This window comes from Myodes glareolus, chromosome 10 (genome assembly GCF_982192425.1).
Source record: "Myodes glareolus chromosome 10, mMyoGla1.1, whole genome shotgun sequence".
NCBI classification, from domain to species: Eukaryota; Metazoa; Chordata; class Mammalia; order Rodentia; family Cricetidae; genus Myodes; species Myodes glareolus.
This window is the reverse complement of record NC_142035.1, coordinates 87839056-88122618: the sequence shown is the minus strand read 5'-3', so window position 1 is coordinate 88122618 and position 283563 is coordinate 87839056. Positions and strand designations below refer to the sequence as shown.

At 44.7% G+C, this 283563-nt stretch overlaps 12 protein-coding genes, 2 long non-coding RNA genes and 1 pseudogene across 45 annotated transcripts in view; 8 read left to right on the top strand and 7 right to left on the bottom strand.

Moving 5' to 3' along the window:
* The window catches only part of LOC125396484 (uncharacterized), a 43416-nt gene extending 39304 nt beyond the window's left edge, over positions 1 to 4112 (bottom strand). For all 3 annotated transcript variants that reach the window (XM_085696525.1, XM_085696527.2, XM_085696526.2), the window contains exon 1: positions 4014 to 4112. In XM_085696525.1, coding sequence (XP_085552651.1) covers positions 4014 to 4083 — 70 coding nt within the window. In that variant the 5' untranslated portion in view covers positions 4084 to 4112. The remainder of the gene's footprint in view (positions 1 to 4013) is intronic.
* Positions 4113 to 4305: 193 nt separating this feature from the next.
* On the top strand, positions 4306 to 24425 carry Mtch2 (mitochondrial carrier 2). Of its 4 annotated transcripts, none has more exons than XM_048428453.3 (14): positions 4306 to 4484; positions 6760 to 6844; positions 6970 to 7076; positions 10029 to 10055; positions 10235 to 10297; positions 11344 to 11401; positions 12029 to 12080; positions 13060 to 13119; positions 16034 to 16127; positions 17209 to 17256; positions 18327 to 18394; positions 21877 to 21952; positions 22605 to 22688; positions 24117 to 24425. In XM_048428453.3, the coding sequence occupies exons 1-14, from the start codon at positions 4398 to 4400 to the stop codon at positions 24201 to 24203; spliced, it is 996 nt and encodes a 331-aa protein (XP_048284410.1). In that variant the 5' UTR covers positions 4306 to 4397; the 3' UTR covers positions 24204 to 24425. The 4 variants fall into 4 exon arrangements, 3 of the variants coding, with proteins under 3 accessions (XP_048284410.1, XP_048284412.1, XP_048284411.1); XR_007230819.3 differs by having other exon boundaries at positions 4308 to 4484; positions 22598 to 22688; XM_048428454.3 differs by lacking the exon at positions 22605 to 22688 and having other exon boundaries at positions 4310 to 4484.
* A 6864-nt stretch (positions 24426 to 31289) lies between these two features.
* LOC148120720 (uncharacterized) lies at positions 31290 to 36866 on the top strand. Of its 2 annotated transcripts, none has more exons than XR_015739131.1 (2): positions 31290 to 31719; positions 34158 to 36866. It is a non-coding gene; the product is annotated as an uncharacterized LOC148120720 (long non-coding RNA). The 2 variants fall into 2 exon arrangements; XR_015739130.1 differs by having other exon boundaries at positions 33932 to 36866.
* Positions 36867 to 41267: 4401 nt separating this feature from the next.
* LOC125396486 (U3 small nucleolar RNA-associated protein NOL7 pseudogene) lies at positions 41268 to 41811 on the bottom strand (annotated as a pseudogene).
* A 32825-nt stretch (positions 41812 to 74636) lies between these two features.
* On the top strand, positions 74637 to 78626 carry C1qtnf4 (C1q and TNF related 4). The gene is made up of 3 exons (XM_085696548.2): positions 74637 to 74674; positions 76826 to 76926; positions 77487 to 78626. Exon 3 carries the CDS (start codon positions 77492 to 77494, stop codon positions 78470 to 78472), a length of 981 nt encoding a protein of 326 aa, XP_085552674.1. The 5' UTR covers positions 74637 to 74674; positions 76826 to 76926; positions 77487 to 77491; the 3' UTR covers positions 78473 to 78626.
* A 570-nt stretch (positions 78627 to 79196) lies between these two features.
* Positions 79197 to 83328, bottom strand: Fam180b (family with sequence similarity 180 member B). The gene is given in 3 exon segments (XM_087910889.1): positions 79197 to 79897; positions 79899 to 79950; positions 80373 to 83328. Coding segments are annotated over 3 exon segments (588 nt in total). The 5' UTR covers positions 80824 to 83328; the 3' UTR covers positions 79197 to 79812.
* Positions 83329 to 83464: 136 nt separating this feature from the next.
* Ndufs3 (NADH:ubiquinone oxidoreductase core subunit S3) lies at positions 83465 to 90815 on the bottom strand. Its single transcript, XM_048428425.2, has 7 exons — positions 90681 to 90815; positions 90515 to 90580; positions 88990 to 89087; positions 88387 to 88536; positions 86665 to 86790; positions 86449 to 86568; positions 83465 to 83704 (listed from the first exon to the last, which is right to left on the bottom strand). The coding sequence occupies exons 1-7, from the start codon at positions 90742 to 90744 to the stop codon at positions 83537 to 83539; spliced, it is 792 nt and encodes a 263-aa protein (XP_048284382.1). The 5' UTR covers positions 90745 to 90815; the 3' UTR covers positions 83465 to 83536.
* On the top strand, positions 90772 to 97809 carry Kbtbd4 (kelch repeat and BTB domain containing 4). Of its 5 annotated transcripts, none has more exons than XM_048428422.3 (4): positions 90772 to 90907; positions 91804 to 92405; positions 94902 to 95008; positions 96239 to 97809. In XM_048428422.3, the coding sequence occupies exons 2-4, from the start codon at positions 91817 to 91819 to the stop codon at positions 97097 to 97099; spliced, it is 1557 nt and encodes a 518-aa protein (XP_048284379.1). In that variant the 5' UTR covers positions 90772 to 90907; positions 91804 to 91816; the 3' UTR covers positions 97100 to 97809. The 5 variants fall into 5 exon arrangements, with proteins under 5 accessions (XP_048284379.1, XP_048284380.1, XP_048284378.1 ...); XM_048428423.3 differs by having other exon boundaries at positions 90866 to 91004; XM_048428421.3 differs by having other exon boundaries at positions 90867 to 91015.
* A 213-nt stretch (positions 97810 to 98022) lies between these two features.
* Ptpmt1 (protein tyrosine phosphatase mitochondrial 1) lies at positions 98023 to 105019 on the bottom strand. Its single transcript, XM_085696547.2, has 4 exons — positions 104649 to 105019; positions 104476 to 104556; positions 101297 to 101488; positions 98023 to 98513 (listed from the first exon to the last, which is right to left on the bottom strand). The coding sequence occupies exons 1-4, from the start codon at positions 104820 to 104822 to the stop codon at positions 98376 to 98378; spliced, it is 585 nt and encodes a 194-aa protein (XP_085552673.1). The 5' UTR covers positions 104823 to 105019; the 3' UTR covers positions 98023 to 98375.
* A 13861-nt stretch (positions 105020 to 118880) lies between these two features.
* On the top strand, positions 118881 to 186616 carry Celf1 (CUGBP Elav-like family member 1). Of its 14 annotated transcripts, XM_085696529.2 has the most exons (17): positions 118881 to 119017; positions 138401 to 138507; positions 154790 to 154941; positions 160234 to 160368; positions 165201 to 165388; positions 166523 to 166605; positions 166967 to 167015; positions 168983 to 169117; positions 169770 to 169849; positions 170904 to 171065; positions 173185 to 173260; positions 174706 to 174834; positions 175715 to 175828; positions 177672 to 177857; positions 179964 to 180107; positions 180367 to 180533; positions 183702 to 186616. In XM_085696529.2, the coding sequence occupies exons 3-16, from the start codon at positions 154871 to 154873 to the stop codon at positions 180492 to 180494; spliced, it is 1680 nt and encodes a 559-aa protein (XP_085552655.1). In that variant the 5' UTR covers positions 118881 to 119017; positions 138401 to 138507; positions 154790 to 154870; the 3' UTR covers positions 180495 to 180533; positions 183702 to 186616. The 14 variants fall into 14 exon arrangements, with proteins under 14 accessions (XP_085552655.1, XP_085552666.1, XP_085552667.1 ...); XM_085696533.2 differs by lacking the exon at positions 138401 to 138507 and having other exon boundaries at positions 118892 to 119017; positions 173197 to 173260; positions 175718 to 175828; XM_085696532.2 differs by lacking the exon at positions 138401 to 138507 and having other exon boundaries at positions 118892 to 119017; positions 173197 to 173260.
* Positions 186617 to 194758: 8142 nt separating this feature from the next.
* On the top strand, positions 194759 to 216168 carry Rapsn (receptor associated protein of the synapse). The gene is made up of 8 exons (XM_048428420.3): positions 194759 to 195591; positions 196109 to 196447; positions 211997 to 212155; positions 213308 to 213406; positions 213481 to 213603; positions 213972 to 214025; positions 215292 to 215491; positions 215885 to 216168. The coding sequence occupies exons 1-8, from the start codon at positions 195400 to 195402 to the stop codon at positions 215955 to 215957; spliced, it is 1239 nt and encodes a 412-aa protein (XP_048284377.1). The 5' UTR covers positions 194759 to 195399; the 3' UTR covers positions 215958 to 216168.
* Positions 216169 to 236462: 20294 nt separating this feature from the next.
* Psmc3 (proteasome 26S subunit, ATPase 3) lies at positions 236463 to 242344 on the top strand. Its single transcript, XM_048428403.2, has 12 exons — positions 236463 to 236758; positions 237006 to 237089; positions 237661 to 237786; positions 238305 to 238409; positions 238504 to 238566; positions 238767 to 238904; positions 239547 to 239690; positions 239808 to 239956; positions 240656 to 240752; positions 240901 to 241046; positions 241951 to 242032; positions 242163 to 242344. The coding sequence occupies exons 1-12, from the start codon at positions 236675 to 236677 to the stop codon at positions 242271 to 242273; spliced, it is 1329 nt and encodes a 442-aa protein (XP_048284360.1). The 5' UTR covers positions 236463 to 236674; the 3' UTR covers positions 242274 to 242344.
* A 2557-nt stretch (positions 242345 to 244901) lies between these two features.
* Positions 244902 to 252555, bottom strand: Slc39a13 (solute carrier family 39 member 13). Of its 7 annotated transcripts, none has more exons than XM_085696550.2 (10): positions 252407 to 252555; positions 250811 to 251119; positions 248876 to 248989; positions 248455 to 248618; positions 247969 to 248070; positions 247778 to 247867; positions 246784 to 246834; positions 246450 to 246582; positions 246206 to 246361; positions 244902 to 245973 (listed from the first exon to the last, which is right to left on the bottom strand). In XM_085696550.2, exons 2-9 carry the CDS (start codon positions 251109 to 251111, stop codon positions 246222 to 246224), a joined length of 1095 nt encoding a protein of 364 aa, XP_085552676.1. In that variant the 5' UTR covers positions 251112 to 251119; positions 252407 to 252555; the 3' UTR covers positions 244902 to 245973; positions 246206 to 246221. The 7 variants fall into 7 exon arrangements, with proteins under 7 accessions (XP_085552676.1, XP_085552683.1, XP_085552679.1 ...); XM_085696557.2 differs by having other exon boundaries at positions 246206 to 246305; positions 252407 to 252554; XM_085696553.2 differs by having other exon boundaries at positions 246206 to 246305; positions 246454 to 246582; positions 252407 to 252554.
* An 11930-nt stretch (positions 252556 to 264485) lies between these two features.
* LOC146892622 (uncharacterized) lies at positions 264486 to 267462 on the bottom strand. The gene is made up of 2 exons (XR_015004116.2): positions 267256 to 267462; positions 264486 to 266450 (listed from the first exon to the last, which is right to left on the bottom strand). It is a non-coding gene; the product is annotated as an uncharacterized LOC146892622 (long non-coding RNA).
* A 5-nt stretch (positions 267463 to 267467) lies between these two features.
* Positions 267468 to 283563, top strand: part of Spi1 (Spi-1 proto-oncogene) — a 31762-nt gene continuing 15666 nt past the window's right edge. Inside the window, exon 1 of one of the 3 annotated variants that reach the window (XM_048428412.3) lies at positions 267468 to 267583. Coding sequence is in view for 2 of the 3 variants with exons in the window: in XM_048428410.3 (XP_048284367.1) it covers positions 281517 to 281561 (45 nt within the window). In the remaining variant the exon portion in view is untranslated. Of the gene's footprint in view, positions 267584 to 281304; positions 281562 to 283563 lie in introns of those variants that run through there. The other 2 variants (XM_048428410.3, XM_048428411.3) reach the window with 2 other exon arrangements.

Here is a 283563-nt window from a genome sequence, read left to right as displayed (position 1 = left end):
GCCATAGCAGGAAAAAAGCTGCGCTGTTTTAAAATGCTGGCTTTCTGGGCTGTCTGGCCAGGGAAAACGCTGACTCTTTCAAGCAGGCAATCCAGACTATGGAAACACTGTTGCAGCTTGCTTCCTGGCAAGGACCTTGAAACGCCTTAAGAGCTTTTGAGTGTTTATTCCTTAGCAAATGAAAGACCCATGTGGTCAGAAAGAGAGAGGTATACAGTAAAGAGAGATTAAAAAAAAAAAAAAACCTCTAAATGGTTTAAAGTCCTTAGAAATAAAAAAAGAAAGAAAGAGAGTAGTTGGGTGTGGTGGTACACACCTTTAATCCCAGTATGGGGAGGCAGAGACAGACGGATCTCTGGGAGTTCAAGGATAGCCTGGTCTACAGAGAGTGTTCCAGGACAAAGATATGCAGAGAACCTGTCTCAAAAAGCCAAAAGTTAAAAGTAAAAATAAAAGAAATAGAGGTTAAAATAAAGCCACATAAAGATGGAAAATATACAGAGAATCTTGATACTGTATGCTATTATCCTCTCTTTGAATTGTTTGAATGCTGAGGAAGGAGCAACAGTTGCTAAAAGATATTTGTTTATAAATGCTGCAGAATCAATCCAAGATAGGTATTTTGAAAATACCTTGGCTTCAAAATTGAAGTCAAAAGATATATTACTTTGGAGAAGAGATTTTGCTTTTGTTTTCACAGAAAATGAGAGGCTGTGGATTTATTCAGAGTTAAGAAAAATCATCTTTGACCAAGGGAGGCCACCTGAAAAATCTCCGACAGGAATAGATGGCCCAGATGTCTGAGTTCTTCATCTAGAACAGGTTCAAGACTGCTGCCTGAGATGATCAAGACTCATAGGATACTTCAGTCAGGACTTGATCATAACTCTAAATTTTTCTTTAGGTCCCCATAAGATTATCAGTGCCCCCAACCAGCTGGAAGTAGCCTGGAATACTATGCCCACATTCCCCAAAAATGGACTATGGATATTTTCCTTTGTTTTTTTTTTTTTGTTTTTGTTTTTGTTTTTTTTTTAGAAGGGGAAGTGGTGTGGGAGAATTGTCTGTATTCTGTCAATCATGTTTTAAATAAACGCTGATTGGCCAGGCAGGAGGTGTAGGCGGGAAAACCAGACAGGAAATGGAAATGATGCAAGGAGAGCAGGAGAATTCTGGGGAGGAGGAAGTTGATTCCGTCCACTCCTGCCCAGACCACCGAAGCAGCAGCATGTGATCTGCCCCACTGAAAAAGGTACAGAGCCACAGGGCTAACATAGATCAGAAAAAGGGGTAATCAAGATGTGAGAGTTAGCTAATAAGTAGCCAGACCTAATGGGCCAATCAGCTTTATAACTTAAAGAGATCCGTGTGTGATTTTTCTCTGGGACTAAACAGCTGAGGGGCAGGGCAGGAAAGAAACCCCCAAACAAGCAGGCTCCCCTCATGTTACATTCTGTTTGTTTAACATACCCCTTATAGTCCTATTTGATCTTTCTATAAGTGCCTGACCTGTAGGATTGTTTTGTATACCTGTAATATGCTTTATATTATAAGAAGCAAAAAAACTGTTTCATTTTCTTAGACACATATGCTGAACCATTGTTTGTCTTTATTTGTGCAGGTAGACCCATGATGGCCATAACTTCTAATAAATGTGTGATTACTTGAGTTCAAGGCAGTTTCCCACTAGAAAACCTGAGTAAGTGCCAATGGTGAGGTGTACATATTTTAATTTTCCAAAATCTACCAGATTTCATTCCTTTGAGTACCCTTTGGGTTACTCCCTGCAAGTAGCTTTGGTTCTGCACATTGATGCCTGATTAAATACTGACAAATATGCTTTACTTGACAAATTAAGAGCAATTAAATCAATTCTGTACATGGAGCAAGGAGTCCAGAGCTCGTGACCAGGTAACACAAACTGGAAGCTGCTTAAATCGCCACATGCACCGTAGCTCCACTGTGGCAGGGTTTTGGCAAAAAAAAAAAGAAAAAAAAAAGAAAGAAAGAGAAAAAAGAAAGAAAAAAAGAAAAAAAAAACTGCTTAATAGGTGAAATCAAGCCAGGCAGGCAGCAGTGGGAGATCTTCTGGGCTGTGGACCTTTTGGGCCTTTTAGGCTGGTCCACCAGGTAGGTATGGAGTTGGGATTCACGTGGGCACCAGATGAACGCTAAAGTGTAATCCCACACTAGCTCAGAATTGAGTATAATAAAGGGTTATTTATTTAGGGTTAGACTCACAGATCACAGTCCTCTGCACAAATGGGGAGCAGGAATGGAATCCAGCGGCTGTGGTGCATTTGTATTACAAGAGATCACCCCCACGTGGGCTGGTATCTTAAGGACTGAGGAGTTCCCACAGCAGTGGAGGGGTACAAAAAGGTTGAATGACCTAAGCCAGGCCACCTAGAAAGTGGTAAAGTCAGAACTGAAAGGAAAACTTTGATGTCTCCCAGGTTAGACCTCTCCCAGCCAGGAAGTGTTTTATCTGGTAAATCCCTCCCATTTCCTAGACTCAATACTTAGCCTCTGGAGAGTTTAACATCACTTTTTATACCCTCTTTTCGCAAATGTTGCCTTGCCGCCTGTGCCATGGTGCTGTTCAGGTTCTCTCTCCCTTTCTATCACCTTCTGACTCTTCTCACAGCTTGACTATAAGTTATTAAGTAACTCATCTTAGGGTCACCATACCCAACTCTTATCAGGGATTACTGTCCAACCATTCAGCCTCTCTGAGCCTCTCATGCCTCACACGCAAACAGGACAGAAATACTGGATTTTCATTTTGTACCACCAAGGCACAAATCCCCTTACTAGATGACTTCTCTGCTTCTAACATTGAGAAATATCTGTGTTTAGTTTAAAAACAACTTGTAAGTTTCTTATAATTCTAAAAGCTACTATTTTACTATTACATTTTGATGTGTGTGCCAGGCTAGGTTGACATTACTTTATTCATTCCTTTAGATAATGTTAGCAAGTGGATTATTATTATACTCATTTGCCTAAAAGTCTTAAAGAAGTGATATGACCTGTGTTAGGTCACAGTTACACACTGGCAGAGGTAGACTGTGAACCAGGCCCATCGAACTTCAAAACCCATGTGTCTGACCTACAAACTGCCTTCTAATATCAGCTGGTTTTGTGGTGAATAGAGAGCTGTACTAACTTCAACCAAGTTTTAAAGAAACTCCACAGACACAGTTTCACTTTATGTTCATAAGTCTGAGAAGGTAAATTAGTTGTGTTGTTCATAGATTTAGATACAAAGAAAGATAAATAACACATATGTAAAGAAAAGTCAGATTCCACATGTAGTTTTCTTGGTTTCTCATTCTCTGCATTACACACGGCCTGTACTAGGTGTTGTCCAACACAGGGCAAAGGTGCAGGGAGAAGCAACACCTTTTCCCCATTTTACATCTAATAGCTTGGGCACTGAAACATTTGTTTATCTGGTAATAAATACTGAGTACCATAAATACTGGTAGGTGCCAGTCACTGGAAATAAAATTCTGAACAAAGGCCATCTGGGTTCTTGAATCAGAGTTCGACACTGTCAACAGGCAAAGACAATTCCCCAGTGACAAGTGCCATAAGGCAACAGGTAGGAAATGCGGGTAAAGTGAATTTAGAGTAGTCAGAGAAGACATAAAAAAAACTTGACATTGTCTCACCATGTCACCCCCGCTTACCCGGAATTCACTCTGTAGACTGGGTTAGCCTTGAACGCACACACGTCCATCTGCCTCTGCCTTCCAAATCGTGAATTAAGGGCCTGTGACACCACATCTGACCCTTAGGGAGAACATTTTGTTGCTGTTGCTTTGTTTTTCCAGTATTGAGGATTGAACCTAGGGACTCTGTGAAATGCTGGGAAGGGCTCTACTACAGAGTTAGTAATATATGCAAAAACATGAATCCGCAGAATTCACTGTTGTGCCAGATAGGGATAGTATCTGTTGGTCATTAAAACGGGACAACTCTAACGGAAAACACCCACTGAACTTTACCTCGGACTAGGTGTAACCGCTTTCTCCCAGTTGTTTTCCTCATGACCTTGCCTTGGCCGCCAAGGGTCATCACCTCCTCCCCACACACCACCACCACCACCACCACCCCCTCGATCCTTCTGAACACTTCCGGTCTGCGCAAGCGCATAAGAAATAGCCTTTACTAGTGGCGCGCGGAGCCCACGCCAGCACGCATGCGCGCCCCGCCCCGTGCGCCCCACTCGCGAGCGCCTGCCGTTTCTTTGGGCGGGATAGTGGGCGGGGCCTGAGCAGGCGGCGCGCCGCGGACGGGCCAGTGAAGCCGGCGCCTCCGACACGTGATCTGGAACCGGCTGTGCCGCTTGGTGACTCGGTCTGTCGGTCCGTCCGTCCTCGGGTGCCACGATGGCGGACGTGGCCAGTCAGGTATTCCTGGGCTCCGGTCTCACCATCCTGTCCCAGCCGCTCATGTACGTGAAAGTGCTCATGCAGGTATGAGTCGTCTCCCTGCCCTTCCCGGTCAGCGTCCTGTTGGGTTGCCACCGCCCTCAGCGTCCCAGGCCTTCCCCCTCCGGCGATGCTGCCCTTTCCAACCGTCAGGGACAACTTCCACGGCCTCGCGGCCGCTCTCGGAAACATCCCGAGGCTCGCTCCGGGCGGGCCAGCTCCCTCTCCGCAGCCAACTGCCACCCTGCCCTTCCTAGCCGTGGCTCTTCTCAACTTTGTTTTCCTTCTCTAAGGTTGATCCTGGTCGATCGCCACCGAGGGCTCCCCAAGCCTTTCCCTGTCGTCCCTCTGAAACTGACAGTCACCTCACCTCTTCCATTCCTCCTCAAACTAGAGATGTGAGATACTCATCTCGGGACAAATGTGAAATTCTAGGAAAGCCAACATCGTATTGTTTTTATTCGCTTTTTCTTTCTGTTTTGCTGTTTCTACTTCTGTTCCGTTCAGAGATTTTAACACCAGATACCCGGATATACACAAGGATCTCATTGAGAAGTAATAATGAAGTCAGATTTTCTAAGGATCCATTGAGCGCTTTCACAGCCGCCCGTGTGGTTCATGACAATGAAAATCACGTTGGTCAGAGCTGAAAATCAGTTCTGTTTAGTGAGTTTAAACGTAATATCAAACTCCCGGATGTCTCTTTTGCTTCCCTTTAGCTTACTTTCTGATCTGCTAGTTATTACGTGATATTTTATATTCATGGGTAAAGAAACCTACTTTTAGCTGGTGATCATATTTTCAGTTGCTATTCTAACTTTCCCGTGGTGAGCAGGCCGTTTTATAAGCATTTATTGAGAGTTAACATACTCACCCCATGCCTTGTGTTACCGAAGGAAGCAGGCCTCAGAATCTCTGCCCTCACTATTTACCATTCTGAAAAAACATGCAGGACTCTGAATGGACCTCATTTTTTCAGTTGTTACTCATAGAAATTATTGCCAAGTTGACCGATCGATGTTCAGATCTTAGTGTAGAAGTTGAACCCTCTTTGTCTAAAGCGGAGGCACATTTGGGTTACATTGCAGTACGAACTCCTCAGTAGTTCTCAAAAGGGCAGTGTTTCTAGTGACATTCAGTGCTCTTACCTCAACAATTTGCTGTATTAAAGTCTGATTTCACAATATATGTGTGTGTTGCCAAGTATCTCAGGGGGTTAGTGAAATTCCCAAGTACTGTTTTAAAATTCACAGGGTACCCTTTCAGTGAGCTCAGAGGGGGAGTATTAGCAACAGATGAAGGAACTGCAACAATAGAGTCCAAACTCTCCTACTGTATTTTTTTCTCAACTATCCGTTTGGCACTACAAGTCCAGAATTTATTGTGTAAATAAAATGACAATCATTAATTTTTATGACTTTCTGTATATTGCTAATGAGACTGTACATTTAACATGGACCTAGCATGCAATTATTTTCGTAAGTGAATTACTTAACTATGCATTTGCCTTTGTTGTCTAGTTAACCATAGAGGCAGGCAGTTGATGCTGGCTCAGTGAATATTTTCTTATTTTATTCAGATATAAAAAAATGTAAAGCTGGGTGGTGGTGGCACACTCCTTTAATCCCAGCACTTGGGAGACAGAGACAGGTGGATCTTTAAGTTCAAGGCCATTCTGATCTTCAGAGCTAGTTCCAGGACAGCCAGGGCTACGTGGAGAAACTGTCTCCAAAAATCAAAAAGGAAGAAAAAAAAATGTAAAAAAGTATTTGTTAGCCTTATTGATAAACTAGGCTTTCCTGACACAATGGTTTCCTTGTTTGATAATCTATCTTAGTTTCATGGTTTACTCTGTAGATTTCAACTCAAAGGGCAACTTGGAGTTTATTGAACCCAGTCCTAATCTATACAATAGGACAAAAGAGTAATAAAATCTTTTTATTTGAAGTAAACAGTACTTCATCAAAGCCTTGAGAAATATAAACTGCATTTTTTTATTTTAAAAAACTATGGAATTCGAGGCCAGCCTGGTCTACAAGAGCTAGTTCAAGGACAGGCACCAAAAAAAAAAACAAAAAAAAAAACAAAAACAAAAAAAAAAAAACTACGGAGAAACCCTGTCTCGAAAAATAAAAATAAAAAAACCTGTGGAGCTAAAGTAGTTTGCTGACAGAGACATGGAGCACAAGGATGGACATGGGGCTCACTTTCGGGACCAAACACAAAAGAGTTTGAGCCTGATTTTCTTTGTTTAAGACCTTGCAGCCAAAGTGTTCCTGGGGAATTTGCTTAGTGTTGATGCATTCCTTTGTTTTTAAAGGTGGGGTATGAGCCTCTTCCCCCAACAACAGGACGAAATATCTTTGGGCGACAAGTGTGTCAGCTTCCTGGTCTCTTCTGCTATGGTAGGTGCCTTTGGTTTATTTGGGCTGGAGTGACTGACGGAAACTACGTAGAAGGGCTGCTGCCTTGAGATTTCTTGTAGCTGTGTTTTTGGACTAGAACCTAAAGCTCTGACTTTTGTTCTTAGCTCAGTACATTGCAAGCATCGATGGGAGGCGTGGGTTGTTCACAGGCTTAATGCCAAGACTGTGTTCAGGAGTCCTTGGAACTGTGGTCCATGGTAAAGTCTTACAGGTAAGAGGAAGTCAATGTTTTCATACCTTTTAGTTGCCTTTTGTGCACAATTTATTCCACTGATTTCAAAGATAAACTAATAACCTGACATTTTTTTCTCTTAATTAATTAATTGGTTAACTGATTGATAGAAGACAGGATTTCTCTTTGAAGCGTAGACTGGCCTCAGAACTTGCTTAGTAGTCTAGGCTGGCCTTGAATTTGATTCTGCCTTCTGAGTGGTTGCCCACATGCCTATTTTGAAAACATGTTCTTGAAATGCCCACTCTTCTTCCCCTTGAAACAAAAGAAATTTGTGCAATTAAAGTCATTGACTTTATATGTGACCTTCTTCCTTTAAAACAGGTTCTGAATAGAAAGTACTTCTGTTCACCTATACAGTTTGACTTTTTATTATTATTCCTTACTTAGTTAGTGTAAGGGAAGAAATCTGAGTAAAAAACGCTTTTTTTTCCTGCAGTTACTTTTTACATTGCTAGTATTATCTCAGTGACACGTTTCCTATTCAGAATATTGAAAAGAAGCAAAAGCTGCTGCTAGACATAGTGGATTGTGCTTGTAACCCTAGCATTTAGGAGGTGGGGGAGAAGAATCAGGAGTTCAAAACCAGCCTCAGTTACATCCTGAGTTATAGGCCAGCCTGGGTTGCATAAGACATTGTCTCAAAAAGAAAAGAAAAGCACAATTGAGGTGACTCAGCAGTTGAAGATGTCTCATGATGACTTGAATCTGATTCCCAAAGATCACATGATAGAAGGCAAGAACTGACTTCAGCAAGTTTTCTTCCGATTTTTTGTATGTTTGTGTGGTAGCCAAACACAGATAATAAAAAACAAGTTTAAAAAAGAAAGAAAAATGAACGTAACAGCTGAGATGCGACTTGGTGGTGGGTGCTGACATAGCCCATAATCTCCATCACCTGGAAAAGGGGAACTTAACCAGAAAAAGAATCTACACACAAGGTCAGGGATGGTGGCAGTTCTCCACAGTGTGGGTCATGGCTGTATGAATGCTTTCCTCACTAGTTGTATATTTCTGCTTTTGTTCGCTCTTCTGTGTATTTCAGTTTGTGTTGTTGGGTTTAGTTTTGTCTATGTGTGATGTGTATGCATGTTTCTCTGTGTGTGGGCACATATTTGAGCAAATGAGTCGCTGTACACATGCAAAGGTCAAAGAACACCCTCTAGTGTAGGTCTTTACTTTCCATCTTATTTGAAACAGGGTCTCTTTGTTCACTATTTTGTGCACACCAGGCTAGCTTGCCCATAGGGTCTTGGGGTTCTATTTCGGCCTCCCACCTTTTTGTAGGAACACAAAGATTACGGATGAATGGAATGTTGTTATCCTAACTTTACATGGGTTCTTGGGAGTCTAACTCAGGTTCTCATGTTTATGCAGCAAAGATTTTACCTACCAAGATGTCTCCCTAACCTTGTATATGTGTTACATTACATATTAAAAAAAATTTTCTTCATTGTATGAATTTTTTATTTACTTTGAGACGGGGTTTTGCTATGTAAACCAGGCTGACCTTGAATTCCCAGAGATCCCTCTGTCTTTGCCTCCTTAGTGCTGGGATTAAAGGTGTGTGCCACCATGCCTAGCTTCATTGGGTTTTTTGATTTTTTTTTTATTTTGGGTTTTCTTTATTTTGCTTTGTTTTGTTTTTGAGGCAGGGTTTCTCTATAATAGCCCTGATTGTCCTGGAACTCCCTTTGTAGACTCAAAGAGATCCATCTGCCTCTGTTTCTGCCTCCCTAGTGCTGGGATTAAAAGTGTGTGCCACCACACCTGGCCTCATTTGCTTGCATTTTTAAAAGTTGCAAACAAACAAAAACCCAGTCCATGCATGTAGTAAATGTTTTTGGAAGCATCTGTCCCATGGCCCTATACTTCAATGGAGTGGGGTCTAAGCCCATACATCTCAAGATTCCTCTCATCGCACGTGGCCATGCCATGTGCTGAGTCTCTGAGGGTCCTGGTGCCAGCTGGTTTAGATGGAGGGTGGCCATGGCAAAGAAAGTGGTCTCAAACATGCTGTGAGACTGGTCAGGGTCTCCTGTAGCTTCTGCCAGGTTCTGGTCCCATTTGATTCAGGGTTGGTTACTTCCAAGCAATCAAAATGGTGAAATGCTATAGCAGCTGGGTAGCTTGGCCTATGTGTAGTGTGCACATCTGCCCACAGGCAGTGGTTTGTAAGAGGGTGTTGGGCACCTCCTAGAGCACCTGAGGCTGAAGGGGCTATAGAGGCTGTTACTGTCAGCATTGTGAAAGGTACTCTTAGGGTTAGGGATGTTTCCAGACATTTTATAAACTTGAATGATGCAGCCAAAGTGAGCGATCCTTGAGTTCTATGTTTGACCACTGCTAATTTTTACCAGACTTCCAGCATGCTGTAGGCCTTCCTGGATAGGCTTTACCAGGACCACAGTTAGCATTTTACCCCTTTGTGCCCTGCAGCACTCGGGAGGCAGAGGCAGGCAGATCTCTGTGAGTCCAAGGCCAGCCTGGTTCTACAGGAACTAGTTTCAGGACAGGCTCTAAAGCTACAGAGAAACCCTGTCTCGAAAAACCAAAAAAAAAAAGGAAAAACAAGAAAAAGAAAAAAAGTCAAAACTATCCTGTATTACATGAAGCCCTATCTCAAAAAAAAAAAAAAAAAAAGAAAAGAAAAAAGAAAGAAAGAAAGAAAGAAGAGAAGAAAACAACATTTTCAAACCAGGCATATGATAGGCGCTGGCCTATAATGCCAAGGGGAAAAAAAAGTTTTTAGGAGCGTTTGCTTCAGATGTTTGATATATTAAACCTTAGAGATAGTTATTTCCAGTCGATTAATGTGAGGTAGAAATTGGGAAGATTGCAGAAGAAAATCAGTGCTTTCATTTTGTTATTGCCTTCTAACAGGACATATTAATAACTCTAATTATTATTTGTTTCTATTTTTTTCTATAGCATTACCAGGAGTGCGTGAAACCTGAGGTACTTTGGTGCTGCTGTCTATGTGAGCCCGTCTCCGGCACATTCCTGCTGTCTGATCCTTTATAGGAGAAAAACCAGGACTTTTCCTTTCATCTCAGTGGCTGGTGGCTTATGGGGTAGCCATGGGTTTGAAGATTTCTATTTAAAATCATCAAGATTTCTGTCTTTTTTATTTCCAGGAATTAGTATCTGGAAATGTACAAAAGGAAGGCTCATCCTCCTTTGATCGAGTTATCAAAGAGGTAAGAAATAAATTTACCCGTTGTTGTTGAACCAGGATCATGAGTTCTGCATTTCCAGGCCTTTTCCCAGTTTAAATTGAGCTTTCCTGTCTAATAACCCAAAAGAAGAACATGGCCTGCTGTTGGGAACAGGTGTAGCTTCCTCTGTTGTTAAAACTGAGGCAGTTTTTACATTTGTTCTTTTATTGGGGGAGGGGTATTTTGCTTGCTTGTATGCATGCCTGGTACCTGCAGAGGCCAATGGGGTAGTTTTTGGAACTGGTGTTGCAGAAGGTTGGCAGCTGCCATGTGGGTGCTGGGAGCCAAATCTGAAACAACAACCATTATTCTTTACCACTGAGCTGTCTCTCCAGCCCCAAATTTTATTCTTTTTTGTTATTTATTTTGAAAATCAATTTTCTAGCCCAGGGTGACCTTAAACTCACAATCCTTCTGCCTCAGCTTCTCCCCCATATGGGATTGAAGGAATACACCACCATGCCTGGCTTTGAAAGCCAGACCTGATGGCTCAGGCCTGTAGTCCCAGTGTTTTGGGAGGTTGAAGCAGGAGGAGCAAAACTCTAAGGCCTGCTTGGTCTACAGAGTAAAATCAAGGCCAGCCCAAACAACTTAGTGAGACAGATATTGTATGAAAAAAGTATTAAGAGGGCCAGGGATATAGCTTGTTGGTAGAGCACTTACTTACTTACTTAGTGTGTGTGAGGCCCTGGGTTTAATTCCCACTACTGCCAGATGAGTGAATGAATCCAACTCTGGTAGTTTATTCTAACAGGTAACCCTCTCTCTTCTCTATGGGATTCGGGAAAATAAGTCTCTTTTTCAGGAAGATTTCAGAAAGTTACTACAACAGAAAGTTGAAATCCATGAAAGGTATAACGAAATGATAAAATAGTAGGTTAATCCCATTGGAGCTTGCTTCCTGACTCCAAAACAGGAAAGCTTTGGTACCTAGTCCTTTGCCCTATACTGAGTGTCCACCTACATTCCTTACAGGAATATGAATATCATTTATTTAGATTTCAGAAGTGTGTTTTGATTGTTCCTAGACAACTCGAGAGATGATTGCTCGTTCTGCTGCTACCCTCATTACACATCCCTTCCACGGTATGTTTGCAGTTGATAGCATAAAATAATCTCATTATTCTACATATTTCTTTATCTTGGTGTGGGCATTGACTGCAAGGCTCTGCCTTCATATTTTTGTTCACCTGCTTTGCTGTCTTCTTCCAGATAGTGACGTGTCTTCCAGATAGATGAAAAAAACTTTTAGGGTTATCAAAATAATTTCAACATAGTTGGTGGGTTTTGCTTTAATTAAAGAATTTGTTTTGCCTTTATTTTGGCAGAGGAGGGGCAGGCGTTCTACAGCATTTATGTGGAGGTCAGAGGACAATTGGGAATCCGTTTTCTCCTTCTACAACTTGATTTCTGAGGATCAAACTCGGGTTGAGGGGCTTGTCAGCAACTGTCTTTACCGGCTAAGCAGCCTCCCTGACTCTCAACACAGTTCTTAAAACAGTCTTATGGGGCTGGAGAGATGGCTCAGTGGTTAAGAGCATTGCCTGCTCTTCCAAAGGTCCTGAGTTCAATTCCCGGCAACCACATGGTGGCTCACAACCATCTGTAATGAGGTCTGGTGCCCTCTTCTGGTCTGCAGACATACACACAGACAGAATATTGTATACATAATAAATAAATAAAAGTTAAAACAGTCTTATTTCTATTCTACAGTGATCACTCTGAGATCTATGGTACAGTTCGTTGGCAGAGAGTCCAAGTACTGGTAAGTGTTTGGAGTTTGTTTTTCTTCTTCTTTTTATATGTGTGTGTGTGTGTGTGTTTGTCTGCTTGTTTGTATGTGTATCACGTGCAGTCAGTTCAGTGTCTGTTACGACCAGAAGTGTCGGGTCTTCTGGAACTGGAGTTAGAGATAGTTTTGAGCCCCCGTTTCAGGCGCTGGAACCTGAACATGGGTCCTGCAAGAGCAGCAAGTGCTCTTTTAAGCCCTGAGCATCATTCCAGCCAAATGTATTCTAAACTGCATACACTACATCTTTCACAGTCTTTTTGGTTTGCTTAGGTTTTTTAAAACAGGGTTTTTCTCTGTAGCATTCTGTCCTGGAACTCGCTCTGTAGACCAGGCTGGCCTCAGACTCACAGAGATCCACCTGCCTCTGCCTCCAAAGTGCTGAGATTAAAGGCGTGTGCCACCATCATCCAGCTATCCCATCCTTCATAGTTAATTACTTCACTTTTTTTGTTAAATGTGTTTTGCCTTCTTGTAAGTCTTTGCACCGCATTCATGTCTGGTGCCCACAGAGGCCAGAAGAGAACACCAGATCCTCTGAGACTTGAGTTAGACAGAAGGTTGTGAGCTACCATATGGATGCTGGGAATTGAGCCAGGTCCCCTGGAAGAGCGCCCGGTGCTCTTAACAACTGAGTCATCTCTCCAGCCCTAGTAGTAGCTTTATTTTCTAATGGAATTTAACTACTTTATAAGAGTGAACCAGTGCTAGAAATTTTTGATGAAAGGGAGTTACGAAATTGACTTTGTCAAAAGTAATTATTAGCCAGGTGTTATGGGGTATGCCTGTGATCTCAGGCCACTTTGGAAAGTGCAGGTAGGAGTTCAGGGTCAGCCTCAGCATAATAAATTTAGGCTGCCTTGGGCTTGATGAAACCCTGTTGGGGGTGGAGGATGAAATTCCCTTCTCAAAACTCAAATGATCTCTGTGTCCTTTACCTTTTATCGTTTCCTAGCGGGCTGTATGACTCCATATTCACCATCTACCGGGAAGAAGGCATCGTAGGATTTTTTGCGTGAGTAAATGTTGTATTTTCCTGTTAATCATTTTTGTGTTGGTAGAAAAGCTTTCTTGAAAATAAGGGCAATGAGTCTTTAATTTTGAGGAAAAAAATTGTTCTCTTGGAGTTTATGTTAAGCTCTTTACAGACCTCTACTGACTTAAATTTTATATGCTTGAGATAAGGATTTTTTTTTTAAACAAGGTCTCTTAATAGCCCAGTCTGACCTCAGACTGAGTGAGGATGACTTTGAACTCCTGACCCTCCTATACCTCTACCTGTAGGTACATGTGAGGAAGTCAGAGGACAACTTGAGAGAATCAGTTTTATCTTTTAATGCCTGGGTTTCAGGAATTAAGCTTGGGCTGTTGCCGTGGTGACAAGAGTACCTGCACCAGGCCTTGCTCTTTTGTTTTGTTTTTGAGCTAGTGCCTCAGGCTCACAGAGATCTACCTGCCTCTGCCTCCCAAGTGCTAACTTTAAAGGTTTTCAGCACAATGTCTAATTTGTTTGCTTTTATGATAAGTTCCTTTATAATACAGTTATTAAAATGAGAATACTAATTTTTGAAAGATGCAAAAGTCATAACATGTATTTTTATTACTCTAGAATAGCATTCTCATGGCTTGACTTTGGAAAGTTTAAACTACTGCGCTTGACTAACAAAAAACTCACTGTGGCCAGTGAAATGGTCCTTGTATGTTTTCAGCATCTTTGTAATTAGTTGATGCTAAAAATCAAATACGGGTCTTTTGTACATGCTCTACCACTAAGCTGAGACCCAGATTTCATTTTCTTTTCTTTTGTTTGTTATTTTATATGTATAGATGTTTTGTTTACATGTATATACAGAGGCCACCATGTGAGGAAGCCAGAATATGGTGTCAGAGCCTCTAGAACTGGAATCGTACATGGTTGTAAGCCTTCATGGAGCTGCTAGGAATCAAACCTGGGGTCCTCTGGGTGAGACAACTCACCAGACCCTAAATTTATTTAATTTTTTTTGAGTATTTTTTTTTAATTTTTGAGTATTCTGACAAATAGAAAGAACAGCTTATCATTAGTCTCATTTTAAAACGTTATTTGTATGTGTGAGTATACACACAAGCACAAGTAGGTATGTGTCAGAAGAGAAAATCAGATAGATCCTTTGGAACTGGCGGTGGAGGCCATTGTAAGCCACCATGTAGGTGTTGTGAACTACACCAGGGTCTTTGGCGAGTGTGGGCGGACTTTTCTTTCCAATTTATCAGTTCCCAAATAACCAACAGGGACACTTGATTATAAATGCTCAGCTTATTACTAACTTATTACTAACTCAGGCTTATTACTAACTCTTATAACTTAAATGAACCCATTTCTATTAATTACATTCTGCCACATGATGTTACCTCTCTTTCATCTTGTACCTCCTGCTTCCCTGTGTCTCTCTGGTGACTCCTGACTCCGCCCTTCTTCCCAGCATTCTCTCTGCCCCTAAAATCCTGCCTAGCTATTGGCCAATCAATTTTTTATTAACAATGAGAGCAGCACATTTTCACAGTGTACAGAAGGATTATTACACAGCAGACAAGAGCACTAAGTGCTCTGAACCACTGAGCCATCTCTCCAGCACCAGTTTCATTTTAAAAGCGTTGATGAGCCTGCAGTGTACCTAAGTTTGTAGTGTACTTGCCTAGCATATGAAAAGCTTTAGGTTCAGTCTCTAACACATATAAAACTGGGCATACTGGACTATACATGCCTATAATACTGGCGTTCAAGAGGAAGGGATCAGACGTTCAAGAGGTTATCCTTGTATACATAGCAAGTTTGAGGCCAGCCTACATGAAAAACTTGTGTTTCCTGGGTTTGATTGACCTAGTTTGAGTGACACTGGGAATATTACCTTGCAGATGGAAGAGCTGGGTTTGAATGCCAGTTCTATCACTTAAAAACACTGCCATGAAGCAAATAAATGAATGCCTTAAATTCTTGAACTTTTTTTTTTTTTTTTAAAGACATAGTCAAAAAACAAACAAGCGTGGCTGGAGAGATGACTCAGCGGTTAAGAGCATTACCTGCTCTTCCAGAGGTCCTGAGTTCAATTCCCAGCAACCATATGGTGGCTCACAACCATCTGTAATGAGGTCTGGTGCCCTCTTCTGGCCTTCAGGCATACACAAAGAAAGAATATTGTATACATAATAAATAAAATAAATGAACAAATATAAACTTACAGGAATTGGCACAGGAATTCTTGTTTTTTGTTGTTGTTTTTTTTTGGTTTTTTTTTTTTAAGACATAGTTTCATGTACTCCAGCTTGGCCTAAAACTTTATGTAAAGGAAAGGATTACCTTGAACTTCTGCTCCTCCTGCCTCTTTCTACTGAGTGCTGGAGTTACATGCATGGGCTATTACCCCGTTTGTATAGTACTGGGAAATCAAACTTAGGGTCTCGTGCTTCAAACTCTCTTATCAACTGAGCAATATTCCTAGCCTCTGGAAACATGCTTTTGATATTTCTCTCTGTTTGGATCATTCTCACTGTTGGTTGGTTGGTTTTTGTTGTTGTTTTTTTCCCCTTCATCTTTTGACCTGCCAAATTTGAGTATCAAATAGTTTAGTAAAACAATGTTATAAATCTCCTCTGCAAAGCACCTTGCAAATCTTTGGCCCTTCCTGTTATGGTTACTAATAGTAAAGCGTGCTGTTGGCTGTAATTCATAAAGGGTTATAGCTGACCTGTATTCTAAAAGTGGGAACAGGTCAGCATTAGTACAGCTGTTAACCAGACTGAACTTGGAATGAGGGCTACGTTGTGGGGTTTGATGCTGTTCAGTCCCCTAGAATGTTTTTAAATGTCTTAGCTTTCAAGATGTGTTTATACTAAGTAGATACCTGTTTTACTGATCATAGTTTTTTGCTGCTTACTATGTCTTCATGTAGGGGTCTAATTCCTCGCCTCCTAGGTGACATCATTTCCTTGTGGCTCTGTAACTCACTGGCTTATCTCATTATTACCTATGCACTGGACAGTGAGGTAGGTTATAATCTTGGTAAGATGCTGGTGAGGGCTTTCTTTGTATTCACCTGGCAGTCATTGTAGCTGTAAGTAAGATGACAGTTTGGGATGTGCCAGACAGAACATTACATAGTAAAAAAGACCATTTGAGTTTATAAAGACTGCCATGCTATTTCTCCATAGAGGGTACCCGTGGATCTAGCCCTGATATTGTTACGACTTTGAGACTTTTTTTGTTTTTTCAATACCTAATTTTAGAGCATACAATATAAGGAGAATAGCTGTTTGTTGTGTTTGGGGGTTTACCACATCTCCTGGGGTATTGAAGGGGTTCCTAGAAATCTCCGTCTCAGAGGTTTTGAGGGTTTGAATTATCTTCCAAATATTGAGGCTGGTACATTTCTTCCTACATCATCCTAATGTGATAGGAATTTGCCAGTAGTTATTGATGAGAATGATCAAGTTGGAAAAAAAAATTTCCAAAACAGGATTTTTCTGGCTGTCCTGGAACTCACTCTGTAGAACAGGCTGGCCTTGAACTCACAGAGATCTACCTGTTTCTGCCTCCCAAGTACTGGGACTAAAGGCCTGTGCCACTACTGCCTGACTGTTTGTTTGTTTTTCGTTTTTTAAGATTTATTTATTTTAGCTGGGCATTGGTGCACACCTTTAATTCCAGCAGGCAGATCTCCATGAGCTCAAGGCCAGCCTGGTCTACAAGAGCTAGTTCCAGGACAGCTAGGACTGTTAGACAGAGAATTCTCATCTTAAAAAACAAAAACAACAAAAAAAGTTATTATATGCAGTGTTGTGCCTGCGTGTATTCCTACAGGCCAGAAGAAGGCACCAGTTCTCATTATGAATGGTTGCAAACCACCATGTGGTTGCTGAGAACTGAACTCAGAACATCTAAAAGAGCAGTCAGTGCCCTTAATTGCTGAGCCATCTCTCCAGCCCCTGACTGCCACTTTTTTATATTCATCATGGATATTTTGTTTTCATTAAACTTCATTTTCACACTGTCATACTCTTACGAGTTTTAACTTCCTATCAGCTTTGTGTATGAGTCATTCTAATAGAAGCTCTTTTCCTGTTTTAGGTCTCTACCAAGAATGAATTGAAAAGTTATTCCCAAGCTGTCACAGGAGTGAGTTTCTTCATCCTCTGAATTTTCCAGGAATAGTTGGTTGTTTGGTGTTGATGGTTGTTTAAGTCCGGCCTGTATGAGCACTGTTTTAAAGCTGCCAGCCGCCTCCCTGGAAATCTCCGTCACATCGTTCCTCTGTGTCAGAGGGGACAGAGACTACAGTTGCCCTCTCACGGCAGCATTTACTTGCCCCGTGTGCTTTTTGTATTGCTTAGCTTTCATGGGGGAGTGGGGCAGCTGCACATGTGCCCTTCACATCTCACTTAGAGAACTGAACCCTTTGTGCTTTGCATTGATTTGAGGATGTGGGAACTGCACATGTGCCAAAGCATGCGTGTGGAGGGAGGAAAGAGGACTTGTGGGTGTCGGTTCTGAGGACTTAGCTCAGGTCCATCCGTGTTGGCAGCTTTGACTGTGACTGAGCCATCTCATCTCACCTGCTTCCGCCTCCCACGTAGTTAGGTAACTAGTACTCATCACACAGCTGAAAATGGACTTCTGGAGTCGTTCCCATTGTCTTTGAGAGGGTGCTCATCTTCTTTTCAGGGGTACTTTGAAATACTTTATTTGTATTAGTTTAAAACTTTTTCTCTGCCTGGTGGTGGTGGCCCGTGCCTTTTATCCCAGCACTTGGGAGGCAGAGGCAGGCAGATCTCTGTGAGCTCAAGGCCAGCCTGGTCTACAAGAGCTAGTTCCAGGACAGCTAGGACTGTTACACAGAGAAATCTTTCTCAGAAAACCAAAAAAAAAAAAAACAAAAAAACGAAAAAAGACACTTCTCCTAAGTAAGCAGTTTACTTTCATTTGAATGATTTGAATGAGACCTCAATCATAGAATAAGAAGATTATCTTGGCCTTTTGATAAATTTTGGATATATGAGTATATTGTGGCAAAAAAAAAAAAAGGTGCCTCTGGGCTCAAAACTATGTAAAAGCATTCCAGGGCCCGCGAACTCGGGGCTGCTGTTGGGATGTTTGAGCAGTACTAGCACTAGGCCTTCGAGGAGAGAGGAGAGTAATGAAGATTGAGAATGGTTTGGTAACACAGCTGTTTTCTTGCTGTCTTACAGTTCTTTGCCAGTATGTTGACCTACCCCTTTGTGCTTGTATCTAATCTTATGGCTGTCAACAATTGTGGGTAAGTGCTTTTTGGGTTTTAGCTGGTGCATGTGGAAGCCAGAATTTGATGTGTTTGGTGTTTTCCATGATGACGTTCCGTTCTATTTACAAAGTTGGGTGTCTCACTGAACCCAGAGCTCAATTGAGCTGGTCTAGTTAGACTACCTGCCATGGGGATCATCTGCCTCTGCCTACTAAGTGCAGATTATAGGATGTACACTATACAATCTTAACTGTTGAGTGGGTGTGGCATATCCAAACCTAATTCTAGTACTTGCACAACCAGTGTTTTACCCACTGAGCCTTCTCCTCAGCCTTGATTTTGTCTTTATTTTTGCAGTCATGGAGGACGGAAACCAAGGCCTCACATATGCTAGGCATATATACTCCACCAGTTAGTTGCAACCACAGTCCCCTACTTTGCATTTCTTAGTTTGGTAATTTGCCCCCCCGACCCCATATGACTGGCATTACAGATGGTTGTAAGCCACCATATGGGTGCTGGGAATTGAAGCTGCGCCCTCTGCAAGAGCAGCAAATGCTCTTAACTGATGAGCCATCTCTCCACCCCCTAAGATTTTATTCCTAATTATGTGTATGTGTGCCTGTCTATGTAGGAGTTTGTAAATGAGTGCAAGTGCCCAAGGAAGCCAGGAGCAAGTGTGTCAGATCCCCCAGGGTTGAAGTTACAGGTGATTATGAGCAATTTGAAATGGGTGCTGGGAGGGGCTGGAGAGATGGCTCAGAGGTTAAGAGCACTGCCTGCTCTTCCAGAGGACATGGGTTCAATTCCCAGAGACCACATGGTGGCTCACAACCACCTGTAATGAGATCTGGTGCCCTCTTCTGGCATACATGGAGGCTGAACACTGTGTACTTAATAAATAAATAAATCTTTAAAAAAAAAAGAAAGAAAGAAAGAAAAGAAATGGGTGATGGGAACTGAACTCAGGTCCTCTGGAAGAGCAGTATGCACTCTGTAACCAGTCACCACTGACCTATCTCTCCAGCTATCAGCTTCTATTTTAAACAACTACCACATACCTTTTGGGGGTATATAAACTATACCTAAAATTTCTAAAGTATGACCGGGTGGTGGTAGTGCACGCCTTTAAGCCCAGCACTCAGGAGGCAGAGGCAGACAGATCTCTGTGAGTTCGAGGCCAGCCTGGTCTACAAGAACTAGTTCCAGGATAGGCTCCAAAGCTACAGAGAAACCCTGTTTCAAAACACAAACAAAAAAATTCTGAAGTGTTTATGTGCGTGTACACATGATATACATTGATTACATTATGTGTGTTTGTTGTGTAGGGTACATGTGTGTACTTGTGGAGTTCAGAGATTAACCTCAAATGTCATTCTGCAGGTGCCATCTACCTTGTTTTTTAGATAGGTTCTCTCATTGGTTGGCTTAGAACTCTCAGAATCGGGCTGGAGAGATGGCTCAGAGGTTAAGAGCACTGACTGCTCTTCCAGAGGTCCTGAGTTCAATTCCCAGCAACCACATGGTGGCTCACAACCACCTGTAATGAGATCTGGTGCCCTCTTCTGGCATACATGGAGGCTGAACACTGTGTACATAATAAATAAATAAATGTTTAAAAAAATAAAAGAACTCTCAGAATCATCTAGATTGGCTGGCCAGTAAGCCCCAGGGAGTTGCTTGTCTCCACAAGTCTAGCACTGGAATATGTTAGAGAACACCATTGATTTCCAGTTCCAGATGTCAAGTGACTGCAACTATTTTGCTTCTAAAATTAACTCAAAACTCTGTTCTATAGCTATGGTAGCATGTGCCATAATCCTAGTACTTGGGAGGTGAAGGCAAGATCAGGTATTCAAAGCTAAGCTTAGATGCATAGCAAGTTTAAGGCCAAGGGGGACTACATGAGATCCTGTGTCAGAAAAACAAAACAGGCTAGGGAGATGGCTCAGCAGTTAAGAGCACATACTGCTCTTCCAGAGGACCAGAGTTCAGTTCTCAGCACCCACATCTGGTGACTCACCTTTTCCTAGAACTCAAGCTTCAGGGAATCTGATGTCCTGTCCTCATCTCTGTGGGCACCCATACACAAATGAGCACAAACATGCTCACCTATACATAAGTAAAATCTTAGGAAAGGAAACCTAGGGCTGGAGAGATGGCTCAGTGGTTAAGAGCATTGCCTGCTCTTCCAAAGGTCCTGAGTTCAATTCCCAGCAACCACATGGTGGCTCACAACCATCTGTAATGAGGTCTGGTGCCCTCTTCTGGCCTGCAGACATACACACAGACAGAATATTGTATACATAATAAATAAATAAATATTTTTAAAAAAAGGAAACCTAAAACTGTTCTGATATAATATCTGACTTAATGTGTCATTTAGACATGTTATTGTTTTCAAACAAAAATTAAAATAGCTCCATGGAATTTTTAGTCAAATTTGACTATCGTATTTGTTTTCCGATTTTTTAGAGCAATCTCCATGTTTTAGCTTAGCACATACTTTAAAATGAGTTAAATAGCTGGTGCTGGCAGTGAGCATTTTTAATCCTAACATTCAGGAGGCAGAGTAAGTAGATCTGTAAGTTTGAGGCCATTATCAGTCAAGCCCTCCAGATCCATGGGTTCTGGGATCCTCTTCTGGCCTCAGACACCACACAAACACATGCTGCAAAGACATGTAGGCAAAACAACATAGACATAATTTTCCTTTTTTTTTTTTTTAATTCAGATAGGAGCGTGTAGTCAGCAGTTCATAGCTCAATTCTTTATGAACAAAGCTCATTTAAAAATCCATTTTCGGGCTGGAGAGATGGCTCAGAGGTTAAGAGCATTGCCTGCTCTTCCAAACGTCCTGAGTTCAATTCCCAGCAACCACATGGTGGATCACAACCATCTGTAATGAGGTCTGGTGCCCTCTTCTGGCCTGCAGGCTTACATGCAGACAGAATGTTGTATACATAATTAATAAATAAAATATTTTTTAAAAAAATTAAAAAAAATAAAAATCCATTTTCCCTGATGATCAGTCATATGGTTGTTCATTTATCCGCTCATGGAAAATCTAAATGTATCACAAAATAAAACCAAGTCATGATTCTGGGAAAGAGTTCAGTAGGGATGAGGGGGTATTGAAAGAGATGGAAGGGAAATGAGAGGAGTGAGAGAGCTAAGTGGTGGTGCACGCCTTCAAGCCTAGCACTTGGGAGGCAAAGGCAGGCAGATCTCTGAGTTCAAGACCAGTCTGGCCTACACAGTGAGTTCCAGAACAGCTAGGGCAACACGGAAACTCTGACTCAGAAGGAAAAAGAAGTAATAATAGTATACAGGAATATATACTATAAATGTATAGTATATACAAGTTTCTGTTTGTTGACTTGAAACCTGCTTTACGATAGTCTTTCCTCTGGTGTAATTTCTCTTATTAAAACTATCTCAGGGAGCCTATGATGGAAATTTTTTGCCAAAAAGTCCCTTGAAAAATGTTTGTAAGTAACTAGTCTTTTCAATTTTAGGCTTGCTGGTGGATCTCCTCCTTACTCCCCAATATATACTTCTTGGATAGATTGCTGGTGCATGCTACGAAAAGCGGTATTTTTATCTCTCATTTTGTTTTTGGTCTCTTAAATGATGTGTCTTGAATTCTGATATTAACTCATTCTGCTAATCAGTAACTTCACAGTGCTGTGTCTGTCCCTCAAGCGTAAGTGTGCTACCTAGAGACTACGGCTGTGGTACAGAAGTACAGACTCCATGTTGGCACTCCATGCCCACCACAAGCCATTTGAGCGATTGAATGAAAGTCACAAATAGGGTCCAGAGAGATAATTCTCCTAGTTATTTAAGCAATAGCCTGATTTCAAACTTACCTTTATTTTGGAACTGAGAATTGAACCCAGGACCTTACACAGACTAAACAGAAGCCCAGCAAACTTGCCTTTCTGTAACTCCTCAGAACATCTTATATACTTCTTTCCCCACATTTAGATATGAAGACTAAAAATAAGACATTACTTAGTAATTTATTAGAAAAAATTTTGTCAAAGTGATACTGAACAGAAGTAGTTGCTTGCTTCCTGTTTTGTTAGTAGATGAGGTTGTCAAAGCTATAGTTTGTAGTTATTGGTGAGGGTTATATCATTGGCCAAACATTCTTGATACCTCTAGACATAGTTGTATGAGGAACTAAGATAATGGATGGGCTTTAGCATGGGAATCACTTAAAAAGGCCATCAGTTTACAGATGGTTCTGCGTGACCTGCACTTTTTCGAGGATTGCAGAGAAGAGTATGAAGAAGCTCTTTGCTGCACTACTTCAGAACCCAGGGTATGGATGAGAATGGCTCTGTTCACAGAACTTGGGCTCCCCCAGACTGGACTCTGAATGAAAAGGTCCAATTGTTGCTATGGTTACTTTTGCTCACTGTTCATGCCAACTGAATCCAAGCTAGAATCTTTAAATGGTTTCAGTATAAACTTACATAAAAGTTGTGGTTTTCTTCTAAGTTTTTTCCTTTCTTGTTTTCATTCGTTTATCTTTATTATTTTCTTGTTTTTGCTTTCTGGTGTGCTGAGGATCAAACCCAGAGCCTTCCCAATAATAGACAAGAAGAGCTCTGCCACTATACTACATTCTCATAACTGTTTTTCATTTTCTTTTCGTGGTGTTGGTTATTGAATCCAGAGTCTTAAACGTGTGGGAAACACCACTGAGCTACACCCCCAGCTCTTCTCCAGACCAGATCCTACTGGGGTCTTTGGGGTTTTGTTTGTTTGTTTGTTGTTTTAATTTGCTTTTTTGAGATAGGGTTTTTCTGTGTAACAATGCTAGCTGTCCTGAAACTGTTTTGTAGACCAGACTGGCTTCAGACTCACTGAGATCTGCCTGCCTCCGTCTCCCGAGTATTGGGATTAAAGGCATGTCCCACTACCGCCCAGCAAGATCTTACTGTTTTGTTTTTTTTTTAATATTTATTTATTTATTATGTATACAATATTCTGTCTGTGTGTATGCCTGCAGGCCAGAAGAGGGCACCAGACCTCATTACAGATGGTTGTGAGCCACCATGTGGTTGCTGGGAATTGAACTCAGGACCTTTGGAAGAGCAGGCAATGCTCTTAACCTCTGAGCCATCTCTCCAGCCCCGATCTTACTGTTTTTATAGGACAGTCTTCTAGTGCAGTCCCATTTCTAACTAATGCCCTTTTGTAGGAGGAAAGAACATAGAAAATGGATTGCCAGAAGTTGCCAAACAAACCTTATCTGGGAAACCATTAAACTTGTATGTGCTTAGGAAAACAAAACTGTTTTAGTCATCTACAATGTATCAGATAGCATACCAAGCATTTCCCATAACATTCTCAAACTAGCCCTGTGAAGGAAGATTGGCGCTGTTCTCTACGCTGCTGTTTCACATATGAAAAAGTTGGTGCTAAGAGGAACTTAATATTCTGGGCAGTGGTGGTACATACCTTTAATCCCAGTATTTGGGAGGCGGCGGATCTCTGAGTTCAAGGCCACCCTGGTTTATGTAGTGAGTTCTAAGACAACCAGAGCTACATGGTAAAACCCTGTCTCAAAAAAAACAACAACAAAAAAAAGGAGTTTATTGAAAGTTCTGTAATAACAGTCACTTGGCCATATTGATGGGTCCAGGTTCTGTCCTAACCATCTCAGTCACATCTAGACATGTGTCCCAGTTTGAGTGCTTTCATCTTCATGCTAGACTTTATTTCTGTTTCTTTTCTTTTCCAGGGAAATATGAGCCGAGGAAACAGTTTGTTTTTCCGGAAGGTCCCCTTTGGGAAGACTTACTGTTCTGACCTAAGGATGTTAATTTGAATTATGGGAGAGAATTTTTATTTCTATACAATGTGGCATGCTTTTTTAATAATCATTTAATCTTGGGAAAATGGAGGTGATTGGTGTCTGCCTTTTTTGTTCTTTTTCCTAGCACAGCATCATTTACCACTGGTGTTCCCCATTAGTTATTTGAAATGGGACTTTTTTTTCTCCAAATTTGTGTTTTAAACATAAAATAAAAGTATATTCCTAAAGGAACAAGCAGGTTTTCCTGTGGCTTTGAGTCTCAGGTAGGGTTTGTCAAATGAAGAATAGAATTCCAGTAAGAAAGAAATGATTCTATAAAAGTTGAGAAAATTAAGAAGTCACACATACCATGTGGGAGTTTGAGTTCCCCTGAGTAGATAGATGCTAGAAAGTCAGCAGCAGTCCACCTCCCACCCTGCTTCTGGGCAGTTGACCTATCTAATCTAGTGTTGCTGAGTTACTGTAGCAGGTTGCTGCAGAAGTCTTCATACTTTCACTCTAGAAGAGAAAGTCGTCACCACCAACAAAGAAAAGGGCAGTTAAACAGGTTTGAGCAAGCTTTGGGAAGGACATGGGATGGCCTTTCACTCTACAGAAGCTCTTGACTTCCTATAACACAAAAAGCAAATACTGCAACACTATAGCTCCCAAATGCTCAGAACCCACCAACCCCTAAGGTCCTAAAGTTTGTCTTCACTACAGTCCCTTCTGCTCCTAATGTGACTAGTGTGGTTTTCATTTCTGATGACTCCCTTGAAAAGTGCATTTGTAACTCTTACCTGGTGATCTGGACCACATGGTTCCTAGGCTGTTGTCCAGCTCACATGTCATACCCTCAGCTGGGCATGTTAAAAACACTTTGCTGCAGGAAAATCACTTTTGAAGGAAGATTTTCAACTCAAGCATAAAGCTACTATTTACTCAGGCCTTTTAACAGCAGGTTAAATGCTCCTAAGAAGAGAAAGCCTAAACTGTCACTTGTTAATTAATTCACTGATACTTTGCCAAATGAATAAGCACTGAATTTGCTGCTTTTAGACTTCTATCAATGTGGCCAAGGCCATGATGTTAGGTAGCATGAGCATGCAGGGTCTTCTCCCACTCAGGGTTTAGTGATACTCCTGAAACTCATGAGTAGCTTAGCTTGAACTGTCTTTGTCAAAAGTACTTTGTCTCAAAAGTAATGTAAATTTTATATTCTATTCAATATTATATGCATCTGTTCTAATATGAGAAGTGTTTTGCATTACCTACTCTTTTCTCCCAAAAAAAACGTCAAGTAAAGATGTTGTAGGAAAATGCACCATGTTTATCCTGTGGCTTCTGTGCCCATACCCTGTGTTCTGAGAACCTGTCTGACTGTTGAAGGTCAGTCCACCACCAGGGGGCAGCAGGACTTTGGTCTTACCTGTGCATTTTGACCTGAATTCAACATGGTCTAAGATTGCACAGCAAAAATGAGTCTTCTATATAGGCTCTATAGGTTGAGGAGTAACTTTGTGGTGAGCAATTATCTGACAGGAACAAGTGCCTGGTTTCTGTCTGTATGATCATAAAAATAGGGGCAGCGATACAAACCTGTAGCCTGAACATCTGGGGAGTACAGGCAGGAAGAGGTTCAGGAGTTCACAAATCACCCTCCATTACATAGCAAATGTGGGACTAAAGCAAACTACATCAGAATACTAACTCAAAAAACAAACACTAGTGGGCATGGTGGCACACGCTTTTAGCCCAAGCACTTGGAAAGCAGAGGCAGGCAGATCTACATAAGTGAGCTGAAAGACAACCAAGGTTCCATAGTAAGACCATGTCAAAAAACAAATAGTTTGGTCATCTCAATCCTGCTTAATTCATCTGTGGGTTCTGCTAGGGAATAATCCCTTTGGTCTGTCATAAAATCTATTAAAACTTTGACATAAAATTCTGAAATTTAGCAGTGCATGGTTACTTGCACCTATAATTCTGATAATTTGGAACATTGAAGCAGAGCACACCATGAACTTGAGGGTGGCCTGGTTTACGTAGACCCTGCCTAAAATAAAACAGTAGTGATGCCTTGTGCCTGAAATGCCAATACTCAAAAGACTAAGGCAGAATAGTGTTCCTGGATTCTAACACCATCTCTGAAAACAAAGCAGCCTGGAAGGACTGTTTCAGAGGCCTGAAGTGCTCTGTTCTAAGACAAGCTCTGTAGCTCCTTAGGTTGTTTTTAATCTTTCCATCTCAGTCCCCCAGGTCTGGAATCACAGGCAGGGGCCACAGCTGGCTCAAAAATGTTCTAGTTTAGCTGAGACATTCTTGCTATGTAGTCTGTCCTTAGTTGCCCATTTGCTGGGATTTCAAGTATGAAACACTGCTCACAGTTCATCAGGCTTTCTAGAAAAATGAGCTGTAGTAGACTGGAGAGACCTCACCAGTTAAGACTCACTATTGCAGGGGACCTGAGTTCACTTTGCAGCACTCAAACCTATCTGTAGCTCCAGTTTCAGAGGGCCCAGCACTTTTTTCTGCTCTCTGTGAACACCTGCACTCACGTACACATACACATAATTTAAAATACATCATTAGCCTGGCGGTGGTGGCACACAGCTTTAATCCCAGCACTCGGGAGGCAGAGACAGGTGGATCTCTGTGAGTTCGAGGCCAGCCTGGTCTCCAAGAGCTAGTTCCAGGACAGGCTTGAAAGCTACAGAGAAACCCTGTCTCAAAAAAATAAAAATAAAATACATCATTAAAAAAGAAATGGGCCAGATGTGGTACACGCCTTTAATCCCAGCGTTTTGGAAGTAGAGTCAAGTGGATCTCTTGGTTTGAGGCCTGCCTGGTTTACATAGTTCAATATGTAGGCTACATAATGCTACCCTATCCCCAAAACAAAAAATAATGGAGCGGGGTGCTTACATTTGTCAACAAGCCTGCCCAGCTGAGTTTGATCCTGGAGACTAACGTGACGGGAGAAACAGAACTGCAAACTGTCTTCTGTCCTCCACACATCAGGGCATCCACATGGTGTGGGACCCCTCTGTATGCTGTGTATACCAGTAATAAACTGTCATGGGCCTGTGCAGAAGGTAGAGTTAGGTAGGAAAAACTAAACAATGCTGGGAGAAAGGAGGAGTTAGGGAGAAGCCATGTAGCCCCACCAGAGACAGACTCTGGGAACTTTAGCCAGTAAGGCACAGCCACATGGCAATACACAGATTAATAGAAATAGGTTAAATTAATATGTAAGAGTTAGCCAATAAGAGGCTAGAGCTAATCGGCCAAGCAGTTATTTAATACAGTTTCTGTGTGATTATTTTGAGGCTAAGTGGCCAGGAACTAACTAGCGGCCTCTTCCAACATCCACATGGACATACACAAAAATAATCCATTAGAAAACAGCTGGCTGACAGTACTCAACTTCATTTGGAAAAGCAAAAAACCCAGGATAACCAAAACAATCCTCTACAATAAAAGAACTTCTGGAGGCATCACAATCCCTGACTTCAAACTCTATTACAAAGCCACAATACTGAAAACAGACTGGTATTGATTGGCATAAGAACAGACAGGAGGACCAATGGAATTGAAGAGAAGACCCGGATATCAATCCACACATCTTCGAACACCTGATCTTTGATAAAGAAGCAAAAAATATCAAATGGAGAAAGAAAGCATATTTTTTTTTGTAATTTTATTAAATTATAAAAAGTTTCCATTTACGCCCCTCCTCCCAACGTCCTCCCACGCCCCCCCTCCCTCTCCTCCTCCCTCTTTGTCCCCTAGGGAAGTCAGGGTCTCCTGCCCTGTGGAAAGCATATTTTAAAAGTGGTTCTGGCATAACTGGATATCAACATGTAGAAAAATGAAAATAGATCCATATCTATCACCATGCACAAAACTCAAATCCAAATGAATCAAAGACCTCAACATAAAGCCAGCCACACTGAACCTCATAGAAGAGAAAATGGGAAGTACACTTGAACACATTGGCACAGGGAATCACTTCCTAAATATAACCCCAGCAGCACAGACATTGAGAGAAATAATAAATGGGACCTCCTGAAACTGAAAAGCTTCTATAAAGCAAAGGACACAGTCAACAAGACAAAACGGCAGCCTACAGAATGGGAAAAGATCTTTGCTAACCCCACATCAGACAGTTCTGATCTCCAAAATATACAAAGAACTCAAGAAACTGGACACCAAAAGATCACATAATCCAATAAAAAAAAAATGGAGTACAGACCTAAACAGAGAACTCTCAACAGAGGAATCTAAAATGGCTGAAATATACTTAAGGAAATGTTCAACATCCTTAGTTATCAGAGAAATGCAAATCAAACTCTTGAGATTACATCTTACCCCTGTAAGAATGGCCAAGATCAAAAACACTGATGAGGGCTGGAGAGATGGCTCAGTGGTTAAGAGTACTGACTGCACTTCTAGAGGTCCTGAGTTCCCAGCAACCAGATGGTGGCTCACAGCCATCTGGCATGCGGGCACACATGGAAGGAATGCTGTACAAATAAATAAATAAATAAACAAACAAATCTTAAAAGAAAACAAAAACACTAATGACAACTTATGCTGGAGAGGTTGTGGGGGAAAGGGAACACTTCTGCATTGCTGGTGGGGATGCAAACTGATACAACCTCTTTGGATGTCAGTGTGGCGACCCAGTAATACTACTTTTGGGTATATATCCAAAGGTTGCTCTGTTGTGATCTAGCTGCCCTCACTCCCCCGACCAACAAGGGAACTTCCTTGTGGTCTGTAGTTGACAAGGATGTAAGTGTTCTTTCTGGCCGGTGGTTTTCCACAGAAGCAGTAGAGTTATAAAAGGTTGCTGGGCAAAATAAAGGTTGCTGTTCTTCAACCTGCAAAGAAGCCTCCGTGTGTCTCAATCCTGGCACTCCTGCCAGTCTCGGCAAGTCCAGGCCGCGTCAGGAGCATGGCATGCTCAATCGTGCCACAAGGACATGTGCTCAACTATGTTCATAGCAGCTTTGTCATAGCCAGAACCTGGAAACAACCTAAATGCTCCTGGACCAAGAATGGATAGGAAAAAAAATGTGGTATATTTACACAATGGAGTACTACACAGAAGGAAAAAATAAAGACAGCATGAATTTTTCAGGAAAATGGATGGAACTAGAAAACATTACTTTGAGTGAGGTAACCAAGACACAGAAAGACAATTATCACATGTTCTCACTCATAGGTGGTTTTTAAACATAAAGCAAAGAAAACCAGCCTACAAACCGCAATCCCAAAGAACTTAGACAACAATGCAACAACAACTAGGAGAGATTTACATAGATCTAATCTACATGAGAAGTAGAAAAAGACACGATCTCCTGAGTAAATTGGGATAATGGGACCTTGGGGAAGGGTTGAAGTGGGAGGGGAAAGGCAGGGAGGGGAGCCGAGAAGAATGTAGAGCTCAATAAATATAAATTTAAAAAAAATGAAAACAGCTGGCTGAGCAGCTGTAAATGATGATGTAAGGTAGTAGCAGGTGACTGGGCAGGAGAAGGGAACCAGCACTGAGAAGTAACAGCAGCCAGACTTGCTCTGTCAGCACTTGGATTTACACAGCAGGAGGTTCGGAGCTGGACTCACACGTCCTCAGCCTCCTAGGCATTTTACATTGTCTTGATTATGACGTGCTGAGAAGAAAAAAAAAGACAAAAACAAAACAGCCTGTAAACCAAATATGGTGTGATCCAACCCTCTGAGGCAAATACCTGCATTTGCAGCCTGTGAGCCAGAGGTAGCCTCTCAGCAGAGTGGGAGCATCTTAGAGGCAATGAGTGAAGTCACCGACAGTAGGCATGGTCAGTGTTGTAGATTATCACAGTGGCGTGGAAACAACTACCACTCAGCAGTTAGTGGCACCCACATACCTAATATGTTTACACGATAGCTTTTAAATTTTTCTTCCGATTTATTTGAGACAAGGTCCTACCATGTACCTTTGCTACCCTGGAACTCGCTGCATAGATGAAATCGAATCTGCAGAGATCTGCCCGCCTATACTTCCTGATTTACTATGATTAAATGCGTGCAGCACTGTACCTGGCTTTTTAAACAAACTTTAGTTTGGAGCTGGGTGGATGACTGAGTCAGTAAGAGCACTTCCTACACTTGTACGGGTTCTATTCTGTCGCGAGTCTTATTCCTGAGCGGGCATTCTGCCCTTACTTAGAGGTCTGCAAGTAAATACTCAGGATGACCATAGTGTTTGTTCTAGGAACAAGTTTATTATGCCAATAGTCAAAGCTCCAATTGTTAGCAGGTATGGGCAAACATCAAAACTATAACAATCATTTAAATCCCTAATTATTCTTATGGCAGATATAGGTAAACATCAAACCTATAACAATCCTAGTCAATCAATCACATCACACCTTCAATCACATCACACATTCAGCAAGGGTTCCTATGTCTTAGGCTGAAGGACCCCAACTCATTTTAGTCACAGTTATGTCATTTTGCAAAGAAGCTCAGTTCAGAGAAGGGCCCCCGAATGCTGAGCAAAGCAGGATACCTGAGGTCAGAACGAGGACAGCCTTATTAGGCTGCAGTACAGAGGATTTATGGTCAGACATCTGGTGAGATACCCAGGACAGCCTTATCAGGCTGCAGGACAGGGAATTTATGGTCAAGACATCTGGCCTAGGGGCAAACAAAGACTTCAAAGGACTGACCATATATGCTTGAGATAGGGACAGGTCAGTTATCTGGTTTCTTTAATCCTGGCCAAGGACCACGAGGCCTGCCCTCAAATTCACCCCTCGCCTCATTCAAACTGACCAATGGGACTCCTGTAACCGCGCTTTTGCTTCTGTAACATTGCTTCTGCCTATATAAAGATACCCCAAGACGTAGCTCGGGGTGCTCAGTTCTCCATGTGACTGCAGCACCCACAGGCCTGTGAACATTAAAGTTTGCCTCTTGTTCTTGCATCCAGTGGCTCTCGGACCTGGTTCTTGGGCACGGGTCTCCACGCATGTGAGACACCCTCCGGGTGCTCTTTCATTTGGTGTCAGAAGTGGGATTGTGGAAGATCTCTGCCCAACCCATCCGACAACCCACTGGGAGGTAAGCTGGCTAGCCACTATTTGTCCTTGTCTGTTTGCTGTCTTGATGTATTAATTTGATGTAATGCGCAAGCGTCTGTATTCCGTAGACCTGGATCCATGGTCATCTGTATTCTGGGCGGCTTTGAGGAGGAGCTGACGGGCTCTGAACTTCTCACCCGCTACCCTGGGGGACGCCCCAGGGATCTGGAGAGCCCGAGGGGCTCAGCACGAATCCTAGAAATTCGTGCGTCTGTAGGGTGAAGTTTTCACTTCCCCATCTGAATTTGTACTTTCGGTTTGCTGCAGCCATCTGAATTTGTACTTTCGGTTTGTCACCGAAGTTGCGCTTTGCGTCGCCGGCTGTCTGTTCTGTCTTTGTCATGTCTTTGTTTTTGTATTTTGTTTCGTTTCTGTTTGTACTCGAGTCTAAACCTGGTACCATGGGACAGTAAACAGTAAGTATCCACCGCTGACCTTTGCTCTAACTTTAGAGAGAAGTTGCAGACCAAGCCGTGGAAATCCGAGAGACGGCAAGCAGTCTGCTTCCTGGAATGGCCACCAGGAGAGTTTATCCAGGGAACTCCCCTACTCTGGGTAAAACCATTTTTATTACAGAGCATGGTGCAGATGATAGCGGCAGTCTGCCCCTCCCCTGTCTCTTTTCCCATGCAGGAGCGGGGAAAACAAAACAAAACAAAACAAAACAGAAAACTCTGCCTTCCTGATACCCAGCCCGACCTCCCGCTTGCTGTTGTTGCTGTTGCGATTGCCAAGCCCTACCCCGAATGTGCGCTGCGCTGCGCTTGGCTAGTTCTGGTTCTCGGTGGCGAAGGGCACCGCGCTGATGAGAGCAATGGCTGGACTTGCCAACTGGCACCTTGGGGGCGGCCGCCGCTGGTGGGCCGCAGATGAGGAAGAGCGCAGGCAGCCACGGGACCCTGCCAGATGGGCCAGGGCCGTGACAGACAGGCCAAGGAGGGGAGAAAAACAGCAGTGCGGCCAGAACACATAGGCCCGGATACAAGCTCGTCGGGGAGCTGTGGGCCGTGCTGCCCAGACGTGGGGAGGGAGCAGCGTCGGCTCCTGCCGGAAACACAGGGGGCGGGGCCGCGTGTGTGCTGGCTCCCAAGTCCTACGGAGCGGAGGCGGAGGCGGCTGCGAGCAGCGGTCCGCAGGGACTGCCTGCGCTCGCCGATAGGATTTGCTAAAGGATACAAAAGAGCCATAGAGAGAGAGAGAGAGTTACAAACGGGACCAGGCGAATTGCCAGGTGGCACCAAAAGGAACGCTAGCTAGGTGTGCGCCCCGAAAGGAGGGCGGAGGGCGGAGAGACGTGGGCGCGCAGCCCACAAGGAGCCTATGTCCCGCCCGCAGCTTAAAGTTAGGGACTATAATAGATTCAAAGGTTCCTACAGACCCAATAGAGACATAACTAAGTCTTGGGATGATTTGTTGACTAGTTTTCTGAGATTTCAATATATTAGGATCCAAAATGGCTGTGCCAGTTTACATTTCCACCAATGGTAAAGGAGTTTCTCTTTTACATAGGTTATGAGCAGTATTTGATCTTGATCATGTTATAGGAATAAGATGGAGTCTCAAGAGTTATTTTGATTCACATTTCTCCAATGATTAAAGATGTTATATTTGAGAATCTTTTAAATATCTTTCAGTCATTTTAAGTCCATCTGTTGAGAGTTTACAGTTTAGGTCTGTAACATAATTTTTTGGATTATTTGTTCTTATGAGGACTAAGTTCCTAATTTTCTTATAAAAATATCTTCCCATTCTACAGGCTGATGTTATGTTCTGTTGATTATATCCTTTGCTATACAGAAAGCTTCTCAGTTCTGGAGATCTCATTTATTGATTGATTGTTTCTCTCAATGTCTATGCCACTGAGGCTATGTTTAAAAATGTATTTAAAACCCTTTTTCTTCTATGCGGTTCAATATTGTTGGTTTTATGTTAAGCTCTTTGATTTGTTTGGATTTTAGTTTTGTGCATAGAGAAATATGGATCCACTTTCATTCTTTTACATGATGGTGTCCAATTAATTCTTAAAGGGAAAAACTGACAGTCAAAATGCTGGGCTCATGGCAATTCTCAGGGGGGCTACAAGGCACCCCACTAATTCGGCCAAGGAAAGAGAGGTTCTCCAGGGGCCAGTTAGAATCTATGTTCCTTAAATGTTTAATGAAGATTTACAGGCATCTTACCCAACCTCTAAAGTCAACAGGCAGCGATAGTCATGGCTTTCATAGGGCAGTCAACATCAGATATAAGGAAGAAGTTACAGCAGATAGACAGGTTGCAAGACTATACCTTGCAGAATTTGGGGAGACAGAGAAAATGTTAAACGAGAGACAGAAAAAATGAAGCAAAAGAGAGAAAAGAGAAAACCGGAGGGATCATAGACAGGAAATTTGGACTCAGACAGATAGGGAGCCTGGGCAATAGAAGAGGACCAAAGACAAATAAAGATAAACAGAGGCACCCCTTGGACAAAGGCTATTGTGCTTATTGCAAGAAAAAGGACATTAGATACCTCTATAGATTTTTTTAAGGACACATAAATGACTCATCCCTCCCTGGTCATCCCTGAATGTATGACCAAAGACTTTTGCTGACCAAACGAGGGACTTTTACTTTTCCTGCTGTTTTCAGTTCTGCAGAAGATGCAGGCTGCTTGCCTGCCTCTGCCTTCACCACACCTTCCTCACCAGGATGACCACCGCCCCATGCCATCACCACCGGAGAAATCCTTGCCTCCTAGCAACTGTCCTGGTGCCACACTTGTCTTAAAACCTGCAGGAGCCCTGGCTGCTCACCCTGCAGTCTGCTCCCCTCCCTCGTGTCAGACTGCAATAGAGCACTCACAATGCTACCACAGGTGCCCTCCTGCACCAGGCTGCTGCTCCTGTGCCCTGCTCACGTCGATGGACTATGGATCATACCAGCATCTGCAGAAAGGACAGGCGGCTGGCAGAATGGCAGGCTGAGCAGCGCCAGGCAGAGCCGGAAATAATGGCGAAGCTTGCCTGGGGCACAAGGCTGGGAGTCGGAGCCAAGCAGGTATACAGGACTGAAGGTAAGCGAAAGGTGGGGGCAGGAATGATGAACAGGAAGCGAATGATTTGGATAAATAGCTTCCCTTCAGGGATATTGGCCCACCCAGAAGGCTGAACTTGTGACATTGACACAAATTCTATGGATGGCAGAGGAAACATCTACACTGACAACAGGTATGCTTTTGCCACCACCCATATACACGGAGCAATATACAGACAAAGAGGACTGCTGACACTTGCGGAAATCTTGAGCCTCCTCACGGCCACACGTTTGCCAAAGAAGATCATAAAAAAATCTTCCCGAGGTTTGGGATGCCCAAGGTAATCATGTCCGATAATAGACCTGCCTTTGTTGCCCAGGTAAGTTAGGGCATGACCAAAGACACTGGGGATCAATTATGCTTACCAACCCCAAAGCTCAGGTCAGATAGATAGGATATAAACTGACAAAATTGGCCCTAGAGACCAGCAAAATGACTGGACAGACCTCCCTCTGTCCTGTTCTGGGTTTAAAACACTACAGCAATCGCTGCCACTAGTTCTGTTACCTGGCTAGTTAGCTGCTACTCATGCATCTGCTGACTAAGGCTGACCCTGGTGATGGATATCCTGAGCTCAGGGCCTGCACAGGACAGGCACATCTGCTGTAAGATGGGTTTACATCGCCTTTAAGGCTCTTCTTTTCTGAAGTCAGAAGCCCACAGGGCTCTGCTCATTTTTTTAAGAGTTAATGTCTTTTAAACACGGTAACAGATAACAGAAGCGAAGAGTAATTCTGTTCTGTTCCTCCCCTATGTGTCTGGGACCTATTGACAGAAATTATTTTATACGGTCTGAGATTTTTCCAGATTAGACCATATTGGCAGAGAAAAGCAAGCACACCTGAATCTTTCTCACCTCTTGACTGGTTTTGCTTTTCTACAGGAAAATTTTACTTTAGATTATGAAATGGCCTAATTTTCAAAAGATAAACAAATATGGTTTTATTTACGATCACCATTCCAGTCCCTCTGAGTACAGAGGCTGGAGAACCACTGTCTGGGGTCTCAAGATGCTGCTGATCCTTTTCTTCTATTTCTGTTTTAGTTCTGAACATAAATCCTAATATACCATCTCCCTTTTACACCCCCATTGATTTTATCTCTGAATGTTGTCCCTAGGTCCAAGCTGGCCTAATGTTTTTACGACATGTTGAGCTTTTAGGACTTACTGGGTTAATTATATCTATTTTTCTGTACCTCTTACGAACTAAACCTAATTCTTGATTTCTGCTTCCACATTGACTGTCCTCGGGCTTTGGGGCTCATTGTTTTGTTTTAAACATTTGTCATTCTGTATTGCATTTTCTTTCATTGCTTGTTGAAGTTCTCACAATAGGCACAACCCTTGTACATTTGGATGAAGATGAAGCTGATGCTATAGAACATAATGGAAGCCGGTGAATGTCATATGGTGCCAGCTGGGCTGAAGCTAACCTCTCAGGCGCATTCTCTGGAATTGAGGATCAACACTCCCAGTGTCTACAGCAAAGGAGATTTGTCTTCATAATACTGAACTTGCCTTTTAAGGGAAACATTGTTTTATAATGATAAGGCATCCATATGTTTCTTAGGACTGAGATAGTCAATAGACTATTGCCACAATGATGGGTGCCAATCCCAGGTCTGCAATGGTTCACAATGTCTACCATGTAGTTACTTTCAAGCTTCATTCATCAGATAATTTTGCTAAGAGCTATTCTGAAGTAATGCTAGTTTTCATATGGTTATTGTCTGAGCAAGTCTTTTGATTTTGTTTTCAATATATATAGCTGGGCCCCTACTTATTTTGCTTCTTATCATTACAGTCGGCCCCTGCATTTTAAATCACCTGGTACAACCTATGAAAGACAGGCTTTTAGTTATCCAGACTCTGGTCCTGACCCACCAATATCAGCAACTGAGACAATAGGAGACAGAAATATCATGATCAGTTTGAGTTAAAGAATTAACTCAAGTTATAAGAGAAAAATGGGGGAATGAAGGACCCCAACTCATTTTAGTCACAGTTATGTCATTTTGCAAAGAAGCTCAGTTCAGAGAAGGGCCCCCGAATGCTGAGCAAAGCAGGATACCTGAGGTCAGAACGAGGACAGCCTTATTAGGCTGCAGTACAGAGGATTTATGGTCAGACATCTGGTGAGATACCCAGGACAGCCTTATCAGGCTGCAGGACAGGGAATTTATGGTCAAGACATCTGGCCTAGGGGCAAACAAAGACTTCAAAGGACTGACCATATATGCTTGAGATAGGGACAGGTCAGTTATCTGGTTTCTTTAATCCTGGCCAAGGACCACGAGGCCTGCCCTCAAATTCACCCCTCGCCTCATTCAAACTGACCAATGGGACTCCTGTAACCGCGCTTTTGCTTCTGTAACATTGCTTCTGCCTATATAAAGATACCCCAAGACGTAGCTCGGGGTGCTCAGTTCTCCATGTGACTGCAGCACCCACAGGCCTGTGAACATTAAAGTTTGCCTCTTGTTCTTGCATCCAGTGGCTCTCGGACCTGGTTCTTGGGCACGGGTCTCCACGCATGTGAGACACCCTCCGGGTGCTCTTTCAAGGCAAGGTCTTCAATCCTATATTACTGAGGCATTGGTGTATACAACCTGATAATGGTCCGTGGCTCTCGACTTAGACCTCTGGATCAGCAAGTCTTGATCCGCAGGCAAGGGCTAGTTCTCTGGCTCTTGGACGGTCTCAGCTGTGAAGTTGCTGGTTCGTTGGATTCTCTATGACCGCTCTGACAGCATGTCTAGCAAGTCATTTTGAGAATGTCTTCTTGTCGTGAGCCTCAAGTTTTTATACTGTCTGTGGCTACATTACTTTTTTTATTTCTAGATTAGCACACATGTCTGCTTATCATATAGTTACGTCACACTTGTTCACCAGCTCAAACTCTTATCACCACTGCACACATTGATTGCTTCATACTTTTTAGTTTCATTTTGCGTGTCACTTAATATTGTATCCTAACAAACAAGGACTTGTTTGTCTTTGCAAACTCATAACATTTCACTTAATATTGTCTCTTAAAACTCCTGGACTTGTTTGTCCTTACAGACTCATAACATATTCCCGGCACCCCACACAGGGTCTGTAACTGTAACTCTAGTTCCAGGGAACCTGACACCCTTTTGTGACCTCTAGCACCAGGCACACATGCTATTACATGTGTCAGAACACACACATTTAAAAAAAAAAAAAGGAAGGTGGAGCATTGGCTCAGAGGATAAAAGTAATGGATCCAGCACCTACATGACAGTGGACATCCATAACTCTAGACCCATGGAAACCAATGCCCTTTTCTGGCTTTTTTTTTTTTGTAGTTTTTGAGACAGGGTTTCTCTGAGTATCTCTGACTGTCCTGGAACTCACTCTGTAGACCAGGCTAGCCTTGAACTCACAGAGATCCACGTGCCTCTGCCTGGGATTAAAGGCATGCGCCAACAGCACCCTACTCTTTTCTGACTTTTTGAGGGTTCTGCATTCACATGGTGTACATACATACATGCAAACAAAACACCCATATGCACAAAATTTTTAAATAAAAAATAATAGTTTGAGATGGAGTTTTGTAGTCTTCCCTGGCCTTGAACTCCACATAACAGAGAATGACCTTGAACTGTGACCCTGGTCCTCCTACCTCTACCTCCCAGTTTCTAGGATTATAGCTATTTGACTATACCTGTCTGGACAGTAGAATTTCTTTATGATTGTTATTGTTATTGGCTTTTGTGTTTTTTTTTTATTGGATTGGTTTGGTTTAGTTTTTTGAGATAGGATTTCTCTGTGTAGCTTTGGAACCTGTCTTGGGACACGCTCAAACTGGCCTTGAACTCACAGAGATCCTCCCGCCTCTGCCTCCCTAGTGCTGGGATTAAAGGGCTGCGCCACCACCTCCCAGCTCTGTTTGTTATTAAAATCTGTATCTCTGTCTCTGTGTCTCTCTGTGTGCTCACAAGCTCACGCCAGTGCATGTGGATGGAGGTCTTAGAACAACCTGCAGGAGTCAGTTCTCTCCACCACGTAGGCCCCACAAACAAAATTCAGGTCATCTGTGTAATGACTGTTCTGTCTCTTTAAGAGACAAGCTACACCCACTCCCCCACCCAGGCAGACTGATCTGCTTTCAGCCTGAGTTCTCACTCTTTTCCTACTCCCTCTTGGAGAGGCAATTTCCATCTGTCCCTTCTCTCCTCTAACTCCCCCCCCCCCCGCTCTTCTCTCCTTCTCCCTGCCCAGGACCTTCTCCCAGTTGTGCCCACATATCAGTTCTCCTCATGCACTTGTTGGCAGGAGTGAAAGAAATCTCAGAAGCTAGTGGTGTGTGTTGAGTCTTCACACACCAATCTAGACTGCCATTGTCTCACAGTTATGTCTCTTAAGTGTTGAGGCCCAAAATCACTTGTCCACAAAAAAATTAAATACATTTTTTTTTCTTAAAACATCTGTTCTAGAACCAACTTGTCACAATCCTGAAGTGCATCTTCAAATAGATTCTGATAGTTACCTCAAAATAGTGGTAGCAAGACACAAAGAGCAGAGTAGTTGTGTGTGAGCAGGGTTCTGAGGATGCAAACTGTGACACTAAGTTTCTCCAAGTTTCTGAGCTGACCAAGCACTAAAACTACGGCATCACCCTCTGTCTCAGAAAGACAATCAAGAGAATGGAGTGCTCCCTAGAAATGCCACTTTTCCGTGAACAGTACTGCATCTGTTTCCAAAGCATCTGGAAGAGGACAAGACCCAGAATAGTGTATTCTCTCTATCCATTCCAGGGCTCTTCCCTCCTGGTGGCAGAAGGACTGGCAAGGAGGTCTTTTGGCTGAAAACAAAGGAGAGGGGTGAGAATGGAAACTATAGGACCCAGCCATGAAAACTCAATAGAGGCCGGAATCTCAGTAGTTTACCCTAAGGCAATACCTGGTTCGGATAAGGACCACAAACTGAGACCACCCAGGCACCACCCAGGAACAGACCATCCAAAGAAAATTCCTAATGTTCCAACCATTGTAGATAGGATTGCCTGCTAGCACATACTCATTGCTTTTCACCAGGACACCCCTTGACAAAAGTCAGCAAATCTGGAGTCCCAAACCTTAGAAACCCCTCACCTCCACATTTGCTACCATAAAAACCCAACTCTAACTGAGCTTGGAGCTCTCTGATCTCTCCAGTACATTGGACACACAGAGAGTCAGAGTTTGAAATAACTTGTGATGTTCTTGTTGCAATATTCTTGTGTAAGAATAAAGGCTCTTTGCTTTCACATACAGGACTTGGTCTCCTGGTTTATTTTGGGGGGACTCGGTGATCTGGGCATAATAGAAACAACCATATCTTGTTCCAGCCTCCTCACTTCCTCCTGGAATTCAGTATCATCACCCTACCCTCCCCACAAACACTTCAAGTTTAGAAGTGCACCTGCTCCCTTGTCACTGAATAGTTAGGCGAGTTCAGGGCTTGGAGTAGCAGCGGACATGAGGCCTGTGATAAATATTCTTGTCTTCCATGGCATTTGTTGTTCACTGAGAAAGATACAAAATGATAAGATCATAGAATTCGCCAGGTGGTGGTGGTGCACACCTTTAAGCCCAGCACTTGGAAGGCAGAGGCGGGTGAATCTCTGTGAGTTCAAGACTAGCCTGGTCTACAAGAGCTAGTTCCAGGACAGGCTCCAAAGCTACAGAGAAACCCTAGATAGATAGATAGATAGATAGATAGATAGATAGATAGATAGATCATAGAAATCTAGTAGGGAACATTGAGATGGCACATCACATAAAGACATTGACTGCTGAACATAAGTAGCAGCCTGAGTTCAATACCCAGAACCATATGTGTGGTATGGCATGTGTGTTGTAGGAGAGGCTTGTTGGTTCCCAGCTGCTCAGTCCTGAAATAACCACACAAAAACTATATTAATTAAATCACTGTGTGGCCCACTAGCTCTAGCTTCTTATTTGCTGACTCTTACATCTTAATTTAACCCATTTCTATTAATCTGTGTATCGCCACGATATTGTGGCCTACCAGCAAAGTATCAGTGTGTCCGTCTCTGGTGGCAGCTCCATGGCTTCTCTCCTGACTCCACCTTCCTTTTCCCAGCCTTCAGTTTAGTTTTGCCCACCTAGATCTGTTCTACCCTATCAGGCCAAGCAAGATTTTTTTTATATTTATTTATTTATTATGTATATAATATTCTGTCTGTGTGTCTGCCTGCAGGCCAGAAGAGGGCACCAGATCTCATTACAGATGGCTGTGAGCCACCATGTGGTTGCTGGGAATTGAACTCAGGACCTCCAGAAGAGCAGCAGTCAGTACTCTTAACCTCTGAGCCATCTCTCCAGCCCGCAAGATTTTTTTTTATTAAGCAATGGTATTCATAGCATAGAGAGGGGAATCCCACATCAGCTCACCTTTTCTGTTTAAATAAAAAAGGAAGGTTTTAACTTTAACATAGTAAAATTACATATAACAAAACAGTTATAAGCAAGAATTATAGTTACAATATTTATATCTATTTTATCTTTTATCATAACTAAGGAAAACTTTATCTTTTCTTCAACTCCATCAAAGACTCCAGAAGGATATATTACCTAAGTAAACAGGAAGTGCATAGTAAACAACTTCCAAAACTCTAGAATTGACAGAGACATCTCATTGCCTGTACAGTCACCCAAAGTTCTTCTGTATCATTGGGGCATCCATCTTCAGCCTACAGGCTCATAGTATCCAGCAGACTTTTCCATGAAGCAGGAAATTTCAAAGACAGTCCCACCTATATTGGCTGTCTGTCAGACTCTTTCATGATGTAGGAACCCCAAAGGATTGTTTCACCTTTAGGCAAGTTCAGCAGTCATTTCTTTTTTTTCTATACATATAAATCATCGTCATTTAGCTTTACTTCATTTCACTTATAACTTTTCTTTTTCATCTTTTTGGTCATCCAGCATCTTTTAAACCTCTTGGCATTTTGTTGTTTCTTAGCACCCCATGTGGTATTGAGAAACTGGGCTGCAGCTCTTTTCACTGGGAACCTCTTGCTCTGGGACAGGAACTTGTTCACAGTAGTCCTCTGGGATTCTGAACCATGTAAACAATTGTGGATAAAGTGTTTGGCTGCTTCTTGCCTCGAATCTCTCAGATCTTTTAGTCTTACAGCCAAGTAGCCTTTAGTCTGTTGGACTGTACTTTTTGTATTTTAACTTTCTTGGAGTTTCTTCCTTTTGCAGTATGTTCGCCTCTCTTTTTCGAATTAACTTTTACATTTCCTGGTGATTTCTTTAGGTCAGCCTCTGGAGCTATAGTTAGTTGCTGTAAAATAGCATCTGGAAGCAGCTTTCTTTTCTTCTGTTCGATGAACAGCTCCTCGCGATGCTTCCTCTTCTCCTTCAGCAGCGTTTTATCCCTGGAAGAAAAGGGAACAGGTCATTCAGACCGGATGAGCCTAGGAAGTCGCCGGGTGCCCCGTTTCCCGCCGCGGGCCCAGCAGTCATTTCTTGATGTTCAGTTCATCAAGCAGTCCAGGCAAGAGCAGTTTTTTTTTTCCCCCAAATGGCTAACAGACTCCATAAGGAGCCTCTTTGATTTGATGCCCATCTTCCTTTTGAAGTAATTGGTGCTGCTAGGAGCAGATGTGTCTCCTTGTCATGAAAAGTCCTAAGTGCTTTTTTTTTTTTTTTTAGTTTTAGTTTTTTGTTTTTTTGTTTTTTTTGTTTTTTTTTTTTTGAGACAGCCTGTCCCGGAACCAGCTCTTGTAGCCCAGGCTGGCCTGAGACTCACAGAAATCTGCCTGTCTCTGCCTCCAGAGTGCTGGGATTAAAGGTCTGTATCACCACCACCCTTAGCAAAAAGTCCTAAGTTCTTAAACATCTTAAATGCCAAATTCTGAAGGTCTTTGAAAGATTTGAAGAATCACTATCCATCTGAAATATATCTCTGTACATCTAGAAAACCTAACTATCATGACTACAAGCTTGACTATTATAGAAGACTCTCTATTTACCTATATTTCTTAATTATACATTACATTTTTAAATGAGCTGCATAATCACAATACCTTAATCAAGATCAGAAATATATATACACAGTATAACAAAATTGGCCTTAATTTTGTATCAATAAAGCAAGATCCATACCAATGCAAAGTATCCATCTCTATAGCATATCCCCTTTAAAATGTAAAGAAACATTTACAAACAATATTTGGGAATATGGGTGTAGTTCTCTTCATATTGCTTCCTGCTTTTTGTTGGGTGAAGTAATTTTTGAAAGTGTTCACAGCAACCTTTCAGGGGATCTTGATGCATCAAACAACATTAGTCTGAAAGAATACCACAGGTTCTCATCCTCTGTAGAAACAAAAGAACCTCTTTTCCAAAGCAACATATCCTTAGACCCATATTTTGAAGTCAAGAAACCTTTAAAATATCTATGCTGGTTTAGCTTAGCAGGCCATACAATGATATGTCTCTCTGTATTTAGCTCCTTCTCAGTCAAAAAGTTCAAAGAAAACACAATAATATTAATAATCCAGACTCACTGTGAATTTTACATCTTTTCATGACTTATTTGTTTTAAATCTATTAATTTTTAATATTTATTTTATTATCTTTACTCCTTTAATCTATGACTGTCTCTTTAAAGACTTTGTTTCATTTTTAATAAACCATTTACTTTTTATAACTCTCTATACTCTTTCTTTTCTCTCTCCCAAGCCTACATACATTTTTTTTAAACACATGGTGTCTCATTTAGAGGTCTTTTTCATCTGAATTTGTCTTTATTGCATATCTGTAACCCTTTTCTGACCAGAAGTGCTTCTTAAAATGCTAAGCCCTTCTTATTAACTTAAGCGGCACCATTTCTAGGGGAAATACGGCACTGCCTGCTTGCCCCACCCAGTCCAGCATGGCAGAGCTGTTTGCTGCCTCTGAGAGCCATGCTCACAGCAACATTTTTAGGCTCACAGCCAGTCTATGTTGCCATTAAGCAAGTTGTAGCACTGTTCACCAATCCTATTTAAATGCTCCATAGCTGAACCTCATCAGAGTTTGCAGTCCCAGGAAGCTGCAGTTTCAAAACAGCATGGCTTTTTTCTGCTACCGCTGAATGTGGAAAATCTTTCTTAAAGGAGCCATGCCTCTACTTGGTTCTAGCAAACAGAGCCCACCCAAGAAAATGCTGCTACCAAACCATGCTTAACTCTGTTCTTTCGTGTCTAGTTTCTTTTTAAGCTTTCTCAGGTTTTATGTGAAAATAGTCAACCACATTGGAGTGCCAATTTGTTGTAGGAGAGGTTTGCTGGTACAAAGGGGAATCCCATATCACATGTGCATGCCCCCTCCAAAAAAAAAATATTTTGGAGTGTTGGACTAATGGCAAATGTTTGTAAAACAACAACACCTAGTGCACTACTTAGGGTGCTCACTGAGCCCTGAAACACTGCTTATTCCTGGCAGAGTGGCATCAGCACCTTGGGGTCACCAAGAGGGGCAGTTCACTTCCAGCTGGGCAATTCAGGAAGATGTGGTATTGAATTACGTTTTCCAATTTTTAAATTGTGCATGCATGTGTGCATGTGTGTCATGTGTGTGTGTTTGTATGGCTGTAGATGGGAAGAAAGGGTCTGCCAAGGTCACTAATGTTTATGGAAGCCAGAGGACAACCTGTAGGAGTTGGCTCTCTCCTTCCATTTTAGTGAATGCCAGAGATCAAACTTCAGTCTCCAGGCATGGCACCAAGTGTCTGCCCACTAAGCCATCTTACCAACCCTGAGTTTTTTGTTTATTTTTAAGGGTAGATGAGGACACTGGGAAGCAGAATGGGGAAAGGGAGCAATTTCTAACTGTTACAAGCTATGGGGTTTGGGATAAGTTAATTGTGTTTCTTGTTTGTTTGTTTGGTTTTGTGTGACCATTAAGTGAATCCAAGGCTTGGGCATACCATGCAAACACTCTACCACTGAACTATAAGTCAAAGCCTTAATACACTTGAATTCGGGCCTCTCATCTCTAAAATGAGAAGCAATGCTTATTGGAGTATTAAATTTAGTGTATCAGCACAGTAAATATTTGGTGTGTGACAGTTATTACTGCTCGGAGAAGGGATGTTTACAGATTTTAACAGAGCAAAATCATAGAATTCATAAAGGAATTGAAGACAAGTAGGACTGTTTCTCTGGTTGTCCTAACCTTTCGCCAAGGTCACTAAATGGATCAGAGAAACAGCATCCTGTACACGCTAATAGTCAGGAGACATTGGTTTAATGAATGTCCAGCTGTCTCTGTATCTGCCCGAACGTCTTACAGAGTCCCCATATTGAGTTCCATTGTAGCCTCATTCCCAAGCGTGTGCATCACTTCTCCTCTCCAAGCTTGCTGAACATGTTAACGTGCTATTTCCTAAGGCAGAAACCCTGACACCCCCTCCACAGGAAAGTCACCACTAGAGTCTCAGAGGCGCTGCCTTGAAAGCAACATCACAGCAGCCACTTCTCTTCCTGCCAGGGGAGAGCAGAAGGTGTGACCAGGGCCCAGGAATCTCTTGCAATTGTCCCTACTCTGACTCAGACCCACACCCTGAGCTGGAGCCCCGCAGGTCCGACTGTGCAACCTCCGTTCTGCATTTGTCCCTTTGCAGCTGCCATCTGTGGCTGTTTTCTTCCAATGCAGTCTTTGTGCCAGAGGAGCCAGGCTGAGAGACGGGGCTATTTATAAATGGAGAGTGGGTGCAGAGTTCTGCAGTAACAAATACTTTAAACAGCCAAATTCCACCTCGCCTCCACTTCCAAATTCCTGTCCACCCCCTCATCTCCTTTCTTCCCCTAAATCATGGAAGTTCCTGTCCTACGGTCAGAGCCGTAAAGAAAAAGAATTTAAAATCAGCGTCTACAGGTGACAACAGAAAAAAGGCACTGAAGGGCTGGGACTGGGATTGTATTACAAGGACTTCCTTAGGGTGTGCAACACCCAGATGATGGGAAGAACATAGAAAAAGAGGGCTGGAGAGATGGCTCAGACTGCTCTTCCGGAGGTCCTGAGTTCAATTCCCAGCAACCACATGGTGGCTCACAACCATCTGTAATGAGATCTGGTGCCCTCTTCTGGCCAGCAGGCATGGAGGCTGAACACTGTGTACATAATAAATAAATAAATAAATCTTTTAAAAAAAGAACATAGAAAAACAAAGATCACAAGAGGCTGGAGACATGATTCCATAGTTAAAGTGTGTACTGCTCACACAGCAGGTAAGCACGTGTTTTAGGCTCTAACTCCCTCTAACTCAAACTCTAAGAGATCTGGTACCCTTCTCTGGTCTCCACAGATGCCTGCACTAACAGGCAAATACCACATACAAATGCACATAGATATATAATTTAAAATATTTTTTTTAAATTATTGAGTTACCACCTAGTAATAAAGACTTATTGAGATGGGCACAGTGGTGTATGGTTTTAATCCTAGCTCTTGGGAGGCAGAAGCAAATGAATCTTTGTGCATTTGAAGACAGCCTAGTCTACATAACAAGTTCCAAATTGGTCAAGGATACATAGTGAGGCCCTATCTCAAGCTAAACAATGCTATCCACTGGAAACACTTGTCTAGAATGTGTGATGCCCTGGGTTCAGTCTCTTACTCCAAAACATACAATAGCCATTATATGACTCGCTATAATCCATCAGCACTAGTCCCTAGAACAGCCATTTAATGAGAACAATAGTTACTAAGATGTGATGTCAGAAGGCCAAAAACTGGCAAGAGCAGAATTCACTCCTGGTTTTCCAGTCTGTGGGATTTCAGATAACATGAAATGCGCATGTTTGAATCCCAGCAGTCTTTACAAAAAGAGAGCGAGTTTTAACATGAAACAGTGAGAAGAACTTACCGTTGCATTGTAACAATGAACAGTTAATGCTGTATTGGCACAGTTGTATGTCCAAAGGCTCAGCTCAAGCTGACATGCTAACATAGGAAACTTACTGGCTTAAACTGAAATGGCCAATGCTTCAGACAAAGGACTAAGGTCTTGCAATCTTTATTTCTTGTGGCTGCTGGCTTCTTGTCCCGCGCTACCGTCTCGCCAGCAAGAACCACGCGGTACACATAGGATCCTTCTGCAGAAAAGCTTTATGTCTCTTGGGAGCTAGAGCATAAGCCACATGGCGGAGACCCAGATAAGATGGAACCCATCCCTTATAAAGGAAACAGACCCCGCTTCGGACGTGTCATTCTCGGATTGGTCAAACTGCTCCCAGTCCCAGGTGAAACCTTGGGAGTAGTCAGGGACGCAGCGGTAGAGAGTTACAAAGCACATGCGCTGGGATTAAAGGCGTGTGCCGCCACACCTTGGGGTCACAGAGGTCAATCTCTACCTTTGTTCCTAGAAGCAATGGAGAATGTGGTCCGGCCCTCCACATATCCCCCTTTTTTTACTTCTTTGCAGAAAGGCAACTCCCTAGGAAGGTAAAGATAGAGGTCGCACTTCCCAAAATGAAAACATAAAAATGGGCTTACACGGAATCTGTCCCTAGGCTCATGACACCTGGAACCTATCCGGCCTGCCCTCTGCCAATTTTCTGGGAAAGGGAATATACGGCAGGAAACCCTTAAGCAGAGCGACTTATCTCTCAGAGAGGGCCATTCTCTGTGCGATGCTCTTCAGCTCGACAACCTTCAGGGCTAGCTAAGCCAAGCACTCCACCCTGTGCAATGGACAGAGGTGTCCTAGGGGTGCAGGAGCTGGTTGGCATAAACCTTACTGCTTCAGCATAGATAACCACACATCGGTAGAGGCCCCTGTTCCAGGGCTGCCAACGCTTGTGCAATAACCACTTTGTCCCTACGATTTTGGGATTTGAGTCAGCAGACCATCCAGAGGAGAAACACTAATCCATAGCATAGGACTGTTCCAAAACATTTCCACCCCCACCCATTCTTTGAAGTAGGGGAATGAGAGACACGGCCCAGGACTGGAGTCCTACGGCCAAGCTTATAAATCATCTCTAGGACGGTAGGGAGGGGGCCCAGAGTCTTATTGGTTGTAAAAAATCGGGGAGACACCGCCATCCTATGGTTGACTGGTAACAGCTTCAGGAAGGCTGAGAGTGTCCTCCATCGGTGCTCTGTCATCCATCCGCAAAATGGCAGGAGGAACAGCAGCCAGGTCCTCAGGCGAATCCGTGTGTTGTGGATCACTCTTCACTGTTCGGGTCAATCGCTCTGGCAGCCAGAATGGGCTTTCTTGATCCTGTGGGAAGACACAAACAGCTCCCCTGGATCTCAATAAAATGGGATCCGGGCCTTTCCATTCATTAGAAAGCACATCTTTCCACTTAACCAAATCTTTGGGCCGCTGCGGATCCGAACAATGTCGTGTTGCAGCATTTTGGCCATTATCATCCAGATTTAAAAAATTTATGGTGAACAGAGCCATGGCGATGGCCATTCTTGGCATCGGGGGCAGTTCCTTTATTATTCCCCCCCTTTTTGTTTAAATAGATATTTATCCAATTTTTAATTTAAATAACCATGGCATTTTGTAACCTATCTTGAAGATACCCATAGTGTTTAGCAGAAATAACTGACAGGATAAGGGAAACTGATAGCAAGCAATAACTGACAAAACAAGGGGAAATCTAGCAGCATAGCAATGGCATAGCAACAACAACATTGCAATGTACAACAACAACATAGCAATAACTGACAGACCAAGGGCAGGAGCTGGACCATCCCTCAGGAACCCGCCAGCTCCGCAGCAATCAGGCCAGACAGCTCCATAGCAGAGGCTTTGTCCTCAGGCCTCTGGACAGATGAATCCACAGCATGAATAGTAGTATTTCTAGAAAAAAACATAAACAAACTCTTCTCCCAAAATAACATTTAAGAGTATTAAAAAACTCAGTGTAAAAATTTAGCACAGTTAGTACTGGAAGTAGGCTGGTCTTGAACTTAGAGACCTATAGGTCTCTGTTCTAAAGAGCAATCTTGTTTGTCTGTGTCATTATAGTAGGCCTTAGAATTAAACCATTTTAAATCTGGCACAGATGAGATTATTGTTTTAAAAATATGAGAAAACCGTTTTCCTGTTTCCAGCCTGGAGTCCTAAGATGACGAGGCCATTGGGGAACCCATATGGGGATCTCTGTTTTTTACGGTATGGGCCGTGTTGCCCCAGTGGCGCCTAGGAAAAACCCAGGCCCTGTTTGTTGGTATTAGATTTAAGATTTATTGGCTCCCGTATTTCTTGCTGGTACGGTGGCCTCGGGCTCCAGAGCCCGCCCGCCATCCAAGGGCTGTGTGCGGCCCTGGGCCTGCTCGCTGCGCGGATCCCCGTGTCCCGGGCCAGGAAGTGGTGGCTCCACCCCCAGGCGCCCCTGCCTTTTCCGCGGGGCTAGCCTAGTTCTCTGAGGCTGTGTTGGTGGCGGAGTGTGGCGGGAGCCGACACTCAGACCGAGGCGGCACAGGCAGCAACATCTCAAGGTCCGCGCCAGAGCCTGCGGCTCAAGGGGCCGATGGGAGAGGCGGCGAACAGGGCCGCTTCCCTACTAGCCAACTCTCAACACCTGTGCCACAGCAAAAGCGGCTGTAAACTCTCACAGATCCAGCCAACGACCCAATCACCCCAAAATCCAAGGGCCCTTCGCATCCACCTCCCTGTGGATCCTGAAACACCAGACAAGCCAAGCGTACACACAGCAATCTTTTAGGAGGACTTGAGTTCTTAAAATGCTAAGCAGTTCTTAAAAACTTAAGTCACACTATGTAGATGTAATACGGTACTGCCTGTTTACTGCATTTAAACCTTAATTGCGCTTTTATTATGATAAATACGACCAGCCCTGCCTGAAGTTAGCATCGTTTAGCATAGCCAAATGGAATCAGAGCCATTTTACCCTCAGAGACCCTCACAGTTTTAGGTACATTGTAAGCCTTCTGGCCCGGCTGCCTGTGGCACCGCTGTGACATCCTCCAGGCCAGGCACCAACCGAGCCGCACCAATTGAGCCGGCGCAACGTGCTCCCCACCATAGCCACAGAGCAAAGCTCCGCTCCAGCCGCCCTCCAGCCCCAGCTGCACCCATTCCGAGCCCAAACCGGTGTACGGAGCAAAGCGGAATTCAGAGAAGCAGGCTTGCTGCTCTGCAAGGACCTCATTTAATCTTTTAGGGAATTTGGGCGTCGTTTAGTCTCTCTGGCTGCTTCCTGCTGTTATTGGGCCGCTGAATTTCAGGGGTATACACTACAACATTTCAGGAGGTCTCGGTGATTCAAACCACATAAATCCCAAGTACACCCTTAGGCTCTCCTTTTCTGTGGAGACGAAAACAGAACCTCTTTCCCAAAACATCATATCCTTAGCAGTTTCTAAGTTTAAATATCTTTCTCCTATCCAGTACACAAAAGACAACACATATAACATAACATAAAGCTTTTGACCTTGTAAATCAGCCTTCTCCCCCATTTTTACTTTTTTTAAAATCACTGGGAGGTCCTTTTTAACTTATTTTCTTTTCTGTCTCCCCCATTCTTTACCGGAGGGTCCTTTTTAACTTATCTGAGTGTGCGTGCACAACCTCCCACTGCTGCTCAGTTTCTGATATGCTCTCTGGACTTTAGAGCGTACCTCTCTAAGCTTGCATGCCTGCAGTTCTGAATCCTCCTTGTGTCCAAGGGGTCTCCGGCGGTGCAAAGTTCTTCTTTTTCCCGGGTATCAGCACCAGATGTCCCGCGCTACCGTCTCGCCAGCAAGAACCACGCGGTACACATAGGATCCTTCTGCAGAAAAGCTTTATGTCTCTTGGGAGCTAGAGCATAAGCCACATGGCGGAGACCCAGATAAGATGGAACCCATCCCTTATAAAGGAAACAGACCCCGCTTCGACGTGTCATTCTCGGATTGGTCAAACTGCTCCCAGTCCCAGGTGAAACCTTGGGAGTAGTCAGGGACGCAGCGGTAGAGAGTTACAAAGCACGTGCGCTGGGATTAAAGGCGTGTGCCGCCACACCTTGGGGTCACAGAGGTCAATCTCTACCTTTGTTCCTAGAAGCAATGGAGAATGTGGTCCGGCCCTCCACAGCTTCTGCCAGGTTCTTTGGTGTGGGACAATTGTCTATATTCTGTCAATTATGTTTTAAATAAACGCTGATTGGCCAGTAGCCAGGCAGGAAGTATAGGTGGCACAACCAGACAGGAAGTAGAGGTGAGCCAATGAGAACAGGAGAATTCTGGGAAGGAGGAAGCTAGATCTTTAGTTAACATGCAGGGTACGATTCATCCAAGGAATCTTTGCTGGGTAAAGAGCCAGTATCCCCATACATAAGAAACAACTTGACTGTAAAAGGAAGAAAAACCATAGTTCACCAAGAATGTGGGACTCGTGAGAATCCAGGAACTAAGCAGAGCACAGGTACACCTAAATGTCAGCAGTGTCTCCTTGAGCCAGATAATATCTCATTTCCAAATGCAGAAAAATGCAAAGACTTAAGAAATTAAGGCAGAATTCCATCTGGGTGTAACAACACACTGATGATCAGGCATGGAGTGAGACATGGAAGCCGCATCCATATGGGAGATTTTGGTCTGCTCAGCCACATCCCAAGGGCCATATGGCAGTGGACTCAACACTGCCATTGCCACGGCCACAACAATCCCATCCAGCTACCATCTAAGCTAATGGTGCTCAACCTTCTAGTGCTGTGACCTTTAATACAGCTCCTCATGTTGTAGTGACCCCCCAACCATACAATTATTTTAATTGCTACTTCATAAGTGTATTTTGCTAATGTTATGAATTGTAATGTAAATATCTATGTTTTCTGATGGTCTTAGGCAGTCCCTGTTAAAGGGTCAGTCGACCCACAGTTTGAGAACCACTTAACTAAACAGTTGATACACTTCATGAGAAACAATGGCAGTTACCCCAACTCCCCTCTGGCTACTGGAAGTTTTTCTCCTAAATTTCCTTCTGATCAAGAAAAAAGACACCTGGTGCCATCAATAAGACAAGAACAAAGACTTTGATAGGTGCCAAGACAGCCAGGCTTGGCACCTATCATCTCAGCACTTGGCAAGCAGAGGCAAAAGCACTGCCACAAGAATAAGGCCAGCTGGGCTATTATGTGAAACCTTTTCTCAAAATCCAGAAAGGATGGGAGTAGGAGGGGCTAAATTAAGGAAGGCCGCATTGGATAGGGACTGAATTAATGCTTAGATAATGAAGTGAGTCCAGGAAGTCAGAGAACAGTTATCTTGAATTCAGACACTAGGTGGCAAGGGTAGTACAAAAGGTACAGGAAGGACTAAGGGAGAAATGAGGGCCATTGGGAGAAAAGTCCTGAGTGGGAGAAAGGGGAGCACCAAAGAAGCAAGCACTGCCCCACAAAGTATCCAACAAACAACATTTAAAAGGCATAAGGGATGGGAGGGAACGTGGGACTCAGAAATCAAGGCTTGGAAAAGACACAAACACATCATGGATTTAAGTTCCTCATCAGAGGAATGAGGCCAGTACAGGACTCCTCTTGGGAATCAATCAGCAGTTATCAGGGAAGGTAGGAAACTCAGCCCATTGTTTTCATTGTCCCTGGGGGAAGGACGGCTACCCTGGAAAAAGGAAAGGCAAACATGGTTTAAAGAAACTGAAACCTCCAAAGGAAGAAATAATAAGAGAAAACCAAGGTACCTAGCCATTCAAAGTGAGCTGCAAAACTAGGTTTCCAAGGAACCATTGAGATAAATTCCAGTCAAGGGCCACTGTGGGATGGGGAGAATGCCCAGCATTAGAGACCCTGAATCAAAAGCTGATTCTGGGAACGCTTGATCGGTGTGTCTTTAATGCATTCCCCCCATCCCCAAGTTTATTCTAGAATATAACATTAAGTTCTGGGTTCAAAAAGGCCTAAAAAATGGTTTGGGGTCTTCATAAATATATATGATGGAAATGATGATACCAGCGATAAATTCTGTTCTTTTTAAAAAAATATTTATTTATTTATTTATTTATTTATTATGTATACAATATTCTGTCTGTGTGTATGCCTGCAGGCCAGAAGAGAGCACCAGACCCCATTACAGATGGTTGTGAGCCACCATGTGGTTGCTGGGAATTGAACTCCAGACCTTTGGAAGAGCAGGCAATGCTCTTAACCTCTGAGCCATCTCTCCAGCCCGATAAATTCTGTTCTTAAATAGTTCTGTTTCCAGTGAGACACTGAGTGGCTCATGTGAGTGTTTGTCCATTTAACTACTGTGGCCCTTCACCCCAATTGGTTGTCCCATCAGTTCTTACCTGGAGAGAAGCTTTTCTGTCTGGCGAGATCAGTAGCTGTCAGTGCTGCCATCTTTATCGCATTGGCACAACAGTGCCACACTGGGGGAAAATCTAAAATATTTGGGTGTCAGAATCAAGTTTCTAAAATAACTTGAGTGAGCTTAATCCATCAGAAACTTGAAGAAAAGAGGGTGTGATAATGATTTCAATAGGAATAACTCCCATGCCAGACGTGGTGGTGCACTTTAATCCCAGCACTCAGGAGGCAGAGGCAGCCAGATCTCTTTGAGTTTAAGGTCACCTGAATGACCAGCCTACAAAGTTAATTCTAGGACAACCAGGGATACAGAAAGAAACCCTGTCTCAAAAAAAAAAAAATGTCCCCCATAGGTGCATATATTTGAATGTTAAGTCACCGGGACACTATTTGAAAGGATTAGAAGAATTAAAATATGTGGCCTTGTTGAAGGAAGTATGCCACAAGGGAGGGCTTTGAGGTTTTAAAAGCCTGTGCCAAGGGGGCTGGAGAGATGGCTCAGTGGTTAAGAGCATTGCCTGCTCTTCCAAAGGTCCTGAGTTCAATTCCCAGCAACCACATGGTGGCTCACAACCATCTGTAATGAGGTCTGGTGCCCTCTTCTGGCCTGCAGGCATACACACAGACAGAATATTGCATACATAATAAATAAATAAGTAAATAATAAAAATAAAAGCCTGTGCCAAGAGCAGTGTGTGTGTCTCTCTCTCTGCCTTCAGATCAGGATGTAGCTCTCAGTTACTGCTCCAGAGTCATGCATGAATGACACCAAGCCCCTGACATGATGATAATGGACTACTCCTTGAAACTGTAAGCAAGCCCTCAATTAAATGCTTTCTTTAGTAAGAGCTGCCTTGGTGTATCTTCAGAGCAATAGAATAATAACTGAGACAGAGGCAGAAGACCTGCATTTATATTTTTAGATTACATTTATCTCTTTGTTCCTTGTGTGCCTGTATTCCTGCAGGGTCCAAGTGTGGAAGTCAAGGACGACCTGTAGGAGCCGGTTTTCTCCTTTCATCATATAGGACCTGGGAGGCAAACTCAGATTGTAAAGTTTGACAGTAAGCACCTTTACATACTGTGCCCTTTTTTAAATTGTGTAGGTATTTTGCCTACATGCAAGTCTGTGCTAGAATAGACAGTGCTCTTAACCACTAAGCCATCTCTACAACTCTAGTTGTAGCTGTAGTGAAGAGGTGAGCAGGCAGGCCTGCTTTTCATCCCGTCCAGCTCCCACACGGCTAGCTTAGCCCCAGAAATAACAACACACAAATTGTATTCATTTAAACACTGCCTGTCCCATTATCTCTAGAGAGTTAGTTACTGACTAACTCCCACATCTTGATTAACCCATTTCTAATAATCTGTGTAGCACCACGAGGTGGTGGCTTACTGGAAAAGATTCAGCATGTCTGACCTGGTGGCTGGCTCCATGGCATCTGCCTCATTTCCCTCTTCCCAGCATTCTGTTCTGCTTACTCCGCCTATCTAATTTTCTGTCCTATCAAAGGGCCAAGGCAGTCTCTTGAAAATAACACATAACAGAAGGCCCACCTACATCATTTCCCCTTTTTCTATTTAAACAAAAAAGAAAGGCTTTCACTTTAACATAGTAAAATTACATATAACAAAACAGTTATCAAGTAAGAATTACAGTTACAATATTTATATCTATTTTATCTTTATCATAATAATGGAAAACTATAACTATAACTAACCATTCTTCAACTCCGTCAAAGACTCCAGAAGGATAAAATATTACCTAAGTAAACAAGAAGTAAGCAACTTCTGAAACTCTAGAAATGACAGAGACATCTTGCTACCTGGACAGTCACCCAAAGTTCCTGTGTACCGTTGGGGCATCCATCTTCACCCTACAGGCCTATAGTATCCAGAGACATTTCCATGAAGCAGGAAATTTCAAAGGCAGTTCAGTCATTATCTGCTGTGTCCTGCAGAATATCTCGCAGACTCTTCCATGAATATGGAGCACCGAAAGATCATCTCACCTTTAGGCAAGTTCAGCAGTCCTCTCTCTGTGGGTTCTCTGTGTCCAGTTTATACAACAGTCCAGGCAAGAGCAGTTTCTTGCCCAAATGGCTATCAAACTCCATAAGGAGCCTCTTCGATGTCCGTCTTCCTCTTGAAGTAGCTGGGGCTGCCAGGAGCAGACGTGTCTCATTGTCATGAAAAGCCCTAAGTTATTAAAACATTAAATGCCATGTTCTGTAGTCTTTGAAAGATATGAAGAATGCCTATCTTAAATATATCTATGCACATCTAGGAAATCCAACTGACATGACTACAAGCTTGACTATTATTGATGATTATCCATTAACAACCTATATTTCCTAATTATACATTCCATTTTTAAATGAACTACACAGTCACAATACCTTAATAAAGATCAGAAATACATATACATATAACAAAATTGACCTTAAAATCCACACCAATGCAAATTATTCATATCTATATCATACCCCCTTTAAATGTAAAAGAACATTTATAAGCAATATTTGGGAATATGGACGTAGTTATTTCTCTCCAAACTTCTTCCTGCTGTATAGGGGCGCTGTTAATCAGGTCTTTCATGGTATAACCTGTCTACCAGGTTCATCTCAGATGGCAGTTGAATGAAGTAATTTTTTGAGGGTGTTCATAGCAACCTTTCAGGAGGGTGTGGTCTATCATACCATATTGTGATAGAAGCAATCCACAGGGTCTCATCCTCTGTAAAAACAAAAGAATCTCCTTTCCAAAGTATCATATCCTTAGATCCAAATTCTGAAGTCAAGGTATTTTCAAAATATCTATCTTGGATTAGTTCAGCAGCATTTATAAACAAAAGTCTTTTAGCAGCTGTTGCTCCTTCCTCAGCATTCAAACAATTTAAAGAGAGCATAATAGCATACAGTATCAAGATTCTCTGTGTATTCTCCATCTTTATGTGGCTTTATTTTAACCTCTATTTCTTTTATTTTTACTTTTACTTTTTGAGACAGGTTCTCTGTCTATTTTTGTCCTGGAATAACTCTGTAGACCAGGCTGTCCTTGACCTCACAGAGACCCACTTGTTTCTTCCCAAGTGCTGGGATTAAAGGTGTATGTTACCACACCTTGAACTCAGAGATCCTTCTGTCTCTGCCTCCCAGGCATTGGGTTTAAAGGCGTGTGCTACCACACCTTGAAGTCACAGAGGTCAGTCTACTTCTGTCTCCCAGGCATTGGGATTAAAGGTGTGTACCACCACACCCAACTACTCTCTTTCTTTTTAACTTTAAGAACTTTTAACTTCTAACCTGCATATATTTTTAACACATAGTAAATCATTTAGAGGTTTTCTTCCTCTTTAAATCTCTCTTTACTGTATATCTCTCTTTTTCTGACCACATGAGCCTTTAATTTACAAAGCAATACAGAAAGCCATGGCTTTGAGGCTAGATCCAACCCATTCCTTAGCTTTTCAGCCTCATGGCAGAGGTACCACTGGAGCCATTTTTATTGCCACAACTCTGGCATTTCAAGGTCCCTGCCAGCAAGCAAGCTGCAGCATTCTGCTCACAGACCACACTCAGTTGGACAGTTGGACTGCCTGCCTGAAGGAGTCAGAGATTGCCCTGGCAGGACGGCCCAGAAAGCCAGCATTTTAAAACAGTGCAGCTTTTTTCCTGCTATGACTGAAAACCGAAAAGCATGCCTTCAGCTTTTCATCAACACCGTTTAAGTGTTTCGTAGCAAAGTGTTTCGTGGCAGGACCTCTTAAAAGAGCTGCAGGGTTTTGCAGCTAAAGCTGAGTCAGGAAGCCTCTCTTAGATGAGAGTGCTTGCTTGCCTCTAGCAAGAAGAGTAGACCCAAGAAATTGCTGCTACCAAGAAAACATGCTGTACTCTATTTTTTTCCAAGCTTTCTCAAGCTTTCTGTGGATTCAGTTATCCACGTCTGGGCGCCAGATGAAGGCGTAAGTCACAAACAATCCCACATCAGTTTGGAATTATGATTAATAGAATGGTTATTTATTCAAAGGGGAAAAAACTTACAGATTACCGTCCCAGACAACAGCCCCTCTGTGCGAACAGGAAAGGAGTCTAGGAGCCGGAAGCGGAGCTGGAAGCCAGAGAGAGAGTGGAGGACAGCTGCTGCTTTTTTTAAAGAGAGAGAGACCACGCCCCAATGGGCTGGTATCTCAGCGGCTATTGGCGGAAGGAGCTCCCACAGCACACCCACCAGTTCCCAAATAACCACTCAAAAGCTTAATATAAATTACAGACTGTTTGGCCAGGGCTGGAGAGGTGGCTCAGTGGTTAAGAGCACTGGCTGTTCTTGCAGGGGACCTGGGTTCAATTCCCAACACTTACATTGTAGCTTGCAGCTGTCTGTAACTCCAGTTCCAAGGTATCTGACACCTTTAAAGCAATATACATTTAAAAAGTTAAATTATTTTTTTTAAAAAAAGAACTTATCTAAAATAAATAATAAGAAGAAGCCGGGTAGTGGTGGTACATGCCTTTAATCCTAGCACTTGGGAGGCAGAGGCAGGCGGATCTCTGTGAGTTCAACATCAGCCTGGGCACAAGAGCTAATTCCAGAACAGGCTCCAAAGCTACAGAAAAACCATGTCTCGAAAAACCAAAATAGATAAATAAATTAGTTAATTAATTAAGAAGAAAAAGAAAAACTAACCCATGACTCAGGCTTCTTACTGACTAGCTCTACATATAAATTAATCCATTTCTAATAATTTGTATGTGGCCACATGCCCTGTGATTTACAAGTCTCTGGCGTCTTAATCCTCCCGTAGCTGCTGACATCTCCCTGACTCCATCCTCTTTACCCTTTGAGGATCCTTACTTGGTCTTCCTTCTAGCTATGTCCGGCCCTGCCATAGGCCAAAGCAGCTTCTTCATCAACCAATGGTAATAAAACATATTCACAGCATAGAGAAGAGCATTCTACATCAGTGTGTGTGTGTGTGTGTGTGTGTGTGTGTGTTATTTCCTATTTCAGGCCTGGAACTTGCTATGTAGACCAGTCTGGCCCTTGCAACCTTCCAGTCTCTGCCTGCCGAGTGCTAAAACAACAGGCATGTGCCATCACACCCAATTTGCTTCCCCTTTAAGTAACAGTGAAATATATTCATCAAATTTGAAATTATTATTGGATTTTTATCATACTTCAAGGTCTTTCCTCACTCTTAAAAAAAAGTTAAATTGTGCCCCACGCTACCGTCTCGCCAGCAAGAACCACGCGGGACACAGAATCCTTCTGCAGAAATAGCTTTAATGCCCCTTGGGAGAGAGAGCATCAGCCAACATGGCGGAGACCCAGATATGAAGGAATCCATCCCTTATATAGGAAACAGTCCTTGCTTTGGACGTGTCACTCTTGGATTGGTCCTCTGCCCATAATCCCAGATGATGCTTCAGGAGTAGGCCGGGACTCAGTGGAAAGTTACCGTGCACCTGTGCTTTGTTCACCTGGCGGTGAAACCGGGTGCTAGCGCCATCTTGTGGTGGAGAATGTGGTTGCGGTCCCCTACAAAATTGCATTCTTTTTTATTTTTTATTTTTTTTAAAAAAAGATTTATTTATTTATTATGTATACATTTCTTCCATGTATGCCTGCATGCCAGAAGAGGGCGCCAAATCTCATCATAGATGGCTGTGAGCTACCATGTGGTTCCTGGGAATTGAACTCAGGACCTCTGGAAGAACAGTCAGTGCTCTTAACTTCTGAGCCATCTCTCCAGCCCCTCTTTTTTATTATTTATTATTTATTTATCATTATTTATTATTTTTTAATGTTTATTTATTTATTACGTATACAATATTCTGTCTGTGTGTATGCCTACACGCCAGAAGAGGGCACTAGATCCCATTACAAATGGTTGTGAGCCACCATGTGGTTACTGGGAATTGAACTCAGGACCTTTGGAAGAGCAGGCAATGCTATTAACCTCTGAGCCATCTCTCTAGCCCCTCTATTTGGTTTTTCGAGACAGGGTTTCTCTGTAGCTTTGGAGTCTGTCCTGGAACTAGCTTTTGTAGACCAAACTGGCCTTGAACTCACAAAGATCCGCCTGCCTCTGCCTCGGGAGTGCTGGGATTAAAGGTGTGCGCCACCACCGCCCGGCTCATTCTTTTTTATATGTATGGGTGTTGCATGTACACATGTTTGTGCAGAACTTGCATGCAACTAACCAAGGTCAGAAAAGGGAGTCTTATCCCACAGAGCTGGAGTTACAGAGCATATGAGCCACTATGTGGTGACTTGAAAATCAAATCCAAGTCATCTTCAAAAGCAACCAGTGCCCCATAATTGCTAAGCCATCTCACCAGCCCTACTCTAAAATTATTTTTTGAAAAATAATTTGATTTCATTTTGTTCTGAGACAGGGTTTCATTATGCAGCCCATGCTGGCATTTAACCCCTGATCCTCCATCTCGGCATCTGAAATGCTGGAGTTACAACAGGAGCCATCATGCTCAGCTCTTATTCTTTTTGTTTTTTCTAAGACATCATTTTTCTGGTCCTGTCTGTCTTAGAACTCTCCGTGTAGACCAGGCTCATATTCTTTTTTTTTTTTAAAGATTTATTTATTTATTATTATGTATACAACATTCCTTCCATGTATGCTTACCTGCCAGAAGAGGGCACCAGATCTTATTATAGATGGCCGTGAGCCACCATGTGGGTGCTGGGAATTGAACTCAGGACCTCTGGAAGAACAGTCAGTGCTCTTAACCTCTGAGCCATCTCTCCAGCCCCCCAGGCTCATATTCTTTTATTTCATGTGTCTGAGTGTTTAGCTTGTACAAACAGTGAGCTTGAAAGTGACTGAAGAAGTCAGAAGGGGGTATCACTGGGTCCCCTGAAACTGGAGTCGCAGACAGCCATGAGCTGGGTGCTGGTAATTGAACCTAGGTCTTCTGCAAGAGCGGTAAGTACTCTTAACCTGTGAGCCATCTCTCCAGCACCAACCCACCCCCAGGTCTTCATTTTTGAAGTGCAAGTAATAACTAAGCATCCACTGTAGAGAATTGGGAAATATAACAACTTAGAGAAAATAGTTTTGGGGAGAGATTTTAAAGTATTGAGAGAAAATGTGGTTATGAGTGAGCTTGATTCTGTAATTGCTTTGCAGGCCTCCTGTTTGTGGCAGGGTCTCTTGCCTTCCACACATGCCAAATCATCCAGATACCATGTCCACCCATGCCAGATAACATGCAACATGCAATCGTCATGAAGGCTAACTGTGTTCGCATCATGCCCTGGGGTCTTCAGAACTGAGCCAAATGTCCTTCTTTTATATTCCTTATTACATTATTTATTTATTTACTGTAAGAGGCAATGGTGGAGTACATGTGGAGGTCAAAGGTTGTTTTGTAGAATCTGTTCTCTCCTTTCTACATGCATCCTGAGGATGAAACTTGTAGGAGGCCATGTGTTGGTTCCCCACTGCTCAGCCCCCGAAATAATCACACAGAAACCATATTAATTAAATTACTACTTGGCCCATTAGTTTTAGCTTCTTATTGGCTAACTCTTACATCGTTTTTTTTATATAGTGGCCAGACACTTTAAACAACAAACAATTGTTGAGTATGGATCTTAGCAATATGCTACATGATACTCTTTCATAATACTGGGTGAGCTGCAGCTCTAACCATCACCTAACCACAAAACGAAGGAACACTTTAAAGAAAGAATTGCTGTTTGGTGTATTACATTCATTTCTTTCTTTTTTTTTTTTAATTGCAAAAGATAGGCCTTAGCTTACGCTTGTCCCACTACCTTTCTTTCTTTCTTTCTTTCTTTCTTTCTTTCTTTCTTTCTTTCTTTGTTTTCTGTTGCTCTCCCTGCCTCTCCCCTCCCCTTCATCCCTCTCCCATGACCCCCATGCTCCCAATTTACTCAGGAGATCTTGTCTTTTTCTACTTCCCATGTAGATTAGATCCATATATGTCATTCTTAGGGTCATCATTTTGTCTAGGTTCTCTGGAATTGTGATTTGTGAGCTGATTTTCTTTGCTTTAAGTTTAAAAACCAGTTATAAGTGAGTACACATAATTGTCTTTCTGTGTCTGGGTTACCTCACTCAAAATAATGATTTCTAGCTCCATCCATTTGCCTTCAAATTTCAAGATGTCGTTATTTTTTTCTGCTGTGTAGTACTCCATTGTGTAAATGTACCACATTTTCCTTATCCATTCTTCAGTCGAGGGGCATTTAGGTTGTTTCTAGGTTCTGGCTATGACAAACAATGTGCTATGAACATAGTTGAGCACATGTCCTTGTGGCATGATTGAGCACCCTTTGGATATATACCCAAAAGTGGTATTACTGGATCTTGAGGAAGGTTGTTTCCTAATTTTCTGAGAAACCACCACACTGAGATCCAAAGGGGTTGTACCATTGTATTCCCACCAGCAATGCAGGAGTGTTCCCTTTACCCCACAACCTCTCCAGCATAAGTTGTCATCAGTGTTTTTGATCTTGGTCATTCTTATGAACTCTTACGTCTTAATTTAACCCATTTCTATTCATCTCTGTATCACCACTGTTATGCCCAAATTGAGACCCCAGAGAGACACCACTGGAATCCAGTCAAGTCCAGAATGCAAAAGCAAGGTTTATTCAGAGCCCTCTCTAGCCAGACTAGGAATGCATCTACTACTCACAACACAGCACAGTAGTGGGGAGAGGCCCTCATCATCTGGGATTGACATATATAGGCAAAAACCCCAAGCCAGGTTCATTTAGGGTCAACTTGCTAATCACAGGGTGCTGATTACTTCTGTTTCTGTGCACGCCCCACCCTCCCCCAAGCACTGTCTAGACCACAAAGCTGGGTGTTGACAGGGGGCTAGCTGCTAGGGACATTTGGTTTGCTCTTTTGCAAAGGTTCTTGTTTCCAGCTAACTCTTGATGCTGCAAAGTTTCTTGAATCCAGTGCCTTAACCAGCTCCTTATGAAGCAAAGTTTCTTAAACTTTTCCATGTGGCTGTGGCCTACTGGATAAAGTTCTGTCTGGGTGTCTGTCACTGCTGGAGATACATGGTTTCTCTCTGACTCTGCCTTATGTCCCCCAGCATTCAGTTTAGTTTTCCCTGCCTAGCTGTACTGTACCATACCAGGCCAAGCCAATGGTATTCACAACATACAGAGGGGAATCCCACATCAGGAACTGAGCCAACAAAAGCTTTTACCCACTGAGCCATCTCATGGGTCCCATGTCGATTTTTTTTTAGTTATGTGTCAGTAGAGTCTGTTCTCCATAGATTCTAATTCTGCAGTGATGACAAGGATTCACAGAATATCTGTCATGAAGAAAGTTATTTTGATAGGATTGAAAGCTACTGACCCAGGGCTCAAGAGGTGGCTCAGTGATTAAAAGCACTGACTACACTTCCAGGGGTCCTGAGTTCAATTCCCAGCAACCATGGCTCACAAGCACTCATAATGAGATCTGGTGCCCTCTTTTGGCCTGAAAGGAAACATGCAAGCAGAACACTGTATGTATAAATAAATTTTTAAAAACTGAAAAGAAAAGAAAGCTACGGACCCTAGAATAAAGTCTAGAGGCCTTCAAGTCCTTTCTCATCAGACTTTACCCCATTTTTCCAGATCATTTGTCAACATCCCTGAGGTTTCTGGGTGGGTGGGTTGTTTGCTTGCTTGCTTGCTTGCTTGCTTTTGAAGCTTGAGAATGGGACTGAGGAGATGTTTCAGTGAGTGCAAGCCCTTGGCATTAAGCTCAGGACAACATTATAGAGTTTGAGAGACATGGGGCTGACAAGCCCTAAACATCAGACAGGCTTGCAGGGAGGAGATGGCGGAGAGGAAGAGAGAAAGTCATGTCTTTTGAATTAAAATCTGACAAGACATATGACTTCAGCAATGGAAATGGGCAAGCAGCCAATGGCAGAGGTGAGGCAGGGGGCTTCAGAACAAGAGAAAGCCAGAGTATGGGAAAAGCATGCAGAGGCTACTGTCCAAGCAAAAAAGAGGAAATGAAAACTCAGAGAAGCAGGCAGGCTTAACAGAAGGAAGCACTGTGAATTATTTCAGAGCCTTTGAATGTCATACTTCACACACACACACATACACACACACACACCATACCCGTGCATGCACACACACAAAGACACACAAAGACACCTATGCGCACACACAGATACATACAGACACAAGAGAAAACGCACAGACACATACATACATTAGCACACACAGATATAGGGTCTAATGTAGCTCTTACTAGCTAGAAAACCTTGAACTCTGGTCCTCTTGCCTCTGCTTCCAGGGCTAAGATTAAAGAGCAGCGTACCTGGCATAAGAAGTGCTGGAGATCAAACCCAGGGCTCTGGATAGGCTAGTGAGGCATTCTACCAGCCAAGCTGCATCCCCAACCGGACATGCCAATACTATTAGTCAGCCTTTTCCTTTTCTACAGTGGTAGCGATCAAATCCACAGTTTCACATGTACTAAGTGTAATAGTCTGTCCTGTCTCTTTAAGAGACAAGCCACGTCCACTCCCTCCCCCATCCACCGAGGCAGGCAGATCTTCCTTCCAGCTTGCAGCCTGAGTCTCTTCCTTTTTTCTGTCTCCCTCTAGAAGAGGCTGCTTCTATCTTCCATCTCCCCCCCCTTTCTGCTCTTCTCCCCTTCTCCCTTCCCCCTCCATAACCCACTAAATAAATATCCAACCTCACTCTACATGGCGTGCCTATCCGTGTCTCTGTCTCTCACCCTCCGCGGGGCTTCCTGCCCGGGACCAGCTGCCTTTGGAGATCTGCAGCATGGTCTCGTGTGCTGTCCCTACCTGGGACTGGCTGCTCTCAGGACCCCAGCCCACTGCTGCCGCTCAGAGACCTGCACCACTGCTGCCGCTCAGAGACCTGCAACATTTCTGCCACTGCAACTGCCAGGGATCCTGCAGCATTTTTTATTCACTCTTTCACTGGGCTACACTCCCAACCCTATTTGTCAAATACACCATACAGTGGTGACAGCCAGCACACATTAAGAATGTATACCATATCAGACTCTGGGCTAAATGCTTTAGAACCAGGTATTCTGTGAATGCTTGTCAGCTTTGTAGAGCCCGGTCTACCCTTGCTCCTTGGGGCGAATTTCTAGGACAATTTCTGGCCAACCAGCTAGCATCCTGTTTGCTTCTGTGCTCCCTCTGCCCTAGCTGGTGATTAGCTGTAGGGCATTGTTTCATCTTTGGCATGGTAATTTCCCACCTGCCCAGGAGGAAATCCTTGCAGCAGCCAGGTTCCCCCTGCCTGGGAGGTAATCCTTTTGCAACAGCCAAAGTATACTAGTTTTGCAAAAAAGCTGAATAAAGTGGTATTCGGCTGATCTTCTTTCGAATGACCCAGGTCTCTTGTGTGTTTCTTTCAATCTCCAGGCCTTTGTCCAACTCGCGTAAGGTACAATAGTGCGCGAACTGTACAGAGGGGATAATGCAGAATCGGGTGTTACAAACTTGTCGCAAGTCAGTGAGGCATGTATGTTTTTTGGGGGGAGTGGAGTTTAGAATAGAATTCATGTAACCCAGGCTGGCTTCAAACTCATTATGTCCCAAAGGCTGGCCTTCAACTCCTGATGCTCCTGCTTCTACTGCCCAAGTACTGAAATTACAGCCTTAAGCCACTATGTCCAGTTCCATTTTAGAGGAAACAGAGTACATAATTAGAAGTAGAGCTGGTTCAAATCCGAGAGCATCCATCATGTTTCTTTTTAAGTTGAGGCTGCAGATAGCACTCTATTTTCTGCTCAGTCTGCTCTCTCCTTAAGCAACAGCACGCTTTGTCTCTGAGCCTTCTTCTCAGTCTCTATTCTTTCTCTGAGAGAGTTATCTCTTGGTCCCTGGTCCTTCTATTGTTATTGTTATGCCCAGTCTGTGGGAACCTCAAAGGACCACCAGGGTGACTGACCCACTGAAATGTAAAAAGCAAAGTTTATTGTGTGCACAATACAAGCCAGCAGGGACCTCATCAAAGCAACTGGCACAGCAGCGGCAAGAGGAAGTACCCTGCTCTTTTAGAGGGCATTATTTAAAGGCAAAACCCAGAAAAGTTATATTAGCAGGGTGTGGGGTGACGGGTTCAATCCTGATTGGCTCATGCCTAGGGACTTTTCAAAAATTTTATTTTTGAATCTCACCTGTTGCTTGTCAAGTTTTCTTATTAGCTGACCTTCGGGTGGGGACATTCTGTGGTTACCTGCACTTTCCAGATGGCTCCCCTATTACTTTTGCCCCTAACCCTTTCTGAGGACTGGAATGTTTTACAGGAAATAGCTTACACAAGACACAAGATGGAGGCGGAGGACAAAATGGAGGAACTTTGGTTCTACAGTTATGATCCCAGTCCAACACAGTCTTCACAGCTGTATTTAGGTGTCACGTCTTTCCTTGAGCTTCCTGGGGTCCCTCCATTGACTTAGGGAATTCCTTGCATGCTATTCTTTTTTTGTTTTGTTTTGCTTTGGTTTTGGTTTTTTGAGACAGGGTTTCTCTGTAGCTTTGGAGTCTGTCCTAGAACAAGCTCTTGTAGACCAGGCTGGCCTCCAACTCACAGAGATCTGCCTGCCTCTGCCTCCCGAGTGCTGGGATTAAAGGCGTGCAACACTCAGGATAGCCAAAACAATCCTGTATAATAAAAGAACTTCTGGAGACATCACAACCCCTGACTTCAAACTCTATTACGAAGCCACAATACTGAAAATAGACTGGTATTGATTGGCATAAGAACAGACAGGAGGACCAATGGAATTGAAGAGAAGACCCGGATATCAATCTACACATCTTCGAACACCTGATCTTTGATAAAGAAGCAAAAAATATCAAATGGAAAAAAAGAAAGAATATTTAACAAATGGTGCTAGCATAACTGGATGTCAACATGTAGAACAATTAAAATAGACCCATATCTATCACCATGCACAAAACTCAAATCCAAATGGATCAAAGACCTCAACATAAAGCCAACTACACTGAAACTTATAGAGAAGTACAGCATTCCTTCCATGTGTGCCTGCAGGCCATAAGGGGGCACCAGGTGGCTGTGAGCCACCATGTGGTTGCTGGGAATTGAACTCAGGACCTCTGGAAGAGCCGTCATTGCTCTTAACCACTAAGCCATCTCTCCAGCCCTCATAGGTGGTTTTTAGACATAAAGCAAAGAAAGACAGCCTACAAACCACAATCCCAGAGAATTTAGACAACAATGAGGACACTAAGAGAGACTTCCATAGATATAATCCACATGGGAAGTAGAAAGTAGAAAAAGACAAGATCTCCTGAGTAAATTGGGAGCATGGGGATCTTGGGGGAGGATTGAAGTGGGGAGGGGAGAGGCAGGGAGGGGAGCAGAGAAAATTGTAGAGTACAATAAAAAAAATCAATAAAAGAATAAAAAATAAAGGCGTTCACCACTGCCGCCCAGCTTGTTCTTTCTCTGTTGTTTTTATTTGTGACTGCTCTGAAAAGTGACAGGAGTGGGGTGTGATGGCTCAGACCTATAATCTCAGCACTCAAGAACCAGAGGAAGGGGTATTGCTGGCTAGGTTGAGTTCAAGGTCAGTCTGAAAATCCCAGCTCCTGCCCCCAGTCACGTGCTGTTGGTGCCTCTCTGCCCCCTCCTCATCCAAATGTTGCTAGACTGGATTGAGGATTGTATTTACATCTCAAACTTTTCCCCCCAACCACTTCTGACTCCTCTGGTACTGCCCCTGGCAGGCACTTCCCTCAGTGAACACAGAAAAGGCATCTCGACCCCTCTGCTGCCCTCTCCCCAGTCAGAGTCAAAATGCAATGCCCCATCAGCAAAGTGAAATTCAGGGCTGCACACATCAGCGGCTCTTCACTAGACCCTCAGCTCCCTCTGATTATTTTTTAAAATACATTTTTTATTTGCTTGTTGCTTGTTTATGTGTGTGAAGGTCAGAGGACAACTTTCAGTGTTAATTCCCTTCTTCTACTATGTGCACCCCAGGAATCAAACTCAGGTCCTCAAGTTTGGTGGCAAAGCCACCTTTACCTGCTGAGCCATCTTGTTGACCCACCATGCTTACCGAATATTAAGTCAGAGCTTCACAGGCATTCGCCTCAAAACTGTACTTTAGCCCTGAATTCGTGGGGTGTAATAAGGAAACAGATATAGCCTCTCTCTGGGTGAAAGTGGAAAAGGTTATTCCAACTACCAAGGCTGTCTTTCGGGGAAAGCAGAGAGAGGTAACAGAGAAACAAATCTTCAGGGTTGTGAGGGACTGGGTACCTGAGGGAAAGGGAACCTGTGAGCTGGCTTGGGGGCGGGGCTTGAAATGAATAAGGAGTTCTTGTGAGTAGGCACTAAAGCCTGGAAGCTAGCATGGACCACAGACATATATTAATGCAAGAGCCACAAGTCTCTTTTGCTAGAGACAAGAAAAAAAAATGACTCCTTTTGGAAAGTGGGAAATAGCTTCTCAAGTCCCTGAGGAATGCTGACTTTTGTCCAGTCACCAGAATTTGGGAGCAGGAGTGTCTCAGGCCTGACAGTCTGCTCTGTGACTGGTTTCCTGCTCTCATCTAAACTCAGTTTCTGAACAGCAATGCCATATTTTCATTTTGCACTAGACCCTGTAAATTATCTAGCTGATCCTAACGAGGGCTAAAAGCCACAACATCTACATGGGGCCCTTTCTTGAGGGCTTGACTTTCTTAGGATGGGATGGCTAGACTCCAATGGGGCAGTTTCAAGAGAGAAAGATACAGGTAGAAGCGTCCCCACTTTGTGCCCTGATATAACTCCTTTTCATTGAGCATGACAACATCACTGCAGGAGTGGGGAGTGGGAGGACAGGAGACACTGTTAACAGTCTTTGGAAAATGAAGTTTGTCACATCCAGGTAAGGGGAGGTCACTTCCCACTCACCTGAAGATGGAGCCCAAGGGTTCAGTTCTGCTATCTTGCAGGTACTTGAGCCTTTGAGCCCTCCTGGGCTTGACCTTTGTAGCTACTCACAGGTTTCCCTCAGAGAATGGTCAGTTGATATGGGCCACAGGACAGGAGCCCGACTGAGGAGCCAGACCTGTTTTCTCGCCTGGTGGTCTGCAATCTGTTGGGGAGACCGAGACTCCTGACATTTGTTTCTCCTGCCTGCAGCTTGGCTGACACTGTGTCCTCTTTCATTTTTCCCTGGGGCATGTTGTTGTCTTTCTCATTAACTTCCTCTCAACTCCCAGCAAGGTCCCTAGATGCCTGAGCTCTGCTAATTCTTCTGTAATCTTTTAGCAAGCCAAGAAGCTAATTAAATTGTGAGCTTGTGTGTTCGTGTTCTCTGGCAATCATGGAGTCTCTCTTCTAATCCTTCCTGTCACTTCCCCCTTTTCTTGCATAGTGCAAATTCATTTAGACACATCCACCATTTTATCCTTGATAGATTTTCTTCTCTCCTCTGTCCCCATCTCTTTGTTCTTTTGTCTCTTTTCAATGGGTGTGTGTAGCACCCTCCCCCAGCTGCTGTTGTCTGTGCCTCCTCCACACTCTTGCTCAGATTCTTACTTTAATTGGGTCTCACCCCTGCTGTCTCCAGCTCCACCTCCACTCACCAAGGCACCCTTGTCATTGTGTGGAAATGGCTTCCCAGATGTCCCACCACAGCTGGAAATACTCCTGCCTTGAGGGCCCACAGCACTTTGTGACTCTGTCCTGCACTGAGTTCCTCTTGTCCACACCTTATGGTCCCACGAAAGCAATGGATGGTGAGTCCCTCTGGGGGATGAAAGACCCTTTCGCAGGAGCCGCCTAAGACCATTGAAAAACACAGATGTTCACATTATGATTCAAAACAGTAAGCAGCAAGATTATAGTGATGAAGTAACAATAAAAATAATTTTCTGGGGGGAGCTGGAGAGATGGCTCAGTGGTTAAGAGCATTACCTGCTCTTCCAAAGGTCTTGAGTTCAATTCCCAGCAACCATATGGTGGCTCACAACCATCTGTAATGAGATCTGGTGCCCTCTCTGGCCTGCAGGCACACATGTAGGCAGATATTGTATGCATAATAAATGAATAAATATTTAAAAAAAATAATAATTTTATGGTTAGGGGGTCACCACAACATGAGGAATTGTATTGAGGGTCACAGCAGTAGCGAGGTTGGGAGCCACCGCACTCAAGTGTTGTCTTCCTGAGGCAAGACTTGCTCATCTCAGCTTCTTCCCAGGTACTCACCTAGCAGTGTGTTCAGAACACTTCACTGTTAAAGTGACCACTGTCCTTCATGTCCATGTTCCAAGAAGGAAAGAAAAGGAGGAGGGCAAAAGGAGGGAACCTGGCAGTTGTCCCTTTAAGAGCACTTTCTGTGAGCCAGTGCAATGGCTCTTGCCATGAAGCCTAATGAGAACTTGAGTTTGAAATCTAGAATCCACAAAATGGAAAGGAGAGGACTAACTCCTTCAAGTTGTACTCTGCCCTCCACATTTGCACAAGATTATGTGTGTGTGAGCACGCACGTGCGTGCGCGCGCACACACACACACACATCTAATGTAAAGAAATAAAATAAACAAAATAAATAGCTAAAAGCACTTTCTGAGCACTGGGCATGGACGCCCAGCACTTGGGGATGAAGGCAGGACAGTCAGAAGTTCATGGTCATCAAACTACGTGGAGTCTGAGGCTAGCCCCTGCTATAGACGATTCCATATCAAAAAGGGAAACGAGAAAGTAAGTGTCTTAGTTTGGGTTGCTATTGCTATGATGAAACACCATGGCCAAAATCAAGCTGGGAAGGAAAGGGTTTATTTTGCCTACAATTCCATATCACTGCCTATCACTGAAGGAAGTCAGGGCAGGAACTCAAACAGAGCAGGAACCAGGAGGTAGGAGCTGCTGCAGAGTCCATGGTGTGGTGAAGCTTACTGGCTTGTTCATCATGGCTAGCTCAGTCTGCTCTCTTACAGAATCCAGGACCACCAGCCAGAGGTGCCCCACCCAAAATGGGCTGTTTTCTCCCACATCACTCACTAATTAAGAAAGCACCCTACAGGCTTGCTTGCAGCCATATCTTGTGGGGATATTTTCTCTGCTGAGAGTCCCTCCTTTCCAATGACTCTAGTGTGTCTAGCCAGGACACAGAGAAAGCTACTTTCTTTTCCCACAATGATGTCTGCTTACATCACTTAGTCCTCTCTGGCTGACTGTGTTTAGCTGCACGAGAGACTGGGTTCACTGCTTCCCTCAAGTCGGACATTATCCTGCTTCCCCACCCCAGGAAAAAAGAAAAAATAAAGCCCAGGTGTAGTGAGGAGCTGCGGGCAGGCCTGCTTTTCATCCTGCCCGGCTCCTGCACAGCTAGCTTAGCCCCAGAAATAATAACACACAAGTTATATTCATTTAAACACTGCCTGGCCCATTATCTCTAGAGAGTTAGTTACTGACTAACTCTCATATCTTGATATTAACCCATTTCTAATAATCTCGTGGTAGCACCACGAGGTAGTGGCTTACCGGAAAAGATTCAGCATGTCTGACCTGGTGGCTGGCTCCATGGCATCTGGCTCATAGCCCTCTTCCCAGCATTTTGTTCTGTTTACTTCACCTACCTAATTTTCTGTCCTATCAAGGGGCCAAGGCAGTCTCTTTATTGACCAATGAAAATAACACAATAGACAGATAACCCTCCTCCATCACCCAGGGAAGACAAGAGTAAGGGAGGCTGCAGCTCTATGGATTCTGGAGCTAGATCATGCCTTAAATTTTCAATTCCCTCCATTGTAAGATTAGTTTAGTGCTATCTACTTTTTTAAAAAAAAATATTTATTTATTTATTTATTATATATATACAATATTCTGTCTGTGTGTATGCCTTCAGGTCAGAAAAGGGCACCAGACCCCATTACAGATGGTTGTGAGCCACCATGTGGTTGCTGGGAATTGAACTCAGGACCTTTGGAAGAGCAGGTCCTTCCTTAACCACTGAGCCATCTCTGCAGTCCAGCACTATCTATGGGATAATCATTGTCAAGGCATTTAACACAATCCCAGGCACACACTTATCATCCAGTGTCTTAGTCTGGTGCTCAGACCCTGAGAGAAGAAACTGGGTTTTCTGTGGTGGTGGCACATGCCTTTAATCCCAGCACTTGGGAGGCAGAGGTAGGCGGATCTATCTCTGTGAGTTCGAGGCCAACAAGGTCTACAGAACGAGATCCAGGATAGCCAGGGATACACAGAAAAATCTTGTCTCAAAAAAAAAAAGTATTAAGTATTTTCTCTACCGACATACCTCTCCACCGATGTAATAATCCAAATTAGACCAAATCAGAACAAATTACAAATTAGAAGATGTCCAGGTTTAATGGATGCCAGCATTCCTGGGTGGCCCCCAGGAAAACATCAAGGGGTTGGGGAAAAACCGGAACAACCACGAGAGAGGAAAAAGGGGAGACCACATGTTCATTCTCTGGGGGGCAGATTAAATAGTCTGTGGGAGTGGTCTTGACCCTCCCTGGGGAGGGGTTACCATTTGACAGGCTTTCTTGGAGGTGGAGTTTGGACTGAGGCAACTCCCAGGGGAGGGAGCTTTGAAATGGAACTTTCCTCCCAACATTTCAAAATGGATGCCAGGGGGCTGGGGTTAAGCCCCCCAATCAAGCAAAAGAAAAAAAAAAAAAAAAAGAATTTAGTTTGAAGGCTGGAAAGGTGGCCCAGAGTTTAAAAGCACATGCAGAATTCAGTTCCCAGTATCCATGCTAGGCAGCTCGCAACTACATGTAATTTCAGCTTCAGAGACTCCAGTGCCCTCTTCTAGCCTCTGTGGGTACCTGCATGCATGTACACACACATACACACACACACACACACACACACACATGAGAGAGAGAGAGAGAGAGAAACAGAATATTTGGGTTTGAATAGTTATTTAGGAGGTACTCTCAGGAAATAGGATGCGCCTAGGACGGGAAAGAGAAAACAAACCATGTGCACGCTGCCGAGCTCTCACAAGAGGAGTGATTTGATTCCACTGGAACACATCTTGAAGTTGGCCACAGGAAAGCCCCCACGAGGAAGAGGAAGCTGCAGTATTCACTCCAGCCCCTGCCCCTAGTCAGTTGAAGGTTCCTCCAGGGTCTTCGCTCTCCAATACTCTGACCTTACTCAAGGGCACAACCAAGAATGCTCCAGGAGAGATGCAAATGGGAGTTAGAGTAACATCCAGGCTCGGGTGAGGAGGTGTTGGAGCAGAGCACTGCCAGTGTGACTCACAAGGTAGGAGCAAGCAAGGACGACATCCTAGCCTGGGTTCTTTCCTCTGAGCCCTCCTGCCTTCTGATCTGGTATCTATGGTCTTCCACTCCTGACTGCCCCATATCCACCATCTCCTAGTATTACTCCTCCCCCTCATCCTTTCCTGGCCTCACCCTTCCCAAGACCCTGAAGAACCCCTACTGCTATGCTGTACCCCCTCCACCCCTCTCCTGACTTCTCTGGTGAGAGTTCTGGCTAAGTGTGGAATGTCTTCCAGCCCCAGGCAGTCCCAGCCCTCATTTAATTGTCCTGTCTTTCCCCTCTCCCACCTTCCACCACTGGAATCTGTTGTGTGATGTTTTACTCTTTCGGTTTTTTGGGGGGCCCACCATCCAGCTCCCAAATAAATCACACATGAAAGCTTATTCTTAGTTAGGAATGCCCAGCCTTAGCTTGGCTTGTTTCTTGCCAGCTTTTCTTATCTTAAATTATCCCAACTGCCTTTTGCCCTGGGCTTTTATCTTTCTCTATTTCTGTATATCTTACTTTCTTCCTCTGCAGCTGGCTGGGCGACTGGCCCCTGACGTCCCCCTCTGCTTGTTCTCTGGTTACTCTTTCTTCTCTCTCTTCTCAGATTCCTCCTTCTAGTTATACTCTCTACCTGCCAGCCCCATTCTATCCCTGCTCCTGATCTCAGAATTGGCCAATCATCTCTTTATTAGGACCATCAGGCGTTTTAGACAGACAGAGTAACACAGCTTCCCAGAGTTAAACAAATACAGCATAAACAGAAGTTGCACACCTGAAAGAAATAACACACAACAGGAATCACACTCAGAAGGGCACCTTACTCCCCTGGTGAAGGGGCCAATGTCAAGGGACACAGCTGTCACAGCTCAGCTCCTGGTCTTGCCCAACTCTCCTGTGCATGCCTTTGTGTGGCTAACTACACCTTTAGGCTGTCAGACTTGTGCCCTCCCCACTGGCGCCCAAGGACGGTCCAGCTCTTCATTTCCCAGCGCCCTGGAGGATCTTGAAGCCAAGGCCAACACTGTCGTGGACCAGCCTCGATAAAAACACCTCTTGCGGGCTGGAGAGATGGCTCAGAGGTTAAGAGCATTGCCTGCTCTTCCAAAGGTCCTGAGTTCAATTCCCAGCAACCACATGGTGGCTCACAACCATCTGAAATGAGGCCTGGTGCCTTCTTCTGGACTGAAGAAAGAATACTGTATACATAATAAGCAAATAAATAAATATTTAAAAAAAAACACCTCTTGCCAGGGTAGAGGTGTGGGAATTTAGAAATATTAGTAAATAACACGGAGACATGTGAGAAATAAGAGAACAGAAACCATAGAATGGTATCTAGAATAGCATCGGAGGGCGTTCCAGTGAATACTGAAATCTGCCTGCATTTATTTGTCCTTACAGCTGGGGTGGGGGAGAATGTAACAAAAGACTTTATTAACATGCTACAAAGGACAACTCAATTAATTGCTTTAACACTTTGAGACATCAAATCATCAGTATTCTGTTGTTTAGGCAGAGAAGCTGCCCTAGACCACCATCCTGAAGGCAGTCACTCCCAGGTGACCTCATAGTTACAAAGGAAGGAGCAGAAGCACATTTGCGCATCCTGACCACCTGGTAAGAGCTATCTTAATGTCAAAAGAACCAGGTAATTGCATCCTGAGTTGGGATGTGCAACTATGCTGTCAGGCACTCTGAGTCACCTCTGACTCTCAGACAAGGTGAAAATAGGCTCACATTTTTGAGCCTCCACACATCACTTCCCAGGCCTTAATGAGCAATGATTTGTACTCCAATAATGGGTCAGGTAAGTTTGGAGAGTTCCATTAGGAAAGCTCCTGAAGTCAAGGTACTATACAGGGGGTCGGTCAGTGTGAGAGGAGCAGATGCTGATCCCAGCCCCAAGGCCTTACTGGACTCCTGCTACCTTGGTACAGCGCCAGGGGATGTCCATGCCACGTACAGGGACCTTCTATCGCCCTTCTCAACTCTTTCCTGTTCCTTCTTTGTCCTTTTCAGAGGACTGGTGTGCTAACTGACGTCTGCAGCTTTGTCTTTCCTCCAGCCTTGTTTGCACGCAAGAGCATTCTCTGACTGAGGAAGGAAAAGTGGGGCATTTTCATCTTTCTTTACTAAGGACATTGACCCATTTACCCTTCTCTTCCCTCAGACCTTCCCCAAGGCCACTCAGCTTGGACATCCATCTCACACAAAACCTCATCCATTTCTGTCCTTGCAGCCCAGTCCGTGTCTTGTTCGTGTCCTCTCTCCCCATACATACAAGCTGGAAAGCTGGTCCTAGTGTGGCCTCTGCAGTGGCCTCGGTTTCCCCATCTGCTAGCTTGGATAAATGACGCCTGCCCTCTAAACCTGAAGATAAAGCTCTGGGTCCCCGAGTGAGGAAGGGTCCCGCCCTCGGCGCAGGCTCGTTACCGTGCCCCAGGCCCCGCTGCTCGGCGCCCCTCCCTCGTCCTCCGTCCTCCGCTCTCTCCTCCGCCTCCCCTGCTCCCCGCCCCTGCGCTTCTCGGTTTCAGCTTCTGCTGTCCTTCTCATCGCTAACGCCTCCCCGTACCGGGGTAGCAACTCGCTGCCGCCCGAGACCCCGCCACCACCGCAGGCCCGGCCAAGCCGCAGGCAGGCGACCAGCGCGCGTCCCGGCGTCCTCGCGGAGCGGGATCGCGGGCTCCGACCGAAGCCGACCCAGGTGAGGGCGGCCCAGAGGAGGCGGGGGTGTAGGCTTCTCTTCTATGTGAGCGGGGGCGGCGGGAGGTGCAAGGGACCCGGTCCCTTTTCCTGGAAAGGAAGATCTGGGCGCTTTTTCATAAAAGAGGCTCAATGGCTTTTACTCCAAAGGGAGGGATGGAGGGCAGGTCAAACGGAAAAGAGGGACCCCTTTCTGGGATATTTTTCCCTCACGAGAAAAGATTAATTGGCTACTTCTGTAAAAGCGGGGCTCACCTTCTTAAAAGGATGCGGGACTTTCAAGGAAGCTAGAAGGGAGGGGGTTCTGGCGGGGCTTGAGAGCGGGGTTAACTGGGACACCAGGAGCAAGGTACTGGAGCTTGAAGATGCCCTCAGCCTGGCATCGCTGCACCTTCCCCATTGGTTCCAGGACTCTGGGTTTACCCAGCTCTCTGTCCCAGTTTTTGTCTTTGAAGGTGACTATTTTGAGCTTTACCTGGACAGAGCTTTGTGCACCTATTTCCTTCGCTGGAGCTCCGACACCCACCTGACACCTTCCCATCCCCCTCTGACCTGCTGGGAAAAGGGGTTGTCAAAGGGAGGACTCCAGGGTCCAGGGACACGTGCAGTAGAGTATGAAAAGGCACTGATGGATCTCCTAGACTTGGCAGGAGGTGGGCAGGAGCTTTTAGAGCAGCCTGCTAGGAAAGCCGAAGGGCTGAGGGGCACTCCCACCTTCCAGGAAACAAAATGACAGAGGGTCTTGCTTCCCTTTGTTTGCTTGCTTGCTAAGCTTCCTCCTTTACTCAAGATTCCAGCACTCATTCCTCGTCTCTTCTGGTTTTGGGAAAGGGGTCAGAGGAAATGCATCGACTGGAGAGATGCCTTTGTGTCAAGAGGGAAAGCTAGTAGAGAAAAGCACCGAATATGAAATTAAAACCATCTGTTTAAAGCTTAATGTTCTGTGGATGACCTTGAGCCAAAACCTGTACCCCTTGTTTAAGCACCAGCTTTCTCATCCATAAGATGGGAGAGGGCTCATCTATAATGTCTAAAATAGCTTTGTAAAAAGGAATAGACTAGGCACTTGGCAGGTGGAAGTCTCACCACTCCTCCCTTCCTCACCAAGTAACCCATAGGACATCTCTGAGACCCAGAAAAGTACCCCCTGGAAGGAGGCAGTGTTCAGCTGGACCCTAGACCTGAGGTCTTTCTTGTGAGAATTAAAGGGCAGTGCATTTACTCCAGCAGCTAGGCAAGTGGAATGCAGCCTAGCTCCAGTCCTCAGCCAAACAGGCTTCTCAGCAGAGATGCAAGGCTACACATGCTCCCAGGCACTTCCCAGAAAAGCTCATGTCTCAGGCTGTCTCTAGCCTCTTTTCCTACTTGCCTCCACTTTGGAACCTTTGGGTGTTCAAGCTTCAAAACCTCTGCCTACTTCAGAGCATGATGGAACCCCACCAACAGCAGACACCAGGAACTGGGTAATGCCTCCACCAAGCATTTATGTCAAGAACTTGATCAGGTCACTTTTCCCAGGGGTAGGAACAGAAGTGTCTGGATACCTGGGTAGGTCTGTCCCTATACAGACCTTGTTCACAGTTGCTGTCTGGGTATGTTACCACAAGCTTGTGTGAGGTCCTCCATCATGCCATTTATACAGATGAAATCTTACTCAGAGAGTTAAAAAAAAAATTGCCTAACGTGACTGGGGTGTGACTCAGTGTCAGAGCGCTGTGGCTTATCCCCCAAGACTGGTATTCAGATCTAAGTGTCTGTCCACTCCATTCCACCAAATGAAGCTGATGAGTTCACCATTCTGCCAAAACCCTGCCAGGATTTTATTTTGTTCTCCGTTTCCTCAGCAGCCATGGTGCCTTCCTTCCCACAGGAGCCACCCTCCAAGCATAAAGGCACAAAAGGAGATATAGCTCTTAAAGATTAAACAAAATTTTGACTATGAGTGTTTTGTTTGCATGTATGTTTGTGTACCACATGTATGCCTGCTGTCAATGGAGGCCAAAAGAGGCATCAGATCTAGAGTTACAGGTGGGCTATGAAATTAATTAGGTGGTGCTGGGAAATTAGATTTGAGTCTTCTGGAACGGTAGCTAACACTCTTAACTGCGGAGCCATCTCTCCAGTCCTTTATTACCTCATTCTGTTTTCGTAGGGCCAGACCTTCTCAGTGCAGGAAGGACCCAAGGAGAGTCCAGAGATCCTGTGGGACTCTTTAGAAGGGGTGAGAGAGCCGCTCTCTCCATTCATTCCCAGGTAAGATTTAAAACGTTGTCATGGTGGAAACTGATACAAAGAGCCAGTGTTTATTGTGAAGGGTAGGCCGAGGACCAGAGAAAAACCACAGGAAAATGCAGCGGAATGCAAGTACTGGTTACTGGAAACTTAGACCTCCTTAACATCCAGAGAAGGAGGAGAGGCGAGGAGAGAGGACAGGGCTGTAGGCCTCATTAACCAGAACATGTCAACATGTCGGCGGCATGCGCACCAGGTCCTATTTGCAAAAGGATTCTCAAGCTTTAAAAAAGAAAAAAAAAGTTTGGAGAAGGCCTGGCCTAATCCAGTGATTCTGACTATGTGAACTCTAGGTCAGCTAATCAGACTACTAAAGATGCTACTAGACTTGCAACAAGTATGGGTGCTATAATAAGCCCTCCAGCCGACACTGAAGTACCTTAAGTGAGAAGTACTGGCCTAGTGAAGGGAAGCAGAGCAAGTCATGCATGGGTCAAGAGAAGGCTAGGAAGAGAAATTACAGGTGGAGGCAGGCACTGTCCAACCCTTCTCCCCTGCCCGGGTCTTCTCTCCCCTCTCAGGTGCTATGCTGCTGCTCCTGCTGGGTTTGCTAAGCCCAGCGGCTTGCTGGGCACTGGGCCCGGCCGGCCCTGGCTCCCCAGAGCTGCGGTCAGCCTTCTCCGCAGCTCGCACCACCCCGCTGGAGGGCACGTCGGAAATGGCGGTGACCTTCGACAAGGTGTACGTGAACATCGGGGGCGACTTCGATGCGGCCACCGGGAGGTTCCGCTGCCGCGTGCCCGGCGCCTACTTCTTTTCCTTCACTGCCGGCAAGGCCCCGCACAAGAGCCTGTCGGTGATGCTGGTGCGCAACCGCGACGAGGTGCAGGCGCTGGCTTTCGACGAGCAGCGGCGGCCGGGCGCGCGGCGCGCTGCCAGCCAGAGCGCCATGCTGCAGCTCGACTATGGCGACACAGTGTGGCTGCGGCTGCACGGCGCTCCGCAATATGCGCTGGGCGCTCCCGGCGCCACCTTCAGCGGCTACCTGGTGTACGCTGACGCCGACGCCGATGCGCCTGCGCGCGGAGCCGCGCCCCCGGAACCGCGCTCGGCCTTCTCGGCGGCGCGCACGCGCAGCCTGGTGGGCTCGGACGCTGGCCCCGGGCCGCGCCACCGGCCGTTGGCCTTCGACACTGAGCTAGTCAACATAGGTGGCGACTTCGACGCGGCGGCCGGCGTGTTCCGCTGCCGCTTGCCCGGCGCTTATTTCTTCTCCTTCACGCTGGGCAAGCTGCCGCGCAAGACGCTGTCGGTGAAGCTGATGAAGAACCGCGACGAGGTGCAGGCCATGATTTACGACGACGGCGCATCGAGGCGCCGCGAGATGCAGAGCCAGAGCGTGATGTTGCCGCTGCAGCGCGGCGACGCCGTCTGGCTGCTGAGCCACGACCATGATGGCTATGGCGCCTACAGCAACCATGGCAAGTACATCACCTTCTCAGGCTTTCTGGTGTACCCCGACCTCGCTGCCGACGGCCCGCCGGCTCTCAAGCCCCCCGAGCTCTGAGCCTCAGCTTGGAGGAACCCGGGAAGGCCGCGGGGTGTGCATGCCGAGTAGGGTCGCAGCCCGAACGCCTCACCGGCCTGAGCATAACAACCTGCTCAACGCGCCTCGACTCTGCCAATAAAATGGGCCTGCCTCTGTCAGCCCTAGGACCCTGCCCTGTGTTTTGACTGTGATGCCTTTGCCTCCTCTTCTCCCCGGGACGGGACAGGACTACCCTGACTAGGACAACCCATAAGGCCTAGATGGGGGTCAGGCTTTGTGAGAATGACCAGAACTTGAAGCATATTCTCCTAAATTCAAGTAGGCCTCACCTTCATGTCTGTGTCTAGTGCATCCCTCCGTCTGACTTCTCACTGACCAATGACATTCTTCTTCAGGCCCAAATTCTGCCTCTCTGTGACAGGGAACATCCTACTACTCTGACCCAGTAGGAATACAGGACTCAAGGAAACAGCATGTTCCTTCTTCTAGTAGGGCATGGGACTGAGATTAGGGCTGCTACCTGCTTGCCCTGCCTCCTGCCCTCTCAGAACCGGCTGAATGATGTGGTCAAAACATGTGTTAGAGTAAGTTGTCATAGATTAAAAACTGAGATCGGCTCTGGGAGGCCAGAATAGAGCTACACAAAATTCATATACCCTACACTGCCTGAACCAGTCTCTCTGCAACGGTCTTCTCCCAGCTTTATTCCTCACACAGAATCAGGGCAACACATACCCTACGCTGCCTGAACCAGTTTCTCTGTGAGGGTCTTCTCCCAGCTTTATTCCTTACTCTAAGATGTTACATGTGAGGCCTGAGATGAAACAAAAGAAAACTTTTTTTCTTTCTTCTCCACAGAGGTAATGTTCTCCTACCTTTTCCCTTTACTTCTTCTGTAAATTAGAGCCATTGAAGACCAATCTATGCTCCCAGTCCACATGGGGACTTTGCAGTCTCAGAGACCATAGATTCTTGGTTAGCTTAGAAATGAGTGTAAGACTGGGTAACAAGCATTCCGTATTTCACAGGACTGCCAGGATAGGAGTTAGAGGATCTGACATGAATTTATTTAGGGGTTGCTTTGCTTTTAGCATGTATTAAACACACTTTAAACCCTGACCTCTGGACATACATACATGTAACCACTGTCTGCCAGTCTTGCCCTTTGCATTATGCCTAAACCAGGCCTTATCTGGGTCTATGAAATAAAATAGAATAGGAATAAGCATGGATGGTCAGGATCCAGGGGCCAAGCTAGGCTAGAGCTCTGAATAGGAAGACACAGGAACCTGCTGGAGTCCCTGCCAAGGGTAGGGAAAGGGTGATGAGAAAAGGAAATGCCAAGTGAAAGGGAAGGGTCAGGATCCCAATGAAAGGGGATGACTCTGGACACAGAAACCCTTGCACAGGTCCCAAAGTGTTTTCTGTGCCAGGAGGACAAAGGCCTCCCTCTTCAGCCTCACTAGCCTTGTGGAGCTGATAGACATACAGTGGGCCTATAAGAGGCAGATGCTAAGAAATAAATAATGACAGCTTGAGTTTTGCAGGAAAATGGATGGAGCTAGAAAACATTGTTTTGAGTGAGGTAAGCCAGACACAGAAAGACAATTACCACATGGTAACAACTCAATAGGTGGTTTTTAAACATAAAGCAAAGAAAACCAGCCTACAAACCACAGTCCCAAAGAACTTAGACAACAATGAGGACACTAGGAGAGAATTACATAGATATAATCTACATGGGAAGTAGAAAGTAGAAAAAGACAAGATCTCCTGAGTAAATTGGAAGCAAATTGGGGAAGGGTTGAAGTGGGGAGGGAAGAAGCAGGGAGGGGAGCAGAGAAAACTGTAGAGCTCAATAAATATCAATTAAAAATGTATTTTAAAAAAGCAGATGCTAAGAGGAGCCCTTCCTAAAGATGCTGGAGGTGCTGTAACTGTAACTCCAGATCACTGGGCACAGGTTGCTGTGGGAGGAGCCTGAGTCGATGGCCTGGATGTGTGGATCCTGGTTTCTAATCTTGGATGTACAGCTGTCCCATGATGTCTGGTTCCAGTCCAGCCCCCAGAACTACATGGGGAGTTATCTTAGGGGTGGGGCTGACCTTAGGTGTCAGGTATGGGAGCAAGAGTGGGCAGGAAGTTGGGAAGACCCATGCTGGTTGCTCCTCACCACAGGCAGGTCTAACCTTAGTCCCCTTCCAAACCCTGAACTTAGGATGCCTGGACCCTGCCACTCCATGATCCAGGCTAAGAAGAATGACTTCAAGCATCACTTCTGGCCCTCTGGCTCCTGCAGGCCACCCATGACAGTGCTGTCCATGGACAGTCCCGAGGCAGTAAAGAGGAATCGGATCCCTGCTGTCCATCACTCTGAACACCTGGCCTTCCAGAAAGCTTGTTGCCTAGGAAGCATCTTAACAAAAAAGTGTGTGGGTACCATCTCATGTCCCCTCCCCTATTCCAAATAAGCATGCTGATGGTCATCCTCCAAGACTTGAATCTTGTCCTAGTGCATACCAATCTGACTCCCCTCTTGTCAAAAGTTCAACATGACTACTATGGCTTGCAGAACACCCTGGTAGAGTCCCAGAACAACAGTAAGCACTGAAACTGATCTCCATAGGGTTTTCACACCATCAACCAGGCCCACAGTTCCTCCTCTGCCGTGTGAGGCTCAGAGCCACCCGCCCTGAAGCCCTTGGACCTGCATGATTCTGGACTAGTCACCCAAAAGAGACCAATGACTACCACTGCACACAGCAGGAACTGTAATGTCCCAGCCATGTCCTCTAACTCTGTCCTCCCGGAAGCATTTTACTCCTTCATCTGCCTGCCACAGCTCCAAATTTCCACGACAGGATGCTACTTCATTCCTTTATGTGTCAGTCTTCAGTGCTGTGTAGGGAAGGGCTGGCTATGACCTCATTCACCTGGGGCTAATTTTACCCCTTCAAGATGGGTCTCTTCAGTTTCGGCAGTAGCAGCATATTCTTGCCCGATCCAGCTTGACCCTACCAAGGGATACGTCTCAAGCAGCAATGCTATCTTACTATCTGTTCTCACACTGAAAACATCTTGCTAGAGGCCAGCTGGGACACTTAATCCAACCTGACACCCAGTCCAGCCCAGCCTCCAGAGCTCCTCAGCTGCCAAAAGCATCAGCAGCAAGTCCAGTTCTCCAGCTACATAAAAAAGACACAGAGCCAACCAGCATTAGAGTACCTGGGAGAGGCAGCATTGTCTTGGAAAGCAGACAGATGAACCTATAGCTCCCAAGTGCTTTTACCACAGCTCTGATAACTCTACTGACAACATTCTAGTTCTAGTCCAGAAACTTGGTAGATTCATTTAGCTTAAGAGTAAATAGCTCCTACACTTGGCTCATAGAACCCTGTGGATGGTATAAGAGTAAATAGCTCTTCCGTCTTACACCTGAAAGAATGGCCAAGATCAAAAACACTGATGACAACTTATGCTGGAGATGTGGGGAAAAGGGAACACTTCTGCATTGCTGGTGGGATGCAAGCTGGTATAACCCCTTTGGATGTCAGTGTGGTGATTTCTCAGAAAATTAGAAAACAAACTTCCTCAAGACCCAGTAATACCACTTTTGGGTATATATCCAAAGGATGCTCAATTGTGCCACAAGGACATGTGCTCAACTATGTTCATAGCAGCATTGTGTATCATAGCCAGAACCTGGAAACAACCTAAATGCCCCTCGACCAAAGAATGAATAAGGAAAATGTGGTACATTTACACAATGGAATACTACACAACAGAAAAAAATGATAGCTTGAATTTTGCAGAAAAATGGGTGGAGCTAGAAAACATTATTTTGAGTGAGCTAACCCAGACATAGAAAGACAATCACATGTACTCACTCATAGGTGGTTTTTAAACAGAAAGAAAAAAAAAAAACAGCCTACAAACCACAATTCCAGAGAACTTAGACAACAATGCAGACACTAAGAGAAACTTACATGGATCTAAAATCTGCATGGGAAATAGAAAGTAAAAAAAGACAAGATCTCCAGAGTAAATTGGGAACATGGGGACCTTGGGGGAGTGTTGAAGGGGAGAGGCAAGGGAGGGGAGCAGAGAAAAATGTAGAGCTCAATAAATATCAATTTAAAAAAAGTAAATAACTCCTTCACTTGGCTCATAGAACCCCGTGGATGTTTGGATGGATGACAGTAGATGGAGGTTCTCCTGGCCCCACCCAGACCCCTGGATCTATCAGCTGCTCCCACACAGTCTGCTGAGATAAGGACTCTCTTCAGTAGTTTCGAGGCCCTCAGTTGTCACTAAAGACCATGCCACACCTATTCTAAACCCTAAGGACAGCTCCAGAGCCCTCTAGAAACACATGGAGGCCTACAGATCACAGTGTCTACTACTGTAGCATACAGCTCCATTAAATAGACCAATTTGGAGGGGACACCTCTAACCCCTGTACCCCTCTCCTCAGTCAGTGTCATTTCTACCCATTAAAGATCATGAGGGAGGGCTGGAGAGATGGTTCAGTGGTTAAGAGCATTGCCTGCTCTTTCAAAGGTCCTGAGTTCAATTCCTGGCAACCACATGGTGGCTCACAACCATCTGTAATGAGGTCTGGTACCCTCTTCTGGGCTGCAGACATACACACAGACAGAATATTGTATACATAATAAATAAATATTTAAAAAAAAATCATGAGGGACTGGGGGAGTAGCTCAGTAGAAAGAGCATTTGCTGCCACGCTGGATGACCTGAGTTTAATTCCCAGAACTCAATGGTGGGAGAACCACTCCTGCCAAACATCTTCTGACCTTCACATATGCTGCCACCCCTGCTAAATAAATGTTTTTAAAACACCCACAGGCAGTGGTGGTGGTGCACTCCTTTAATTCTGGCATTTAGGAGGCAGAGGCAAGCAGATCTGAGTTCAAAGCCGGCCTGGGCTACAGAGGGAGTTCCAGTACACAGTACACAGAGAAACCCTTTCTCAAAAAGCCAGTCAATGAATGTCCTTAGGAGTTTATTTACAGACAACCATAGATAAGGCATTCTTCTTCTGGGATCCACATGCTTTTCAAGCTACTTGGCTTCAGGCTTCTTGTCTCCAGCTTCAAGCTTGAGACTCTCGGGGGGCTGACGATAGGCAGGGAAAGCCTCCCAGGGACTGTTCAGGTCAAACTTGCGGAATTCTTGTGCTAACTCCACTGGTTCAGCTACTACCCGCTTCACTTCATCGTCATAACGTAGCTGTAGGAGCAACAGTTAGAACTAATGACCGAGGAGCCATTTTGTAAGTCCGTGGATGACTCTAGTCCCCTTCTCTCTCCCCTTGACTTCTGTTCAGTACTCGTTATAGCTGTCAGTCACATCCATGCATTTTACCCATGTGGTCACAGAGCAGTAAATGAATGTGTGGGATTTCAAAATGGCCTTACTTTTTACATGCTGCCAGCACTGTTGATTGCCTTGCCACTTTATTTCACATCTTAAGCTCTGAACTATCTGCTAGCACAGATCTCCCAAGCACACACCTTAAAAGGTAATAGTGATGGGCGGTGGTAGCGCACGCCTTTGATCCCAGTACTTGGGAAGCAGAGGCAGGCGGATATCAGTGAGTTCAAGGAACTAACAGAGCTAGTTCCAGGACAGGCCCCAAAGCTACAGAGAAACCCTGTCTCAAAAAAACAAAACAAAACAAAAAAATTCATGTGTGCTAATAAATAACCTGCCTGAAATTATGATCCCTCCTCAGTGGCCATCCTTTCTTTTCATGTGTGTACAATATATATACATGTTCACTTGAATATGTGCATATTTGGAGATCAGATGTCAACATCAAGTATCTTTCTTGGTCATTTTCCACATTATTTATTTAATGTGTATGCTTCATGTTTGTATAATGTGTATTACATGTGCTGATTTTTGTGGCTAGAGTACAGGCTGGCAGCACATGAACTTCCCGGAATTCTCCTGTCTCCACTGCCCATCTCGCTACAAGAAACACTTGGGATTACATATGAGTTACTATGCCCTACTTTACTTGGGTTCTGAGGATTAAAACTGAGGTCTTCTTTTAAATTCATGACCCACTGAGCCATCTCCTTGGCCTTATACTTACTTTTTATTTTAATTTTTTTTTTAAAGAAAGGGCCTCTCACTAAGCATAGAGCTCAATGACTAGACTAGGCTGGCTAATAAACTCCAGGTTACACATACATGCTGTTGTTATTTTTGGTTTTTGAGGTCAGGGTTTCTCTATGTAGCATTGGCTGTACTGGAACTCATTCTATAAACCAGGTTGGTATTCATCTCAGAGATTTGCTTGCTTCTGCCTATTAGTGCTGGAATTAAAGGCTAGTCTGAAACTCGAGAGATCTGCCTGCCTTAGTCTCCTGATCCTGGGATTAAAGGCATGTACCACCATACCTGGTTTACATCCTTTTACATGGATGTTAGGGATCCAAATTCAGGTCCTCATGCTTGTGCAGAAGGCACTTTACTGACTACTGAGCTATTTTCCAGTTCCCCGCCCATTTAATAGGCTCTTACCATGCCCAAGGTGGCCTTAATACAATCCTCCTGTCTTAGCTTCCCTAGTATTGAAATTATAAGAATATACTAGTATACCAGACCCTCAGTAGCTTTTTTTTTTTTTTTTTTTTTGAGACAGGGTTTCTTTTTGTTGCCATGGCTGTCCCAACTCCCTCTTGTAGACCAGGCTGTCTGTGAACTTACAAGTGCTGGAATGAAAAACATGGACCACCACCCGACTGTGGTGTGCTTGAGGGCTGAAAATTTCACGTCTTCACTGCCAAATCCCTTTAGTGACAATTCTTTACGGATAGAGGTTAATGACAGAATCTATCTTTAAGGTTGCCTTGATCAATAAAACTTTGTTTGCAGCTGTCCCCCAAACCCCCAAGAAAACCACCAAATAAATAAATAAACCTTTGTTGTTTTCCTTTAAAAAAAATGCAAGCCAGGGGGTGGTGCCACAGTCTTTAATTTGGCTATTCTTCCAAAAGACCCAGGTTTGATTCCTAGCACTGGCATGGTGGATTATAACCACCTGTAACTCCAGTTTCAGGGGATCTGGCATATCCTCTTCTGGCTTCCACAGGCACCAGGCACACATATACATACACAGACAAAACACTCATACTCATAAATATGTTTTTCTTTCCTTTTTTTTTTTTTTAAAGACAAGGGGTTCTCTGTATAGCCTTGACTGTCCTGGAACTTACTCTGGAGACCAGGGTGTCCTAGAACTCACAGAGATCCCCCTGCCTCTGCCTCCCAAGTGCTGGAATTAAAGGTGTGCGCCACCACTGCCCGGCATAAAAATAAATTTTAAAAAATAAAATACCACCAGGCAGTGGTAGCGTTTGTCTTTAATCCCAGTGCTGTAATTTTAAGGTCAGCCTGATCTCCAGGACAGCCAAGGTGGTTACACAGAGAAACGCTGTCTCAAAAAGAAAGGAAAAAATCATTACGATAACAGCTAGCTTTAACTAGCACTTACAATATATACGGCTTTGTATGTCACTTAATGCCACCACCTATTTAAAATCATATTTTTCCATTATGTAGATGAGAAAACTGTCTCAGCCAAGCGGTGGTGGCGCACACCTTTAATATCAGCACTCGGGAGGCAGAAGCAGGCAGATCTCCATGAGTTCGAGACCAGCTCTGGTCTACAAGAGCTAGTTCCAGGACAGGCTCCAAAGCTACAAAGAAACCCTGTCTTGAAAGAAACAAAACAAAACAAAACAAAACAAAAAAAAAAAACACCAAACAACAAAAAAACCAACAACAACAAAAAAAAACATAAAAGAAAAGAAAACTGTCTCAAGGCAAAATCAAATAACTTGCCTCACATTAAAAAAATAAAACAAAATTTGGGTTGCAGTACAGGCTCTTACACCATCATAAGCTACAGATCGTATTCCCATCGTGCTCCATGGCTGCTATCCCAGTTTTAAGGTTTCTACCTCAACATAGCCAGAGAGGGGAAAGTCCTTCCGGAAAGGATGTCCCTCGAAGCCATAGTCTGTCAGGATTCTTCTTAGATCAGGATGGTTAACAAAGAAAACTCCAAACATGTCCCAGACCTAGAAAAGAACAGCTCTCCGGCATCACACCCTATAATTACAAACAATTGTTGTGCTTCTGGCCAGCGGCAGGGCCCACTACAACCAATAACTCACCTCCCTCTCATACCAGTTGGCTGCCTTGTGCACAGAGACTATGGACTCAATGGGTGTCAGCTCATCTGCATAGGTCTTCACACGGATCCGAGAGTTGAAGCGCAGAGACAGCAGGTTGTAGACAACCTAGGGAGAGAAAAAACTAGAGGAACAAGGTAGCTATAGGATGAGGTCTGGGTGAGAGCATCAGTCTTTATTGTTTAGTTTTGTTTTTTCAAAATAGGTTTCTCTGTGTAGCCCTAGCTGTCCTGGAACTCACTTTGTAATCTAGTCTGGCCTAGAACTCAGAGAGATCCACCTGCCTCCGCCTCCCAAGTGCTAGGATTAAAGGTATGCCTCTCCTATTTTAATATTGTATGATCTTATAACTTTACCAGCTAACAGAAAAAGGCCAGCCACAAAAGATCCTCGTTTTTTTAAAAGATTTTATTTATTATGTATACAGTATTCTGCCTGCATGTACACCTGAAGGCCAGAAGAAGGCACTAGATCTCATAGATGATTGTGAGCCACCATGTGGTTGCTGGGACTTGAACTCAGGACCTTTGGAAGAGCAGTCAGTGCTCTTAACCTCTGAGCCATATCTCCAGCCCAAAAGATCCTCTTTTGAACCATATAACCAAATCCCCAGCTGTGGATATAGTTCAATGGTAGAGTGCTTGACTAGCAAGTATAGCCTGTATGTTCAATGCCTCCCACACACATATGTATAACATTTATATGTATATTTTTTTGAGACAGCATCTGGCTGTCCTGGAACTTGTTCTATGACCAGGCTGGCTTCAAACTCACAGGGATCTGCATGCCTCTGTCTCCCAAGTGCTATGTGAATGTGCCACCTTATTCAGCATAAACTTAATATTTTAAAAATATTTATTCATAAAAAAAAATTTATTCATTTATTATGCATACAATATCTGCCTACATGTGTGCCTGCAGGCCAGAGAGGGCACCAGACCTCATTACAGATGATTGTGAGCCACCATATGGTTGCTGGGAATTGAACTCAAGACCTTTGGAAGAGCAGGCAATGCTCTTAACCACTGAGCCATCTCTCCAGCCCCCATAAACTTAATTTTTTAAAAAAATTAAGCAGAGTTGGGCGCTAGTGGTGCACTCAGAAGGCAGAGGAAGACGGATCTCTGTGAGTTCAAGGCCAACCTGGTTTCAGCCTAGAGGATTACAGGACTGGTTTCATAGCTACAAAAAAAAAAAAAAAGGAAGGAAGGAAGGAAGTTTTTAAATCAAGCAGAGCCAGGCATTGTGACTATTTAGTAAGTTAGTAAGCAGATATACAAAGATCATCTAAGCTGAAAAGTTCCCAGGCCAACATAGTTAGACCCTGTCTCAAATCAACAGAAAAAAAGTTAAAAGAAGGAAGGAAGCCAACAAAAATTCTGCTATGATCTGTGTGACTCAGCTTGACACTGAAACTACAGAGGCTCTGGTGACCAAAGAAGCTGTCACTCAGGAAATCATCTATGTCTTTTCTTACCTTTAGCTCTCAAACCTCTCCTGTTTTTCAGTCAGCATCTCATCTCATATTCCCTAGTTTTCCTTGAACTCCCTGTGCAGCTGTAGATAGCCTTGAACTGGTGACCCTCCACCCTCACTTCCCCAAGTGCTAGGAAACGAGGTCTACCAGTACACGTAGTTTTATGCAATGCTGGGGAACAAACTGAGCTCTATCTATCCTGGCCCCAAACCTCCCATTTAGCTGACCTCAAAACGGTTCTGCCGAGTTGGGACATCTACTGCTGTCATGTCAGCCAAAGATTTGAACTGTGCATTGGTGTGGTCCTTGAGGAAAGTCAGCACTGGGATGACTCCATCAGGGTGGATGCAGACTTCTAACTCATCAAAGCAGGTCACCTGTAGACACGGAAAGGCGGTGTAGAGAACAGAAACAGTTACTGAGGAAGTCGCTAGCTTCCGCAGGAGTCACTTGTTTTAAGGCAGTGGTTTTCAACTTTTTGTTTTGTTTTGTTTTGGGGGGATTTCTTTTGAGATATGATTTTGTTGTGTATCCTTGGCTGTCCTGGAAGATTTTCAACCTTCTTAATGCTGAGAGACCCTTTAATACAGCTCCTCATGTTGTGGTGACCCCCAACCATAAATTTATTTTCATTGCTACTTCATCACTGTAATATCTGCTACTGTTATGAATCATAATATAAATATCTGTGTTTTCTGAGGGTCTTGGGCAGGACCTCCGGGGGGGGGGGGGGGGTGTCACAACCCACAGGTTGAGAACCACTAGTTTGAGGTGAAGAAATAAACAATGGGGTGGATTCTTGACCCAGACCCAAGAACAGTGAGTATTACCTGAACTTGTTGGACATACTTAGGTAGGATTTCAGCCACATACTCTCCAAATGCTGAGAGCTGCTTATGGGTCACATCAGTCCGTGGTCTGACAGTGGCTGGAGAGAAAAGAGTATAAAAGAAAAAGGTAGCAACCAGTCCTGCCTCAAGTCTCTTCAACTTAAAAAAAAAAAGTATTTACTTTTGTTTTGGTGTTTTGCCTGCATATATATCTATGCACATGAGTGCCTGTTGCTCAAAGAGGACAGAAGAATGTCAGAACCCCTGAGACTAGAGTTATAAATGGTTGTGAACTGACATGTTGGTGCTGGGAATTAAATTTGGGTCCTCTGGATGAGCAGCCAGTGCTCTTAAATGCTGCTGGGCCATGCCCTCCCAGAAGACTCTTAAAGGCACAGGTGCAAAGTACCTTCCAGGAATTAGGAAGTGATCAAAATTTAGGGGAGCCTGGTGGTGGCAGCACCTGCCTTTAATCCCAGCACTCAGGAGGCAGAGGCAGGAGGATCTCTGTGAGTTTGAGGCTGGCCTGGTCCACAAGAGCTAGTTCCAGGACAAGTTCCAAAGATACAGAGAAACCCTGTCTCAAAAAAAATAAAAAATAAAAAATAAAAACCACAGGGGGAACAACTTCTCTTTCACAGTACACAGAGACTCCTGTTATGTTATGTTATGTAGTTGGGGGTCTTTCTACACTATTTCACAGCTGTTTCTCATATTTCTTGTACTTGACAAAAAGTAACAGTATCAGCCCTTCTATCAGACTCAGAACTCTTTAAGGATGGGATTCAGACTTCTGTTTCTCTTTCTCTCATTGGCACCTGCTTATACCAAGTTCTTAATCAAAGAATTTCAGGACTGAAGAACCCAGAAAGATTTTCACATTGCCCACACACTGCTCCAAGTTCCTTTGTGTATCTACAAGAAAATCGATGTCCAGAAATGAAAGAAAGCCAATTTCCCAATGTGATTCTGTTGACTGAACATAAAAATCACATGATCACTTGAGCACACACACATCACAGGCAAAGAATTAACGATTAAGACTTGTTTTGTCGTTCACTAGATCTGTGACTGAAAAATTTTAATTATCTGGACTGATCTATAGTATGGACAGTAAAATACTATGCACCTCACGAGGCCGTTATGAATCCAAAGGAAATGATTCACTATAAAGCTCAAAGCCTTAAGGTGCCCAGTACGTACTAGATTGATGTGAGCTACTATTATTTATGGACTTCGGGTCGGGTCTCAAAAATCTTGTTACCTACCCTCAAAGAGCTGACAATTTAATCGGAGAAAAAGAGTCAATAAAACGGGCAAAGGACAATCAAGATAAGAAGGAAACAAATATCTAGGGCACAGGAAGTGCTCAATTCTAACAGCAAGGTGGAGACCATAGCAATCTCCAAGGACAAGCAGAGATTTCCCAGGAGGAAAAGCATTCCAGAGCAAGGACAAACATTTGACAAAACAATGAAAACCCCTGCTAACGTTGGTGAGACAAGCGCTGTCCGCACATACTCACGGCGCGTATCAGACGCCGCGCTCTCCCTCCTCACCCTCTGCAACAGCACTGAGGGTCGTCCAGTCCCTGCACAGAGACATAAAAGGCACAAAGGCGCGAGTGAGGCCCGAGAGGTCTCCGTTTTAGGATCGCCTCTGCCGCTGTCTCAGCTGTCCCCCTTGCTCACCCCTGGCTACGGAAGCGACCCCTCCGAGCCCACGCCACCAGACCCTGGCCGCGGCAGACGCCATATTCCTACGAGGCCGACAAAATAAGACGAAGAACACACAGGCCACGGAGCACCAAGGGCACGGACCGGAAGTGTTAATGTGCACTGAATATTCTTCCGGGCAGACGCGGGGCGGGAAGCAGAGGTTCCGGATCTGGGCACTGGCATGAAAGGAGGTAACGCAGGTAAGAAAGACCCGCAGGTGGGGAAACCGTGAGGTGTACGTGGCTCTAGCTCGATACAGCGGAGGCCGAAGAGAAGAAGCAGCAAAGAATCGGACGGGTGAGAGAAAGGTAAAGGGTGGGCATTCTGGGTTCTAAGTTCCACGCCGCTGCCCCGCTCCCGAGCTTTTGATAAGGGAGGGGGAGGAGAAGACGACGGTTTCCTTGGAGACCGTTTCCTAGGCGACTCAAGGTGGCGCGGTCGATTGCACAGGGTTATGGACTTACTTGTGCCCCCGGCCGGGGACGGCTGGGCTTTCTGGAGCTTATTTAGGAACTCACTGGAGCGAGTGGGTAAGTAGGGAACGGCAGCTCAGAAAAGAGTAAAGATGGAAGTGATGGACGTCCACGCCCAGGCCTCATATCGTAGGGTCTGCAGTCTTATGTCCACGCAAGGAGAGTCTAACCACCAGAACTCAGGATGTATTGCTTTATTTATTTTTTTCTTCTTCTTGTTGTTCTTCTTCTGCTGCTGCTTAATCATGCTTCCTCTGAGTCTCACTAGTTATATATCCAAACTATTTGGTTAGTAAATCTTTTAAAATAGGCTTCCTCCTCTTCTCTTTCACCAATTGACCAAAGTCCCAAATCTTTTGTTACATCATTATCAGGAGTATCTGATTTTCCATCAAGGAAAAACAGTAGAGATAGAACTTTAATCGATTTCATTGGGGGAGCGGCCCCACTGCAGGAAAATTTGGGTGAAGGAATGACATAGATCATGTTGGCGGTACCAGGAATAAGGCCAGTCTAGACCCACCTTGCTCCTGTTTCTCCTTCTCCTGTCTTGAGTTGAACAATTGAGTTCATGGACAATGTCTGTGGATTACTCAGATACTTAGGGCAGTATTGCTTTGCAGATAGTTGACTGCTATGGAGTCGCCAGAGGAGCCTGGAGCGTCCATGGATGAAAACTACTTTGTGAACTATACTTTCAAAGACCGATCTCACTCAGGCCGAGTGGCTCAGGGAATTATGAAACTGTGTTTAGAGGAGGAACTCTTTGCTGATGTCACCATTTCAGTGGAAGGCCGAGAGTTTCAGCTCCACCGGCTGGTCCTGTCAGCTCAGAGCTGCTTCTTCCGATCCATGTTCACGTCTAACCTGAAGGAGGCTCACAACCGAGTGATTGTGCTACAAGATGTCAGTGAGTCTGTTTTCCAGCTCCTGGTTGATTATATATACCATGGGACTGTGAAACTTCGAGCTGATGAGCTGCAGGAAATTTATGAGGTGTCAGACATGTATCAGCTGACATCTCTCTTTGAGGAATGTTCTCGGTTTTTGGCACGCACAGTACAAGTGGGAAACTGCCTTCAGGTGATGTGGCTTGCAGACAGGCACAGTGATCCTGAGCTCTACACTGCTGCCAAGCACTGTGCCAAGACCCACCTGGCCCAGCTGCAGAGCACAGAGGAGTTTCTCCACTTGCCTCAGCATTTGCTCACTGATATCATCTCAGGTAAGTTCATGGAGAGGCTTATCATACCCAGCTATGCAAGAGTGATTTTCAGTGGGTAGTCTGGTTCAGAACTCTCAAGTTTATGTGACTAACTGTTGATAGTTTACATTATTTCTGGTAGAGATTCAGATTGAGGTCAAGGTTCAGTTTTGAGAATAAGTGTAGCTGCTGTCATTTCCCACAACAGGAAGTAAGAGGTGCCTGATGTTTTCACCTGCCTTGTACCTGAAGACCAACAGGACTGTTTACCAAGTAGGAAACATTGGGTTCCACGCCTGCCAGTGAGGTGGAGCTATACTCTGGATGCATGCCCCATAGCCTGGTGGTGACTTCTGTGGCATATGGGAGCATACTATGCCATCTACATTCTTTTACAAAGCAAGGCAGGGCTAGTGGTGTAACCCGTTCACAGAGCATTATCTGGTGAGCTTGAGTCCTTAGGTTTGATCACAGCACTGCAGAATGTTAGTGGTGGGGCAATTTCAAGTTAATTTCATATATATGTAATTGGATACATCCATAAAAATACATATAATGGTGGTCTAATAAAGTGGCTCAAGTGTTTTTTTGAATTTTTGAGACACGGTCCATTTGCATAGCCATAGCTGTCCTTTAACTCGCCTTGTAGACTAGGCTGGCCTTGAACTCACAGAGATCTCTCTGCCTCCACTTCCCAAGTGCTAAGATTTGTTGTGAGACTTCATTCAGCCAATAGTCTTTTAGATACCAGTCCATTAGTGCGTGGTCTGAGGTACTATAAGCACAGACAAGAAGCGTGCTCAGTCCTTTTTCCTTTCATTGGTTGGTGGTCGAGGTTGGGTATGGTGCAACTCCCTTGGGGGGCATGGGAACACCAGGTTCCTCGGGTTCTTTGTCTATTCTGCTCACTCCCACTCCAGGGCTCAACAAAACAAATGCGGTGGGTGGGGGGATGCCTATTGTGCCAGTAGGGAATGTGAGTCCACTAGGTGGATTAACTGGTCCCCCACACACACATACACACCCTTGTCACTGTTCAGCGGGCAGGGGGCATGAGAGCAGTGGGTAGCAGCCGAGTCACCTGTGGTTCCCCAATCACCCCTGGGCGACTGACTGCTGGAGGTGGGCAAAGGCTGACTGGACCGCCAGTATGGCTTGGAGTTCACGGCTTTACTGTAGAGGCCATGATCCGGGATTTACTTTCACCATCTACAGAATCCAGTCACCCCTCAGAGCTATGATAGGCCCCAACCAGGTTATTAATCCCCCTGCACCCGCATTCAAGCCAAGCACCCCACGCCCGACCACTGCACAGCCCCCGGAGACCCTGCTCAGCTCATCCACCCTTGCAGTGACCCTGGACCCCCAGGCTAACTCATTCTAGACAGAAGACCCACTCCTGACACTCCTCGACCACTCATACCTAGTCCTGAAAACCACTAAACCTGATCTGACTGTCACTTGCTGGCTTTGCTGTGATACTGCTCCCCTCCCCCCTTTTATGAAGGGATTGCCCTCTTTGGGACCTATGTTGGGGAATATTATTTTCAGGTGTGTGATTTTTGTTGCGCTGCATTTGTTTAACTCTGTGAAGCTGTGTTACTGTGCCTGTCTAAAACACCTGATGGTCCTAATGAAGAGCTGAACAGCCAATAGCAAAGCAGAAGCAAGGATAGGCAGGGCTGGCAGGCAGAGAGTATAAATACAAGAACTTAGGAGAAGGAGGAGCAAGAGAACGAGGAGAGGAAGACATCAGGGACCAGCCAACCAGCTATACAGCAAGCCATGGAGAAAGAAGTAAAGAAAGTATACAGAAATAGATAAAAGCCCAGAGGCAAAAGGTAGTTGGGATAATTTAGGTTAAGAAATGCTGGCAAGAAACAAGCCAAGCTAAGGCCAGGCAATTCATAACTAAGAATAAGCCTCTGTGTATGATTTAAGTGGGAGCTGCATGGAGGGCCTCCCAAAGGGCTTAACATCATACAATGAGGATTAGAGGCATGCATGACTACTACTGGCTGTGGTTCCTCTTGAGAACCCATTAAGAATGTTATTGGTGAGGCTGGATGGATGGCTCAGCAGTTAAGAGTACTTGTTGCCCTTGTACTTATTACTCTTTTAGAGGACCAGGGTTCAATTTTCAGAATCCACATGGTGGCTTACAACTATCAGTAACTCCAGTTCCAGGGCATCTGATGCCATCTTCTGATGGTCATGAACACCAAACCTGCATGTGGTGCACAAACATGTGCAGGCAAAGCATTCATACATGGAAAAAAAACCCATGAAAACATGAGCTTGGACATATGGCTCAGTAGTTAAGAGCACTGGCTGCTCTTCTGAAGAACCCAAGTTCAATTCCCAGCACCCACGTGGCAGCTCACAATTGTCTGTAACTCCAGTTCTAGGGCTTCTGATACCTTAACACATACATACAGACAAAACACCAATGCATATAAAATAAAATGAAACCCAGTAATATTGTCGTTGACCATGCTTTTCCTTTGGCTTTCACAGATGGGGTTCCGTGCTCCCAGAACCCAACCGAGGCAATAGAAGCCTGGATCAATTTCAATAAAGAAGAAAGAGAGGCTTTTGCAGAGTCACTCAGGAGTAGCTTGAAGGTGAGGTGTATTTCCTAAGGATTGGGGGTGCCATAATTTCTTAATTATTTCATAATTTCAGCCCTTAGTGGCCTTTTTTGTCTTTTTTCTTTTTGGCAGGGGAGAATGTGTATCTCTTGGTGTATGTGTGGGGGTCAGAGGACAATTTAAAGAAGTCAGTTCTCTCCTTCCATTCCATAGGCCACAAGGATCAAACTCAGATCCTCATGTTTGTACAGCAAGTGCCCTTACCCACCTAAGCCATCTTCCAAGCCGCTGATCCAGCCTCTTTTGATAGTTACTGATTAGTCACCGGCTTGAAGTAAGCAAGTCGGATGTGTTTGCTGACCCCAGAAGATAACAGTCTATGAGCTTTGAAACTCACAGAGCCTTTACTGTCTTCTCTAATGCTATCTTCTTTTTGTTTTTAGAGACAGGGTGTTAACATCCCTATCTGTTCTGGAACTCGTTTTGTAGACCAGACTGACCTCGAACTTCTGCTTCCCGAGTGCTAGGATTAACCACCACTGTGTGGTTTGATTCTATCTTCAAGATCTGTTTTCTTCATTGAGTCAGCAGTTCTAGCTAGATGCACTGGCTCAACACGTGGGAGGTGGACATGAGGGCAGGAGGATCAGCCTCAGCTACATAGTTAGTAGCCTCGATAAGACCCTGTGTCAGTTTGCACAGCAGTGGCACAAACCCTTAATCCCAGCACTTGCGAGGCAGAGTCATGCAGATCTCTTGAGTAAGGCCAGCGTGGTCTACAGAGCTAGTTCCAGGACAGCCAGGACTAAGGAAAGAAACTCTGTCTTGGGAGAAAAAGGAAAAAAGAATAGCATTAATAATATATATAAAAAAAAGCAGGGATATAGTTCAGTTTCTAGGATGCTTGCCTTATATCATAAAGTCCTGGGTTTAATTCCCAACACTGAAAAACAAAAGAGCAGTAAGAGTAGATGTGGTCCATACCTGTGATCCCCTTGAAGGCTGAAGCAGGAGGATCTAAGAATGAGCACTTTGTGCTACATACCAAGATCTTATTTGAATAAATAAATAAACTGAATCGTAGGGATAACCAAAACAGATTCTCTGCCCCTGCATAAAATGCTTAGAAGAAAGTAATTAGAAAAAAGTCGGGATGATGACGACTAACTGGAGAGGAGGTCAGAGCAAGATGTGAGTGTGAGGCTATACCTGTCTTAGCAGTCTTCACATTAGGTGATGTCAGGATTTCAATTTTGCCAACAGGAAATTGGGGAGAATGTGCACATTTACCTTATCGGGAAAGAGTCATCTCGCACCCATTCGTTGGCCGTGTCCTTGCACTGTGCAGAAGATGACTCCATCAGTGTAAGTGGCCAAAACAGCTTATGCCACCAAATCACTGCAGCCTGCAAGCATGGTGGAGACTTGTATGTAGTGGGAGGGTCTATCCCACGACGCATGTGGAAATGCAACAATGCCACCATTGACTGGGAGTGGTGCGCTCCTTTGCCCCGGGACCGCCTCCAGCATACTCTGGTATCTGTGCCTGGGAAAGATGCCATATATTCACTGGGTGGCAAGACACTTCAGGATACCCTCTCCAATGCAGTCATCTACTATCGGGTAGGTGATAATGTGTGGACAGAAACAACTCAATTAGAGGTGGCTGTATCTGGGGCTGCTGGTGCCAACCTCAATGGAATCATCTACTTACTAGGGGGCGAAGAGAATGATCTAGACTTCTTTACCAAACCTTCCCGACTTATCCAGTGCTTTGACACAGAGACTGACAAGTGCCACGTGAAGCCCTATGTATTGCCCTTTGCAGGCCGCATGCATGCAGCTGTACATAAAGATCTGGTGTTCATTGTAGCTGAGGGGGACTCTCTGGTGTGCTATAATCCCCTTCTAGACAGTTTCACTCGGCTCTGTCTTCCCGAGGCCTGGAGCTCTGCCCCATCCCTCTGGAAGATTGCTAGCTGTAATGGAAGCATCTACGTCTTCAGGGATCGATATAAGAAGGGAGATGCCAACACCTATAAGCTAGACCCTGCTACTTCAGCTGTAACTGTCACAAGAGGCATTAAGGTGCTGCTTACCAATTTGCAGTTTGTGTTGGCCTGAGATAGTAATGGGAGCAACAGCTGAGTCCTTTGCCCTCCCCTCTTCTGTGCATCCCCAGTCAAATCTGAAATTCCCCCAGTTCAGAGTAATGTGTTAGTTTGGTATAGATGAGGAAGGCAGAGCCTCAGCCCATCCCCAGGCTCATGTGGGGCTCTGTTTAGCTAAGGCTTTTCGCACTACAGCTGTTCAGGTGGTTGCTTCAACTCTGCCATGATCCCCTCTGATCCCGTGCCTCACTTCAGACTGCTTAGAGTCAGCCTTTTTTCAGACTTCGGCATAACCTCCCCTTATCAGATCAGTGTTAATAGAAGCGCCTTGGTTCCTATGCAGGAAGAAAGAGGCCCATTCCTGTTTGTCTACAGCCATCAAAGTGACTAGCTGTCACTTTTCCACAAAGAATTAAGTATTGAGAGTTTTCTTTCAGGATTTGGAGGGGATAATGGATTAAGCTAAAAATGTACTTCACCAGCAAGAAGCAACTCTAGAATTCAGGACGCTCCTTCTAATGTTTTCTCATCTGTCAGGAAGGAAACTTTGGTTTGATTTTTGGCTTATAGAAACAGATAAGCCAGAAAGTAGAAACAGTTATTTCTGATTAATAGCAGAAACTGTTTTCCAAACTCAAATATAAGCTATCTCTGGTCTTTTAAAAGCTCCAAGCTAAATCAAGAGTTAGGAACTGTTCATACAAATAAAAGTTTTTGAAGTGATATGTGTGTCTGTGTTGACTCCTGAAGGGAACTAATGCTACATTCAGACATTCCTGAGTCAGTGGTCTTGCCTGCACCCCATACATCTGTTTAGAGGGGAGGCCCACAGGGTCAGGGAAATTAGGATTATTTTTACTCTTAGAAGTGCTAGGACATGCTGGGCAAGCATTTTGCCCATTTTCAATTATACAATTGAAATTGGGATCCTGACAGTAACAAAGAACAGATCTGAGTATTTATTCTTGCCTTTTCTAGCATTAAACGTCTTTGTTATGGTGTCATTACACAAAATATCAGATGCACAATAGATTTCTGTTAAAATTACCATTTCCTTGACCCTGTTGAAGAAAATAAGATTTAGCCAGACAATCTTGTTCTCTGTAGCCATCCAACAGTGTTATTTCAGGGAGGGAAGGCAGAGGAGGCACATTATCTGTTACTCAGCATATTTGGGATGTTGTCCTAGCTTAAGCCCCCTTGTCCTTTAAACTTTTCACTTGGGAAGAGCCAAGTTTTTCGTCATCCACAGCCTTCATATTCTTGATATGCCAGTATGAGCGATGCCATCAGTTATTCTTCGCTGCCCTTGCAGCGATCTCCTTCTGAAACTCTTTGAGGATTTGCAGCTGGTTAGGTCTGATGGAGATGTGTGACCGGATTTTGGAGATAGCTTCTATAGCTTCCTCTGGGCTCCAGTTGTGCACCTGAAGTACAAGGTGAGAAAATGAGAAAGGAAGGGGCAGGTATAACGGTGTTGGCCTATGAGCAGGTGCTGAAGGACTCTCAGAATTAATTTTTAAGAAGACTTGGGCTAGCAAGGTAGCTCACGGGGTAAAAATACTTGCTGCCAGGCCTGACAACCATAACCAGAGTTTGGTTCCAGGAATTCACACAGTAAAATGAGAAATAACTTCTGCAAGTTGTCCTCTGGCCTCCATGTGGCTGCTATGGAATAGGCATGACCACACAGATTTGCATATATAAATAAAATTAATATGTAATTTTTTTTCAGCTAGGCAGTGGTAGCACACACCTTTAATCTCACCTCTTGAGAGGTAGAGGCAGGCGGATCTCTCTGAGTTCGAGGCCAGCCTGGAACAAAGTGAGTTCCAGGACAGCTACGACTGTTACGCTGAGAAACCCTGTCTCAGAAAAAAAATAATTAAAATTTTTTTCAAGTAAATGAAGACTCCATATTAGATGGCTTTGAAAAGTATGCTCCAGCTAGGCTGAGAAGTTCAGGCCTTTAAGCCCAGTTACCCAGGAGGTTAAGGCAGGAGGACCACAACTTCAAAGTTTGTCTAAGTTAGAGTTCTACGCTACCCCAGATGACTTAGTGAAACCATGTTTTAGTAAAAGAGAACCAGGAATATAGCTTAATGATAGAGCATTTGGTTAACATGCTTAAATCTCTTGGGTTTAATGTCCAGGACTTAAAAAAAGAAAAGAAAAAAGTTCCTTTGCTGGGTATGGAGTGCTGGAGGATCCCATGAGCACAGGAGAGCCAGAGTTTGAGGCCAGAGATGAGGACATGCTCCATGAGAGCACATCTATCTACTTCAGTCAGCCAATCCTACAACCCTGTTCTTTTCTACCTTGTCAAATAGTGAAAACAAGGTGAATCCATGAAGCTGAGACCCCAGATTTCTTAGGTCTACTGTGTCCTTTTTGAGCTGCAATTTTAATAAGAATGTCTAGAAGTAGGCTGGGGATGAAGCTCGGTGGTGCAGTGGTCACCAGCCCTGAATGGAACACTGGACTCAAGCCCCAGGACCACATACACTGAGTGCCTTGAAACACACGTGAGGGAGGGGAGACAGGATGGAAGTCCAAGGACATCCTCACTGTCATAACTGACTGAGGTCAGCCTGGACTACGTGAGACTGACACAGACACGCAAAAATGAATTTTTAAAACCACATGGCAGATGTTTTTCTGAAATTCACCATAACTAAAAAAATGAGTACTTCTTCAATTTAGGAGGGTTACCTTTGTGTTGTAAGGTTACACACTGATTTAGAACTCAACAGCCTGCTGGGTCAGTTCTCATCTGGACCCAAATAATCTCCTGAGATCACTGGTCGTTCTTTGAGACAGTCTCATTATATTCCTGGTTAACCTGAAACCCATACTGCAGAGAGCGGTGTGGCCTTAGACTCGCAGAGATCCTCTACCACCCAGCTTCCAGCAGAACCTTTATATGGTTATAATGAAAGGTATAGTATAATCATAATGTGGACATATAGTCCACATTAACAGGGTTATGCTAATGATTGGATTTCTTTAAACTACTCACTTGACTGGAAGTACTATGAAAGAACCAGACTAAACGCAAATGGGTCAAGCTGGAAAGGGAAAGATGGCAGGGAATGATAAAGGACTATAAAACATTTGATTCTAAATATTTTTTAAAGCATCCTGATTGCCAATCAATAATTTTTTTTCCAGTATCAGGGAATAAAATCAGGGCCTCACACATGCTGGGCAGCCATTCTACCACTGAGCAAAGTTGTGTACACACTAAGTAAATATTAAACAATAAAAACTAATGTTCAGGGCTCTACCCTGAAATACCAGAGCTAGAAGCACTAGTGTCTGTAACACAAGGTTTTCAGACCTGCTGTTTATAATAGCCCTGTAGCTGAGGATGTCACTCAAGTTCATCCTTCTACCTCATCTCCCAATGCTAGGATTATAGGTGTGGGTCAGTCACCACACTCAGTTTTATGCAGTGTTAGGGATCAAACCCATGGCCTCCTGCACACTAGGCTCTACCAATTGAGCTAGCCCCTGCTATGCTATTTAAAGCAAGTGTTGAGCTAGCCCCTGCCAATTTAAAGCAAATATTTGGATCAGGTAGGGTGCGTGCCTGTAATCCTGGCACTCAGGAGGCTGAGGCAGGAGGATTGTTGCAAGTTTCATTTGCATGGGCACCAGTCTAATATCCATAGTGAATTCACAGTCAGTCAGGGCTCATAACATTATCTCACATGATCTCAAACAAACAAAAAGTAACTTTCCAGTCTTCTGCTGTGTTGATAACTTTTGTTTGTTTGCTTGTTTTATTTTTTTCAAGACGGGGTTTCTCTATAGCTTTGGGGCCTGTCCTGGAACTCGCTTTGTAGACCAGGCTGGCCTTGAACTCACCGAGATCCGAGTGCTGGGATTAAAGGTAAAGGCGTGCGCCACTTCCCATTTTTTGGGGGGGGAGGGGGGGCCTGCTGTAGGCAAGCACTTTGACATACCTTCTCATTTCTCAGTTTCCTGTCACATTTAAACAAAGGAAACAGCATCAGAGAGGAGAATCCACGTTTATCTATCCTAATTAGTAAGGGCAGAGCCAGAAGCAAGCAGAAAGCTTGGATGTTCGGCATGATGGCACACTACCTTCCATCAGCCTGGAAACAGGTAACAGTTCTTTGCAGTAAGACCTGCCAGTAAAGCATGCTACTGAACCACGCAAGGGTGCAAGGGACCCTTCTCCTACCTGAATAAGGTATGCTGCCACCATTGTGGCGCTTCTGGATCGCCCAGCCTTACAATGCACGTAGACACACTGTCCCAGTGACTGGTACTTGAGAACGAACTGGACTCCTCTGTGGAGATTGGCCAGCGTGGGGACCCCAGTCATGTCAACTGTGCTGAGCCGTAGCTGTTCAACTCCTGCTTGCTTCCATTCCTAAAAGCAGCTCCACCAGCACAGGAAGGGAAATCAAAGAGGTGTGAGGTGAAAGGTTTGGAGAGGGTCCCCGAGCAACAAAACAGCAAGCAAGTTCCAGGGTTTACTACAATGTGACTCTTTCCTATAACAGAAATGCCTTGAAAAGAGCCTACTTTTGGCTGGCAGTAGTGGCACACACCTTTAGTCTCAGCAATCAGGAGGAAGAGGCAGGTGATCTCTGAATTTGAGGCCAGCTTAGACTACAGAGTGAGTTGCTGAACAGTCAGAGCTATGCAGAAGTTATGGGGCAGAGGATATAGTTCAGTGGTGAACTGCCTGGCAAATGAAACCCTGAGATTCCCAATACCACTTAAAATAATATTATTAAGCTATGTTTTAGCCTTATTGGGACCTATACAGTGACCCCATTGTAGGCAAGGATAATGTATTTTGCCATAAGTGCATAAATCTTTTTATCATTTTTTAAGGAGTACATAGTTAAAAAAAAAAAAAGGGTCATCTTATAATTAAAACCACATTTTAGACAGGAATGGTGACTTATGCCTAATGTCCCACCGCTAGGATGACTAGAGCAGGAGGGTCAAGGCTCACTCTCCCTCCATCCCATAAAACAAACAAAAGACACCTACCTGCCTTTGTGTAATATTATTAAGTAACTAGAGAAATGAAATAAAGCCTTTGCCACATTAGACAACTGTATTTTTGGTTTAACACTTAAAATACACTCTAGCTACTTACTAAGTTCTTTGTTTTGGTGGTTGGATCTCAATTCTCGCTAAGTAGTCAAAGATGCCTGTGAGCTGGTGCTCCTGCCTCCACCTGCCAATCGCTAACACGACAGGTGTGCACCTCCATGCCTAGTTTCTTGCTACTTTTAGTAAGCCCCTGCAACTTGAGTGCATGAAGGCCAGTTAATCCCACCAATCAAATTAACAAAACCTGAAAGTACATTTTTGCTTGTACATCAATCGAACCAGAACCACTTTCAGAGCTGTTAAATCCTCAGACTCCTGATCTCAGAGTCCTGAGTCACAATATATGGGGCTGGAGATGGGAAATTGTTATTTAGCAGGGCTGCCAGAAGACCCTTAGACATATTAAAATGCCACCGCTGCCTTGGACAGTTCTAGCTGTAGGCTGGTGGGAGCTAGCTCCATCTTACAAGCGACAGTGCCTCACACTGACTGAGACCAAGCATTGTCTGTGTAACTTCGGTGACGCCTTGCTTTATACAACTGTCACATTAGTGAAGATTCCTATAGCTAATGACCCCTTGAGATCTTGTGACAGTACTTGGGGAAATTCAAGGAACAGTGACATGCTCTTTCGTGTGTTCCCCCCGCCTTTTTTTTTTTTTTTTCCAGAAAAGAAAAGTTAGTCTCGAACTCATATGTGGCCCAGGTGATCCTCTTGCTTCTTCCTCCTGTGATGGGATTACAGGATCACCCCCGGGGCACCACTATACCTGGTCTGTATTCCAAACTGGGCAGGCATTTACCAGCTGAAATCTATCCCCAGCCCACCCTGCAGTTTTCCAAAGATAACTTATCGACATAGTATATATAATAAAGAGTGCTCTTTAAAAAAAAAAAAAGTTTTTTTGCTTTGTTTTTTTTTTTTTTTGAGACAGGGTTTCTCTGTAGCTTTGGAGCCTGTCCTGGCACTAGCTCTAGTAGCCCAGGTTGGCCTCGAGCTCACAGAGATCCGCCTGCCTCTGCCTCCTGAGTGCTGGGATAAAGGCATGTGCCACCACTGCCCGGCTTAAAGGTTTTTTTGTTTGTTTTGGTTTTGTTTTTGGACACAGGGTTTCTCTGCATAGCCCTGGCTGTCCTGTAATTCACTCCATAGAACAGACTGGCCTCGAACTCATGTATTCATCTGCCACTGCCCCCCAAGTGCTGGGATTAAATGTATACCACTGTGCCTGGGGGTGTGCTTTCCTTATTTGTGTAATTTTTTTAGGCATAGGCTCATGTAGCCCACGTTGAACTCGAGTTCTTGATCCTCCCACCCGTATACAGAGTGCTAATATCACAGGTATGAATCACATCGCTTCTTCTTTTTGTTTTTTTTTTCTGTTTTTTAGAGACAGGGTTTCTCTGTGTTGCCCTGGATGCCCTGGAACTCACTCTGTAGACCAGTCTGGCTTTGAACTCAGAGATCCCCTTGCCTCTGTCTCCAGAGTGTTGGGATTAAGGGTGTGCACCACCACCACCCACCAGCTAAATCAGACCCTCTCTTAAGGAGGTTCTTTTCTTAGAGTAGGCCTACATCTTCAAAGCTAACACATTGCCTAATTCATACTTGGTGCTTAAGTAAATGTTGAATGAGAATGAATGAAAGGCACATAAAACACAATTTTAGTTACTGAGGTTAGTGACCAAAATTACAAATACAAGGCTGGGTGTATTAGCACATGCCTGTAATCTCAGTACTTGGGAAGTGGAGGCAGGATAATTAGAGTTCATCATAGATTTAAGACCCTGTCTCAAAACAAACAACAAAATAAAACTAACATATACACGTACAATTTTATGCATAAAGAATTGCACCCCTGGTTCTGATTTTGAAGCGCTTCCTTGTGATCTGTGTGGCGAGGAAGTAACTAGCCTGTAACTTCCAGCGATCTGTCCTCTTGTCTATGAGAGCTGGAATTCCAGCAGTGAGCCGCCCCCACCGAGTTAGCTTGCTCCACTCTCTTTTTCAGACAGTGCCCAGGGCCCTTTTGAACTCCAGGGCTCAAAAGATACTGCCTCAGTCACCTGAGTCGCCAGAGCTACAGGCTCGACTTCGTTCTGGCCTATCAACTTTGGCTGCTTTCCACCAGCAGCCATTAACTTGATTCGCATACTCAATGCTTGAAAGGGCAACGAGGTCCCTGACACCGTCTGAGACACAGTTACCCGCAGCGTCCCTCCTCGTCTAACGTCTCCAGCTTTCACAGGCCCGAATACTGGGCCAGGCTGGCGGGGCCCCATCCTCACCTTCGAGGTGTTGCACAGGAATCTAGTCTCGTACTCCTCGTTCATGGTGATCACCCCGCGCACGTCCTCGTCCTCTACCAGCTGCCGAAGCAAAGAGGGGGCTCAGCAAGGGCCCCGGGGCGCCCACCGAGGCCCGGGGCCCGCTCCCTGCCCGGCCCGGCGGCCTCCCTCACCCGGCGCGTCATGCTCCGCAGCGGCAGCGCGCCCAGCAGCACCGTGCGGTCGATGCGGTGGTACCAGTCGCGGTGGGCCGGGCCGCTCACCCTCCCGCGGAACACCGTGTAGAGCAGCGTCGGGTAGAAGAGCACCCGGGCCAGGCCGGCCTCCAACCACGCGGACGCCGCCATCCCGCCCCACCGCGCCAGGCGCAGCGGCGAGGCGCCCGCCCCCGGGCTCGCGGTCAGCCACCGCGAGAAGGCCGCGGAAGACGAGAACTGCCGGCTGCCCGGCTCCTCCCGACCCTCGGAAGCTGGGTCCCCGAGGTCCCGGCCAGGCCACCGGGCTCCCGGGACAGGCTCCGTGGCTCCGGAGGAGAGGCGCCGCGGGGGGTGGGGTGGGGACTGGACCGGCAACGCGAGGGGTAAAACTGTGACTCTGCCTAGGTAGGAGGGCCCTCTCTGCCATCCCTGACCTGAGGGGGGCGAGAGGGTGCGACCCCGGGTGCACCCATCACCGAGGAGGATGGGCAGAGAGGCTCCAAGCCACAGGGGGCCCTGGAGGAACCCGCTCTGAGGTGAGCAACAGTTGATAGGGAACCTGCGTGATAACCTACGGTCTAGTCTTGTCCTTTCTTCTTTCTTTTTTGAGACCATGTCATACTATGTAGCCCTAAATGCCTTGTACTGGCTATATAGATCATACTGGCCCAAAAAACCGCAACAAAAAGATACTCCTTCCTCTGCTATCCCAGTGCTGGGATTAATGGCATTGCCACCACTCTGACTCTTCCTTCATCTAATGTATTTATTTTTATTTTATGTGCATTGATGTTTTGCCATAGATGTCAGGTCCCCTGGAACTGGAATCACAGACAGTTGTGAGCTGGGAATTGAACCCCGGCTCTTAACTGCTGAGCCATCTCTCCAACCCCGACTCTCCTTCTTTTTAACATTAATTTCCACTCCCTAATCCCCCACCCAATCGGACCAAACCAGATTATACGAAGTATGAAAAATATATATTAAATATTAAGAAAAATAAATTTCTTCATATCCCTATTGCCTTTATTTTTTCTGAATTCAATGTTTTTCAATAGAAGAAAAAATTAAAGCCTATCATAGTGGCACATGCTTTTAATGTTATGCCCAAATCCGCAAAGTCCCCGCAAAAGCCAACAAGGAGACTGAGTCCCGTATGTAAAAACAAAGAGCCTTTATTTTAATCAAGTTTGCAAACTCAGTTTCTCCGCATGTCCAACGTATTGGAATAACCGGAGAGAGCTCAATTAGATTTGGGTTTTTATATTAGTAAAGGTGGGGGTGAGGGGTTTCTGAGGTTCAGGGCCTCTGATTGGCTGATATTTGTCTAGGGGTGTCCTGGTAAATGTGTGCTGGCAGGTGATCCTACCTACTGTGGTTGGAATGTTAGGCATTTCCTTTGAATGCTCTGTTCTTGGGTGGTGTTAATTAATCACAGTTTGTGGTTCTTTCTGCAGCCAGGTATTGCCTCAGGGTAAACTACTGAGACTCGGGCCTCTTATTAATTTTATCAAATGGTTGGAAGTAAAGAACTTCCAGAGGTTCTGAGTTCAATTCCCAGCAACCACATGAGGGCTCACAACTATCTGTAATGACATTCTTCTGACATTCAGGTAGAATACTAGATAGATAGATAGATAGATAGATAGATAGATAGATAGATAGATAAAATTTAAAAAAAAAAAAGGAACTTCCTTCCTTTGGGTGACCTGCCCAAACTTAGTTTATCATGGCTGGCCCTCACATTTAATCCCAGCACTTGGGAGGCAGAGACAGGTGGACCTCTCTGTGAGTTTGAGGCCAGCCTGGTCTAACTAATGAGTTCCAGGCCAGCCAGAATGGCATTGTGAAACCCTGTCTTGTAAACACACACACAGACATGCTCACACAAAACAAAATAATATATAATTCTAATATAAGTATAAACCAGGCACACATATGCCTGTAGTTCCAGATATTTAGGAAGCTGAGGCAAGAGGATCCCTTGAGTCCAAAAATTAAAGACAAGCAGCCTTGGAGCCAGAGAGGTGGCTCAGGGATTAAGAGCATGCTGTTCTTCCAGAGGACCTGGACTTGACTCCCAGCACCCATATGTTACTCTAGTTCCAGGGGACCCAAGCTCCTCCTCTGGACTACAAGGACACTAGGCTCACGTTACCCATACATATAAAATGAAAATATAAATAAATATGTAAATAAATATCACCAGTCTGGATGGCATAGTGAGACTTTCTCCCTCAAAAAGAGGGAGAAATTTTTTTTAATTATTTTATTTTATTTTTATGTGCATTGGTGTTTTTGCCTGCATGTATGTCCATGTAAAGGTGTCAGAACTCCTGGAGCTGCAATTACAGACGCTTGTGAGCTGCCATGTGGGTCCTGGGAATTGAACTCAGATCCTCTGGAAGAGCAACCCACGCTCTCAACAAGTGAGCCATCTCTCCAGCCCCATTTTGCATTCTTGGATGTTGCCTTTATTTAACTCTGTGAATCTATGTTCCTTTGCCTGTCTAAAACACCTGATTGATCTAATAAACAGCTGAACAACCAGTAGCTAGGCAGGAAAAAGAATAGATGGGGCTGGCAGGCCAAGAGAATAAATAGGAGAAATCTAGGTTAGAAAGCAAAAGAGAGAGGAAGGAGCAAGAAAAAAAAGAGAAGGCAAGGATGACGTCAGGGACCAGCCACCCAGCCAACCACGAGTAAAGAGTAAAAAAAGATTTATAAAGAAAGGTAGGAGAGGCAGTGGTGGCACACGCCTTTAATCCCAGCACTCAGGAGGCAGAGACAGGCGGATCTTTGTGAGTACAGCCTTGTCTACAGAGTGAGTTCCAGGACAGGCTCCAAAGCAACAGAGAAAACCCATATTTAAAAAAAAAAAAAAAAGTAAATGTAAAGCTCAATAAAAATAAACAAAATACAGATTCAACGCAATGCTCAGCAAAATCCCAGCAAAATTCTTCAAAGACCTCGAAAGAACTGTACTCAACTTCATTTGGAAAAGCAAAAAACCCAGGAGAGCCAAAACAATTCTATGCAATAAAAGAACTTCTGGAGGCATCACAATCCCTGACTTCAAACTCTACTACAGAGCTACAGTACTGAAAACAGCCTGGTATTGGCATAAGAACAGACAGGAGGACCAATGGAACCGAAGAGAAGACCCGGATATCAAACCACACATCTTCGAACACCTGATCTTTGATAAAGAAGCAAAAAATATCATGGAAAAAAGAAAACATATTCAACAAGTGGTGCTGGCATAACTGGATATCAACATGTAGAAGAATGAAAATAGACCCATATCTATTACCATGCACAAAACTCAAATCCAAATGGATCAAAGACCTCAGCATGGGGCTGGAGAGATGGCTCAGAGGTTAAGAGCATTGTCTGCTCTTCCAAAGGTTCTGCGTTCAATTCCCAGCAACCACATGGTGGCTCACAACCATCTCTAATGGGGTCAGGAACCCTCTTCTAGCCTGCAGACATACAAACAGACAGAATATTGTATACATAGTAAATAAATAAATATTAAAAAAAAAGACCTCAACATAAAGCCAGCCACACTGAACCTCATAGTAGAGAAAGTGGGAAGTACACTTGAACGCATTGGCACAGGAGACCACTTCCTAAATGGAACCCCAGAAGCACAGACACTGAGAGAAATAATAAATAAATGGGACCTCCTGAAACTGAAAAGCTTCTGTAAAGCAAAGGACACAGTCAACAAGACAAAACTACAGCCTACAGAATGGGAAAAGATCTTCACTAACCCCAAATCAGAGGTTTGATCTCCAAAATATGCAAAGAACTCAAGAAATTGGACACCAAAAGAACACATAATCCAATTTTAAAAAAATGGAGTACAGACCTAAACAGAGAACTTTCAATAGAGAAATCTAAAATGGCTGAAAGACACTTAGGGAAATGTTCAACATCCTTAGTCGTCAGAGAAATGCAAATTAAAACAACTCTGAGATTACATCTTACACCTGTAAGAATGGCCAAGATAAAAAACACTGTTGACAACTTATGCTGGAGAGGTTGTGGGGAAAAGGGAACACTTATGCATTGCTGGTGGGAATGCAAGCTGGTATAACCCCTTTGGATGTCAGTGTGGCGATTTCTCAGAAAATTAGGAAACAACCTTCGTCAAGACCCACTAATATCACTTTTGGGTGCTCAATCATGCCACAAGGACATGTGCTCAACTATGTTCATAGCAGCTTTGTTTGTCATAGTTGAATTTTGCAGGAAAATGGATGGAGCTAGAAAACATTATTTTGAGTGAGGTAACCCACACACAGAAAGATAATTACCACATGTACTCACTCATAGGTGGTTTTTAAACATAACGCAAAGAAAGCCAGCCTACAAACCACAATTCCAGAGAATTTAGACAATAATGAGGACACTAAGAGAGACTTATATAGTTCTAATCTGCATGGGAAGTAGAAAGTAGAAAAACACAAGATCTCCTGAGTAAATTGGGAGCATGAGGACCTTGAAGGAGGGTTGAAGCTGGGAGGAGAGAGACAGGGAGGGGAGCAGAGGGGAAAAAAAGAAAAAAAACCAACATCTTGAAATTTGCAGAAAAAAGGATGGAGCTAGAAAACATTATTTGAGTGAGGTACCCAGACACAGAAAGACAATTATCACATGTACTCACTCATAGGAGCAGAGAAAAATGTAGAGTTCAATAAATATCAATTAAAAAATGTATAAAAAATAAAAAAATCAATAAAATTAAAAAAAATAAAGGTAAACAACAGCAACAAAACCAAGAGGCAAAACATAGGAGAAGAGAAACGTGGTAATTGAAGGTAAAAACTGACAAGAGGGCCTGGAGAAATGGCTCAGGTGGTTAAGAGCACTGACTGCTCTTCCCGAGGTCCTGAGTTCAATTCCCAGCACCCACTTGGTTTCTTGCAACCGTCTGTAGTAAGGTCTGGCACCTTCTTCTGGCCTGCTGGTGCACATGCAGACAAAACACTGTATACACAGTAAATTAATCTAAGTCTCCATGTATTTCTTTGGGAGGTTGGTGGCAGGTCCCCAAAAGAGCAAAGATAGGACTGAAGAGTTTAGCTTTCTGTAACTCCTGTTCCAGGAGATCTCGTTCCCTGTAGGCCCATATTTCTTTATGATATAGCAGCCAGGCTCTGAAGCCATTGGACTCATCCGAAGTGATCACATAGCCCTGCAGAGGGCTCTGCCTGACAAAGGTCAGGATGTTGGCTGCTCCCTTTCTTTGTAATTTAGAGGATGCCTTATAGAGATGCTAATTCAAGTCTATGTGACAGCTAGCATACTCAGCAGACAGGTAGACAAAAGGCCATTCACCTGGTTGCCTACATGACAGAATGCTGGTGTATTTTCCTGCTCAATTTAGATGATGATTTAAAAGCTGGCTGGAGAATAAACGGGAGATCTTCAGGGGAGATCTTCAGGAGGAAGAAGCCTGAGATGCCCTTTTCTGTAATAATGGTGTAAGTTGTGTCTGGTTATTCCTTGCTCCTCCGTACCAGTCCAGTTAGGGAAAATAGATATTTGTGTTGGAGCCACATAGGCTCCAAGAGTTCTCACACACAGACATACTGACAGGTAAAACACCAATTTATATAAAGTAAAAATAAATAAATTTTAAAAAAGAGCAAAGAATATAAAAGCAAGAAAAACAGAAAAACCAACTGTGTGTGTATATGTGTATTCAAGCACGCACCTGGATGTAATGCCCAAGGAAGCATTAGAATCCACAGGACTAGAGTTACAGTCAGATGTTTCCCTCCCTGTGAGTGCTGGAAACCAAACTAGGGTCCCCTTCAAGAGTATCCTCTGCTCTTAACTGCTGAACCATTTCTCCATTCCCAAGAGGATAATTCTTTTGTGTTTGAGTTGTGATTTTTTTTTTATTTTTTCAAGACTGGGCTTTTTTGTGTAGCCTTGCGCATCCTGGAACTCGCTCTGTAGACCAATCTGACCTCGAGCTCACAAAGATCTGCCTGCCTCTGCCTCCTAAATGCTGGAATTAAAGACATGCACCAACGCGGCCCTGTAAGCATTTTCATAATAAGCTGAAACATGGAATAAACTTAACAGTGAAACTCATATAGCAACCATCTAAAGTGTATAAATGACATTTTAGTGTCTATATTGGGGGGATTGATGGGGTCTCACAGTAAATCTGACCATCCAGGAACTCCCTGTATAGACCAGGCTGGCCTCACACTCACAGAGATCTATCTGCTTCTGCCTTTCCAGTGCTGTCACTAAAAGTGTATGCCACCATGCCCAGCTAGCAGCATATTGTTCTTTTAAATTTTATTTATTTATTTTATGTATGTGGGTATTTTGTCTGTATGTGTGTCTCTGTACCACATGCATGCATGGTTTCCAAGGAGACCATAAGAAGGCATTGGATCCCTGGAACTAAAGTTATAATTGTGAATTGCCATATGGGTGCTGGAACCCAAACCTGTGTCCTCTCCAAGAAAAGGTGCTCTGTAAATGGCTACCTCAGTCGGTAGACCATGAGACTCTCAATCTCAGGGTCATGGGTTTGAGCCCCATATTGAGTGCCACCTGTAAACTGAGTTTTCCCGTTCTGCCTACCTGGTCCCAAATAAACACACAGAGGCTTTTATTAATTACAAATGTTTCATCGATAGCTCAGTTTTATTACTAACTAGTGCTTACATTTAAATTAGCTCATTTTGGGCTGGAGAGATGGCTTAGAGGTTAAGAGCATTGCCTGCTCTTCCAAAGGTCCTGAGTTCAATTCCCAGCAACCACATGGTGGCTCACAACCATCTGTAATGAGGTCTGGTGCCCTCTTCTGGCCTGCAGGCATACACGCAGACAGAATATTGTATACATAATAAATAAATATTTAAAAAAATAAATCAATTAGCTCATTTTTTATTAATCTACATTCTTCCTTGTAACCTCATTTTCTATACATCCTGCTTGCTCAGCAGCTGACTAGTGTCTCTTGTGACTGCCCTCCATCCACCCTTCTCTCCCAGTATTCTCCCTGTGTCACACATGTCAGGCTGTCTTGTCCATCCAATTGCTTTCTGACCTGCTGCTTTCTGTCAATCAGCTTTAGTATTAAAAATGAGCATAATCCACAGCAGTGCTCTTAACCTGTGAGTCAACCTCTCCAGTCTTCAATTTCTTTTCTTTCTTTCTCTTTCTTTTTTTAAATATTTATTTATTTATTATGTATACAATATTCTGTCTATGTGTATGCCTGAAGGCCAGAAGAGGGCACCAGACCTCATTACAGATGGTTGTGAGCCACCATGTGGTTGCTGGGAATTGAACTCAGGACCTTTGGAAGAGCAGGCAATGATCTTAACTACTGAGCCATCTCTCCATCTCTCCAGCCTCTCTTTCTTCCTTCCTTTCTTTCTTTCTTCCTTCCTTTCTTTCTTTCTTTCTTTCTTTCTTTCCTTCTTTTTCTCTCCCTTTCTTCTTCTTCCTCTTCCTCTTCTTCTTTTTTTCTAAGACAGGGTTTCTCTGTATAGCCCTGGCTGTTCTGGAACTCATTCTGTAGACCAGGCTGGCTTCGAACCCATAGAGATCCATTTGCTTCCTTGAATTCTTTTGTTTGTTTGTTTGTTTGTTTTTTGAGATAAAGTTTCTCTAGGTAGCCCTGGTTGTCCTAGAATTTTCTCTGTAGACCAGATTGGCCTCTAACTCACAGAGATCCATCTGCCTCTGCCTCCTGCGAGCTGGGATTAAAGGTGTGTGCTGCCGCCACCACCTGGCTTCTTCCTTCCTTCCTTCCTTCCTTCCTTCCTTCCTTCCTTTTATTATCACTTTTTTTTTTAATGCACCTACAATACAGTCCTATTCAGTGTTTGGTAAGCTATGTTTTCCATCAAGGATGCTCAGAATAGTGTGCCATTTCAATGAAGATATAGTTTTCAAAAAGCTGACCTGCTCTGGTGTCTCATGTCTATTATACCAGCACTGGGAGGTAGAGGCAGGGGAAACAGGAATAGAAGACCGTCCTCAGCTGTATAATGAGTCTGAGGACAGTGTGGACTACATAAACCCAGGGAAGAAAGACGACACAGTCAATGTTTCAGATGTTCTTTCAGAACTTTGAATTCATCAGTAAACAAAATGGGAACAATCCCTCACTCTGTTTTTCTTCTTTAAGTTGAATTTCAGGATAATTAAATATCTTTTTGGTGGAGGAAAGTTCTCTTTTGTGAAGATGAGGAACTAAAAGTTCTTTATAGAAGACATCCTGTTTTAATTAAGTTAATTTATTTATTTTACATCCTGACTGCAGTTTCCCCTCCCTCTGTTCCCCCCCCACCTCCCCTCTGCTCCCTCCCTCATTCATTCTTTCTCTGTTTCTGTTGAGAAAGGGGCAGGCCTCCCAGGGGATTAAAGGTGTATGCCACCACTGCCCAGCTTCTCCTTTCTTCCTTCCTTCCTTCCTTCCTTCCTTCCTTCCTTCCCTCCCTCCTTTCCTCCCTCCCTCCCTCCTTCCTTCCTTCCTTTTACTGTCATTCTGTTTTTATTTTTTAATATATATTTATTTATTTATTATGTGTACAATATTCTGTCTGTGTGTATGTCTGCAGGCCAAAAGAGGGCACCAGACCTCATTACAGATGAGATAAATCTATTAATCCTATTCATTGATGTACCAAATTTTGGTAAGATTAAGCACCTCGCCTTGTATTAAGGCTGGGCAAGGCAATCCACTATGAGGAATAGGTTCCCAAAAGCCAGTCAAAGCCTTAGGGATAGCCCTTGTTCCTATTGTTAGGAGTCCCACAAGTACCAAGCTACACAATTGTCACATATTTGTAGCGAGCCTAGGTCAGTCCTGGTTGTTGGTTCAGACTCTGTGAACTCCTATGAGCATAGTTTAATTGTTTCTGTGGGTTTTCTTATGATGTCCTTGGCTCCTCTGGCTGTTCAACAGTATTCCTAGAGCTCAGTCTAATGTTTGGCTATGGGTCTCTGCATCTGTTTCTATTGATTGCTAGATGAAGGTTCTTTGATTGGGCTAGGCAACAATCTATGAGTGTAGCAGAGTGTCGCTAGGCATCATTACATTGGCTTTTTTTTCCTCCAGTAGCGTTGGTTCTATCTGAGGTCTCCAGGCCATCCAACCTTTGGGTCCTGATGCTCCAGGCAGTGTCAGGTGGGCTCACTCCCATGGCATGGGCCTCAGGCTGGACCAGTCATTCCCCGGCCTCTCCCTCACTCTCTCCACCGCCCTCACCCCAGCATATCCCATAGGCAGAGCAGTCTGTAGGTCAAAGGTTATGTGGCTGAGTTGGTATCCCAGTCCCTGCACTGGAAGTCTTGCCTGAAAGAGAAGGCCAGTTCAGACTACATGCTCCTTATTGCTAGGAGTCTTAGCTGGGGTCATCCTTGTAGAGTCCTGCAAATTTCCCTTGCACCAGGTTTCAACCTGACCCTGAAATGCACTCCCTTCCAGTCATCTCTTTCAGTACTCTCCCGTTCCATTCACCCCCCAACCTGATCCCTGTTCCCATCCCCACCAGCCCCAAATTCACCCACAGGATCTCTTCTATTTACCCTTCCCAGGGGGATCCATGCATCCCTCTTGGGCCTACCTTGTTACCTAGCTTCTGTGGGTCTGTGGATTGTAGCATGAGTACATATATTTATATTTTTATATAATTATAATCATAAATAATATAATACAATATAAATATAGCAACAGGCCGGACGGTAGTTGTGCACGTGTTTAATCCCAGCACTTGAGAGGCAGAGGTAGGCAGATCTCTGTGAGTTCGAGGCCAGCCTGGTCTACAAGAGCTAGTTCCAGGACAGAATCCAAATCTACAGAGAAACCCTGTCTTGAAAAACCCAAAAATAAATAAATAAATAATATATGTATATAGTATATTTAAACATTCTACTTATGTAAAAATAATATATTATATACAATATTAATATGCAAATATATTAATATAATATATAGATATTATATTATATTAATTATTTTAATATATTAATTTAATATAATAATATTTAATTATATTAATATATTTACAAATATGTATAGCTTTTCGGTTTTTGGAGACAGGGTTTCTCTGAGTAACAGCCCTCCTGGAACTAACTTTTGTAGACCAGGCTGGCCTCAAGCTCACAGAGATTCGTCTACCTCTGCCTCTCAAGTGCAAGTGCTGGGATTAAAGGCGTGCACCACCACCTGGCTGCATATTTATATTTTACTTTACAGCTAATAGACACTTATAAGTGAGTACATAACATGTTTATCTCTCTGAGTCTGGGCTACCTCACTCAGGATGATTTTTTTTTTTTTTAGTTCCATCATTCACACCTCATGATGTCATTTTTGCTTGTTGTTTTTTTGTTTTTCGAGATAGGATTTCTCTGCAGCTTTGGAGCCTATTCTGGAACTAGCTCTTGTAGAGTAGGCTGGCCTCAAACTTAAAAAGATCCATCTGTCTCTGCCTCCTTAGTTCTGGGATTAAAGGCATGCACGACCACCCCTCAACGATGTCATAGATTTTAACAGTTGAGTAGGACTCCATTGTGTAACTGTACCAAATTTCTTTCTCCATTCCTTGTTTGCGGGGCATCTAGGTTGTTTCCAGGTTGAATAAAATTTCTATAAATATAGTTCAGCAAGAGTCTTTGTGGTATGGTTGAGGATCCTTTGGGTATAATACCCAAGAGTGGTATAGCTGGGTCTTGAGATTGATCAACTTCCAATTTTGGAATAAACCATCATATTGGTTTCCAAAGTGGCTGTACAAGTTTGCACTCCCTTCAGCTGTAAAACTTTAAGACAATTCTGAAGCCATTTCTGACAATTCCAAACCCTCTCAGCCTCTGTGCCTCAGTGCTTCCCCTCCTCCCCTGGGAACCAAGGACCTAACAGCTACACATGCACGTACTCAGTTCCTGAACAATTACCCATCCACGTATGTTTTGACTCAGTCCCCTGGGAAACAGGGTCAAAATGACCTCTTACCTCATCTGATCTGACAATAGCTCTCCAGCCAGTTATTGGTATTAGTCCTTTTTGAATAGGCCAATCATAATGGTCAAAGAACCCTTGTTTCTATGGGGCCTTCTCCTTTAAAAGTAGCCTGTACCAGCTATTCGAGGTCTCTTGGCTTCCCGAATGCTGAGGGACCCTGTCATGACAGATTTAATAAAATCCTCATGCTTTTGCATCAGCTATGGTATATGAGGTGGTCTCTGGGGGCGACTCCTTCTTGGTTTGGACACTAGAGTCCAACACAGCAACGGAGGAGCATTTTGCTCCACATACTCCTCAACATAAACAGTCATTTGTGGTTTTAATCTTAGCTATTCTGATAGATGTAAGATGGAATTTCACAGTATTTGTATGTCCCTGATGGCTAAGGATGTTGAACATTTCCTTAAGAATTTCTCAGTTAAGCTGGGGGGTGGTGGTGCAGGTCTTTAATCCCAGCACTTGGGAGGCAGAGGCAGGCAGATGTCTGTGAGTTTGAGGCCAGCCTGGTCTACAGAGCGAGTTCCAAAGCTACAAAGAAACCCTGTCTCGAAAACCCAAAATAATAAATAATAATAATAATAATTTTTCGGTCATTTGAGATTCTTCTGGGGGGCTGGAGAGATGGCTCAGAGGTTAAGACCACTGGCTGCTCTTCCAGAGGTCCTGAGTTCAATTCCCAGCAACCATATGGTGGCTCACAATCATCTGTAATGAGATCTGGCACCCTCCTCTGATGTGTGGGCATACATGGAGGCAGAATGTTGTAGATATAATAAATAAATCTTTTAAAAAAGAGAGAGAAAGAGAGATTCTTCTGTTGAGAATTCTTTGTTTAGAGCTGTACCCCATTTTAAAATGGGATTATTTGCTTTTTGATGTCTAGTTTTTTGAGTTCCTTATTTATTTTGCAAATCAGCCCTGTCAGACATGGGGCTGGTTAAAACCTTTTCTCGTTCTACAGGCTGCAGTTTTGTCCTCTTGCCAGCATCCTTTGCCTTATAGAAGGTGTTTAGTTTGGGAGGTCCCATGGATGAAGTGTTGGTTTCAGTGTCTGTGCTGCTGGGGTTCCACCTTTCCTAGCCACTCTGGCCTTCCTGTGTCACTCACTCACTTTACGAAGACAAGAAAGCAGAAAGTTTGAAAACTGTAAGAATAACTTTACTAGATCCCCTTATTATTTTCTCACTCCCTTTGTACCCTTAGTAACATCAGTTACTATTTTTAATTTTTAAAATCACATTTATTTGGGACTGGAAAGATGACTCAGTGGTTAAGAGCACTGGTTGCTCTCCAAGAGTACCATGGTTCAATTCCCAGCATCCACGTGGCAGCTCACAACTGTCTGTAACTCCTGTCCCACGGGGTCTGACACCTTCACACAGGCATACTTGCAGGCAAAACATTAATGTACATAAAAATAAAAATAAATTTTGGAAGTAACCTCATTTATTTATTTTTATTTATTTGTGTGTGTGTGTGTGTATGTATGTATGTGGGCACATGTGTAGATGTCAGAAGACAACATGCCTGATTTAGTTCTTTACTTCTATCATGTAGGTCCCAGGGACTGAATTCAGGAAGTCAGGTTTGATGGCGGACATCCTTATCAGCTAAGTCAGCTCTCTTGCCCTTGTGTGTGTGATTTAAAATGATGTGGTCGTGGGCTGGAGAGGTGACTCAGTGGTTAAGAGCACCAGCTACTTTTCCAGAGGACCTGGAATTCAATTCCTAGCACCCACATGGCGACTCGAAACAATCTGTAACACCAGTTCCTGGATGTCCTAACCTCTCTATTGGCATTTTCAGGCACTGCATGCATGTGAGGCAGACAGACATATGCAAGTAAAACACCCATACCAATACATAATAAAATAAAATAGGGACGTCAGATAAGAATGAACTAACAAGATGAACATTTCTCAGAGCACAACGGTGCTCATTTATTATTAGGCTGAGGCAGGAGGATTCCTGTGAGTTCAAGCCCAATGTGGCTGACATAGTGAGAACCCTATCTCCCCAAACCAAACCATGATTGTTCGTGCACATGTGAAAACTTAGGCTTCTGGTTGGGGGTCTGCTGTGTGTGTGTATGTGTGTGTGTGTGTGTGTGTGTGTGTGTGTGTGTGTATGTGTATGTGTGTGGTAAGGTAGAAGCCAGTGATAAAGAGAAATTGTTGCCAATCCACGAGTAATTTGTCCTCTCCTCCTCCTCCTCCTTTTTCTTTTCTTTTCTCTGTGTAGCTTTTGTGCCTGTCCTGAAACTCGCTCTGTAGACCAGGCTCACCTCGAACTCATAGAGATCTGCCTGCATCTGCCTCCCAAGTGCACCGGCCCCATGAGTAATTTGTAAATTGATGGAGCCTGGAGTCGGGACATCCTAGAACTAAGTTTTATCTCTCCATCTGCATTTTATTGTCTAACATTTTATTGTCTAGATTTTGTGTAATAAACAGCAAACTGTACCATGCGAATCTATCTAGACCCAGGTTAGGAATCCTGAATCTTAGAAGGGGAGAGGGAAATGAAATCTTTAAAAAAGAAATTGTTAGTTTTTTCCTAGGAAGATTAGGTTTGAGCTGGGTAGTCTCTTAATAAACTCCTTATGAGCTTCCTGGTGCCGCAGGGATTTTTGACAGATTGCGCACACTCACCGCTGATCATCATCACTGTACAAGGCACTTCCCTAAATCTTTAAGCCTGCAACACATATTCCACATACCAGCAAGAAAGAAAGGCCTGGATGCTGGCATGCAAAAAGGAGGGTGTGCCCCGTGTCCAGGGCTAACAAGCAACATTCAGCTCATTCATTTATTAGATATTTATTTATGAGTACTTTTAGAGCCAAGGAGCGGTGCTTGGCCTTCAGAGGTCCAGGAGGTGCGGTGCGCAAAGACAAAAACTTCAAGCTCTGAGACAAAGAGATGCGCCCCTGCAGCTCCCAGGGCTGAGGGCTCCGCCCGCGGCCCCCAGGGCTTCGGAGCGGCTGATCCTTCACAGCTCGGCCAGAGGGGGCGCTGCAGCGCCGGCACTCGGCCCGGCCCGCCCCTGAGCGGCGCTCCTCTCGGGTCGGCGCGGGCGGGCAGGCGGGCGGGCGGCGCCGCGGTGGTACGTTCCCCCAGCCGCCTGCCCCTCCTCCGCGGCCCTCCCCGCGGGTGGTAGGTGCCGGAAGTGCCGCCATTTTGGGGTGTTCTGCTCTGGCGGCAGCGGCAGAGGCGGCGGCGGCGGGACGCGGAGGCTCCCCCGGGATTCGGCCTCAGCAGCGAGGCGGCGGCGGCTGCGGCGGCGCAGGCAGCAGCTGAGGCAGCGGCAGGCTCAGGTGCAGCCGCTGGTGAGTGCGGCGGCCGCAGGATAACGGGCCGCGGGGTGGAGGGAGGGAAGAGGGAGGCTGGAGGGAGGCGCCGCGGGGTGGGTCCGATTTGGGCAGCTGCGGGTCACAGGGCCCTCCGGGCGCGGTCGCTCCCGCTTTCCCGCACCCCGGAGACCAGGCCGCCTACTGCTCGGGACTCAGGGCCCATTCGCGTCCTCCCGGCGCGTGCCCCTGCGCCCAGGGAGACCCGCCCTCCTCGTGGCCTTGCCCCGGCTCCCTTGCCCTTTGCCTTCCCTCTCCAGGCCCCGAGGGCTTGGTTCCAGCACGGCACCCGATTCCTCTTTGGGTCCGCTCTCTGAGATTCCAGCTGTCTGCCCGGGATGCCTCTTCCGTGACCCTGTCGCCCCACGTGTTCTTGGTGCCCACCCCTGGGGTGCCCCAGATTCCCGCCCCTGGAAGGCAGCGCTTCTCTCCAACCTCCGGAGCTCTCCCAGTTCTCGCACTGGATCCGCCTTGGCTCGCCCTCCTCCCCTTCCCCCCCCACATCAGGTGCTCTCCCAGTCAAGGCCTAGTAGCCGGGCTCGAATCTCGCACCCAGGAGCGCGGACAACCCTTGAATGCGCATTCTTCGCTAGGTACCAGGCTTTGGATTTCAGGCCGGTGGTCTCTTGGTTTTGGTTGTTTCAGCAGGATGTTGTTTAATTCTCTTAGACCATTGCATGTGCTCTTAAAAAGCTTCTTATTGGTTTAGGGACTGGTTCCCGGGTGGAAAGTGTGAGATTTGCCTGTTTAGCAAAGCGGAATTTTTCTGGTCCTTAGAGTTAATGCTGTATAAAGGCTGTTGATGAGTTTTAAAGTGCGTGGAGGAACTTCACCTTTAATTAAAAGGTCTCTTCGCTGTCTTTGATTCTATGAGTTGAAGAGGTTTTAATCGCACTTTTTCACCTTTTTCCACAGTTTCATTTTCTCTTTAAATTCTTAGTGTGTATGAAGGTATCTTCAAATGGACTTTTTTTCTGGTTTTGGCATTAAAAAGTGTACTTGGAAAATCACGGAGGTTAGAATGGACAAACTGCAGCTACACTGATTTTTCTCTCCCTATTAGTTTTCATGTTTTAGCGTTGTTGTGTGAGACCCTGGCTTCTGAAGCATGACTTAGGGAAGATTGAAGCAGTGCTTTTAGTAAAGCAAAGCTGGAATTCTCAGCTGCTGCTTTAGCCCTCAAACTTATGGTTCCTCTTGGTTCCTTCTCAACCACCTGTTAAGAATGACTCTTGGCTCTAGAGCATAGGTCTCCACTTTTGTCATTCATTCTTACCTTTTGGGTTTTCTTTTCTTAAAGATCTATTGCTAGGACAGGTTATTACAGAGAGTTGAAACATCTTTTCTGTGCTTTGGCTTTTCTGATGCCCTCAAAAAGTAAAGTGACTTATTTGCTCAAGGTTATTATAGCAAGTGCTCTTTTTGTTTGTATGTTTTTGTTTTTTGAGACAGGGTTTCTCTTTGTACCTTTGGAGCCTGTTCTGGAACTCTCTCTGTAGACCAGGCTGGCCTCAAACTCACAGAGATCCGCCTGCCTCTGTCTCCCGAGTGCTGGGATTGAAGGCGTGCATCACTATTGCCCAGTTTAGCACTGGTGCTTTTAAAAGACACTTGTTTCTTTTTTTAAAATTAAACAACAGCAGTTGCTGTCATGAGTAATGGTGCTGCTGATTTGCCCTTTAAGATAGGATGGAATGGGCTAACTGGGCTTGAAGTTAGACTACATTATAAAAATCTTTTTGCGATTGGTTAGTAAGTTGGTCAGATCACTTTTTCATTATGATCCTTAGTTTATTTTAATTTTGAAAATTCTCTAGGAATTGGTGCCTGTCTCACGTGGTGTTAGCTCCTCTTCCCTGTGAATGTACATGTGGGCTGAGAGTGAAAATTGAAACCTGAATGATTTATTTGTTTTTCTTTTTTTTGTTTATTTACTTATTTATTTTTTTGAGACAGGATTTCCCTGTGAAGCCCTGGCTGTTGTGGAATTTTTTAGTCCAGGCTGGCTTCCAACTCAGAGAACTCAGAGATCCTCCTGCCTCAGCCTCCCAAGCAAGTGCTCAAGTGCTGGGACTAAAGGTGTATGCCAACGTTGCCTGGCCTGATTTATTTTTCTACATATCCCCCCCCCACCCCCCCACCCCCGCCAGGATTTTCTCTCTGTAACAGCCTTGACTGCCTAAGAACTCACTCTGTAGACCAGGCTGGCCTTGAACTCACAGAGACCCTCCTGCCTCTGCCTCCCAAGTACTGGGAATAAAGGAGTGCACCACCACTGCCCAGCCCCATATGTTCTTTTTAATACAGAAGTTGGCAGGTTCATTATGAAAGGTATAAGTAAGTCAATTAGGAAGAAATCTTAACTTTCTGTTTTGTTTTTCGAGACAGGATTTCTTTCTGTAGCTCCGACTGTTCTGGAATTTGCTCTTTATATCAGACTGGTCCCAACTTAGAGATTTGCCTGCTTCTACCTCCCAGGTGCTAGGGTTAAAAGCATGTGCCACCACTGCCTGGTTGAAATTTTACCCTTCAGAGATTATGATTAAATTGAGTTTACAATTTTATACCTCCACCACCCCCTAAAGATGGTGGTCTTGTGTAGTCCTGACTGGCCTACTTTCCAAGTATTGGAATTATGGTGTATACCACCACATCTTCCAAAATTTGTCTTTATTATCTCCAGCTTTTCGTTGTTTGTTGTTTTTTTTGTGGTGTTGGGAAGGAAGCTCATGGCCTCCCTTGAGCTTATACATTATACATACACAGGTGATAGGCATGCTGTGTGCCATTGATAACTGTCCTAGCCACATCCTTTTTTTTTTCCCTGGGGGCAGGGGTCTCATTTTCTGTAGGTTAGACTGGCCTTGGAATTCACTGCAGTTCTGCCTCAGCTGCCCAAGTGCTGGGTTAGGGTGTATCCCCACACCTGCCTTATATGTGGTAAAGAGGCATTTATTATTTACCATAGTTGACTTATCCTGATGATAAGTGATGACAGGTGACCGTTACTCCCGACCCCGCCATCTTGAATTCTGACGTCCTGCCTCTATCTCCCAAGTGCTAGAATTACAGGAGTAATTAATTCACCAGGCAGTGGTAGTTTTAAGCCTTACTAGTAAGCAGTAGACTTGGTTTGTTTGCTTGTTTTTGTTTGATTGCTTTGGTTTTTTTTTTTAACTTTATTTAACCTTATTTCATGTACATTGGTATAATGATGTCAGATTCTCTGGAACTGGAGTTATAGATAGCTGCAAGCTGCCATGTGGGTACTGGGAATTGAACCCTGGTCCTCTGGAAGAGCAGTCAGTGCTCTTAACCACTGAGCCATCTCACCAGCCCCCTTGTTTTGGTTTTTTTGAGACAGAGTTTCTCTGTAATAATCCTGGCTGTCCTTGAATCCATTTTGTAGACCTTGCTGGCTTTGAATTTACAGAGACCGTCCTGCTTCTGTCTCCCAGGTACTGGGATCAAAGGCAGGCACCATCACCTCCCACCTGGCTTGGTTGTTTTACCAACCACATTTTATTTTTAAGCCTATGTTATTTTCCCAGCTTGTTTGTGTGTACACCACATGTGTCTACTGCCCAGGGCTATCAGAAGAGGTTGTGGGACTCCCAGGAATTGGAATTACAGATTGTTTTGAGCCACTAAGTAGGAACTGTAACTCAAACCCAGGTCTTCTAAGCCCCCAGACACAATTTAAATAATGCTCTGTATTTAATATTTTCTGCTCATGAGATAGGCCAGTAGATGCTCCAGTATAGGTGGGTCAGAAGAGTAAGATGGGGATTAACAGAGACCTAACGTTTATTGTATATATGTCCATTGGGTGATTTTTTTTTTTTAATGAAGATTGGGGCTCTGTTGCCAAATGTAGAGTACTAAATTTAGTGCCCCTCCTTTTACTGTATTGTAGCTTCTTTAACTCTGTTTTACTGGGAGGCTGAACCTAATAAGGAGCTAGGCTGTTACATGCTAACATGATAGCTTGGGGAAAAAGCAGCTGTCATTTGGAGGAAGCAAGAACGTGGGTTCCTTTGCCCAGGGATTTGGGTCTTCCTAACATAAAACTCTGTACTCTTGAAACCAGTGAATAATAAGGATTTGATTTAAGTTTTTTCATCTGCCTTCTAAAAAAGTGCTTTATTGTAATACAATTCATATCCCATAGAATTTATCCATTAAATACACAACTGAGTGGTTTTAAATTTGGGATTACTGTTTTGTTGCTGTGTCACCTTTGCTATGTTTGCAGCCTTGGCCAGCCTCAAGCTTTCTGTGTAGATGAGGATGGCCTGCCTTCAGTGCTGCTGCCAGAGCAATGCATCACACACCTGGCCTGCTCAAGTTTTGCTTTTGTTTTTGTTGCTTATTGGTTGACCATCCCTTATCCTAAATGCTTGAGTCCATAGGTCTAGATATGGTTTGAGGTTCAAGGTGTTTGTTTTTTTCTGAGACAAGGTCTTCCTATGTTGCTCACAATGGTTATGTAGACCAGGCTGGCCTCAAACTCACAGTGATCTGCTTGCCTCTGCCTAATGCTGTGCATGTGCATGTGTGTGAGTGTGTGTGTGTGTGTGTGTGTGTGTGAGAGAGAGAGAGAGAGAATATGAATATGTATGCCACATGTGTGCAAGTACCTATAGAAGCCAGAAGAGGGCATTGGATCCTCTGGAGCTAGAGTTACAGGCTGTTGTGAGCTATCTGATAAGGGTGCAGGGAACTGAACCAAGCTACTGGCAGAGCAGGAAATGCTCTTAATTACTAAGTCATCATTTATCTCAGGTTAGTCTCGAATCTGCTGTAAATATGATGGTGACCTTGAAAGTCTGATTACCTGCTTCTACCTCGCAAATGCTATAATGTCAGAGGCGCATCACCACTTACAGATTTTTGTGGCATTGAGAATTGAACCAATACCCAGAGCTTTGTGTATGTAAAGCAAGTATTCACGAACTGAGCAACATCAGAAACCGACTTCTGTCATTTTATAATCCCATCAGCAATGATAAGCATTCCAGTTTTTATGTACTTTACAATACTTTTTTCTGTGATTTTGTTGAAAATTTGTACATGTATGTGTAGGTGTGTGTTTGACATGGTACAGTGTCGAAAGAAAGCCAGAAGACAATTTTTGGGACCCAATATTTTCTTCTATGATGAGGGTCCAGGAACTCATGTCATCAGGCTTGGCAGTAAGCATTTTTACCTGCTGAGTCATCTTGTTGGACTTTATGTTTTAGTAGCCACACTAATTTTGCTTTTATGATTTATTTTTGTTTATGTGTATGAGTATGTATCTGTATATGATACATGTGCGTACCTGCCCATGCAGGCACAAAGAGGGTGCTGGATGCCCTGAAGCTGGAGTTACAGTTGGTTGTGAGCTCTCTGTCCTATGTGAGTAACTGGGGACCAAACTTGGACTTTGGTCCTTTGGAAGAACACAGAAAGCACCTTTAATTGCTAAGTCAATGCTTTAGGCCCCCCCTTTTTTGTTGTCATTGTTGTTCATTTTTTTCTTTGTTCGTTTGTTTTTTGAGACAGTGTATTTAGCTTCTTAGAAGCTTTCTTGAGAAACGCACATGCATTTCTCTCAAAAGAGAACTCTCTTCAAACACTTGAAAGCATTGTTAGAAGTGAAAGGAGTGTTGCTTTACTTTGTAAATGCTGTGGTTTTTCTGTTTAGTACTGGAACTCACTCTGTAGACCAGGTTGGCCTCAAATTCACATCTACCTGCTTCTGCTGAAAGTAAAGGCGTGTGCTACCACCACTTGGCCTTTATTTTTAATTTAAAATTTACTTTATTTTATATGTATGGTTTTTGCCCATATGTCTGTGTACCACATCTGTACCTGGTGTCCTTAGAAGTCAAGTGTTGGCCAGGTGGTGGTCTACAAGAGCTAGTTCCAGGGTGGACTCCAAAGCTACAGAGAAACCCTGTCTCAAAAAACAAAAAAAGGAATCAGGTGTTGTAAGCTGCTATGTAGATACTAGGAACTGAGTGTAAGTCCTGTGGAAGAACAGCAAGTTCCTTTAACCCCAGACCCACTGCTCCTGCCTCTATTTTTTTGTTTGTCTGTGATGTGCTATGTAGCCTAGCCTGGTCTCTGTTATAGTCTGGCCCCTACCTCCCCTTTTGGTTTTGTTCTGATTTTTGAGTCAGTCTTTTGTATTTCAGGCTGGCCTTAACTTGTGGTAGAGCTAGGGATAACCAGAATTACTTCTCATTCACTTGTCTCCAAGTGCTGGGGTGACAGATGTGTACCTTTAACCACCCTCACATACATACATAATGTGCTATTGGAGATTGAGCCCAGAGTTTTATGCATGCTAGATGAACACTACCAACTGAGCTAGCCCAGGAGTTTCCCTCCCCCGCACCCACACACACACATTGTTGAAACAAAGTTTTACTGTGTAGCTGGGACTGATCTTCTATTTGTTTCCTGAGCTCTGGGATTATTGGCTGTTGCTACCGTGCTCACTCACTGTTTATACCTTTAAATCAAAATTGGTCTTCAGGGTGGGTTGTCATTTACTGGTGCAGCCAGTCCCTTGCCTGGATTCTGTTAGTTATGATGAGGAGCAAAAGAACTACTTTAATTTACTCCTTATGATTTGCAGATATTTTCTCCTTTTGCTTGCTCTTCATTTGTTAATTGTCTGTTTTTTGTTTTATTAAAAGTTTTACTGTATAGAACACCAGGGCTGACCTCAAACATGCCTGTTGGTATTATAGACAGGTGCATCCTACCTGGCTGATTGGGATCTCTGAACCACATAGGTTTTTAAGTTTGATCTCATCTAATTTGCCTTTTCATTTTTGTATCTGGCCTGCTGTCATATCCATTATACTATTATCAAATCTAATGACATAAAGTTTTCCCTCTGTGAGTTTTTTTTTAAATATTTATTTATTATGTATACAATATTCTGTCTGTGTGTATGCCTGCAGGCCAGAAGAGGGCACCAGACCCCATAACAGATGGTTGTGAGCCATCTCATGTGGTTGCTTGGAATTGAACTCAGGACCTTTGGAAGAGCAGGCTTTTAACCTCTGAGCCATCTCTTCAGCCCCCCTCTGTGAGTTTTTTAGTTCTAGGGATTAGATTTTAGGTAATTTTTTTAATTAATTAATTTATTTATTTATTATGTATACAATATTCTGTCTGCATGTGTGCCTGCAGGCCAGAAGAGGGCACCAGATCTCATTACAGATGGTTGTGAGCCATCATGTGGTTGCTGGGAATTGAACTCAGGACCTTTGGAAGAGCAGGCAATGCTCTTAACCTCTGAGCCATCTCTCCAGCCCCGATTTTAGGTAATTTTAACCTTTTTTTACCCCTGTTTTTTCAAGACAGGGTTTCTCTGTTTAGCAGCCCCTAGCTGTCCTGGAACCAGCTCTGTAGACCAGACTCACAAAGATCTACCTGCATCCACCTCCTGATGCTGGGATTAAATGCATGTTACACCATGGCAAAAGTTTTGTTTGTTTTTTTAGTTTTTCAACACAGGGTTTCTCTGTAGCTTTCAAGCCTGTCCTGGAACTAGTTCTTGTAGACCAGACTGGCCTCGAACTCACAGAAATTCTCCTGTCTCTGCCTCCCGAGCGCTGGGATTAAAGGCTTGCGCCACCACTGCCCTGCAGAAGTGTTTTTTTTTTTCTTGATAAGATCTTTACCTTTATCTAAAATTATTTGTATTTGTGCCAGGTCTTGAGTAGGGAGATCAGAGGACAACTGGTTTCTATGATGGAGTTGGGTTTTTCCTTCCATCTTTATTTGGATTTGGGCGTCATACTCAGCTCACTAGATTTGTATGGTGACAGCCAGTTTCTTCTGCCTCTTTTAAACTTGATTTGGGTGAAGTGGTGCATGCCTTTGATCCCACCCAGTACTAGGGAGGCAGAAACAGGCAGATCTCTTGTTTGAGACCAACCTAGGTTACACACATAGTGAGATCCTGTCTCAAGCCGCACACACACCACCACCAACCTCCCAACCCCCAAACACACACATAAAAAAGCCCAACAACAACTATTTACTTTAGGAAGTTGAGGCAGGTGGATCTCATTTCCATAGCAAGACTCTGCCTCAAAACACCATCATCACCCACCCCTCCTTCCCATAAAAACAAAAACTTGGATCGCACAGACTTAGAAGGATGAATGCTAAATGCTAATTTTTAAAAATTCTTTAAATTTTTTTATTATTTTTTTTACTGTAGCCATATAGGTGGTGGTTTTCTTTTTCTTCTCATTTAGATTAGACAGGGTTTTACTATGTAGCCCGGTCTGATTCAGGCTGACCTTGAACTCTCAAGCCTTTCTCTTAGGGCTGTTACAGATGTACTTACGTGCTTGGAGGTTTCCTCCCTTCCTTCCTTCCTCCCTCCCAGGGATTCCTCCCTTCCTCCCCAACCTTTCTTTTTGATTTTTCATGACAGGGTTTCTCTGTAGCTCTGGCTGCCCTGGAACTTACTCTGTAGACCATGCTGGCCTTAAACTCATAGGCAACTGCCTGCTTCTGCTTCTGGAGTGCTGGAATTAAAGTTGGGTAGTGCCACTCCAAAGCCCAGCTTTCAGAGCTGTTCAGCAGTTTTTCTTTTTTCTTTTCCTTTTTTTTTTTTTGTTGTTGTTGTTTGTTTTTCGAGACAGGGTTTCTGTTGCTTTGGAGCCAGTCCTGGAACTAGCTCTTGTAGACTAGGCTGGCCTCGAACTCACAGAGATCCGAGTGCTGGGATTAAAGGTGTGCACCACCACGATCCAGTAAGCTGTTCAGTTTTTAATGTTGTCTTCAGTTTTTGTAAGGTCAGTTGTTTGACTTACATAACTTTGCTGTTCTTCAGAAAAGAATCTCCAGATTAGGAACTGTGGCTAGTTTATCTTTTATTTTTTTTGTTTCCTGTGAGGTGAAAGCAAATTCTAACAGTTAGGTGATAATGTATAATGTAGGGTAGCTAATAGTCTGCTCTGAGTGGACAAGGTGTTTTTTTTTTTTTTTTTTTTGGACCCATCTTTATTTGGATATATATTTATATTATATTAAAATTTTTGGTAGTTTTGTACAGATAATTTACTGTGACCTTTCCCAAGTTTCCCAAATTTCTTTGTGCTTATATTTTTTGTGTGTGGGATACACTCTTCTCCACTAATCTCCTTCTCCCACACTGTAGTCACACACTTCTCTTCTGGGGTACAATTCTGTCTTGGTGGTGGTGCTGCTGCTGACTATTACGCTAGGTTGGAGTGGGTTAGTACTGTGGAAAAACCCTGTGCTATTTATTAGCTATTTGCCTTATTCCAACTGCCTTCTGAGCAAAAGACTTATAGGGACCAAGGGGTAGAAGTATAACAGGATTGTGGTGACAACTTGAATTTATAGCCATTTGACCTTTATTAGCTAACTGGTTATTTCTTCCTGATTAATCAATACTGGTTATGAATATAGAGTCAGTTTTAGTTGCATGAGAGACTTTCTTCAAGGATATTTCACAGGTGCTATTTATGTAGTAAAAGATTATTTGTTTGTTAGGTCCTTCCTGTCAAAGGGTTTTTATTGCTGTGAAGAGAAACTATGACCAGGACACCTCTTATAAAGGAAAAAATTTAATTGAGTGACATAACAGTTTCAGAGGTTAGTTCATTATCATGATAGGACATGGTGGCATGCAGGCAGACATGGTGCTGAAAAGTAGTGGAGAGTCCTACATCTTGATCTGCAGGATGTGAACTGAGGGTTACAGGGAGAGTAGCTTGAGCAAAGGCCCCCTGCCTCCAACAAGGCCACACCTTCCAGTAGTCCTATTTCCTATGAGCTTATGGGGGTCAGTTACATTTAAATATCACAGCTCCCTATTTTTAGCGATAATGAAGGAACATAGGGCCTTGCCCATATGGTCGACAAGCCTATATCTAATTGAAATATCCCAAGCCCTTCCTTTACTTGTTTTGGGACAGGATCTCAACAAGTTTCCCAGGCTGGCCTTGAATTCTTGATCCTCTTTCCTTAGTTCCCTGGAGTAGCTAGGATTTCAAACCTGTGCCACCAACCCCTGCTAGATCCCTGTTTTGTTTTGTTTTGTTTTTCGAGACAGGGTGGGTTCTCTGTGTAACAATCTTAGCTGTCCTGTAACTTGGTAGACCAGGTTGGCCTTGAACTCACAGAGATCCCCACGCCTCTGCCTCCCTAGTGCTGGGATCAAAGGCATGTGCTACTATGTTCTTTTAAATGCTGATGGGTTTGAGTGGAACACAGTAATGTAGGTTGAATGTCACTTGAGGCTTTAAATAAAGGGTGAGGATGAGTGGCTTTGTGCCCAGTTGATGAAGTCTCTATGGTGTGGGTTTAATTAGTAATTTCATAAATTATCTGTAATGGGAACATCACAGTGTTGTTTTTCTCTTTGAGAAATGTTAATGAGGGAGGTTATGAAAAGGAGAGTTTAGCACTTCTAATTTGATTGTCTTCCTTTGAATTTGGGTGGGTTTTGTTGTTGTTGTTGTTACTTTGTTTTGTTAAGTAGAAAGACTATACCAGAGAAATGTGAAGATTCTTTTTTGTTTGTTTTATTTTTTAAGACAGGTTCTCACTATGTTGCTCTGGTTGTCCTGGAACTTACTATGTAGCTAGAACACGCTGGCCTTGAAATAGAGATCTACTTGTTCCATTACAGCCCACCTTTGAAAAGTCCTTTTAATTTTAATGAGCAGGAATTAAAATTAAGTAAGTAGATTTGTATGCAATGAGTAAAGTATAGATTTGTAATTTAGAAAAAGCTATGTTTGTTACTAGACCAAAGTGTGTTTGTAAGTATACATACTGTGTTGAGAGCCACTTTGTTTTTCTGAATAAATTACATCTGTAGAGAAGATTTATAAATGGTCGTTTGCTTTTTCCCCTTATGCTCGGGTGCAGTGTGTGTGGTGTTGGACTGGATGCTGTGCACAAAGGAAACTCTACAGCTCACTGTTTACTAATACCAGGGCCTTGCAGTGAGGAAATATTTGCTGAGTGCTAAATTATCTGGTAGAGTCACATTTTATGTTTGAAACAGTTTAGGGTTAAAAACTAGGAAGAGGAAGAAAACATTGACATTTTGTGACTTTAAGTCATTATCTTCTGAAGTTAGAGTGTTTTAAAGCCTTAAGCAATTTTATGACAATAATGTAAGCAACTTTTGTAAGGGAAGTTCTGGGATGGGGTTTCTCTGTGTGGGCAACTTTTTGTTAAAAGGTAGTTTCTGCATTGTTTAGAATTTGTGACATAAAAGCTTTGCGAAGCTCTATAATCTTTTTTTGGGGTGTATTTTTTGGGGGAGGGGTTTCGACACAGGGTTTCTCTGTAGCTTTTGGACCTTGCTGGCCTCAAACTCAGAGATCCGCCTCCCTATGCCTCCCAAGTGCTGGGATTAAAGGCATGCGCCACCACCGCCCGGCTTGAAGCTCTATAACCTTGAAACATACTGTATACCAACCTTTATTTTTCTTAGATTTTTTTATTTAATGTGCACTAGTATTTTCTGTATATATTCTCTTTGAGGATGATGGGTTCCTTGGAACTGGAAATACAGCTGTGAGCTGCCATGTGGGTGCTGGAAATTGAACCCAGGTCCTCTAGGAGAGCAGCCAGTGCTGTTAACCACTGAGCCATCTCCAGCCCCGTTGTATACCAACTTTAACAAGGTCAGGACAGTCATAGTTTTGGCTTTTCTATAGTGCAAAAGAAAAAGAAAATTTGACATACAGCTGGCAGTCTATGTTCTTTTGCTTTTCTGGGCCAAGATAGGATTTTCTAAGGAAAGTGTTAATCATTAATAAAAAACAAAAAAGGACCTAGGAGTTTGTACCTCTCACATTCTGTAGAGTGAATCTCCTTTTTGTTTTTAGATTGTATGCTATTAACTAGACTATCCTCTAATTTTGTCTTCCTGTTTCCATTCAAGTTTATGAGAGATCATGAGAAGACACTTACATATATTGATTGTTTTTATTGTATACTGTTTCTTTTTAATAGCTCCTGGACACTGCTTTAAGGAAAATTAAAAAGAAACAGCTTACAGACCTTTGCTAAACTAACTAATTTGGGTTATAGATGGAGTTGGAAAACTAAAAACAGACCCTATGAAAACAACTACAACAGAGCTTAGGTGAGTGAATGAGACTGAGCCAGATTCTGAGCTGCCTTTCGTGATCCTATGCCTGCCAGTTAGCTGCCTTATAGTCTCCTTTTTTTTCCTTTTAGCTTGTGAATTTGAAATAATTTTTAATTTTTTAAAAATTATTTGTTTTTAGATAGGGTTACTCTGCAGCGTTGGCTATTCTGGAACTCACTTTGTAGATCAGGCTGGCCTCCAACTCAGAGATCCACCTTCCTGGTGCTGGGAATTAAAGTGTGTGCCACCACTGCTTGGCTAACATTATTTTAATTTATAAAGTAAAGAAAGCTTTTTTGGTTTTTAGCATATCTTGGTAATACTTATATTTAGTCTTTAAAATTATTAATTACTATTTGAAATCAGTGATAGGCTTTTAAGAACATATGGATATTTCTTGAACATTTTTTTATTTTTTTCTTTTTTTGGTTTTTCGAGACAGGGTTTCTCTGTAGCTTTGGAGCCTGTCCTGGAACTAGTTCTTGTAGTCCAGGCTGGTCTCAAACTCACAGAGATCTGCCTGCCTCTGCCTCCTATGATTAAAGGTGTGTGTCACCACAGCCTGCTTTTTTTAATTATTTAAGTTCATTGTCTGGTGTAACTGCTGTGGGATGAGACATCTGTAGAAAAACTTAAGTGTTCTAGGAAGCTTACAAATTAGCAAAAAAAAAAAAAATTTTTTTTTCTCTGTGTTGCCCTGGCTGTCTTGAAATTCACTTTGTAGACCAGGCTGGGTTCCAACTCAGAGATCCACCCACTTCTGCCTCCTGAATACTGGGATTAAAGGATGATGCTCTACCACCTTCCCACTTAAAATTTTTGTGCATATGGATGTTTTATGTGTCTGTCTTTGTACCACATGCATCTGGGTGTCTTCAGAGGCTGGAAGAGGGCATTGGATTTCCTAGAACCAGAGTTACAGACTCAGACTGTTGTTAGTTGATATATGGGTGCTGGGAATCAAACCAGGGTCCTTTGGAAGAGCAGCCAGTACTTTTAACCGCTGAGCCATTTCTTCAACCTCTGATCTGTTAAGATATCGTCTGGCTCAGTGGTGGTGACAGCACACGCTTTTAATCCTTTATTCTCTTGGGAGGCAGAGGCAGGTGACACTGTGAGTTTGAGGCCAGCTTGGTCTACTGATCTATAAGTTCCAGAGCAGCCAGACCTGTTACAAAAAGAACCACTATCTTGAAAAAAACAAAGAAAGATATCTTCTAACAGTTTGGGTATAATGTCCCTTGTCTGTAATTCTAACTGTTCAGGAGGCTGAAGCAGGAGGATCACAAGTTCAAGGATAGCTAGAATAAATTAAGAAGACTGCTTAAAAATTTTAACAAGGGGGTTGGAGGCATGGCTTAGTGTGCTGGGACTCGAGTTCAGCTTTTAACATTCCCTGAGTGATTCGTACCCTTGTAACTCCAGTTGTAGGGGATGCTCTGCTGCCTTCTGACACCAGGCATGCATGTTGTGCATGTACATGCATGTAGGCAAAGCACAGTAAATAAATATAAATACTAAATAAGTATGGGCTGGGGATGTAACTGATAAAATGTGTGCCTAACATACACAGATCTTTAGGTTTAATTCCCAGTACTACAAAAACTAAAACAACCCAAAGGAATGGGTCTTCTAGGAGCTGAATTTCAGTGCATATTGGTTGAAAGTGGCATTTTAATCTTGCTGATTTTATTACCATTGTCTATACATAGCAATTTGGGAGACAGTCTTGGAATTTGAACATAAACCTCTGTTTCAGAACAGTTTTTTTTTTAATAATTTGTTTTTTATTTTATGTGCATTGGTGTTTTGCCTGCATGTATGTCTGTGTGGGATTGTCAGATCTTGGAATTACAGACAGTTGTGAACTGCCATGTGGGTGCTAGGAATTGAACTTGGGTTCTCTAGAAGAGTAGTCAAACCTCTTAACCACTGAGCTATCTCTCCAGCCCCCCACAGTCAGTTTTGTTACATATCTAATGAGTTTTACTTTTATAATGTATTTGAAGTTTTATTTTGTGTGTATGAAAGTTCTGCCTGTATGTATGTTCTGTCTCTATGTGTATCTGAACCTTATCTGAGTGCAGTGTTTGTGGAGGCCAGAACAGGGCATTAGATTCCTAGGAACTAGAGTTAGAAAAGCTTGTGAACCTTTTTGTTGGTGCTAGGAATCAAACCCAGGTCCTCTGCAAGAGCCTCAAGTGCTCTTAACCACCGAGCCACATCTCCAGTCCTCTAACCCCATCCTTCTTTTTTGAGACTCCTGTAGCACAAATCTCAAATGCTGGGATTATGTACATCACGAGTATCTGCAATATCTGTCAGACTGGCCTTGAACTCACAGAGATCTGTCCTGTCTTTGCTGGGATTAAAAGTGTGCACCACCACTGACTGACGCTTTTTTTTTTTTTTAAATAAGAAATGGGTTTGATCTTGCTATATAGCCTAGGTAAACTGAAAGTAATTCTGAATCAGCCTTTTCAGTGCTAGGATTACATTACAGCAGTGTGGCACCACACCTAGTTGTTTTTATGAGCAGAGGAGGATTAAGTCTTGAATGTATTTGAGTCTTTCAAGAAAGAGCTAATGATAATTTTATTAAGTATTTATTCAGAATTGTGTGCTATGTGGTAATACTTAAAAGCATGTGCTGAAGAAAAGTTAGATCAGCATTCTGAATTGCTAGATCGAGAACATCAAAAAATGCTTTCACAAAAGAAAAAAGCCTGCTGGATCCACCCCCAGGAATCCTAGTGAGTCTCCATGGTAACAACCTCCTTGCTTACAACTTGTCACTGTGTAGCTGTCACTGAGGTTCAAAGAAAAGCCAGTATCAGCACTGTATGGCATTAACTACTGATAAAATAATGTTGCACATTTGCAATGTACCAGGAATAGAAAAGAAATTTAAGGGTTTAATTTATTTGTTCTGTTAACTAAAAGCTTTAAAAGGCTGCCTAATTACGGTAAGGTGCATCAATGGGAACTGAGTGAGTGGCAAAGGAGGGTTAGAAATCTTAGATATTTTTTTTCCTTTCAGTTTGCAACTGAGGAAATAAGATGAGGAAAATGAAATGCCATACTTACGTTCACATAGAGGCAGAGACAGAATTTCAGCCAAGCTTTTTTAAAACTTTCCCTTCTAGTCTGTGGTTTCTGTCCATTCATTAGCTCTACTTTCCATAATGAAATCTCAGTTTTGGAGGTTAGAAAGACCTGAGAGATCACGCATGGAACCTTTTTGCGTGTATGTGCCATGTACACTTATGCTGGTTGTCATGGAGGTCACATGCTACCTTGGGGAGCGTTAGTTCTTCAACAGTGTAGATTCCTTTTTAGGTTGTCAGCCTTAGTGACTAGTCCCTTTACCCATTGAGCCACCTTGCTGTGCTTACTGCTGGAGTTGTAAGGGAAGTCCGTTTATATGTGTTTCCCATCTTAAAACTAGATGCTTTGGGTTTTTTTTTTCTCTGTAGATCAGAATAATTCTCAAAAAATTTTTTTTCTTTAAATTTGGACAGTTTATCTCTACTCAAGTCATGCTTGTCAGTCTTGAGAAGACAGGTAATTTCTGTAGACGAGTTATGTCATGCCTAAACCCTAGAACTTTGAAAAGATAATGCCATATTTGGAATAAGTTCTTTAATAAGTGGGGAGGAATATGTGAGAACAGATGCTATATTGAGCTTAATGTACTTTCTAATAAAGGTGAAATGACTGTGAACTAAAGAATCACACTCCCTAAAATAGGCCTTCAGCGTTTTGTTTTTTTCTTAAGCCACTTTCATGTTGCCCAGTCTGTCTTCAAACTTACTACGTAGTAGATGGTGGGCCTTTATTCCTTTTCCTGCTCTGTACCCTCCTGAATGTCAAAATTATAGACTTACCCCTCACTGTGTGGTTCTCTCTGGTTTGGAATGCCCTGTGTAGACTGGCTTTTGAACTCACCAAGACCTACCTGCCTTTGCTTCTTGCATGCTGGGACTAAAGGTATCTATTACTACACCTGGATCTGAAATATAGTTAAAGCAGAATCAGAAACCAAACAGGCAGATTGTTCTGTTTTTGTGATGTATTAGACTGCTTTTATCTTTGTTTAAAGTATGAGCACATTTAGATGGATATTGTGGTACATAGCTGAAATTCTAGTATGTGAGAGGCTGAGGCAGGAGGATAAGAAATTGGAGGTCAACTCCAGCTACATAGGAAGTTTGAGGTCAGCCTGACATACATGAACCTCCTCCCCCAGAAATAAAAAATTAAAACTAAAGTAGGTACATTTATTCAGAAAATGAAGTCAGGTGGTGGTGGCTCATGCCTTGTAGATGGATCTCTGTGAGTTTGAGGCCAGGCTGTTCTACAAAGCTAATTCCGGGACAGCCATGGCTGTTACACAGAGAAACCCTGTCTCAAAAAACAAACAAAAATTCAAGGTTATTTATGTCTTTTAAAAGCAAATACAAACATGCATTTATTTTTGTCTTACAGAAAACCAAAGTGAAAATGCTATTGGCAACTTTTTACTGTCTTCAATAGAATAGAGATTGCTGTACTGAAAATATAGTGAGGCTAGGACTGCATATCAGTAGTTAAGAGTGTTTGTCCAGGGCTGGAGAGATGGCTCAGAGGTTAAGAGCATTACCTGCTCTTCCAAAGGTCCTGAGTTCAATTCCCAGCAACCACATGGTGGCTCACAACCATCTGTAACGAGGTCTGGTGCTCTCTTCTGGCCTGCAGGCATACACACAGACAGAATATTGTATACATAATACATAAATAAATATTAAAAAAAAAAAGAGTGTTTGTCCAGCATACAGAGGTCCTGGATTGGATTACAGATGACTATAAAAAAAACATGATATTATGTGAGAGTCTTGTTTATGTAGCCCAGTTAACCTCCAATTTAGGATGTCCCTATCTCTGCTTCAAGAATACTGATTGGAGTTATAGGTGTGTGTCAACAGATCCAGCTCTGAAGTTTTATGGATCTTTTTGATCCAGTATTTTTTTTTTCTTTTAAAGAATCTCTTGTAGCCCAAGATAGCTTTAAACTTGATATATAGCCAGGGCTGACCTTGAACTCATGATTCCCCCATGTTTTCCTCTCTCAAGTGCTGAGATTATAGGTAAGTGCTGTCACCTCTGACTTTTTGAACTTTTAAGATTTCGAAAGTTGAAGACCATAGCACTTGTCTTGTATTCAGGGTATAATCGGATACATTAATTGTTAGTTATGAATCTTAAAACCTAGCCTTTTCCTGAAGTGTTCCTTTCCTAATTCTAAAATACCTATCATTAGTCTTATTTGACCAGTGGATTTTCTTTTGGACATAAGATCTCCCTAGTTAGCTGACTTGGAACTATATATACATTTATTTATTTGCGTGTATGTATGTGTAAGTGTGTGCCTGCTGAAGGAGATTAGAGGACAATTTGAAGGAGACAGTTTTCTCCCTCCACCAGGTAGTAGTAACCTGGAATCTTATTCAGGCCCTCAGGCTTTTGTGACAAGTGCTTTTTGTTTGTTTGTTTTTAAATCTGTGTAGCCTTCTCAACCAGCCCTGGCTTTTTGCTTTGTTTTGCTTTTTGAGACAGACTCGCTTTACATTCCAGGCTGACCTAGAACACTTATGTGGCTTAGATTGGTCTTTAACTTGTCTTCCTGTCTCTGCTGTCTGAATGGATGCTGTGATTATAAATGATTACAGGTGTGTATTATGATGTCTACCTCTCATTGAGTTCTTTTGAGTAGGTAGGTGGGCTGAGTGTTTTGACTTTAATAGGTTTCTTAGTGATGTAGGATGTGCTGGTCATCTCTTGACTCCTGCCATTGTAGTGTAAGTTGTTCTTCAGTGGTAATAAGGAGTACTGAGGATTGAACTTGGGGCCTCATATTTTAGACAGGCACTCTGCCATTGAACTACAGCCCCAGATATTTTTCTTCTTCCTATTCCTTTTCTAAGATTTTTTTTTATGTGTAGTATGTTTGTTTTGCTTGTTTGTGTGTTGTGTGTACAGTGCCTGTGGAAGTCAGAAGAGGACGTTGGAATCTCTGGAACTGGAGTTAATTGAAGTTACAGATGTTTGTTAGTCAGTACTGGGAATTGAACCCTGATCCTCTGAAAGAGCATCCAGTGCTCTTAGCTGCAAACTGTTTCTCCAGCCCTGTTGCATTGTTCTTAAAGTTTGATCCTCCTACTCCCACACATCTGTTCTTACTTTTTAGCCCTTTTTTTTCCTGTACTGGGGATTGAACTCAGTGTTCTATCACCAGGCCCAGCTGATAGTGTTTGAATTCTAAACAGCCATATGCTGTAAGCTAGGATTAAAGAGAAAAGAAAACACCATTTTCTCTAGACTACCGTGGGGTCAGCCGTCTTTGCCATATTGTCTGGTCTTTGTTAAAGCCCTCTTTCCATTGGGCCCACATTAAAGCACATCCTAACTGGTATCTTGACTAGCAATCTTGACTTGAAGCCTCCATTTACAGGTTGATTCACAGTGGGAAAGAGAACTGTATTTGGAATTTATTTTTCTGAAAGTATGAATTTTCTTGTCTTTCATCTCTTAGCTTTTTACATTCTTTGCACCTCTTATTTGGGCTTGTACCTTCTCCATAGCTGACTGTTATACCATCTTTGGGGCTACAAAATAAAAGTTAGAAGATTTTAAGTTCTCAGAATAATGTCGCCCACATTGTACATATGTCATATTTTGAGTTTACTAAGTCTCCAGTTATATGCTTTATATACAGTTTGCACAGCATATTGACTTAGGTTGGTATGAGAACTCAAATGTTAAGGCTTAAGTTGCTAAATATTTTTTTCCCCATTTTTCTCTTACTGTTTTAGACAGAGGCTAGTCTTGTTTTGCCTTTTTTTTTTGTTTTGTTTTGTTTTGTTTTGTTTTGTTTTGCAGGTTCACATTATGTGATTCCAGCTGGCCTGTACTCACCATGTAGAGCAGATGGGCCTCTGCCTTCTGAATCTTGAGATTAAAGGCATGTGCCATCATGCCCAGCTTTGGTTTGGTTCTGACAGGGTCTATTATGTAGTTTTGGCTTTTCTGGAGCTTGCTATGTAGACCAGGCTGGCCTCAAACTACCTTGCCTCTGCTTCTAGAGTACTGAGATTAAAGTCTTGTGCCACCGTGCCTAGCCTTGTTTTTGTTTTAAAATATACTTTTTTTTTCTTCTTTTTTTCTAGAGATAGGGTCTAAAGAGCCCAGGCTGGCCCCAAATTCCATGTCTACGTAAGGCTGGTTGTGAATTCCTGGTCTTTCTGCCTCAGCTTCCCAAGTGCTGAGATTGCAGGTATGTATGTATGCCCTGCTAATCGCTTTCATCAGTTGAAGTATAGAGCCCCCTCTCTGTAGATTGCTCTTCTTGCTCATAATATAATAATTTCTTTTTAAAAATTTTTTTTTTTTAGTAATGTCTTCTGTTTTATTCTTGTTTACTTCTTTTGACTTTGAGACAGAATTTTACTCTGTAACCTGTGCTAGCCATGCTAAACTGAGCAATCCTTTTTGCCTTCTGAGAGATAGAATTAAAGGCATGGGTCACTTTTCCCACTTTACTTCTTTGATTCAAGGTTAAGAGTAGTAGAAAACTGAGCAAAACATAGTGGGAGATAGAGGTAGGAAAAACCAGGAGGTCAGGGCCAGCCTTAGTTACACATAGCAAGTAGATAGTAGCCTTGGATACATGACGTGCTTAAGGTGGGGGCAGAAGTGAGAAACTTTATTTATTTAAATGAGTTTGATAAAGGATTATCCAGAAGTTTATTTTTTAGCATATGTAAGCCCTTTAGGATGAATCATGGTAAGTCCTGGTCTAAAATTTCTTTCAACTTTAAAAAAATAATCATGCAAAAAATGTCATGCCTGACTGGTAGTGTCACGTGCCTTTAATTCCAGCACAGAGAGATCTTGGAGTTCAAGGCCAGCCTGGTCTACAGAGCAAGTTCCAGCCTGCCTCTGTCTCCTGAGCACTGGGAGTAAAAGTGTGTACTGTAGTGACATTTCATTTGTATTTTAATAAATAAAGCTTGTCTGAAGATCAGAAAAGTAAAACAGACACACTGGCCTGCCTAACAGACCAGGCAGCAATGATACACACCTTTAATCCCAGTAGCCACACTAGTCCAAGTGCACACACTTAATCCCAGAACTAGAGAAGATTTTAAAATGGGAGGAGACAGCTCTCAGCCTTAGTCTCATTCTGAGGTTTCCTGGAGACAGGATCACCATTTTTGGACTGAGGTTGAGGTAAGAGTCAGTGACTGGCTGCTTTATTTATTAAAATACAAATGAAATGCCTCTGCAGTGCACCGCCACCACTACCCAGCTCTGATTCTGCTTTGTGTGTGTGTGTGTGTGTGTTTTGTTTTTATCTGGTGTGTGAACAGAATGCATGTGTGAGACGTAATTACCCTTTCAGTAATGTCCTCCTTTCAGCAACCATGTATGGGTAAAGCTGCTCAGTTCCCTGCTCCTCCCTCTGAGTGCAGAGCAGAGGCTGCTCTGCAGAAACTGCTGCTCCACTTTGCAGCTTTCTATATTTGTACAGCAACAGCAGGAGCAGCCCACTAGCTAGGCAGTGCAGTTATCCTGCGCACCCACATTGCCTCAGACCTGCTCAGAATTCAGCCAGGGCTTGAGATTTGTGTTCTTAACCTGCATCTATCTGTCTGTCAGTGTACATTTTTTGTGGAAGACTAAGGTTTTCAAGTAAAAGAGGTGACTGACTTGTTTGTCCTTTTTGGTTTGATTTATGTAGGTTTGTCAGTGGAGAATTGAGGAATGCGGGCCTGCAGGGAGGACAGATCTGTAGTTTGCTAACAGCCTCTTGAGTAGCAGGTGCCAGGCTGGTGAGTTTAGTGTCAGGAAGTCTGTGTTACCTTGGAAACACGGCTCACTGAAGAAGTGCCTTAGACAGATCACAAAGACCAGTCTTAAAGGTGGGACTGAACCTACTTTCTGATGTAAATTTGAAATTTAAGGCTGGAAAACCAGCTCTCTAAAGCTTTTGTGTTCATCTCTTGAGAGTGGTACAGTAGGGCTCCTATTTGGCCTTGTGCTGAGAAGAGCTGTGGGGAATGCCTGGTTATTTCTGGTTCTGCAGCTACCTCTGCTGTTCTGAATTCACAGTGCTTTGTAAAGTTTTTCTTAACAGGCCTTGTAAGGCCTTGTGATATCACACCTATTTAGGACACAGGGGGACATGATCTGTAGCTTTCAGGCAGTTTTCCAAGCTACTAATGTTGATACTGTTTTAAAGACTTTGTTGACTTGTTCTGTTGTTTTAATGAATTATTTAACTTAATTGACGATTTCAATCTTGATCATCTTATCTAAAGTGAAGTTGTTTTACTGATTTCTTTTATTTCCTTGCCCCACCTCATCCTTGTGAGTCACAGTCTGTAAAGCTGGGGGCAGAACTTGTCAGCTGAGGGGAACAAGAAAGTTTGTTGTACATGTTTATAACTATGGCTCATTCGGAGATGAAGACTTTAAATGCTGGAAAAACAGCTTTATCGAGGCAACTTCTATCTGCAGCTGGATTGAGTTAGGTGCAGAATTCTTTGGCTAATCAGTGATATATATTCTGTCTTTGAAGACTATGTCTGGTAGGGACTCATGGGTCCTGTATACCGCATGACATTCTAAAATACTGACTATAGCAGTGTGTTTGCTTAATCGCCCCCTTTGCCGTTTTTAGTGCCCATCAAATTTTCCTGTTGTATTGTTTTCTCGATTATACCACGAGCTACTATGTAGTGGGGGCTCATGTTAAAGATTAAATTCTGTGACAGCTCTTTGGTTGTTGTTTGAGACAGGGTCTTGTGTCACCCTGGCTGTCCTTGAATTTATTATATAGACCATTCTGGTCCCCAACTCATAACGCTTGGTTTTTACAGCTCAGCTTTAGCAGCTGATACCATGGAAGCACCTTTATGTTATAGTTTTCTCTTTGTTTTTGGTCTTTTTGGGTTTTTCGAGACAAGGTTTCTCTTTAACAACAGCTCTAGCTGTCCTGGAACTCCTAGCTCTTGTAGACCAGGCAGGCCTTGAACTCCACAGATCCACTTGCCTCTGCCTCCTAAGTGCTGTGTTAAAGGTGTGCCCTACCATCACCCAACCTGTTTTTGGTATTTTAATAATTTTATGCTGGGCGGTGGTGGCACACACCTTTAATCTCAGCACTTGGGAGGCAGAGCAGACAATCTATGAATTTGAGGCCAGCCTGGTCTACAAGAGCTAGTTCCAGGACAGAGAAACCCTGTCTTGAAAAACAAAACAATGATAATTTTATAAGTTTCCACTCTCATTACTACTGTTATTATTTTGCTTTTTCAAAATAAGGTTTCTCTGTAGCCCTGGCTCTCCTGGAATTCACTCTGTAGACCAGGCTGGACTTGAATTTAAGAGATCTTCCTACCTCTGCCTACTGTGCTAGGATTAAACACATGTGTCACCATGCCCAGTTCCAGGCCTTATTTATGCGTATCCACTTTGAAAGCTTCCACAAATTTATTTTGATATGATGATGAGGGGGGACAATAAATTTCAAAGAGGGCTGGAGAGATGGCTTAACGGTTAAGAGCACTGCCTGCTCTTCCAGAAGTCCTGAGTTCAATTCCCAGCAACCACCTGTGTGGCTCACAACCATTTGTTATAAGACTGGTGCCCTCTTCTGGTCTGCAGGCATACATGTGGACAGAACACTGCATACATAATAAATATTTAAAATATAAATTTTAAGGAAGAAGAGAAATTGGGCTGATGAAGTGACTCTGTGTGATTAAGAGAACTGGCTGCTTTCCCAGAGGACCTGGTTCAATTCCCAGCACCCACATAGCAGCTCACAAACCCTTTTCTGACCTTCACGGGCCTACACATGGTGCACACATTTACTTGGAGACAAAACACTCATGAAATAAAAGTTTTATTATTCACTAATGTGAGCACTAAGGACAGGGTTTCTTTCTGTATTCCTTACTGTCCTGGAACTAGGGTGGCCTCAAATTCACATAGATTTGTGTTGTGTTATGTCTGCCTCTCGAGTGCTAGGGTTAAAGCACATGCCACCAACCATCCAGCTAAAAAACAATTTTTAAAAGAAATGCACTCAGGGCCCGTGGTCAAATATTGAATAATGAGAAACACTGTATACCTATTGGATTTTAAGAGGCCCAGTTGGGGGCTGTTCTATTAGTTGAACATTGTCTTCTTACCTTTCTCCCATGTCTCAATACATGAACCTGACATTTTATTTTTTATTTTATATGATTGAATGTTTTGGCTGCATGTATGCCTGTACCATTGCATGCATGCTATGCCTGGAGAGGCCAGAAGAAGGTGTTATACCCTTAACTAGAATTACATAGATAGTTGTGGGCCACCCTGTGGGTGCTGGGAATTAAACCCAGGTCCTCTGGCAGAGCAGCCAGGGCATGACTGTTGAGCCATCTCTACACCCTCACACTGTTTTTTGTGGGTTTTTTTTTTTTTATGTTGAGTTTTGTATCCTGTTAACTTTGCTAAGTGTACAGCAGATCCAAGAGTTTTCTAGTGGAGTCTTTAGGGTCTTTTAAGTATAAGATCATATCTTCTACAAATAGAGGTACATTTGCTTATTTGTATCCTTTTTCTATTCAGGTAACCATTTTGAAGAGATATAACCATCTTGTTAAGATTAAAGCTTTCTGAAACCTAACGTTCCATAGACACCAAATTTAGCATCTACAATAACAGAAGCAGATGCTTATTTGAGTTCTTTCCGTGTCTTACATGTTGTACATTCAAATCTTTTTCCTTTTTTTTTATTGATTTTTTTATTGAGCTCTACATTTTCTCTGCTCCCCTCCTTGTCTCTCCCCTTCCCACTTCAACCCTCCCCAAAGGTCCCCATGCTTACTGAGGAGATCATGTCTCTTTCTACTTCCCATGTAGATTAGGTCTATGTAAGTCTCTCTTAGTGTCCTCATTGTTGTCATTGTTGTCTCTGGGATTGTGGTTTGTAGGCTGGCTTTCTTTGCTTTATGCTTAAAAACCACCTATGAGTGGGTACATGTGATAACTGTCTTTCTGTAACAAACATCTTGTAGATACTGTTTGTAGCCTGCCTGCCTTTCTCCCCCTACCCCTTTTTCAGTTGTTTGTTGGTTTGTTTGCAAGACAGGATTTCTCTATGTAGCCTTGGCTGTCTCAGTACATGCTCTGTAGACCAACCTGGTCTCAAATTCACAGAGATCTACCTGTCTCTGCCTCTTGAGTGCTGAGAAAGCTGTATACCACCCCCTAGCTGTAACCATTTTCACACAAGAAAATACAAAAAGATGTTTAATAAGCCAGGCCATGGTGACAAATGCCTTTAATCCCAGCACTTGGGAGGCAGAGACAGGGGACCCCTGAGTTCAAGGCCAGGCTAGTCTGCAGAATGAGTTCCAGTACAATCAAGGCTACACAGAGAAACCTTGTCTCAACAAACACCAACAAAAATGTTTAACAATTTCATAAAACTACTGGGGATGTAGGGATGTAACTCTGTTGGGTAGAGTGTTTAGCCAGCATTCAGGAAACCCTGGAGTTGCTTGGCACTCCATAAACTTAGCATGATGCTAAGCTTACTTCCAGCACTTAGGAGGTAGGGATCGAAGAGTAAGAAGTGCATGGTCATGGTACAATATATAGCGAGTTAAAGGCAAGCTGGAATATGTGAGTATATTCAAAAAGAGAAGAGGCTGGTGAGATAAATGGTTCAGTGAGTAAAAACATTTTATAACAATAGCCTGGTGAGTGAGTTTGATCCCTCCTGGAACCCATGTAAAAGTGGAAAGAGAGAACCAACTCCAAAGTTGTTACCTACTTCCACACGTGCATGGCATGTAGCTTCTCCTTTCAGTAATAATAAACATTTTTAAAAAGAAAAACTAATGTTCACAAAGTTACCTGGTTAGCCCCCAAACTGGAAAATAAAGAGCCTTGTTATGACTATACAACTGGGGTAGGCTGCACCATAGGCTTGCAATAGATATGTAGTGGGGTCTTTTCTTCTCTTCTCTTTTCTTTTCATTTTTTTTTTCATTATATAGTCAAAGGTGGCCTTCAACACTTGATCCTACCTCTAATTCTGTCTCTTTCGTGATGGGGTCATAAGTATGTGTCACCATGTTGAGTTTATGAGTGATAGGGCTTTGTGCGTGTTAGTTTAGCGCTGTGCTAATTGAGCTGTATCTCCAGCCCCTTCCTTTAGTTTCCCCTTGCACTATATACATCTCTTGGAGATGCATTCATGATGAAAGGTTATGGAATGGAAGGACTAGCAACTTTTGCCTGGTTCAAAACTGAATTTTGTCAGGATAACAGAGGGATCTGTTCAAAAGAAGTGATACCACAGGAATTTGTGTATGACCATGTAATTGCCATGGAGAATAATAAAAATATTATTCTACCCAGGATATGATAAACAGTTACCACAAAGAATGATTTTAGACAGGTAAATAAGAATCAGGTATTTTAAACTGGGTGGTGGTGGCGCACACCTTTAATCCCAGCTCTCTGGAAGCAGAGCATGTTGATCCCTGAGTTAGAAGCCTGCCTGGTCAAAAGAGTGAGTTCCGGGGTTGGAGATATGGCTCAGAGGTTAAGAGCACTGATTGGTTTTCCAGAGGTCCTGAGTTCAATTCCCAGCAACCACAATGATGGCTCACAACCATCTGTAATGAGATCTGGTGCCCTCTTCTGGCCTACAGGCACACATGCAGACAGAACACTGTAAACAAAGTAGATAAATAAATCTTAAAAAACAAAAAGTGAGTTCCATGAGTTTCAGACTCATGTCTGAAAACCCTGTCTCAGGAGATTAAAAAAAAAAAAACCCAAATAGCCTGGTGTGAGCTGCTCGTGACTGATTTCACCGCTTGGGAAGTTGAGGCAAGAAGATCCTGAGCTAAGAAATCAGTCAGGAGTGTCAAGTTCAGGCCAGTCTGGACAGAGTAGCATAACCCAGTCTCAAGTAAACATACAACAGAACCCACTTTTGTGGGGGAGATTTTTTTTTTATTTTATTTTATGTGCATTGATGTTTTGGCTGCTTTATATGTCTGCGTGAGGGTGTTAGAATTGGAGTTACAGACAGTCGTGAGTTGCCATGTGAGTGCTAGGAATTAAACTTGGGTCCTCTTGAAGAGAAGGTCCTTTTAACTGCTGAGCCGTCCCAGCACCGCAGTCCTTTTTTTGCTCCCCTTAGTCAAGACAGGTTTTCTCTGTGTAGTCCTGAAACTTTCTCTGTAAACCAGGTTGACCACAAACTCACATAGATAATCATACTCACTTTTCAAAAAATAATGTAGTAAGAGATACTTGGAATGTGTTCTTAGAAGTGACCTGCTCACTGGTAACCCCCCCCCTGCCCCCTTTTGTTGCTGTTGTTTCTGACAGGTTCTTTCTTTATAGCCTTAAAATGTCTTGAAACTGAGTGCTAGCTCACGCAGATTGGTTCTTAAATTGCATTTGAAGAATTGCAAATCTGAAGAAATTGCATTTTTGAAAAAAAGAATTGTGAAGCCAACACAGTTTAGCTCATAATTCCAGCCTTTGGGAAGGCTGTGGCAGGAGAATCTCATATGCCTTATCTGCATAGCATTATCCTTCTGAATGAATGAATGCAAAAGAAGAAATTCTCTGACCATATTGAAAAATGATTATAAAGCCATTTCTGGAAGGTTGCATGATAATAATTCTGAAATGTTGTCTTCAGTAATTAGGATTATAAGGTAGTTTTAAAAACAACTGTGACTGTTTTGAAAAAAAATTCATAGTCTGCCTACATGATACTAACATATGGTGTAGTCCTGATGAGCTTCACAAGTGGGCGGAAATAAAAATGCATTGGAGAGAAGAGCAGTAGTGACTCACCAGGTTTGGCTTTCTGGCAAGACAGTGAAATTAAAGAGGACTTGGAGGCCTTAGAACATGCCAGATTTGAGTGACTGCAGGGTGTTATGGAGAAGTCAGATGGTAGAGTCCTTTGTTTTTAGAGGAACCCTCTAGAGCCCTCCCTTCTTCCATACTGTGGAACACTGAGTTCAAACTAGAATGATAGAAAAATGATATTGCCTTCATTCTCCCCAGGAAGAGATATACCTCAGCTTAGCCACTGTATGCAAGTTGCTGCATCCACCATTTTTCTTTTGCTGCTCATATGGAGACAGTAAGAGCATAGAAAAAGAACATTTGCTTCCGTTTTTTCACTTAGTGTTCCTCAGTGCCAAGTGGAGTTGTATATTGAAGTCAGAGGACAGCTTTTGGGGGTCAGTTCTCACTGTCCATCTTGTTGAGGCATTGTTTTTTGAAATCCAGGCTTGTCAACAGACAACTCTGTGGAAACAGTTGTCCATGGTAATTTTCTAGTCTTGGCCATCTGTCCCACTGACTTTTCTTAATGAGTTCTGGGGCTAAAACTCAGATTGTTAGACTTACATGAGAAATGCTTTTACCCAGTGAGCCATTTTACTGGCCCAGGAAGGAATTTTTCTCTATAAAGTATTTTGTGTGTGTGTGTTTGGACATATCATTGCCTGTCTGTGTTTGCACATGTGTGTACAGGTTCCACAGGGAACAGAAAAGGAGAGTGTTTTTTGCAAGACTTTTCTATTTTTCTTCCAGCTAAAAATTGGTGTGGCGTTTTGATTGTGTTTGGTCTCTTGGGTCCTGTTATAAGTCCCTCACACTTTCATATTTGGGCTTTAATAAGCCAGGCTTTCCTTTTGCTCTTGGTGTCTTAGAGATTTCCTGACTAGCTTGTGGTCTGAGAAGTCTCATACTTAACTATAATGTGGAAGAAGTAATGCATGTTAAAAACTAGTCATATACGAGCCAGGCATGATGCCTGTGATTGCAGCATTTGGGAAGCTGAGGCAAGATTTAGAGGTCATCCTAGGCTGCATAGTGAGTTCAAAGTTAATCAGGGATACTGTATGAGACACTAGAATAAGTTACATGGTTAGTAATGTTCTAAAGCGGTTTCTCTCGGTTTGGTGAGCAATGACCCCTGGCCCTTACCTATTTGCATCCCATGTAACATCATTAGCAATGGGAATTTAACTTGGTCCCTACTCTTCAGGGTAACTGCTACTCCTCTAGACTCATCGTCTCAATTAAAGTTGGGACCTGCATTGTGGTTACATTTCAAAACAAAGCAGATGCAGATAATCTTCCAGTAACACCTGAATTCTTAGAGATGTTCTACCCTAAATGATGATGCTGTATAAGATTGAATGAAGTGCTGTGAATTTAGTTAATGGAAGCTCCTTTATTGTTGGTAACTTTTTCTCTCTGGTGCTAGGGAATTCAGACTTTACTCTTGCTGAACCTATGCTTTACCACTGAACTAAATTCCCAGATCCCTTTTAATAAATAATGTTTTGTTTTGTTGAGTCTTTCTCACTTCAAGCTGCTCTTGAATTTAAGTCAATATTTTTACCAAGTGCTAGGATTAAAGGTGAGAGCCACCAGGTACTGACTTTCCTCCCTAGATTTTGATGCTTACAGGCAGGTTCAAGTAATTGCTTTTTACAAGGTTTTTGTTTTTGTTTTTGTTATTCTGTTTTCTTTTGTTTGAGACAGGGTCTCTCTACATAACGCTTGACTGTTTTGGAACTCACTGTATAGAACTAAGGCTAGTCTAGAACTCACAGATCTGCCTGCCTCTGCTTCCCAAGTGCTGGGATTAAAGTTGTGTTCCATCATGCCTTGTTTACAAGTTTTTTGTTGTTGTTGCTGCTGCTTTTAGTATGAATGAGTTTTGCTTTTATAATTATTGGAAACATCATTACTTTATTGCCAGTGATTGATTTCATAAATTTCATTACTTTATTGCCAATATTGGAAACTAAGTTGATATGATACTTAGAGCATACTGTTAATCTTAGCTATTTAGTAGGGTGAGGCAGGAGGATTTCAAGTTAGAGGTCAGCCTAAATAATATATTAACCCTATTTCAATTTTGTTTTTAAAGAAATACTTAGTGGAGTGCTTACCTAGCGTGCATGATTCCTGGGTTCAGTCCCAAACACTGAAGAAAAGTTAAAAGAAAAAACCTCGAGCACATATTTTATGCTAGTTACGAAGAGTCTATTGTAGTATGAGGGCCGGCTTGTTGGGGTTTCTGTCCAGCCCAGTACCCCAACAGCCGGCAAGCAACAAAGAAAATCACACACAGGACTCCATAAGGTTATAAACTGATTGGCCCATTAGGTCAGGCTTCTTGTTAACTCTTATACCATATATTACCCCATTATCCTTATCTATGTTAGCCACATGGGCTCAGTACCTTTCTCAGTGTGACAGCTTACATGTTGCCTCTTCGGTGGTCTGCACAGGAGTGGCTGAGAGAGCTTCTGTGTCCCAGAAAACTCCCAGTCTCTTTGCTCCACCCCTACTTCCTGTCTGGCTTTCCCGCCTGTACTGCCTGCCTGGCCAATCAGTGTTTTATTAAAATATGATTGACAGAATACAGACAATTCTCCCACACCAGTCTATGGTGCTGGAGAAAGGGCTCAGTGATTGAGAGTACTTGTTGCTTTTGCAGAAGATCTGACGCCCTCTTGGCTCCCGTTGGAACCAAGCATCCTCATGGCGTACATACACACACATAAGAACACTCAATCAGAAAAAGCAAAGTAAAACAAAGCAGAGCCAGTTTTCAGAGAAGGTAGGTCTGATAGTTCTAGGTCTAGCTTGATCTTTCAAAATTCTTAGATTTTTCAGGTAGACATTGTCCTTGATGACTTTGAGCGGTGCCTGAATATAGGTGACAAAAGTCCAACTGGAAGGGGTTATCAGTGGGAGCTTGTAGGAATTGGGGCTGTTAGAAAATCAGTCTCTACTTGGAAGATTTTCAGTAACGCTTAAAAATAAGGCAGATTGGTTTTGTGGTTCCTCTCTTTGCTTTTACTTCAGTTACTTTCCCATCTTCTGATGATTTTGGTTTCAGTGGTTCATCACCACCCTACGGCCACCAAGATGCATTTACAAAGTCGGGAACTTGGTTGCCTTTAAAAAGTTTATGCCTGACACCTACCTATTCAGGAAAATTGCTTTGGGGGAAATGATAGTATCCTCTCCATATTAATAACATGGTGATACTCTGGTAAAAAAATAAAATAAAAAAAATAACATGGTACTTAATTGCAGAGACTTAGCTTTTCTTTAGCCTCCTGTCCCATACCATGTGTGAAGGCCAGAGATGTAGCTCAGTTGATAGAGGACTTAGAATATGTGAAGCTATAGTTTCTATCCTGATCACTTAGTAAACTAGACGTGGTTGTGCACACTTGTGATCCTGATACTGCGGAGGTGAGGGCAGGAAGGTCAGAAGTTCAAGGTCATTCTCACGGGCATAGTTTTTAGGCCAGTCCTGAATGCCAAAGATGCTGTCATGAGCTCAAAAAGAAAACAACAAAAATGATTATTCTGGTGACTGTTCTGATTACCTAAATGCCTAAATGTACTGAAATTCAACTTCCAAGACTTGTTTTGTTATTTGTTGTGCGATTTGGTGACACATCTTTTCAGCCACTTAGTACTTTTAATTTTCCAACTTTCAGCTGATGTTTAAAATGAGCTTTGAGCCAGGCATTGTGGCACACCCGATGTGCAGCGGATCTCTGAGTTAGAGGCCAGCCTGGTCTACAGAGCAAGTTCTGGAGCAGTCAGGAAGGAAGGAGAGAGAGAGAGAGAGTGAGAGAGAGAGAGAGAGAGAGAGAGAGAGAGAGAGAGGGAGGGAGGGAGGGAGGGAGGGAGGGAGGGAGGGAGGGAGGGAGGGAGGGAGGGAGGGAGGGAGGATTATTTTAGATTTAAAGCAATTTTTAAAATGTTTTTCTTTTTCACTTAACACACACTCCTCTTCAGAATTGTCTTTTGTTGCAAACTTATAAAGACTTTTGATCTAAAGTCTCATGATTTTGCAAAATAATAATAATTAAAATAATGTATGATGCCATTGAGGTAATTGACAACTCAGGTCAGCATTTTTTAAATAGGTACTGGATTCGGTGTTCTATTATATTAAAAGTACTCAAAAAATGATGTGTGTGAATATGTGCATATATGTACTGAGACCAGAAGAGGGCTTTGGGTCCCCTGCCAGACAGGGATGCTGGGAACCAATCTGCAGTGTTTTCGCAGAGCCTTGTGCAAGTACTCTTAAGCCACGAGGCCCTCATTCTAGGTGCAGAAGTACTCCATTTTTAAAATGGAAATTCTTTCTAGTTTAAATGTTTTAAGTTAAAAGTTTAAGCTCTTCTGGCTGGTTACTTTGAAGTGGAATCAGTTGCTTTTTTTCCCGGAATCTCTCTTGTCATCTAACGACCAGCAGTTAGGGGAGAGGCAGGCATATGCAGTTCACTTAGTAGTCTGACCTACGGCTATTGTAAATATTTTATTTTCACTTTCAGTCTTATATAGCTTTGATTTTAATGATGTAAGTCGGTGGGTCAGTTCATAATCGCTTCTATTCTCACGTAACCAAACTTGATGTTTTTGCTCTTTCAATGACAGATTTATTAGAGCAAATGAAAAGTATATTTACCTATCATTGCACTCCCTATTTATGTCTGTTAGGATGGCTATTTGGGGAGCTGGAGAGATAGTTCAGTAGCTAAGAGTATTTTGTTGCTTTACAGAGGACCTGGGTTCAATACCCAGCAACTACATGGTAGTTCACAACCATCCATAGCTCTTGTTCCAGGGATCCAATGCTCCCTTCTGACCTTCATGGACACCAAGCATATATGTGGGGGCACACAATACATGTAGACAAAAGTCACATAAAATAAAATGAAAAAATTTAATAAATAAATAAAAGATGGCCATTTGGACTTGCCTCCTAGGCAATTTTTGCTTCGCCATGCTTTTTTTGCTATAATTCTCCACTAATCCAGTTTTACATTTTCATGCTAAATGTATTGATTTGCATACTTTAAATGCAGATTGTGTTGTTTTCTAGTGTCTGTTTTCATTAACTGTGGCATTCCCCCCTTTCCTGTTTTTCAAGACAAGGTTTCTCTGTGTAGTCCTGGCTGTCCTAGAACTCCTCCATCTGTAGACAGGCTAACCTGGAACTCACAGAGATCCTCCTGTCTCTGCCTCTGCCTCTGTTGGGAATAAAGGCATGTGCTGCTGCCACCACCACCCAGCTAGGTCATTGTTAACTTTAAAAGGAAGAAAGTAGAAAGCTGGTGTGCTGGTGTGCACCTTTAATTCCACTGGGATGTGGAAAGCTGGTGGATCCCTGGGTTTAAGGACAGCCAGGGCTATGAAGAAAAATCTTTCTCAAAGAATAAGGGACCCCCCCCCAAAAAAAAGAAGAGGTAGAAAATATTTAAGACCCAAACAAGCTTATATAAAAGAGAAGGAATAGGAAATAAGATATCCAGAGTGAAAGAATCAGGATGCAAACAGAGGAAAAGTTAAACCCCAAGTTAAACCATTTCTGCCACCTTCTTATTTCTAATGCATGCATATCTAAAAATTTTTTTAATTAAAACAATTTTCTGTGAACAACTGATTTTTAGTTTTTAATTTTTCTTAATATCCATATTTTTGCATTCATATAATTTTTATTATCATTTATTATTACAAGCCTTTAAAACAATAAATTATAAATTATTTGTCTGCTTTCTTTTCCCACAAATTCACTGAATTTAATTTACTTAGGTAACACTTGCGACCTGCCTAAAGAGATACTTCTCTATGGAATAATATTTCCATATTAGAAGTTTTTGAAGCAATAGTGCTTTATATTTCATATATCATTTTATAGATCAAAATGAATTTTAATAATTTATTTTTATTTTATATGCATTGGTGTTTTTGCATTCATACATGTCTGTATGTCGGGCTCTCTGGAACTGGAGTCACAGACAGTTGTGAGCCACCAAGTGGGTGCTGGGAAACAAATTCCCCTCCTGGGAAACAAATTCAGTGCTCTTAACCACTGAACCATCTCTCTAGCCCCATAAAAATGGGTTTTAATGTAAGTATAGGACTTATAGGCCCTCCACTCCCTGTTTTCTTTTAAAAACTTTCATTAAATGGGTTCTCCGAATTCTTTTGAATATAAGTTCTATTTTGGGGGGCAGAATCAGTGTTTCTTAGCCAATGGCTTAATGAAAGTATTGTAAGGAGTATGTATCTTTTCATACATTGGGCAGTGCCTAATATTTGATACTCCCACCTTTAATAGATACTATGATTCTAATTAATGTAAAGATATAATTAGAATTTATATGTCTTTAATGAATTATAGGAATATAGCCACAACCAGTGGGATTCCTTATAACTGGATTCCTTATAACTTGATTCCTCTTTAAATGAATTTTCAAACTAAAAAGTCTTAATTTGATCTTTGACTTGCAAAGTTATTTCTTGGGCCACATAAGTTTCTATAGCGTGAGGAATGTTATCAGCTCCAGCAATTATAGGAAGAAATTGTACAGCCTGCCAGTAACTCGAGCAGTCCCATCCAATCTGACATAACTGAACTGGACTGTGGATTATTTGTATTCTTTTCTCAGTAAATGTTTACTTGTGCTTCCTTCTTTAGTGGAATTGGAAGAGTGTTTCTGCTATTTTCATTTCCAAAGTTGACCTTCATACCCCAAGTTTTTGACAGATAGAAAAATTATTCTCTGTTAACAGTTGTAGAAGTGGAGTAGTTCTGTGTGGACTTTTAAGAGAAGACCTAACTCCCACTTTCCTAAGAAAGCAGGTGTAGATGTTAGCCATTGTTACAGACTGGAAGCTTTAAGTTACCTTGTCATGTGCTGTCCTTTCTTTTATGGTTTAGCAGTTTATTTTTGACTGTTTGTTTGAGACACTCGGGTCTTTTGTATTCTTAGCTGTCCTTGAAATTTGCTATTCAGCAGAGGCTCACCTTGTACTGATCATTCTGCCTTTATTTTCCAAGTGCTGGGATTACAGGAATGTAACACCAGTTCCACTTCCTTTTACTTCTTTTATAAGCTGAATATAACATTTTCCAAAGTTTCCTGTGTCTTGAACGGAACTTGAAGTGAAATCTTTGGCATGAGACAGCCCTAATGATAAAAAAAAAATGTGTGCATTCATCAGTCTTGGTTTCAGCAACAGTGTTTTCACCCGTTGGAACTAGGGATTGAACCCATGTTGTTACACATGCTAGGTAAGTTTTCCACTGGACTATTACACCCTAGGCCTTAAGGAGGATGAGAGAATGAAGAGAGTAATCCTGCATTGCTATCTCTTTCCTCCTCTGTTTTGAATTTGTATCCCAAATAGACGGAATTCTTTTTCATTATTTTTCATTTTTACCACCTTTCTTGGCTTTTGTTTCATTAGGAAGGCTAACAGATGCTGGGAGTAGTGGTGTATGCAGAGACAGGTGGATCTTTGAGTTTGAGACTAGCTCAATCTACCTAGTGAGTTCCAGGATAGATACCCAGAGTGAAATAGTGAGACCCCATATAAAAAAGAAAAGGTCAGAAGAAAACTGAAAAAAAAATTATCTACTAGTATTCTATTAAGAATGAGACAGAGCCAGGTGGTGATGGTACATACCTTTAATCCCAGCAGAGGCAGACAGATCTCTGAGTTTGAGGCCCCCCTACAGAGCGAGTTCCAGGACAGGGTTCAAAGCTATGCAGAGAAACCCTGTCTTGAAAAACCAATAGGTTGGTAGGGAGGATTCAAAGCTATACAGAGAAACTCTGTCTTGAAAGACAGACGGATAGATAGATGGATGGATGGATTAGATAGATGGATAAATAGATTAATTTATATAAAAGAACGAGACAGAATATTATTATTTTCATTTCTGGCAAGTTAAGATTGAGAATTAGTAAAGAAAATTTGCCTGTGCTCCCCTAATAAATGATACTGAACCAGAGTTTTTTAAAGACTTGTCTGATGAGCAACTGACTGATCACTTTACCCTCAACACTATTAAAGAGAACAGGGCTATTCCCTCAAAATTAGTTGGTGAACAACAGGGTTTACATGACCAGTTTGACAACAGCTTGTTTCTGGTCTGCTTCTGAAAACTAATTTTAAAACCAAGGCCAACAACCCAGCTCTTTAATAAAAAACATATTTGGACCACATAAAGTGTGGTGAGTTTTTTTTTTTTTCCTTGGTTGGTTACTTTGTTGCTGTTGTTGTTTGTCATTTTGTTTTGCCTGTTTGCTTTTTCCTTCAGGTAATTTTAGTTTTGTGGGATCATGAATACTGATTTACAGGGAGGATTTTGGAGGATGTGAAACAAGTGTACTTCTTCTGCTTTGTTGGCTACACTATCTTCATGAATCCGACACACTATTTATCTGACAGTGCACTTAGTACTGCTTCGCCAGGGAAAATCACACAAAACAAGCCTGGTGCATCAGCACTTTCATTGTGTGCTGGGCTGAGCCTCCCTTCACATGGTCGCATCCCCATTTTAGTCCAATACTCCCTTTCCCTGCCCCTTCCCCAGACCTGCCTCTTTCTGTGGCACTTACTACTGGTTTCCCTGAGCTCCATTTCCACTTTGTGTTTTTTGTGGGGCCCAGGAAGCTAAAGCTGTGTGTATTTGTGGATCAGACAAGTGCAGCAAGTTATTATCATTGGCTTCTGAAGGGGAGAGTGAGGTGATGGCTGCGTTTAAGTTGGATTTCCTTCCAGAAATGATGGTGGATCATTGCTCTTTGAATTCCAGTCCTGTGTAAGTATTTTTGTTGTCTAATTTTTATCATAAACAGAGGGAACTGGGCTGTTTTATTGCTATTATTTGGTGGAAACCGGTCCCTTAAAAGAGAGAAAATAAATTAGAAAATCCGTATTTAATTTTCTTAATTGTTTAGTCTAATTCTCATAACTGTTAATTGTCTCCCGGAAGTAACTGAATTCTTTGCATGAAGGTACACTTGATGTATGATTAGCAACATCAGTTCAAGTGTGCTGGCTCTAATCTCTTCAAACAATAGTGTTTACTCATGTAACCGATTCCAAGGTGGCTTCATTGCTTGGGTTGGGTATGCAATATTAAATAATCCTTTGGGAATCAAGTATTTTGTTATTTGTTGTTTTGTTTATTTTTATTTGTTTATTTACTTATTTATATTTTTTGAGACAGAGTTTCATGTAACCCAGGCTGGTTTGGAACTCCCTATGTAGCTGAAGATTACCTTGAACTCCTGACCCTTCTGCTTACTGTAACTTCCTGGGTGTTGGCATTGCCGGCATGAGCCATGAAGCTCAGTTTTGGCAGGCATAGAACCCAGGGCTTTGAGTATATTAGGCAAGCACTATATCATCCCCAGCTCCTGTTCTATTTTTTGAGACAGGATCTCTTCGATTGACCTCATGATGTTCTGCTACAGCTACTGAGGTACTAGGTTAATACACATGTGCCAACATGCCCTGCTAGTTTTTAACTGTCATACTCTGAAGCTTCTGTCACAGAGAAAACTGGTAGTTATGTATGGTTATTGCTTAGTATTGTATGTATAGTGTTATGTAGTGTATTGACCTGTGAAGTATAATTCTGAACTTTAATTTTCTCCCCCTACTTCCTCACTAATTGAAAGTATAGTTCAGCATGTAATTTCAGTAATACAAGGTTATCTTCACCAAAAACAAACCATAGTAAAACAAAATTGGATCAATTTTTATTGGCAGTTTGCTCAAATAAATTGTGGATGCAGAAATAGAAGATCTTGTTAGCTAGCCAAATTGTTAACCTGGCCCCGAATTGGGGCTATAGAAAACATGAGTTCTGGACTTTCTAGAGAAGGATCCCATTCCCAACCCCTGGTGTCCATCAAAATCTGAATTCTATATTATTTCAGTTACCTTAACCAGTGTCCCTGGTTTCATCACTTTAACCAAGTTCAAAATATCTTAGAACATCAAGTAGATGTTCTTGATGAGAGAGCCAAGAATGTTAGTGATAGAACATTCTCAGGTGAAAGATACTAGCTAGTGTGGATCTTTGAAGTTAGGCCTCACTGTTCAGTTCACACCCCCCACAGATGGGAGTAATAGCGAGGTGCTTTTTGAGATAGTTTTGAGAGTCTCTAAGTTAGCCATATTGCTCTTTTGAAATGGATTATAAGCCTTCTCTATTGTTCTCCAAATAGTAATTTAGACATCTTTTTAGGACAGCTCTTTATTATCAGAATGTTATTTTAGCAGTAGTTAAAAGGGCAGATTGCAGTTAAGTATGACTACTGAGATTTGGCACAACAAGCATGCCCATATCTCAGTTAAAATTGGGAGTTTGTGGCTCAAATTATCTTTGCATTCTAGAAGGTTGTGTTTTTTTGTTTGTTTGTTTGTTTGTTTGTTTTTGGCGCTTTGCTACTTCCTGTTGAATATTCAGTTCCCTTCCCCTTCCCTGTTCTTTGGCCTTTTCTTTTTGTGCTAGAAATTAGCTTGCTGAGCAGACAAGTGTTCTGAGCTACACTCCCTCCATTCAACCTCTTTCCTTTTTCCTTTCCTTTCCATAGGGTCACGTGTGTACCCCAGACTGGCCTCTTAACTTTCTGTGTAGGTAAGGCTGCTGAACGTAGGTCCTCCTGCCTTTACCTTCTGAGCTTTGTGATGATTGCCAGATGCCTTTATTTGCAGTTTATACAGCCCTGAAATCAGACCCAGGATTTCCAAGTACTCTACCAACTGAACTACCAACCTCAGCCCAGTTTTCTTATCTTCTAAGAGGTTGAACTAGTCCACCATTCTACAAACTCTGGGAGAGAATCATTGCGTGACACCACCTGGAACTTAAAAATCCCGATTAGTTTTTATGTTAAAGTAATGTCCAAGACTATTTTAAGTGTGATGTCTAGTTTTTAATGTATATTGAAGTTTGAAGCAAATGAATTTAATGCGGGTATTCGGGTATTTTGAATTAATCAGAGTGGATTGTTAGTGTTTTGTTTTTTATTTTTTATTTTTTTAAAAATACTTATTTATTTATTATGTATACAATATTCTGTCTGCATGTATGCCTGCAGCCCAGAAGAGGGCACCAGACCTTATTACAGGTGGTTGTGAGCCACCAAGTGGTTGCTGGGAATTGAATTCAGGACCTTTGGAAGAGCAGGCAGTACTCTTAACCACTGAGCCATCTCTCCAGCCCTAGTGTTTTGTTTTTTAAACTAAAGTCATTTGCATCTGTTTTTGTGACCCATCTTCACCAAAGCTTTGTAAAGTTAAGCTAAGTGCTTTGGCTTGTTGCTCCTATTGTACAGATGAGGTACTCAGTCGAAATAGGCCAGGACTTGCTTACTGAAGATAATTGGACTGAATACTCTATTGTTATTGGGGGGTACTAGATCAGATATCAATGAGTAGCTTATATTTCCATGTCCTTAGATCTACTTTCATATTAATGATGTACTACTACAGAATGGAGCTTATGATGACGCGTGTGTGGGTGTGTGTGGGAGTTCATGCAGGTGTTGTTGGAACTAAAACCCAGGACCTTGTACATACTGATAAGCACTCTCCCTCTGATCCACATTCCCGGTCCCAGGATAAAGAATTCTTGAAATTGGCGCATGCTTACCACCTCTTGAATTCTTCACTGAAGCAGTACTTTAAACCAGAGGTTAAGTCAGTGATTTGTGACTAGAATAATTTTGTCTGGGAATGTGATTGATCAGTGTACCGTTTTTCCAAAAAATTTTACAACACAGAAGTAGTGAAGAGCCCTGAATGCTCCAGGGAGCCCAGATACATTTCCTGTTCTGCTCAGTGTCCTGGGTTCTTCTCTGGTCATGGTGAAGTCTTCTTCTAGCTTTTTTCATTTGCTTACACTTCAGAACACAGTATTGTCACCCAGGTGGTGGCGGCACAACACTGGAGGCAGAGACAGGCAGATCTCTGGAGTTTGAGGCCAGCCTGGTCTACAGAGCAAGTTCCAGGACAGGCTCCAAAGCTACAGAGAAAAACCTGTCTCGAAAAACCAAATAAAAGAAAAGGAAAGAAAGGTAGTTTTCTCCAAGGGTGAGGCCCTAAACCTCTATCTCTCTCATTGATTAATCGACTTTCCTACCTTCTCTGTTTCTCAGGACTCGACTCTACAGAAAAGCAGTTTTCCAAATTGTCTGCATTAGAACCCTTGACTGGCTGTTTTTCTTCCCTAGTTTCATGTTCTCTCCCCACCACAATTTACTTTTTCTTCACACACACACACACACACAGAGAGAGAGAGAGAGAGGGGGAGGGAGGGAGGGAGGGAGGGAGGGAGGGAGGGAGAGAGAGAGAGAGAGAAAGAGAGAGAGAGAGAGAGAGTGTGTGTGTGTGTGTTCGGGGTCTACTTTTTAGCCCTGGTTTGCCTGGCACTCACTGTGTAGATGAGGCTAGCCTTGGACTCAGACATCTGCCTGCCTCTGTCTCTGCTAGCTTTAAAGACATGTACCACCATGCCTGGCTCATTTTATTTTTGAGATTGTCTGGCTCTATAGCCCAGGTTGACTTCAAACTCAAAATGCACCTACCTCTGCTTGCCCAGTAATTCTCAGCTGATTTGCCAGGTTTTTTTTGTTTTGTTTTGTTTTGTTTTTTGTTTTTGTTTTTATTTGGTTTGATTTGGTGCTCCCTCCCCTCAGGTTTTCAGTCCTAACTGACCTGGAACTAGACCAGGCTGGCCTTTAACTCACTAAGATCCACCTGCTTCTGCCTCCCAAGTGCTGGGATTAAATGTAAGTGCAACCACTGCCTGACATTGTTTTACATTTTTAAATAATGATAATAATTGTTATTATTTTTTAAGACAGGGTTTCTTTATATAGCCCTACTATCCTGGAACTTGCTCTGAAGACCAGGCGGGCCCTGAACTCACAGGCGCCTGCCTCTGACTTGTGAGTGCTGGTTTTAAAGGCAAGCAACTGCGCCACCTGTCCTGCCTGGTATTTTTTTTAAGAGAAAAATATGATAATTTTTTTAATTTAAGATTTAGAATAGCAAGAGAGTGGTAGTATGTATCTGTAATCCCAGCAATTGGGAGCTTCAGGCTACAGAAAAAGGAACAGGAGTTGAGGAGATTTGCTAAATGATTTGTTGACTGTCTAGTATTTTCACTTGTTTAGTATTATTCTCCAAGGCATATTGTTGCTCAGTCTTCCATAGAACCAATATAATGGTGGTGTTGGTGTTGCTCCAACACCACAATAAGAGCATGTTGTTTTAATTTTGTGTGGGTGGGTGTTTTTTGAGAGGAACACCTGGAAGGAGATAATTACAAAATAAAACCTTAACATTGTCTCCAAACCTTCCGGAAGATGACTACTTCAAAATTAGATTGTTAGTTATGCTGTTAAAGGATGTTGACTTAGAAACCTTTGTTGATAGCTTTTTCTAGCACCTAGTCATAAGTCTCTATCCATTATTAAAATTATTTCCACATACCATACACATTTTCTGTCTTGTTTTCACTAGAGAAGCACCTAGAACATAATATGAACTCCTTTTTCTAAAGTCCTTGAAATTTGCATGCATTTCTCTTTCCCCTTTTCCATAGCACAGTATTTATATAATCTGGGGGGACTTGATGAGACTGGATGATGGTTAAATTTTGAATATAATATGGGTTTATGCTTGCTAAAAAGGTAAACGGATTGTCTGAAATTTTTTTGTTTGTGTTACCCACAAAGTGAAATCAACTAATAATGACAGGTGAGTGACAAAATGAATAATGAAAGCTTTTGAAAATTGTTGGACCCTCTGTGTGTGTGTGCATGGTTGTGATTGATGGTGCAAGTGTGCTTTATCTACCTGTGTGAGTGCATGTGGAAGACAGAGGCTGATGTTAAGATGTCTTCCTCTATCTCTCCACCTTATTCTTGGAGAGAAAGTCTCTTGGAGAATCTGAAGTTCACTGTTTCAGCTAGATTGACTAGATTAGTGAACCTTGGAATCCACCTGTCTGTCCTCCAGGGTTGGGGGGGGGTCACAGAAGTGCTTCATCACAAAGAAGTGATCCATGTCCATCTTTTTCCATGGGTATCAGGATCCGAACTCAGGACTCCATGCTTGCACAGCAAGCACTCCAGTTAGTGACTGGGTCATTTCTTCAGTCTTCTTCACCCTCCTACCCCCTTTTTTTATCATGCTGGGGATTGAACCCTGGTTCTCAGCAGGCTAGGTGAGTATTCTACTTGGAGATATTAATCTCTAGGGAAATGTATGTTTATTTATTTACTTATCTACTCATCTATTCATTTATTTATTTTTCTTGCCTATCTACTTATCTGTCTATTCTTTTATCTGTTTTGTGGTGTTGGGAACCATACTCAGTGCCTTAGGAATGCTAGGAGAGCCCTGAACTCAATCTTTGTCCTCAGGTGCTTTTTAATGCAGTGATTGCCTTCTTAAGGACAGCCTTCACACTAAAAGTGTATGTGCAAGGAACATGGAAGACTGCCTACTGTTGCTCATCCCATCACATCAGTGGCAGCTGAGAAAGTTTGAATCTACTTATTCTGAATATTTATTCATTTATCTGATTGCTTTCAGTTTTTAAATTTCTAGCTGACACTGTCAGTTTCCTTTTTAACTGTTTCCAAGAGATCCAAGGAAATATCCAAGAAAATTTTTTTAAAAATTAAATCTTTTATTTTTACATCTATTTATTTGGTATTGTGTGAAGGTCAAAGAAAAACTACAGAAATTGGTTTGGAGTGAATGCTCTCCTACATGTAAATTCCAGGGATTGAACTTGGATGCTCTGGCTGGACATCAAGTGCTTTTACCCACTGAGCGCCCCTCCCCACCACCACATACGCACACCACACCACACCACACACTGCTAACATTTTTTAATAAATTTCTTTGTGCATGTATGTCTATAGGCAGTGTATGGTGTGAGTTGGTTCTCTCCTATGTGAATTCTGGGAATTGAACTTGGGGTGGTGGCAGGTGCTTTTACCTACTGATACCTAAGAGATACTTAATCAAATGAATTAGTATTTTGGAGACAGGATCTCACTGTGCAGCTCTGTCTGGTCTAGAACTTAACAGAGATTGGTCTGCTTTTGCTTTCCCCTACTGAGTGCTGAGATAAAGATTTGTGCATACTATGCTTGTGTAGGTTAGAGGACAGCTTGTGGGAGTAGCTCTCCCTCCACTGTGTGAGTTCCGAAGATCAGACTCAAGCAGTCAGGCTTGGCAACAAGGACCTTTATCCACTGAGCCATATCATTGACTTTTTTCTCTTAGCATTTGTTTGTTTGCTTATTCGTTTGTTTGTTCATCTATCTATCTATCTATCTGTCTGTCTATCTATCTATCTATCTATCTATCTATCTATCTATCTATCTATCTATCATCTATCTATTTCTTTCTTCAGTCTTTAAAAAAATTCTTGTTAGGGCTAGAGAGGATAGGAGAGTTTGCCGCCCTCCAGAGGACCCAAGTTAAGTTCCTCACACATATCTTTTGCCTTCCTGGAGCATCCATACATGAAACAAAAGTAAATCTTTAATTTATGTATATAAATAAAAATCTTGTATTTTTTTAATTTTCAAATTAGCATAAAGTGATAGGCTTTATTTTGGCACTTTCAGACATGTGCAGTTACTTTTTATTTGTTATACCATGCTTTTATTTACCAATGTATACCATGTCTAACAGTGTATTGCTCTATATAAGTGTCCAGTGTTTATTGAAAGCAGAAATAAGTCAGCAAATGATTGTAGCTCATGATTGCTGTAGATCCTCTCTGAAAGTTTGAAGCACCTAGATAGTGCCTTTCAAAGTGGTGGACTGCCTATCCTTCACTCCATTGTAAATTATAGTAAAAAAAAAAAATCTTTGAAAAAATTAGATGCAGCCAGCCAGTGGTGATGCACACCTTTAATGCCAGCACTCAGGAGGCAGAGGTAGGTGAATCTCTTGAGTTTGAGGCTAGCCTGGTCTATAGAGTAAGTTCTAGGACAGCCAGGGCTATGCAGAGAAACCCCATAGTGGAAATAAATAATTAAAAGATAATACATAAACTTATTTTGTATTTGTCATCAATTTTAATAGATCTATAATGGCTTAATCAATTTTCTGTGAAAAAGGAATTCTTAAAGATTAAGTTTGAAAGTTGCCTCTGATCTGTAAGCCGTGGTTCACATAGCACTGACCTAGACAATTCCTAGGGGTACTTAGTTGGTATACAAAAGGGAAAGATTGGTTTATGGACGGGCATACACTTGAAGAAACAGAGAAGAATTTGAAACTTGTCCTTTATGGCCCATACATAGTCTCAGGCACTAGGGAGTCAAAGTGTTCATGGCAAGCCATGCTCTACAGTAGTGATTCTCAACCCTCCTAATGCTGCGACTTTTTAATACAGTTCCTCATGTGGTGACCCCCACCATAAAATTGTTTTCATTATTATTTCATAACTAATTTTGCTACAGTTATGAATTGTAATGTAAGTATTTGTGTTTTCCGATGGTCTTAGGCAACCCCTGTGAAAGGGTTGTTCAGTACCTCCTACCCCCACCAGCAGTCATGACTCACAGATTGATGACTGTTGTACTGAGTAAGTTCAGGGCTATCCTGGGCAACTTAGTGAGACTCTGTCTCAGAGTAAAAAGTGACAAGAAAGCGTACAGTCTAATGGCAGAAGACTTGCCTGGCATGTAATTAGAATCAGTCCTCACAGTATATATCCCTCCTCCCAAAATGAGGATGAGGTAGAGAATTTGGACAGAAAGGGATTGTCTAGAATCCTGAGTTTCTACTGGTTTTAGATAAGTTGTAATTTGTGTATATTAACCATGCTTAGGACAAGCCCATTGACTTGCAGCTTCTAATGTAATATAAATGAATAAGCCTTTGTCTCTGCAGAAAGAACCATTAGCTTATTATTGAAACTTATCCTGAATACCATTGATTGGCATTCTGTTATTCTCTGGAATAGAAACATTATGAGAGATTAGCAACATTTTAATAAAACGCTACTAAAACTGATAAAGTTTTTAGGGTTATGTTGTAAGAAATGATACCTGTCATTTCACTGCTTAATGGTAGCTTTTTTTAATCATGAAAGCCTGGTTTCTTTGGGGACAGGTTAAAAAACTAAAAACTCGTTATTATTCTTTGTCTTCTTGCACTTCCTCCTGTTCTGTTCTGTTCTGTCCTTTTTTTTTTAAAGATTTTTATTTATTATGTATATAAGGTTCTTTCTGCATGTATCCTGCAGTACAGAAGAGGACACCAGGTCTTATTACAGATGGTTATGAGCCACCATGTGGTTACTGGGAATCGAACTCAGGACCTCTGGAAGAGCAGCCAGTGCTCTTTACCTCCGAGCCATCTCTCCAGCCCCTGTCCTGTCCTTTCTTGATATTTCTCTGTAGCCCTGCTTTCATGATTGCCTCAGCTTCCCTAGTGCTGGATGGAATACAGGTGTATATCACAAGCCCTCCACCATTCACAGATTAAATTGACATCATAAAGGAAAGCAAATAAAACAGTTTATTCCAAAGTAGTTTTTTCAGCATGTGTTTGGTGTATATATACCCATGTATGGAAGTGTGAGGGCCAGAGGGTATTTTTTGTATCACTCTCTACTTCATGTTTTATATTCCAATTTAATTAATTTATTGAGACCAGGTCTTACAAAATAGCCTTGACTGACTAAGAGCTTGCTGTGTAGATCAGACTGAGCTTTGCCTCCCAAGTGCTGAGATGAAAAGTGTGCACTTCCATGCCTGACTGCAATTTTTTTTTTTTTTTGAGATGATGTCTCTCATTGAACTTATAGTTTGTCAGTTACATTATACTTGGCTAGGCAGGCAAGCCTGCAGGAGCCTCTTGTCTATTCCCAGTGTTGGTACGCCAGGCTGCTTCTATGGATGCTGAAATTCCACACTCTCTCCTTGTACTTGCATTTTACCTCTGAGTCATCTCCCTGTTTGTTTCCAAAATAACTTTTTAAGAGGATAACTTTGCCAGGCAGTGGTGGCTCATATGAGCTTCTTTAATCCCAGTACTTGGAAGTCAGAGGCCAGCGGATTTCTGTGAGTTTGAAGCCAGCCTGAGTTCTAAAGAACTCTGTGAGTTCCAGGATTAGTAGGACTACACAAAGAAAGTCTGTCTCAAAAAACAAAAACAAAAAAAAAAAAGAAAGAAGATAGCTTGATTCTATGGTGATTGTATAATCAATCATAGGAAGTGATAGCCATCCTTTTTTTTGTTGTTTTGAAACACATTCTCATAGCCACAACTGGCTTCAAATCTCTGTAGCCAAGTTCTTTCTGTATTCCTGGTATTCCTGTCCAAATGTCGGGAGTGTGAGTATGCTCCACCCCACCCAGGTATGATAGCTGTGCTTAAATTAAGAGTCCTCTCTGTGTATAATTTAGATTTTGGAACTTAAGTGTATCTGTTCTAAGATCTGCTTAAAAGGATACTATCTGTCTTCGTCTATGTTAGAGTCCTGAATCTTACCTGGAATCATTAATCCTTTGTTGCTATACAGACATTTAGAAATCCCAGCAGGTAAATTACTTGCCCCATAAGTCTAGAACCAAGAACCCACATAAAAGTGAACGGACAGAACTGACTCCAAAAAGCAATCCTCCAACCGCTGCATATATGCTGTGACTTGTGGATATCCATATCACACACACAAATAATAAAATTTAAGAAAAGCTAAATTTTATTTTATTTAGCTGTACTCAAATATTATTAAGCTTGGTCTATCTTTGGGAGCTTCACTTTTTCAGTTCTGAGAATTTTTATATGTTAGACAAGGCAAAAGTGGCATTGCCAGTTTCTTTAAAGCTCAGTATGTCTTAATCAGAATGGCAAATTTAGTTTGATATCTAGTAGAGTAGACAAACTAGAATTCAGATAAATTAAATGGAACGGTAAATGAAGTGGATTTTCTCCTTCTGTTTTTAGAAAGGACTCAAATCTTTAGGGGGGGAAACCTTTCTGATACACAATATATATAACCTATCCCTTTATCTCATGCAGCTCAAAGAAAATGAACGGCACCCTGGACCACCCAGACCAACCAGATCTTGATGCTATCAAGATGTTTGTGGGCCAGGTTCCCAGGACCTGGTCTGAGAAGGACTTAAGGGAGCTTTTTGAACAGTATGGTGCTGTCTATGAAATCAACATCCTGAGGGATAGGAGCCAGAACCCTCCTCAGAGCAAAGGTGAGATGGTTTTATTTTGTTTTTATTTTTACTATGGTTCAAATATGTGGTGATCAGTGGACACGTTGAAATTAGATTCTGTTATGGGAGTCACAGACACTGAACTCTAAGGTTAGACTTGGCAGAGGGCGTTTATCAGCAAGCAAGCACTTTTACTCATTGAACAGGCTTGCCGGCCAGGGTTTCTGGTAATTTAATGCAGTGCAAATAACTGGGCTTTAATATTTTTGTTTTGTTTTTGTCAGTGTTTTGTTTTGCTTTTTGGCTTTTGGGTTTGTTGTTGTTTTTTGAGACAAGTTTCTCTGTGTAACAGCCCTAGCTGTCCTGGTTCTCTAAACCAGGCTGGTCTCAAACTAGCAGAGATCCAGCTGCCTTTGCTTCCCAAGTCCTGGAATTAAAGGCGTGCACTACCACCACCCAGCTCTTTTGTTTGTTTGTTTGTTTGTTTTAAAACAGGGTCTCTCTATATTAGTTCTGACTGACCTGGAACTTTTCCACGTAAACCAGGCTGGCCTTGACCTCAAGAACTCCTTCTTCTGTTTCCTGAGTGCTGGGATCAAAAGCTTGTTAAAACACCAAGTTGGGTGTTATTTTTAATTCCCATAATATACTATACGTCCTCTCATTGTCAGGGTATTTCTGTGATTGTATGGTGGAAGGTGTTCTTTTTTATTAGCTGTATTTTCTAATCCAAACACTTAAGATGTTACAGAATGCCTTATAAGATAGTTAATCAACTGAGAAGGACTCAATGTAGGGAATATGTTGGTAGTAGCCTACAAAGTAGATATGGAAAGAAAAGTTAGACTCTTCAAGAGATCACAGCAGCAGGTGCATTTGGCCCTTTGATGGGTGGTGGTAGTGCATGCCTTTAATCTCATCACTCGGGAGGTAAAAGCAGGTGGATCTCTGAATTTGAGACCAGCCTGATCTACAGAGTGAGTTCCAAGGCTACACAGAGAAGACCCTGCCTCGAAAAATAAAGGAAAAAAAGGTAATGCCCATTTCCTCCTCTTGAGTTTTAGTAAACTCTTTTTTCTCTTGAAATTCTGCAGTAGTGTAGTGATAGAAATGTTCTAAGAATTGTCTGTTTTCAAGGCACTGATTTGATTTTGTAAAATCTTTTTTATTCAGGGTGCTGTTTTGTTACATTTTACACCCGTAAAGCTGCATTAGAAGCTCAGAATGCTCTTCACAACATGAAGGTCCTCCCTGGGGTAAGAGGCTCTTAAAAGTATAAAAATGACATTATTTCCATTTTTGTGCATAGGACATGCTTGTGCCTGTCAAGCACATAGTGGAAAGCATTTTGGAGAAAAGGTAATTGCTGTGAAAAGGAGACTATAAAGGGAACATTTCAAAGATCGACCAAAAGTTGTTCTCGCTGCCAACAGTCTTGCATATTTTAAGTTTATGATTCACGTTCTGTCTATTCTTATATTTTGTATGTAAGATCATTGGGCAGCTATGAGTTCAGAGAATTCTAAAGGCTGTTGTTTTGGTATACCCTTTAGAGTCTTTTTATTTTAGGAAGCCGCTAATGGTTTGGAGAATAATACCAGTGGGTTTCCTTTTTAGATGCATCACCCCATACAGATGAAACCTGCTGACAGTGAAAAGAACAACGGTAAGCAAGCACACCAAGGCTGCTCTGCATGAGGCTTTTTTTTTCCCCTGTTGGCTATTCTTAAGATATTTTTAATGGATTGTGCTATAAAAGTCTCCTTTGAGCTGGGTGGAGGTGGTGGTGCACACTTTTAATCATGGCACTTGGGAGGCAGAGGCAGGGGAATCTCTATGAGTTTGAGGCCAACCTGGTTTATAGAGCAAATTTCAACAGTCAGGGCTGTTGTTACATGAAAAACAAAACAACAAGTCTCCTTTGTCTCAATTATGATAAATAAGTGAGAAAAATAGAGTTAATAGAAAATTACATATTAGGATGAATTAGCCAGGTTCAGGAGTATACAATGTAGTTTGAATTGTAGTAGGAGTTCGAGACCAGGTTGGGCCACATGAGATCATATCTCAAAAACAGTCAGATACACAAACAGAAAACATAATTGTGTTTATGTTAAACACACATACACATATGTGATAAACATAATTTCTTATGGACAGGGTTTAAAAGGAAAGTGGAGCAGCTGGAAAGGAGACTTGCTAATGCTTTAGGGCAGAGCTTCCTGAGCTCAGTAGGGACAAGGCCACGGTCAGTACAGTTGCCAGGATACTGCAACCCAGCAACAGGCTACTTTGGAGCCGGGGGTGAACTCAGACTTAAAATGTCATCTGTAGAACCAAATTATAATGGCAGCCAGAAAAAATGAAGTTGTTGGTAGTCAAAAAGCTCTACAAATAATCCTTGTTTCACTCCCACAACTGAACATTTCAAGAAAACCCAAGTCTGACTAGTTCATGAGTTAAACAAAAAGTTCTACGGGAAGCTCAAAGACTTTGTCCCAAAACAGCTTGGAAAACATATGTAGAAAATGGCAGACTGTCTCAGGGGTTACTGACAGCTATGCTTGGTGTCTTCCTGAGTGAAACTGCGGAACTTAGGCAGATTTCTCAGTAGAATACACTAAAAATTGGATGGCAAATGGGTCATTAAGGTTTATTTAGTCAAAATAAAACAGAACAATGTTGTAAAAAAAGGGTCAGAGGCTAAAATGTTAATTTTGAGTTCTCAAGAGTTTCAGTTAGAAACACAAATGACCTAGCTCAGGAAGCAGAGGCAAGAGGATCTTTGTGAGTTTGAAACCAGCCTAGTCGACATAGCACGTTCCAGGATATCCAGAGCTACATAGAGAGACCCTGTTTGAGAGGGGGGGGGGGAGAGGAAGAGAAAGAGAAAGAGAAAGAGGAAGGCAGGCAAACAGACAAATGATCAGTGACATTCACAGTTTAAGGGAGAATTTAAAATGTCGGGAAAGGAAAGTGGGAAGTTCCCACTGGACTTCTATTTCCTGGTCACATCAAGTGTGAAAATTGTCTCCTGGTTTTGCTAGAAGGAGCACACATACTAAGTACATGACAAAATGCCAGAAACTTTTGCATTTTTATACCTACAAGATTAGCCTTTGAGGTAACCTGCTATCTTTCTATTATTAATCAAACAGATTTGTGAAATAACTTGAACAAGAAAACAAATTCTCCATATTTTATAACTGCCTCCATATATGTATAATTTTAAAGTTACCATTGTTACGTTTTATATATATATAAAACTATATCAGGTTATATAGTTTTATGCCATTGGTATGAAATTATGGGAGGAAGAAATGTGTCTGGGTAATGGTGGCACAGCGCACACCTTTAATCCCAGCACTTGGGAGGCAGAGGCAGGGTAATCTCTGAATTTGAGCCCAGCCTTGTCTGCAGAGTGAATTTCAGTACAGCCAGGGCTACAAAGAGAAACCCTGTCTCAAAACAAGAGGGGGGTGGGGTAGGGAGGGAAGGATGGAGGGAGGGAAACAAACAAGGGAAAAGAAATCTGTGAGGTGGATGATATGAGACCTGGCCTTTTGGCTCTTGACTCTATACTACCTGCCTTTTAGTGATGATATCCAAGACTTTTGTGTTTTACTCTTTTAGCTGTGGAAGACAGGAAGCTGTTTATTGGTATGATTTCCAAGAAGTGTACTGAAAATGACATCCGAGTCATGTTCTCTTCATTTGGACAGATTGAAGAATGCCGGATATTGCGGGGACCTGATGGCTTAAGCCGAGGTGGTACATTTTTATAGCTTTTAAAAAAGATTCTTGCCTTAAATTACGGTCTCTTATTTAAACGGACTAGTGAATGACAGATAGATGAAACCAGCATAGAAGACGAGGTTGGGCCTTGTCATTCCTCTCACCAGTTGCTTACTTTTGTTTTTCTCCATTCTTTCCTGTTGTTATTTTTGGAGACAGAGTTTCTCTGTGTAACCTGATGGTTGTCCTGGAACTTGCTTTGTTTTGTAGACCAGGCTGACCTCAGACCTGTCTCTTGCCTCCAGAGAGCTAGGATTAAAGGTGTGTGCCACCATTCCCAACCAGTTGGTCCCTTTTGTATTCTCCTAGTCCTGCTTAAGGAGTTCTGTCTTCTCAATTTCTCTTGATTGCTGAGGATATTGATGTCCAAAATGGAATCATTTTCTCCTTGGATTTGCTGTTTAGCATGAACTAGGATTCTTCTCCCTCAATCATACTTTCCTATTTGTGGTTCCTTGGTAACACTTAGTATCCTATCATGACATCTGTCTATTGTATCAGTTTGTGAAACCCTGTAAAGTAAAATCAAACTTGCTAACATGGTAGTTAATATACAATAAGTTAGACGTTTAGTCAATGTCTGATAGATAAATCTCTAAATGAATATTGATTATTTCCTTGCCAGGTTGTGCATTTGTGACTTTTACAACAAGAACCATGGCACAGACGGCTATCAAAGCAATGCACCAAGCACAAACCATGGAGGTAAGGGGCAGACAGCTGGAAGAGGAGAAAACCCCTTGCCTGACAAACCTATCCAAGTCCAGCAGCATTTACAACACCAGGTCACCCTGAAACTCAACATAATCAGTCTACCTTAAGATCTGAAATGTTAAGTTTAAGATCATGGAGCTCAGTGATTTGGAACACTTGATGATCTTGCATAGGACTTGTGTTTGGAGTCCCAGCATCCACATGGTAGCTCATAACCATCTGAAACTATATTCAGGGTATTCAACACCCTCTTCTAGCCTCCTTGGGCACCATAAATGTGTGTCGTGCACATACATACTGTACAGAAAACACTCATACATAAAGAAAAGTAAATAAATCTTTTAAAAGCTAACATATTAGAGCCAGATATGATGAATGCTGATAGGTTCAGTGATTCAGGCTAAGACAGGAGGAGCACTTAGAACCCAGTAGCTAAGAATCAATTTTAGGAACATGGTAAGGCCTCCCTGTTTTAAAAATAATAAACAGAAAATGATTATTTGAAATAGTCTTTTGCCATTGCTGTCTATCAAAAAAGTCATCTGAGGGTGGTGTAAATTATAATACAACTTTCATATCAACCACAAGGATGACTTCCTCCCCCAATCCAGGAGAAAATTTTAATGTTTTAGTTTTGTGTGTGTGTCCATGTATCCGTCGTCCCTATGTGTTCCTGTCCGTCCACAGCATGCATATAGAAGTCAGGACAATTTTTTTAATTTATTATGTATACAATATTCTGTCTGTGTGTGTGCCTGCAGGCCAGAAGAGGGCACCAGACCCCATTACAGATGGTTGTGAGCCACCATGTGGTTGCTTGGAATTGAACTCAGGACCTTTGGAAGAGCAGGCAATGTTCTTAACCTCTAGGCCATCTCTCCAGCCCAAGTCAGGACAATTTGTAGGGTCGGTTTTCCTTCCACTCTGTGGGTTTCGAGGATCAAACTCAGGTCATCAAGCTTGGCAATAAGTACTTTTACTCACTGTGCCATTTCCCTGGCCCCCAAAGAAAGAATTTGACCATTTGGTTTCGATGTTTTCATAGGGTTGCTCATCACCCATGGTGGTCAAGTTTGCTGACACCCAGAAGGACAAAGAACAGAAGAGAATGGCCCAGCAGCTCCAGCAGCAGATGCAGCAGATCAGCGCAGCATCTGTGTGGGGAAACTTGGCTGGTCTGAACACTCTGGGGCCCCAGTACTTAGCAGTGAGTTGTGTGGTTTGCTTTCTGCAGACTGTGCAAGCTCCCAGCTGTTTCTTCTGCTGTCTCTAGCTAACTGTCATTTGCAACTTTGGGCATACAGAGAGTCTGTGTAGAGATTTAGGCAGTGTCATTTAATTCATGCCTGTCTCCATTATGTATTAATGTTGAATATTTTCCTGCAATTAAAGTGAAGGTATGATTTTGATTTAAATATTTATAAATGTCTCTTATTTCCCTTCCTCCAAGAGATATCCATAAAAAAAACTTCACCATTCACTATCATTTTCCATGTCTCTCTCTACAAGATGTAGTAGGTAGCATCCCCCTTTTTGGATTATCAAGACCAGGGTATCTCTATATAGTAACCCTGATTGTCCTGAAACTCCCTCTGTAGACCAGGATGATGTGGATCTCAGAGATAACCTGCCTCTGCCTCCAGAGTGCTGGGATTAGAGGTGTACGCCACCACCACTCAGTTCATCAGTCTTTTATTGAGTCTTCCCTAAAAGCATCATAAATGTATCTTTGAGCAGACTGAAAGGTCCTGAGATTAAAATGGATACTATTAAATGAGAAATGTAAGTACGTATTTGTTGCATTTGCCAGATTGTAAATATGTTTTCTTTAATTAATTTCTCTGTTAATGACTTTTAGTTATAGAGTCTAAAAGTAGATCCAGCTAATCTGTTATTTAGATTATAGTCAATAATAATCTCACAGGGGATTATTAGAATTGTGAGACACAAAGAAAAGGGTATCTTTGCATATTAGCACATGACTATAGTTCAGTGCTTGGGAGTCCATGGCAGGAAGATCATGATATCTAGGTTACCACCCTGTGATGTACAGTGAGTTCCTGGCCATACTGAAATCTTGTCTCAGAGAGAAAGAGAAGGTCTTCTCTGAAGCTGTAAATGGTGAAACCTTAAATCTGTGTGGATAGTTTGGAAGTTCACATGAAGGCATAACTAATGGCAGTCACTCATTCTTCATTCTTTCAAATACTGATTCTGTATGGAAACAGAAAAGATAATATTTCTGTTGGCCTGTACTGAGTTAACTTGATAAGCACTGGTTTCCATATTTCTAAAATTTCCAAACTCTAATTTATTCTAACTAGTATATCGTTAAAATTAGATATGAAAGCCAGGCGGTGGTGGCGCACTCCTTTAATCCCAGCACTCGGGAGGCAGAGGCAGGTGGATCTTTGTGAGTTCAAGGACAGGCTCCAAAGCTACAGAGAAACCCTGTCTCAAAAAACAAAACAAAACAAAGTAGATAGGAAGAAGGTAAAAGATTGTTATGTATATTCCAGTAGATAGAATTATTCATACTGCTAGAAACATTATTTATAAATTCAGAGATACTGTAGTTTTCCACCAGAATAATGCTTTGAAAATAATTTCTTGCCAGATGTGGTTGTGCATGCCTTTCATCCCAGCACTCGGGGACAGAGACAGCTCTCTGAGTTTGAGGCCAGCCTGGTCTTTATAGTGAGGTAGGACAGCCAGAGCTAGATGTCTGTCTCGACTCCACACACACATGCACACGCCAGAAATAATACAATGCGGTACAGTGTGATAATTGAGACTAGTTAAGTGGAAAGCTGTATGTAGTGGTGTATACCTTTAATCCCAACACTGAGAAGGCAGAGATGGGTGGAGTTCTAGATTTTGGGCTAGCCTGGTCTACATAATGATTTTTGAGACCAGCCTGGGCTCCATAGTGTGAACCTGAATCAAGCAAACAACAACGTAATGATAAAATACACGTAATGGTTGTAACCTAAAGAACAAGTGTTAGCCTCACTTGGAGAACATGGGAGAGAAAGAAACTAGAAAATAGCTATAACCCGTAAGGTGTGCTCTGCTACCCAGAGACTTAAGCTTAACTCACTATCCAGTGAGCAGTCTTCTGGACTCGGGCTTTAGCTTGTGTTGCTCTTGACAGCTGTAGTCATTAGCCTTGCATTTCTGTCTGTTGGCTTGGGATCTCATCTTTTACTTTCGTCTCTCTGGGGGCCTCTGCACTCTTGCTTTGCTTTGCTGTGCTGTAGAGTTATCCCAGATGCAGAACCAGCCCTCACTCTCACTCTTGTTCTGTTTTTTGGTGTAATGTCTAGCTTTATTTGCAGCTCCTTCAGCAGACTGCCTCCTCTGGGAACCTCAACACCCTGAGCAGCCTTCACCCAATGGGAGGTAAGTGTTTCAGTGCTGCCGAGGAGCAGCAGCACACAGGCCAACCTACAGCTGCCTCAGTCCGAGTTTTGTGCCATTTCTGCCAAAACTTTTTCACTCATTACATATGGTAACTATCTTCAGACTCACAATTTCTTATCTCTATTATGTAGCCCTGTTGTTAGTTGATGCTGCATTGTTCTTTTGTTGTCTGGTAGATTTTATTCTAAGTCACTGTTGGGGAAGGAAATTAACCAAGAACTCTTAGGGACCATCCAGGGTTAGGCCATTCAGATGCAGAAAAAACTCTCAAGAGCCCTATATAATCAAGTAACATTCAGTGACTTTGTGTAAATACTTGCCAAAGCTGCTAGAACTCGGGAGCTTTTGTGCTTCTGAGTTCATGCTATTGTTATTGTTGCTCTTAAGATACACAAAACCCTGTGTTGAAAAAAATGCATGGAAAATGTAAAATTATAAATAACACGGTTTATAGCAAGATAGCCAAATGAAGAGGCAGAATGTGAGTAGTCCCTCAGCAGCCTGTGCCTGTGCAGTGGGGTAAAACTAAACATATACGTTGAGCAAGGGGGAAATGTTTAGTGAAGTGCATTTTGAAGTTTTAATAGTGATTGGTTTTATCCTAGGGAATTTAGTTTTCTGTTTTGGGGAAATTAAGTTGTAATATATGGTGTTTTTACTTTCCATTTCCTGTCCTGATAGATATATGTTCTATCCTCTAGTAAGATGCCTTACAAAAACCACAATACAATTCAAAGTTTTGAACTTCTTTTAGTTTTTTTCAAGACAGGGTTTTTCTATGTAGTCAAATTTGTTCTTACTGTTACGAAGGTTTTACTTAGAATTCTTTTCCTCACATTTTTTTCTACCTTCTTCTGATGATTAATTTACTGATAAAGTAGAAGTGTTTTCTTCATTCCTTCTCTTGTTATTTTTCTTACTGTTACTAGCATGGAGCTTTCTAGATCTGTTTTCTGCCTCTTTAGTGCACCTCTATGTGTGTAAGAGGGTCTTATTTACCATAGCTTTTGGCACTGTTCCTTTGAGCTCCTGGCCCCGTAATATATCACAGGTATACTCCTTATTCAATGTTGCCTACCTCAGTATTATTGTTCATTTGAAGTGCTGTTGCTATTGGATTAGCAAGCTCTTCTCTAAGGAAGTGGCTATAAATTTTTGTCCATTTCTCCCTGCTGGGGAAAGAACCCAAGGTCTCATGTGTGGTAACATGTGCTATACCATGAATTAGATCTCCAACATTTTAAAGTTTCTTGCTGAATGATAGCTAGATATTTTGAAGTTCTATAGTATATTATGGAAAATATAGAAAATAAGTATATTCTTACATAGAATAGTTCCTCTTTTCTGGGACCATTTTCAGGCATTGCTGAACTCAATGTTGGCCACCTATTCTGCTGGCTGATGTCTTTTTCTGGATATTGCAGGGTTAAATGCAATGCAGCTACAGAATTTGGCTGCACTAGCTGCTGCAGCTAGTGCAGCTCAGAATACACCAAGTGGTACCAATGCCCTCACTACATCCAGTAGCCCCCTCAGCGTCCTCACCAGTTCAGGTAAGGGGCAATAAGGGAGTATTGTGTTCCTTGGACAGATCTCTGAAGTCAGAGGCTAAGGACAGGGGCATGGCATCTTAGAAAGAAATTAACAAATATCCAGGTGGGTTGTATTAGGAATGAAGATTCAGAGTTCTTTGTCTTGGTGTCTTCCTCTACCCAACCCCTGTTTTATTTTTGAGACAGGGTCCCTCTCTGTCTGTGTGAGTCCTGGCTGTCCTGGACTTGGTGTGTAGACCAAGCTGGCATTGAACTCGAAAGAGATCCTTCTCTCTCTGCTGCCTGAGTGCTAGGAGTAAAGATATGTGGATCACACCCTTTTTAGACTTTTTTGTTTGTTTTTGCTCTTCATTAAGAATTTTTAAATTACTCAGGAGAGGTGGTGGTTCAGTGGTTTATAGCATGTACTGGTCTGTCATCAGACCTGATCTTGTTCCTTAGGACTCACAGTAGGCAACTCAAAGCAGTCTCTAACTCCAGAGAATAAAACTTCCTTTTCTAGCTTCTGTATGTCTATATTCCCATGTATATATTTCACATCTATACAACTTTAAGTAAAATAAAAATATTAAATGATACTACATATGCATGTGTGTATGTGTTTATTTGTGAGTGTGAGAATGTACACATGCCACATTACCTATGTAGCAAACAGAGGACAACTTGTAGCAGGTGATTCTTTTCACTTTGTGTGCCCAGGAATGGAACTTATAGTTGGTCGCCAAGCAACCCACTGAGTCACCTTCAGGTGTCATTTCAGTAATTCACTGATTGCAAAACCAGTTTTACAGATAGAAGAGTTAGCTTGGATCATTCTTGTGCTTTGGTTCTTGTTGGCAAGACAAGAAAAGTGTTGATTTAACTCCTGGGTTTCTAATAGCAGGGTCTTCACCAAGCTCCAGCAGCAGTAACTCTGTCAACCCCATAGCCTCACTTGGAGCCCTGCAGACATTAGCTGGAGCAACAGCTGGCCTCAACGTGGGCTCTCTGGCAGGTAATGGGCAGACCCTGACTGTCATCTGGCTTCTTTTATAAATGGCACATCATAAACTAACCCAGTACCACTGTTAGAAATAATCTGGGTTTTGTTATCTCTGAGAGAGATCCAGACTCTGCTACTTAGCTAGTTGTAACCTTGGGCCACCTTCTAGTAGCCATTTTCTCACCCATGATGTAGAAGTAATAGAATACTGTGAAGGGTGCTTTAGAAGTTAAATGATGCGGTGCGGTGGTGACGCATGCCTTTAATCCCAGTGCTTGTGTGACAGAGGCAGACCGACCTCTATGAGTTTGAGGCCAGCCTGCTCTACAGCGTGACTTCCAGAACAGCTAGGGCTACATAGAGAAATTCTGTCTTGAAAAACCAAAAAAGAAAAAAGAAATTGTTGAACGAGCAGCTGGAGAGATGGCTCAGCTGATTAAGAGCACCAGCTGCTATTCCAGAGGACATGAGTTTGATTCCCAGCACCCACAGTTGGTTTTACAACTCTCTGTAACTCCAATTCCAGAGGATCTGATGCCCTTTTGGCCTCATGGGTGCTGCATACTTGTGGTGCATAGATATACGTACAGACAAAATACCCACAAAAAAATTATCTTTAAAGATTTATTTATGTACACAGTGTTCAGCCTCCATGTATGACTGCAGGCCAGAAGAGGGCACCAGATCTCATTACAGATGGTTGTGAGCCACCATGTGGTTGCTGGGAATTGAACTCAGGACCTCTGGGAGAGCAGTCAATGCTCTTAACCTCTGAGCCATCTCCCCAGCGCCCCCCCCCCCCACAAAATTTTAAAATGCAAAATAACCCTTTATGAAGGTGATCTTAAATGAGTCAGGAGGTTTTGGTGGTGGTGGCACACACTTTTAATCCCAGCACTCGGGAGGCAGAGGCAGGCGGATCTCTGTGTGTTCAAAGCCAGCCTGGTCTACAGAGTGAGTTCCAGGACATCCAGGGCTACACAAAGGGAGCCCTGCCTCCAAAAAAAAAAAAAGAAAGAAAGAAAGAAAGAAAAAAGAAAAGAAAAAGTGAATGAATTTATAAACAAACAAATGAGAGCATAGGCAAAGGGCGGATCAGCACAATTAGTTCAGTGCCTGGTACATGGAACATGCTCAGTAAATGTTGAATACTATTTTAATGCTAGCATTTACTCAGTCGGGGGCTGACTTTACCGTATTCCAGCTTTGTATGAAGAGATAGAATAGCCAACAATAAAAAATGGACATAGGCATTTGTGAATGCTGTCAGTCCTTCTGTATGCTAAAAAACAGTAACGAGGAGAGCAGTGAAGCATCTTGAAATGGGACCAGTCACACGACTAGTCTTATTCTGTGGAAGTTAAGAGGGAGATGAAAGGACAAACTTTGCGGGGAGGTATTGCATGGAGGGGCTGCTTCTGTCCCAGCCACCCAGCTAGCTTAGTCCTAAAATAACATACAGAAATTGTACTAATTAAAATACTGCTTGGCCTATTATCTCTAGCCTCTTATTGGCTAACTTTCACATCTTGATTTAACCCATTTCCATTAATCTGTATATCACTACGAGTTTGTGGCCTACCAGGAAAGATTCGGCATGTCTGTCTCTGGCGACTCCATGACCTCTTCTCATTCTGCTTTTTTCCTCCCAGCATTCAGTTCTGTTTTCTCTGCCTACCTAAGTTCTGCCCTATCAGGGGCACAAAGCAGTTTCTTTATTCATTAACCTATGAAAGCAACACATTGGGACCTCCTACACCAGGGAGGGGTTCATTTTTTAGTAACTAAAATATATTTGTCTTCAGCATCAATTGAATCTTTCCAGTACATTAACCTTGTTCTTCCTCCAACAAAGGAATGGCTGCATTGAATGGTGGTCTCGGCAGCAGTGGCCTTACCAATGGCACTGGGAGCACTATGGAGGCCCTCACTCAGGCATATTCTGGTATCCAGCAATATGCTGCTGCAGCACTCCCCACTCTGTACAACCAGAATTTATTGACCCAGCAGAGTATTGGTGCTGCTGGAAGCCAGAAGGAAGGTGAGTGCACCAGAATTGGAAGGTGAGGTTTGGGGCAACAGAATATAGGTGGTCAGATTAACACTTTTCCAGCCAAGGACAAGAATAGACCAATAAAGAATGTGAATTCCAATGCTTTTGCAATTTTGGGGTGGAATTGTGGATCAGAATCCATGTGGATCTTTTTAGGATGGAGCTCAGTTTTTAAACAAAGAAATAAACAGACATTGTAATTACTGCATCTGGTCTTTTGTCAAGAATCTTCTTTAGTTAGGAAGTCTTCTCTGGGTTATAAATCTATTAGAGGATTGTCTAAGTACGTACCTCTTTTAGGTATATCATTTGACATTTTTCCTTCTGACTAAATGAGATACTGAGATGTGATACTGACATGTCGGTAGGTTGGATGGAGTGAAAAATGTGTCTTTTAGGAGAGAGTTTCTAGACAGTGTTGGTGCTAACACCTTAGTATTCGGGTTTGACTGGGTTTCTCTAACTACAACTTGATAAGGTTTAGATACTAATATCAAAACAACAAAAACAAGTAGCCTTTGGCTTTAGTGTGTGAACTAGTATTCAGAGACCCAGAGGATATGAGAAAGCAAACCAAGTATATGTGTAGGAAAAAGGGTAACCGTGGCACAGAAATGGCAAGTGCATGGACCTGAAGGCAGTAAAGGGCCATGTATTTGATGGCAATTAGGAGACGTACACGGCTGAGAATGGCTGGGTTGTCGTTTATTGTTTTCATCACTCTTCATTAGGAAAACGCATTGTAAGTGAAGTGTACTCTGCTATGAGTTCAGTGCTAAGCATAGGCACACTTTTAAAATGTTTTTTCTTTTTATTGGGATACAGTTTAAGTATGGTTAAATTCAAAATTCACTCTGTGAATTTATGCAGTGCTGAAATTGCTACCATACTGGGAGAACATTTGTAAAAAATACCCACTAGAAACTCCCAAGCACCTCACTGTTACCTGCTGCTTGTGTCCTTGCCTCTGGCACTACCAGTTTGTCAGCCCTTTAGTATCCAGGCATAGTTCTGAAACTTAATTAATTAATTAATTAATTAATTTCAAGGCGGGGTTTCTCTGTGTAACATCCCTGGCTGTAATAGAACTCACTCTGGCTGGCTTCTGTCTCCTGAGTGCTGGAGTTCAAAGTGTACAACGCCATTTTCCGACTTTGAAATCTAATTTTTGTTGTTGCTTATTTGTTTTTGCCCAGTCAGACCTTGAATTTGTTGAGATCCTCCTGTCTCAGCCTCCTGAGTTGTAGGATTACAGACGGAAACTTGTTTTGACTATATAACCCATTTTACAGCTTTTCCTAATTCCCTTGTGAGTACTGTTTCTGTTTTACTACCATACGTGCAGATCCACCTTCTTTCTAACCCCTGTATACCCTCTCTGACAAGGTGGGACTTTAACATCCTTTCATGAACCAAGAATAGTGGCTCATGCCTTTAATCCCAGCACTTGAGGCAAAGGCAAGTGGAACTCTGTGAGTCTGAGGCCAGCAACCTGGTGTACATAGTTCCAGATTGCCAGAGCTACATAATGAGACTCTGTCTTGAAAACAACACAACTTTAATCCTAGTACTGGGAAGGCAGAGGCAGTGGATCTCTGAATTTGAGGACAGTCAGAGCTGTTACACAGAAAAATCATGTCTCGGGGCTGGAGAAATGGCTCAGCAGTTAAGAACACTGATTGCTCTTCCAGAGAACCCGGGTTCAATTCCCAGCACCCACACGGCAGCTCACAACTGTCTGAAAATCCAGTTCCAGGGGACCTAACACCTTCACACCAATGCACATAAAATAAAAAATAAATAAATCATAAAAATTAAAAAAAAAGAAAAAAATCATGTCTCAAAAAACAAATAAAAAACCAAAGGATATCTTTTTACTTGGAGTTGACATGTGGTTATAGGCAGGTGGAGAAATCTGATTTTGGAGTTACTGCTAAGTTTCCTGCCTTTTATTTAGAGAATCTGTTTAGTTCCCTTCAAAGAATAAATTTGTTGATTTTGCTAGCGTTAGTATGGATGGGAATGAGAGACCATTGGCTCTGGCTGATAAGTATACTTAACACTGATCCTCTTTCAATCCACGGATATTTAAAGGTCCAGAGGGAGCCAACCTGTTCATCTATCACCTGCCCCAGGAGTTTGGAGACCAGGACCTGCTGCAGATGTTTATGCCCTTTGGGAATGTCGTGTCTGCCAAGGTTTTCATTGACAAGCAGACAAACCTGAGCAAGTGTTTTGGTATGTTGGTTTCTCCTTTGGTGTCAGGATGGAATTGAGTATTTTGCCACTGAGAAAGAAAGCTGCTGACAAATTCAGAGAAAGCTGATTTTGAGTTTGACCCCAGCAGATCTTACGACCTCTTTCTGAGCTTCACTTTTGTCTGTCGTAGAGGTGGTGATCTCTGCTCACGGCACTGGTCCAGAGGTCACCACTGAGACCCGAGACTAAATACATAAGTCCTTGAGTCCCTCATCCCGGTTTCTATTTGGGCACACAGGTTTTGTAAGTTATGACAATCCTGTCTCAGCTCAAGCTGCCATCCAGTCCATGAACGGCTTTCAGATTGGAATGAAGAGGCTTAAAGTGCAGCTTAAACGTTCAAAGAATGATAGCAAGCCCTACTGAGCGCGCTCCCCTCTGAGACTGGAGTGAGAAGATCTTCTGGTAAGTGGGGGAGGAGCACCCTTAATCATTCGAAGCCCTAAGGCTGTGTGTTGACAGCCCTGGACCCTGATCCCTGCCACTCTCGCAGGCACAGCTTGCCCTGAAGACTCAGCTACTGCCTTCTGTGGGAGTGTCGCTTCGTACAGAGGACAAGTTTGTGCTTTGGTTTCCAGTGTTTTACTTTGGAGTTTAGGTGCCATATCCTGAGGGGTTTTTTTCTTTTGTTTGTTTCTTTTCCTTTTATTTAAAGTTTGCCGTGTTTGTAACCAGTATGTTGAGAAGGACCAATACCAATCCACCCTGAGGATGGGGGAAATGGTTTAAAAGATGATCAGAATGTGCCCCAAACCACTGAGAGAGGACTGAGCAGAACAGAAAATTTATTCCCCAAATCTCTCTACCTGAGTGCAAGGATGGGTACGGTCTAATGAGCTACAGGGGCAGAGTGGGAAGGTGGCTTGGCATCTAGACCCCTTCATAACTAGCTGCTTTCTGTGGAAATGCTAAGCTTATGCCACCAATGGTTTGTTTGTTTGTTTGTTTGTTTTTTCTTTTTCTTCTGTCCTGGATGTCTGCCCTTCTTTCCTAAAACGGGGTCAGCAAGTCTTAGGAAATAAAGTACTTCTTAATTTAGCCTGAAATATGCAAATAACATGAAGATACCCGTTACTAGCCATCCCAGCCTTCCATTGGTATTGCATTGCCCTGACTGGCTGGTGGTTGTTTGGGGGAAGCAGCCAAAGAGGTCATTTTTAGTTTATTTCAGTGTGAAGTTAGACCATTGCCCATTTCCAACAGTTTATCTTGAAGAAAGTCTGTGGAAGTTAATCATAACAAGGAATATTGCCTCCTTCCTGGCCACAATTTTCTCATGAGGGCAGATCTAAGAAGCACTTGCAGCATCTAGCCAACAAGGGTGCTGTTCACAGGCAGAGCAATCAGAAGCCATCTGATTGAGGGAGGAGGGACCTGCTTCTTGATGTACCTGAGTTAAGGTCTCTTCAAGCCAGGATGCTGTATTTGAGCAGAACCTAGTATTCAAAGAAAGTGCAGAAGTGCACTCCTGCCTCTGATAAAGGTGTCCCAGAAGTTGTGTTTCCCCAGAGGTCTGAGAAGCCTCTCCTAGCCACCCTAACCCCACCATCTGCCTTTGGAGACAGAAGAGAGTACAGGCCGTTTCCAGGCCCTATAGTGTTCTTTACCTCAGTATTAACCCATATTCATTTTATCATCATGCTTACGGTTAGTTCCCTGCTGCCTTTCATCAGTCTTAACTCCAGTGTTTGCCAGTGTCCCACACAGCCTCTGGGCTCTGTTGCTGCTCCAGGAAATGCTGTTGGGAATGTGCATCTGAGCAGAGGTAGCCCCAGAAGCATGTGACTGTCATCTACAGCCAGGACTTGGGTTCCTGGCTCCTTGAAAGCTTAAACCTCACAAGTTAAAAGTCTTGACTCCTAACAGCAGAGATTAGAAGAAAGGAGCTAGCCTTTTTTTTAGTCAGATGGAGACAGTTCTGCTTGTCATACTGTCCCTGTAGGTAGCATACAGGGATTGACCATCCTGCTGTTGTACAAGTAGTTGTTAGTGTTGGATTATCCCATTGAAGTTGGGTCTGTTGTCCTCTTAACAGACATGAAATAATACACTTCTTAAACTGAACCACATAACTTGAATTCTGTGCAATGGGAGAAAAGTGTCCTGTGTTTCAAGATAAAATTGTTCTAAAGGCTTCCAGGGTAATGATGGGATTTTTTTTAAATAAATGCAAAAAATAAAAAATAAAAATACAAAAACTTAAAAAGAAAAAAAAAAAGAAAAATGCTAGGTTGGGCAGGCACTGTTCTAAATCCCAACCAGCTGGAACCAAGAATGTCGTTTCTATTTTTATAGAGGTTTTATACAGCTCCAGGGTGGAGAATATTTATTACCTAAATTATATCTCTGGAAAAGGCCAGGATTTTGTAGAATCCAGAATGTGATTGTTGTATACACGGGGTGCTGTGTATGATTGAAACTACTGACTTTCTGTGACCATTTGCAGCCCAGGTAACCTGTCCAAGGGGAAGGCTAACATTAATGCTGTGAATCGGCAGAGGCGAGAGCTGTGTTCCATGGGGTGCTGCCAGAGCTGTGTTCCCTAACCTTCTGTTCTGTTTTCCTCGTGACCAGAACACCACGTTCTTCCCCCTTCTTTCAGTTTCCCTCCATTTCACCATTTGTCCTTGGATTTGTCCCGTGCTCTAGTACCTTAGGAAACCACCTTCCTAATGATTTTAGAGGCAAAGGTGCAACCCCCACCTTTGGAACAGACCCCAGACTCCATACCTGCTTGTGGCTCTAAAGGGAGCACTTGTCCCAGCAGAGCCATGGTGTGCTCAGGCAGCCAGCCAGTTGGTGAGACCATGCACTTCTCTCTCCCCCTTTGCCCAGTACATGAGCACAGCGGTAGCACTGCCCTTGAGCACAGTTCTCTCCCCAGGCCAAAGATGGTTTTATTGAAGAAGCTACTCCCCTCCCTATAAGTCTTGATGTGAAAGGGCTCAGCTCAGTGGAGACTGAAGTGAAGTCTTACGCAATCCATTTCTGTTGTGTGGAAGTTTCTCTTACAGTGTGTTTTCTGCTGTAGTCTGTGTCTCGGATTACATCGTGCCATTGATTTGCCCTCACTGCAGCCTGACCACTGTCTCCTGGTTCCACATGAGTGGCCAGGCCTATGTGGAAGCTTAGGGCTTGGATTTCTGGGAACAAAGAGTTATCCCAAGACTGAGCAAGAAACTCTGGCCTTCTCCCCTCAATAATCTCCTTTCCACTCTAGTCAGCATCTTTTGTTTCCTCTCCCCTCGGTTCTCGCCAGGTAGTGGGAAAGAGGCTGAGGCCCTGCTCACCCTGTCTTGATGGGTTAGGTGCTTTGCAGGGAATCCAAGCCTTAGGCTCCCTATTGTCTCTGGCAGTTGGATGTTCTCTTGGTGTCCTCCATGTCCTTTTGAACTTTTCCCTGTGTCCATTGTTAGCATGTGCAAAAGTCCCTGTCATTCCCTACCCCTGCCCCTTCCCTGCCTCCTCATTTCAGGGCTGCACACAGTGAGTGTCCTGTTCTCTCTCTGTTTGGATGTATTGCTCTGTGTAACTCAGTGGATCTCCCTCTTTCTGGTTTGTTTTTTTTTCTAGATTCCTGCCGTTTGTTCATCGTTGTGCCTAAAGCATGTCGATGTGGCGTCAAGTACATCGTCCAAATCCCTGTCTCTTCAGCTTCTCTGATGCTTGAACTCTCACCTTTGACCTTGTGTTGACCTTTGATGCTGATGTGTATTTTATTATGTTTGTTTCTTTCTTTGTTTTTTCTTTTTTCTTTCTTTTTCCCCCCTTTTGTGCTGCCAAAATTGGTTTTGCTAGAACGACTGCTGAAGGGAAAATATTTAAACTGCATTTGAATATAAAAAAAAATCTATTTTTCTAGAACTTCATAAGATAACCACTTGATTTTGTGATTCCAATTCTTTGTAACTGTCTCAGAGCAGCCCTACTAGCACATGCCGTGTGGTGTTTGTATTCCTGTGAACACACAGCCAGTCCGCTTCCAGGCTTTGTTCCTCTGTGTGCTTAGTTTTAAAGACAACTTGAACAATGAAATAAACGATGTCACTAAAATCTTTGAGGCTCCTGAACACATTTTGCTGATACAGTTTTGGGGCTTGAGGAGACCGCATGTGTTTATTATTAATTAATTTTTGTTTTTCTGAGTTCTAAACTGCAGAAAACACCTGAAATACCCTCACCCCATTCATTACCTTTTCACTGAGGCTGAGGTTTAGACCCCACCTAGCCTTTTGTGGCTCTTCCTGAAGCAGCCCTGCAGGAGCCCTAGGGTCCCTTTGCCCCTCCCCTCCCCTCACCTCAGTCAGCTCTCATCCATGCTTATTCCTACAGTCTCCACAGCAAAATGTGATACTTGGAAATTACGGGGGGGGGGTATATTGCTTTTGCCTTTTTGTTTTGAATTTTTCCTTTCCTTCTAAGATTATGCCCAGAAAAACCAAGTCGTGCATGTTTCCTGCTGTTTCTTCACACCTTCGTATATATCACCTTCACCTCTCTGTTTTCTATAGTTTGTGCAAAAACTGACTGATTTAAAGGGTTTCAAAGAGGATGTTTTAAATTGTTATGGGGTTGATATTTTTTTCTCAATTGTATTGTTTTATTTTGAAGTGGCAACTTTCTCCTCTATTGCCCTTAGAGTGTGTTTGCCTGTGCACTTAGACTGTCACTCTTTATGGCCTCCAGGTCTCAGTGGGGCATCCAGGAGGCTGGCTGCTCTGCTCAGGGAGTACAGGGGGGCCAGAGAGGCAGAAGCAGAACCAAAGGTGGCTGTGGGTAGGCAGGAGGCTTAGCACATCAAGGCTAAATCACAGAGGAGGAAGGGTGCTGTGCTCCTAACTACACAGAATGGCAATACACCTGCCTGCCCTTTTCCTAGGTGACAAGCACAATAAATACTACAGTCTTCACACTGTTTACAGCCCTGGGCACCAACCACCCCACATTGGCTCTTCACTATAGCTCTACTCTTACTTAGCTAGTAAAGTTGGGGTAAGGGCAAGAATTGTTTTTAAATTGGGTCAAGAGCCATATAGCTACTGTCCCCCGGTGCCAGGCCAGCCAGTTCTTTAGTTTCCTAAGGGAAACTTACCCTCTTCTCTTGTAGCGCCATCCAGCCTCAGGGTCTTGGGGACTTGGAAGAATGTGAATAGAAGAGGAGAAGCTAGAAGGAAATGAGTACAAGGATGGGTCTGTGAAGAGCAGAGGCGGCAGGGAGGAATTTGACAGATCCCACTGAGACTTAAGCACTGGTGGGAGGGAGAGTCCAGGGAAGGGTGACAAGGTGCAGCAGGGGGTGGGGTGGGGTGGGGTGGGGTGGGTTATTGAAGCACTGACTAGCATCATCCATGCCCAAGTGAAGAAGGGGCCCTGGCAGAATTTCTGCTCTGTGACCCCCATAGGTTGCCCAATATATTATGCTCAAGGCCATCTTACTGGAAGAAAAAGGCAGCCAAGTGGAGGACCCTGTAGACAGGCTACTTATTGTCCTGGAAGTGATAGTGCGGGGTGTACTGAAGCTAGAGCCCTAGCCTGAGAGCCTGCTGTGTCCCACAGTCTGATTGCACAGAGCCGCCTCTGTCGGCAGGAGGCGCTGAGGCTCCCCTTCCTGTGTACTGAGAAGCTGTGTTTGCCAATGTATTTTGCTTTCAATTCCAAGAGGAGCTCTGGGAAAACCTGTGGATAAAAAACCAAATGCCAAATGTTGGACATTGTTTCTTTTTCCTTTTCTCTCTGATTGTTTTAATTGTTCTGTAGTGGTTTTAATGGATTTGAGACCCTGGAGCGGCAGCTGCCTTTCTGATTTCCAGCTGCTTTTTGTGAATAATTTAAAAAGAAAAAAAAAAGAAACTTTACATTTTGGAGACAAACCTGTGTGAGTTTTTTATTGGTACAAACGTTGTATTTAACACTAGGGGTTTTGTACAGTTTTTTGCCTTTTCTACTAGAAAACAATGTAAAGTGATTTCACAATGTGAAGAGAAAAAAATTGCCACTATGACCAAACGCACAGTCTGTTCTGCAGCAACAACGGGATTCAATCAACTCAAAGTCGTGATTCAGCCGTAGAAATGCTTTTCCTTGACCTTGTTTGAGCTTTCCTTTTTTCCTGTTTGATTTACAAAAGATGTCTTTTTTTTGTGTGTGTGTGTGTGTGAACTTGTGTTGTACTCTGTAGAAAATTATGGATTTTGCTTTAATGGTTTAAAAAAAAAAAAAAGGACAAGAAGAGCCCTTGTCGCTTTTCTTACCTAATCACAGTTTGTGTAGTGGATTAAAAAAAGAAAAAAAAAGTTGTTAAAAGTTTGGAGCAAGAGAGTATGTGTTTAAAAGGACTCTCCTTCCCTTTTTTGTGTGTTTTTCCTTTTGTCCCAATGGGGAACCTAAATCTGTTTTAATTGCACAGACACACGGACAAAAAGTCATTTTGTATCTGCCAAGTGTGGTACCTTCCTTTGTTTATTTGCTATTAAACTGTTTGAGAAGAACTGATGTGTTCAGAGTTGTTGATTGCCGAGACAAGAAGTGGGGATCCAGGACGACTTTCATGTCGGTACACTTGATGGTGGCTCAGCCAAACCCGCACAGAAATCATGAAGGAAAACACAGTTTCTCTCCAGAATACAACCTGCCTGGCCTGTGTGCATGTCACAAGGTTGCCACAACATTGAAATACCTTGAAACGATTTGGTGGCATTAATTTTTGTTCTTTTTTAGTAGTAGTTGCTATACCACAGAACTGGTTCAGACCACCTCTTGCTGGAACTCCTTCCTCTGTCACTGCTGATGACCCATGTGAATCCTACACTATGTCCTTTTATATCCAAGCCTTTAGTCTTCAGCCCCAGCAGCCGTGACTGCTCTTCCAGAGGACCTGAGTTCAACTCCAAGCACCCACATGGTGGCTCACAGCCTTCTGAAATAGGATTTGATACCCTCTTCTGGCCTGCAGGTGTACATGCAGTGCACTCATATATTTAATAAGATGTCTTCAGTTAACTCCTCAAGTATTGTAGCTTATTCTCGAATGAAGCTCCTGGCCTAGGGCTGCCTTTGTGCTTTGAAAAGGTGCAGACAGGTGTGAGCTGCCATATGTTGCTGAAAATCAAACCCTGGCCCTCTGGAAGAGCAGTCAGTACCCTTAACTGCTGTTCCATCTCTCCAGGCCTTGGTTCTTATCCAGTCCTTCACTGCCACTGTCTTCCTTACATGGAGAGTCACAGCAACTCTGAGTAGTCCAGTCTTCATGGAGCTGAAGATGCTCTAAAAGCTTACAACTGCTGCATGGCCTGTGGGTGGGCCAGACCTCGATCCTCTACTCAGTGTTCCTCTGTTTGGGGTATGTCTGCGGGGGTGGAGTGCTTTCTGGTGCCTAGCACACTCTCGGTTCTGATAAACCGGACAGGAAAGACGCTTCTCCTTTAACCCAAGCATTTCCTGGACAGAAGACCATTTGATGATATTCACACGTGGAGTTTAAAAGATATTGTGTCCAGGGGTGGTGGCGCAAGCCTTTAATCCCAGCACTTGGGAGGCAGAGGCAGGTGGGAATCTGTGAGTTTGAGGACAGCCTGATCTACAGACTAGGATAGCCAGGAATACACAGAGAAGCCCTGCCTCGAAAAACAAAAAAAATCAAAGATCTGTCAACCAAATCTTTAATTGCTCTTCTTCAAGTCTCCCTTTTTCGAGTCCCCCCCACACACACAAGGTGGAGGATCATTGTGTAACCCTAGCTTATCTTGAACTCAAGATCCATCCTGCCTCAGCCTCCCCAATGCTGAAATGATCCTCATGTACTCCATGCCTGACTTTAGAAGTACATCAGAAGTTTGAGATTGGGGTGTAGATAGAGTGCTTGCCTAGGCCCTGTGATTCACAACACAGTAAAAATAGAACCAGAACTGTGTATGAGCTTGCAGAATAGTTGCCATAACTAACATTTGCTGAACTATTGCCACAACAACTCCCCCCATTTTATTTTATAATACCTTGTCTGTCGTGGGGAATAGCCCTCTAATATTCCCTGTCTTAGATGGCATCCTGCCCCCAATTATTGCCCGTCCATGGCTACCCAGACACATAGCCCTAAACCAAGTATCCCCAGGACTGACAGCGCCAACGAGCCAGACCAGCGCTGCAACCATCTAGCATGTACTAGCTGGGTGGTAAAATTAACAAAAGCAGTATTCCAAACCCCTCTCATGAAGGTTGACTTCCATAACAGTAGCAGAAGCATGCAATATAGTGCCAGGGGTAATGCACATAACATGATAAAAGAACATGTTAGCCGTTCGAAAAGTCCAAATATAGTCCACTTGCTCCTGAACCAGAGCCACTTGTTGGTTCAAGGTCAATATTAAGATTGCTGACTCAGCCAGCTGGTTGACAGTCTCAGCCGACTGCACAGTCTGGGAAAGAGCAATTCCGGGAACAGTATCTGCAGTAGCAGCAATAGCAATAATGGCAACCACAGCTGTGGTGATTCCAAGGTTTCTCTTCTGCTGATCTATGGTCCAGCACTTGTCATTTCTGCTGAGACTCCTGACACTGCCGTGGTTTCCCCCAGGCCGGGGCAAAGTGCCTTCTGAGCTCTATCAAAGCTCTGCTCCAGCTGCCTTCTGCCCCAACCACACTCTCTCTGGGTTCAAACTGATGCATGGAGCGGAGCAGAACTCAAGGAACCAGAACCATTGAAGGGGCCCCATTTAACAATTTTTTTTAAGTCAAAATACTTTTCTTAGCAGTTCCCAGAATCAAATGTCTTTCTCCAGTCCAGAACAAAAGACAACACAATAACATACATCTGTACATATTCTATATTTTTGAGGCCTTCAGTTCACCTTCCTGCCTCCTCTTTATTACTTCCCTACTGGCCAGTCTTCCTGAGGCCGTCCCTCAGAGCAACTCTGGGGATGAAGAAACACATACTCCTTTTAATCTGACGTGGCTTGTTCCTGGTCTGGAACATTTAAACCCCTTCCCATAATAAACCAGGGGCTATTGTTTATACAAAATCTTCGGCTGTCTTCCTTGTTACTTCCATGCCTTGTTGCTTTAAGAGTTTCAGTTACTTTTTGAGGCCTTCAATTCACCCTTCCGCCTCTACTTTATACTTGCTAATCTTTTGGAGGATGTCCCTCAGAGTATCTCTCGGGATGAAAAGGAAAAAACCACATTACCTTTGCCAATATGCTCCTCAATTTAGCCGGCAGATGGAGTGACCCCATTCACGCATCCCCACTTTCCAGATCTCGGTGGAACCTCCACTTGCCATGCCACCAGCGCAGCCTGAATTGCCGAGATGGGTGGGTGGGTGCCAGGATTGAGACATGGAGGCTTCTTTTCAGGTGGAAGAAGAGCAACCTTTATTTTGCTCCAATTAAAACCTTTTATACCTCTACTGCTTCTGTGGAAAACCATCAGCCAGAAAGAACACAAACATCCTTGTCAATTACAGACCAAAAGGAAGTTCCACTGTCAGGGGAGTGAGGGCAGCTAGATCACAACAGACTATTTATTGCAGTAAGGTGATAGAAACATTTGAAGCTCAATATATATTCCATCTTTACGTCATTGCTGGGCCTGTATTCATTGCCTCCCTCCCCATTTACGTTACTAACAAATCAGTTAAAAGCAACTATGCTATGAGGGGTACTCGGAATTAGATTGGGCCACCCAGTTCCCAAGCCCTTTCTCTTAACTGCCGCCAAGGAGGAATGTCTCAAAAGCAAATACAGTTGCAGTGACCCCAGGCTCCAATGAGGATAGACTTGGGAGGCCTTGTGGCACTCCTACTATCTACCCCAACCCCCAGAGGATTACAGCTCTGCCTCCTTTGGCTGTTTAGATGTTGGAGGGAATTACTAGTCTTTATTGCTCCTGCAAAAGTGTCACTACCTGTGGGAGTCAAGGATCCTCGGGTATTTCTCTAATGGATTTTCTGCCCAGGTCTTATTTGCCTAATGTTTGTTTATTTTTGAGACAGGGTCTCACAATGTAGCTCTGGCTAGTGTGGAACTCCCCAGAAGAGGTTGATTTCAAACTCTTATCAGTGGTGTTAAAGGTGTGAGTACTACCACAGTCACCCTTAAAGGGGAGGGAAGGGAAAGAAAGGAAAGGAAAGGAGAGAGGAGAGGGGAGGGGAGGAGAGGGGAGAGGTTTATGGAGTTTATTTTTCAAGACAGCGCAGCGGTTTTTCAGTGTGGCCCTGGCTGTCCTGGAATGCACTCTGTAGACCAGATTGGCCTTGAACACAGAGATCCACCTGCTTTTGCCTTCTGACTGCTAGGATTAAAGGCATGGGTCACCATCACCTGGCTTATTAGATTGATTTATTTTTATGTGTATTGAGTATTTTTTGCCTGCACATATGTACATATGCCTATACATAAACACACACACACACCATATGTATGCCTGGTTCCCACAGATATCGGAAGAGGTAGTCAGATCACATGGATGGTTGTGAGCTCCTGTGTGGATGCTGGGAATGGCATGAGGTCCTCTGTAAGAACTAGTATTCTTAGAGGTTGAGGCATATCTCTGGCCTTTGTAAGTCATTTACTGAGTGTGTAGATGAGTTTGTGCATGGGAGAGACACATCCATGTATATGTGTGTCAGAGGACAACATTGAAGAGTATTCTCTCCTTCCATGTGGGTCCCAATAATCAAATTCAGCAGGTTTGGCAGCAAACTACTTGGCCTTTTGTTTGTTTGTTTTGATGCAGGATATCACCATGTAGCCCCTAACTGGCCTAGAACTCATAGAGATCTACCTCCCTCTGTCTCCTGTCTGCTGAGACTAAAGGCAAGTACCCCCCACACCTGGCTTTCTTTTTTCCTCTCCTTTCCCCTCCCCTTCCCCCTCCCCTCTCCCCTCTCTTCCCCTCCCCTCTCCTCTCTCCTTTCCTTTCCTTCCCTTCCCTCCCCTCCCCTCCCCTCCCCTCCCCTCCTCTCTCCTCTCTCCTTTCCTTCCCTTCCCTACCCTTCCCTTCCCTTCCCTACCCTTCCCTTCCCTTCCCTTCCCTTCCCTTCCCTTTCTCTTTGTATCCTCGCATGAGACCAGGCTTACAAGCCTCTCCCTCCCTAGATTAACGGTATGTGTCACCCCGCACCCGACTTTTTTTTTTTTTAACATTATTTTATGTGTATTGGTGTGAGGGTGTCAGGTCCCCTGGAACTGGAGTTGCAGACAGTTTTAGGTTGCCATTGTGGGTGCTGGGAATTGAACCTGGGTCCTCTGAAAGAGCTGCTCAGCTATTTCTCCAACCCCTACTATTTGTTTTAATTTTGTTTTGAAGGCAAGATTTCCTAGTTGGGGAGTGGTGGCACACACCTTTAATCCCAGCAGATGCGTGCAGATCTGATTTTGAGGTCAGTCTGGTCTATAAAGTGAGTTCCAGTATTGTCTATTGTACTATTGCTGTGAAGAGTCCATAACCAAGACAATTTACAAAAGGAATCATTTAATTGAGGTTTTGCTTAGTGAGTCTATGACCATCATGGTGAGAAGGGTGGCAAGCAGGCAGGCAGCTCACAACTGCCTATAATCCAGCCCCAGGGCATTCATAACTTTCAATTTCCACAGGTACCTGCATTCATGGGCACATACTCCTCCCACATACACATAATAAAAATAGTACATATATAATTACATATATAAACACTAACATCTATCTTTCTGGAAAAGCTAGTGCCTAAAAGCCATGACTGAGCTGGTACATGCTGGAGCATCATAAGTGGGCAAACCCAAGGAGACTCAGTTTCAGAAGCTAGAAATTTGAGAGGTTCAAAATTGGTCTAAGCCGGCCAGGGTGGCACACGCCTTTAACCCCAGCACTCAGGCGTCAGAGGCAGGCAGATCTCTCTGAGTTTGAGGCCAGCCTGATCTACAAGAGCTAGTTCCAGGACAGGATTCAAAGCTACAGAGAAACCCTGTCTCCAAAAACAAAACAAAAATTTAGCCTGAGGTCATTTGTTTTGTCTTTTGAGATAATTTCTTAAAGCCTGGGTTGGCCTTGAAATCCTTTACACCTAAGGATGACCTTGAACTGATCCTACTTTCTTCCCCTCCAAGCTATGAATTACAACTGCACCACACACCAGGATTCACTTGGTCTTGTCTTTAAGTCGTCCTGATCTGTTATCGTAGTAGGGAGTAAGGCCCACTCCGGTATTGTGTAACTATTTCCTCCAAATTGAAACATCCTCTGGAAGGGAGGAGAGACTCAGGAAGCCAAGGAAACTGCAAAGTTAGGCTGGTGGCTCAGGCCTTTAATCCCAACAGAGGAGGCACATCTCTGAGTTCAAGGACAGCCTGGTCTACAAAGCAAGTTTCAGGCCAACCAGTTAAGCAGAGAAACTCTGTCTCAAAAGACAAAACAGGACTGGAGAGATGGTTCAGCACTTAAAAGCACTAGCTGTTTTTCCAGAGGTCCTGAGTTCAGTTCTCACCAATCACATTGTGGCTCACAGCCACCCATAATGAGATCTGGTACCCTCTTCTGGCATGCAGGCATACATGTAAACGGAACAATGTATATATAATATAATAAGTAAATCTAAAAAATTAAACACACGGGCTGGAGAGATGGCTTAGCGGTTAAGAGCATTGCCTGTTCCTCCAAAGGTCCTGAGTTCAATTACCAGCAACCACATGGTGGCTCACAACCATCTGTAATGAGGTCTGGTGCTCTCTTCTGGCCCGCAGGCATATACACAGAATATTATTGTATATATAATAAAAATTTTAAAAACACACCAAAAGACAACCTGCAAAATTATATAACCTGTGAACAAGCACTTGGAGTAAGGGTACTTGGTGGAACAGACTGTAAACTGTGGGGAGATTCCAGGGATGTAGGATTCCTCACCTATGCTGGGTGCGCTTTCCAGTGATAAAGCTGCCATCTAGCCCTAGAAGAAAACACAACCACTATCCCTTCTTGAAGACTACTCAACGATGCTACAGGAACTCATCGCAAAGCTTCAGCTCTAGGTGTGCCACCCAAACATAGGAATCATCTAATAAGTAGTTGGGAAGGGAGACCCCCCCCCTCAGTGGGGTTGCTTGTGAGCTGTTCAAGTAATCCAGTGATGCAGTTTCTGGGAGTCATCCCTGTATTGAGGGGGTGTTCTGGGAGTCATCCCTGTATTGAGGGGGTGTTCTGGGAGTCATCCCTGTATTGGGGGGTGTTCTGGCATTCTGTTCTATGGGTGGCTTGCTGGCATCTCCCCATCTGCCTTCTTTCTCTATTTCTGCTTGGATTTCCTGCCTAGCTATATTCTATTCTACGATAGGCCAGAGCAGGTTCTTTATTAACTAATGGGAGGAGTGCATATTCACAGTGTACAGAAGGACATCCCACATCAAGTATTTTCACATTCAACTGCGTTCTGAGGAACTGGGGGTGATTCTAGGAAAGGAGATAAATCATCCATTCATCCAGGAGGAATGACGGGAACTGCTAGTGGGTACACACTTTCTGGAAGTGGTGGCAGTCGATGCACAACTTTGAGAATATAAAATCCACTGAATTATCTACTCCAACAGAATGAACTTTGCACTGGGGTCAGAACTGACTTGGAGGAGCATGAATGAGTTGAGCTATTGGGTCTGGCAGGGATTTCAATTGCTCTTAAGTGCACAAGGTATAGTGAATCTCGTATTTAAAATATATAAGACCCCACAGTGGCATTAAAGTTCACAGAGGTGCTGTCAAACCAGCGTTGGGATTAGAATTGGGGCGCTTAAGATTTTCCTCCTTCAGTATGTGTGCACGTGCACATGTATATACATACATATGGAGGCCAGAGAACAGCTTGTGGGAGTCGGTTCTGTCCTAGCACGTGGATCCCAGGGATGGAACTCAGGTTGTTATGTTTGGCAGCAAATACTATTGAACCTTTTTAAACCTTCAAGGACCAAGCTGTGTAGTATCATCTTTTCTCTCTAACATAGTGTTTCGTTCACTCTAGAGACTGTTCTGAGTCCTTGAGTTCTGTGACAGTCTGTAAACTCGGTGCTGTTAACCTTTCTTCTCCGGGCCTAGTAATTTGCCCAAATTCTCTGCTCACACAGCTAATAAAGAAATGCAGCGATCAGAGCCAGGCTGGCAGCCATTGTGCTGTGCTCTGCTGTGTGTGAGGCCTCTGTGAAAGTTTAACCATCTCACCTTGTAGAGGAGGAAACAGGCCTATGGTGAGGTGTCAGGAACAGTGTAAGCATATGCCCAGGTAAGTGTCTAAGTGATGAGTAAATTGCAAGAATAAAATGGGTTGGGGTTATTAGGAAGGAAAGTAGAGGTGAAGCCAGATGTGGTAGCTCACTCTTTTAATCCCAGCACTCGGGAGACAGGCAGGCAGATCTCTGTGAGTTCTAGGACAGCCAGGGCTACACAGAGAAGCCCTGTCAAAAAACAAAATGTTCCATTAGCTGTGCGAGGTGTCTCATGCCTTTAGTACCAGCACTCCAGAGACAGACGGGTGCAGCTCTGAGTTCAAGCCTAGCCTGACCTACAGAGTTCCAGGAAAGCCAGGGCTACACAGAGGAACCCTATATCAAAAAACAAAAAAGGAAGACAGTCACTGGGTGGTTGTAGTACTTATCTTTACTCCTAGCACTCAGGAGGCAGAGGCAGGTGAATCTCTCTGAGTTCCAGGACAACCAGAGCTACACAGAGAAATCCTGTCTTAAAAACAAACAAATGAGAAAGAAAAAGGAAAGCAGAGGTGAGAGGGAAGCAGAATAAGTAGGCTGGGCACTCACCCCATCTCTCTGAAGTCTCTGTGCCCAGCGTCCTGCCTGCTTCTTTTCTGTTGTCAGAACCCCTGTCCAGAGACTTGCTCACATTCCAGCAGACAGCCTTTGGCAAGACTTCCGGAAAGCCTAACCTGCCAGGGTCATTGAGGCCGGTGTCAAAAGTGTCAGTGGGGGTACCCAGACAGGTTCCCAGGTGGCAGAATGCCTGTGTTTGTGGAGGAGCCACTTCTCAGCTTTGGGTGGGTGCAGCAGAAACCCTCGTGACCTTGCAGCTGACATTCCTCAGAAACCACATGGTCCCAACTGGCAGGGACAGCTGCAGACAGTCTAAACCAGCCTTGTTCCCAGGGTGGCAACCGTTATCCATCCAGGCCCTACTCAGCTCCTGGTGTTGCTTTTCCCTCCCAGAGGGCAGTGGGCAGCCGATACTTTGGATCCAGCACCATGAGGGTCTAGAAGCAGCTAGCCAACCACGGTCTTTCCCTGAGTGACCAGGCTGTGGGAAGATGGGGCAGGACCAGACAAAGCAACAGATCGAAAAAGGACTACAGCTGTACCAGTCCAACCAGACAGAGAAGGCACTGCAGGTGTGGATGAAGGTGCTGGAGAAAGGCTCCGACCTCGTGGGCCGCTTCCGGGTGCTAGGATGCCTGGTCACAGCTCATTCAGAGATGGGCCGCTACAAAGAGATGCTGAAGGTAGATGTACCCTCATAGGGTGCCCTGGGAGGGCCTGGGTGCTGTGAAAGGGGTGGGAACAGGGCTAGGTGGCTCCTAACTCCCAGGCTCCCTTGTAACTTCCTGAGACTCCTCTATCTCACAGGCTAATAATTTTCAGAATTCATGGAAGACTCTGAGGCTTAGATAGCTGGGTGTCTTAAGATTCAGACCTGTGGCCTTCAGCTCTCGTATCTGAGCCTCTGAGCCTGAGGTTTGCCAGAGTCCAGGGATCTCAAGACCAGACTTCCAAACCAAGCTTTTAGTCTGGTACTTGCTGACTGATCAGCAGTAGACTCCAGATCTGAGACTGGGGATGAAAGGGTGGTGTCTACAGGGTCTGAGCTGCGGCTCTAGCCTGGAAGGAGGATGTGAGGTGATAGAAGCTCTGAGTTGGAACTTTGGGGTCTGCTGCTCTGGCTGAGAGGTTGGGCTAGGTGTGGAGGTGGTACAGGCTGGGCCTTGGCTAAGTGTTGTCTGCCTACTCCCCTGGGGTCAGTTTGCTGTGGTCCAGATTGACACTGCACGGGAGCTCGAGGATGCCGACTTCCTGCTTGAAAGCTACCTGAACCTGGCACGCAGCAATGAGAAACTGTGTGAGTTCCACAAAACCATCTCCTACTGCAAGACCTGCCTTGGCCTGCCTGGCACCAGGGCTGGTGCTCAGCTTGGGGGCCAGGTCAGCCTGAGCATGGGCAATGCTTTCCTGGGCCTCAGCCTCTTCCAGAAGGCCCTAGAGAATTTTGAGAAGGCCCTGCGCTATGCCCACAACAATGATGACACCATGCTGGAGTGCCGCGTCTGCTGCAGCCTGGGCAACTTCTACGCCCAGGTCAAGGTGGGCCTGGGCCTTGACAGGGTGTGGGGTGGGCACAATGGGGGTCTGGGGCTCCCTGAGAGCCTTTGGGGGTGGCGGTTCTCACTGTTTATGATAACTATTCCCTGATTACCTTTGAGCATAAGTTCTTTTGAGACAGTACCATCAGCCTTAGCCAATCAGAGAATAGAACTGTCTGACTCGCCCATCCTGCAAATGGTCCTGCAGATGGCATAAGGTGGCTGTTAACCTACCTGTGGTCTTGTCAGCTGTGGATTCATTTAGATGGACGGAGTGCTCTTTGACACCAGTGATGTGGTTGCTCAGAGAGCATTTCTGCTGCACATACAGGCCCACAAACTCACTGACATGGTTTGTAGAGGCTTCACCTGCCTGCTCCAAGTCCAGCACAAGCCCTAGAGCCTTGTAGGAACTACTCACTTTGCTGGCTACTACCCTCAGCCCTCTTTTTAGATAGGGTGTGGTGAACGCCATGGAAGGTGGAGCCATTCAGATGTCCGTCTCTCAGGTGACCTGTGTGAGAACAGCCATGGGCTGTGCTTTCTGTGTGGACTTGAGCAAGTCCCCCTCTTCCCTGAGCCCTAAGGGGTCTGGCTGTAAATGAGGAAGAACAGGACTCACAGAAGGGACATAAAGATTTATTTATCTGGGGCTGGAGAGATGACTCAGTGGTTAAGAGCACTGGCTGCTCTTTCAGAGTACCTGGGTTCAGTTCCCATCACCCACATGGTGGCTCACAATTGTCTAACTCCAGTTCCAGGGAATCTGGCACCCTCACACAGATACACATGCAAGCAAATCTCCAATGAACATAAAGTAAAAATAAATACATCTTTTAAAAACATGCTAATATTTTTACAAAGATTTATCTAATATGTAATGAGGGGGGTTGGAGAGATGGATCAGCACTTCTTGAAGAGTATCCAGATTTGGTTCCCAGCACTGACATGGTGGCTTATAACTGCTGTTAACTACAGTTCCATGCCTCTCCTGACCTCTGCAGATAGCTACATACACCTCTTGTACGTACATACACTCAGGCACACACAATACACTTCTATCAAATAAATACTTTAAGAAATATTTACCAAGCCAGGCAGTGGTGGCACACACCATTAATCCCAGCACTTGGGAGGCAGAGGTAGGTGGATCTCTGAGTTTCAGGACTAAGCAGAGAAATCCTGTCTCAAAATAAACAAAAGAAAAAAATTTACTGAGGCTCCACTACATCCTAGGAGCCATTGGAGTGCGTGTTTATGGCAACACAGATAATGCAGGGTCTCTTACAAAGCCCCAATCTATCTGGATGAGAAGGGCAGTTGACCCAATCAGGAAGGTGGTTGAGCATCATGTGAAGAAAGGCGAGCAATTCCAGGATGTGGGGTGTGCTAGGATGATGTGGGGTGTGCTGCCATTGTTAAGAGAGTGGTCAGAAAGTCACGGTGGCTGATGGCAGAAGAGAGGGTTGAGCCATGCAGAAATCTCAGGAGTGAGCATCAGGCCAAGCTCCACCCAAAGAAAGGGAGCCACAGAGTGCCAGAGCTGTGTGAGGAAGTGGGAAATCTTGCAGAAAGGTGGGTGTGAGCACTTCTAATCGCCAGGATTTTAGAGGGTGAGAGTCTCCTGAAGCCCAGTGCAACACCCAGCTGTGGGGATTTTTTTTAAGATTGATTTTTCTTTTATATGTCTGGGTGTTTTGCCTGAGTACAAAGTGTGACACCAGAAGATAGCACTGGATCCCCTGTAACTGGAGCTACAGATGGTTGTGAGCTGCCATGTGGTTGCTGGAAATCAAAACCAGGTCCTCTGCTCTTAACCACTGAACCATTTCTCTGGCCCCAAGCTTTGGTGGAATTTTAACTCCTGGCACATGATACTCTGTCCCCCCGAAAAGGAAAATAAAGTAAGAAAATATAACGATACAATGAATTCCCATATACCCACCACTCAGATTTATTCATATTTCACTACCTTTGGTTTACACATTTACTGTCATATTAGAAAATTGTTGGCATCAGACTGGGGATGTTCACAAAGTTCAATTCCCCCAGCACTGCATACACTGAGTGTGATAGCACACAACTGAGCCCAGCACTGAGGGGGCAGACCAGGCTGGCCTCACAATCACAGATATGCCTACCTCTGCTGGGATTAAAGGTGTGTGCCACCACCATGCAGCCTTTAAATTTTATTTTATGTGCATTGGTGTAAGGGTATCAGATCTCTTGGAACTGGAGTTACAGACAATTGTGAATTGCCATGTAAGTGCTGGGAATTGGACCCAGATCCTCTGTAAGAGTAGCCAGTGCTCTTAATCAATGAACTGTCTGTTTCTCCAGACGTTTGAAGGTCATTTTTAACTGACAATGAGTTTGGATATCTCTTAGGGTACATAAGTTCTGTGGGAGGCAAGGATAGAGGGAGGGAGGGAGAGAGAGAAAAAATTGATGGCATCTCACTATTTTTATTTTACTGTATTTTTAAACTTAGTTTATTTCCTCTGTAAGAGTGTTTGCCTGCATGTATGTGCACTACATGTGTGTCTGGTGCCCTAGGAGGTCAGAGAGGATATTCCCTGGAACTGGAGTTACAGATGGTTGTGGGAGCCGGTCCTTGGCAAAAACAGCAGGTCTTCTGAACCACAGAGCCGTCTCTTCTGCCCAGCCAACATTTCTTATTTGACCCTGAAATAGTTCTGTATGAAGTATTACAGCTCGTATGCTAAGGTATCCTGGCACCTGGGAGCCAAGGAATACTACAAAGTCACCCTGCACAATAAACATCATATAAGGGACTTACTGGGGGGGGATAAAACAGGAGGGTGACTGCTTTTGCTCATGTGAGGAACAGCAGGGAACTGAACAGAAGGCAGGGTTTATATAGAGTTTCTTGGGGAGGGGTGGAACTTTTCAGGGTGAAGCTATCCAGGGTAGGGATTGGTGGGATTTCATGTCCAGAGATTGAGCTTTTTACTCAGTAGGGTGGGAACAGGGTCCAGTTGTTAGGGCAGTTAGAGTGTTCTGTGGATTGAACCTGGCAGTTGGAGGTCCTTGGAAGGAGCCTTGCCACTTGTATGCCTCAAGAGGCTTACATCTTTCCCCACCCTCTTTTTGGTTTGTATTACGAGGGCCAGCTTGTTGGGGTATCTGTCCTGCCCAGTACCCTACAGCCTGCAAGCCCCAAAGAAAATCAATCACACAGAGATCTCTATAAGTTATAAAGCTGATTGGCCCATTTGGTCAGGCTACTTATTAGTTCTTATGACTTATCTTAACCCATTATTCTGATCTATGTTAGCCACACGGGCTCAGTACCTTTCTCAGTGTGACAGCTTACATGTTGCCTCTTCGGTGGTCTGCGCAGGAGTGGCTGAGGGAGCTTCTGCTTCCAGAATACTCCCAGTCTCTTTGCTCCACCCCTACTTCCTGTCTGGCTTTCCTGCCTATACTGCCTGCCTGGCCAATCAGCGTTTTATTAAAATATGATTGACAGGATACAGACAATTCTCCCACATCATTGGTTTATTATTGATAAGCAATCAGGTTACTAGAAAGGAGGTGATGTTATCATTAAACTACTTTATTTTGAATTGGGGCATCGGTGTACTTTGTGTAAACACTGTCAGGGTATAATTGGGACTCACTGACCTCTTCCTCTAGCCAGGGACCAGTAATCCTGTAATAGCAACTGATTAACAGTCTGGTTAGAGATCTTTTGAACCTGTTGAAGAAATCTAATCAAGAAGTTTTTAAGGCTAGGTGCAATCAGTAGGACTGAGAAAAGCAGAAGAATGGGGTAAGAAGGTGTTTCTCTTGCTGGGAAGACAACATGAACACAGCAACTCTTATAAGGAAAACATTTAACTGGGGTGGCTTGCCTACAGTTTCAGAGGTTCAGTTCATTATCATCATGGAGAGGGGCATGGCAGCATGTAGGCAGATGCGCTGGAGAAGTAGCTGAGAGCCCTACGTCTTTCAGGCAACAAGAAGTCGACCGAAGTATTGGGCAGTATCCTGAGCATAGGAAATCTCAAAGATCACCCCTACAGTGACACACTTCCTTCAACAAGGTTATATACCACTTCAGCAAAGCCACACCTTCTAATAGTGCCCCTCTGAGATTATAGGGGTCAATTACATTCAAACTACCACAGAAGGGTAGACTCCCACTCCATATTGGACAGTCAGTGAGTCCAGAGGCATCGAGCTGTTTGTTACATTTTTGGAGAGCCATCTGTCGTCACATCTTATCATTTACAAACTTAACTGGTAAATATAGCCCTTCCTCAGCAGAAGACAAAGACCACTGTAGTGATGAAGCAAGTAGGCCTGCTTTTTGTCTCGCCCAGCTCCTGCACAGCTAGCTTTACATCCGAAATAATTGCATGGAAACTGTATTCATAAATGGCCTATTAGCTCTAGCCTCTTACTGGCTAACTCTCACATCTTAATTAACCCATTTCTATTAATGTGTGTAGCACCACAAGGTGGTGGCTTACCGGGAAGATTCTAACCTATGTCCATCTTGGGCTGGAGCTTCATGGTGTTTGCCTGACTTCCCTTCTTCCCAGCATTCTGTTCAGTCTACTCCACCTATCTAAATTCTGCCCTATCAAAAAGCCAAGGCAGTTTCTTTATTAACCAATGAAAGTAACACATAGACAGATGACCCTCCTACATCATTTCCCCTTTTTCTGTTTAAACAAAAAAGGAAAGGCTTTAACTTTAACATAGTAAAATTACATATAACAAAACAGTTATAAAACAAGAATTGCAGTTACAATATTTATATCTATTTTATCTTTTATCATAACAATGGAAAATTATAACTATCCATTTTTCAACTCCATCAAAGACTTCAGAAGAATATAATATTATCTAAGCAAACAAGAAATAAGCAACTTCCAAACTCTAGAAATGACAGAGACATCTCACTGCCTGGACAGTCACCCAAAGTTCCTCTGTACCATTGGGCCATCCATCTTTAGCCTTCAGGACAAATCTTTCCAGCAGATTTTTCCATGAAGCAGGAAATTTCAAAGGCAGTTCAGTCACTATCTGCTGTGTCCTGCAGAATGTTTCGCAGACTCTTTAATGAATCAGGAACCCCAAAAGACCATCTCACCTTTAGGCAAGTTCAGCAGTCCTCTCTCTGTGGGGTTCTTTGTGTCCAGTTTATGCAACAGTCCAGGCAAGAGCAGTTTCTTGCCCAAATGGCTATCAAACTCCATAAGGAGCCTCTTTGATGCCCATCTTCCTCTTGAAGTAGCTGGGGCTGCCAGGAGCAGACGTGTCTCATTGTCATAAAAAGCCCTAAGTTATTAAAACATTTAAAATGCCATGTTCTGTAGTCTTTGAAAGATATGAAGAATGCCTATCTTAAATATATCTATGCACATCTAGGAAATCCAACTGACATGACTACAAGCTTGACTATTACTGACGATTATCCATTAACAACCTATATTTCCTAATTATACATTCCATTTTTAAATGAACTACACAGTCACAATACCTTAATAAAGATCAGAAATACATATACATATAACAAAATTGACCTTAAATTTATATCAATAGAGTAAAATTTATACTGATGTAAATTATTCATATCTATATCATATCCCCCTTTAAATGTAAAAGAACATTTATAAACAATATCTGGGAATATGGGCGTAGTTATTTCTCTCCAAACTTCTTCCTACTGTATAGGGGCGCTGTTAATCAGGTCTTTTATGGTGTATCCTGTATGCCAGGTTCATCACAGTCAGCAGTTGAGCAAAGTAATTTTTTGAGGGTGTTCACAGCAACCTTTCAGGAGGACGGGGTCTATCATACCATATTGGGATAGAAGCAATCTACAGGGTCTCATCCTCTGTGAAAACAAAAGAAGAACTTTTCCAAAGCATCATAACCTTAGATCCTAATTTTGAAGTCAAGGTATTTTTCAAAATATCTATCTTGGATTAGTTCAGCAGCATTTATAAACAAATATCTTTTAGCAGCTGTTACTCCTTCCTCAGCATTCAAATAATTCAAAGAGAGCATAATAGCATACAGTATCAAGATTCTCTGTGTATTTTCCATCTTTTTGTGGCTTTATTTTAACCTCTATTTCTTTTATTTTTACTTTTACTTTTTGAGACAGGTTCTCTTATATCTTTGTCCTGGAATAACTCTGTAGACCAGGTTGTTCTTGAACTCACAGAGATCTCTGCCTCCCAAGTGCTGGGATTAAAGGTGTCTGCCACCACACCTTGAATTCACAGAGGTCAATCTACCTCTGCCCCTTGAAGTCTCAGAGGTCAGTTGGGATTAAAGGTGTGCACTACCACACCCAACTACTCTCTTTTTTTTTTGTACACTTTTAAGAACTTTAACTTTTAGCCTGCATATATTTTTAACACAATGTAAACCATTTATTGGTTTTCTTTGTCTTTGAATCTCTCTTTACTGTATATCTCTCTTTTTGTAACCACATGAGTCTTTAAGGAGAGGATTAAAGTCATGGCTTTGATGGCTGGATCCAGCCCATTCCTTAGCTTTTCAGCCTCCTGGCGGAGGTACCAGCTGTAGCCATTTTTATTGCCACAACTCAAAGTCCCTGCCAGCAAGCAAGCTGCAGCATTCTGCTCACAGACCACACTCAATCGGACTGCCTGCCTGAAAGAGTCAGAGATTGCCCTGGCAGGACGGCCCAGAAAGCTGGCATTTTAAAACGGCGCAGCTTTTTTCCTGCTATGGCTGATAACCGAAAAGCATGCATTTAGCTTTTCATCAACACCATTTAAGTGTTTCGTGGCAGGACCTCTTAAAAGAGCTTCAAGATTTTGTAGCTAAAGCTGAGTCAGGAAGCCTCTCTTAGATGAGAGTGCTTGCTTGCCTCTAGCAAGCAGAGGAGACCCGAGAAATTGCTGCTACCAAGAAACCAAGCGCAGTGCTGTCCTTTTGTTCTAGAATTACTTCCCAAGCTGTCTCAGGCTTTATGTGGATACAGTTGTCCACATGTTGGCACCATCTGTAGTGATGAGGCAAGTAGGCCTGCTTTTTGTCCCACCCGTCTCCCGTAACAGCTAGCTTACACCTGAAATAATTGCACGGAAACTGTAGTCATTGAAACACTGTCTGGCCCATTAGCTCTAGCCTCTTACTGGCTAACTCTCACACCTTAATTAACCCATTTCTATTCATGTGTGTAGCACCACGAGGTGGTCGCTTACTGGGAAGATTCTAACCTATGTCTATCTTGGGCTGGAGCTTCATGGTGTTTGCCTCACTTCCCTTCTTCCCAGCATTCTGTTCAGTCTACTCCACCTATCTAAATTCTGCCCTATCAAAAAGCCAAGGCAGTTTCTGTATTAACACACCAGGCCACCTCTCTCTGCTGTGACTAAGTCTAACCCTCACTGATTCTGTAGCACTCTGGTGGACAGTGAGTTCATTTGGCTCTGGAGGGTGAGGCTGGTCTGAGCCACCCACTGAGGATCCTGGATGAACTAAGAGGAAAACAGATAGTGAATAGCTGGGGAAGTAGTTAGTCCCACTGCTCCCATGGTGACACCCACGGTTGTACCCAAAGCTGTGGTAGGAATTGGCAAGAGTTCTTCACTAGGTACCACTGCTAGTTTTGGGAAAAGGAATACCAGGGAACAAGTAAGTCCCAGACCACCCTGAGCAGGTAGGCAGTGATATAAACTTGAGTGCTGCAGAGAATCGAGGCAGCGTAAATATTTGGGCATAGGGGCTAGGTGGTAGAACTAAGGGTTAAGGAATTGTTGCAGTCTACAGAATCCAGTGTACCACCCACAAAGGATACGTGAAAAGACGTGGGAGAGATAAGGGGTGGCTTTAGAGCAATTAGAGTGTCGGAGTGGGACATTGGACACACAGCCCACACTCTGCAAAACAGGCAAAGCATTATTCAGTAGCTGATATGCAGAGGTTAAGGTCTGAAACGAGATGGTGTGACCAACATTGTCTAAAAGGGGTGATGTTAGGGTGTAAAGGAGGCTTTGGACTGCTTCTACCATGTCTATACCTAGGGTTTGAGAGAATGGGATATGTGTCCTCTGTTTTGGTTTTTTGTTCGGTTTGGTTTTTTGAGACAGGATTTCACTGTTTAGCCCTGACTGTCCTGGAACTCGCTTTGTAGACAGACTGACCTCGAGGTCCACCTTCCTCTGTCTCGTGAGTGCTGGGACTAAAGGTGTGGAGCACCACTGCCTGGCCTTTTTTTGGGGGGGGTAACCTCTGTATTTGATTGTACCTGATTGAGTAGCTGTGATAAATGCTATAGTAAAGTTTACAAATAACCTTATCTCCCATCTGGGGTGCCATAGGTCATTAATTAGTATGTAAAAGATTGATCATTTTGCATAAAAGGTGGAATGTCTTCCTGCGTATGCATCATACATCCTACAGTACCAATAAGGGTACAGTACCAATAAGGATACTGTAGTCTCTGGGCAGTGTCGACAGTGAACTCTAGTGTGATCACAGAGAAAGCAGGCATAGTGGACAGGTGTCTGAGAAGTCAACTTAGGCACTATAAGGACAGGTATCTTCTTTTGGCAACCTGCTAGTGAGCAGACTTCAGGCCCCACAACACAAGTGATCTGGTTGAACTTTTAAGTATAGGTTTCCTAAACCTTTGAAACCTTTTTTTTTAATTCTTATTTTTTTTTAATGTATACAACATTCTGCTTCCATGTATGCCTGCAGGCCAGAAGAGGGTACCAGATCTCATTACAGATGGTTGTGAGCTACCATGTGGTTGCTGGGAATTGAACTCAGGTCCTCTAAAAGAACAATCAATGCTCTTAACCACTAAGCCATCTCTCCAGCCCAAACCTTTGAAATCTTAATATAACAATAGCATAGAGGGAGGAAGAAACATTTTTCATTACCTTAAACCACTTTCTTAGACCCTCAGAACTTTCGAAAGCTTTCTCCAGTAACCTCTGCTAGGCCGTCTTTAGGAAGACGTCTTCTTCTTCTTCTTCTTCTTCTTCTTCTTCTTCTTCTTCTTCTTCTTCTTCTTCTTCTTCTTCTTCTTCTTCTTCTTCTTCTTCCTCTTCCTCTTCCTCTTCCTCCTCCTCCTCCTCCTCCTCCTCCTCCTCTTTTTCTTCTTCTTCTTCTTTGGTTTTTCAAGACAGGATGTCTCTGTAGCTTTGGAGCCTGTCCAGGAACTAGCTGTTGTAGACCAGGCTGGCTCAAACTCACAGAGATCTGCCTGCCTCTGCCTTCCGAGTGCTTGGATTAAAGGCATGCACCACCACCGCCTGGTCCTGAAAATCTTTTATATTTCACCTTGCTCATATTCATATTGCCACACTCGGTTTTCCATGGTGGCAGCGTCTGCCACTGCACAAATGATCTGAAAATCTTTGTTTGTAGTTTTGTTTTGTTTTGTTTTGTTTTTTGCTTTTTTTTGAGACAGGATTTCTTTGTAGCTTTTGGGGCCATGTCCATCATTTAGGCCATGGAAATGCACTGAGGCCAAGCTGTTTGCAACAGAGCAAGGCTTCAACAACCCGAGCCCACGGAGGAAGAGAGGAAGGGTCACAAAGGACTCAACTAGACCAAGTTCCTAAGCTCCAAGCAGGAGCTGAGAGGCAAGACAGAAGCCCAGGAGGAAGCAGAGAAACTGAGAGACAAGGGGGCAAGGTCACAGAGGCCCAGAGGGCTTAAAGAAACTGTGAGATTTAGCAGGCAGATTACCTACGTGGAGGAGCAAGCTTCTTAGTAACTAGAGAGTTACTCACAGGGTGGGGCCCTGGAGGGTGTAGCAGGCTCCAGGAGACAGGACACTTACTGAATAAGGGAGGAGAGATGGATGGAGAGAGCAGGTGGAGGGTAGAAGTGGTTAAAGAAGTATGCTCTAGAATTTGGAATTAAATATGGTGTGTGGCAGAAGCCAGCAGAAGCAAATGATCAAAAACAGACATAATTAGGCACACCGTAAGGAGTCAAATCAACAACTTGAGTCAGTTTGAAATGTCAAAATGTGGGCATGGCTGAAGGGTAAGTGTAGCATCCTCTACCAGTGCTACCTGAAGAGACAGCACTCAGGAAGGGGGTAGTGCTTGGAGAGAAGCCCTTGTAGGAGATGATAGGAGATGGGGCGGTGGTGAAAAGAGAAGACAGTAGTGGGTGACCCGGAACTTAACCATTTTTATTCATGTATAAGAAGTTTGGCAGAGGCCGGAGCATACAGGCAAGGTGTCCATCCTTGAACAGTATGCTCTGTGTTTTGGTAAGTATGCAGTGGGCACAAAGGAAGTTCCCAGTTGGTGACCCAGGAACCTGAGGGCGTATTCCCCCTTTTCTGTAACCTAGAGAGAGAAGGGGGAGTTCAGTTCAGAAGACAGAGGGCCAGGGTCTGGAAGAGGGCCTGTTGCAGCCTACAAGATAGCTTGGTAAGGGCTTCAAGAAGGATCATGTGAGGGCCTGAGGACAGTCTCAGAGAGAAGGAAAAAAGGAATCCAAGAGTGTAAAAAGCTGGCCATCCTTAGGAAGGATAGAATTTTGTCCTTGGTGTTGGTTGGGGGACTATGTTCTTTATCTAGGGTAATGACCTTATGAGGTGGAGTAATAGCTAATCCTAGATAAGTAACCTGAGGGGTGGACAGCTGGACATAGAGAGTAAGAGCCTATATTCCTGGCTGGACAGAAAATTTAGTAAGGTAGAGGTGTCAACTGCATAGATGCACTGGTTATATATTGCATAGGCTTGGATTTAGGAAGAGACAGAATAAGTCAGAGGCTAGAGCCTGGCCAAATAGAGGTAGCATGTCCTGGAAGCCCTGGGGTAGGACAGTCCAGATATGTTGTGACTGGGAATTGGGAGATGTGGAAAAGAAGGCATTCTAGAGGTCCAGGACAGGGAGGTGTTGAGGGGATGGTGCAAAGGAGAGTGTAGGCATTGGGTGTCATGGGATGCAGAGGGACCACGGCTGAAATGGGGTTGAAGATCCTGAACCAAGTGGTAGTTCATTGTTTTGTTTTTGTTTTAACCTCAAGTATGGGGGGATTAAGCGGGGCACAGAAGGTTCTTTCTTAGAGGTCAGAAATAAGAAGTTTATGTCCCCTGAGGCTGTGGGGAGAGTGGGTATGGAGTTTGGGTGTTACATTTGATGGGGTTTGGTGAGGTTGGTAAAGCTGTCCCTCTTACTCTAACAGTAGAGGAACGAGGAGAGGTGGGTCCCTAAAAATCTATCAGGACTAAGTAGGTGACCCCAACATCCAGAAGGAGAGAGACAGATCGCCCTGATACTGTGATGTATACCTGAGACTCCCAGTCAGAGACGGCACTGGTCAGGCCAAGGGAACCAGGGACCCCTCAGTTGTCCACACCAGACTGAGGACGCCTGAAAGGTGATGTGGGCTTGCTGCCTCCAGGCCACAAGGGACATGGGGGCAGTCAACATCCCCAGTGCCCTTCTTGTTAGCACTTTGGACATGGTCTGGGCTGTTTACATGTTCAGACAGGCCCAGGCCCAGTGATCCTCCTGGCTGCATTTGAAACAGGGACCAGGAAGTTCTTTGGCTTTGGGAGGCTAGGAAACCTGGGCAGTGGCTATGGCCAGTCGAAAGGCCTTTAGTAGCATCAGGTATTTTTATTTTTGGGTTTTATTATCTCTCCCATGATACACCTTAAAGGCCATGGCCAAGACTTCTGCCTGTGGAGAAAGGGGTCCTTTCTCTAGATGTTGAAGTTTGACCCTGATATCAGGGAGACTCTGGGAGAAGGAGGCCCTAAAGAGTTATGTCCACCTAAATCTAGGGATCCAGATTGATGTACTGTAAGAGGATCTTTGTGAGTTGGTCTAGGAATTGAGTGGGGTTTTCATGTTTGTCCTGGGTGACCTCTTAGATTTTTTTCATATTTTAGAACTTAAGGGTGACCTTACGAAGACCAGCCAGGAGGCCAGTTACAAATTGATCCCTAACAAGGATGCCCCTGGGGGATTGTCATTCCATTCAGGGGCCTGGTCAGGGACCCTCAGCGCTGACTGGGTGGGCAATCTGTTGAAGAGAAAGGAAAGGGACTATGGGCTGAGACTGATAAGTGGGGGCTCGTTAGTGTGATTGAAAACAGCAGAGGAATCCTCTACGTTGGGCTTTAGAGCTAGGAGGAGTTGATTTTTTCCATATGGTCACTTTAATCAAGATGGGAGTGAGGCTACCTTGGTAAAATTCTATTTCTAGAAACCATATGGAAAAGCCAAGTGTTTTGTGCTTGTCATCTCAGTGCCTCGAAGGTGATCTGTGACGATCTGCCAGCTAGCCCAGACTACCTGAGACACTCAGGCCAGTGTGAGACTTGTTCCTAAAACAAAACAAACAAACAAAAGTCAAATGGGACCAAGAAACAACATCTGAGGCTGACCTTTGCCAGCACGCAAACACACACACACACACACACACCAAATATTGAAAAAAATAGTCTGCTGAAAAAAATCCAAAGTTAAAATCGTGGTGGTTGAGACCTTTAATCCTCTGTAAGTTAAGGGCCATCCTGATCTGTATAGTGAGTTTCAGGGAAGCCATACCTACAGAGAATGAGACCCTATTAAAAACAAAACAAAACAAAACAAAACAAGACGAAAAGTATGCCAGGCAGTAGTGACGCACACCTTTAATCCCAGCACTTGGGAAACAGAACCAGGTGGATCTCTGTGAGTTTGAGGCCAGTCTGGTCTACAGAGTGAGGACAACACAGAGAAACCCTGTCTTTAAAAAAGCAACTAAACAAAAAAAGTAAAAATTACAAAAAAAGAAAGAAAGGAAAAAGCTCTGGAGAACTGGAAAGATGACTTGGCACTGGTTGCCCTTTCCAAGACTGTGGGCTCGATTTCCAGCACCCACATGGCTGCTCACAACTTTGTAATTCCAGCTCCAGGGGTGTCCCACAGGCACTGTGTGCCTGTGGGCTAAGACATCCCTGCAGGCAAAACACAGCAGATAAAAAAAAATAATAAATCTCAAAGGAAAAAAGCTTATGGGGGTGGGAATGTGGCTCAGTTAGTAGAGTACTTGCCTAGTGTGCCCTGGTTTAGGTTCCCAGCAGCACACGCACCTATTAGCATGGTCCAGAGTGGCAGTGAGTAGGTTCTCTACCATGAGGGTTGGAGTTGCCCTTCTGTGCCAGCTTGTTGACCCATCCTGCAGCTCTTTGGGCTGTAGCACTCTCCCTAATGGCTCATTGTCCCTAGGTGCTGCCTGAGTCCACAGTCTCATGTGACTGCCCATGCAATGCTGACACCTGCCCCTTTTAGTCCCTCTTCATTGATTACTGGCAATTTCTTTTTTATTTTTATCTAACAGGGTCCTTTATTTCTCCCAGTGTTGGGGGGTGGAGCCTTCCAATATGGTGAACAAATCCCCAGCAAATCCACATCCCTCCATTGTTATTTTTTCATGTTTGAATTCTTTTTTTTCAATTTTGTGTATGGGGGTTGACTGTATGTGTTACAGTACATGGAGGTTTACCCCTGAGCTATCTTCCAGCCCTATTTGTATTTTTTTGTTGTTTTGAGACAGGCTATCTCTGTGTAGCTCTGGCTGTGTTGTAACTCACTCTGTAGACTCAGAGATCCTGCTTCTGCCTCCTGAGTGCTGGGATTAAGGGTGTGTGCTACCACTGCCTGGCTTATATTATTTTAACTTTGCCCAATGGAAGTCCCTCCAACCTTGACCCCATATCCTTCTGACAAGTGTTTTATTTACTCTGTTTATTTGATACAGTAAAGAGCCACAGGCTCATTCTGAACATCCTTTGGTCTAGGTGTTTCCTTAGATTCTTTTCGGTGGACAAAGGTGTGGGTCCCAGTGTGTTCACAGCTGCCCCACCGAGAAGCTGGAGTGCCTACAGCAGGGCTATTTCCACCTACAACCTAGTGTTTAGGAGTTCCTTCCCACTGATTGTAACTCTGTCTGTTGGACTCTAGTGTCCAAACACCGAGAAGGAGTCACCCCCAGAGACCATCTCACACACCACAGCCGATGCAAAAGCATGAGGATTTTATTAATTCTGTCATGACAGGGTCCCTCAGCATTTGGGAAGCCGAGAGACCTCGAATAGCTGGTACAGTCTACTTTTAAAGGAGAAGGGGGGTTGTTCATTGACCATTATGATTGGCTTATTCGAAAAGGGCTAATACCAATAATTGACTGGAGAGCTATTGTCAGATCAGATGAGGTAAGAGGTCATTTTGACCCCGTTTCCCAGGGGACTGAATCAAAACATACGTGTATGGGTAATTGTTCAGGAACTGAGTTAACATCGTAAAGGTTATCTTGCCCCAATTTCTGGAGAACATACGTGCATGTACAGCTGTTAGGTCCTTGGTTCCCAGGGGAGAAGGGGAAGCACTAAGGCATGGAGGCTGAGAGGGTTCAGAGTTGTCAGAAATGGCTTCAGAACTGTCTTAAAGTCTTACATGTCCTTCTTTATCGAGATAGAGATTTGGGGTCCAACTGTTTGCTTGATTGGTTGCTTAAAGACAGGGTTTCATGTATCCAGACTGACTTCACATTCCACATATAGCCAAAGCTGGCCTTGAACTCCTCCACTTTCTGGATGCTGAGTTTTCAAGTGAGCAATGTCACACTCAGCCTTGCCGTTAGGTTTTAAATGAAGTGAGAAATTTCAGAACATGTTTGTATGTAGTACGAATGATTAGATAGAGAGACTAATGATACAGACCTAGGGGTTTGGGCTTGGGATTGGTTCCCAGGACATGGATAGGGAGGGGCAAAGAAAGGGAACCAAGATATAGGGCAAAAGATGTGGCTATCCCAGCACTCAGGAGGGAGAGGTAGGCACATCTCTGTCTACAGATCGAGTTCCAGGACAGGCTCCAAAGCTACAAACTCTCCAAAAACCAAAAAGAAGAAGGAGTAGCTAAGAGTAGACACGGGCACTCCTGAGCTCCTGCCCTCATGAGGCGCAGGAGGCAAGAATATTGACTCTATATCGGGAGTGCTTTTGTGGGTTTGAGGAGGATACGTTTGAGAAGGATTTCATGGGTGTGCCACACCTGTGCTGATGCTGATGGAACCGTCCCAGCCTTCAGGAGCAGCTGCTCCTGGGAGCTCTGGTAAACTCCTTGTGTGGCTCTGCAGCCGAGAAGCCCATCTGGGGCTGGATGAGCGGGAAAGCCAGCTGTGTTCTTGCTTTTTCATTCAGTGAACAAATATTGATTGTGCATCAGCTAAGTCTAAGAACTGTTTTAAGCTCTTGGCATACAGCAGCAAACCTAAGAGGCCATACCTGTCCACTGGCTTCCCATTCTGCCTGGATCATGCTTTCACTGGAGGCCAAAATGAATGAATGAGCTGGCTGTGACCACGGTGGTGCATGTCTGTGATCCCAGTTCTCAGGAGGCATAGTCGGGAGAACTGCAAGTTTCTACTAGCTGGAACAACAGAAAAAACCAAAACCAAAAAAACCAGCTGGGGGTGGCTGTCAGAGAACCCATGTCTGGAGCCCTGGGTTTAAGGCAATGCCTACCACTCACTGTGCCCCTCCTGTTCTGTGTCCCTGCAGGACTATGAGAAAGCCCTGTTTTTTCCCTGCAAGGCTGCAGAGCTTGTCAACGACTATGGCAAAGGCTGGAGTCTCAAGTATCGGGCCATGAGTCAGTACCACATGGCTGTGGCCTACCGCCTGCTAGGCCACCTGGGCAGCGCCATGGAGTGTTGTGAGGTGGGGAAGCTGGGAAGCACTTAGGTTGGTGGGAGTGGGAGTGGATCTCAGGCTCAGGACACTGGGCCCCTATTTTCTAGAACAGCCCACACAAACCAACTCCTCTACCCTCCACCCTGCAACAAGGTTTGCCATTAGCCACTGAAGAGAATATTTCTATCACAAACCTTATTCCCTTCCAGTCCACCCTCAGGGCAAAGAGATTCCTTGTCCCCAGCAACTTCTGTGGACCACTTTGAAAAGTAAAATATAAGGGCTGGGGATGTAGCTCAGTTGGTAGAGTGCTCGCCTAATATGCACAAAGCCCTGGATTCAGCCAGGCGGTGGTGGCGCGTGCCTTTAATCTCAGCCCTCGGGAGGTGGTGGCACATGCCTTTAATCCCAGTGCTTGGGAGGCAGAGGCAGGTGGATTTTATGGAGTTTGACACCAGCAAGTTCCAGGACAGCCAGAAATACACACAGAGAAACCCTGTCTTTGAGAAACTAAAACAAGGGACTGAAGAGATGACTCATCAGGTAAGAACACTGGCTGCTCTTCCAGAGGTCCTGAGTTCAATTCCCAGCAACCACCTGGTGGCTCCCAACCATCTGTAATGGAATCTCATGCCCTCTTTTAGCATAAAGGTGTATATGCAGATAGAGTGCTTATATATAAAATGAATAAATCTTTAAAAATAAATAAATACATGTTTTTAAAAAAGAAAACCCAAAACAACAACAATAAAGCCCTTGGTTCAATCTATAGTCCTACATAAAACCTAGCTTGCTGGTGCATGCCTATAATCCAGTCCTAGCACTCTGAAAATGGAGAAGGATCAGAAGTTCAAGGCTTGACTGGGCTACATGAGACTCTGTCTTTTGAAAAAAGAAAAAAAACAAAAGAGATAGAAAAAGAGAAGGACAGTCTTGAAGTTCCCCCACTCAGACTCAAATTCCATTACTTCTTCCTCTGGTCCCAATAAAGGTACTTCTCTCTGAGTCTGTTTCATCAGCCAGAGATTACTGTGGTCTTAGTGGTACAGTGAAAGAGGCCTCACCAACTTCATCTGAGGATGTCGTGACCCTAGCTGTCCCTTCTGAGGGGCTCCTGGGTATGGGATACCCCGTATTATGATCCCCTCAGCTTGCCTGAATGACCAGCCTCCCTTGCAGGAGTCCATGAAGATTGCGCTGCAGCATGGCGACCGACCACTGCAAGCACTCTGCCTGCTCTGCTTTGCTGACATCCACCGGAGCCGTGGGGACCTGGAGGTGAGATCACCAGGATGAGGTGGGGGAACCTTGGGCCTGAATCACCTTAATTCCAACTCTGCCTGGCTTTTCAGACAGCCTTCCCCAGGTACGACTCAGCTATGAGCATCATGACTGAGATTGGAAATCGCCTGGGACAGGTACACGTGCTGCTGGGTGTGGCCAAGTGCTGGATGGCCAGGAAGGTGTTGGACAAGGTGAGGCCAGGCCCTTTCCTGTAGCTAAAACTCTCCCTGGTACTCCACATAGGCAATACCCGGGGTATGGTACTGGACTTGTGCCCTTTATTCTGTTCCCATGAAGTCCATGTCTTAGCCCAGGGACCCACAGCGTATAAAGGGCCAAAGCTGGCATTTGAAGCTGAGATTCTTAAATTCCCTTCCACTATCTCATAGCATCCCACGAGCAGTCATGTTCTGCCCATTATGTCTGCATAAACTAAGGTAATTTGCTCACACCGTCCTTCCTATCTTCCCCTTTCCCTCCCCAAGCCCACTTTCCTTTCCTTTGCGATGAGTCAAGGCAGTCAGACTGCCTACAGCTCTGGCCTCTGCTCACCTTCCAGGCTTTAGATGCCATTGAGAAAGCCCAGGACCTGGCTGAAGAGGTTGGAAATAAGGTCAGACATGATTATGTCTCCTGGGTCTGGGATCAAGAACCAAAGGAGGAAAATTAAGTGTGGCATCACACACCTCTAACCCCACCACTGGGTGGAGGAGACAGGATAATCGGAGTTCAAGGCTATCCTTGGCTATGTAGTGAGTTGAAAACTAGCTTGGGATCCGTGAGACGCTGCTGGAGCTCTGAGCTCCTCTGCCCTTCTGATGGCACTTGCAGCCATCCGGAACCCCTGGATCTCCAGCTTCCTCCCATAGAATATTTCTGGGGCTGGGCAGGCATTTCATAGCTTGGAGAAGCACTGAATCCCTAGAAGCCTCTTAACTTCATTAAAAAACCCCTAGCAGGCTAGAGATGGCTCAGCACACAGCAGCTCTCCACCCCTGTAACTTCAGTTCCATGGGCACATGGACAAGGGCTTGCCTATGGTACACATACATATGTGCAAGCAAAAATACTTGAACACATTTTTAAAAATCTTAAAAATAAAACCAAATTACCAACCCTAACAACATCCTCTACTCCTTAAGAGTTGGATACTTGTTATCAGGTGCTGTGTATCCTTATAGGTGTTGGCTGCAGCCTTCCCTGGGAGTGGTCTCATGCTATAGATGAGGCCCAAGGCCCCCAGCTACCAGCTGCTGTGTCTTAATACTAAAATTCATAGTATATATAGCTTCTTCAGTTGTCCCCATTGGATCCAGATCTTAAAGCCTTGGAGAAAGCTTAGTGTTTTCCTGTCTTCTAGAAAACGTACATCTCTTTCGGCTCTGATGCACAGCCCAACTAAGATGTTGAAGTATATTTGCTTTGGACTGGACCACAGCCACTCACATTTATCTGGGTATCACACTGACCAGAAGTGAATACTCAGTAACAATTGGAAGCAAATGAGTTATTGTAGAGGCAACACAGCAGCAGGTTTGGTCAATAAAGTCCTTCAGAAACATAGCATGGTGGGGCACCGCTGTTCCGGCATCTGGGAGGTGGAGGCAGAAGATCAGGAGCTCTAGGTTAGCCATGACTATATAGTGAGTTTGAGGCCAGCCTAGGCTATGTATGTGAAACCCTATCTCAAAACAAAAATATGGGTCTCACGTTCTCATCTCTGTTCTCACTTGCTTTCTGTCCAAAGGGAATCCAAGGCTCGGGGTGGGCAGGGTCTTTCTCCCAGGTCCCACAGCAAGGCAGGGTTGTGACAGGAGTAGCACCTTCCTAGCCCTGCCCTCTGTCTAGCCTCTCACAGAATCTGTTCCCACCGTCTTAGCTGAGCCAACTCAAGCTGCACTGCCTGAGTGAGGTCATCTACCGCAGCAAAGGGTTGCAGCGGGAGCTCCGTGCTCACGTCGTGAGCTTCCATGAGTGTGTGGAGGAGACCGAGCTCTACTGTGGCCTGTGTGGCGAGTCCATCGGGGAGAAGAACAGCCGGCTGCAGGCCCTGCCGTGCTCCCATATCTTCCATCTCAGGTGAGGCCTTCGTCCCGCTGGGTGGGGACGACCCCAAGATCACACTAGCGGTATTAAGGACAAACTACCGGGTGCCTTCCCCGGCCTTGGTGTGTTCTAAGAATGGCCCACTCACTGACTTCCCTCCAGCCTCATGAGGGGGCTGTTCTTAATATCATCCCAAGGGGAGTTCAGAGAGACCCCTTCCAGGACCCCTTGCCTCGGTGGCCGCAGATGCAAACTTTGCCCTAGCCTGGAAGCCTCTGGTGCAGGACAGACAGGAAGTGAGCAGGAGGCCCGGAGAGCCTTATCTGCCACTGAACAGTGGCCTGTGGACTGGAAGGGAGAAGACACAAGCCAGAGACTGGAGACAGTCTGGTCTGGGTGACTGGACAGAGCCCTCTGCCTCCGCAGGTGCCTGCAGACCAATGGCACTCGGAGTTGCCCCAACTGTCGCCGCTCCTCCATGAAGCCAGGTTTCGTGTGACTTCAGTGGCCATTTTGGGTTTTCACACCACTTCCCTTGGCCCTTTCTCTACCATCAAGCTGGAGGCCCTGGTGAAATCCTAGAGTAGCTACCAGGACCTCCTTTACCAATTTAAGACCTGGGGTCTGCCTGCTGCTTCTCTGGTCCTTGCTCCCCTTCCCTGATTCTTTCTACTTTGTACTTTATAGAAAAATAAACTGTTTGTACCTGGTGCCAGCGACTCTGACTGTTTCTCCTCACATGGGCTTCCCCAGATACAAGCCTCACTCTATACTCCATGTGAGACCCCCCAGCCACCCACCTTCTTAGCAACTCAGTTACTACAAGAATTGGAGCCAGGTGATGGTGACACACACTTTTAATCCCAGCACTCGAAGTCAGAGGCATGTGGATCTCTGTGAGTTCGAGGCCAGCCTGGTCTACAGAGTGAGTTCCAGGACAAGCTCCAAAGCTGCACAGAAACACACTGTCTTGAAAAACAAACAAAAAAGTTTCATTATGTAGTTCTGGCTGGTCTGGAAGTCATTGTATAGATTCAGATTCACAAAGCTCCTCCTGCCTCTGGCTCTGGACTGATGGAATTAAGGGCATGTACCACCATACTTGGTTCTGTCAGTTTTATTAGAAGGAACTGATCATCATCTCCCAAAGGTCTCTGTACAAATACCGCCATAAGAGGGGTTCAATTTCAATATGTGAATTTAGGGCCATAGGAAAAAGTTCCTACTGTGAGTATATTTGAAGATGAGGCCTTGAACAAGATAGTTAAAGCCTGGAAAAATAGATCAGTGGGTAGTATACTTGCTTAGCATGCATGAAGTTCTAGCTTTAATCCCCAACACCACATAAACCAAATATGATAGCATATCCTAGCATTTTTGGGCTGAAGGCAGGAGGAGATAACACATCCTCATGTTGCTGGGGATACTGTGGCTAAGCAGGAGATTATTTCATTTTGATCCTGGTTCTCTTGGTTTGAACCAGGGCTTTGGGAACACTCTTACACTGAGCTACACCCCTAGCCCAGGAGAATGTTCTTTTTGTTTTGTTTTTGTTTGTTTTTTTGAGACAAGGTTTCTCTGTGTTAGCCATGGCTATTCTGGCAGTGTTGGCTCAGGGCCTTTGGTCCCAGCACTCTGGAGGCAAAGGCAGGCAGATCTCAAAGTTTGAGGTCAGCCTGGTCTACAGAGCAAGTTCCAGAACAGTCAGGGTTACAAAGAGAACTCTGTCTTAAAGACCACCCTCATTGCAAGAGAAGTTACTAGTGTTGTATTTTAAGTTCTCTGGAATTTGAGGCATGTATGTACATATATGCCAGGGACAGATGACACTGCTGTAATTCGGAAAAAGCTGCACACGAGACAAAGACACCATGTGACGGAGCTCAGTTGGATATTGGGGAAAAGTGGATGAGAAAAGGGGAAAGGGGAGACTGGCCTCTGGGGACAGGAGTGGCAGAAGAGAAGACAGAAGAAAGAGAGGAGAGAAGGACAGACAGACAGACACAAAGAAAGAGAGAGATGGGAGGTGGACAGGGCCCTTTTTAGAAATAAATATTTATTTAGCCGGGCAGTGGTGGTGCACACCTTTAATCCCAGCACTCAGGAGGCAGAGGCAGGTAGATCTCTGTGAGTTTGAGGCCAGCCTGGTCTATAGAGCAAGTTTTAGGACAGGCTCCAAAGCTACAGACAAACTCTGTCTTGAAAAAAACTAAATATATATATATATGTATGTATATGTATATATATTATACATCGTTCTGCCTGCATGTGTAGGCATCCCAGTTCTCTTTGCTTCTCGAGTCACCTCTCAAAACCTCCTCCTAAGAGAGACCACACCTAAGAACCATTCTAACACTAAGCCCGCCCACCCCGCCTATGCCCTACTCTAATCTTCTCCTTATGAAAAGTTATGTGTTTTTGTATAAAAAAAACAAACAAAATAAAACCCTGAAGATATGGGATAGTTCCTTGAATTCCTAAATTGAACCCACCTTCCTGCCTCCTGAGGAGCTGGGACTACAGGCATCTGTGCTGGACCGACCTTGGGGTATACGTCCTCAGCTGCAGCACGTCAGAAGAGAGCACAAGATCTCATTATGGATGGTTGTGAGCCACCATGTGGTTGTTGGGAATTGAACTCAGGACCTCTGGGAGAGTGCTCTGAGCCATCTCTCCAGTCCTGGACAGGGCCCTTTTAGAAGGGAACGTAGTGAATGTGCACAGGAGGTGCTCTTAGTGGCTGCGATGCAGAAGTGTTCCCTTTTCCCCACAAGCTCTCCAGCATAAGTTGTCATTAGTGGTTTTTATCTTGGCCATTCTTACAGGTGTAAGATGAAATCTTAGAGTTGTTTTGATTTGCATTTCTCTGATGACTAAGGATGTTGAACATTTCCTTAAGTGTCTTTCAGCCATTTTAGATTTCTCTGTTGAGAGTTCTCTGTTTAGGTCTGTACTCCATTTTTTATTGGATTATGTGATCTTTTGGTGTCCAACTTCTTGAGTTCTTTGTATATTTTGGAGATCAGACCTCTGTCTGATGTGGGGTTAGTGAAGATCTTTTCCCATTCTGTAGGCTGTCGTTTTGTCTTGTTGACTATGTTCTTTGCTTTACAGAAGCTTTTCAGTTTCAGGAGGTCCCATTTATTAATTGTTTCTCTCAGTGTCTGTGCGGCTGGGGTTATATTTAGGAAGTGGTTCCCTTACATTCTACATTCTTCTTACATTCTACGTTGGCATTCTCAAAAGCCAAAGATTCGATAAGTACATGTCTAGCTTCAGAGTCTGTCACTCCTACTTGTACAGCCTTAGTTAATCTTTGTAAGAAGTCACTAAAGGGTTCTCTCATATATATATATACTCTTTCCTGGTTTCTGAATTCTGTCCCAAGCATTTAAAGCTGCTGCACTACATAGGAACAAGGTGTGTTCGTTGTAGCAAACCTGTTCCTGAGGATCAGAGTAATGACCCTTGCCAAGAATTTGATCTTGGAAAGTCTCAAATCCTTTTGCTTTTCCCTGTTGTTCTAAAATTTTTGCCTCTTTTCTCAAATAACTTTTCCAAAGCAGATGAGATCCATCTTCTAGATCAGCTGAGACTAACTGAAGCCAATTGTGTGAGGTAGCCTTAGTACTTGAAGCCCACGTTTTCACCATTTCCCTGGCAAAAGGTGAAAGTAGCCTATAAGAAACTATTGCTTGGGCCGGACAGTGGTGGTGCATGCCTTTAATCCCAGCACTTGGGAGGCAGAGGCAGGCAGATCTCTGTGAGTTCAAGGCCAGCCTGGTCTACAAGAGTTAGTTCCAGGACAGGCTCCAAAGCCACATAGAGAAACCCTGTCTCGAAAAAAAAAAAAAAAAAGAAAAAGAAAAAGAAACTCTTGCTTGCTTTTTATTTCTTTTAGATAGCTCATCTGTATTTGTCACCATGCATATTCTTTGTCTGCCATAGGGTTCTTTGTGCCAGATGGTCTTTCTGAGGAAATTACCAGATGTGCCATTAAAACTCCATGTAAGTCATCCTGGGGTCTGGCACATACTGATGAGGCTACATCCTGTCCTTGTACCTTCTGTCCCTGCTCATCAATTTCAATAAATTCCTCAATCTTTTCAGATCTTTTTACTACTGCCTTTTTTAAAATCTGAATCTCCTGTCTAGTGTTCTGTTCTAATGCCCTCGTTGAGGATTCCAAGGTATGAAACTTGTCCAGTAAAGATTATTAGTCTGTAAAGACTGTATTATTTCTGAAAGTGCCTCATTCTTGACTCTGTTATTGAACCATTTTAATGAGATAATGTTGAAAACAAAACTAATTCCTAGACTCAAATAAAGGGATGTAGAAGGAAAATCACATAAGCCTTGAAGAATACTTTCTATGGTGTAAGCAAAATAACTATTGAACTCCTAGATAGTGATGTTATCAGTAATTTTTGTAGTTTTTCAGATCTTATCTGTTGTAAGGCTATTACAATTAATTGGAGTAGGTGTAATAATCATTATCCGCCAGCAGATGTTGCAGTTGTAGCCATGTGACTGAGAGACGCTAGCAGCAGTGAACAGCACATGTTGCTTACTTAGGTACTGAAAAATATGCTTTGCTTGACAAATCAAGAGCAGTTATTAAGGTGATCAAATGAAAGTTGGGGCCCAGGATAAAGAGAAAACCCAATGTTTTTATCAGTGCCGGTTGTGGTCTATGTGTGCCACAGGAGTGCATGGGCTGGGCTGTAACACACAGAGGCAGTGTGGGGAGCTGGGGAGCGCTGAGCACAGCCTGCTGTGACTGAGTCTAGAACCGTGGACGGGAGAGTCAGTGCCCAGTGTTCCATGTCCCAAAAAGTGTGGACTGGGCCTCATGTTGGACACCAGATGAGGATAGAAGTTTTAAAACAATCCCACATTAGTTCAGAATTACATATAATAAGGGGTTATTTATTTAGGGGATGCTCACAGATCACTGTCCTTGATCACAGTTCTCTGCTCAAACAGGGAACAGGAATCAAATCTAGCAGCCGGAAGCGAGAACCAGAAGCAAGAGAGCAAGTACATGCTTTACAGCTGCATTTATAGTATAAGAGATCACGTCCAAGTATCTTAAAGGCTATTGGCCAAAGGAGCTCCCATAGCACACAGCTCTGTGTGATCATCACGAGGGGACTAGAGCTGCCAAAGTGTCGCTGCCACCTCGACCAGCAAGGACGACACGACTCCGAAGCTCTTCTTGCATGCAGTTTTTATTCAGGACCTTTTTTGCAAAACGCTTCCCGCGCTTCTTCTCACTTCTCTCTCTCCCAGGGCAAGCCCCTCCCAGCCCTTAAGTAGGCCTGGGCTGCCAACCCTGGATTGCCACGTAGGCACTGTCCATAGGTCCACACACACACACACACACACACACACACACACACACACACACACGCAAGCATCTTGCGATCATTGGGTGAGAAACACAAGAGCCTGACCATCTCCAAATATGGGGTTGTTTACCCCGGAGAGCGCTCGCCTTCGGGATAGCGGGGGTGGGGGCAGAAGCCAGCGCCATTTTCAAGGTGCAGCTCCATGCAGCTCTCCACAGCTCCCCCCTTTTGTTTTGCAAAGCAGCAGGCGAGAGTAGAGGTCTGATCTCTGTTAAAAAATGAAGCATGTACTATTGTTTATTCAGGTGTCCTCCACCCAGAAAACACTAGACCCGCTTGGTGCCCTTTTCACAGAAGTGGGACATAGGCACCGACCCACGTGCAATCAGACTTGCTCTCCTTGAGGTAGATGTAATTGCCCTCAAGTGCAGTGCGCAAGCCTCGCATCCTGTGCTTACATCTCTTTTAAAGTAGTTAACCAAGCTTGAGGGAACTGTCCTGCTTCAATAGCCATGAAGGCTTGTATGATCAGGGCTGCATTGCGATGTTGTGAGGTTCTCATGCGACAAATGCACCACAGACATACCAGGGAGGCAAGCACCATTAGACCTGTCAGGGCTCCTATTCCCGCCCACTCCTTAAAATAACTAAAAGTCCGTTTTAGCATATTGAGAAAAGCATTAGCAGTAGGTAATTCCAGCCATGTGGCATTCAGGAAAATGATCTGGTTGGTCAAGGTGTCTGTCAGGTTCTCGAACTCCTTGCTCCACTTTCCCTGGAGGTATTCGCTCAGCTGCCGGCTCAGGTTACCGTTCTGTGTAAAATTCTCAGCCAGTCTGGAATACATACATACAGAGGAGAGGGAATGCATATATTCTATACTGGTTAAGGTTACTAAATTATCCACTTGCTTTAGTAGATCTTGCACAAGTACTCTTTGGTTTACTGTCAAAATGCCAGCTTTTAAATGACCATCGATGGATTTCAGAGTGGTCATTGTGGAGGCTGTCCTCTCCACGATTTCATTAACTGTCTCTGCAATCTGAGTTGTTGCAGCCATGGCAACAGCAGCTGTCATGGCAGCTGCAGCAGATACAGCAATTGCGGAGTCTGGGGCTGCTGTTATCCCAAAGTCTCGTTTTGTTCTGAGCAAATGAGCGATCGGGAAGGTACCAGTATCGATTCTGACTGGGATGGGAACATATGAGGGAACTCTGATCACCACAGCTGTGTTATAGGTACCATTCCAGCATTGACTTGCGAGGCAAGTTGCCTTGGAGGTATTGCAATAGATCACATCCTTTGTGGCATTGGTAATATTGATCAGCAAAAAGAAGAAGGGTGCCTTTAAGCACACTGGACTGGCAGGAACAATAAGGTTGTCCATCATTTTATTTATAGCAACATTTGAAAGAACGCCCTTCGCATCTCTGCTGGCAGAGATGTTAAGTAGCTGAACAGTCAGATCACGAAGGGCAGCCAAAGGTTCTAGGGATGAAAAGGCCCCTCTTTCATTAGAAAAAATCCACTGAAACCAGGGCCAGGTATTTTTCTTATTGGTTTTCTGATCAGTCCAATTAGTAAGATTAAAGGAATATCTCCCTAAAGGAGGGGTAAATTCAAAACCTGGTGCAATCTGCATTGACGTATGATCTGGGCTTTGACATGGTGTCCAATGAGGAGGGTACCCTAAATTAGGGGCACAATAAGGTAACACTTGTCAAGCGGTGGAATTCCCTAATCCAAAGCGTGAACTTGAATTGAAGGCCGAAGCCCTTCCATCAACATTAACAGGGTAGTGATACTTGTGGCATTACCACCGTTTTTACCGCTGCCTGTGCCTGAGGAAGCACCCGTATTTATTGTTTGCAGTGCTTCCGTGAGCATGGCGAGAGGAACATGATTATCGGTCAGCGAGTCAAGCCAATTACCCACCGAGCCATTCTTCAACCATATACATGGGTTAGAATTATTTTCAAGAGAAAAACATAAGGCTCCTTGAAGAGGAACATCAGTTGCTTTATACACAGCCATGCTAGGGTCTAAATTTACGCAGGGTAAGCCTAATTCACAACTAGTGGAAAAAAAGACTGGTAAAACCTTTGACGTAGAATGAACAGGTATAGGAATTGGCCATGCTTTTGCTATGACCCACAAAATTTGTTCATTGGCCTGGACCAGCAACGGGGACATCACCATCAGTAGGATCACAGTCGGAAGCTTCATCTTGCTCGTCTTTCCTCTGCACTTGTACTTTTCTCACCAAACGCTCCGGTACCCAAATAGGGTCCAGATGATCCTGTGGAAAAACACAGACAGAACCTCGTGCCCATGCCAGCACGGGATCAGGGCCATGCCAGACCCCTGTCAGAGCATCCTTCCAACGCACCAAGCCTTTGGAGGGACCAGACCAATTGGAATGCCTGTCCGCAGCTGATTGGACGGAGCAATCCAAATTTAAAAAGTTCAAGGTAAATAAGGTTAAAGAAAGTCTATTCTTAGGGGACTGTGCATGTTCTGTTCCCCCTTTTTGTTTTTGAAGCATCACTTTCAAGGACCTGTGGGCACGTTCCACAATGCTTTGTCCTTGTGGATTATAGGGCAGGCCATGTACCAACTGTACACCCATACGTTGGCAGAATGATGTAAATTTTTGACCTGTATAGGCAGGCCCATTATCTGTTTTAAGTTGAGAAGGTTTACCCCATGCTGCCCAAGCCTCTAGGCAGTGGGCAATAACATGGTTGGCCTTTTCTCCAGTCATAGGTGTGGCATGGATGATGCCAGAACAGGTGTCCACTGAAACATGTACATATTTCAGGGTTCCAAATTCTGAAATATGAGTAACATCCATCTGCCAAACCTTTTGAGGTAAGAGACCTCGAGGATTCACTCCAAGCGAGGGAGGATGGTGATGTCCACAGCTTGGACAATCAACAACTATCTTTCGCGCATCAGCACGAGAGAGAGCAAATTTATGTTGTAAGGTTTTAGAATTGACATGATATTCTTTATGAAATATTTGGGCCCTTTGTAGGGCAGATGCAAGAAACATCCATTCTTGTCTGGTGCATAGATCGACCTTGTTGTTACCTGCAGCCATGGGTCCTGGCAAACCTGTATGGGCACGAATGTGCTGTGCAAAGAAAAGGTGTTTCTGCTGACAGATCAGCAACTGCAACTGAACAAACAACGAATGCACCGGGCTGGAGGCTTTTATAGGTCCAGCACACTCAAGGTGCCTGAGAGCATTTACTACATAACAAGAATCAGAAACTAAATTAAACGGGAAAGGGCAAGATTTAAACACCTCAATCACTATCAATAATTCTACTTGTTGAGGAGCTCCAGGAGAAAATTGATGTTTAACAGGTTCTGCGGAGTCCACCATGTAAGCACCACAGCCAGTTTTAGATCCATCTGTAAATATAATGCTGGCTCCTGGAATGGGCTGTAAGGCAGTGATTTTTGGAAAGACTACTGGATGTTCTTTTAAAAAGTTTAACAGTGGATGTGTAGGAAAGTGACAATCGATGCGCCCAGAATAGGAGCACCGTAAAATGGCCCATCATCACTAGTGGCACACAAAATATTAATTTGATTAGCTTTATAGGGGGTGACTACTACACCTGGTGCAACTCCAGAATGTTGCAGGCAAGCTTGAATGCCTTGCTGGGCAAGCGAAGCGACAGCAATAGGATAATGTTCTATGGATTTCGCGGGGGAAATCTTGGAATGAATCCAGAGTAGTGGTCCTTCCCGCCACAAAATACCCGTGGGTTGTAGACTAGTGGGTAAAATGCATAAAGCAATATCTTTTTCAGCTTGCACCCATTTTAAAAAGGCTTTAGATAATTTTTCCTCTACAAGAGAGAGTGCTTGTTGTGCTTCACTGGTTAATTGTCTGGGAGAATCTAGAGCTACATCACCAATTAAAATGTCATACAACGGTTTTAACTTGTAATTTGCCATGCCCAAACTGCCCCTGATCCAATTAATACCTCCCAATAATTTTTGAAAATCATTTAATGTATGCAAATGATCTTTTCTTAATTCTACCTTTTGTGGTACAACGTGGTTATGGGTTATTTTTGAGCCCAAATAGTTTACTATTTCACCATGTTGTACCTTTTCAGGGACTATAGATAATCCCCTTTTCTTCAAGTTATCCGCTAGGACAGCATAAGCTTCCTGCAGCACAGACTCCTTCTTTGCAGCTAAAAGAATGTCGTCCATATAATGAAGGCATCTTATTTCAGGAAACTGACTTCTGACTGGGTCTAGGGCGGTTGACACAAAAATCTGTCACATCATAGGACTATTGGCCATACCTTGTGGCAATATAGTCCATTGGTACCTTTTATCTGGCTCCTCATGGTTGATGGAAGGCAAAGTAAAGCAAACCTATCGCTATCCAGGGTATTTGATGGAATGGAGAAAAAACAATCTTTTATATCTACAACTATAATGGGCCAGTCTGCTGGTAAAGCTGATAAAAGTGGAAGGCCACGTTGGACGGGTCCCATGACTTTCATCTGTTCATTAATGGCCCTCAGATCATGGAAGAGCCTCCATTTACCAGACTTCTTTTTAATGATAAATATAGGGGTATTCCATGGAGAAAGAGAAGGTTTAATATGTCCTGCTTCTAATTGTTCCTGTACTAATTGAGGTGTTGCCTGCAATTTTTCAGAAGAAAGTGGCCACTGAGGAACCCATACCGGCTCTTCCGTTTTCCAGGAAATAGGAATTCCATCCCCAGTGGCCCCTAGGAAAAACCCAGGCCCTTCCTCTTTTCTCTAGGCTTTGCCTTAACAGGCTCTTTACATCCTTGAAGAAATTTTCCTAGTCCACAATTAGGGTGACATCCCATCTCTTTCATCACGTTTTGGGCAGTATTGGAATATTCATTGCTTAATTTAAAGCCCATACCTTTTAGTAAATCTCTACCCCATAAAGATACAGGAAGCTCTAATACATATGGTTGTATTGTTCCAGAATGACCTTCATTGTCTTTCCACTGTAAACAGCTAGCACTCATATTGGGAGCACTGGAATATCCCAGGCCTTGTAAAGTATGAGTAGACATCTGAACAGGCCATCCTTTTGGCCAGTCCTTACTGGCTATTATACTTCTGTCTGCTCCAGTGTCCAACAGACCCATAATCTATACTCCATTAATGGTCAGTTGTAATGTAGGCCTCTGGTCAAGGTCTAATAACAAAAATGTGAGATCAGTTCCGGAGGAGACGAAACCTTTGCCTCCCCTTTCCACCTCCCTAGCAGGGTGTTGTTCATGCATGCTTGGGAGAATAACGAGCTGAGCTATTCTGTCTCCTGGGGAAACTGCTGAGATGCCTTTTGGCGACTCCACCATAATCTTAACAACACCTGTATAATCCGGGTCTATTATCCCTGGGTGAATTCATAGACCTTTTAGGGTAGTAGATGATCTCCCTATTAATAGCCCCACTGTGCCAGGCTGAAGAGGGCCTTGAAAATCAAAGTCCACTGTTTGAACTCCCATTTGGGAAGTTAGTACGAGTCTGGTGGTGGCACGGAGGTCCAATCCTGCTGAACCTACAGTGACTCTCCGCGGTCCTTGGGGTGTCTGAAAGTTGGCCACTGTTCGAGACTCCCCTCTTGATTCAAATTCTCCATTGCCCCATATATTTGTGGGCCCTGAGGCCGGGGGCCCCCTGTCCGTTTTTTGGCCTAGCATCAAGAGGCCGTCCGTCAATGTCTTTCACTGATCTACATTCATTGGCCAATGCCTCCCCTTTTTACATCTGGGGCACACCCCGGGGCCAAGTCGCGACTCCTGAGCTACTGCTGGCGTGCTGCTAGGTGGTGCTCCACTCCGCTGCGGGCAATTACGTTTTAAATGCCCTTGCTTGCCGCAGCGATAGCAGGCCCCATTAGCGGAGCTTCCTCCTCTAGTCAGCCTCAGTACTGCCGCATCGAGGCCTGCATTTGTCAGTGGCCCTCCCAGTTCCCTACACACTCTCATCCAGTGCTCTATTCCTCTATGTTTATGCAGGGTAATGGCAGCCCTGCATTCTTTTGTACACTGTTCGTAAATCAATTGTTTTAGCATGAGCAGAGCAGAGTTCAAATCCTCAAATATCCTACCTGCAGCTTCCATTGTTCGTGCCACAAAATCAGAAAAAGGCTCAGTAGGGCCTTGAATAATTTTTGTCAAATTTCCTCTTACCTCTCCTTTGTTGGGTACTGCTTTCCAGGCTCAGATGGCAATAGTATTGATCTGTTCATATACCTGATTAGGATATCCATTTTGATTGTTCGCAAATCTGCCTTGTCCTAGCAACATGTCTGCATCCCAGACTGCCTGGGGTCCTCCTGCGGCCTGATTTATAGCGGCCTGTGCATGCGCAAACTCAAATAGGAAAGCTTTCCATTCTAAATACTATCCAGGGGACAAACAAGCTTTGGCAACATTTGCCCAATCGGTGGGTGTCATAGCAAACCTGGTTAAAGATTCCACCTGGACCATGGTAAAAGGAGGCTGTAATGCCATAGGTCCGGACAGATTCGGCTAGATTCTTTTTTTTTTTTTTTTACATTGTGACATTTTTATTGAAGATATCAATTTGGGGGAGAAGGTATGAGTGTTCACAAAGCAATTGATTTTTATTGTGACATTCTTATATTTATATGTTGTTTTATATTGGTGTCATTCTTGCCCATCATTGCGGCTAGATTCTTAACTGTTTTAAAATCTAAGAGCTCATGGTATCTATTTCCTTGTTGATCCTGGAAGACCGGAAAAGCCGCCATCATTCTTGCCCCTCCTTGAGTTATCATTTCAGTTCTGACCTCTCTCCATACTGTAGGATTAAAGGAACTTCCTCCAGCGGGTGTCAAAGGGCCTCCTGTCGCAGCGCCTCTAGTCTCCACATAGGAAGGAGGAGCCGTGGGAGTGGGATCCCTTTCAGTATGATGTTTATAGCCTTTCCTCATTCTCCTTTTACGCACAGTTTTATCCTTTCAAAGGCTTTTCGAGCTGCCTCTATGGCCTCTTGATCCTCCTCACTCTCACTACTTCTCTCGGACTGACTGACACTAGGGCTATCAGATTCATCTAACTCGGAAAGGCTGGGATATAATTTTGCCCTCCCTTTTCCAGGATCCTTGCTTGAATGTGTTTTTTTCAGATGCTGCCTTTTCAGATCTTTCCTCTTGTAACACTTCCAATGCTGCCCGTCCATTTTCCACTGCTGAACTGCATCTCTGATCACTCAGGCAGCTTCGTACCAGCTTCTAAACCAGTCTAACCCCGCCTTTCAATGTTCCCTGCTCGAATGCAAAATCGAGATCTCTACCTAGCTTATCCCACAATGGTAAGTTGAGATGCCCCGAGGTTGCAAACCAAGGAGCAGTCACATCTACCTCCCCTAAAAATTGTTCAAGGGTGCTCCTTTTCAGTTTTAAATTCTTGGAGCGTAGCAGCTCATTGAGAGCTAAGAAAATTGGGTGCGAAGATGAAGCACCCATAATTAACCTTTCAGTTTTACTTTGAACCCATCTGCTGTGGTCGTGGCTCTACTGTCCCTTTGAACCTGTCCGCTGTGGTGGCGGCTCTACTGTCCCACTCTCCCTTTTGACAGGTGAGAGCAAATAACCTGTTCTTGACACGGATCCCCAACTTACCTTGAGGACTTTTTCCGGTACACCCCTGACTGCTACAAGTTCTGGGCTCCGCGGAGAGAAAGTGGACGAAATTCCCGTACGTCACTTGTCCTGTACGGGTTTCGGCACCAATTGTCATTGCCACCTCGACCAGCAAGGACGACACGACTCCGAAGCTCTTCTTGCATGCAGTTTTTATTCAGGACCTTTTTTGCAAAACGCTTCCTGCGCTTCTTCTTGCTTCTCTCTCTCCCAGGGCAAGCCCCTCCCAGCCCTTAAGTAGGCCTGGGCTGCCAACCCTGAATTGCCATGTAGGCACTGTCCATAGGTCCACACACAAACACACACACACACACACACACACACACACACACACACGCAAGCATCTTGCGATCATTGGGTGAGAAACACAAGAGCCTGACCATCTCCAAATATGGGGTTGTTTACCCCGGAGAGCGCTCGCCTTCGGGATGGGGGGGGGGCCAGAAGCCAGCGCCATTTTCAAGGTGTGGCTCCACGCAGCTCTCCACACCAAAGCACACTTGGCCATCTCCATTCCCAGGCCCTTCCACAGGAGTCCAAGGTTAGAGTAGAACTATTATTCCTGATGCGCTCCTAGATCCAACTTCTACTGGCACTAATGTGTTGACTCCAGAACCTCCTGCCTCTCTTGCTCTGGGACTTTTCTTCCCTTTAAAGGGTTAGATGGACCTGAGGCCCCAAACTGGGTTAGTTTCTTTCTCCCTGAGGCTATGCTTACAATCTCTGTCCTGCTGGGATAGCCTGCTGATAAGTCCTAATCTCCCTCAGCACCACAGCCTTCTTAAATGATCTTTCTTTCCCATCTCCTCCAAGGCATCACTATTTCTTTGCTCTCAAGAGAATTGATCAGTGCTGGTATCCTTCATAATGAGAAATCCAGTCTACATCTCTCTTACTTTCTCTCCTCCTGTCCTGTACACACACTCTCTCTCTGTCTTTGTGTGTGTGTGTGTGTGTATTGTGTCTGTGTGGATACATTCACATGCGTATGTTTGTGTTGAAGTTAGAGATGTAATAGGGTATCTTCTTGCTCCCTGCTTCCCCTCCCTGTTTGAGACAGAATCTTTCTCAATGGTATCGGGTTGCCTTGTCTATTTTTTGTTGACCTACATTCATTGGTCCAATGTTGGCCTTTGTCACATCTCCTACATAAACCTGAAGGCTGAATCCTCCTACTCCTGTCATTCCAAGAGGAGACATCATTCCTGGAAATCCGTTGTCTACAATCCCTTTTTATATGTCCCATTTTACCACAATTAAAACATTTGGTATTTTGATTTCTTTTCTTACCATTGAAAATTACTTTTCCCACCCAAGCTTCAGTACCATATTCAAGTGTCTCGACATTCATTGTACTTAAGACCATGTATCCATGGGTGCTGATCTGATTTTTAAAGTCCCCAGGATCCTTTTGCACTCTATGTTGGCATTCTCATAAGCCAAAGATTTAATTATTATACATCTAGCTTCTCGGTTAGTTATCCCTATTTGTACAGTCCTAGTTAGTCTTTGTAAAAAGTCACTAAAAGGTTCTATCTGACCTTGTTTAACCCTAAGATATGATTCAACTCTTTGTCCTGGTTCCTGAACCCTGTCTCAAGCCGTTAAAGCTGCTTTGGTACATACAGACAGGGTGTGGCCATCATAGAGAGCTTGATCCTGAGGATCAGAGTAAAGTCTGTCACCTAGAATTTGATCTAGAGAAATCTCAGTTCCTTTTGCTCTTTTCTGTTGTTCTAAAATTCTTGCTTCCTCTTTAAGAAGGCATCTCCAGTACAATTGTGGCCCACTTTCTAGGCCAGCTGAGATTAACTGAGCCCAATTGTGAGTAGTGGCTTTGTTACTGAAGGCCCAGGTTTTGACCATCTTTCTAACAAAGGATGAATGTACTCTGTAAGTCACAATTGCTTATTTAATTTTTTTAAAAGTCATTCATACGTATGGGCTCCCATGTACATTCCTTGATAACCTTAGGATATTTGGAGCCAGATACCTTTCTTTTAAAGATTTATTTATTTATTATATATACAACATTCTGCCTCCATGTATGCCCGCACGCTGGAGGAGGGTGCCAGATCCCATTACAGATGGTTGTGAGCCACCATGTGGTTGCTGGGAATTGAATTCAGGACCTCTGGAAGAGCAGCCAGTGCTCTTAACCACTGGGCCATCTCTCCAACCCGCCAGATACCTTTTTTGATGTTATTACTGGAAAGGCAGGTAGAACTCTGGGGGAACTATCCTGAAGAGTTTTATGTACTGACAAATTTAAATTTTGCCTTTTTACCTTTTGCTCCTGTTCATCAAAGTCAATAATTTTCTCAATCCTTTTAAATCTGTTTATCACTGCATTTAGCAAAGTCTGGATCTCCTGTCCAGTATTCTGTTCTAATACTCTTATTGGGGGTTTTAAGGTTAATACAATCAACAGTGTGAATTCTGTCAAATAATGTTTTAGCACCCACTGTCATGGACTGGGTTTTATGTGCCAAATCAGCTGTTTCCTTCTCCAGGCTGCTAAATCTATCTTTAAATAAATTACTATTATGTGTCAAGTCAGCTGTTTTCTTTTCCAGAGTGCTACATCTCTCTTTAAATAAATTACTATCAGACTGTAACTTTTCCAAAAATATCTCAGTTGACTGATTCCTGTTAAGCAAAGTCCTAGTATCCTCCTTGAGAGATGTGATTTCCTTTTTGAAGTTTGGTATCAGTCTGGACCACTTCTAAAAGCATCTCATTTGACTGAGTTTTGGTGTTTAAAGTGTTTATATTCTCCTTTAGATGTGCAATCTCTTTTTTGAAAAGTTTGGTATCAGTCTGTATCATGTTTAAAAGTACCTCAGCTGACTAAAAATTGTTAGTTAAGATGGTCATGTCCTTTTTGAGATTTTCAACTTCTTTTTAAAGAAGTCTGGATTCAGTCTGTAAAGACTGCATCATTTCCCTATTGTCAAACCATATTTTTAAGAGAAAAATATATAGGACAAAACCAAACCCTAGGAGTAGCTGTGTAGGAGGGACGTCATTTATGTCGTGTAAGACCTCACACATGGTGTAAGTTAAAAGGCTATTGAAACCTTGGACGTTTAGATTGTCTGACATATTGCCTTTTTTAAAATCAGTAATGTATTAATTATATTTAAAAATTAATAAATCTCACCTGTGGTTTAATCAGTTGGAATAGGTGCAATAACCATTTTATGCCAGTAGGTGTCGCAGTGCACTTGAATTCACCTGCTCGGTTTGGATCTGAATTTAGGTGAAATACTGAAAAATATACTCAAATCAAGAAGCTTTTTAGTATAAATCACAGACTGTGTGCTCTGTGAAGGTCTTTGGCTGTTCAGTAGCCACACTAGACAAGCCTCCCACTCTGGCTCTGGCTCCAGTTCTTGCTCAGGCTCTGACAGCAGCGGCGGCGAGGGGAACCGAGAGGAGCTGAGAGGGGAGTGCGCAGGGACAGCTATGGGGCTCAGAGCTGAGTGCCAAGCTGGGAGAGCCTATGCCAAAATGAATGCGGCATGGCTGCAGCTGGCCAGAGCTACCAGAGACTCCACGTGGACCCACGAATCAGAAGCCAGGTGTTGTGAACGTGCTCAATATGGGAAATAACCAGACCAGGTTAAAGTTAACTATTATATTTTTAATGGTTACAATGGGAAACTCCCGGCAAAAGAATGGGGAGTCTGACTTCCTCTGTGTCCAGCGGGAATCACACAGAGAGAGAGTGCACCTGGTCCCTCCCAGTTTTCTTCCTGGGTTCCAGGTAGCCACGCCTTAACTAGGCGTGATTGGTTAACAGAGCTTCCCCATCACAAAACGACCTGCAGATGTTCCTCCTTGCTCAACCAACCCAGCAACCACCATGGCATCGATCATTAAACAAACAACTCCCGCACTCCCCCTTTGATTCTGCAGTTTTTTTCTTTAAAAGTAGCCTGTAACAGCCACTCGGAGTCCTTCTCCTCCCGAGGCTGAGGGCCCCTAACGCGCCAGATAATAAAATTCCTCTTGCTTTTGCAATAACTGTGGTATGAGAGTTGTCTCTTGGGGTGACCCCTCCTCAGTAAGTTGGCTTTAGGGCCCAACATTTTTTTTGTTTGTTTTTATTTTCTAACTCTCAATCATTCAATTTTACCAATATTAAGTTGGTAGCCAGATGATGAGGTAAAAACCTGCTAGCTCAGAGAGGCAGAGAAAGCACCTGGCTGACTTGCCTCCTGTGCTATCATCCCCCAGACAGAGTTTTCTTCTACACCCATCTCAAACAAAGCTTCCTAAACTAAAAGTCCCTCCCTTCTAAAGCCTACATCTCTCTGTCCTCCTGACTACTGTCTGTGGGTTTTTTTGTTTTTTTTTTTTACTGTCTACTGGTTAGTTACTCTACCTCTTAATCTATGGTTAACTTTGTTTAATCCTGTTTACAATATTCAAGCATAAAGCTCTTGGATTAAAGGTGTGTGCTAGGGCTCAGGCACATCACAACTAGAAACAGGTTTTTTCCCCCCGTAAATAATGCAATCTTGGGTTCACAGTGTGATCATATATCCTGCAACAGATTGGCTGTCCAGTGATTCCCTCAGGATCTGCTTGTTTTTCCCCTTCAGTCCTGTCTTGGTTATAGGCACAGGCTCTGACAGGTATTCACATGGACGCTGTGGACCCAAACACAAGTCCTCACACTGGCAGAGTATTCATTTTACCCACTAAGCCATCTCCCAAGCCCACCACCTACCCATTTTTCTCCTCTTTCATTCGAGACAAACTTTTGCTATAATTCTCAGGCTGGCCTCAACCTCCTGGGCATGCTTCCAATCTCAGCTGGAAGTAGATATTTGAGGCCGGTAGGGCCGTATGACAGTGATTCTCTGAATGCTCCTGGGTGCATCATCCAACCCTCTGAGCTTCTGTGTGCTTATCTAAAATTGGCAATAATCTGTCCACAAGGTAGCATGTTTGAAAGGACAGAATAACACACTGCTGAGAGATGCTATATCTGTCTGAGAGGGAAACCACAAATGCTGTTATCTAAATAAGGTCTGCTTTCAGCTGTATCCCATGGCAACCACTGCAAAGCATCCCCCAAATTTAGAGAAGATATGATGGCTTGACTTTTATTACAAGCTATGTGGCTTCCATGAAGATAATACAGGGGGCTAGCATTCATCTCAAACTAGTGAGAGATGTTCTCTTGAGCAACAGACAGAAGCACAATTAGTCTTATACTGTTCAAGAGAGACTAGAGAAATGACTCTCGATTAAGAGTACTTGCTGCTTTGGTTGAGGCCCTGAGTTTGGTTTCCAGCACCCACATGACTGCTTTCACCCTTTGTAACTGCGGGTCCAAGGGGAATCTGATGCCCTCTTCTGGCCTTCTTGGGCACTGGATTCAAGTGGTGCACAGACACACATGTAAGCAAAACACTCATAAAATAAATAAATCTTCAAAGGAGACCTGCTCTGCTCACCAAGGTCATGATGAATACAGAAAACAAATGCTGCAGACCTGAGTCTTGTTTTTAATTGCATAGGCATTGTCACCCGAGTTCCTCCTATATGGCCAGTTCAGTGGACCTGCATTAATGTTAGTAGGAGCAATTGTTGTGGGCATTCACTAGAGAAGACTGCTTGGACTTAAGTCAATAGAAAGTCTTTATTAGCCAGCCAATGACTACACTGGATGTTCAGGATCCTATTGCAGCCCTAAGCCTTTTCCAGGGTGAGCTTTTAAACGCAAAAAAACATGTCCTGGGCTGACACACTTTAGTAAACAAGAGCAGTGATTCAGAAACAGAACTACAGAAGCTAAAAAGCAAAGTTAGTACATTTAGAGACTTTCCAGAAATGTATGAGCTTTGATGGATTATGTCTTTGTTTTAGTTTTGGTAAGGTGCTGCTGTCTGTACGCTGAGTCTTACAATCCGAATGGCAAGTCCATCATGGAGTCAGTCAGACTCACCTTAGTCTGAGGCCCCGTTACACAATGATTTATCTAGTTTTTTGTTTGTTTTTAAATTTTTTGAAACAGGGTTTCTCTCTGTGGTCCTAACTGTCCTGGAACTAGCTCTGTAGACCCAGCTGGCTTCGAACTCACAGAGATCCATCTGCCTCTGTCTTTGGAGTGCTGGGATTAAAGGCATGCACCACCCCCACCAGATCTTTGGTTTTGTTTGTTTGTTTGTTTGTTTGTTTGTTAAGACTCATTCTGTAGCCAGGCTGGCCATCATGCTTGGCAGTTTCTTTTGGTTTTTATTTTTTTGAGAGAGGGTTTCCTCTGTGTAATCCTGGTTGTTAGAACTCACTCTGTAAACCAGGCTGGCCTCAAACTCAGAGATCCACCTGCCTCTGCCTGACAAGTGCTGAGATTAAAAGTGTGTGCCACCACCTTCCGACTTGGCAGCTTTTCTTTTTAAAAAGATTTATGTGGATAGAAGTTTCCGTCCCACCAGTCATGTAGCTGTTCAGTCCCAAAGAAATACACGGAGGATTATATTAACTATAAACTGTTCAGTCTATCAACACAGGTTTTTTTTTTTTTCTTTTTTCTTTTCTCAGTAACTATGGAGCCAGTCCTGAAACTCACTCTGTAGACCAGGCTGGCCTTGAACTCACAGAGTTCTGTGTCTCTCTCTACCTTTCTTCTTCCCAGAATTCTCTTAGTCTGGCCACCCTGCCTATATTCCTGCCTGGCTTCAGCATTTTATTAACCTAATAAGAATGACAAATCTTTACAGTGTGCAAAAACAGTATCCCACAGCAGATTTACTTATTTATTTAATGTATATGTGGGTGCCTATGTGATTTATGAGCACCACATATATGTTCAGTGTCTGAAGAAGTCAGAAGAGGCTGTTGGGTCCCTGAAACTGGAGTTACAGGTCATTGTAAGTTGTCTTACATCGAACTCCTTATGTATATCATGCTGGTCTCCAACTCAAAAAGAGATCTGCTTTCCTCTGTCTTCCTAGTGCTGGCTTAAAGGCCTGTGCCAGTACAATTTCTCTATGTTATACAACTCACTGGGTAAATTGCTTGTTTTCAAAGCATTGGGAACATCAGTACTGAGAAACGACCTCCATTACCCATGTAAATGCCAATCCCAGCACTCAGGAGACAAAGACGGGATCCTCAGGCAAGTTGATGTAGCCTATCCAGCCTGGTGACTTGCACGTTCAGCAAGAGAGCTCGCCTCAGTATAGGTGGAGTGATGAACACTTGATGCCAACCTCTGGCCTCCACGTGCGTCCACACTCACACAGCGTCACCCTATCCCTACACACACACACACACACACACACACACACACACACACACACGATAAAACAACAATTTAAAAATCTGGTTAATGTTTCTCTTCAGTAACCTTGGGTGTGGGGGAAGTTTGTACACAGTTGTAAACTGTGGCCTAGGGCGGCATGACATTTCTCTTTTCTGGTCCTTTGCACAGGGCTGGATGTGCCCTTTATGGCTGGAGAGCTGTTCTGGAGATCCGCCTGCCTCTGCCTCTCTAGTGCTGGGACTAAAGATGAACGATTCTACGCCCGGCGTTTTACAAATCTTTTTTTTTTTAAATATTTATCTATTTATTTATTATGTATACAGTATTTATTCTGTCTGCTTGTGTGCCTACAGGCCAGAAGAGGGCACCAGACCTCATTACAGATGGTTGTGAGCCACCATGTGGTTGCTGGGAATTGAATTCAGGACCTTTGGAAGAGCAGGCAATGCTCTTAACCACTCAGCCTTCTCTCCAGCCCCGTTTTACAAATCTTTCAATTTCAAGTTTACCCGGACCCTGACATTAAACTTGTGCCTCCGCAAAAGCCTTTTTAGTTATCCGCCGGGTTAAAACTGCATTTCCCGAAAGACTCTGCGAGTCCCGCCTCTTCCGGTTGTGCGTCAGGTCCCGCCCTACCACGTGCCCCGGCCAATAGCAGCCCACCTATCGCTCCCGCACAAACGGGAGCAACCGGCGAGCCACTGGGCGGGCTTTGTGCTGGCTTTGGTTCGTGGAGTCCGAGCGGCAGATTCGCTCGGCTCTGGAGACGCAGCTCATTCTGCCGAGTCTGGAATCGCGGGTGAAGTTCGCCACTGGTGGAGAGAGGGCATTGAGAAAGGCTGCGCTGGGCTCCCGCAGGGGCTCGGGCGCACTCCCTGTTTCGGCCTCTTCATGCAGGAAATGAATCTGCTGCCGACGCCCGAGAGTCCAGTGACTCGGCAGGAGAAGATGGCGACCGTGTGGGATGAAGCGGAGGTGAGTCCCGGGAGACGGAGGGGCGTCCCGGAGCTTGGGCCAGAGTGCGTGACATTCTTGAAGGGCTGGGAAGCAGGTGGCCGGGAGTCCCAGGTCCGCTTCGAACTGGGCACCGAGCTTGGGACCTGGGCAGACGACCCGACTTCTTCATCCTGCTGTTAGGAGTAGGCTGTGAGGGAGCTGTGGGGACTGTGGGACGGCAGCTCTTAGTAAGAGTAAATAAGTATTTCTTCCTTTCTTTAAACAGCAAGATGGCATTGGGGAGGAGGTGCTCAAGATGTCCACAGAGGAGATCATCCAGCGCACACGGCTGTTGGACAGTGAGATCAAGGTAGGCGCCTGGCTCCGGTGCATGTGGTGGAGTCCCAACAAGACTCGCCCCGCCGACCCCAGTCTCCTTTCTTTACAATCATAATGCAGGAAGCTTGGAGCCTATCTCCTGGAACCAGAGAAAGCAAAAAAGAAAACTAACTCTTAAAAGAGGATAAGGGACAAACAGGTCAGCCTGGACTACATGAGACTGTCTTAAAGCACCAATCTTTTTTTTTTTTTTTTTTTCCTCAGACAGGGTTTCTCTGTACCTTTGGAGTCTTCCCTGGCTGGCCTCGAACTCACAAAGATCCAGCTGCCTCTGCTTCCCGAGTGCTGGGATTAAAGTCTTGTGCCACCACTGCCCAGCACCAATCTTTTTAATAAGTCTCCGTCTCACCACCACCACTATCCCTTTATTCTACAGCTACTTCACCAGGAAGTTTTCATACTGGCATCTTGTCTTGACTTCTGCAACACCGACAGGCTGGGTCTTCAGAAAGCCTTTGACCTCATTGGATAGGTCTCCCAGTCTGATGTCAACAGGGCCCTAAAACTGAATCAGGGTTGAACGTTTATTTTTTTCTTACCAGATCATGAAGAGTGAAGTGTTGCGAGTCACCCATGAACTCCAAGCCATGAAAGATAAAATCAAAGAGAACAGTGAAAAAATCAAAGTGAACAAAACCTTGCCATACCTTGTCTCCAACGTCATTGAGGTGTGTATATGTGTGGAGGGGAAGAGGGGGTGTGGAGATGTCTTGGGGCTAGGAGACATCTTGGGATGGGGCCCATAGGGGTAGAGCTGATTCAAGCATTGAAGCCAAACTCCCTTAGACCTTATACCTCCAGAGACTCACTTCCTAGACACAGGCCTGCACTGACGTCATGAACTTTGCATACAGAAGCACCATAGAAGCAAAGATTTTATCAAGCCTCTAGTATATCATTTTTGTTCATTCATTTTATTTTTGGTGTTTTATTTTTGTTTGTTTGTTTGTTTGTTTTGAGACAAGGTTTCTCTGTGTAGCCTTGGCTGTTTTGGAGCTTGCTCTGGGGCTGGGGTCAAAGGTGTGCACCACCGCCACTGCTTGACTCAAGTGTATTTTATTAAGCTTAATGCTAGTTTGGAGAGCTAAGTAGGGTCTGTGGCCTTGTGAGTGTGGGGAATTGTTTTGGCCCACACAGCAGTGGACTCTGGGAAAGTTCAAGGGATTGGGCTTATTTTCCTTCTTAGTTGCTGGACGTTGATCCCAATGACCAGGAGGAGGATGGTGCCAATATTGACCTGGACTCACAGAGGAAGGGCAAGTGTGCTGTGATCAAAACTTCCACACGACAAGTAAGGCTGGCTCAGTAGTAGACAGAGGGCAAAGGGCAGCACTGGGGAGCTTCAGTGAGGAAGTAGCTGAAACTGCCTGTAATTTTTCCTGAAGACATACTTCCTGCCAGTGATCGGCTTGGTGGATGCAGAGAAGCTGAAGCCAGGAGACCTGGTGGTGAGTGTTGCCTGATCCCAGGCAGGGCTTCTCCAGTGCACTTACACTGCCTTAGGTCACTGTTGCTTCTGAACTTGGCGCTGTAGCAGGAATTCTTCCCGCAATCTGTGATTCTTGTATTTCCCCCATCCTGTAGCTTTCTTCCCCTAGCCCTTTAGGCAGAGTGGGACAAATGCACAAGCTCCATGCTTTGTCCTCAGGGTGTGAACAAAGACTCCTATCTGATCCTGGAGACCCTGCCCACAGAATATGACTCTCGGGTGAAGGCCATGGAAGTGGATGAGCGGCCCACAGAGCAATACAGTGACATCGGGGGCCTGGACAAGCAGATCCAGGAGGTGAGGGAGGCATGGCCGCTGCCAGCAGCCTTGCCAGCCTTTTGTAGTTTTTTTCACTTATTTGACCAGATTGTATTCCCTCATTGTGCCTTTATCCTTGTAAAAGAGTTGCTTATGGAGGAAAAAGCCAAAAAGCAGTGTTAACTGCTAATAGCCTGGATTCCAGAGAGATTGGAGGGGTTACCCAAGGGCACAGAAAGGGCTAGTGCAGAAGCTCCACTCAGGCTACTCCTTCCTTCAGTGTGTGTGATGTCAGCACATGTGCAGGTTGCATGCATGCACAAAAAACTCCACCTTCTTCCTATGAGACATGGTCCCTCTCTGAACCTGGAACTAGGCTCGTGATCCTCCTGACTCTGTCTCCACAGCACTGGGGTTATAGACTTAGGTTCATGTCTGAATTTTCCATGGGTGCTAGAGATTTGAACTCAGTTCTTCGTGATTGAACAGCTGAGCCATGTACCCAACCCGGGCCAGGGCCTGCTGTTCTAGAGTGACTGTCCTTAGGGTGGGAAATGGGGACTTTAATGTGTTGTAGGAGAGGGGGAGTAGAAGTCTGCATTAGAATAAGAAACAGGCAGATTAGGCTGGGGTGTATCCCTCAGGGCATCACTCTGCTCACCCAGGACTTCTTCCTGGCAGCTGGTAGAGGCCATTGTCCTGCCTATGAACCACAAAGAGAAGTTCGAGAACTTGGGTATCCAGCCTCCAAAAGGAGTGCTGATGTACGGGCCGCCTGGTACAGGGAAGACTCTGCTTGCCCGAGCTTGTGCAGCTCAGACCAAGGTGTGTGCAGGGGCCACTGAGTAGGAGGTGGGTGGATTGAAACTATATGAAATGGGCTTAAAGATTCTTGGAGCCTCTTGGGCCTTTGGACTGGTCTGTCCCCTCTCTCTCTCTCAGGCAACCTTCTTGAAGTTGGCAGGCCCCCAGCTGGTGCAAATGTTTATTGGAGATGGCGCCAAGCTGGTCCGTGATGCTTTTGCCCTGGCCAAGGAGAAGGCGCCATCTATCATCTTCATTGATGAATTGGATGCCATTGGTACCAAGCGGTAAGGGAGTGTGCTAAAGACTTCAAGGGTTCCTGGGGGTGAGGGATGGGGTGGGAGCTCAAATCCCAACTCAACTAAATTACAGCTCTTTCCCATCCTGCTCCTCCCTCCTCCCTGAGTAGTAATGCTTCTGTTTTTCTGCTTCCTAAATTCTCACAGCTGCCACATTTCTCTCAAAAAGAAATGCAGTCATCTCACATGTATTCAAAATCTGTTACACACAGAGATCCTATTTAAAGCCCTTCTAATTGTTTACCCCATTGCTCCTTAGCATAAGCGCTATATTTGTGTGACTGTCCTTCCGGTCTCTGCCCCCACTCTGGACACCCTCCCAGTGTCCAATTGACTTTCGGCTCTTTCCTGTTCATTGTCTTCAGACTCAAGAACCCTTCCTGGGATGGGGTTGGATGCCTAGGCTCCTGATTCTCTGAGCAAAGTTTTGTGGGATCACACATTGCTCAGAGCCACAGCCCTAGCCCTGGCTGTTTCTGCTCACTGTCTGTTGTCAGCTAAGCATCTGATCCCAGAAGCCTCTGCAAGCTTTTTTGAATGCTGCAGTTAACTATTGGTGATACCTTTCTCTGTGCCAGTCCCTGGGCTGGGAGCCTCAAGTTGAGGCAACCATTTCCCTGGACAAGTTGGAATAGCCTGTGCTTATGCCGTGATGTCTCTGGCATCTCGGGCTCCTGTACACCGCAGCTTCGACAGTGAAAAGGCAGGGGACCGGGAGGTGCAAAGGACCATGCTGGAGCTTCTGAACCAGCTGGATGGCTTTCAGCCCAACACCCAAGTAAAGGTGAATAAAAAAAATGCAGCTCAGCTGTCGGGCTGACCCGGGGCTCCGGTACTGTCACCCTGAACTGCCTCCTGTTACAACCATGACTCGTGCCTGTGGGTGGATTCACTATTTTTCAGTTCAAGCTGCTGCTTCTCTTATTCCTTAGGTAATTGCAGCCACTAACAGAGTGGACATCCTGGACCCTGCCCTGCTCCGCTCAGGACGCCTGGACCGCAAGATTGAGTTCCCGATGCCCAACGAGGAGGCCCGGGCCAGAATCATGCAGATCCACTCACGGAAGATGAATGTCAGGTCAGCTGCAAGACATTTTTGGACCCTCGGTTCTCATCCCCCCTGTACTGTGTTGCCCAGCCACTGACCGCCCCTCCCCTTCCTATGCATGCACATAGCCTCCATTTTTCCTCTACTGTCTAAGAGTTTTTGCTGGGACTCAGACCCTACTTCTAGGTGGTGTGGTCCTCAAAGTCACCTGCACCTCATCCTCCCATCTGAAAACACATAGATTCCACAGCCCAGTAGGTAGGCATAGCCCAGCATGACTTAGGAGAATCTTACCAGGACCAATGATTTGAGCTTAGACCTGTACAACTTTCAGCAGGTGACCTGACCTTCTAAGCATGTTCTATTATTTGAAACTTGGGGATAATTACTCCACTTTGAGAATTGGCCATGATGATGTTTTGGTGGTTGTTGTTGTTTTTCCCCTGAGACAAGGTTTCTGCGTATCTCTGATTATCTTGGAACTTACTCTGTAGACCAGGCTGGCCTTGAACTCACAGAGATCCGCCTACCTCTGTCTCCCGAGTGTGCGCCACCGCCACTACCAAGTGCCATGATGGTGTCTTAAGTACAGTGCTTGGCATAAGAGGACAGATGTGGTGGCTGCACTTTGCTGACTAATGCACGATCTGTGGCATTATCTTTCGTCTACAGAACCCCTTGTTTCCTTGCCTCAGGCAGATTTGGTTACTGGAGTCTCAGATGGCAGGGTTCTAGGAGATGGGAGTATCAGAGATCTTATAAGTGGCTTTGTCTAATCTCATTAATCTTCAACCCTTATTTTATAATGAAAGAAAGCAACTTGCCAGCAGAAAGCAAGTTGACTATTGTTTGGTGGGTGCATAGTAAGACGTCTTCCCGTTCACGTTCCCTCTCCGTGAGTAATCAAGCTCTGTGGTGTCTGTCCTTTCTCCAGTCCTGACGTGAACTATGAGGAGCTAGCCCGTTGCACTGATGACTTCAATGGGGCCCAGTGCAAAGCCGTGTGTGTGGAAGCGGTGAGTTGCTAGGGGATTGGTGGGTTGTTTCAGCCTTGCCTTTTCCCTGGATAGATCAGGGTCCCAGGCCTTTGGAAGTTGGGCTCAGGATTCAGGGGGCCACACTAGACCATATCTGTAATGACTGCAGGGTATGATCGCACTGCGCAGAGGTGCTACGGAGCTTACCCACGAGGACTACATGGAGGGCATCTTAGAGGTGCAGGCCAAGAAGAAAGCCAACCTGCAGTACTATGCCTAGGAGCACCTCTAGTTAGCCCACTGAGGCATGGGCAGAAGTTGATAATAAAAGGTGTTTTCCGTTCCTTGCCACCTGTTTGTCTCATCCTCGTGGACTCTGGGTGGGAGTGGCATGTATGGAGAAGAAGGTCTTTTCCTCAGGAGCTACAGCATCAAAAATCTCACTGTGGCAGGGAGGTACAGGGCACAGCTGTTTCCTAGAGTCTTTTCTATCTCCTCCCCAAAGTCTCCTTAAGTCTTCTCTCTCCTGTTCCCTGCCACAGCTCTGACTATTTTAGAGGCTTGCAGCCTTGAAGTACCCAAAGGAAGAGCCTGAAGAGAAGCCAGAGTTGCCCACCTAGCATTGCAGTGCTCTGGTCTAATTCTTGCTGTCATATACAGTCAAGATGTAGGGGTTTGGTTCTCGAAATAAACCGCACTACCCTGGCTTGTGGGCATCCTGTTTCTCCCGGGGCCCTTCAGGCCTAACCTGTCGTGCTGCTCTCTCCCGGCCTTACTCTGCTGCTGCCTTGCTGTGTGGGCGTCCACAGCCTTTGGGCTTGGCGGTGCTGCCAGAGGTTATAGGCATGTCCCACCATTCCCATTTTTTTTCTACGATTGATTATATATTACGTATACAGTGTTTTGTCTGCATGTTTACCTGCATGACAGAAGAGGGCACCAGATCTCATTACAGAGCCACCATGTGGTTGCTGGGAATTGAACTCAGGTTCTGTGGAAGAGCATCAGTGCTCTTAACCTCTGAGCCGTCTCTTCAGCTCCCACCATTCCAGTTTTTTGTGGTGCTGGGATAGAACCCAGGGTTAGGCAAGCACTCTACTACCTGAGACACATCCCTGCCCCAAATAGGTCTTAATGCATATTTTTTTTTATCAGGATAGCCGCTGTATTATTTTTACTTTGTGTATGTGCATGTAGTTAAGATACATGTCCATCAGAGGACAGCTTTGTGGAGTCAGTTCTCTCCTTCCACCTTTACCTGGGTTCTAGGGATCGAACTTAGATCAACAAGTTTGTGCAGTAAGTACCTTTACCCACTGATCCATCTCACTAACCTGGGTGTACCCATTTTACAGACACAAGCAACTGGGCTGAAATTATAGCGTAATGAAATGAGGTGGCATCAATTTTTTTTTAATTTTATTTATTTATTTATTTTGAGACAGATTCTTGCTATGAAGTCTTGGCTAGCCTGGAACTTTATGTAGATTAGATTGGCGTTGAACTCGTCGCTTGTGGCCTCTGAGATTAGTCTAGAATGTTAGGATTAAAGGCATATGCCACCTTGTTTGCCCCATCATTCATCTTTTCAGTGAGTTATTTTGACAGCCCAGAATGGCCTTTCAAAGCTGTTAATCCTCAAAATTCCACCTTATTGCCAAAAAGGGGCAAAAATTCCTTGGCACTTTTCTTTCTTCCCCTTGCTCTCCTTGCCAGCTCTCCTCAGTAACCTACCACATGTGCTGGCTCTCTGAGCTTTGCATGCTGCCTGTTGATTGTAGTATGATTATGTCTTGCTCTAGGAGCTGAGCAGCTAAAGGGCTTCTGATTTTGTCCTCTGGCCTGGGCTTAGGTGTCCCCTCCTCCTTTCTAACCAGAGAGAATGTGTTCTTGGTCATGAGCAAGTAAATGTGCAGGCACCATCACCTGGCTTCCTCAGTACAGCAGAACCCCTTCTAACCCCTTGGGCTGAGTACAGTGTGAACAGTGATACTTGTGCTTGTCAGCCTCCCAGCTGGGCTTCACACCACAGCTCTGCCCTGAGCACTTGCTGAAAGACAACGGGCTTGAACCTTTCTGTCCTGAGGTCCCTGGAAGTCAGCCAGGTAGACCAGTTGCCTGACAGATGTGATGCTGGAACAGCTGAGCATTCCCAGCTAAGGAGGTAGCTGCTTAGGTGTCCCACCTGCTTGCACTAGACTCAGCACAGATGACTTACTTATCCCACCCAGAGGGCTGCTGAAGGCTGCTTAGTGGCTTAGGGAGGAAAGTGGGTTGGATTCTTCCCGCAGCTGCTGATGGAGAAGCAGTACCCCTTGCTGTGCTATGGTACCGGCGCAGTCAGGAAGGAAGCCTGGTAAAGACCCTTTTTCCTCCTGCCTGTATTTGGGAGGTGGGTGGTATGTCTCAAGTGAGAGGGTCTTATGTAGCCCAAGCTGGCCTGGAATTCATTGTTCTACCTGATGTATTGCCATATACGATGCTCTTCCTATGCCTTCCTTTTTTCCCCCTTGTTTTCCAAAATGGTGGCTTCATGTAGCCTAGGCTGGCCTTTTAACTGCAGATCCTTCTGCCACCATTTCTGGATGCTGAGATTATAGTGTGATGTCACACAACTCTCTTAAACGAACTATAATCCTACTGAAGTCAAAGCTGGAGATGACTTCATGGTCCTAAATCCCTTCATAAGAATTACTAAGGGGGATCAGGGGAGTAAATATTCTTAGCTTTATAGGTCCATAAGATCAGGTGATGGTGAAGAAGGCTCAAACATTCCTGGGCTAAAAGGTTAACAGTGGAACTAGGTGGGGAAATAGGGAACCTGCAGAGATGCACAGCAGGTGTAACGAATCTGGCCAGAGCACTGAGCAGAGCCCTGCTTGACCGCCCTAGTATGTGGAACAGGCAGTGGTCTAGGTAATATTTATTTACATCTATAGAACAGGTATTTACAGATAAAGATGAACCACAACGTAACTGCTACAGAATCATTCAGACTTCAGTGGCCACTTCTCTAACACCACAACAGCAGGTTGTCTGGCTGTTGAGTGGGCCAGCTGAGTACCTGGATGTCAGCCAAGGGAAATAGTTGGGGATTATGGCTTCAGCATTCTCCCAGTTCACATTCCTGAGCACTGACAATGTGGAGCCCTCACCACCCCCACCTTACTCAATCCAAAGGACAAGGGGCCTGAGCAGGGAAGGGCAGCAAGGCTCATTCTCCCTGCCCGGGGCATGTCTGCTGAACCATGTGCTGGCAGGAGCATTTGGAGCTGCACTGGGAGACTGGTAGCCTGAGGATTACTCGGTGCCTTGCAGACTGCTGTTTGACAGTTGGGGGTGCCTGGGAGGCCCGGAAGCATTTGATGGGGAAGCATGAGCTGACCAGGGTGGCAGCCCCTAGGCGGAGGTCCTTGAGAGGCTGCCTGCTCAGTGCTGAGTGGGGCTAGGGCTGCAAAGCACCTACCTCCCCTTTCTTTGGTTGTAGAGGTGGTATAGGAAGGGTTGGGAAAATAGACAGCAAAGAAGAGCTGTGCAGCCTCTGCCTCTAAGGTGCTTGGGGCCTGGATATATGAGCAGAGCTTTAATTAGTCTTGAGTTAGAGGCCCAGGAGGGACAGTTGTGGGGTTCTCTGCAGCCCTGGACTCTTGTGGGAAGTGAGGCCTGTGCCAGCACCAGCGCTGTCGTTCCTTGCTGCTAGATGACGGTTGGCTGGGCAAGTGCCCTCTGGGCTCTGCACACGGGTCACAGTGTCGGTCTCCTGCACACATATGGCTGTATGTGCACACCCCCTTTGTCCAGTGCGAGGCTGGTCCTAGCATTCACCCTCTGCCGCTCACACATGAAGTCACAGAACAAGCTGGTTCTCTATTGCTTGCTATGCAGAGTGGGATGTCAGGAATGGCTACTCAACGAAGATTGAGAGCAGCAGCATCACCACAGCGCCGGAGCAGAGCAGCAGCACCTGCTGCAGGGAGTGCCTGTGGGGGGGGGGGGAGCACGGACAGGGTGGGCAAAGGCAGTTCCTCCTGAGCCCCATCAGTCTGCAGGGAGTGCCTGTGTGGGGGAGGAGCACGGACAGGGTGGGCAAAGGCAGTTCCTCCTGAGCCCCATCAGTCTGCAGGGAGTGCCTGTGGGGGGGGAGCACGGACAGGGTGGGCAAAGGCAGTTCCTCCTGAGCCCCATCAGTGGCCATCCCAGGAGATCACTCACCATGGGTCATTTTCTTCTAAGAGGTCAGGCAACACATTGACCAGGGCAATATAGAGAAAGCCTCCAGAGGTAAAGGGCAGGATCCAGACCACTGTATCCCCTGTAGGGAATGATGAGCTGGTGGTAAGCCCAAGGGCCTGAATGTACCCTGCCCTCCTGCAGGAGAGACCAGGCACATGAGCCCAATAGTGGGGCAGTGGCACTGTCTGGCTGTTACCTCTACTGAACATGACTGTTCTCATACCTACTCCTTTGGGGGACTGTGTGCAGATGGCAAAGCAAGCCCCCAGAAGGCCTCCCAGGGCTGTAGAGAACTGTAGCTTGGCTGCAGTCCATCGGTCAAAGCCAGCTCGGAGCAGGATAGCAAAGTCACCCACCTGAGGAAAGGCCCAGATAGATGTTCACCCAGAGCCTGACCACATGAGCACCCAGCCTCCTGTCTACCTTGCCCCTGGGCCAGTACCTAATGAAGCGGTGCCCCTTCTCCAGACCACTCCTGTGGGCAAGGCCCACCCCAAAGCCCTGGCCAAGTGCCATACCCATGCTGAACATGGAAACCTTGGGATCTGGGCACTTACCTCATGGGGGATCTCATGCAGGAGGATGGCCATGGTGGTTAGAAGCCCAATCTGCAGAGATGGGAGTCTGAGTCTGATGCCTTTGCTGGGTAACTAGGTTTACCCCATACCCAGTCTCTACAAACAAGTGTTCTGCTTTGAGTCTGCTCTGGGCGGGACACTGTAGCTACAGGAAAGAGCAGTGACTGAAGGAGACAAAGAGGCTGCCCTCAGTCAGTACTGACAGCCTCAACACTGCAACGTGGTATTCACCTACAGACGTGCTGGGCTGCATTCATAGCACACTGGAACAGTGCAACCCCTAAGCTGCAGGCTGGGTGCACAAAACAAGCACCTGTATGGCTCCATCTGGAGAGTGCTGTGAGGAAGAGTATAGACGGGTGCCTAACTGGGGACGGGAGTGGCAAGTGCCTCTTAGAAGTACATTTCAATTGGGGTCTGAGGGCTGAGGAGTTTGGGAGGAAGAGGACACAGCGACTACCTAGTGTTGGGATAGACAGACCATGGGGCCAGAGCACAGATGACAGTAGGTAGGATGTGAAGGGAGAGGCATCCAAGTGAGGGCTGGCAACAAGAACAGTGGAAGGGAACAAAAGATGCAACAGAGGTGGGGGACTAGAGGTCAAGAGTGCTTACTCCTCTTCCAGAGGACCTGAGTTCAGTTCCCAGCACCCACATTAGGTAGCTCACAACTGCTATAACTCCAGCTCCAGAGGATCCAATTCCAGTTTGGGGATCTTTTGGCCTCCAAGAGCACACAAACGTGTAACGCCAGTGCAGACATGCAAACAACCATCTTTGAGGACAATAAAGTTGAAGGGAGATAATGGAGAGGCTATAGCAGCATCCAGCAGAGGGACAGGACGGAGGCTTCACAAAGACACTGCTAGTAAAAGCAAGAAGCAGAGACTTTCTTTCGGAGGTTGATCAAATTGGTAGATATTAGTATCATTTCCACCAGAAATGCCAGAGCTCTGCTTGCCCCACCCCTTACCTTTTTGCTCACAAGGAAGCTGGCGGCCACAGCCAGCCCATGAGTGAAGTTGTCTATGGTGTTGGCCAGCAGGTTGAGATAGCCACTGACCTGGGTGAAGGGAGAGAAAGCCGGGCTGAGCCAGGCAGGCAGAGCTGAGCTGGCCATTCAGCTCTGCAGCTGCAGGAGGGGGGCCCTCCTGGGCCACTCACTTTGAGGTTCCGGACCACGGCTCTCAGGCCGGGCTCTGCAGCCGGCTGGGCCAGACAGTGGCCTCCATTGAGCGCGGCAGCAGTGGGGTCTTTGCTGGGGGCCTACGGCCAGAAGAAGGAGAGAGAGGTGACATTAGATGCCCCCCACTCAGACAGGCAGACAGAAAGAGAGGGGACAAGAGACAGAATATCTCCTTGATCTAGCTAGACTTTGCTGATCCATCATCAGACTCATTAGACCCCACAGTCTGCCATTATCCATCTATGAGATCAAACTACTTCAGAGGATGACACTGCCATTCTTGGGAGTTTCCTAAAGTTGGCCCACCCTTCCACAGCTCTCAGGGAAGAGCCAGGAGAGACTCAGACCCTGGGCTTCTCCGGGCCCTGGGAATTTATTTTACTTTTTTTTTTTTTTTACTTACTTTAGAAGCAGAAAACAAAAAACAAAACCGAGATATCCGGGCTCTGGATCTTGTGGCTTACCTGGCTGGGGCCCTCCTTCTCCGTGCTATTCAGGAACATCTTCTCCAATGCCAGAAAGGTCAGGAAGCCAGCAATGACCCATAGCCCCAGCTGTTGCTGCTGCTGCAGACTCTGTCCTTCACCACCTGCAGGGGGAGCACTAACAGGCCATGCCAAGCCAGTGGCTAGAAGGGAGTCATTTGGAATAGGGCCTAGATCAGGGCTAGTTTGGGGAGGAGGTTTGAGAGGGGCACCTACTGAACAAGCAGCTCCCAAAAGAAGCCAGGGCATTGGAATTCGACCTTCCCTCTTAGACAAGGTTTTCTGAATCTCTCTTCCCATATCCCTCCCATGGCCCTCTCTGTAGAGCCAGCAGGGCCTAGGCCAGCCAGGGCATGGGTATCGGTTCTGCCCTCCTATCCTGCCCTGTGGTCTCACTCACCGGGACTGATGCTACAGGTGTAAGCCCATGCCTCTGGCAGCAGGTGCAGAAACACATTGCCCAAGAGTCCACCTAAGGCAAAGCTGAGCAGCTGCTTCAGACGCCAGGCTCCAGCTGCAAAGCAGAGACGTGAGGTCCTAGGCTGAGCTTGTGCTCCCAAGTGCACCCATTTCTAGGCTGCAAGCTTCCAAAGGCTGGATTTCCAAAGACTACTGCTTTTCTGGGTAGCTCTTCCCCAACCTACAGAGTGCTCAGTAGGAACATAAAACTCTGAGGAACCACTGTGGACTCACTGACTACTGCATATTGGTTAAGAAATGGGCTTGGCCCCTGACAAGTTCCAGCTCTCCAATCCATCTGCTGGTACCTGGAAGATACTGGAAGAGACTCAGTTTCCCCATGTACAAATCGCATTAGAATTAAACAACAAAGCATAAAGCAAATGTTCATTCAATGGGAATATCTTGCCTCAGTTAGTGCCGCCTGTAGAAAACTGACAGAAACTTAGGGACTTTTACGACTTACATGTCCAGATTTGGAAGTGCTCCTCGGCCTAGAGGGCAGATGCCGCTGGTGGTGGGGTGACCCCCAGGGGACACTGCTGTTTCCAAGTTAGCCAGAAAGCAAATGCTTCCCACTTGTAGAATGTAGTCAATACTCCAAGTGCATCCTGCACGGACCCTGCCACGCCTCACACATTTTACCAGAGCTACCCCATCCCTGGGTTGTCTGAAGGACACATTGCATGGCATGGCAGGTTCCAGGAAGACGGTTCACAACTGGTAGCAACCATCATCCAGGAGCGTGGCAGATGGTGAAAGGCTAAGGGTAGTCATTCTATTTATCCATTTATTTTATTACTATTGTGTGTGTGTGATGTGTGGTGCACAGAGGACAACTTTGTAGAGTGTCTTCTCTCTATCCTCCTTTACATGGGTTTGACAGGCTTGTAGGGCAAGCACTTTTGTCCACTGAGCCATTCCATGGGCCCTTCTTTTACTTTTTAAATGATTTACTCTTTTTTAAATTATATGCATGTTTATGAATGCAGGTGCCTGCCAAGCCTAGAGGATCATGCTGGAACTATAGTTACAGACAGTTGTGAGCTGCCTGACATGAATGCTAGGAATTGAATCTGAATCCTCTGTGCTCTTAATAGCTGAGCCATCTCTCCAGCCCCTACATTCTTTTTATACTTTGAGAAAGGGTTTCACATAGCACAGGTTGACTTCTGCTTGGTTATGTAGCTAAATAAAGATAACCTTGATTCTTCTGCCTTCACTCAAGTTCTGGGATTTTCAGTAAGAGCTACCATATCCAGCTTTATTCAGTGCTGGCGACTGACTTCCTGTGCACCAGACAAGTACAATAGCAACTGTGCTACATCCCTAGCCTTTAGACCACTAACCAAAACGGGAGGGCAGGCAGCACTTGCTCACCTCTCAGGTTCAGCATGAGCCTGTAAACGCCTGCCCTCCCTGCACCAGGCAGTCCTCTCCAAGTGCTCATCTAAAACTCACAAGCCCAGGCCTTGAACATGTGAGGCACTCATTCTACTACTGAACGACATGCTCAGATCTATTAGCCTTATTTTAAAGTCTGGCAGACTAAGGCAGAGTGAGATTAAGTGATTTGCCATGTTCTACTTAGTTGGTGGGTGGCAGAGCCAGGATTTGAGCCTAGGTAATGTGACAGCCATATTGCCAGCCATTGTTCATACCAAGTCTGGGGAATGTTTGCTGAATGAAGTAAGAAACAGATGCATAAATGAATGAACAATTGAATATGTATACCATCTTCCCACAGGATCAAGGTGACACTGCTCTCCATCCCAGACACAGTGTACCTGGTACATGAGACTCAGCATTTTTCCAAGAGCAAGCAGTATGTTTCCTTCCCTTTGAGCGGATTCTCGGCCACTGAAAGGCCACTCACCTTCTGAGTGTAACATGGTCCCCATCTCCAGGGGAATGACCAGCAAGGGGAAAACCCCACTGAGTCCAACCATGAGAGAGCCCAAGAGGGAGCAGATCCAGGTGTCCAGTCGCTCCCCACTCAGCAAAGTACCCCAGGACTCGCTTTCTTTATTATCCAGGCGACAGGCAGCTGCAGCCCCCAGGCTCCGGAGGGCTGGTTGAGAACCTCCAACCCTTCTCAGGAGATCCAGGGCAAGGACAGTGAGGAAAAGGACCTTTTGGCCTGCCATACCATAGCCAGGGCAGGGACATCCAGGCATGCCAGCTGCTAGAAAACACAAAGACTGCTTATGTGAGCTGCCTCCTTGGACCGCATACCCACTTAGGAAACACAGCATCTCCTCCCCTGTCTCAAATCACCCTCCTGCTGGCTCCCAAGGGTGGGTGAGCACAGCAAAGGGGATCTGCTCCTCTACACTTCTCCCAAGAACCGCACATTTTTTCCTTCTGAGCTGGCTCCAGCCTGTGTGTCAATGTGTTTGCCTGAGGCTAAACTTTCCCTAATGACTGGGTGAGACACTGTCAGCCACCGGAGAGCCCATCCCTGCTGGGTGTCTCTAGCTGCCAGGAGAGGCTTGGCTGCCAGGATGTGCCTGTGAAGACACTCCAGGGTCAAGGCCAGCAATGAGCTTGATGGGCTGGCACGAGGAGCACAGGTGGAGAAACTAAGCAGTGGTCCAAACCTCTTCCCCCTAAACGATCTCTTGGGTACCAAGAGACAAGTGGAGCAGAAAAGAAGAGATGCCTCACAGATGCAGGAGCACAGGCTATGACGATTTGTGGCTAACTAATTTGGTGATGTAGATTTTAAGCTGTCTGACTAAGGGGTGATTCCTGTTGCCCCTTCCCAGTCTGGTCCATCAGGGAATGATCTGGGTAATGCCTCCCTCACAGAGGTACGGGTATGAGATGAGCTTGATAATGCAGGTAGCTGATGGCATGGAGGAGAACTTAAGCCATGTGCCAGAGGAGGCCTGGAGGATTGTGTTCTGCAGACAGATCACCGGATGGGGATGTGAGTCAACCAAGCAAGAAGCTCAATCTGGAAAGTTTAAATGTGGTCTGCCCTGTCTTTACTGACTGTGACCTTGAACTGCCTCAGTTTCCTCCCTCTGGTTGGTGAGTAGAAACCTATATCTGGGATCTTAAGGCCTTAATTAGTGAGACCCCCTACAGCTACCACCGCCAAAAAAAAAAAAAAAAAAAAAAAAAAGCGAGGCTTCACTGGTACCAAACCAAGGCAGGCCCTAGCCAAGTCAAGTCCTTGGCGGGTCATGCAGAGGCGAGGGGATCACAGACTTGGAAGTATGGAGTATGGAGAGAACGGAGAAGGCAAGAGAAAGGAGAGTCAAGAAAGTGAGCCAGAGAGTATCTGGTGGAAGGAGAGAAGCGGGGCAGCCGAGAGAGATGAGGGGCAGAGTGTGGGACGACAGCAGTAAGGAAGAGTCAAAAGCAGGCAAGTTCCACTCCTAGACTCTGGACGAGTCGCAGCCGGTTTGGGAATCGACACGGTCCATCCCACCCCGGACGCGGGCCTGAGGGTCCAGCGACTCACCGTGCGGTGGCAGCGGTGGCAGAGGTGGCGGCGGCAGCAGCTGCAGCGCTCCGGGCAGGCCCGGCCATCCAGCTGCAGGCTCGCGCCCCGCCCCGACTCTGCCTCGCCCGGCCCCGCCACTAGGCCCCCGGCCCGGAGCCACCCCCGGCGTGCAGCCACGTCACACGGGACAATCCGGAACCAGACGTGCCCGGCTCCGAGGGGCTAGACGGAGCGGCGGCGGGGGGGCGCTTCCGCTTCTTAGTCATGGGGGACCCGCGCGGTCAGTGCACTTCCGCTCGGGCCGGATTACGGGGCTGTGGAGAGGGTAGGACGGAAGTGGGTAGACCCGCGGGCACCGCTTTTAGTCAAGCTTAGGTAGATGAGGGCAGCAGCCACGCGGGGACCGCGACCAACGGGGCGGCGGGGCTTGAGAGTGGCCGCTGCCTGCCTTCTGGGAATGCAGTCCCAGCAGTGGCCACACGAGGCCGCGCGTGGCCGCCACACCGCTCCGTCCCGGGATAGCAGCCAGCGGGCCTGGCTCCTCCATGAGCTAGGGAAAGGGGAAGTGCCTGCCACAAGAAGGGGCCTGGCCCCGGTACCTCAGAAGAGGGAATTTTATTCTTACTCATCGAATTATTTTTATGCTTTGGTTTTTCACTTGGAACCTCAGGCCACTGTCTCCAGGACAGTAACCCTTTGAGGTCCAATACATGTTTCCAGACCCTGTGCCCTGGAATTCCAAACCTGGCACAAAGGGCTTTGTGTTCTCTTAACCCTACACAAGCTGGGCCTGAACTCTACTGGAGCAAATAATGACAATAATTACTGTAGTTCTCTGATTTAGTGTAGCTTTTTATTGAGCACCCACTATGTACCACTTAGTAATTAGGGTTATCTCACCAATTCCTCGGTTTTTTTTTTTTTGAGACAGTAGCGCTTTGGAACCTGTCCTGGAACTAGCTTTTTTTTTTTTTTTTTTTGGTCTTTTTGAGACAAGGTTTCTCTGTAGCTTTGGTGCCTGTCCTGGCCTCGAACTCAGAGATCCCCCTGCCTCTGCCTCCCGAGTGTTGGGATTAAAGGCGTGCACCACCCACCGCCTGGCAGTTCCTTATTTTTATTAGATGTGTACTGACTGTTGTGTCGGTTTATGGCAGTCACACAAATGGCAGAGCCAGAATTCAACTTGGATGTACCTAGGGCCTGTGATAGCCACCTCATTTCTAAGCCTGAACACAGTACAAATGTGGCCTAAAATCTCCTTTGCGTCCTTTTCTAGGAATCAGCCAGCAACCGGTGCAGAAGAACATTTGTGACAGAGTGAGGGTCTCTGGTTTCATTAGCCTTCACCTCCTCTGGCAGCTCTCTAAATCTGTAGCTGGTCACTTTTTCTTTCTGGGTGCTCTGAGGAGACTGAACTCACAATGCAGCTGATGCCTCACCTACTTCAGTGTGTGTGTTGCATATATATTTCTTCATTGTTTATTGGTTTAATGTATTTTATTTTGAGACTGGTACTCTCTGTGTAGCCCTGGCTTTTCCTGGAACTAGATGAAGCTGGCCTTGAACTCACAGGATCTGCCTACCTCTGCCTTTTCAGTGCTGGGATTAAAGACTTGTGCCACACTCCTGGTTTATTTATTGATACGTTGTGATATAAGGTCCTTGAACTTGACATGTAGCAGAGGATGACTAGAGTGTCTGGACCTCCTGATTGCAGGCGTGCACTCCTACACCTGACTGATGCATTGCCGGACCAAGCATTCTATCAGATACACCCCCAACACTTATACTCTTTTCCCCACCAAAACAGGGTTCTCTGTGTAACGCTGCTGTCTAGAACTCATTTGGTAGATCAAGCTGGCCCTGAACTCAGAAATCCGCCTGCCTCAGCCTCCCGAGTGCTGGGATTAAGAGGGTACCACAGCAGGCCTACGCCGCCACTCCCAGCTGATATACTCTTTAACATTTGTGCTTTCTAGGCTACGAGCTCCTTTCAAAAGCTTCCTGTCTGGCTTTCCTCACCAGATCCATACGACTCCCAGGATGTGCTTCTGGGCCCTTATGAAAGTTCTGAAACAGAATGCCCAATCAGATTCTTTGCCACAAGGAGAAGATGTTTAGCGAAGACCACACTTGGATTTTAAAGATGTCTTCCTCCCTGTATGCAAATCATGCCATCTTATGCAAAGCACCTCACAATATTCAAATGATTTCACAATAACACTGTCAGCCTTCCTGTCTCTAGAAGTCAAGGGGCTCCTGGCCACCCAGGATGGGCACTAGCAAGACCCAGCTAGAAATACCACTTGCTGTGTGCTCTCTTCCCCGCTCTCTGGAATGTCCACCAATAGAACCTCATGAAATTAAAGAAGCAAGCACGTGGAGCTGGAGCCAGAACCATGAGCAGGGTGGTCAGGTGGTCAGGTGAGAAGATCCATTGTTGGAAACACTGGCTTTGATACAGAAATTTAAAAAGTTGATCTTGGGTGGGTGGAGAGATGACTCAGAACTGGCTGTTCTTCCAGAGGACCTGAGTTCAGTTTCCAAAGATGAAGCTGAGTCAATTCAGATGTTGGCTCACACCCCATTGTACCTCTAGCTCCAGGTGATTGGGTGCCCTTGTCTGATCTCCATGTGCTCTTCATACTTGTGGTGCACATACATGCACTCAGGCACAGGGCCAGCCTGATCTACATAATGGGTTCTAGGCAAGCTAAGGCTGTATTATGAAATTCTGTCTCCAGTTTTTCAAGACAGTCTCACTGTGTAGCTCTGGCTGGTCTGGAACTCACCGTGTAGATTGAGCTTTCCTTAAACTCAGAGTCTTGCCTGCCTCTGCCTCTCCAGTGCTGGAATTAAACTCCCAGTTTAATTTTTTTTTTAAATTCTTCTCTCATGGGCTGGAGAGATGGCTCAGTGGTTAAGAGCATTGCCTGCCCTTCCGAAGGTCCTGAGTTCAATTCCCAGCAACCACGTGGTGGCTCACAACCATCTGTAATGAGGTTTAGTGCCCTCTTCTGGCCTTCAGGCATACACTCAGAAAGAATATTGTATACATAATAAATAAATATTTTAAAAAAATTCTTCTCTCATATATTACATCCCAAATATAGTTCCCCTCCTTCCTCTCCTCTCAGTCCCTTCCCGCCACCTTCCGTTCCTCCATTTAAATGTGTAGATATATACACATATATGTATATACACTATATATATGCATATCTATATATTTTGTTTTTGTTTTTTTTTCAAGACAGGGTTTCTCTGTAGCTTTGGAGACTGTCCTGGAACTAACTCTTGTAGACCAGGCTGGCCTTGAACTCACAGAGATCCTCCTGCCTCTGCCTCCCAAGTGCTAGGATTAAAGGCGCATACACCACCACCCCCCGGCTGCATATCTATATTTTAAAGTTGATCTTGAGCCAGGTGGCACACTCCATTAATCCTAGCACTCGGGGAGGCAGAGGCAGGTGGATCTCTGTGAGTTCAAGGCCAGCCTGGGCTACAGAGGTAGTTTCAGCACAGCCAGGGCTGTTACACAGAGAAACACCCTGTCTCAAAAAAGCAAAAACAAACAAACAAGGTTGATTTGGGGCTAAGGAGGTGGCTCAAAGTTAAGATAACTTGCTGCATAAGCACCAAGACCTAAGTTCAAGTCCTAGAACCTACATAACAAGGCAAGCTTGTTGGGGAGTCTGGTGAGGACGCTCACAGTTAAGACCCTGACTTCTCTTGTAGAGGACTTGAGGTTCAGTTCCTGCACCCACATTGTTTGGCTCATAACCACCGCAGTTCTGCCTATGTTACCATGCCTAGCTAGGTTCTTACAACAGGGTCTACATAGGTAATCAAAACCGGCCTCTAATTCATTACTAACTTCATCTTTCCTCCAGCATAATTGAGACTCAGGACACACACCACCACGCACCATACCCAGCTTATTATTATTACTATTGTTACTATTATTATTATTACAATATCTTGGTTTTTCCCTATCTTGGTTTTTCAAGATAGGGTTTCTCTGAGTAGCCCCACTGGAACTCACTTTGTAGACTAGGCTGGCCACCGCCCAGCTATTTTATAATTTTTTTTAAGATTTATTTACTTAGGGGGCTGAAGGGATGGCTCAGAGGTTAAGAGCATTGCCTGCTCTTCCAAAGGTCCTGAGTTCAATTCCCAGCAACCACATGATGGCTCACAACCATCTGTAATGAGGTCTGGTGCTCTCTTCTGGCCTGCAGACATACACACAGACAGAATATTGTATACATAATAAATAAATATTTTAAAAAAAAGATTTATTTACTTATTTTGTTTACAGTGTTCTGTCTGCATGTATGCCTTCAGGCCAGAAGAAGGCACCAGATTTCATTACAGATGGTTGTGAGCCACCATGTGATTGCTGGGAATTGAACTCAGGACCTCTGGAAGAACAATCAGTGCTCTTAACTTCTGAGCCATCTCTCCAGCCCCCTATTTTATAATTTTTTTTTACCTTGCTCTAAATTAGGTGTGGTGGTACATACCTTTAATTCCAGCACTTGGAAGAAGTAGGCAGATCTCTGAGTTTGAGGCCAGCCTGGTCTACAAAAAGAGTTCCAGGACAGCCAGGGCTACACAGAAAAACCCTGTCTCGAAAAACCACACCACCACCACCACCAAAACCCATTATTTTGAGTATTGAGGGGCACTCATATGCCAAAGCACTGTTAGGGGAGCCAGAGGGCAACTTGTGGTCAGTTCTCTCCTTTCACCTGTGGGTGCTGGGGGTTGAACTCGGGTTGTCAGGATTGTAGGTAGGCCCCTTTAACCACTGAGTCATCTCAGTGGCCCACTTGTTAGATATTTTATAGAGAAGTAAAAGAGTTGGTAGTTTTTTTTGTTTTTGTTTTTCGAGACAGGGTTTCTCTGTAGCTTTGGAGCTTGTCCTGGAACTAGTTCTAGTAGATCAGGCTGGCCTCGAACTCACAAAGATCTGCCTGCCTCTGCCTCCCGAGTGCTGGGATTAAAGGTGCGCGCCACCACTGCCCGGCTGAGTTGGTAGGTTTTAAAGCAAAAAAGTGATAGCAGTTTCAGAAAGTAGAAATGCTAATTGACCTGTTTGGTAACTGTTCATTGTATGCACATATTGAAGGATCGTGCCATCCCACAAATACGAACACTTGTTAAATGTCAATTACAAAAATGGGCTAGAGCCTGGAGAGAGGGCTCAGTGGTTTAGAGCGCTTACACTGCTCTTCCAGAGGACCCAGGTTCAGTTCCCGTCACCCACATGGCAGCTCACAACTGTCTGTAACTCGAGTTTCAGGAAATCTGCTAACTTTAGACATCAGGCAAAATACGAATGCACATAAAATAAAAATAAACAAATTTTAAACAGAGCACTGGCTTGTTTAAACAGGACCCAGGCTTGTCTTCAGCCCCTCATGGTGGCTCACACTCATAACCATCTGTGATTCCTGTTTCTGGAGACCCAGCACCCGCTTCTGGTCTCCTCAGACACACATGTGGTGCACATACATGCAGGTAAAACATTCATGCACATAAAATAATAAAAATTAAAAACAGAAATAACCTTTAAAGGTGCTGTGGGCCCAGGATGTGCACCTCAGTAGCAGAATGTCTGCTTAGCCTGCAGCAACCCTGGCATTGTCCAAGCACTGCAAAGCCGGAAATGCTAAACTAATTCGGCCTGGGGCTTCCAGGTAAAGAGCAAGAGAAGTGAGGTGCATAGGGCTTATTTGCTGCAATTTGCTATCTTCAAATAATGACAAAAAGAAAATTCAATAGCATATGTGCAGTTAGAAATGTTAGGTCTCTGCATCTGTGTGTAGGGAGGAGGGACTAAAAATGAAGAAAGCTGGCTGTGGTGGTGCACACCTGTGACCCAGCACTCCTGTGACCCAGCACGCCTGTGACCCAGCACACCTGTGACCCAGCACTCCTGTGACCCCAGCACACCTGTGACCCAGCACTCCTGTGACCCCAGCACTCCTGTGACCCCAGCACACCTGTGACCCAGCACACCTGTGACCCAGCACGCCTGTGACCCCAGCACGCCTGTGACCCAGCACTCCTGTGACCCAGCACACCTGTGACCCAGCACACCTGTGACCCAGCACTCCTGTGACCCCAGCACGCCTGTGACCCAGCACTCCTGTGACCCAGCACTCCGGCAAGTGGGTCTCTGTGAGGTCAAGGCCAGTCTAGTCTACACAGTGAGTTCCAGGATGACCAGGGCTACATAGTGAGTCCCTGACTTTAAATAAAAGGGGGGGGGTATGAGGTCTGGTGTGGTAATGCACCCTCTTAATCCCAGCACTTGGGTGGCAGAGGGAGGTGGATCTCTGTGAGTTCGAGGCCAGCCTGGTCTACAGAGTGAGTTCTAGGACAGTCAGGATCAAAAAATAGCAAGGTCTTGTCTCAAACAAAACAAAAACAAACAAAAAAATCCGAGTATGAATGATTACTCACATATTAGGAAGTTATAAATTCTCAAGAAATCATATAAATGGAAAAGGAAAAAATAAAAGACATTTCTTTCTAATTTTTTATATGATTGTATGTACAGAAGCAGGCAGGTCTCTGAGATTGAGACCAGGAAGGGACACACAGTGAGATCCTTTTTTTTTTTTAAAAAAAAAAAATCTGGTTGCAGACTTCCTGGGACAAATGACTGAACTCCCTACGCCCTGGTTTCCTCAGCTACAAAGAAGCAAGTGTGCTGGATACATCAGTGGTTTGGGGTGTTTTGTTTCATTGGATTTTTAGAGAGGGTGTCCTGTAGATGAGGCTAGCCTTGGGTTTACTATGTAGCTGAGGCTCGCCCTGCACTCTGGAACTTTTCTGGACTCTGCGGTGGCAGTTTGCTCCTCTGCTCTCATCCTGTTCTGGGTCGCCATGAGGACTCAGACAGATACCTAACAATGGGAAGGTTTGTGTGTGTGGTGTTGGGGGCATGTGTGCAGGTACGTGAAGAGGCCAGAAGAGTGGGGTTGAATTCCCTAGAGCCAGAGCTAGAGGCTGTGGAGAACCGCCTGAGGTGAGCGCTGGGAACTGAGCTCTGGTCCTCTGGAAGAGCAGCCACCTCTAACCACACAGCCACACAGTTAGATAACAATATCTGCTGTATGCATAGTTTTATATGCCTTGTGCATATGCAAAGAAAAATATGTATTTTTCAAAGAAAATGTTAAATGAAAAGAACAGAGGCATCAAGAGACAAGGTGGGTCTTCCTTCCAGATCCTGGATTCTACCTGCACACCACTACCAAAGCATGTGGCAGCCAGGCCTCTGCCCTTGGAACTCAGAAGCTGGGAGCACCCTGGGCATGTTCCTCACTGGAGCAGTGGTGGAGCCAGCCTGGGCTGCTGCCTTGGCCACCTGATACCAAGGCTACAGATGTGGACTGGGGCCAAGGGCTCCAGAGAGGAAGGCATTCTCCTCATCATGGGCTTTCTGTGTGGGTCAGCAGACAGGCAGCGACATGTTATGAAACGTCATTGCTCTGGGTTACAGTACACCTGCCTCTCTGGAGTGCTGTCCTGGGTCACAGCACTCAATGTGAACTATGCTGATTTTGAGCTCCAGGGAGGCTCTCTTCTCCTAGTCCTGAGCTTTCTTCCACACCAAGCAACTGTTCCACATGGGGCCAGCCCTCGCTTTTGCCATTCTGAAACCTCCACTTTGCCCTGACACCATCTCTGTCCATCAGAATCCAGCCTGACTATCCATGTGACCTTTAATCCTGGCACTCAGGAGGCAGAGGCAGGCAAATTTGTATGAGTCTGAGGCCAGCCTGGTCTTCATAGTGAGTTCCAGGCTACACAGTGAGTCTGTCTAAAATGCAAAACAACAAAATTCGGCCTGTGTCTAAGGCCTCCTCTTCCCGGAGCCTTCCTAGAGCACCCACCCTGGAGACTGTGCTGAGTGTTTCTGGAGTGGAGTCCTTTATACTCACGGGCCTCCATTCTGCTAATGCAGACTTCTAGAAAAGACAAGTTTTGCCTGTATAAATATAAATATATACAGTAATGCCTCACCCCATTTCCTGCCCAGGTGTGCTAATTAAGGTGAAATCATTACACTTCAATGCAAGTCACCTTGGCTCTTTCAGGGTCTTCTTTAATTTCTGTGTTTATTTACATTTTTTTTTCAGGTGTAAAACCAAATCTTGTTTCCTTCTGCCTTCATCCCCCCCCCCCCCCTTCTGCCTTCTTGAAGTAATCAGAATTTTGTGAGGCTTAACATTTTGGTTATGTTGTGTGTATACAGTATTCTATCTGTGTGTATGCCTGCAGGCCAGAAAAGGGCACCAGACCTCATTACAGATGGTTGCAAGCCACCATGTGGTTGCTGGGAATTGAACTCAGGACCTTTGGAAGAGCAGGCAGTGTTCTTAACCGCTGAGCCATCTCTCCAGCTCTGTTTGTGTTGTGTTGTGTTTTGTTTGTTTTGGGCACTGGGAATCCAACCCTCGGTCTTCTGCATACCAGGCAAACATTCTGCCACTGCACAATCTCTCTCTTCCTGAACAAGATCTCACCTTTAATCCCAGGCAAATTTGGAATATAATCCTTCCTCAGCCCTCTCAGTGCTTTCTTTTTACAAAGTTTTTAATATATATGTATGTTTAGACAATGTTGTTTGATTTAACATTTCCTTATAAGGAAAATAAACTATTTTAAGTTTTCTTTCTTTTCTTTTTTAAAGATTTATTTATTTAATGCACATTGGGAGTTTGCCTTCTGTATGAGGGTATAGGTCCCCTGGAGCTGGAGTTACAGACAGTTGTGAGCTGCCATGTGGGTGCTGGGAATTGAACTCTGGTCCTCTGGAAGAGCAGGCAGTGCTCTTAACTATTGAACCATCTCTCCAGCCCCCCCTAAGGTTTCTTTTCATTATTTAGATAGTTTCACAGTTGTTTTCGTATGATCCCTGCACAATTATTAAATTCATGTACGTACATGTGTACCTGTGTGAGTCTATGTACATGATGCCCAAGGAAGTCAGAGGGCATCGGATCCCCCTGTAGCTGGAGTGAGAAGCTGTGAACCACCTGTTAGAGGTGTGGCATCCAAACCCAGAGCCTCTGCAAGAGCAGCAAGCACTCTAACTGCTGAGCCTTCTCTCCAGTCCCATTTGAGAGAATATTTTAAATGGATCTTTTACATTAAGTTTGAATGATATTGGTGGAAAACAAGAAGGAAAATAATTTACTGTTATTATTATTATTATTGAGACAGGGTTTCTCAGTAGCTATGGAGCCTGTCCTGGAACTCGCTCTGTAGACCAGGCTGGTCTTGCACTCACAGAGATCCAACTGCCTCTGTCTCTCAAGTGCTGGGATTAAAGGCGTGTGCCACCACCACCTGGCTCCAGTATTATTTTTTAATCATGTTTTTGAATGTCTGTGTGTGCCTGCATGAGTTCATGTACATTACATGCATGCAGACATCAGAAGAGGCAGGGAACGCTGGGTCCCCTGAAGCTGGAGTCACGAGTGATTGTGAACCACCTGATGTAGGTGCTGGGAACTGAACCTCGGTCCTCTGCAAGATCAACAAGTGCTCTTTGCATAGGGTCATTTCTCCAGTCCCAGAAGGCAAATTGTTTTAATCTATTCCTTTGATACCTTTTAACTAACCCCATTTTCTGAGTTCTAATAGTGTTTCAACATCCAATGGAGTCCTTTGAGTGGATAATCTCTAGGGTAAGGAGGAACCAGCATTGCTGTTTACGAAGATGTGACCTGCCATCTGTCTCTGGAAACTATTTTCATTGCACACTGTGGTACCGAGTCATTAATGATATTCTGTGCAGTTTTGGGTCATTCACATACTGCCTTGAACTGAATGCTACTTCTGTGAATGAATCCACTGAAATTGATTTATCATTCCCTTGTCAGGGTGGAGCTCTGTCTAACAGTATCAGGGCCATTCTGATGCCCCACCTCTTTCCGAGGTCTTGAGTCTGGCCTGAAGCTGGTTTGTTTATTTTTATTTATTTATTGGTTTATTTGTTTGTTCCTGTTTGTCCAAACAGCTTCATTTTGTAATCCAGATTAGCTAGAACTCACTATAGCCTACCCAAGCCTCGAATTCGTGGCTGTCCTGCCTCAGCTGGGGAGTGCAGGGGTCACCCGAGTCACCGTGCCCCATAGGCTAGGTCATCTTGCCTGACAAAGGAGTTAAAAGTAAAATAACATCTCACAGTGGTCTTCGTTTGCATTTCCCTCCTTGTCCTTAAATGTTTGCTGGACAATGTATGTGTTTCCTCCCCCTCACTCCCACAGGGTTTCTATGTGTAGCCCTGTCTTGGAACTGTAGACCAGGCTGGCCTCGAACAGAGATACAGATGTCTCTGCCTCTTGAGTGCTGGGATTAAACGTGGGCTGTGTTTCTGCTTTTGTAGCTGTCTCTCTGTTGGATTCTGGGTTTTTTTCTGACTGTGTGCAGGGGTGCTGTATGGATTTCTGGGGCGTGTGCTCCCTGCAGGCACACAGCACACATCGCTAGTCTGTGGTTCTCTGTTCACTTTCTCTCAGGTGTCTCCACCTTTCTCCTCCCACCACTGGGCAGAGACGTTGCTGGGCGGGAATGTGTGTGCGTGAGTGTGTGCGTGTGAGTGTGTGTGTGTGTGTAGGGGAGAGCTGTGCCCGTCAGAATCCCTATTACTCTGACGACCCTTCCCGCTCCCTTGTCCCCCAGGACTTTGGAGGACCCTCCCATTGGGGGGTGAAGGCAGTCTGGTTTGGGGAGCCCCGTGGGCTTGGGTCGGGCAGGATGGCAGGGAGGGTCCCCACTAGGGGGTGATCACTTCCGCCGCCCAGCTGGGGGACGGCGCTCTCCGCTCCGCTGGGCAGCAGCGCAGCGGCTCCGACTCCCCAGGGCCCTGGGGTCGGGCGTTTCGAGGGGGGGCGGGGCGCGGGGTGGGCGGAAGCTGCCGGCGCAGATAAGGCCGGGGTCGGTCCTGCGGCGAGACCGTGCGGGGACGCATCTGGTCCCACCCCCGCAGCCTTTACCACCCGGGGTGGAGCCTCGGTGGAGTGAAGTAGACCCCACCGGTCCCAGAGCCGGACCCACCCAAGGGAGCAGTGGGGGATGGGGCCTATCCTGCTCCCTCCCTTCTGGATAAATAGCAAGTGACAGCAAGGCTGCCCCACCTCGGCTGTCTCAGCGGGAAAGCGCAGAAATAGGAGCTCACTTCCCCCACAGCACTGTGGGATGGAAGAGGCTGACTTGGACGCTCTCTGAGGGTTTCCTTAATTTGGGGGCCTGATGTACCCCGAAGCCTTTGCTGACCTTGCCACACCTTCCTGACTGTCAGGCTTCATTGGTCCCCAATGTATGGAGGGGAAAGAGGTTTACCAAACTCAAAGCAAACAGATTCTAGGCTTTGTGGAACCTCAAGTTTTTACAGTTCTGGGTGAAGTGTGAGGAAGATTCCAAAGCCATAAACACAGAACGCAGACTCCCTTGCCAGGGCTAAAGAGGTACAAACTAGAAAAGACGGTCAAGTCCAGTTTCCTTAGGCTGTACCTCCCTGAAATGCCTAGCGGGGCTTACATGCCTCTTTGCAGAGACCACCGACACAGGCAACTGGGCAGGGAGGCCAGGGAGGCAGGGAGGAGAACACTCGAGGGACACTGCTGTTGCTGCCCCAAATCCTTTTTAAGACCAGACAGTGGTCCCTAAGCCTAATGAAGATCAAGAGCAGCAGAGTTTGAGGATGGGCAGACACACCTTCAAACTTCATCCTGTCACTTAGGGTTCTCAGCCCTGAGGGCAGGTGATAGCAAGTCCAAGGAGAGAAGAAAGGCCCTTTGGGGTTCCTCTGTTAAATGCAACCAAACTGGAGTTGTACAAGGGCTTCACCGCCCAGGCAGGCTGTGGGACGAAGGGGAGGAGCTTCCCCTGTCTCTCAGGCCTGCTGGGAGCTGTTCTGAAGCTGTGGAGGAACGAGGCTGTTTTTGGATGCCAGTGAAGTCAGATTCGACATGTCCAGGCCAGATTAGGCACGTTCCTCCTTTGTCTCCCAACTGTAGGGTCAAGTTACTTCCTCAGGGACTGCTCTTACTCACAAAAATGAGGCTAGATGTGGTGTCTCAGTCCTTTAATCCCAGGGCTCAGCAGATCTAACTTTGAGGCCAATCTGGTCTACAATTTGAATTAAAGGCCAGCCAGGGCCACATAGACAGACCCCATCTCAAAAACAGACGGAAGCTCTTGCCGAGAACCTGAATTCTAGAAGCTCCAGTACCACATGGCAGTTTACAACAGAATGTAACAACAGTTCCAGGGGTCCACGGATGCGGTACATGTGGTGTACAAACATACGTGCAGGCAAAACATCCAAACCCATAAAACAACACCAACTTACAACAAAAACAACACTTACAAATGGGGTCCAGGTGATGGGACTACACCTTCTTCAGCCTGTTACCCTATAGGGTAGCAGTTCCCAGCCTGTGGGTCAGATGACCTTTCACAGGGGTCGCACTGACCATCTGGGGAAAACATAGCTATTTACATTACAATTCATGGCAGTCACAACATTACACCTCTGAGGTAGCGATGAAACCAGTTATGGTTGGGGTCACCTCAGCGTGAGGAGCTGCACTGAGGGCCGCAGCACCACGAAGGTTTGGACTCTGGTCTAGAGCCCCACACTACTGTTCCTCTGCTGCAAGTCCACAGAGGTAGAAGGGGCCTCTGAATCGAGGGGGCTGCTCCACGTCTCCTCACCAGGCTGGCCTCTAACTCAGAGATCCACCCGCCTCTGTCTCCTGAGTGCTAAAATTAAAGGTGTCCACCAGCCATGCCTGGCCTCATATTCTGTTTTTCTTAAGTTATCATTACATTAAGAGCCTGTGTGTGTGTGCGCGGGGTGTGTGTGCTTGCACAAGAACATACCATGATGAACATGTGGTAATCAAAGGACAACTTACAGGCATCTGCTCCCTCATTTCACCATGGGAGTCCTGGGGACTGACCTCAGGTTGTCAGGATTGGTGGCAGGCACCTTTACCAAATAAACCATCTTGCTGTCCCTGTTTGTTTGTTTTTACTAAAGAGTCTCACACACCCCAAGCTGGTCTGAAACTTGCTGTTTACTTTAAGATGACCTTGAGTTTCTGATTTTCCGTCTCCACCTCCCAATTGCTGGGATTTTCGATTTTGTGGTCTCTGTTCTTGCAGACACCTGAGGGAGTTTCTCTGACTCTAGCATCTTCCAGGCAGGATCAGGAGAAACAGCACCAAATAGCACCAAAGCAGACCCAGGAAGGGATGGCCGCTGGCCCGGCAGTGGTGGGGTTCTAAACAAAACAAGCTGTCCATCTACTGTTTACATAGAATTTATCCTGGGCTGGTGGGCTCAAGGACTCAGCTAGCTCCCTTTCGCAGCTTAGGTCACTCCTCTGCTCTGGGCCTCAGTTTTCTCACCTTTAAAATGGAGCTAATTCCACAACTGCAAGTACTAAAGATGTTAATGAGCAAGTGGACTGGCACAGGTCATCTAAACAGACGTGGTGGGCAAGAAGTGCAGCAGAAATGGAGAGTCCTCCACAGCAGACGCTAAGGCCTCCAAGGCCTCTCTTCCCCAGGGGGAGCCCCTTGGTTGAGGGCTGAGAAGCCCCGTTATGGCATTCTCCCAGACCAGGAAAGGTCAAAGCAAGGCCAGGGGCCCTGGGGTGCTCAGAGAAGAATGGGGAGTCAAGGTTCTCACCTAAGTCAGTCAGGTGTTGGGGAGGAAGTGGGGATTTCGGGAGGAGGCAGGAAGGAGACTGTGGTACAGTACTGGCCGCAGGATCACCAGAGGCCCCATTCCAAACCTTGTTTGCAAGGCTTGCAGCTTAAAAGCAGGCATTCCTCCTTTTTCAGGTTCAGGATCTGTGGCTCAGGGAGGTGAATTCACTTACCAAGGTTCACACACGGCACATGCCCCAGGGTCTGTTGCCTGACAAGGCTGCCAGTGAACTGGTGTGATCTTGTTTCAGTGTATCCCCCAGACACGCCAGGATGGCATCACTGTGACGCCGGGGCTCATGGTGGGAGCGGAGAACTGGAGAAAGCAAGAGTTCACCACATCATAAGGTCGTCAGCAGAGGCATCTGCATCCCCCCCTTCACCTATACCCCAACAGCGGAGGTGGAGCAGAAGGAAGGACTCCTGATCGTGGAGACCCCAAAACTAGAAAAAAAATATGAAATTTTTCATCTTACAAGGCCATACAAGTTTTTATCCTTTTAGTTTTTGTTTTTGAGGCAGGGTTTCTCTTTGTATCTCTGACTGTCCTGGAACTCCCTCTGCAGACCAGGCTGCCCTTGAACTCAGGGATTCAGCTACCTCTGCCTCCCGAGTGCTGGGATTAAAGGTATGTGCCACCACTGCCTGTCTTCATTCTTATTAACATGGAAGGGGCACCTCTTTTATAAAGAACACCCTTTGAGTCTTTTCCCTAAGTGGGCAATTCAGGGAGACACACCATGGTTCCATCCAACGACAACTGGGGGTTGGGAAAAGAGCAAGGACAAGGCAAAGGCCTGGCCTGTTGCCACGGTGCAGGGCCATCTCTGCCTCTACTCCCTGCTTCAGCCATCTTCTCTCACAGACACATGTCCATTCTGCCTCAGGGATCTTGTTCACAGTTCTCAGAGGCTCCCCTCTCTCTCTGTGCCCTGAGGCTGCTGTTCTGACATCATCCTCATGCCCTTTTGCTATGCACTCTGACATCCACTCTCCAGGACTGGCACACAGACTGGGGCTTTCTGTGCCTCTTAGGAAGCAATCAGGACCTGAGTTTCCTGAGTTTCTCTGGGTGCTTAGTCCCAGAGAGCAGTGAGGAGGGTTGGTGGGTAGATAGATACCTGGAAGGAGGCTCTGGGCAGGTGAGGAGCTAGACTGCAGCAGAGATCTGGGTGCTGGCTGGAGAAGGCAGAAGGAAGGAGGGAAGGTTACAGGGTGCCCCGTGCTGCTGCCTGGCAGGTCCCTGTGCCCAGGCTAGGGAAGTTTGTTATTTCTCCGGCTCTGACTTCCCCCTTTGATTTATTATAGCCATGAAATGCTCTGCTCTCTTCTCTTTTCCTTGCTGTCCCCCGGGGTTGGAGGAACACAGGCCTCCACAGACCCTGGGCCTCAGCCTTACTGGACTACCATCTCTTTCCAAGGGCAGGGCATGGGGACCAGGAGTGAGAGGTGAGTCGGGCAGACAGGGTAGGATGGGAGGGGCCCTGATCTTCCAAAGGCAGGCTACCCCAAGGTGGGCAAAGTACTGTCTGGGCAGAGGGTAAAGCAGGTGTGGATTCCACCGCAACAGGCTTCCTGGGGTGGTAGAGATGGCAGGTTCAGGGGCTAAAGGTCTCGGTTAGGATCTGAAGGCCAGGTGTCTCCAAGTGGTAAATACCGTATTGGAGATATGGCTTTTCTGTGACCCCTGACCCCATATTCTGACTTAAGGGCAGCCACAGAAGGCCTGGCTCAGTCCAGTTTGTGTACTGGGTCAAGAACCTTGAAGAAAAATGACCTGAGATCTGAGGGCCCAGAAAATCCTAGGCTCCCTTAGTTCACAGTAGGACCTGTTCTTGCAAGCCAGGGTCTGTCTGCTCCTCCGCGGGCCTGGTGGCAGGAGCGTTTCTCCCAGCCCCTGTGTGGTGCCTGTGGTAATAGGGCTGTTGGCGTTTTGCAATGGGCAGGGGGTGGGGAGGCAGCGCACACATGCTTCCTGTGGTGACCGGGCGCTTCCTGTTTTCTCAGGCACCGGCCTTGCTGCTGCCGATGTGGAAATAGGGGCAGCTGCAGCCAGGGCGGCTCCAGGCTGGGCACACTGACCCTGCCCAGAAGGACTGAGGGACCTAGCATCCTCAAACTAAAGATCTGGGCAGTGGGTGGCCATGCCTACACTGACGCCTAGTCTTGGCTTACCAACAACACCTGTCAAAAGGGGGAAAGTCAGGCATAGTATGACTCTGGTCAGCAGCTGGAGTGACAGAGCCAGGCTGGCAGTGAGGGCACATGGTTCTTCTGACTTACTCTCTCTAAATGCCACTTCAAGTCTCCTCCATGATTCAGCCCTTGGTTTCTCGTTTTGTGGAGTGTCATGGCAGCCATGATGTATAATTCCTAGCCCACATAGGCCCTAGTTCTAACATCCACTGAGCTTCTCATCCCAAGAGCCACAACTTTGGGGACAGCACTGAAGCTGAGCCCCCCAGAGGTGGGACTTGGCATAGACCTTGGCAGAAAGGGAAATCACAGAGACAGGAAGAGGGTAAGCCACCTGGTGGGACCCACCAGGACCAAGTTTGACAGTCCCGGTGTTAATGGAACAGAGGGACAATAGTTGATCAGAAGGACACTGGGAAAGGGTTTGACACCCTAACACCCTTCCTTAGAAGGTTGGCGGTCATTTGCAGGGTCCCCACCTCCCAAGGAGATGGAGGCCCACATGAAGTGACCCAGGAGCCTTGGAGGAGACCCAATCCTATCCCTTGCACTCAGCCTGTTTGCCAGAGTGAGATGGGTGTTGCCATTACGGGCATGCCTTGAGGTTGACATCGCCTCTTCCCGAAGCTGTTTGCTTTGCTCATGAGCTGGTATTTCGAGAACAGAAGGGGATGACTCTGCTTTGTGTGGCCTTGCAGAGAACAAGAAGGCTTCCAGAAGGCTGAGCCCCAAGCACCTGGACCCTGACGAGTTTGTGGACTAAGTTAGGTAGACCTCATTGGTCTAGGATGTTTTGAGATGTGTACTCCACAGGAAGTTCCCTTCTAATCCCAAGATTTGCCAATCACAAGAGACCAGTCTCAGCTGAAGGAACTTTGGAGTCCCCTGACCCTGAGGCTCAGGCTAAGTGGCCGTCGGACCAGCCTGGCCTTCACAGTTCCATGCTCTGGGTCTGGGTGCTGAGTTGGCGACATAGCAGCTGCCCTGGCCACGGAGGCTCAGTTATAAATAAGCGCCATCTGGCCAGGTCATCAAGTTCTGCAGCTCCTCCAGTCCAGCTGCGTTACCTCAGTGACCACAGGTCTGACTGCCCAGAGCTGGGCCCACCAGAACCCACCTCCTCAGACCAAAGACTGCCTGCGATCCTCGAACCTCAGGCTTTAAGCATCTGCAAGGCCCCTCAGACCCAAGCCTCACTGGACACAGGTTATAGACGGACAGGGCCCATTCCTCCAGCACAGAGCTATTTACAAACCGAAACCAGGAGAAGTGAAGTGGCTGTGGCCAAAGTGGCTCCAGGCCCCCAGCCCCCACTCCCACTCCGTCCCCACTGGCCCAGCCCCCTCTCTCCGTGGCTTCCTCTTTCCTTCCCGCACAGCCTCCCAACCTCCCACTGCCTGGTCAGCTCTAGACTCTCTGCAAGCACCTCACAGTGACCTCTGACCCCCACAGTACTTTCCTGGGGGTCCCCATCTTTCCATCCCAGGACCCCAACAAGCGACGCTCTTGGAGCTGTCCCCTCCCAGCAGTGCCAGCCCACCCTGGCCTGCACAAACACATTCCCACAGTTCTCAGTTCCCTTTCATGCTTGGAAAAGGTCCAACCTCAATGGCCGCCATCGAGCTTCAGGCCTCCGCCCAAGGGTGTCTTCTCTGGCCATTCTTAACCTTCACAGTGGATATGTGGGGTCAAGAGATTTAACCAACTTGGGTGGTACTGGAGTCCCTGGGGCCCTCATAACACGCTTCTTGGCAGGAAGCCTGGCCATCATTCTATAAAGTTGAATTTCAGGCCAAGCTTGTGAGGGTCCAGACTTGAGCTGAGCCCAGCACTGCTCAGGAACTAGTAGGCAGGTTGGTACTTCAGAAGGCTCAAAAGACAAATAACTGGCAACACAAAACCATTACTTGGAGGCTGAGAGTGTAGCTCAGTAGGCACAAAGCCCTGAGCTTGGTCCCCAGCACCATAGAAACAATTGTGGTGGCACACACTTGTGATGCCGGCACTCAGAAAGTACAAGAGGATTAGAAGTTCAAAGTTATCCTTTGATAAATACCAAGGTCAAGGCTAGCCTGGATGATATGAAACCCTCTCTCAAATCAAATAATAAGAAAACCCTTACTGAGGGAAGACAGCCTCGGGTACAGGGGCGCACAGGGACGCACGGGGCACACAGTCCACGGTCATCCATCTCTCGCCAAAACAAAACAGTCTCATCATAAAGTGGAAACAGAGGCTCCGAGAGGCAGCCGTGCACCCAAGGGCAAACTCTTAAGTGTCAGGCTAGCTGGGCGGTGGTGGTGCATGCCTTTAATCCCAGCACTCAGGAGGCAGAGGCAGGTGGAACTCTGTGAGTTCGAGGCCAGCCTGATCTACAGAATGAGTTCCAGGACAGGCTCCAAAGCTACAGAGAAACCCTGTCTTGGAAGAAAAAAAAAGTGTCAGGCTAGAGGTTCATGCCCTATCTCTCCTCTGCCTGGCCCCCTTCGCTCCCCAGTTTTTCTCTTGGCGGGACAGACATATCCCAGCTGTGACAAGGACAGAAGCAGCAGAGATGACCTGGGAGGAAGCAAGCCTTAGACCATGGAGCCACTCCCCTCCCCTAGCTACAGTACTCCTGCCCAGGAGCCCTGGCCTTCTCTGCCTGCTCAGTCCTCTCTTACCATGTCCTGGCTGAGGGAAGGCACTAGCCTGAACTTGGTTCATCCACAGTCAGCTGAGTCTTACCTAGCTTCTCTGAGACTTAGAGTCCAGTTCTCTGAATCCTCACAAACATTAGTCATGCTAGCCCTGTGCCAGGTGCCCAGTATTTCTGTAGCTGGGACTCATTTTCTGGCCCTGGAAACCTGTGATTTAATGGGGAAGGCAAATGAGCTACAAAATCCCAAGCGTTCCAAGAGAAGGCTGTGGGGGATGAGAGGAGCAATGATGTTGCCCGGGATGGGAGAAGGGGTACCGGAGAGGTGCCTCTTGGGATGGCCCATGTCTGAAAGGAAAGCAATGCAGATGGGTATCCACGCTGAGTCACACCCCATGCCTCAGCTCCAGGGTTCCCATAGCCTGGGTGCCTTTCTTTGCTCTTCACTTTGCTGAATTCCTACCCACCTACCAAGGCCCTCCGACAAAACCTTAGCAAAACCTGGCAGGCCTCACCTCCCTCCTACTCAGAGCCTGAACAGAGCCAGAGACCAAGTCTCCTTGTTCATAGTACCCTTGCCAGCCCCACCCGGGCAGGCGTCTGCTCCCAGGCTCCAGCCCCTTTTGTCCTCTGCTCCGAAAAGCACCGTTTCCCTTTTCTGGGTGACCACATGCCATGCACAGGGAATTTCCATTGCAGCCTGCGGAGTGTCTGATTCACTCAGGCCCCTAACAAAATTAACTCCTTCCAGGCCCAATGTACTGGGCTCTCTCCCCATAGCGCGGGAATTGAACTCAGAAACCTCACTTAGCACCCCTCATTCAACCCTGTCACAAAAACCTCAAACGTACAACCTCAGGGAACACACAACCTTCCCATCCAGCATGAGATCTGAGGGGAGGCAAACGTGGCCCCTTTCCACCTGTGCAGGAGGTAGGCCCATTGTTTATCTGGAAAGTAGAAGAAACCCCTGCCCATAGCCTCACTGAAAAGACAGTTGTGCTGGGCTCACAGCAGTGGCAGCTCTTTCTTAGTTTTCCTTCTTTTAAAAGAGCCCACTCATTCAGTCACTAGGTCCCTGCTTTTTCTTTTTCTGAGGGCAGACAGTTCGGAGACACTGCCTTTAGGGTGGTGGGGACTTGTCCCGCAGCAGAGATAGCCCATCTCCCAGGTCTCCGCCAGTTCTCTGACTGCTTTCCTCAGGATCTCTAAGGCTATGAACTAAGCAAGATGCTAAGTTCTGGAGATGGGACTAGGTCTTCTTTCCCAGACTGGGATGCCTGGTATGGCATGCCCCACACAGTGTGCCTACTCCTTCAGTTAGCCTTGAGAAATCCCCACCTCCATATCTAGAGGCCTCTCCTATGATTGCTCGCATCTGGGGATGAAGAGCCTAAGGTCCCTAGCAGTGGGTTCCTTGCTCTCATCCTTGCAGGGGATGAGGGACAGGGATAGGAGTCATGCTGACTGCTTAGGGGCTGTGAGCCTGTTCTCTGCAGGCCTCAGGAAGCGTTTGCAGAGGCCATGGAAGAAGACACACAATGTGGACTTTTATCTTGGAAACAAGGTTGGAATATGGTTCTTGTTGATGCCTCTCTAGAGCTGAGCTGAGCCTGAGCTCTGGAGAGGGGAAGGAACTCGATAGAAGGGCACACAGCCAATCCACGGGGGGCAGGTACAGAGGACCTTAGAAAGGGATGGTAGAGGGGGCTCCATAGAGGAGGGGGCCTAAGTGGGGAAGCAGCTCCTGTCCTCGGTGAGCAAGCTGAGGGTGTGGTGCTGCCCGTGGTGAGCAGACGGAAGTCGCTGTGGGTGGTGGTGGGTTTGAGGTACCCGAGGCTGAGTGATGTGGCCAGGAGGTGAACTCCGCATCTGCGGCCTGGTCAGCAGGAGCTGGGGTAGAGCAAGAGTCAGAGGCATGTGAGCTGATCTGGGCGCTGGTGCTGGGCACAGGCACCAGGGACTGGAATAGAACAGGAGGGGAAACTAAGGCTTGGGAGAGACAGGGCAAACTGCAAAAAGGGCAGCCGGGGGGAGTTAAGCCTTGGAGAGATAGTGTCCTTTAGGGTGTGGAAGGGGGTGAACCCATGAGCAAAGTCCGTGGGAGATTGAGAAAGAGGTTCTGGGAATGTTGAGTATGTCTTCTGGCTGGCATGGGGGTAGGGCTAGCTAGACTCCAAGGGTAGGAGCCTCCATCACAGGTCCCCAAGTGGGCTTCAGCTCTGAACAGGTAAGAGCTAAGGAAGTCTTTCAAGTAGGGAGAGATACAGGAACTCTAGAGCTGGGACAGCTACAGAAGCCCAGGCCTTTGGGCACTGGGAGCTGTAGGTGCCTCCGGCCCCACTCACCAGCCAGGTGTGTGCCCTTTGTGATACCCTCACATCTCTGGCCTCATTTGTTTTACCTGCAAAACAGCGGTGATAAGGCCTGCCATATAGAACCATAGGAAGACAGAATGAATTAGCATTGACAAACAGTATGTGTCCAATAGATGCCAGCTGTTCACAGTACTCTAGAAAGCACTTGCTGGAGGTTTTTCCTGCCTTTTCTGTTCCGGGTTGGCTGAGGAACTCTGCAAGATGCAAACGGCTTCAGAGCCTCTGTGGCCTGATCCCAGGGAGATGAGGGTGGAAGCAGCTTCAGATCTGATGAGTACCCGCCACTGGGCCCGACAAGCACAGGTCCTACAGGGCTGCTCTGCTGTCCTTGCTCAGAACCGCCTGTGCGCCCGCCCTGCTTGTCCGTCTAAGACCTCCAGCTTCCAGCATCTGAGCCCCTTCCTGGCTGCATGCTCTCTCCATAGGAAGGCTTGTTTGCGTCTAACAAAGCCACCCAGATACTGTGTCTGTCATCTCTCTGTCCTTGCCATGAGGGCAGAAAAAGATCCCTGCCTCTTCTGGTCACCTAGAATCTAGAGACCCCAAGGAAATATTGGTTGACTCTCTCAGTGTCCTCAAGCATCACCCTGTGCTGTGACCAAAGCCTGGGGAGCTCTGAGGGGCCCAAGTGACCCAGGCTGGGGCCCCCGGAGCCTCTCCCAAGTGTCTCAACCATGAGAGGAAGTTGCAAGACGGCCATTTCAGTACATGGGCTCAGCTCTTTTCGGTCAGCTTTCCCAGCCCTTGGTGATTAGGCATCTGGTCACAGCTCCAGGGGATCAGCCCTTTGGACCACAAGGGCCGGGAGGTTGGGGGTCATGCCCTGTCTGTAGTTACAGGACTCCTGTCGGGTTTCCTGTTGGGGGCCTACTCTGCCATTGCATTAGACCCTGCCCGCCTCCCTCAGCCACCGGCTCAGAAGGGCAAAGGGAGACACAACTGCCAGGCAAGCCTGCTTGAGTTCCCTGTCACTCCGCAGGCCACTCTCTTGTCCAGGGTAGGAAAGCGGCACTCTCACAATTCAGTTAAGGGGAATAGGGCAGCGTCAGCCTGTCTATTATCTCTCTGTGACCTTGTAATTCAACTTTTAGACATTTTGCTAGACATAGCCTCGCATGTGTACAAACTAGGGTATTTTACCAACTGCAGCTCCGCTTAGAACAGCGGACTGTGCTGAGCAGAGACACGCGAGTCTGTAACTGCAACATCTGGGAAGCACGGCCAGAAGACCTGTGAGTTCAAGGCAAGAAAAAAGAAAGAATAAAAGATTATAAATAACCCAAATTAATAAGGGCCTAGTTACAGAAACTGTGACCACAGACACTGTCCGGCAATGCAATGGGCCATGGCAGCACACAGCAGCCATACTGCAGGAAGCAGTGACAGCCGAAGTTCCTGTAAGTTTTCTATAAAAATTAAAGTCCACTATGAAAATAAATAAATTATATACCCAGTCTGGGTTACATACTGAGTTCCAGGCTAACCAGATCCACGTGATCTCAATAAGTAAGTAAGGAAATAAAATTTACTTTTAAAGACATTCATTCATAAGGAAGACAGACAGGACAGGGCTGGAGTTTCGAGCAAGCGCTGGCCCAGTACAGTGAGACCTTGTCTTCAAACCCCAGGATCACAAAGAAGAGCGTGTTGAGTCTGGTGGCACAGACCTGGAATCCCAGCTTCTGGAGAGGATGGGACCGAGCAGCAAGTTGGGCAAAGTCTGCCTGGACACTGTGTTTCATATTAAAATGTCAGAGGAGGGTTGGCTCAGTGGCAGAATACTTGACTAGCATACGAGGCCCTAACTGAAGCTCAGTACCAGGAAAAAAATAAAAGAAGAAAAAGGAAATAATGAAAGATAGCGTAGAGTCCCTTTTAGCTGGAGCTGGCAAGGAGGCGCTTAGGGAACCCTCCGCTTGGGCTCCTTTGGCCTGTCTCTCTTTAACAGTGCTCCATTCCTAGCCCTGATGTTTCATGTCTTGACCTGGGTAATGATTTCACAGGTGTTAACTGCACATAAATACCTTATGTACTCTGTTTCATAAACGGTGTCCCCTAATCTATAGATACACCGCTGGATGTGGTGACATCTTTAGCCTTGATACTTGGTTTTGCTTTGTTTTTCAGTACTTGGGAATCAAACTCGTGGCCTTGTGCTTGCTGAGCACGTGCCCTAACACTGCAACCATCCTCAGCTCTGTCCTCGCTACTTATGAAACTGAGAGTTACCTGGGTCCAGGGATTTGAGGATAACCATAACAAGACACTATCTCAGTAAAAAAAAAAAAAAAAAAAGTTTAAAATTTTGCACATATTTAGTGTTTGTGCATCATGGCATTGGGGGGGCATGCACACGTGCCATGTGCATGTGTGGTAGTGAGAGGACAGCTTGTGGGTCCCAGCGCAAAGTAAGTTGTCAAGCTAGGTGGATAGCGCCTTACCACTGAGCCACCTCATTTGCCCTATTTTTTTTTTTAAAACAAACTACATTTTCCCCCTCTGGTATTGCCACGTTACATCCTGGTAAAGTAATCAGAAGTTGGAAATGACTCTGGTTAAAAATGCATTTAATAGGGCCAGTGAAATGACAACAAGGAAGAGCACTAGCCGCTCAAAGCTGACAACCTGAGTTCAGTCCTAGGATCTCACATGGCAGAAAAGAAGGAACTCCACAGAGCTGTCAGCTGACCTCAACATTTGGACTGTGACACATACCTGCCCCCATAATATACAGAGACTAACACAATATGTTTTAGTTTAAAAAATGCATGTATGCCAAACAATGGTGACACATGTCTATAATGCCAGCACTTGGAGGCAGAAGCAAGTGGATCTCTTGAGTTTGAGGCCAGCCTGCTTTACAAAGCAAGTTCCAGGACAGCCAGGGCTACACAGAGAAACCCTGTCTCAAAAAAACCAAGAGAGAGAGAGAGAGAGAGAGAGAGAGAGAGAGAGAGAAAAGAAAAAGGCTGGAGAGATGGCTTAACAGTTAAAGAGTGTGCATTGCTCTTGCAGCGGGCTAAAGTCACCTATAACTCCAGCTCTGGAGCAGAGGGAGCAGCGGGTCTCAATCTGTGGGTCTTGACCCCTTTAGGGTCATATATCAGACATCCTGCAAATCAGATATTTAGATTACAATTCATAACAATAGCAAAATTATAGTTACAAAGTAGCAATGAAATAATTTTATGGTTGGGGGTCACCATAACATAAAGAATTATATAAAGGGTTGCAGCATTAGGAAGATCGAGAAACATTGTGCTATGGGATCCAAAATCCTCTTCTGAAGTCTGAGGGCCCCTGCACTCATGGGCACATTACTACCCCATATAGACACATAATTCAAGATAATACAAATAAATCCTGTAAGATGTATTGAATGTATTTAACCTTCTCCCATCCTAGCTCAGCAAAAATGCTCACAGGCAGGATCAGCCGCTGTGCAGCTGACAGCCAGCACCTACTCTGTGTGCTGCTTGGCCTGGAGAAGGTCAACATTCAAAATCTGAATTTCTTCACCTAAAATTTCTGTTGACAGTGTTTCTTTCACACCATCATGAACACGGTGTGCTACCGTCTGGGTAAACACTGTAAAGGACCGAATCACAACCCTAGAGAGTGTCATGTGACAGGTGAGGCAGCCTGTGCAGGAGAAACTAATGCTGTTGGCCTTTTCATACCGTCTATAACATATGTCTGCATTATCAACTCAAAAATAAAAGATAATTTAAAACTTTGTTTTCATTTTTATTCCCTGAAGATTCCAATATTTTCGGTTCCAAACCAATTTCCTGCCAAAGAGAATGAGTCAGGCAAGGGGCACCTGTTGACCTTCAGAAAGTTCAGGACCCTTTCTGCTGGACAGGAGGAGGCTGGGGTGTGCTTCCTTCTCTGGGGTCACAGGTCCCATCTTCCCTTGTTCCTCCTTGTCCTGTCTTCTCCCTCAGTCTCTTCCCTCCCTACCTGAGGCTACTGTGCCAGCTCCACACTGCTGTCCTCTATTTCTCTTGCCCTCCCCTTGATACTGGAAAACCTGGACCTGCCCAGCAGCCAGGCCTCTCCCACAGCTGTGTGGCCCTGCTTGAGTAGATCGCCTGGCCTCACTTTAACAAGCTGTTGCCTTAGTCCCATGAGATCACAAGGATGGAAACATCCATAATGGCCACAGACCCCAAACCAACAGTTTTCCCTGGTGTGTGTGTGCACACTCATGTACATGTGTGCTCATGTATATAGAAGAGAGAGGTCAACCTCAGGTATAGTTTCCCAAGCTACTGTCTACCTTTGTTTTTGAGACAGGGTCTCTCACTTGCCTTGAACTCACTGATATGGCTAGGATGGTCTCACCTGCCTCTACCTCCTGAGTGCTGGGTTTATGAAGTATACCACCATGCCGGCTTTTTATGTAGGTGCTGGAACTAAACTCAAATTGCTCTATTACCCTCACCCAAGTCTCTCTCTGTCTCTCTCTCTCTCTCTGTCTCTCTCTCTGGTTTTTCAAGACACGGTTTCTCTGTAGCTTTGGAGTCTGTCCTGGAACTTGCTCTGGTAGACCAGGCTGGCCTCAAACTCACAGAGATCCGCCTGCCTCTCCCTCCCAAGTGCTGGGATTAAAGGCGTGTGCCACCACCACCCATCACCCAAGTCTCTTTTTAAAGACACTGTTACCTTGGGCTATACATTGGCAGACTCCCTCTATTGCTCTTGCTTTAAAGCTAGCACAGCACTGATGCTCCACAGCCTGTAGTGGAACTAGATGGTGCAGCCTGGTGAACTCACTGTAAACTGAAAACGGCTTGTGAAGATCATTTAACTCAACCTGCTGAATGCCCCAACTCAGCACCACAGTGAATGCTGAATCTCAGATGTTTCCCTTGGTGACTGGGGTCAGGCTAGGAGCCCTTCTGTGGGCCCTGAGCTCCTCCTGTGAGGTGCAAGGCTTGAATTGCACCTTAGAATCTCGGATTCCATATTTTAACAACAGCAGTTCCCTGGCGGTGAGAGGGGAAGAGGCCTGGGAGGCCTTTGGGAGAGAAGCGGGAAGCTGCTGAGGGGTTCTCAATCACAGGCTACTGTGTTGTCCAGAGGATGGGAGCCAGTCATCACATTTCTAGAGAGTTTTAGTCTGGGTCCCACCAGGTCTGTTCTGTAGTAGGGACTGCACTCAGGACCCTGCGAATGCTAAGCATGTACTCTATGACTGAGATTTCTCCCAACCACCCTGGATCTCTCTCTTACTTTAAAAAAACAAAACAAAACAAAACAAAAACTTTTTTTTGAGATTTACTTCATTATTTTATGTGAGCAAGTGTTTTACTTGTGGTACGTGTGTGCATCACGTGTGTGCCAGAAGAAAACATCAGATCTCCTGGGTTAGGTCCTCTGCAAAAGCAGTACATCTCTTACCCACTCTGCCATCTCTTTGACCAACCCTGAGTCTTTTTTATAAGCTGCCTTATACAGCTGCCATGGGTTTGGACAGACAGAGGACAATAGAATATGTTTCTTACCTGGGTGGTGGTGGCACACATGCCTTTAATCCCAGCACTAGGGAGGCAGAGGCAGGCAGATCTCTGTGAGTTTGAGGCCAGCCTGGGCTACAAGAGCTAGTTCCAGAACAGGCTCCAAAGCTACACAGAGAAACCCTGTCTCGAAAAAAAAAAAAAAAGAAGAAAGAAAACGAAATCTTTCTTTTGCTGGAAGCCCTTGAATCTTGGCAATGCAACCCACCTGACATCCTGACTGTGATCATAAGACAGAACTTCACACTAGCCTTCTAGAAGCAGCAGAAACTCCGCCAAGGGCCCCCATATTCATCTCAGGCTCCTGGACTTAGTACTAAGGGTTGTTTGCCTTCCCATCATACCTTTCCCCTGGCCACAGTGATGGCACTTCACTGTTGCGATTGTTTTCTAACTCCCCTGGCCACAGTGATGGCACTTCACTGTTGCGATTGTTTTCTAACTCCCTGCCTCTGCCGGGCTGCCTTCTCAGCCAGGCATGACTTTGTGATACCCCTTGCACACTGTTCCCAGGATGTTTCTGACCAAATGACGTACCCCCTACCTCTCTCTCCTGCATTCTCTCCTCAAGACCCACAGTCTGTTTGCACATCTCTCTATAACCACACAGGCCTCATTCCTGTTTGTGTGACCTTATAGGCCCAGCACACAGAAGACACTAAGTAAGACGTTAGTAAATGGATGACTGAACAAACGAGCAGACAGGCACATGAAGAAAACAAGGTAGGGTCTGAAGGTGAAACTCAGTTGACAGAGTGCTTGCCTGTGCTTGAAGCCCTGAGCGCAATCCCCAGCGCCACATAAACCGGGCTACTGAGTGTGGGGGCTCACATTTTCAGTGCTGAGGAGTGGAGGCAGGAGGATCAAAAGTTCAAGGTCAATCTCAGATGTTAAACAGTTCAAGAAGCCAGGCAGTGGTGGTGCACACATTTAATCCCAGCACTCGGGAGGCAGAGGCAGGCGGATCTCTGTGAGTTCGAGGCCAGCCTGGTCTACAAGAGCTAGTTCCAGGACAGGCTCCAAAGCTACAGAGAAACTCTGTCTCGAAAAACAAAAACAAAAAAAGTTCACCCTCAACAGAGTAGATTCACTCTGTGTGTGTGTGTGTGTGTGTGTGTGTGTGTGTATGTGCATATGTGCGCGTGTGTGTGCGAGTGTGTACGTGTGTATGTGTGCATGTCTGTGTATGTGTTCATGTGTATACATGCGTGTGTGTGTGTGTGTGTGTGTGTGTGTGTGTGTGTGGTTTATTCATTGCTCTACCCTCTAGACTGGATCTCTGAAGGACAGGAAACATTTTTACTTGCATAGAGCTTAGAGTTAACTAACCTTTGGAAGATGCATGCATGGATGGATAGATATGCAGATAGGCAGACTGATGGGGAGACAGATCAGTGACTAGTGGATGGGTACTAGTGAATGGGTGGGGGTGATGAGTGGATGGATAGGTAGGTAAATGACTGATGGATAAGTAGGTGGGTGGATGGATGGATGGACAGGGAGATGGATAGACAGGCAGACAATGAATGGATATGTAGGCTAAGTGAATAGACGGATGGATTAACACATCAATAGATGACCAGACTGACATTATATAGAGGAAAAACAGATAAAAATATGAACTGTTATCAGATGGATGGGATGACATGTGGACAGACAGGTGGCTGAGCAAACATGTCTCCAAACACAAGGGTAAGTGGGTGAGCTGATTGACAGGCTGAAAAATAAGTGAGCAGTTGGACTAACAGATAGGTGAGTAACTCTGACTGGTGTGGTGGGTTGGAGAGATGAACAGACAATCAGAGAGATAAGGGTAGGGAAAAGATGGAAGGCTGAGCATACAAGACACTAGGAAGAGTTTGGGAAACTGAGAGATCTGGGCTGGGAACACCATTTCTAGGGATCTGGAAGCAGCTGTGGTACTTAGCTGGGAAGAGGGCAATACAAAAAGCCAAGCATGGCCTTTCCCAGGAGGAAGGGAAGACGCCTGAGGAGCCAGGAAAAGGGATACAATGTGGGTCCTGACTGGTTTAGGTAGGCCTAGCAGGGATTGAAGGGCCTACAGGAAGACCCACACCTGGCAGCCTTGGGATCAAAGTCTTCCACCTGCCAGATTCACTCTACAAATTAGGGACCCGTCGCTGTCACTATTCTGACCTCAAAGAGGTGATCCGCCACAATAGGAGTCTGAGAATTCAGTAGTATGGGTTTGGAAGAATGGTGGACACCCTTAGAAGGCCTAGCGACCAGGCAGCAGAGGCCTTTCTTTCTCCCTCTCAGCCCCAGTTTCCTCAGGCAGGGGGCCTGGCCCCATAGCCTCCCAGGGCAGCCCTTTGAGCACCACCTGCCCCAGCCGGCCAGAGACTTCCTGTAGCGCAAGAGATTTATGCAAACGGGCTGGGGCGGTGATGTCACCCCAAGGGGACTATCTCCCAGTGGCAGGCCCTTCGATAAAATCAGGAACTTGTGCTGGCCCTGCAATGTCAAGGGAGGGGGCTCACCCAGGGCTCCTGTAGCTCAGGGGGCAGGCCTGAGCCCTGCGTCTGACCCACGCGCGTCCAGCCCCCCTGACGGGGCACCCGGTCCTGAGGGGATCCACACTGATCCCCACCGAGGCAGGGGATCTGACCAACTTGGAGCTCAGCTGGATGTTACAGGCGTGCAAAATGGAAGGGTTTCCCCTCGTCCCCCCTGTGAGTACTGGGGCTTCACTACCTGCCCTGCCTTGGGCCCTGGGATGTGTGACCATCTGCCCACTAACCCACCAGCCCACCCGCTGCCCTCCGGCTCCCTATCTGTGGGAAGTCGATGTTTCCTCCCCGGAGCTGCTGGCCTGAGACTCAGAGAGGGGCCATTGGCTTCCTTAGAGCATGCCCTGGCGGGCTGAGGGTTGCCGGCTGGCCCCATGGTGGGGCTGTGATCGGTGGGGCCTGAATAGCTATTTATAGGTGGGGCTCAATAGTAGGCCAAGCTCTAGGACAGCGTACTGGGCTGAAGGCGGTGAGGGCTGCTACTGAGAGGCCATGGATGAAGAGATCTGGACTGGCCTAGCGGCCACCGGACCTTCAACCCATGACCTGTGGGCTCCTGAGACAAAAGCTGGTAGAACTCTGGGTCACCCATGGGTCCCCAACATTCAGTTTGTGGACTGGCATAGTGGAATGGCTGTTGATTCAAGTGTTTGGGCTTTGGGCCTACTTGAACCTGAGCGTCTAGGGCAGTGGCCAAGGCTGGTTTGAGGTCTTGGGGTCAGGCTGGGCAAGAGTAGAGCATACAGCTGAGACATGGCAGTTAGATTTGTGGCGGGCTGAGCTCAGTAAGAAATCGGGTAAAGGATGGGTCTGGTGACCAGAATGGGACCAGATTGGCTCTGGAACAGGAGGACCTGGATTGAGCATTTGAGTGGAGTTCGGGTGGAACAAGGACAGGGACCCAAGCAAGTGGGCAGATCTCACTGTTGCTCCTGGTTTCGGCGACAGTGGCAGCTTTAGGCAGATGGCAGTCCAGGGTCCCTTGGAGAGGACCCTCTGGCTTTCTCCTACCCTTGGAGGTGTTGGGACGGTGAGAAAGAGCTGAACAGAGAAAGGCTTTCCCACCTGACTCAGCTTTCCCCTAACAGATCTCTCTTCTACCCCACCCTGCCTTAGAGCCCTAGGCCTGACATCATAGCCAATGTCCTGCACCGGGGGGCAGGCCCAGTGTACTGCCTGGAAACCCAGGGAAAGGGGCAACTTCTGGCCCTCCACAGGGCTGGTTGGACCTCAGTCCTCACCCTCATCTTGAACTCCTTCTCCCACCTGGGATGGAGAAGGTGCTGGGGCAAGCGCAGGTGTAGGAGGCCGTCCCAGAGAGGGTCCACTCTGCCTCAAGTAAAGCCATTGTCCCTGACCTTTGACCTCTCCCTCCTGAACAGCAGGCAGATGTGGGCAGGGGGAAGTCCAATTCCTGAGCCCCTCTCTCGAGTCCCAGAGGACATTCCAAATTGTCTCTAGAGTGGTGAGCTCCCAAGTAGGACTGGCCCACCAAGCAAGCCCTGAGGGCCACAGTAACTATTGTGCAATCCTTGGGCACACTCTGCGGGGGTGGGGAGAAGCCCGAGGACTGTTGGGATGGCTCTGGTATATATGTCCTGTGCCCAAGCAAGTGAGAGAGGGTGGGGAAAGGAGATGGAGGAGGCAGAGGGAGAAGAGAGGGAAGAGAAGATAGAGGAGGGAGGGAAGAAAGACAGAGGAAGGGAAGGACAGGAAGGAGGGAAGAGAGGGGGAGAAAGCAGCAGGGGCAGGGAGTCGTCCATCAGAATTACTGAGGGGGAAGGAATAGTCAAGGCCTCTGTCCCTTGGCTCCCCAGACCTGCCTGGGTGACCTTTGTACAAATAAATCATCATGACAGTCATGACAGTCATCCTGACCATCCTGTGCCTGCCTAGGGCTGGACTGACGGAGGCTAACAGGGAGGGAGGAGTGGGCTGGGCAGACTGCAGCAGAGGGACACAGCGTCGTGTGGGAGAGTGTGCAGGTGGAGACAGTCTGTGTGAGCGAACTGACGGCTGGAATGTGATGTGAGCGTGTGTGTGTCGGTCTGTATGGATGCCTGCAGGGCTAAGTGCACAGTGGTGTGTGACTGGTCCTAAGAGCAGATGTAAAGACTTGTGTGAGATGTCAGGACGTCTCTGTGTGGGAAGGAGACAGGAAGCC

Excerpts from the sequence above, each read along its gene's own strand:
- Ndufs3 (XM_048428425.2), bottom strand. The coding sequence starts at position 90,744 with ATGGCGTCTGCCGCGGCCAGGGTCTGGTGGCGTGGGCTCGGAGGGGTC. Across the intron at positions 89,088-90,514 it reads CGCGGCGTCTGATACGCGCC|CCACTGTCAGACCACGGACT; the intron begins GTGAGTATGTGC and ends TTTTCTCTCCAG. Across the intron at positions 83,705-86,448 it reads CCCTCTCTGGCTATGTTGAG|CTACGTTATGACGATGAAGT; the intron begins GTAGAAACCTTA and ends TTGCTCCTACAG.
- Ptpmt1 (XM_085696547.2), bottom strand. The coding sequence starts at position 104,822 with ATGGCGGCGTCCGCGTGGTTGGAGGCCGGCCTGGCCCGGGTGCTCTTC. Across the intron at positions 104,557-104,648 it reads TGCGGAGCATGACGCGCCGG|CTGGTAGAGGACGAGGACGT; the intron begins GTGAGGGAGGCC and ends TTGCTTCGGCAG. Across the intron at positions 98,514-101,296 it reads TGGCAGCATACCTTATTCAG|GTGCACAACTGGAGCCCAGA; the intron begins GTAGGAGAAGGG and ends CTTGTACTTCAG.
- Mtch2 (XM_048428453.3), top strand. The coding sequence starts at position 4,398 with ATGGCGGACGTGGCCAGTCAGGTATTCCTGGGCTCCGGTCTCACCATC. Across the intron at positions 10,056-10,234 it reads AGGAGTGCGTGAAACCTGAG|GAATTAGTATCTGGAAATGT; the intron begins GTACTTTGGTGC and ends TTTTATTTCCAG. Across the intron at positions 13,120-16,033 it reads GGCATCGTAGGATTTTTTGC|GGGTCTAATTCCTCGCCTCC; the intron begins GTGAGTAAATGT and ends GTCTTCATGTAG.
- Psmc3 (XM_048428403.2), top strand. The coding sequence starts at position 236,675 with ATGCAGGAAATGAATCTGCTGCCGACGCCCGAGAGTCCAGTGACTCGG. Across the intron at positions 238,410-238,503 it reads TCAAAACTTCCACACGACAA|ACATACTTCCTGCCAGTGAT; the intron begins GTAAGGCTGGCT and ends TTTTTCCTGAAG. Across the intron at positions 241,047-241,950 it reads TCACGGAAGATGAATGTCAG|TCCTGACGTGAACTATGAGG; the intron begins GTCAGCTGCAAG and ends TCCTTTCTCCAG.
- Rapsn (XM_048428420.3), top strand. The coding sequence starts at position 195,400 with ATGGGGCAGGACCAGACAAAGCAACAGATCGAAAAAGGACTACAGCTG. Across the intron at positions 212,156-213,307 it reads GCGCCATGGAGTGTTGTGAG|GAGTCCATGAAGATTGCGCT; the intron begins GTGGGGAAGCTG and ends CCTCCCTTGCAG. Across the intron at positions 213,604-213,971 it reads CCAGGAAGGTGTTGGACAAG|GCTTTAGATGCCATTGAGAA; the intron begins GTGAGGCCAGGC and ends CTCACCTTCCAG.
- Celf1 (XM_085696529.2), top strand. The coding sequence starts at position 154,871 with ATGGCTGCGTTTAAGTTGGATTTCCTTCCAGAAATGATGGTGGATCAT. Across the intron at positions 169,118-169,769 it reads ACCTGATGGCTTAAGCCGAG|GTTGTGCATTTGTGACTTTT; the intron begins GTGGTACATTTT and ends TTTCCTTGCCAG. Across the intron at positions 177,858-179,963 it reads TGCTGGAAGCCAGAAGGAAG|GTCCAGAGGGAGCCAACCTG; the intron begins GTGAGTGCACCA and ends GGATATTTAAAG.
- Kbtbd4 (XM_048428422.3), top strand. The coding sequence starts at position 91,817 with ATGGAGTCGCCAGAGGAGCCTGGAGCGTCCATGGATGAAAACTACTTT. Across the intron at positions 92,406-94,901 it reads GCTCACTGATATCATCTCAG|ATGGGGTTCCGTGCTCCCAG; the intron begins GTAAGTTCATGG and ends TGGCTTTCACAG. Across the intron at positions 95,009-96,238 it reads CACTCAGGAGTAGCTTGAAG|GAAATTGGGGAGAATGTGCA; the intron begins GTGAGGTGTATT and ends TTTTGCCAACAG.
- Slc39a13 (XM_085696557.2), bottom strand. The coding sequence starts at position 251,111 with ATGCCTGGATGTCCCTGCCCTGGCTATGGTATGGCAGGCCAAAAGGTC. Across the intron at positions 248,071-248,454 it reads AGAAGGAGGGCCCCAGCCAG|GCCCCCAGCAAAGACCCCAC; the intron begins GTAAGCCACAAG and ends TTCTGGCCGTAG. Across the intron at positions 246,306-246,449 it reads ACAGTCCCCCAAAGGAGTAG|GGGATACAGTGGTCTGGATC; the intron begins GTATGAGAACAG and ends CATTCCCTACAG.
- C1qtnf4 (XM_085696548.2), top strand. The coding sequence starts at position 77,492 with ATGCTGCTGCTCCTGCTGGGTTTGCTAAGCCCAGCGGCTTGCTGGGCA.